The sequence below is a fragment of the Babylonia areolata genome, chromosome 2 (assembly GCF_041734735.1).
Source record: "Babylonia areolata isolate BAREFJ2019XMU chromosome 2, ASM4173473v1, whole genome shotgun sequence".
Lineage (NCBI taxonomy): Eukaryota > Metazoa > Mollusca > Gastropoda > Neogastropoda > Buccinidae > Babylonia > Babylonia areolata.
In genome coordinates this window covers 39,919,444-40,207,801 of record NC_134877.1, presented here as the reverse complement: position 1 = coordinate 40,207,801, position 288,358 = coordinate 39,919,444, and the positions used below count along the sequence as shown (strand labels likewise).

The 288,358-nt window shown below is 39.7% G+C and overlaps 6 protein-coding genes and 1 pseudogene across 15 annotated transcripts; 4 read left to right on the top strand and 3 right to left on the bottom strand.

The window, feature by feature from the left end:
- Window positions 1-28,457: 28,457 nt before the first annotated feature.
- LOC143301215 (ciliogenesis-associated TTC17-interacting protein-like) lies at window positions 28,458-44,783 on the bottom strand. Its single transcript, XM_076615344.1, has 10 exons — window positions 44,629-44,783; window positions 43,295-43,404; window positions 42,530-42,774; window positions 41,821-41,907; window positions 38,990-39,050; window positions 37,710-37,813; window positions 36,980-37,104; window positions 36,262-36,338; window positions 33,353-33,441; window positions 28,458-32,243 (listed from the first exon to the last, which is right to left on the bottom strand). The coding sequence occupies exons 1-10, from the start codon at window positions 44,658-44,660 to the stop codon at window positions 31,992-31,994; spliced, it is 1,182 nt and encodes a 393-aa protein (XP_076471459.1). The 5' UTR covers window positions 44,661-44,783; the 3' UTR covers window positions 28,458-31,991.
- Window positions 44,784-50,498: 5,715 nt separating this feature from the next.
- LOC143279444 (uncharacterized) lies at window positions 50,499-61,636 on the top strand. The gene is made up of 7 exons (XM_076583487.1): window positions 50,499-50,610; window positions 54,018-54,214; window positions 55,016-55,158; window positions 55,545-55,657; window positions 55,799-55,993; window positions 56,678-56,786; window positions 58,454-61,636. Exons 2-7 carry the CDS (start codon window positions 54,033-54,035, stop codon window positions 59,722-59,724), a joined length of 2,013 nt encoding a protein of 670 aa, XP_076439602.1. The 5' UTR covers window positions 50,499-50,610; window positions 54,018-54,032; the 3' UTR covers window positions 59,725-61,636.
- A 12,871-nt stretch (window positions 61,637-74,507) lies between these two features.
- On the top strand, window positions 74,508-78,126 carry LOC143301207 (solute carrier family 2, facilitated glucose transporter member 8 pseudogene; annotated as a pseudogene).
- A 4,860-nt stretch (window positions 78,127-82,986) lies between these two features.
- LOC143301199 (cilia- and flagella-associated protein 206-like) lies at window positions 82,987-99,105 on the bottom strand. Its single transcript, XM_076615321.1, has 17 exons — window positions 99,029-99,105; window positions 97,495-97,610; window positions 97,093-97,176; window positions 95,636-95,726; window positions 94,609-94,797; window positions 93,994-94,152; window positions 93,202-93,294; window positions 91,533-91,645; window positions 90,999-91,118; window positions 90,343-90,447; window positions 89,600-89,686; window positions 89,027-89,137; window positions 88,541-88,683; window positions 88,061-88,160; window positions 87,123-87,266; window positions 84,565-84,653; window positions 82,987-83,687 (listed from the first exon to the last, which is right to left on the bottom strand). The coding sequence occupies exons 2-17, from the start codon at window positions 97,600-97,602 to the stop codon at window positions 83,543-83,545; spliced, it is 1,881 nt and encodes a 626-aa protein (XP_076471436.1). The 5' UTR covers window positions 97,603-97,610; window positions 99,029-99,105; the 3' UTR covers window positions 82,987-83,542.
- A 28-nt stretch (window positions 99,106-99,133) lies between these two features.
- On the top strand, window positions 99,134-192,862 carry LOC143301147 (dedicator of cytokinesis protein 1-like). Of its 8 annotated transcripts, none has more exons than XM_076615230.1 (57): window positions 99,134-99,276; window positions 102,703-102,786; window positions 106,560-106,656; window positions 107,358-107,454; window positions 107,854-107,943; window positions 109,127-109,182; window positions 109,555-109,642; window positions 111,993-112,028; window positions 114,950-115,098; window positions 115,748-115,829; window positions 116,957-117,020; window positions 117,574-117,645; window positions 118,341-118,416; window positions 119,507-119,627; window positions 120,626-120,707; window positions 125,118-125,242; window positions 125,863-125,961; window positions 126,870-126,945; window positions 127,429-127,532; window positions 128,465-128,651; window positions 130,369-130,475; window positions 132,086-132,175; window positions 132,914-133,014; window positions 133,697-133,831; window positions 134,719-134,827; window positions 135,155-135,225; window positions 135,760-135,866; window positions 137,655-137,782; window positions 139,421-139,516; window positions 144,778-144,795; window positions 148,501-148,557; window positions 154,406-154,599; window positions 155,397-155,469; window positions 156,045-156,145; window positions 156,781-156,839; window positions 157,324-157,395; window positions 157,847-157,947; window positions 158,519-158,604; window positions 160,887-161,049; window positions 161,869-162,000; window positions 163,149-163,268; window positions 164,062-164,151; window positions 164,703-164,807; window positions 166,082-166,168; window positions 166,722-166,776; window positions 167,482-167,563; window positions 168,029-168,104; window positions 168,319-168,405; window positions 168,882-169,055; window positions 170,044-170,112; window positions 171,333-171,464; window positions 173,120-173,241; window positions 174,486-174,509; window positions 178,036-178,264; window positions 185,545-185,686; window positions 186,670-186,818; window positions 189,978-192,862. In XM_076615230.1, exons 1-57 carry the CDS (start codon window positions 99,231-99,233, stop codon window positions 190,050-190,052), a joined length of 5,649 nt encoding a protein of 1,882 aa, XP_076471345.1. In that variant the 5' UTR covers window positions 99,134-99,230; the 3' UTR covers window positions 190,053-192,862. The 8 variants fall into 8 exon arrangements, with proteins under 8 accessions (XP_076471345.1, XP_076471385.1, XP_076471336.1 ...); XM_076615270.1 differs by lacking the exon at window positions 144,778-144,795 and adding an exon at window positions 144,398-144,418 and having other exon boundaries at window positions 178,036-178,153; XM_076615221.1 differs by lacking the exon at window positions 144,778-144,795 and adding an exon at window positions 144,398-144,418.
- A 1,339-nt stretch (window positions 192,863-194,201) lies between these two features.
- Window positions 194,202-255,091, bottom strand: LOC143301185 (uncharacterized). Of its 3 annotated transcripts, XM_076615299.1 has the most exons (17): window positions 254,963-255,091; window positions 248,793-249,371; window positions 226,040-226,098; window positions 222,512-222,598; window positions 215,204-215,348; window positions 214,179-214,226; window positions 213,545-213,565; window positions 212,111-212,293; window positions 210,976-211,239; window positions 209,077-209,169; window positions 208,267-208,352; window positions 207,283-207,340; window positions 206,612-206,652; window positions 205,467-205,559; window positions 205,048-205,119; window positions 203,898-204,033; window positions 194,202-196,189 (listed from the first exon to the last, which is right to left on the bottom strand). In XM_076615299.1, exons 1-16 carry the CDS (start codon window positions 254,964-254,966, stop codon window positions 203,920-203,922), a joined length of 1,947 nt encoding a protein of 648 aa, XP_076471414.1. In that variant the 5' UTR covers window positions 254,967-255,091; the 3' UTR covers window positions 194,202-196,189; window positions 203,898-203,919. The 3 variants fall into 3 exon arrangements, with proteins under 3 accessions (XP_076471414.1, XP_076471406.1, XP_076471425.1); XM_076615291.1 differs by lacking the exon at window positions 194,202-196,189 and having other exon boundaries at window positions 202,721-204,033; XM_076615310.1 differs by lacking the exons at window positions 194,202-196,189; window positions 222,512-222,598 and having other exon boundaries at window positions 202,721-204,033.
- A 348-nt stretch (window positions 255,092-255,439) lies between these two features.
- Window positions 255,440-277,387, top strand: LOC143279443 (failed axon connections homolog). The gene is made up of 6 exons (XM_076583485.1): window positions 255,440-255,551; window positions 266,458-266,596; window positions 267,232-267,431; window positions 271,144-271,361; window positions 275,371-275,487; window positions 276,961-277,387. Exons 1-6 carry the CDS (start codon window positions 255,472-255,474, stop codon window positions 277,104-277,106), a joined length of 900 nt encoding a protein of 299 aa, XP_076439600.1. The 5' UTR covers window positions 255,440-255,471; the 3' UTR covers window positions 277,107-277,387.
- The last annotated feature ends 10,971 nt before the right edge of the window (window positions 277,388-288,358 follow it).

Genomic DNA, 288,358 nt, shown 5'->3' with positions numbered 1-288,358 from the left:
TTCTTGTCCTTTTCCTTGTTCTTGTCCTTGTCCTTGTTCTTTTCCTTGTTCTTGTTCTTGTCCTTGTTCTTCTTGTCCTTGTTCTTCTTCTTGTTCGTGTACTGGTTTCTTGTCCTTGTTCTTTTTCCTTGTTCTTGTTCTTGTCCTTGTTCTTTTCCTTGTTCTTGTCCTTCTTCTTGTCCTTTTCCTTGTTCTTGTCCTTGTTCTTGTTCTTGTCCTTGTTCCTTGTTCTTGTCCTTGTCCTTGTTCTTGTCCTTGTCCTTGCTCATTGTTCTTGTCCTTGTTCTTGTCCTTTTCCTTGTTCTTCTTCTTGTCATTTTCCTTGTTCTTGTCCTTGTCCTTGTTCTTGTTTTCCTTGTCCTTGTTCTTGTCCTTGTTCATTGTTCTTGTCCTTGTTCTTGTTCTTGTCCTTGTTCTTGTTCTTGTCCTTGTTCTTGTCCTTGTTCTTGTTGTGCTTGCCCTTGTTGTTGTTTTCCTTGTCCTTGTTCTTGTCCTTGTTCTTGTTCTTGTCCTTGTTCTTGTTCTCGTCCTTGTTCTTGTCCTTTTCCTTGTTCTTGTTCTTGTTTTCCTTGTCCTTGTTCTTGTCCTTGTTCTTGTCCTTGTTCTTGTCCTTGTTCTTCTTCTTGTTCTTGTCCTTGTACTTGTTCTTCTTGTACAGTCTCGACTCCTGCTGGTAAACAACCGATTGGCTTACATCAATCCGTATCATTTTAGGACTCGAACGCTACTCGGAGTTTCACAAATTTTGTCATGGATGTTTTCCTTCTCATGGATATATACCAAACATCACAGTATAGGCTTTAAAAATTCAATAATCCATGCCGTGTGATCAGTGGTGTATAGAAATTGTGCACATATCCGTCTTGCAGTGCCCTCGAAAACGGGATATGGATGCCAAAACGAGGAGATAATCAACTGTCACAGGGTGAGGTGACTCCACGCGAAAGCCCGCTCGTAGAAGCGAACGGACGTGTGAGTTACAGTCCAAGGGCACAGAAGAAAAAGAAACTGGTTCAGTAACAGAGAAAGTCTTTGGGAAAGAGGCAGCGGGAGAAACAGGGAAGAGTCTTCAAACAAACAGGGGTAGAAAGAAGACTCGGGCGACACCTCGAGAAATAAAAAAATATATATATATGATGCAGTGCTCTGGCAATCTCCTGGAATGGAGACAGTGCCTAGGCCTGTAAGCCTGTTGTCCTAGATAGTCGATGCTTCCTTACAGTTTTACAGTACGCAAAAGGATAAAAATATTTTTTTTAAATTTAAAAGAACGAAAGAAAAAATGGACAGAGGGAAAAGAAAGGAGAGACAGAGATGGACAGACAGAAAAAGAGAACTGGGTGAGATTTCGGGAGGCACTTAACAACTAAGAGTGAAGAGTATTGATGAGAATGGATGAAAAGAAAAAAAAGAAAGAAAGAAAGACGCAGAAAAAAATAGGAAGGGAGAGAGATGAAGAGAGAGAGAGAGGAAAGAGAAAGAGAGGAGGGAGAGGGATAGAAAGTGAGAGTAGAAAGAGAGAGGGGGTTAGAGGAAAGGAAGAGAAGAGAGTAGAGAGAAAAGGAGAAGGAGTTGACGAAAGAAAAGAGTGTGGAGAGAGAGATACTGTGTTCGGGGAAAGGGGGGTGAGAGCGACGAAAGAAGTGAAAAAAAACGAAACAAAGAAATAAATATAGAAAAACAGAGAAACAACAAAAAAAAGAACAAAAAAAAAAGAAAAGGGGAAGAACAAAAAAGAAAAAGAAAAGAGCCATAAAAAGGGGGATACCGATGTGTTGGCAGCTGCACCCCATCTCACCCACCGACCAGCAGAACAAACAGTATTCCATTTGCAGGCAGCACCTGTTTTTCTTACCCCTCTCCCTACCCGGAGGACGAAAGGTTCGTGCCGGAACTATCCACTTCTTCAACTCGGATGGGTAAGATGTATCGTCACTCTCCTCCATCCACTTCAAGGTGTGTCGTGCTGTTAGAATCAACAGGGTTCTTGGAGGGGGAAAAGACAATAGCAGCACCGATATAGCAACTAGGATTATGCAACTCCTGGCTGGAAATGTGAACTCCGTTCTTCATTTCACAGCAGTAAGCAGACTGCACGTTTTATGAATGTGTATGCTCTCCTTTTTCGTTGGTTAACCGCTTGCTTGCTTGTTTTCAAAGACTGTGAAGAACTAAGATTCCGGAGTTAAAGTTTTTGCACTGACGTATTTGCAAACGCTTATTTCGGCTCCTTTCGTTGGGTTACGCTGCTGGTCAGGCATCTGCTTGGCAGATGTGGTGTAGCGTGTATGGATTTGTCCGAACGCAGTGACGCCTTCTTGAGCTACTGAAACTGAAACTGAAACTTCGGCTCCTTTGCACTGGCTTGTCATTGTCATTTCTTTATTGTTGTTGCTTTTTTTCTTCTTCCTCTTCTTTTTTTTTTATTTCTTTTTTCCCCTTTTTTTAAACGAAAAGTTGTGCCTTCGCTTTTCCTCAAAGGTCCCATTCTTCAACTTGGATGGGTAACATGTTACTGGTGCGAAAACGCTTTGATTTGTCTCTGCACAAGATTCAGCGCTATATAAACACAATTATTATTATTATTATTATCTTCTCTCTTCAGAAGTTTGTCTATTGCCATGATGGTGCTGTGCTGATGGAATCAACACTGGGGGGGGAGGAAAAGAAAAGAAGCAAAGAAAAAGAAGAAGAAAACAATAGCAGCAACGACATAGCAAATGAGATTCTGGAATTCTGGGCAGGAAATGTTAGCTCCATATTTCATATCTTAGCAACAAGCAAACTGCACGCTTCAGGAAATTTGAATTCGCTGTGCGTAACGGTTTTGAAAAGGCTGTGGGAAAATTTAGAATTCTACAAATGATGTTTTTTGTTTGTTGGTTTTTTTACGATGACATATTTGCAACAAACATGTGTTTCGGTCTGGATGCATTGGATTGTCATTGTACTTTGTCTTGTTGCTCTTTTTTTGGGGGGTGGGGGTGGGGGGCTGGTCTTTTGTGCATTGTTTTTCTGTGTGTGTGTGTGTGTGTGTGTGTGTGTGTATCTGAGTGTGTCTGTGTGTGTCTGTGTGTCTGTGTCTGTGCGTGTGTGTGTGTGTGTGTGTCTGTGTCTGTGTTTGTGTATCTGTGTGTGCCTCTGTGTGTGTCTGTATCTCTATGTCTGTGTGTGTGTGTTCTGGTTTTTGTTCGTTTGTTTGTTTTTGTCGAGAGAGGGGCCTGGAAGAAAGAGAAGGGGAGGGGGGGGGAGAATGGGAGTCTAATCTGCAGTGCTTTTGATTTATGGGTCTTGAGTTTACAACAAGTTTTCAAGTTGTCCTTTTTTGTGGTCCTTTTCATTATCTGCACACGCAACATTGCGCACAAGGATGTTGACAGCCTTCTGTATGTTTTGTTTTCAGCCAGCCTTTCATTTTTGATGCGTTTTCTTTTATGTTTCGATATTGTGCTTTTATGTCTGTCTCTGTCTCTGTTTCTGTCTGTCTGTCTTCTGTCTGTTTCTCTCTCTGTCTCTGTCTCTCTCTCTCTATCCCTCTCTCTCTGTCTCCCCACCTCTGTCTGTCTCTGTCTCTGTCTCTCTCTCAGTCTCACTCACTTACTGCCATCTTGTTTTGTTTGATATTTTCTCTCTCTCTTTCTTTGTGTGTGTGTGTGTGTGTGTGTGTGTGTGTGTGTGTGTGTGTGTGTGTGTACTTCTGCGTGTCTGCGTTTCGTCTTGCGCGCCTGCGTGTGTATGTGCGATAAAGCGCGCTGTGACCTTCAATGCATGCTTGGGCTGGTTCTCAGTTCTGTTTGTGTATCATTTTCAGCGTGTGTTTGTACTTTACCCTTCTTTACTGTCGTCCCAATTATTCCCTTTGACACTGATACACTTAGTGATAAAGATACGCGCTGTTTTGTTCTCTCTCTCTCTCTCTCTCTCTGATTTTTAAGCCATCAGTCTCCATCTCTCTCTATATATATATATAGAGAGAGAGAGACAGACAGACAGACAGACAGAGAGAGAGAGAACCAACACTCACTAGTTCTTTTACCCCTCCACTGGACCCAACCCATTCGGATGAGACGATAAACCGAGGTCCCGTGGAAAGCATGCACATTGAGCATGTAAAAGAGCCCACGGCAACGAAAACGAAAGAGGTTGTCCCTGGCAAAATTCTGTAGGAAAAAAAATTCTGATAAGAGAACAAATACACTTGCAGGCAGAAAGAAAAAGATAGTAAAAAAAAAATAAAATAAAAAAAAAGGATGGTGCTGCACAATGGTGACGCGCTCTCCCAGGGGAGAGCAGCCCGATTTGCACACAGAGAAATCTGTTGTGACAAATTTACTCTGTGTGTGTGTGTGTGTGTGTGTGTGTGTGTGTGTGTGTGTGTGTGTGTGTGTGTGTGTGTGTGTGTGTGTGTGTGTGTGTGTGTGTGTGTATGCATGTATGTATACCCAGGTATTTCCCAAGACAGTGTGCTGCTTTCACGGGTGGAATCGTCTCCCCATGATAGTAAACAGAAGATCAATGGTTTTTAATCTGATCCCTGTGACTGATTGGCCTGTGAGAGGGCAGTGGACTTTCGTCGTTGGTGGGAACACTAATTAGCGCTTGGGTTCTCGGGGTGCAAGGTGACAGCACACAGCCGTGGAGCTGAGCCGATAATAGAAAAAAAAGGAGAGCAGGAGGGGGGGGGTGGAGAAAGGGAGACAGAGAGAGTGGGAGGGAAGATTTGAAGAGAGAGACAGACAGACAAACGCACAGATCAGTAACGATAGACAGACAGACAGAGAGCGAGAGAGAAAACAGAGAGAGGAGAAGGGGTTTATGTTATATTAAAAATATTTAGTAGCAGTCAATCAGAGACTTAAAAGAAAATGCAGAATAACTCTCTCTCTCTGTGTATGTGTAATACATCAAAGAAACATCCTCAATGAGCTGCTGGAGCCGCTTTTTACGACGTGATGCATGATCAGTCAGTTCCTCCATTTATTTATTTATTTATTTATCTAGTTGTTTACTTTTGGATCAGCCGACCGAGGTGTCCACTTCAGTAAAGAACATTCAAGCTGTTGTGTGGAGGAACTTTCATTTCAAGTGTATTTGCAAAACATTATTAGTTCTGTAATAAAGTGCTTAGATAATCTGCACAAACATGTGTTTGAAGTTTGTGTCTTGCGCACAACAATAATCGCACATTCATTGTAAAGGTCTGTTTATCTCTCTCATTTTTCACAGCAAATCGCAGTGAAAAGTTCGCTCATATAAGTTTTGTTTCCGTGGACGTATTCTACGTCATAACGACAATGGGATGATGACTTTTTTTTCAATGAATCCGTCATGGGATACAACTCTTTTACTTATTTCTTCTTCTGTGTTTCTGGATTGCAACTCCCACTTTCACTAGCATGTACGACTGAGCTTCCACGTGCATGACCGTATATAACCCCGCCATGTAAGCAGCCATACTATGTTTTCGGGTTTTTCTGATTTATCTCTTGCTCGTATGCTGTGGAACCGAACAACAAAACCCTGTGTTTGCGCCACAGAAGAGCATTTGACATGTCTAAGCTTTCAAGGAACAGTTATCAGTGTGTGTGTGTGTCTGTCTGGTGCTGCACGGTTTTCCTCTTATGAGATAAGATTTACATGGTGAACACTGATATTAGGCCAATCTGTAACTCGTTGGGCTGACCTAGAGAAAATGGATGGCCTGCATTTCTGTTTGCTTTTGTGACGGTGCGTTTGCATGATCCGACCGCGAGGTGGCGCTGTGCGGTTGTTGTGTGTGCGGACCTTTTTTTTTCTTTCTTTTTTTTTCTTTTTCTTTTTTTTACGGCGGAAGGTGATCAGTCATGACTGTCGGTCCTGGGCCGTTCTCGTTCATCCTAACTTTCCTGAAGACTGTCCCTCTCTCTGTCCTCGTCTGCTTGTGTGTGTGTGTGTGTGTGTGTGTGTGTGTGTGTATCTCTGTGCATATATTTTAAATAATAAAACCAAGCCCGGATGTTTTCGTGTTGTTGTTTTTTCTTAAAAGAGTAAAAGAAACGTTAAAAAAAGGTCTTGGTTCAACTTTTAACTTTTAGAACTGGTTTACGCTTGGGGTGGGGGCAGTGATTTTTTTTTTTTTTTTTTTTTTAAATCTCATTTGTGCCCATGCTGAGGTCAATGTAGGCTTATAGATAGATAGATTGTATTAGTCCACATTTGTCCTCTCAATGATCCTCAAGGCAAGTTGGCGAAAACAGCACGACTCCCACCTCTGCCCACCCTCCTCCCTCCATACCCCTTTCCACCCTCTCTCCGCTACCCCATGGTGACCAGTGTCGTGTGGCCTGAGGGTCAGGTGTTAGAGAGTGAAAAGGTCATATCATCAGTTCTGAGAATGTCCCCACTGCCTGCGGTTTCCTGCCCATAGCTGTGAACAAGGTGAGAGCGTCTGTGTGTGTATATGGTAGGACCGGTGTAGTAGCAGCCTATTCGTACCCCCCTTTGATTTCGGTTGTTGTTTTTTTTTTGGGGGGGGGGTTCCTAGCCCAGATTTACCCCGACAGAGTCTTTCTTGACCTGCCTGGAATATACCCAGAGGGTAAACTTCCACTAGTCAGAGCTGGCCCACCCCTAGTTGGATTTTACGCCCCCCCCCCCTCCTCACCTCCCCTCCCCCATTCGTAATGGATATTGGGATCATTCTATACTAGTTTGAAATTATCCCCGGGGGTAAATTTAGCCTAGGTAGAATCAATACAGGCTATTAAAATATAACCCCCACCCACCAGGTTTGTTTCCGTGAAGATATAATTGAGATGAGCGGGGGTCCAGATCGACCCCCTTCCTTTTTCAGTAGCTTGATTAATTAAACCCGTATAAAGGAAGTAATTTTCAAACTACAGGGTGGCTCGAACTTAATTAGCCACAAAGGACCCCGGGGCAGTCATTCGAGGCTAGCCAAGGGAATGACCCAGGAGTAAAACTCAGAGAGGGGGGGGGGGTAGTTTGAGGCTGTTACACCGGTCCAGGAAACCGGCACCAGGCAACCTACCAAGCCAGTCAGCCAGTGCTCCATCTGTCAGGGTTCACAGCTCTCTCCTGGATGCTGCTTCTGAAGCCTGACCTTTTGTGGGTGCCGGATACTGGTAGCATGCACCGGTGCTAAGTTGTTGTTGACGGCGCTGTCGTTCTTCTTCTTCAGTTACGAACTTGCTCTGAGTCGTGTGTGTGTGTGTGTGTGTGTGTGTGTGTGTGTGTGTGTGTGTGTGTGAACAGATTAGAATCATGCCAGTCATAATTTTGAGGAATGTTTGGTTGTTGGTCAAGTCTTTCTGAAAGTACAACTGTATGTGTCAATCACATCACTTGAAAAAAAAAAAAAAAGCTGATCGTTCGTCTATGACTGGAACAGCTGTATTCTGCAAGGATTAGTATCTCTCCAACAGGGTTTCATCTCTGTCTTAGTCCTGTCTCCCCAGTCCCGTCTTCCCCCCGATTCTCTTTCTATTAACACCCCTTCATAGCAATATAGAGAGCATTGACTCATCTGTCTGTCTTTCTGTCTGTCTGTATCTCTCTCTCTCTCTCTCTTTCTTTCTTCCTTTCTTTCTTTATCACATAGAAACACACACACACACACACACACACACACACACACACGCACGCACGCACGCACGCACGCACGCACGCACACACATACACACACACACACGCACACACACACACACACACACACACACACACACACACACACACACACACACACACACACACACACACACACAGATTCACTCGTGTGCGCAGGGACATAGGGGCATACAGTTGATCTCACAAATTCCCAGCCATGGCACACAGACAGTTGATTTAGACCAACCCTTTCCTTGAATTAAAAACAGTGTTTTCGGCTGAGAGACGTCAGTGGCTAGTGCTTGGCGAAAACCTGTCAATCTCTTGGTCAAGTCATTAGTATCTCTCCCTTGGCAAAAATCACCAGTGCCTGTCCCTTCAACAAACCACCAGTGCCTACCTCTTGATCAACCGTCAGTGTCTATTCTAGATGAAACCATCAGCGTATATCTCTTGACCGAATAGACTGTGTGTATCCTTTGGTCAAACCATCAATGTCTGTCCCTTGACCAATATTTAATAGAAAGTGCGTAATCGGTCAACCCATCAGTGTCTTTGCCTTGGTCAACCCATCAGTGTCTTTCCCTTGGTCAACCCATCAGTGTCTTTGCCTTGGTCAAACCATCAGTGTCTTTCCCTTGGTCAACCCGTCAGTGTCTTTCCCTTGTTCAAACCCTAAGTTTCTATCCCTTGACCAAATTTCCTTTGCTCAAACCATCAGTGTTTTTCCCTTGGTCAACCCATCAGCGTCTTTGCCTTGGTCAACCCGACAGTGTCTTTCCCTTGACCAAACCGAAAGTGCGTAATTGGTCAACCCGTCGGTGTCTTTCCCTTGGTCAACTCATCAGCGTCTTTCCCTTGGTCAACTCATCAGTCTTTCCTTTGGTCAACTCATCAGTGTCTTTTCCTTGGTCAACTCATCAGTGTCTTTTCCTTGGTCAACTCATCAGTGTCTTTGCCTTGGTCAACCCATCAGTCTCTTTCCCTTGGTCAACCCATCAGTATCTTTCCCTTGGTCAACCCATCAGTTTCTGTCCCTTGACCAAATCAATAGACAGTGAGTTTCCTTTGGTCAAACCATCAATGTCTTTCCCTTGGTCAAACCATCAGTGTCTTTCTCTTGGTCAAACCACTAGTGTCTTTCTCTTGGTCACACCATTAGTGTTTTCCTTTGGTCAAACCATCAGTGTCTTTCCCTTGGCTAAACCATCAGTGTCTTTCCCTTGGTCAGACCACCAGTGTCTCTCCCTTGGTCAAACCATCAGTGTGTTTCCTTTGGTCAAACCATCAGTGTCTTTCCCCTGGTCAAACCATCAGTGTCATTCCCTTGGTCACACAATTAGTGTTTCCCTTTGGTCAAACCATCAGTGTCTTTCCCTTGGTCAAACCATCAGTGTCTTCCTTTGGTCAAATCATCAGTGTCTTTCCCTTGGTCAAACCATCAGTGTCTTTTCCTTTGGTCAAACCATCAGTGTCTATCCTTTGGTCAAACCATTAGTATTTCCCTTTGGTCACACCATCAATGTCTTTCCCTTGGTCAAACCATCAGTGTCTTTCCCTTGGTCAAACCATCAGTGTCTTTCCCTTGGTCAAACCACCAGTGTCTTTCCCTTGGTCACACCATCAGTGTCTTTCCCTTGGCCAAACCATCAATGTCTTTCCCTTGGCTAAACCATCAATGTCTTTCCCTTGGTCAGACCACCAGTGTCTTTCCCTTGGTCAAACCATCAGTGTGTTTCCTTTGGTCAAACCATCAGTGTCTTTCCCCTGGTCAAACCATCAGTGTCTTTCCCTTGGTCAAACCATCAGTGTCTATCCCTTGGTCAAACCATCAGTGTCTTTCCCTTGGTCACACAATTAGTGTTTCCCTTTAGTCAAACCATCGGTGTCTTTCCCTTGGTCAAGCCATCAGTGTCTTCCTTTGGTCAAATCATCAGTGTCTTTCCCTTGGTGAAACCATCAATGTCTTTCCCTTGGTCAGACCACCAGTGTCTTTCCCTTGGTCAAACCATCAGTGTCTATCCTTTGGTCAAACCATTAGTATTTCCCTTTGGTCACACCATCAATGTCTTTCCCTTGGTCAAACCATCAGTGTCTTTCCCTTGGTCAAACCATCAGTGTCTATCCCTTGGTCAAACCATCAGTGTCTTTCCCTTGGTCAAACCATCAGTGTCTTTCCCTTGGTCACACAATTAGTGTTTCCCTTTAGTCAAACCATCAGTGTCTTCCTTTGCTCAAACCATCAGTGTCTATCCTTTGGTCAAACCATCATAGTCTTTCCCTTGGTCAAACCATCAGTGTCTTTCCCTTGGTCAAAGCATTAATGTTTCCCTTTGGTCAGACCATCAGTGTCTTTCCCTTGGTCAGACCATCATAGTCTTTCCCTTGGTCAAACCATCAGAGCATCAAGAGAGACGGGGAAAGAAAAAATGTCTTTATTTCCTGATGGACAGGAAGAACAACACAACGCAGTGTTTGGTTCATGTTGTTTCAAGTCAATGTTGGTTTCTCCGTTCGCAAACGAAAGAGATGTCCGTGGGGGACATTACTCTGGGCTCTCGATCGGTGCCGCCACTATTGATATTTGAAATGCATTTCTCGGAGTGCTGTGTGTACTGACATTGGTGTTTGGATTACAGCTTTCACTGTATTGATATCTTGAGGGCCAACTTGCATACCGTCGGCGCGCTCATATAGTAGTGTCAATATTGACATTTGAAATGTGATTTTTTTCGGGAGTGGCAGTCTTAGTGGGCTACTATCTGTATTTGCATCGATATAGAACATGTCTTGTACGTAGTTTACGTTGGTCACAAGGAACATTTGAAATAAGAGTATATAAATAAAGAAAATTTCAAGCACTTTATCTCTCTGTCTCTCTGTTTCTCTGTCTCTCTCTCTCTCTCTTTGTGTCTCTGTCTCTGTCTCTGTCTCTGTCTCTCTCTCTCTCTCTCTCTCTCTCTCTGTGTTTCTGTGTCTGTCCCACACATATGCATGCATGCACAAATGCACGCGTGCACGCTCACTCATGCACGCGCACTGGCACAAACGCGCTCAACCATGTGATACTCGTGTACATATTCGTTGCATTTTGCACATTATTTATCACACATTATCACACACACACACACACACACACACACACACACACACACACACACACACACACACACACACACACGCACGCACGCACGCACACACACACACACACACACACACACACACACACACACATACAGATATAGATATATATATATAGAGAGAGAGAGAGAGAGAGAGAGAGAGAGAGAGAGAGATGTAAATATATAGATATACGAAATGTTTTATTCGCCTGAAGGCCAAAGCCCCTTACTGAAGGGGTGTGACACTAGTACAATACAACATAGGAATCATATAAACAGTAATGCTATTACCACGACAACATACTATACATATCTAAATACACAGCATTCACGAGCTGTCTCTGTATTGATACTGATGTCTGAAATGCACCACTCAGCGAGCTGTCTGCACTGATGTTCATGTATTGCGTGGCTGTGCGCTGCACCACCGGAAGGCCCGCAGTAGTGTGCAATACACACGACTAGCATAGAGCGCTGAACACTGAATTGTTTACTGTACATCGGCCATAGGCACTTACACAAATACTTGTAACGGCGGGAAGGGTGGGGGGTGTGGGAGTCGGGGAGTGGGATGGTCGCAGCAGCAATATTTGAACCATAAACACATCAAATGCCATCAGTTAGACATTCCCTTCTGTTCATGGCATGAAAGAGAAATTTCGAAAAATTATGGTAATGTTTCTCGTTTTTTGACTTGAGTGAGTTTTCCAAAATAAAACCTTTTCAGTCATTCAGAAACGTTTCTCTCAGGTCCCTGTACAATGTACATCCAAATAGTACATGTTTTTCATTTTTCAATGGAAGATTTACAGCATAAACACATTTTTTTTATCTGTTGAATCACTGTATCGGTGTAGGTTATTATTAATTGGCAATACATTGAGTCTCAGCTGTATGATAGCTACTCTGTAACAGTATATTTCAAAAAAATAGTTTTCAAAAATAGTTTCAAACACATAGAGAGACAGACAGACAGACAAACAAACAGACAGTCAGACAGACAGACAGTCAGGCAGAAAAAAATGTTTGCACAGGCACGTGTTTCTAATAAGTAGGTAGGTGGGTATGTGCAGCACTGAAAAGAAATCAAAATAACACAAAGCGAAACACTGTCCGGCTGACACAGACACGGTCTCCGCAAAGCATTCTGGAATTGCGGTATTGAGCTGATGTCCAGACTAAGGGATGTATGTGTGGGGAAAGTACGTTGATACCATTTTCACCTTTGGTGGTCCTGCATGGTTCATGCCAGCAGTGTGAGGATGGGTCTTCGTTCGTATAAATATAGGCTCTCTGAACCTGGAAACATATGGAAGAAACATGCACATATTGAAGACACTGACCTGGAATTTCCGTCTGTTGCAACATTTGCACGGTCGGGCGCCTGTGGCCAGGCAACACAAATGGAACTGTGAGTTTTCTGTTTTCAGTTTTCAGTTTCTCAAGGAGGCGTCACTGCGTTCGGACATATCCATATACGCTACACCACATCTGCTGGGCAGATGCCTAACCAGCAGCATAGCCCAACACGCTTAGTCAGGGCTTGGGTGCATGCATATATATTTTGTATACCCATCGGATTGGATTCATTCTGTAGAATTTTGCCAAAGGACAGCTCTCTCGTTGCCATGTGTTCTTTTCCAATGAGCCAAGTGCGTGCTGCAAACGGAACCTCGGTTTATTGTCTCATCCGAACGACTAGACGCTCAGTTCGATTTTCCAGTCAAACTTGGGGGAAAGGGCGAGAAAGGATTCGAACATAGTTCACTCACAGCTTGTCCAGCCGAAGACATATCTTGCTGGGGTATGTGGCGTGAAACCTCTGAAATATACAAGTAAGTTCAAACAGATTCTGAGGAAGGAAACTTTCATCAATAGAATGGGCGCTGTTGGAAAAGGTGGAAGGGGGGTGGGGGCGGGGCGGACGAGGGAGACATCGTGTGAGGATGCCAGACTTTGTAGTGTGGTGGTCAGCATGGAGCTTGTTGCGCCATGATGATGACGTCCCTCAGTCTGGGAGAAGAAGGCCACCAAAGTCTTTGCCTCATATCACGAAACTTCCGCCATAGGGGCCTGTGCAAGATGTTGGTTGGTGTCTGAGAATCTTTGGCCCAAATAATCTTCACAGTTCCTCATAGTGCCACCCCACCAGATCCAGGCAGAATCTGCTGTCATCAGTAAAAGGCACCCTTTGGCATTCCCGACTGCTTCAGCTGACGTGATGCTGTGTTCACTGTGGCTCTGTTTGAAGATGCCTTTCATTTATATATATATATATATATATGTGTGTGTGTGTGTGTGTGTGTGTGTGTGTGTGTGTGTGTGTGTGTGTGTGTGTGTGTGTGAATCGATATGCGTGTAGATATATAGAGAGGTGTATGTATGTATGTATGTGTTTATGTAACATACACATAAGATACATAATTATATACAAATATGTATCTAGCTGCAGTGGAAAAAAAAACACTGTGGAATGAGATGTGACTGGGTGTCCAGGCCAATGACCCTCTCCCCTAGAAGTGAAAAAGGACAGGAGGGAGGGGAGGGGATAAAAAGGTCGGACCATTTTGACCCTCTGATGGATAGATCAGCACTGCCGGTACAGCACGTGCGGAGCTGGTGATGCCAGACTAATCTAATTGCTGCTCTCCAGTCGCAGACTGTTTTGACGCAGACGGAGGAGTGGACCGAAGCAGGTTGGCCTGGTAGCTCAGGATGTCGTCTGTATCGATATCGATAAGCGCACTCGTGGTAGTGGTCTCGTTAGCAGTGATAATAATGTCTGTAGTACTACTGGCAGGCGTTCACAGAATTAATGACACTTGTGTACTTAATTATGCGCTCACGCCTTAAACAAAGCACACACACACACACACACACACACACACACACACACACACTCACACACTTACAAACACACGCACGCAAGCACGCACGCACACGCGAACAAACAAACAAAACAAACATACACACACACACACACACACACACACACACACACACACACACACACACACACACACACACACACACACACACACACACACATTTTCCTTATCTCCGATTTGTCAGCCAATTTCACGATCTAACGCGAGGAGAGATGCACCAGACCAAAGAATTATTGCTTTATAAGTGTGCCAACTCTCTGTCTTGGCAGTCTCCGATTCAGTTCCAAGGAGATGCCAAAGCGCGTGACTTGTTCCATACACGCTGCAGAACAGATATCTGCACAAAACCGAAAGGCAGATGCCAGACGTAAGTATAGACCAAACGTGCTGGTCAGGTCGTGAGAGGCTACAGAATAGTCTCTGTGTGTGTGTGTGTGTGTGTGTGTGTGTGTGTGTGTGTGTGTGTGTGTGTGTGTTTAATTAATTAAAGACGGCAGATGTCTGACCCATGCAGAAGGAGGTCGCCTGTCATCTGCTATTGACTGCCTACACTGTCCCGCATTTGTGCGTCTCACTTCGGACTGTGGTCTCATCTCCGGAGCCGCTGACGTCTTCATCATTCGCAAAGGACTTCCATCCATGATGGACAAAAACAATTGTAAAAGTGGCGTTGGTGAGCCCTGTCTTCCAGCAAAAGGTACGGATGGACGGACGTACTTCAGGAGCTTGGGGTCAGTGTGCGGCCAGTGATCCCGCTGATCACCACACCTTGGAGAAGTAGAGAGAGAGAGAGGGAGAGAGACAGCCAGCCACTCGGTCCACCTGATGGACAGAATGATGCTAGTGGTATGGTGGGAGAGGGCACAGCTCGGTAGGCCAGACAAATCCAATTTTGATGTGTGTTCTTCGGATACCATGGACGTTTCTGGCGCAGAGAAACGAGATCAAGGGGGTCAGGGATGAGGTACATAAGAGGGAGTGTCTGCTTGCTTGCTGTTTGTTGTGATATCGATACTGATGTCTGGATGGTATTCTTGAATGAGAACGTTTGATATATCGCGATCGTAGCTTAATTAAGAACAGCCGATAGAGGAAAGGCTAGGTTGACGTGTGCACAGCCTGATGTTCAAACTTCCCTGGCAACCTGCAATTTACTGATTAGGTTTCGATTCGCCAGTTACAACCTCTGAAAGACGTCGTGTGATTCATGTTTAGACTCTACTGATATCGATGAAAACATGTCTCTAAACCCATTATGAAATTAAAACTGCACAGAAGAAGAATTTTCAATGTCAATATATAAAGGCATATAAAGGCTACATACAACCTGACCCAAGACATTCCGTGCCCGAATCGGATTGATTTGCCATCTTCGAACACTTCGATCCTGTCAACCACCTGAAAGTGATGCTGAGGTCATCAAATACGATTGAAAACAACAGCAACAACAAGAACAACAACAACACACACACACACACACACACACACACACACACACACACACACACACACACACACACACACACACACACACACACACACACACACACACACACACACACACACACACACACACACACACACACACACACACACACAACACACATATCTATTTATCTATCTATTCATTTATTTATTTATTTGTCTATTTATTTACATACATACATACATCCCGTTGTCTCGTAGACCGTGGGGGCACCACACAATTGGGAACCAGCCTCCTCAATCCCTCGTGGTTGCCTGTCCCGATTGTCTCACTCCGGGTTAGACCTGTCCACTATGAGATGCTTTCCTCCCATCTCTTCTGCCTGCCTCTTCTCCTTGCTCCCTGCACTGTTCCCTGCTGAGAGGTTTTTGCCAGTCCTGATAAACGCGAGACGTGGCCATGCCACTTCAATTTCCTTTTCTTTACAGTGGTCAGTAGATCATAATGTGGCCCAATAGCTTGCTTGACTCTTCTGCGCATTTCACCATTCGTGATGTTGTCCCTGTATGTGATACCAAGCACCTTCCGGAAGCATCTCATCTCTGTGGCCTGTACCTTATTCTCTGGTTCAGCTGTCAAAGTCCATGTCTCGCAGACATATACAAATATGGAAATGACAAGGGACTGCATCAATCTGATCTTTGACCTGATCGTGATATTGTTGTCATTCGAGATGGGTCTCAGTTTTGTCAACGCTGTTGTTGTCTGAGATATCCTGGAGAGTATTTCTGGCTTGGGTCCTTCGTCCGAACCTCTTGCTCCGAGATACTTGACGTTGGTTCTAATATCGGTGCTGATGCCGGCCGTCAGAGTTGTTTGTCATCAGTTTGGTCTTCTTTGCGATGATCTCCATGCCATAAGCTGCAGATGTTTTGTAAAGGCATTCCAACAGGTTCACGAGCTCTTCTTCATTCCCTGCCAATCCGTAATGTCATTGGCAAAACGCAGATTGGCGATTTTCCTGCCACCGACGCTGACTGTTCCTTCATGGTGTTTATGTGTGCCAGTCGTGATCCTCTCCAGGAAGATGTTGAAGAGAGTGGGAGATAGTAAACAGCCTTGTCTAACTCTAACGGTTATTCTGAACCAGTCTCCAATACTGGCATTGAAGTAGACCGCTGCTAGCCTTTTCATCTATACGCTGTATCACCTTGGTTATGTTGGCGTTGATGTTGTACAGCTTCATAGTTACCCACAAGGCTTCGTGCCATAGTACCCTGTCGAAGGCCTTCTTAAAATCCATGAAGACGTGGTAGTGGTCTTGCTGGTGTTGACGTTCCTCTCACACAGTATCCCGAGGTTGAAGATTTGTTCTGTTGTGCTGCGTCCTGGTCTGAATCCCGCCTGTTCGTCTGTGGTGATCTTCTTCGCGTGTGGTTTCAGTCTGTCCTGAATGATCTTCAACATGACCTTGCTCTGATGGCTTATCAGGCTGATGGTACGGTAGTTTTGGCATTGTAACATATTGGCTTTCTTGGGGAGAGTAATGACAATAGATTGGGTGCATAGTGTCGGCCATTCTCCAGTCCGCCAGATCTTTTTTTTTCAGATTATGGTGATGGCGCTGACCATACATACATACATATATACTTTTTTTTTCGTTTTGAATGATTTGATGCCATCATTTATTCCGAACAAATGTACGTACTCTAACAGACATAGATATGAATATCACAACACATCACGTTAGTTAGTACCAGAGCCCAGCCCCTATAACCAACACTTACCAATCTAATTCTAACCTGAACAGCACATGTTTCAACAAACCACACAGAACTGAAATCATTACCGAACACAACCCTCCCCCTTTTCACTCATTCTAACTCGAATAACACCAAACATTTCACAGCAAACTGCAAAAAAGCAAAAAAGCAAAACGAAACAAACAAACAAAAACGAAAAATAAATAAATAAACTGGAAGTTATCGCCACCAAACCACGACCACAGAAATGAGTCGTCGTAATATCAGTAAAGTTCGGTGGCCGTCTGAGAGAAAAATCGATAGCTTTACGGACGGCCAATGCTCGTGAGATCCAGCTGCAACTTGCTTCCTCGCCTCCCTGACTCGGGGAGTGAACTTTTGGCATCTTGGGTGGCTGCCACTGACGTAAAGTAGTTCCACGCGGAGGGGGACTTCTCGAGGGGACTCTAAGCCCGTACCCCGTACAGCTTCCAGGATCAATTTTGCTAAGTACTAGGGATGAGTGTCCGTCAACTTGGTTTATGGGGGTTGGGGAGAGAGAGAGAGAGAGAGAGAGAGAGAGAGAGAGAGAGAGAGAGAGAGAGAGAGAGAGAGGCTTTCATTCTTCTGTTTGCTTACCTCACTTGTTCCTCCCCCCCCTCTCTCTCTCTCTCTCTCTCTCTCTCTCTCTCTCTCTCTCTCTCTCTCTCTCTCCGTGTTTCGTGTGCCTGTTTGTCTGTTTCTATTGATTTTTTTTTCTCTGATTTACCGATTTCTTTTATTTCTCCTTTGCTCTGTTTGTTTCTGTCCTTTGTGCAGTGTTTACTGTAGGCTGCATCATTATCATTGTTCTTGTCGCAATTGTCGTTATTTTTATCTATTTCGCTTTTTTTTCTTCTTCTTCGTCTTCTTCTTTTTCTTCTTTTTATGTTTGTTGTTTGTGGAAGTGTCGTCATCCTCAGCGTTATATCCTTCTCATTATTGTCATCATGATTTTTATCTTAATCCTTTTACCGTCCTTTTTATAGTCACTTTCACTACTACTACTACTACTACTACTACTACTACTACTGGTGCTGCTGCTACTACTACTACTACTGCTTCTGCTGCTACTGCTGCTGCTGCTGCTGCTGCTGCTGCTTTTATGATCTGGTTTTAAGAACTGACAGCCATTCAACCCTGGATCCTCTGTCGCTGGCTCGCGAGAAGCAACATAAACTGATTTGATCACCACTTCTTCTACCACTACTACGAAGACGACAACGACGACGTAGACGATATCGATGTAAACGACGACAACTTTGCTGCAACAGCTGCTGCTGCTACTAATTCCTCCTTTTCCTCCTGTTCCCTTCCTACCACCACCACCATCATTCTCACTGCCTCAAAGCGTTTCAACATCAATACAAATGACAGTCTTGAGAGCTGCACGATCCCACTCCACAGATATCAGTATCGATAACACGACAAGCAGCAGCACACGAAGAGCTCCATCAAACCACCACCACCACCACCACGTCCCCCAAATCCTTCCACCCCCTTCATCACCTCCCTTATACCCCCCTGCACCACCACCCCCAGCCCCCACCTCCCGCAACCCCTCCACTTCCCGACCACGTTCATATACGTCAGAGGGGTCCGTATCCTGGGAGACACCCATTAGAATTAGATTTGTTTGGCTTCACACGCCGTGTGCCATTTGCTGTCCATCTGCTTACCGGGAGCACCAAGTGGTTTGCCCTCTCTCCCTCTCAGGTGGTCAGCGGGTTCACTGACCTCACAATGACCCCTGGCTCCTGCAGACGCTGTTGCTTTTACGTGGGGGGGTTAAGGGTCATCAGACTTTGACTTTGATGTGACTTTGACGTTACAAGATTCAGGTCCTTTTTCATAGGACCATGTTCAGGTTCTCAAAACGGAAACTGATTGGCCTGGGTGGTTTGAGGATGGTGCCAATCAGATCACTTATTTTAACAATTTAGGCTAGGCATTTTGGGTCGTACATTGAAGGTAGTGCTGCCCAGTGCTTGTCCAGTCTTCTCTTGAAGGTGTCTACCGATGGCGCTGTTACCACATCATCTGGGAGGCTGTTCCAGAGGTTCACAACTCTGTTTGCAAAGTAGTTGCCCCGCACGTTGAGACGGTACTTTGGTTTCTGAAGTTTCAGGGAGTTGCCTCAGCAATGTCCGTTTGCAGGCATTGACGCTGTATTTTGTGTGTGGGTGTGTGGCGGTGTTATTCATATAGTCATGTTATTATCAAACACATGAGAAGATTATTATTCAGGAGTGTATGTGCTTGCATGTCAATGTGCTTGTGTTTGTGTGTGTATGTGTGTGTGTGTGTGTTGTGTGTGCTAGTGTGTGTGCTAGTGTGTGTGTGTGTTAGTGTGTGTGTGTGTGTGTGTGTGTGTGTGTGCGCGCGCGTGCGCGCGGGCGCGAGCGCCCGAGTACGTGTGTTTATTTGTGTATGTGTATATTTGTGTGCCTCTATGTGTTTGTATGTGCGTTTGTATGCGTGTTTGTATGTGTGTCTGTGTCTGTGTCTGTGTGTCTGTGTGAGTCTGTGTGGGCATGCGCCCGTACATAGTTGTGTGTGTGTGTGTGCATGTGCGCGCGCGCACGAGCGCGCGCGCACGTGCGTTCGTACCAACATGCCTGTGAACGCGCCTGAGTGTGCGATTATGTGCTCATGATAGTGCGCGTACGCGCGTAAATAATTACTTTTACCGTCGTAGTCGAAGCCATGAATGTGAGCCACTGTAAAACATGTTCGCTGATGTGAACAGCACAGAGAGGGTGCAGAAGGGGAATCCTGTACAAGAACTCTGTGTGAATAGGCCTTCCGCCTCCCCCAGCTCCACACTCCCAGCCTCCTAGGATTCCGGAATCGCTTCCTGGCCTTTCGATCTGCCACACTCCAGATTGATTGCTCTGTTCAATCAGACTCTGTGTGTGTGTGTGTGTGTGTGTGTGTGTGTGTGTGTGTGTGTGTGTGTGTGTGTGTGTGTGTTTCTGTCTCTCCCTCTCTCTCTTTCTATACCTCTCTGCCTCTCGCTGTCTCTGTCTGTCTGTCTCTCTGTCTCTGTCTGTCTGTCTGTCTGTCTCTCTCTCTCTCTCTCTCTCTTGTCTGTCTGTCTACTGGGCATCAAATGTGCGCCTCTGTCTGTTTAAACATGGTTTTGGACTTGTGTGGCTGAATCAAGGTGTAGGCTGTGAAGTAGGTTTTATAAATGTTTTTCGACAACGTCTAATAGATAGCAGATGGCAGGAATGGAATCAGCACATCTCGACTAGTGAAAGGTTTGAGATATATAGAACATTTTGTGTCTCGCATGTTGTGAAACCATATTTGCTTCTGAATCTTGATAAACATATAAAGTATATCACAACAAGGTTTAGACTGGGTATTTCTGATTTGGCTGTACATAGGTATAGATACAAAAAAGTGAAAGAATCTGATTTGATTTGTCCTATGTGTAAACGTTCAAAAGAAGATGAAGTTCATTTTGTTCTTTGTTGTGAAGTACTGAAAGAAATCAGAGAAACTTTTATTCGACCCAGATACTATCGACAACCTTGTCTCTTCAAATTGGTTCTATTGTTGTCTTGTACTGACCCTGATGTTGTGCGAAATTTGTCTCTGTTTTTCTACAAAGCATTTAGATACAGGGAAATTCTCACTTCTTAATGTTCCTGATTAACCTGATATATCCATAGCTGCATTGTTTTGATCTGTATGTCTTAAATGATATGATTATTGTCTGTTCACTTTCCCCTTCATGAGGGGCCTAGGCCTAAAATGAATAAACCATCTGAATCTGAATCTGAATCTGAATCTCTTGTCTGTCTGTCTGTCTGTCTGTCTCTCTCTCTCTCTCTCTCTCTCTTTCTCTCAATTATGATGTCATAATTCCTTTGCTAAATTGTGCATTTGCTTGTTTAATAATGTTGTACGCTGCATCCTTTAACTCACTCAGTACGGCCAGTCCTCTCTTCTCCTCTACACAGACCCCTCGGATGTCCAGTGGGTGTCTGAATGAACCAACCTTTAGCTTCTGTCGCCAGAATTGTGGGATTCTTTGTCAACATTCACCTCTTCAGTATAAGAGCCTTCCGCTTGCAATATTTTGATGATGGTAATTGGGGTGAAACGCTGTTAACGTCGTCTCTTTCGCCGTTCGTATGGAGAGAGTTAATGAGAGATAATGGTCAATATGAATCTTCTGTCTCCCTCTCCCCTCCCCCCTTTCTGTCTCTATATTTCTGTGTCTCTGCATCTGTCTCTGTCTGTCTGTCTGTCTGTCTGTCTGTATCTCTCTCTCTCTCTCTCTCTCTCTCTCTCTGCCTTTGTGTCTCTGTCTGTCTGCCTGTCTGTCCCCCCTCTCTCTCTTTCTTTCTCTCTCTCTTCTCTCTCTCCCCTCCCCCCTCCCTCCTCCCCCACCCTCTCCCCACCATTATGCATCTTTTCATCAGCGTGATACAAATCAAATCATTAGGACTTGTTTAAGTTGTGCCAAATGGGAAAAAAGACTGCTGTTCTATTATTACAAATTGAATTCCGAATGAAAGAACTTGTCAAGAATCGCACATATCTTTGTATAAACCTACTCTGACGTTGCATGGCTGGATGAAGCATCTGTCAACGCGGGCAGTGATTTTTTTTTTTTTTTTTAATACTTTTGCTGCTCCATCATCTGCACCGTTTCAGTGACACCACTCCCACGCCGCTCATTCCGGGTTGTCCCCCTTCGCAGCCATACCCTGGTTCGTCTGTCGTTGGACAGTGATTACCAAACGCTGCATTCACGACAACGCTCGAATAATCAGAATATTAGTTAATATTGGAAGACATTATCATCCAATTTTACAGTGACAACGCTAATGGGATGATTGAAGCGTGCCGGTAAAGAATAGAAACGATCCATTATGTGACACAATGCTGATAGCTTTTGAATAATTGAAACATGAAGAAAAGTCGTTGGTGACACGTCTAGACTGGCTGAAGCGTGACAGTGAAGAATGGCAATGATTCGTTATGTGACGCAATGCCGATGGCGTTTGAATAATAGTAAGAACAGTGAACAATGTCTAAAAAAAATATTTGCAAAGGAAATCTGCTTAACCACCAGGTGAGGAATATCTTATGACAGATCTCTCATTTCACAACTGAGATCTTCTTCTTTTTCTTTTTTTTTTTTTTTCTTTTTTTTCTTTTTTTTTTTTTTACTCATCATGGCCAATGGGTCATTTTTCTTCGTGGAAAAGTTAGCTGATAAAATTATGAATCATCACACTAGAGTGCAATGTAATTCTCGTTACTTTTTGAAAAGATAAATCTGTCAGTCTGTGTGTGTGTGTGTGTGTGTGTGTGTGTGTGTGTGTGTGAAAAGAAGAAACCTTTGTTTTCCAATCACATTAATGGCAAATCTTATGTTGCGCAACGACAGACAGGGAAAACATTCCTCTTCTTACTGGTGATTTTGGAGATCTGATTTAAAAAATAATCGGATTCTCCTAGCAAGAAAAAACAAAAACGATTCCAAACTATACACTAATGTTTGTCTATCACCTTGCTCGTACGCAATTATCTGACTGTGTTCTTCCTCATTTTCCCATGTACAAAGTAAAATGAGTTGTCCAGTGCAGTCAAGAGAACAAGGAGACCATCATCATGAGAAGGTGGTAGAAATGTATTGGACACGCCATGCGTAGAAATCAAGGTAATATCACCCGAACAACCTTTCACTGGGCAACAGAAGGTAGACGCGAGAAAGGAAGACCAAAGAACAACAGGCGCAGAACAGTCGAAGGAGAGAGAACTCGAGATTCTGAAGCACACCTTGGGTACCATTCAGAGACTAGCTCAAAACAGACAAAAGTGGCGGTTCTTCGTTGCTGCCCTACATGACAGGCGGCATAATGGACAGTAAGTAATTAAGTCAGTAAGTAAAGTTAATGAGTAAGCAAAGTCTCGCTACCCCCAAACGGCTTTACACTGGATCCTGGTTCTGATTCTCATAAAGGCGTTGTCGTGACAATTGGATTTGCTTTATTGCACCGATGAATATACCTACAGTGCATTGAGGGGGTGAGGGTGGGAAAAGGGCAACCCTTTTATCGGCGTCTGTGGATGTTGAAAGAATGACCCCTTGATTGCGAGGAAACATTTCAAAACAGTCACCACTCATGAATGCACCACAGCATCATTCCAATTTTGTTCCCGACCCTCTTGCTGTGGTGAAAAGAGGGATGCAGACAGAAAGAAATGATGCACAATGGGTTGCTCTAAATCAAATCCCTGATCTTAGATGAGAAAACAAAACCCGCCTTGTCAAGGCTCCACGCCCCACGCATGACACAGCAGCAGAGACAAATGTCACGATTCCTCTGACGGGTCAATGATGCACCCAGGGTCATCAACAGTCGGTAGTTTTTAGTGATTCTGCGCCGACCTTTCCCCGTCAATAAATATGCGAACTGAACTCCTTGATTGACCCAGGTGACCTCGATAACCCCATCAACAGAAATGAAGGTCTTGATTAATTAACTCAGCGGAATGACATTTCCCCATTCTACCATGATTAATTAACGCTTTGATCGTTCAGCTGATCGTTTCCCAATCAGCAGACTGAACGCCTTGATTGATTGTCCAAGGTGACGTGTCCCCATCAACAGATTGATCACCTTGATTGATTGACTCAGGCTATCGATGCCCACCACCAAAGCCAATCCACTCGTTCTACCGACATCGTCACGCCTGTCAAAAAAAAAAACGACAGACATACGGTCTTGCCTCGGCGACCAGCTTGCTTTTTACCAGATGGTTTTCAGCATCAGACGTTATAACCTCTCCCTGGCCAGTATTTATTGTGTCTACATTTCGTCACGATTTCTCTTGGGGATAGTTCTGTAACCGACCCAATATGTAAGAGAAAGAAGGGGGGGGGGGTAAGGGGGCGAGATCGGGAGGAGGTGGGAGGATGGAGGGGGTGGTAGGAGAAGGAAGGGAGGAGCAAAGGAGGAGGAAAGTGTATGAGGATCTGAAGAAGTGGTCGAACGTGCGAGTGGTTGACGGTAGAGCTTTCAGGGAAACGGTCATTATGGTTCGTCTTGTTTCTGTATCCACTGCCATATGCGTACTTTAAGACTGTTGCTAATGTTGCTGTGGGGTTGTTGTTTTTTTTTCTTCTGCTTTTAACTTGGGGGTAATGTTCCACGTTATGCTGTAGAATGATGTCAGTTTTCAAGTCACCGAGAAATGCATTAACTTTTCATTCAGGGAGGAGGACAAAACAAACAACACATGCATGCATGCACGCAAGCAGGTACACACACACACACACACACACACACACACACACACACACACACACACACACACACACACACACAAGCCACATGCATGACAGAGCAAGAGAGACACGCACGCGCACATCCACCACACACACACGTATAACCCACGCATGAACATTTTGATGGGAACGGTCACAAGCAACAACCTTCACAGTCTAAGGGTCAGAGGTAAGGGGAGGAAGGGGGTGAGGGTGGGTGCCGAGATTCAGAAACGGAAACACAATATGAACAGGTAGGTTTTGAGAACGATGTTAAAGAATGAAGCAGACTGTAAGTGTAGGAGCCAATTCTATACTGAAGAAGCTGTGTGTTTTAAAGGTACGCTGTCCGTCGGTTTTAGTTCTGACGTGTAGATTTACAATATGTTCGATTTGTATTGTATTGTATTGTATTGCATTGTATTGCATTGTATTGTATTACTTTTTTGTCACCACAGATTCCTCTGTGAATATTTCAGGCTGTTCTGGGGAGAGCGCGTCGCCACATGCCAGCGCCACCTTTTTTCTTCTTTTTTTTCTGCACCTTTTCTTTCTGTCTGCAAGAGTATTTGATTCACTACCAAAGCGGATTTTCTATAGAATTTTGCCATTAACAACCCCTTTGTTCTCAGGCCACCACTCAAGGTCTAGTGGAGAGGGGTGAGGGAAGTAAAACTCCAGGTCCTTATATAGGACCCGAACCCTTAGATACTCGCTTCCTAGTTGGATACTTTACCGCTAGGCCATCACTCAACATGAGGAGCGAAGCTGCCTATGTAACGGAGTGCTCACAGGGAGACGGTCTGGAGGGCAAGCAGAAATGCTGTCTGAGAGAGAGAGAGAGGAGAGAGAGAGAGAGGTGGTATTGGAAGCCTGTGCTCATTGCGCGCTTTGACGGGAAACTGAGGAACAGTCTTGAAGGGGCGTTGAAGATAATCAGTCGCAGTGGTGGAGCAGTGGCTTTGAGATACATAATGCGGTCGACTGGGAAGCGAGTGACCACGGGTTCGAATCCCAAAGATGGACCGAGAATTTTACCCCACCCCACCCCTCCGACCTCCACAAAACGAGTGGTGGTGTGGGCGTCAGTCTTTCTGATGGTACGATCAACCGAGGGCACGTGAACGTGGAGCATGCGCTTAGCGCACGTAAGAAACCCCACGACAATAAAAAGGTTGTCCATGGCAAAACTCTATAGAAAAGTCCACTTTGATAGTGAAACAAATACACCTGCAGGCAGAAAAAAGAAAAGTAAAGAAAGGGTTTGGATAGCAGTGCACTGTGGCGACACGCTCTCCTCACATAGAGCAGCCCGAATTTCACACAGAGAAATCTGCTGTAACAAAAAGTAACACAATGCAACAATACTATACAAATTTAAATTTTGTTTGTACAGCTGGGTTGCACACTGGGAGCACACTTAATCGGGTGGCGGCGGCCTGGACTCAGCGATAGAATGAACTAGATACGACAGAAATGATTGGAAGATGCGGGGGTGGAGGGTGAAGGCGGGGGGGGTTTGGGGGGTGGTGGAATTGGGGGTGCAGCTTCGGAAGAATCAAGGTGCCTAGAGTGCTGGAAGGGGGGAAGCAAAGGCGGACGAGGGACAGTTACACACAGTAGTGATACATCATCACGGTACACAGGCCTATTACGTGAGATGGTGTGGGCATGATCTGCTCCTATCTATCGGTACAGTCTCCGATTTCTCTCACTGGCTTCGGGATTCTCTGCTCAGCAGAGACTTGAATCTCCATGAGCTGTTCTACATGCAGGCGATGGTCTATGGCCTTTCTAAAAGCCCTATGGTGATATATATATATATATATATATATATAGCCTCTCTTACAGCTATATGATGCTGTATAGCCTCTTTTAAAGCCCTATGGTGATATATGGCCAGTGTTACATCCATACGATGGTCTATGGCCTCTTCTGCAGCCATTTGGTGATACATGGCCTTTCTCACAGCCACGCGGGGATGTATGGTAAGCAGCTCTTCTGTATGTTTCCTATCTTGACAGCGCGTAGAATGTCTTCCACCTCCATCTCCTTCAACCTGGAAAACGCCCAGAATTTCCTTCTCCGTCCCCCTTCCCTTTCCGCCGTTCGATGACCCATACTCGAAGGCCGACAGAATTTATTTCTTCCCTTCACCCTCTCCTGTCCGTGCTACAATTCTCCCCCCACCCGCCGATCGATCCCTTCACAAACTTACTTCTTTTTTTTCTTTCTTTTTTTTCCAATGGATAATTATTTTCTCCTCCCCTAAAATTTCCCCCTTCACCTTAATGCCTGTGGAATGTCCATCTCCATCCCTCCCCCTACTATGTATGGATGTGCGCGCGTGCCTGTGCGTGCATGCGTGTGGGGGAATGTATACGTGTGTGTGTGTGTGTGTGCCAGTGTGCGTGCAGACAGAGAGACAGACAAAAGAAAACAGAGACAAAGAGGGAAAGAGAAAGAGACAGATGGAAAGAGATCGAGGCAGACAGACACAGACAGACACTACATCAGCCCCATACCTGTACGAATGGAATGATAAATCGACATATTCGCCAGATGATCAATTGAGTTGTTGTTTTTTTTAACAGATCGCGCAAGCTAGCCCTTCAACATTCCACTCCTCCCCTCCTCGAGCCCCCTCCCCTCACTTCCTCAGACCCCCACCCCCAAAAACCTTCTCCTGGAGTATGTCTGACAGCGTCATCAGCTCCTGCAGACAACAAGGAAGCACTTCCCAGAAAAATCGACTAATGGGTTTCTCACGCACAGAATCAATGAGGCGAGACTGTGCTCTCCCAACAATCTGACCGATCGATATTTCAATGTCAGCGGTATGACAAATCAGGTGATTCGGTTTTTCTTCCTTTAATTCCAGCACATTTTCACGTCGTGTGATTTCAGGTGGGTGGCGTTATGACATCATGTGTATGGTCATGACATGTGTGCTGCCTGTTCGATCTATTGTTGCTATTGATAGTTCAGTAGATTCAGTTTTATTGAACGTCTCTTCATTTCATCATGCTATCAGATAACATGTAGTAATATATTGTTGTTATTATCTTTATTGTCATTATTATTGTTGTTGTTATTGTGATTATCAATATCATTATTATTTTAATAATTCTTTTTCTTGTCATGGTTGTTGTGCTTGTCATTATTTTTCTTTTTATCATAACTCTGTGTGTGTGCGTGTGTGTGTGTGTTGTGTGTGTGTGTGCATGTGTGTGCGCTCACAAGTGTGTGTGTGTGCATGCACGCGTATGTGCAGACTTCGGTAACAAATGGCAATTTTGTTGTCTCTGTTATATGATTGAAATTCCATAGTGAAATCATGGGTGACAAACAGCAAAAGTTAACCTGAACAATCTTAAGAACTTTTTTTTTAATGCTAATATCTCTTTATGTATGCCTTTCTATCATTATAACTTGATGTCAAGATTATATATAGACAACTAATCAAGTTGCTGAAGAGAAATTGGCTCGGTCGTTTAAATTACTGGGGTAGTTTTCTCATTGCCATTAGTTCCACTACGTGCACTGAACACATACAGTGCATGGGACTTCTGCTTGTCATCTCATCCAAAATGAGACACTCAGCATCCAGATCACCATTCAAAGTCCAGTGGAAAAGGGACTGGGATCTTTCTTCTAAGCCCACTGATTTTTGCCCCTTCCAGTGATTGTGATTCTACATTTGTTCTGCTGTGGGAGCTAGATGTATGTGTAAAATGTTTTGGCAATTTATTTATTCACATTGTTGTCCTTTTCATTATATAATCTGTGCAACCTACATTGATGCCTAGTCCATATCTGTTATTTACTGGTGGTGTTGCCTGTTTCCTTTGGCTTCTTTTGTTTTAGGAAATTTGGGATGGACATTTAGCAGCTTGAGAAGAGAAAATATGAACATTAATGGATTTTAGGCTATTACAACAAGTGCCAAATCTTTTGAAAGTTTTGAAGTGCTGAACAGAATGGTCAGGGAAATGTTCACATCAATGACAGCATTAGAACAGATTGACAGGTGATGAATCAATCCAAAATATGGCCAGATCAGTGTGCTGATTACATGAAAAGCTGAAAAAGAATGGTTGGACAGAGAAAGGCATAGGTGTTGACATCATGGGAAGTCTGGTTGCCAAAATTAAAGATGACATTAAAAGTGACTGGGGACACTGAGAGTGATTTTGAGCACTTCAAAAGAATCATGTGGAAAGACAAGCTATTTCCTAACCACTTCACATGTTATGTGAGAGATAAAGAGTGAATTGCAGGCAGAGAAACAAACAATCAGAGAGACAGAGAACACAAAAAAAACACAAAACACACTTGTACTGTTCTCCCATATTCTGATATTTATTTTTTAACTTATTGAAAAGTATGGGACAGAGTTGAGTTATACTACAAGTAAACATAACAATATCATATTTTCCCCCCAAATATGCTAACCTCAGCATACAATTTTTTCGTCTTTTATTTTCGGAAAAAAATCTATAAATACAGTTTCCATTGTCTGCAACTACTCTATTTTCACTGTGAATTTGATTGAGTCATTTCTTTGATTTTCCATCACACATGAGCGTGACTGACCCTGGAAAACAAGTAAAGGAGACAAAAGAGCACAACCTGCAATTTACATCTGCCATCCATCCATTCATCATCTGATGTCTTCAGTCAGATAAAGTTAGTCATACACCTTGAGATGAATAGTCAATACTCTGAATCTGACTTGCAACACACAAACACCAAGTTGAGTTTCTTAAAATGCATTATGTTCAGCAGTTATATCTTCAATACTTCCATCTTTGTTCCTACAACGTAAGTGCAATATAAATGACTGAAAACTAAACAAGTACATAATCAATTAAATAAAAGAAAAATACAAGTTGTTGTTAAAAAAAAGCACTTTATTAAAACAAAAAGCATACTCATTTTCTTTCAATATGCCTATTATACCTTTGTTCTTGTATAAGCAAAAAAAAAAAAAAACACATTCTCAATGAAAGTGAATTTTTCCAGTACAAAACTGTATCTTCTGAGAATACAGTAACATGAGAATTCAAGAGCAAACCATCCTGTAAGATATTTATATGTACAAGTTATTTATGAACATGGAGACCAACTACCTGAACAAAAAACAGACCTTTACACTAATCACCACTTCCATTCAGGATACTATTCAAAAAGTAAAAGGAAATAAAAACATTTTCAATTATATAAATATATAGTATTTCCATTCTATACAATTAGTTCGTTCATTATAATATTTTAAAAAATCAACGAAGAACAGCTCACAAAATGATTTCAGAGCAACTAGGCCAAGGAGATGTTAAATGTTAAATCATGCAATTAAAGCCACAAGTACACAAATATACCATATCTACATAACACAGTCCTTCATTGTTTGTCCGCACATTGATAAAACATCACTAAAAACAGTCGCAATGTAAAACTGATCATCACAACACTTGATTTGGACTGGGATCACTGCTGAACATTAAAAAAAAAACCAACTTTAAGAGAATCTTAAAACACTTGATTTTTGTTAGCGATTGCCTACATTTTAACACACATTTGGCACAGCACTATCACAATTCTCAGATCTGCCATGAATTGCACTGTACATAAAAAAAAAAAAAAGTTTGATTGCTTCCCTTCCACTGCAGTTTTGAAAATGAAGACAACAACAAAGTAATCAAACTTGCCATCTCCCTTCTTTTACTCTGCAACTTAACATTCCAATCTCTGTCGTTCGTTATTCTACAGAGCCATAACAAAACAGTGTTATTCTGTACATTTTTCAGGCTTAAAAGTGAACTAGGAGTAAAACTGTTTCTCCATCAATGTAACAGGTCTTACAATTTCTGAATATCTATTTAGCATAATGTAGCTGAATATGCTATTACCCAGTATGATTTCAACATGTAATAATTGCATTGCAACATATAGTAACTGCACATAATGAGTCATATCTTTGTGCCCATATCCTGAGTTGCTGAAGTTTTACCAGCATACAGAAGTGAACTGATCCCACATATTCTGCGCATTTAAACTAAGGAAAATAAGATCAAGGTCAACTGATAACATGGAACACATCCCAAAATGAAACTAATGTTGGAACAGGATTTTTTTTCCAAGTCACCTGTAAAATATATGGTGGGGAAAAGACCATGTCATTCCTCTGGAAACCATCTTCCCCAGTCTTCAAGTTTTCTTATGTCCAAATGCAATGTCTTCCTTCACCCTTTTGGCACTTACGTGACATTTCAGCAGCAGCCTTGAAAAGTGCCAGCACTGTATGTATGCACCAAATAGTCTAAGCGTTGTTTTTTGACCTCTTGTTTGCAAGAAAGAACGAGTATTTTGGATGAGACGATAAACTGAGATTCCATGTGCAGCATGCACTTGGTGCATTCAAAAAGAACCCATGGCAACAAGTGTTGTCCTCTGGCAAAATTATGTAAAATAAAATCTACTCTGATAGGTCCACAAATATATAAGCATACACTCAAGGCCTGACAAATGCGTTGTGTTATGCTGCTGTCAGGCATCTGCCTAGCAGATGTGGTGTAGCATATGTGGATTTGTCCAAACGCAGTGACGCCTCCTTAAGAATCAAACTGAAACTTAACTTGCCAGATAGCAAGAATGAAATAGTTTCATTGCATGACAAGGCTTGTCTGCCTTTGTTCCTCATCATTTATCTGGAGAGTGGTCTTACAAGGCAGCTGATGTGTCCTGCTGGTGAGAAAAACAACAACAAAAAAACCCAGCTGGCTCTAGAAGCTGCTGCTGCTGCTGAAACAGCTGGCTGTGTGAGGGCTCAGTGCACAATGTGACCTAGTCATTTGATGTTATGACTGAGGAAGAATTACCTGTCCGTACTGACAAGACCTTTAGTTTTCTGATGCGGATTTGTCTGCCTCACTCCACCAGTTTTTACCAGCCAAAGCCTATCACAACAAACGCTATAGACAGGTGTGAGGGCAGGTCTCTCAAAACACGCAAGAACAGAGGAACAGGGATACATGATGGAAAGGTGAAAAGGAGTTCACTTGTTGGAGAGTGGGGTGGCTGTGTCTGTTGCTGGATAAGAAAGAATGAGTGGACACGGAAACATCAACTGGACAGCCCTTCACTGGACACCAGAAGGTAGGCGCAAGAGAAGAAGGCCAAAGAACACTTGTCACAGCACAGAACAGATAAACTCCAGAGCCTGAAGCACACCTTGGGTACCATTTAGAGATTGGGCCAAAACAGACAAGAATGGCAGATCTTCATTGCTGCCAGTTGCCCCACATGCCAGATGGCATTATGGGCAGTAAGTCAGTCAGCCAGTCCGTAAGTTGACAGGGAAGAGTTATGACAACAGAAAAGCAGCTGGAACTGACCTGCCAATGGTTTAACAAAGAAATTCATTCACATTTAGCTTTACAGGGGTATGCTGAATCAGTGATGTATCAGTCATAGATTCTGTTATTCAAAACCTTTGGTTTATTTATGTATGAAAGCAAGTGATCAAGAACTGATCACATACAAGTCATGTTCATAGCATGTGTTCAATAACTGATTACATTGAAGTCGTGCCCATCCCTATCAGTCACCAACTAGCACATACACTTGATGTCAGTTTCCAACTCTTTTTTTTTTTTTTTATCCCAGCACTCTCCCACCAATCCCACTATCAAAAAACAAAGAAAACTAGCTATCAGATCTGACACTGAAAAAGATGACATCAATGTGTCCATGCCAATACCTTTAAAACAGACACAGACTTATACATACCAATAAACTGCCAGCAGTGAAACACACATAAAAATCAATGACACCAACAAGAGAGCCGTTCACAACCTGTGACCGCTGCAGCGCCTAGCGTGTGGGCGCCCTTAACGAGTCTATCTGCGTGTTGGTACGGCTGTTGGGGAAGGGGGTCGCGTTGGCAGAGGCCAGGTATGGGGTGGAAGCAGGCATGGTGGTGGAGAAGGCAGCAAAGTATTCTGCAGCAAACGCAATGACATCGTCTGGCTTTCTCAGCAGCAGGAACTGCAGGAAGTCTGCAAGGAGAGCCTTCAGCTCCGGGTGATGGCGCATGTACACTGTGTGGTCATTCTTCAGCTCTTCCTGCAACATGCAGCACAACAAACACAAAGCAATGACTGGGGCTAGAACTTCCCAGTGTCCTGGGACAAGCAAACAGAAAAATTTACTGGCTGCCCCTAATTTCTTGCCCTCTTTAAGTAATGAAATGGTTGATAAAAGTCACTGCCAGTACTCCAACAATTCATTATGCAAGTAATATGTATTACGGGAAAAGAAAGACCAGAGGGAGGGTGGAGATGTCAAAATGAAGAGGAGGGGGAAAGTATGATCAGTCATGGATACAACTTGGCTGCCCATTGAACAAGTGGATTGAGCATTTCCACCTGCCCACCAAAAGCTTTAATTAACACAGTCAATCAGATGGGTGTGTATTTCAGGTTCTGAAAATAAACATCATACTGAATATGGTGGAAATACTAACTATTGTGACTGAGCTCAGTCCAAGGAAACCATGGTTGAAAATGACAGAAAATTAGGGCTGAAAAAGCACAAGTGAAAGGGAACCATGGGATCTCTAGGTGAAGAAAGCAAAGGAAAGAAAGGTATATGTTGCAAAAAGTGATCAAAATTAAAACAACAAAATGCAGTCTGACTGAACATGGCAAGAAGTGAGGTTAAATGCCATTCATTTAATAACCCAACACTTGATTCAGAATGATTTCTCACAACAGCTCAGTGAACCTACATTATCCACCAAATTACATGTCAACAGTTGGTTAGCTTTTTCTTTTTCCCTCACATTTTTCCAGCACAGTACTCTCACTAACATTTTCTATTGTGCAAACAGTAAAAACAACTGTCAGATCAGAATTATAAAACCATGGCTACACTCTGGCGATAACAGTTCATAGATTTTAGATTATCACGGTCAATTTCTATTGAAAGACAGGCTTTTTGGCAGTAAAACTCTTTCCCACCATATAACACCATAGAAATGAGTGATTCCACAAGAGGCACAAAAGAAAATTATATATTTCATTTGTTTCCCCATGGCATTTTTTTCCATTGTATTGTTGGGCCATGAACAATATGTTATTTCTCAATTCAAAACAGTCACTTATCAAGGCAAAAGCTTTAATGTAAAAATAACTGAATTACGCTTTGATATAACACATAGCACACAGGCTCACCTTTCTGTCCAGGAACTTGGAGTACATCTGCATGTCCTCTTCCCAGTTCAATTCCTTTTTTTCAAACACCGGCTTAGGCGGCTCCTCATCTGACAACACAACATATAATGTTAATATCTTTTAGCTGAGGTATTTAACTGAAATAAACTCCACGGGGTGGGGAGTGGGGGGGGGGGATGTTTTTGTGTGCTAATCCAGTCTAAATATCTTGTCCTGTCAAAAATTCAGAGACCATGCTCACGATAGCTTGCTAATGACTGCAAACCCATTTCTTCCTTTTCATAACCATTATTCTGGTCTTTTTCTTTTGTAGCAATTTAGATCAATACTATCTAAATGATATCTGGAGGTGAAAAGTATGATGACAACGCCATAAATAAAGTCAATTTCTTTTCCATAAAGGGAAATCTGTCAACATATACAAGTGTGCATTTTCAAAGAACCCATAATAACAATATCATATGAATTTCAATAAACAGTGACTGCACCATAACTGATCATACATGTTTGCTTCAATTATCTAAAATAATAATATCTTCAAAAAATTAAAACTATATAATAAAAACAGAAAAAAATCCAGTGCACATGACCAAACATTTTACAAAATTGAAAATCCTATAAAATGCTGCAAACTGAAAATGAATGAACTCAACAATTCTTACTGTAATGTCAACACAATTTAAACTTCTTATCAATAAAACAAAAACAGAAATGAACAAAAGCAAGCATCCATCAAACCTTTCATAACTGATTATACAGATGAAAAAAGAAGTGTCCACTTAACACAATTAAGCACAATCTGATCAGCTTCATGATGAGAATGATGAAATGTACATCAGAAAGGCAACAAACACAAATACAAGGACACTATCTGCAAAGCAAATAAACAATATCACAGTGTAGAATCCTCCATGAACAAAATGATTATTTCACAACATTCACATTTCCATGTACAACCATGCATGCAACAATCAATTCATCTTCTTGAGAAACACGTCTTCCTACAAAATCTTAACTCTTTCACTGATTTATCATGCACCCAAGTTTTCAATTCTCATAACCCACTCCCCCCCCACCCCCCCATCCTCCCCCAAAAAATATGCTAAATTGTTACAAGTCTGATGAGGCATAAATTTCACAAATGTGCCAGTTCTTTTTTTTCTTCTTTTTTTTCAAAGGTTTAGGGAGGATCAAATCAAATCAAATTGTGGTGCTTAGAGCCTCGCCAACCACTATGGCCATCTCAAGGCTATCGCCACGTTTATACCTACAACAAGGGTAAAAAAAATTTTTTTTTTTTTTTTAAAAACCAATAAAACCAAGTCACCACTTGAAGCTTTCCACTCAAAGCTTAAAAAACCTTCCATAGTTTTAAACCTTCAAATCTGATTAAAAATGTTCACTTCTTTCGAGAAGTCCATCAGCACCCACAGAGGGCCATCACGAAACAAGGTCTTCAGAGAAACCACCGTGTAATGTCTGTGTCATTTGATCTTTTCACCATAAAATCAATAGGTTGTTTTCAGAATAAATGGATCAGGGAAAAACACCCCATTCTTCCTTCCCCAATGGCCACCCCACATCTCCCAACATTTGAAACTTATTTTGTTCTTTGTCCACTGCATTCTTTGGTATGTACAATGGTGCGTATGTGTGTATGTGAGAGACAGAGAGAGACAGAGTGTGTGTGTGTGTGTGTGTGTGTGTGTGTGTGTGTGTGCAGTGTTTAATGCGTGCCAATGTTTCCTGTGCAAAGACCACATGACTGATGTGATGAGCACAAAAAACATGGTCATTTCTAAACAATTATAATTTTCAAAGTCTGAAGCTGCAGTTACTGTTTTGTAAGAGGCATTTCGGCCTCACCAACTTTCTGAAAAAAATCAAAAAGGCAAGTCACCAGCTTGCTGCCGAATCATTCTGGTATTCCAATTTTGTATGCATCAAAGACTGATTCCAAACCCATACCCAGAGAAAACTATGCCCTAAGTATGATTCAGTTGCAATATATATATGTGCTGGGCCCTGTTGTCAAATGTCCCCATTAAAATGGCAAAGAAACTTCAGAAGTTCTCTCTCTCTCTTTCACATACACAAAAAATTGCATGCATATGAGCACACACACACACACACACACACACACACACACACACATATGCACACACAAGCACGCACTCATGCATGCACGCATACATGCATGTCTGCACACACACATCTCTCTCATTCTCTCTCACATTTATGTGTCAGTCAATTTGTTTCTTCAATCAGCGATTGAAATAAAGTATCCAACAGACTGAGAAAATGATTATAATGAGAAACTGAATTTTAACAAAAGGAACATCTCAAACAAACTAAAGACAAAAAAACAAAAACAAACCACCAATCAATCAAAATGATAAATTATTCAATTACTAAGGCTGAAAGACGTCTCCAGAATAACCCACAGGATCTCCAAAGTCTTCCTGTTGAAAAAAAAAGGAGAAAAAGAGTATGTGTGCACAGATGCACACACACACTCACAAACACTGCATGTACTTATATGCACATGCACAAAATGAGTATAATATCTGTAAAAACCAGCAACATTTAAATATCATTTTAATGAAAGATAGATTACTGATTGTGTATGTACATATATATGGGCATACCAGTAAGAGAGAGAGAGAGACAGTGTGTGTGTGTGTGTTCATTCGTTCTTTTAGTCTTTTCACTGTGTAGGTGAGAACAGACGTTGTTACAATGTGTGTCTGTACATGTATGCACATGCCCACATGTATGGATGCGGTTTGTGTCTGTGAGAAAAAAACAAGAATGGGCACCCACATACATCAATGTATACATATACCCTTTTTGTCTAAGCAATGCATTCACCATAATCCTAGAAGGCAAGAACTGGAGTGACTGCTCACCTCTCTCTATCATGGTGGGTATCCGCTGGAGTTTCATGGTCACTGGGGACCCAACCTGCACTCTGTTTGACAAATGCCTGCACACAAGAAAACAGTTGGGAAAGACATGTACAACACAAATTTGTAATTCCACGAAACAATTCTTTTTCAAGTACATTTAGTCCAGCTGTCCACAAGTACAAGAATAAAGTGTCAGTTGGGGAAAGTTTGTCACAGAAAAAAAAACCATACAAGTTAGTGTCCACTGTATCATTTGCTTGAGTGTTTGTTTTTGTGGTCTTTTTTCTTTGCGACATGTGTCATGTTGAAATGAACTGTCTTGCGTTCTTCACCTGCTGCTCCTCCCTATCCACCTTCATCCTTCTTTGCTTGCTTGCTTGCTTCTTGACCAGTGTATAAAGCATTAAGCACAGCTTATGACTAGTTCTGAGAAAATATTTATTAATTTTCAAATAAAGCGTTGCTGAAACATTTATTATGATTTATCACTTTGGCCCAGGGGCAGTGCCTTCCCAATGAAAATTACTAGATAGGTTTTACTGGTATCTGGCATCTTACCCACTTTGGTTTCTCTTCGCAGTGTGTATACTTGCACTTGTACATGTGTGCACACATAAAACAGCATAGATTTATTTTATGAACACCTGTGAGTTAAAAAACAAATATTGAATTGTTTTTATTCTACTGGTTTCAGATTGTCTGTGCAATGCAAACCTACCCATCATTGAGAAAATAGGACTGCCATGTGGTAGGTAAATCTACGTTGGAGTTGATTGTTCTCTCCACACCAAAGACACGCAGTTCGACACCTTCTATTGTCTGTGTGCGTTCTTCCAATGACCTCTGGAAACAGGTTTCAGCAAAAAGACATGTTAAAGATACACATGAATTAAAAAAAAATAATACCAAATACCAATACTGAATTACATAATCACTCAGTGGAACCAAGGAGGATCAGTATTTGGGAAATGATTATTTTCTTACTTGTTTAACAAACAGCTTGCTATCTCAGCTTTTAAACAAAATCCAGATGTGTAGTCTTGACAGATGTCATGCTCATTAGGAAAAGTGTCTTAGTTACTTGAAAAAACATCTGATTTATTTTTGCAACATTTACATAATGATGCATCTGATAAGTCACATATGACAAACAGCTGGTATGTGCTTTATTTCTGCAACATTTTATCTTTCTCTCAAACACTTCCTCACACACCAAACCGCAAGACAGCACACCATTCCACATCACTCCACAAACTAAAACACTCCACCATAAACATTCATACACACAAGCTTACAATTTCAATCTATTTCAATCTATCTTGCACACACACACGCACACACACACATGATGATATATGCATGCAAGCACACACACACACAGGCACACACACACAGAAACACACGCACGCACACACACACACACACACACACACACACAGAAGACATACATAAATGGCAGGACAAAGGTTTGTCTCGGAGTCAAATGAAATGAAGTGTAGCTCTTCAGGCAGACCTTTGCCAATGAAGATTCTGTGAAGCAGTAAGTTGGAACCTGGCAACAGTCACACAACACAACTCAGTCACAAAGACAGAGAAGATCTTTTTCTTTCAGTACATTTCAAAACATCGAACAACATCAATACTGTGGGCACCATCATTTGTAAAACATGAAACACAGCATCAAATCATGTGAATGCACTAACATTAGTGTAACATGAAACATAATATGAAATGCTGCAGCGGCACTACCATTTGTAAAACACAAAACACAGCATCAAATCGTGTGGATGCTCTGCCATTTGTAAAACACAAAACACAGCATCAAATCGTGTGGATGCTCTGCCATTTGTAAAACACAAAACACAGCATCAAATCGTGTGGATGCTCTGCCATTTGTAAAACACAAAACACAGCATCAAATCGTGTGGATGCTCTGCCATTTGTAAAACACAAAAACACAGCATCAAATCGTGTGGATGCTCTGCCATTTGTAAAACACAAAACATAGCCTCAAGTCATGTGGATGCACTGCCATTAATATTGTAAAACATGAAACACAGCATCAAATCACATGGTGGAAAGACACTACCATTTGTAAAACATGAAACACAGCATCAAATCACATGGTGGAAAGACACTACCATTTGTAAAACATGAATCACAGCAGTAAATCCTAGAGATGCATTACTATTTGTAGAACATGCAGCCAGTCCTCATTCTTGAAATGCTTATTTCACCCCCTACTGTTTGAAGATGTTTCCTTGAAAATGGTCAGAATTATAATATCAAGAATACTGAATGGTGCAGATTTTTTTCGTAACCAGTTTCATGAATCAAGGGCTGGGTGACTGTCATTCACCCATCCCTAAAACATGATCTGACCAGACATGACTACTTTACCACAATCAAAGACATCTTGCACTATGTAATATTATGTCTGACAGCAGTAATAGAATTATTACTGTATCCTGTATTCCTGGGTATTTTTTCCATTGCTTTTCTCACTGTGTTTTGTTTCATTTATCTCTCCTGTGATCAGACTAATCAAAGCCATAAAATCCCAGCAATGTATTTTAACCATCTCCATATTTCTTGTTGCAATATATTTTGGTACAGACTAATACATGCATATCACACCAAGAGACAACAGCATGACAACAACTTTATCAGTACAGCTCTATCATCAAAGCTGAGGCCAAACAAAAGATCAAGATGGGTGTGTACTCACCTTCCGATATAAACCCTTTCATTGTGTCATGAGAAACAGACCGAGAGGTGCGCTGCACATCCTGAATAACAAAACACACCGTGTTTTTCCCTTTTTCCGGTTTTGTTTCGGGTTGTTTTGTTTACTTTGATTTTTTGCCAGATTTATAAAACAGGAACGTAAATTAACAAAAATCAATATATAATAAAGGGAATCTCAGTTTCAATGAATTTTACAAGAAAATGATATAAAATAATAACAATAATTTCATTTATCTTACATTTTCAACACAAAAACTAGTGAGGAAAAAAAAAGCTTTTCACATAAGAACTTAACATTTCAAGATAATATAAAACTGTTCCGTTTATCTAAAATCATGAACACAAAAGCTAGAAAATGACTCTTCAGTAAATTTGAGCGCTTCACTTTTTTTCTAACCTGAAATAAGTTCTGTCTATATCATACCAAGTTCTGTCTTTACCATAAGTCAACCAAATCATAAATTTGGATCTATTGGATATAACCATTTCTCAGAAGAATAGAAGCCAGGGGCAAAGAGCAGAGAGGGGGAACAATGCACAAGAATTAAACATCTAGTTGCTCAGATGTTTCAAAGTCAGACTGTCTTTTAGGCTGCCCTAACATCAATGGTTGTAATATGTAAAATATAACAACTACACAGAAAAACACAGCAATAATAATAATAATGGTATTTATATAGCGCTGAATCTTGTGCAGAGACAATCAAAGCGCTTTCGCACCAGTCATTCACACACATGCATAACTCTAAAACTGGAGAAACTGAAGACAAGGAAGAGGCAGGGAAGGGAGGCTATCTTGGGAAGAGGTGGGTTTTAAAGCCAGACTTGAAAGAGCTGAGTGTGGAGACTTGACATAGTGAGAGGAAGTTCATTTCAATTGCAAGGTCCAGAGACAGAAAAAACGGCGGCCAACTTTCGAGTGTCTGAATCTGGGTATGTGTAAACAGAGTGGATCCGAAGCCAATCGTAGAGAGCGAGATGAAGTGTAGAGGTGAAGGCAGCCGCAGAGATAGCAAGGGGCAGATTTGTGAATACATTTATAACATAGAGTGCTGATCTTGTACTTTATTCTGTGTGAGACAGGGAGCCAGTGGAGATGCTGCAAAAGAGGAATGATGTGCTCAGATCTTTTCTTTCTGAGGACGAATCGGGCAGCAGAGTTTTGTATGCGCTGAAGAGACTGAATGAACGAAGCAGGCAAACCAGACAATAGAGAGTTAGAGAAGTCAAGGCAAGAGAGAATGAGAGAAACAACAAGTCTAGATGTTGCGTCAATGGACAGATATTTCCAGATGGAACTGATGCGCCACAATTGACAGTAGCAGGATTGACATGTCTGACTGATAAATTTTTGTATGGGCAGTGTGTTGTCAAGGACAACGCCAAGGTTCCTGACTGAACTAGAAAAAGGGATGGATGTACTGCCAAGTTTGATTGTGTCAGTTGTAATGGAGAGAGTTTTTGTTTAGTTCCTATGATCATTGCTTCAGTTTTGCCCTCATTCAATTGTAACTTATTTAGAGTCATCCAGTTTGGAATGTCCAAGAAGCAGTTGGATGTTTCTTGCAAGAGCGACAACAGATAATAATATAATAATATATAATAATAATAATGTAATAAAATCACTGACTCAGGAACAGAAACTCACGTTGTCAACTGCATAGGTCAATACAAAATTCAATCAAAACTGAAAACAACAAAAATCAAGATAGATAAATACATAAATAACACCACATGCACAAAATTCTGCTTTCCATACAACATAATCTCCATTAACTCACTCCGGACGAATAGTTATCTCCCTTGCTTTTCCCTACAGACGACCCATTTGTTAGGGTTAGGAAAAAAATCACAAAAAATACAAAACATAAAGTAACTGACTGAAACTCACTGTACTTGACCCACTGACCCCTCTCCTCATGTCATGTGAACACCCACCTCCCTCCCTCTTCACTGCTCTCAGAAGCAGAGTCACTATCAGTACCTTCTTGCTGGTAGCTTTCTTCACTGCAGATACTTTATTCAACGTCTTCATCATCCTCATTGCTGTCGAAACCTTCAGTTTGAAGCAATTCAATCACTTCAGCAACAGTAAAAGCCAGTGTCGTGATCTAGTTTGCTCCAAAAATGTCCACTTGTATCGCCTGCGACACCATTTTCGATACATATGCAAATCAGCTCGTCGTGTGGGTCCTGCACTCGCTGGCTCACTGTGGAGTGTGCTGTTACGAAATCTCATGAAGAAACTTGCCGTTTGACCCTTGACACGTTCGCAATGCCCTTTGCAGCTGCGATTGTTATGCTACCGCATGAGGAATACATGGAAAAATCTTTAATTGTCGAAACCGCTATAGCGTTCCGTCGTCCAGAACGCTACTTTACATCAGGAACGCTATAGCGTTCCATCATCCGGAGTGAGTTAAAATCCACAATTCTAATCTATTTTAGATCCCAATAAAACATAAAACAAAGTCATGTTTCTTGTAAGTCAAAAAACTACTTCCGTTACAACATACAATAAGTCTTGTTCATCAATCAATAACTTGCTTTCCTTTAATTTCCATAAAGAAATATCAAAAGAAATATGAATAATCATATTACATTATTCCAATATAAACCTAGATTGAAAAAAACAACACACACAGACGTACATAATAAACTTTTCATCAATGTTATCTGGGGGAAAAACTTTCACACACAAAAATGGTCACGAAAGGATACTGGTTATCCAAAATTTAATCAAAGCTTTATTGTATGTTTGAATGGATTTTTGAAAAAAATAAGAAGGTAGGGTATAAGAAGGGCACTTACTTCACCCTGTGTGATGACCCTGTTGATGACATAGTTGTCCCCCTGTCTGATAATGATAGTTTTTCTGTCCAATGGGCAGTTTTCCAGCTGAAAATGCAATAAAGTACTGAAACAATAAGCTGATTAATTTGCTCCTCTTTTCTACTGACTGATCATGCTGTGTTATGCATTAGCATTACATTGCAATTTATCATGCTGCATAGCATTTTGCCGTTTTCAAAACAGTTGCACTGTATTATGATGCAATGTGTTATGAGAAGAATTTGGTTTGTGCTCTGATACAAGTTTGGAATACTATTACTGATGCTATGCTCTATGGTTCAGTAAATTGCTTGTACTTTACTGTACAAAACTGCACTAAACATTATGGCTAAACATTATGGTATCATACAGTTTCATACTGTATATGTCTGAATACTTCATTTGCTTCACCAGGAAAGAGCTCTCTCTCTCTCTCTCTCTCTCTCTCTCTCTCTCTCTCTCTCTCTTACACACATGATTTCAAGATTTGATTAACCTTTCACCCCTACTGGGGTATGGAGGATTTCAGAAAACGAGAATCATAACACTTGCATCAAATAAGGTCACATAGGGGTTATTATTCCTTCTTCTACAAGAAAGTATCCAATGCCATACACACACACCACACACAAACTTGTACACATATACAGATCAATAAAGGGACACAGAGAGAGATATGACAGGTCACCTTGACATATTCATGATGGTTCTGCTCCAGAGTTTCCATATTTTTGGAGACATGGCAGGTGATCGAGGTGCCACAAGGCACACCGTCAATGGCACCATGACTGTTGGCATGGATCAGAAAACACTCCTGACCCCGGAATTTGGTCGGCTCAATGGTCACTGTGAACTCACCCAGTTCCTTGCCAGTGTCTGACACCGTGACCAAGTTGTCATCAAACATCACATATTTGAAGTCTGTTTCTGGCACTGCACAAAAATTTACAATAACTCTTTTTTAGTTTCATTCCATGCAGGGAAGTACCAAATTTACATTATCAAAAAATTGTGACAACCTGACTTCAATGTGAACAGAGTTTCAGTTACTTTTGTTGAGGGGACTTTACTCAAAGATAAATGATCAGAAAGTTTTTAATTTAAACTGAGTTTAATCATAAAATCCAATGGCCACAAACCCCTAAGAATATGTCTGGTTTGGTGTATCATTATCAACATCTGCTTTTACATAGCTTGGTGCCTGAAATATACAAATTTATATTTCCAATAAAAAAAAACTGTTCATAAAATGATAAATACTTGAACATATACTCCCAAGCTGTGCAACTAATGTATGCACATACATAGGAATCACAGATGCTGCTCAAGAATATCTTGTACTCCCAGAGGGGATTAACCTCTAATCTACAGGGGGAAAACATGTTGGTCAAAGTATCACTGACAATATATTACTAAAATTAGGAACGACAAAATATGTATAATCCTGACTTACCCAAAGACTGAACATAGGCTAATGCTTTCTCGCTGGCCTTTGGAAGGTCAGCCGTGGCTGGAATCGCTTGGACAGCATCAGCTCCACTTGTCACTATACTGCCAGATTGGCTGAAATTGAAAAGTATTCATTTCTAGATTCTGTAAATGAAAAAAACAAAATTGTATAAAATATACAACATACATGCATATATATATATATATAGTACATGAAACTATACTGTTCATGACTCCTTTAAATTTATAACTAGAAATGACAGTTTTCCATGTGTCTGAAAAATGTATTTTGCCTCTTTTGCGTTGCCCATTTTCATTTACACTTTGTGGTCTGTTAGCTTGTCAATGCCTTGAGTATGTTGTTAAGCTTCTTTTGGATTCTATAACAACAACTTATCAAAAAATAGCAATAAAAATTCAGGTTCAAGTAATAAAAATGACCAGTCCTTTCAGTCTCTATATCTGTCCTTTCACAATAAGAAACCCTTAAAACCCTTCCACCCATGTCATATTTCAGCACTGGCCAGATAAGGCAGTAGTGCAGCTGAAATGCGACCAGATCACAGGTCGATCATCAACAAACCTACTGCTCTTAATTTTCGAAATCAAAGGTGGTATCGCCAGCTATTTCTAGATGTCATCTTTTCTGCACTTCTGCCACCATAGAGTGTTGTACTCGTAACTGACTCCATGGCTGTTAATTAATTCTAAGCACGTCTGATTGAAGGAGAGTACTGTCAGACTCTGCAATAATCACTTTAACATGAGTACTATGGGGCACACACACACACACACACACACACACACACACACACACACAACTGTGATAGTGTGAAGACAAGTAAAATAATTGGTGTTTTACGTTAATGCGGCTGATTCGTCTTAATGTAGATGTTGGCTGCCTACACCCAAGAAGAAGAAGAATGTGAAGTTCCTAATCATTTACAAAGAAAGTGCCCTGATCAAAACAAATGATAATTTTTAAAAAATACACAGACGGTCCAATGATAAAGTCAGCTGATATACTGATAGTGACTGTGATAAGAAAAATGAAACTTATGTTTTACAAAATCTATGATGAAAAGACATATTAATTAAACCACTGAAATAAACACACTAGATATAACCAACCCTATGTGTGGTAACAGATCTGTCGCTTATTCGCAAATGAAATCTATAATTTATTCAATTATAATGTTTTCGTAAAGAATGTGGAATCACCTGAAGGAAACTTGATCTGAACAACAAAAGTAAACACAACAGATAGCAAGACTATCACAATGATTGAAAGAACTTCATCGTCGAATGCAATGAGTTTTAAACCTATAATCCCCTCACCTTCCTGTTACAGGTGCACTGGTAGCACTCATGGCAAGTTAATATGTATGCCGTAATTCTTTTGTCAGCTAAAACAAAGCTTAAGCACAGGAGCTTGCAGTCCGCGACACCAAATCGCAGGATTTTCAAGTGTCCATTGACGAGAATGAACTAAGTCTCTATGGTAATCAGCACTTCCGGAAGAGTCAACCAAGGGACTTAAACATTCCGTCTTCGCACAAACGTGTGTGCGGCGAGATTGATGGTGACTTTCAAAGGAGGAAGAAGAATATATTTCGTTTTAAACATTTTTTTTTTTACGTAAGAAATAAAGGAGGGCCTTCATGTATGACCATACATGAAACAAATAAGCTGCGTCATTATCTGGTTCATCAATCTTGCTGTCGTTTAGAACCGTGGGTCTTGATTCATAGGCCACAGAAAAAAGAAGTTAGATAGTAAACGCTTGTTTGGAGTCAATAACCCTATTTCAGCCAACAAGAAGTTCACTTGTCTGTTAATTTATAGAACACATGCGTGGCTTGATATAAAACCAAATTTATGCATGATTTAGATCGGATCACGTTTACAATCAAACATATCCGGCAGCGGATGTCAACGGTCACGATGGTGGATGCATCAGTAATTATACCTTTCAAGCGCTTATGTCATCCGTCACCGGTTGTGTGGTCGCCTGTCAGAAGGTCACAGACGCCGCGATGTCAATGTACACAGAATAAAAGATAGCAAGGAAATAACAGATCTCACTGAGAATGCACATGGTATTGAGTGTAGTGACTACACTGGCTTAGCCTGGATTTTGTAAAGGCTTTCGACTCAGTGACTCTGTTCCACACGGCTGAATCAGAGACAGTAAACGAAACTGCTATAGTTTTTAAGTAATTGGAGTAGTATCTTGATCTTGATCTTGTTAGACGTTTAATTTAAGCCTGGTAGTGGCCTCAGTGTTCGCCGTTCTGGGCTCGTCACTATTCCGAGTCTAAAAACTTGCACCAAAGGAGTCTTCATTGGAGTATAACTGACTGGCGGCATCCCGCGGAATTCAGTTCCACCGGAGATTAGAAAAGAGAGATAAACACATGCATAGTACGGCATCACTATGACTGATCCTCCAGTCGACATTCAGTGACATGCACCTCACACTTACTCAGTCCACTCCGCTATTTTCCCGCTATTTAAAACCGATGCACACGGTGCGAATCCATTCAGGCACCATAAAAGATGACAGTTACTGTTCCCGAAGGCACACACAATACACATGCACAGAATGATTATGCGTGTATACTGACTTTAGTACTCTCTCTCTCTCTCTCTCTCTCTCTCTCTCTCTCTGTCTCCAGATGGATACGAGTTAGAGTGCAGAGTTAATACTGGTATTCACCATCCATACTAGCAGTTACCTTTGGTTGTCGATTTTCATCGGAAATGTCTTTTGTTTGCATCTGCAGTGTTATGTTAGGGGCTGTTCAGTGGCCAAAGTCATTAAAATCATTTAGTGTTGAGCAGTGTTCTCTCTCTCGAGTCCACACACACACACACACACACACACACACACACACACACACACACCATTCTTCACCCTCTGCCCAATACTGTTCCCACCACCACGCCCCCACCCCCATTTTTACGTCAATAAGGCACACACACACACACACACACACACACACACACACACACACACACACACACATTGTCACAGTTCCAACCACCACGCTCCCCCCAACCCTTTTTTTTCCCGTTTAATACCACTTTAAGTGGAGGAGGTTAAACTCAGTGTAGACTACTACTACTACTACTACTACTACTACACACACACAAGCACACACACACACTCTCTCTCTCTCTCTCTCTCTCTCTCTCTCTCTCTCTCTTGAATCAGTAATGACAGTATGTGTTGCCGCATAACTTTCTTATAAAAAATATATCAGTTTTGAAAATGAATCAGTGTCAACTATACAGTGACATGATTTTACTCAGTCAAAACAACACTAAATGGGCCTGGCGAGACAAGACACAAGAGCAGGGAGCATATACTGTCTTTGTGCCGCGCAGTATGATTGGGTTGCATAGATACCGTTTGTCACAGAGAATTTCAAAAGTGACAGAGATAATCAATTCACTGATGTGTAGCTCTTCGTGGTACGCCGAGTGACTCAAACTGTGCATACTATATAATTATATATATATGCATATATATAATATATATGTATATATGTGTATGCATTTGTATATGTATATGTATTTACAGGTACTAATTATGTACATATACAGGTGCACGAGATATCTGAGTGTATTTCTTTATAGTGTACCGTCGCGGCAGGACCGTGGCGGACACGCCCGTGATGTTGGCCTGCCAGTGCCCCGCCGGCGAGTCTGAGGCGGCGTCCATCCGGTCCGATGCTGTCAGTGTGTCGAATCTCGGCAACACCTGTCAGTAGTGGCAAGTCGATGATGATTCTTTGTCTCCCGTGCAGGTCAGCATACTGATATAGGACTATGTTTGCAGACCTGCTACTGCCGCCTACTTACCCCGGGCCTTTATTTAGTCAGTTATTTATTTACGTATTCATTCAATCATTTATTTGTCCGAATCACGGTGTACATGCCGTATGTGTGCACAAATCAGTTTACTTCATGTCATATACTCGCATTAAAAAAGACAACAACAGAAAAACAGTAATCATAGACAACAGAAAAACAGTAATCATAGTCAGCAGTGAGACAGGCGCTGAAAACAACAACAACAAAAAACAACAACAACAACAACTGACAACAAAAAACAAACAAAAAAACCCACCAGAAAACCAACACAAGTTGCCGGGATTTCTGAAACAGTGACTAGGCTGGACAATTTCTGTCCAAGCTTGTGAAGTTTCGGGAATACAACACTAATAATCATGTTGTTTTCATTTGCGGCGAGTCCGTGCATCGTTGTTTTTGCCCGGCCGGCCTGAATACAATTAATTTTTGTCCGCCGGACAACCACAAAACGACTGACCTTAATTCTAAAAAAAAAATAATAATAATAATAATAATAATAAAATAAATTTTAAAAAACTGAACGGGAATCATCATCATCAGCATCATCGTCATCATCAATGGGATTTGTTGAGCGCGGTACCCCGCTCCCAAAGAGTGATCGCATACCCGTAGTATAATCAGTTATGTTTAGCCCCGTACTGTGAATGGTATGCATGAACGTGGGCGTTGCGGCCCACACACTGGCACGAATAAAGAGGTGCGCAATCTGTGAAGCGGTCATGAGGTGTCACTGTCACCGTGCACTGTAAATGTTTGGACGACCGTGTTTGTTTTACGTTGCCTTAAATTGCTCTCTCTCTGCCACGGTGTCACAGTGTGTGTGTGTGTGTGTGTGTGTGTGTGTGTGTGTGTGTGTGTGTGTGTGTGTGTGTGTGTGTGTGTGTGTGTTTGTGTGTGTGTGTGTGTGTGTGTGTGTGTGTGTGTGTGTGTGTGTGTGTGTTGCCATAGTCAATGCATCGGTGGTACATACCAGTTTTGATGCATTACTTCCTTTTTTTTTCTTTTCTTTTACACGAGTTGTGTGTGTGTGACATTGAGTATGCACCGGTGCGTCAGTGCGTGCGCGCGCGCGCGTGTGTGTGTGTGTTCACATGTTGGTACAGAAAAAATCCTTTACACATGTGTGTTTGAATGCAGTGCATTCGCACGCAGAGGTAAACGTCCGCACATGCTCATTTGACTGTCTGCGGACTGAGGCAATTTCTCACTGTGACAAACCGTTGAGCCGATTTCAAAGGATGTGTTTCATTTCTTGACTGAGTAATCTACCCATGGCCAACTGAACTTGAACTGACTGTCTCTACCCAGAGCATCGATCGAAAACACATTCTTTACAAAAGTCCTCTGTACGTGTCCATGCAGCTTTTGTAAATTATTTCTAACGCACGGCTGCTATCTGTATTATAGTTCATCAGCTGGACATAACTGTCAGATGGATTGACCAAATCGTCTGATACACTGAAAACGTAATGTGTGTTAATCAAAGATCGGTAGCAGAAGGCCGCTTTTTAACATTGTAAGATACTGACGACAGTGTTCTTCTTATACAATCGGAATTCTGTCCCTTTTTTCTTTTCTTTTTTTCTTTTTTTAATCTTTTTTTTTAATGAAGAAAACGAGTTATTGAACCAGATGCTTTAAACTAACAAATCACAAACTGAGCATATCAGGCATTGCCGGTTTTCTCCGCAAATATTTCAAGCTATAATCATGTGATGTTGATATGATCATCCAACACGTCATAGTCAACGCCGTGTTTGACTGATCTCCACTTACAGGGTATACTGCGGTAAAGCGTATTTTCAATGAAACTTAAATCAGTTGACATTATTTGCTCTCAGTGAAAGCCTAACGTCAGTGATATCTTGTAATACATAACTGGGTATAATGAAATAACTAGCGGCAGGATATGTGCTCTGTAACCATACTCAGGAACCAGTTCCATTAAAACTGAGCTGTAGGCTTTACTATATAGCGAGTTCTCAAAGTATTATTGGATCTTTTCTAGTTAAAAAAATATATATATATACTTTACCCCCCCCCCCCCCCCCCCCCCACAACCCCCTTCTCGATCTGTCTCTATCTCTGTCTGCCTGCTCTCTCTCTCTCTCTCTCTCTCTCTCTCTCTCTCTCTCCGTCTCTCTCACTTGGCTTTAATGCCAATAAAAGATGGTTTGAAACTGGCACAGCAACACAGTCTCCCTGTCCAATATGTAACTCAGCTACTGATGATGAATACCATTTTGTGTTTCAGTGCAAATCTTATGATTTTATTCGTAAAAAAATGTATTCTTTTTTGAAAAGGATGTAGTAAGAAGAGAAGATATGACAATGCTGCTCATATCGAATGATGAAGACATCACAAAATCATTTGCTAAATAGATTTCAGAAGCATGGAATTTCGAAAGAAAATGATAAACAGAAGTTTAGATGTGCACCGGCAAATATGAGTAAAGCAAAATTCATGTATTCATTTATGGAAAAAAAAATTATTATAGGACATATTATTTAATGATAATTTGATAGATACACATGATTGTGTGCATGTGTATACAAAAATATTTATTCATTTTGGATGGTCGAGCTGACCGAAGTGATCAGTTGATTTATGTTTGTCCCATTGTCGGTATATACATTATTTGTATGTGTGATGAGAATGTTGATTTATATTATGTTACTTTGTTTGATCTTATGTTCCCTGATAATGTATTGTTCCCCCCTGTCACAAGGACTGTACAGTCAATGACAGTAAAACATCAAAAAAGCGTCTCTCTCTCTCTCTCTCTCTCTCTCTCTCTCTCTCTCTCTCTCTCTCTCTCTCTCTCTCTCCTAATGAATTGCAGTTTGGGTTTGCAGTTTGGGTTTTGTCTTGTGAGTATTACGAGGCCGTGAAGATCTAATGGGACCTAATGTGGACTGGATAAATACAAGCACACAGTTGCTTATCTGTCAGAACCCCCCCCCCCCCCCTCTCTCTCTCTCTTTATGAACTGCTGTTTAAATGGGTTTTGTCTTGTCATTGTTACTAAAGTGAAGATTTTGTGGGACCTAACCGAATGGGGATTGGATAAAAACAAGTTGCTTTTATCTGTCATCAGAATTAAGATTTTTTTTTTTAATAAGAAAAATTAACAAAAAAAGAAGTCTTATGTCTTGTCTTGTTTGCTCAACGTTTATGTCTTACCTAAATGTCACTGTTGACAGCCAGAACAACAGAACGATTTAAAGTTGACCCATGTGTGCGATTTTTGCACCGGAAACAAAACTGGCTTAGCACCGGGTGAATAAGCGGACAGGTATGTTTTCCGAGGCTGTCGTCTACCTGTGTGGGACTGGGGGCTGACCTAAATATAGGACTACCTGAGACCAATATGGCGACAACTTGCGGAAGTGCTTTTGCGTGTCCGTTCAAATTTGTTTGATATCGTCGTGAGAATACATGTATGTATGCTATTCATATTATTGACATTTATTCTGATGTGGTGATTTTCAGAATATAAAACGATTAATACACAAGTCTGTGAAGCTGCCAAGTGTTCACAGGAACTCAGGAAGAGCATAGAATTTGAATCTGTGTGACACCTGCTTTAATGACAGTTGTGATTCACTGAGTATTTTTCCTTTTTTTCCCTCTTGAATTAGTATTTTTAATCAGTCTTTGAAATGTTTCAGCTCACTCGAATTCGAAAGAAATTTTGTCACTTATTCTTCGGTGACGATGTCAGTTTTCAGTTTATTTTAAAATTTTCTTACAGCAGCTTGCGGCAGCACATACAAACGGTTCGTAGTTTTAATTCTGGTGCAGAAAGTGCAGGAAGTAACATGATCTTACCATCACACTTCATTTAGGAGTTTCTGCTTCTGTCCGCTGTTGTTTTGGATTCAGCGCTGACTACTGTTTTTATTGTTACTGGATATGGACAGACATGTTGACGAGGTCAGGAGCGATAATAAACATCTGCAATAAACTAAGATGAAACAAGTTATTAGGTTGTGAAACTGTAGTACTGGGACAGTAATCAACACTAACACAAATTTGAACTAGGTCAGGAGCGATAATAAACATCTTCAGTAAACTAAGATAAAAACAAGTTCCTAAGTTGTGAAACTGTAGTGCTGGGACAGTAATACTAACACTGATTTGAACCTTATAACAGTGGGCAAAGGCACACAGCTTAAGAGCTATTGCTGCTTAGTTCTACTCCCAAGTTTTCACACAGGTAAATGAAGCAGTTGAACGGTACATTAGATCTCAACAAACAAAGAAGTTTTAAAACTAGTTTGTCAAGTCTATGGACTTAAGTTTCTTGGTTTGAAATGTGTTAAGGTAACCTTTCCATCAGATCAGATCAGATGACAGTCCCATAATCTGAAATACTGTCAGCACATCAAAATCAAGGCATTTTGGACTACTGTACACAAACTGAAAAAAAACAACAAAAAAAACAAATGGCCAATTTTTAGCTTGACCAAATCATTACTACTGAACAGACATTGAAATTATAAAAGGTGCCACAGGGCTTTTTCACTTTTAGTAGAAACTTAACTAGTATCACCACCTTGAAATTCTGTGCAAGAATTTTCCTCTTTTCTTCTTCTTTTATAGGCTGCAGCTCCCACGTTCACTCGTATACGTTCACGGGTGGGCTTTTACGTGTGTTACTGTTTTTACCCCGCCATGTAGGCAGCCATACTCCATTTTGGGGGTTTGCATATGCTGGGTATGTTCTTGTTTCCATAACTCACCAAACACTGACATGGATTACAGGATCTTTAATGAGCGTATTTCATAATCTGTGTGCGTAAACACACGGACTTGACTAAGGGGGTTCAGGCATAAGCAGGTGTGCACATATTTGACCTGGGAGAATGGAAAAATATCCATCCTTGACCAACCAGGTGCTGTTACAGAGATTCGAACCAGGGACCCTCAAATTGAAAGTCCAACGCTTTGATCACTTGGCTATTGTGCCCGTCTTCCTCTTTTCTATTGCTCACTTCATTTTTTGCCCTTCCTTTTTCTTGTCTCTTCCATTCTTATTTTCTGCCTTGCTAGTCCATTCACCAATATTTTTTTTACACAAACCGTTAAAAAAAAAAGAAAAAAAAAAGAAGCTTGATAATTGGGCATTCTTACTTTGTTGTATCATTTTTTGTGACAAGGATGTGTGAAGTTACATTTTGATTTTTGCTTGAATTGTAATTTGTATGCTCGTTACCATTATCAAATGGCAATAAAGAGAAGTGACTCTCTCCATTTAATAGGTACACAACTTCAAGTCAATGCTGCAAGACAATACAGAATAAATGCACAATTACCTCAATGGATTTTTTTTATGTCTTAAATGAAAGAACAATGAGGTAAGGAGGCATTATGAATTTTTTTTTAAATCCTTCAAGGCAACAATGTATTTTTCTGTATTGTCTGTATATTATGAGTACAAGCATATTTAAGACCAAAAGGCTATGTCTGTCTTGAATAAATGGTATAAGGACAAGTCTAGAACTTCATTTTTGAGGTAATGTGTGGGTTTGTTCCAGTTGTACCTTTCATTTACCTGTGTGCTACATAAATTGTTAGCATAAGCAGCATGAACTTGAACTTGATGTTGTGTACCTTTCAGTTTCAAATGTAGAGTTACTTCCTTTGTTGTTTGATTTTTTACTCTCGTAGCCTTTATTATTAATTCATTTTGTAATTATGATTCATAAATTAATTTTTTGTGTATTATGTATAATTATATTCAGGTCAGTTTTCTTTTTTTTCTTTTTTGTCCTGCGATGAAAATTTGAATGAATGGTGATTGGTCAATGTCAGAGTCATGATGTTAATTAGCTGAGGTGATTAAACGAGGTCCTGTGTGCAGTATGCACTTAGCACTTGTAAAAGATTTCATGCTATCAGTAGGGTTGGCTCTGGAAAAATTCTGTTGAAAAAATCAACTTTGAAGTAAAACAAATTAATTCTCTTGCAAACAGATAAACAAAAATTTTTAAAAAGGAAGTAAAATGGTAGCGCTGTACCTTGGCAACGCACTCTCCCTGGGGAGAGCAGCCTGATTATCACACAGAGAAATACATTGTGACAAAAAAAAGTAATACAAATCACAATACATTAACATGACTGTTGATAGTGCGTAATACTCTATTCATTATTTTTTTCTTTTTTAGGTTCAGCTGGATCAATATCAAAATGTTATTAATGGATTTTGAGCCCTGCTATGGCTTATCGTGGTTAACGGGGTTATGACCAACAATGATAGTTTAAAATAATAAATTGAACAATGAAATGAGGTCACCTTGGAGTCAGTTGGACTGGTTTCATTTATCAAACAACTCATACTCATTCTGTTCTACTTCAAGCTGTTTCCACTATGTTTGCATGTTTGCAATACTACTTCAAACTCAGATTGCCAAAATCTGTCAGGACTACATTACAAAGATTGTTTATGAAAAGGAATTTTCACTTTATTGTAACACAAGACAAACTATACAAAGGTTGTTCATAAAATGGATTTTTCAGTTTATTTTAACATAAGACAAAACAATATCATTATACACATAAAACCCCGTTTATGCATACCAGTTAATTTGGAAGTTACAGCCCATGAATGAACAACAACAGAAAAAGAAAGAAAAAAATTAAAAGCATGAATTGGTGATCATTTAAATAATTATAATACTGATGATATTTGAAGGCAACTGGAGAGGATGGAGAGCAGAAAGAAAACATCAGGCTGTTGTTGTACACTTTTCTTTTGATGTGTATCATCAAGCGATCAGAGCTTGTACTTTTTAAATTTTCATATTTCATTTTTGCATACATTTGTACCAAATTCTTGTTGCAGTTTCAAGCTTTCAAGATGATGCAGATGCAGGACATCATGTATACACAGTCAGAAGACTTCCCTTCTGCCATAGTGCTGGCTCGCCTGGCAGATGTGGTGGTCAACAATAATGTTCTGTATCGCATGATTCAGCCTACTGAGCAGGGCACAGAGGTGGTGTCCGTCAACAGAATGGTCAATGTTGTGCCATTCAGAAGGTGTGTATGATATATGTGAATAGGGAGAGAAGGGTGGTTGTTTGAAGGAGGGGCTCAGGGGTGTGGGGTGGGGGTGGGGGGGAGTAATGTTTAAAAGGTAAACAGAACACAAAAAAGTGAAAATTTTATGCATTTTTAGAATGGATAAATGTTTTTATTTTACTTATGCAGAGACCACTGTATAGATGGGATAGAACCTTTTATTTAAAGGGATAAAGTATGCTGATGATAGGTATACATTCACACACGTGTGTGTGTGTGTGTGTGTGTGTGTGTGTGTGTGTGAAAGTAATTCATGTGTGTGTGTGTGTGTGTGTGTGTGGTTATTGGTGTTCTTGAATCAGTCTGTGAATGTGTCATGTGAGGTTGGTGGCTATAGTGAGAACTCGTCATTTTCACCTGTTGATTTCAATATGATCAAAGTCAAACAGAAAACTGTATAAAATCATGGTCACATTTTTTTCTATTGTTTCATTTCCTTATTAAAAAAACAACAACTGACTTATGAAAATATTACACTCATTTGAATTGAAATATTTGTATTGGTATTTCATAAAGATGTATTATATCACAAGCCTTTCACAATTTTTTTTTATCCATTCTCATGACATTAGTACTTCTCTCTCATTGGTCTTGAGGGAGATTTTGGTTTGTTTGTTTACCCAAATGCATTTTCTACACAGTTTGCTGAGACTGAGACTGAGACTGAGAGAGAGAGAGAGAGAGAGTAGGCCTATGTTAAAAATTATATGGGAATTGTGTTTTCTCTTTTTGATTTATTGCTTGTTTTCTTTACTTCAGAGTATACCGGTTTGAACGGAAAGAAGAGCTGAATGAATTCTGCAACGAGTTGCTGAAACGTCCCCTTGTCTTACAGCCAATAGTTCACTTTGGGCGGGGTTTAGGATCTGGCAGTCTGACTTGTGGAATGTGCTACAAAGATGGTGAATATTACCTCAGGAACTAATTTTATATATATATATTTTTATATTCTTCTTTTATGCAGTACTTATTGAGTTGTTTTGTTTGTTTTTACATGTATTTGAATTTTTCAGTTTATGTTTGAACAGAGTTATGTTTACACTGACTGTATTAGTACTGTTATTGTGATGAACACACTGCTATGTGTATGAATCATTTTTGTTAGCATTGATGAGATTTCAGGTGTTGGTAATTTAGAGTTATTTTGAACATTTCGAAGCTTTTAGATAACCTTTGCAATGAGCTAGGTTAGAAATAACATGAATTTATCATATTTGATTAAGAATGCATGGAAGTTAATGTTCTTGGAAGTTATGGTCTGGTCATAATTGTTTTTTTCTGTCCCAAGATAAATGGGTGATGTTGGTCAACCAAACCCACCCCAAGATCCTTGGACGCTTGCAGATCGGACTGGATGCTGCCAAAAGCGCTTTGGCTCGTGGGCAGTCTTGTGAAATCAGGGTATGGCTCCCATTTTCTGGTGTCCTTGAGTAGTTTGTTTATGTGTTTGGTGTCTTTGTTAATAATCAGCTGACTCTTTTGCTACTACAGTCACTTTTTTAAAAATTTATTTTTATATTTATGTATTTTTGTTGTTGTCAGTTTGCCTTCAGCCAACTGGTGGAGAAGCTTTACAAAGAGAGCTTAACACGCAAAGAGCAGGAGAATGCAGCTGAGACCCTGGACCTCATCAAAAGTTATTTTCGTTATGCTGAGTGGGAGTATGGAGACCTGGTCATTACCTATCATGGATATGCCGCTCGGTTTGGACGTGGTGGTGGCTTGCGTGACATGCAAGTAAGTTGCTGTTTCTATTATTTGTATTAATTGTCTGATGTTTTTGTATCAAATGCATCAACAACAAAAATGAAATAGAATAAAAAATAAGTTAACAAATAAGTACAATAAAAAGACATTCCCAGTCCAAACTACTATTGAAAATGCTGCACATTAACACATTATTAAAATGTTAGAAATCTGGGCAGATTTCAGTTCAGATCTATCAGTGCACAATGTTCCATTTCTTTCAGTCAAAAGGCCAAGCTTGTCATCTGGTAAAATATGATCAGCACATGTAAAAAAAAAAAAAAAATCTATGCGTGAAAGTTTTGATCAGTGTGGCCTATGATTCGATACAGACAACAGTGTATTCATATCATTTTGTGAAGAAAAAAAAAGAAAGATATTTTTCGCAAACTTATCTCCCAATCACACCCAAGACAGCTGTCACTTATTCAGCTATATCATTCTTTGCACACCTGAAACAAGACAGGGAGAGAGTCACTCCGTCACATTCTCCCCCTGTCCCACCAGCTGTTTCTTTCCTTTCCCACTCAAAGCAAAATTATATGTGCTCTGTCTGTGTGCTCATCTTTAAGTTAATATCAGTTCACAGAAGTGGTTAATTGTGTTTTTACTTCTGTTCAGGGTTGGTATCATATTTGTTGGACATTGGTCTTTCATGAATCGATTGTGTTGCAGATGCTGAAACTATCATTTACGTTTGAAGACCTCATGACGATGGAGATCAGCTGGAAAACTCTGGGAGCTGAGTTTTTCCCCAAACCTCACCTGGCACCAGTTACTGAAGGTAGGCCCTCCTTTGGTTTGCTTACATGTTTTGTTGACTTGCTGAACACAAGCCTTTTGAAGTTGAGTGTGCTCATAGCCATTTCACACAATTCAAAGTAAAGCAACATGTACAATTGCAAGATATATTTGTGTGTGGCAGAAACACTTGCAAAATGATACATTGTGTGTGTACTCTCAAATAAGATCAGTTAACAAAATTCTTCATCATCAGAGACATACCATGAGTACAGCAAAATTTGTGAGACTAGTTGATGTGTCCCAATAGCCACCAGTCAGAAAGCTTAATATATATCTACTCTCATTATCCACATTGAGCAACAGCCAATCGTGCTCTGTATGGTAACTTCTGGATGTTATTGTCAACACCCCTCTCACAACTCTTTCAAAATGGCAGACGATGAACTTCTACCTTGCTGTAGTGGCTTGAAACAGGAGTGTGTCACACCAACAAAACATTGGGGTTTTGCCACCCAAGATGTTGCAAAAGCTTTAAAAGTCATTGATGACAATGAATTTAGTGCTAGGAGTGGCACAATTTTGTTGGATGGTTTACTTGATGAGATAGAATGATACTTTGCAGAGGATGGAAGGTGGGGGTAGTTGAAGAGCCAGATGTAGCCATCGAAGGAGAGAAAGCAGAGCAGGAGGTTGAGTATAGCTCTAGAGTTGACTTCAAAGATAAACCATCCACTTATTCAGGGCAGAGAGTGAGAAAGAATGATGAAGGGGGCGATCAATTTCAAGCGCATCATGAATTACATGTACAGCATGGTTTTTGAAAAGCATGCTCACCTAGCAAATGGGAAGAACAAGCTGTGCCAAAATAATGCCCAGCACTGAAGAGGTTGATATGAAACAGATAGATAAACAAATTTGTCTGCATTGTGAGGAATAAGTAAGGTAATTAAAAAAGAATTTTAACAATAAATCAAAGCACTTATTCTTTTTGGGATGTTGGGGCTTCTTTTGTTTATTGTCATAGATTGTTATAGCATCGCTGCATTCCTGAATATCTTTGAGATGGGCGCAATAGCCGAATGGTTAAAGCATTGGACTTTCAATTCAGTCTGAGGGTTCAAATCACAGTAATAGCACTTGGTGGGTAAAGGGTGGAGATTTTTCCAATCTCCCAGGTCAACATATGTGCACACCTGCTAGTGCCTGAACCCCCTTCGTGTGTATACACAAGCAGAAGATCAAATAAGCATGTTAAAGATCTTTTAATCCATGTTAGTGTTCAGTGGGTTATGGAAACAAGAACATACCCAGCATGCACACCCCTGAAAACAGAGTGTGGCTGCCTGCATAACGTTTGAAAAGCGGTCATACACGTAAAAGCCCACTCATTTATATTGGCATACGAGTGAACGTGGGAGTTGCAGTCCACGAATGGCAGAAGAAGAAGAAGAAGAATATCTGTGAGAGAAATCTGCTATTTTCAGTTTCTTTCTTGTGCTGAGTTAGTAAAGTTGTGAGCATGGTTGACTCCAGATCTCTGTCTCTGTCTCTGTCTGTCTGTCTCTCTCTCTCTCTCTCTCTCTCTCTCTCTCTCTCTCTATATATATATATATATATATATGTGTGTGTGTGTGTGTGTGTGTGTGTGTGTGAGATAATAATGAAAGCCTTTTCGTTGAGTAAAAAAACTGATTTGCCTGATTGCAGATGAAATTCGTGAGAGCTTGCCGGCCTGGACAGTGAATGGTGTCTCTCCACTAGAGAACATTGGTGAACAAGTGCCTGCAGCAAACTACTCCTACTCTCAGGCGGGTCGACTGTATGAGAGCTTCCGCAAGAAGAAACGTCGACCACGAGCAGAGATGGGTGACCAGGCAGAAGGGGGTGCCCCTACGATACGACCTGCAGTGACTGACGGGATTGAACTGAAGGTGATGGGGTATGAGGATGTACAACAGTTGCAGCAGCACAGCCCCGGTGGTGGCAGATACATGGAAGAGCAGCCTGATTGTTACCATGGCTACAACAAAGATGTGTACAATGGCAGGGTAGATTACAATGCCAGGGGGACTCAGCCTCCAACTCAGCAGCGGCAAGGGTTCACCGAGGATGATGGTTTTTATGAGGGACAGGAAGCCAGGCCCAAGAGAAGTCAGCAGCATGACAGTCATGGACATATTTACCCAGATGTCAGAGTGAATCCTAGGATGGCTAATGAGCCTGACAGGCAGAATCACCCTGGTGCTGGATCTTCGCCAACTTCATATCCTTACACAAACGCCCAGCCTGCTACCAGTCCTTATGAACGTGCTCCACATGGGCAGATGTCACGTCCTTATGCAAGCACTCATCAGAATGAAGCAGCAAGCCCCTACTCACGTCCCACCACAAGCCGTGAGGAGCATGAGTATACTTCTCTGAAGAGCCAGTTTCCCCGGCTTCACATGCATGGCAGTGACCGGTCATCCCATTCAGAGGCAGGCTCTGGGGCTGCTGACAGTGGCATCTGTTCGGACAGTGACGGACATGCGCGGGAAGGCAGCTACGACAAGTCCTATCCCTCTGTGCAGAAACACAGTCCAAAGCATCCCTATGCAATGGACAATCCTGGCTTCCATGATGATGACCAAGAGGTTGGTGATGCCTTGCGCAAGCACAAAGAACTTGTTGCCAAAATGATGGGCGGGGCTCAACTGCAGACTGCGGAGACAGGGCGCGTGAGGCAGAAGTCTGGTCATGAGGACATTCCTCAGCAAAGACACCAGTCAGGGAGATCAGACAGAAGTGGTGGTGATCATTTGAGCAGGAGTGGTTACAGTCCTCCTTACGCCAAGGGCAGTGTACCATCCCCTCTGTCCTTGCAGGGACAGCACTATGAGAATGACCGTGCAGACAGCAACAACACACATTACAGCCAGAAGGCTTATAGCCCCAGTGCTCGAAGTCCAAGATTGCCTGTGGAAGAAAGCTTCATTTAAACTGCTAAGTGTTTTGGCCCTGCCCACCCCACCCCCACCCCATGCTTTCTGACACTCACTGCCCCCCCCCCCCAACCCCCAACCCAAGATGGAAAAAATTAAAACGAAAACTTTAGGCAGCAGACTGACGAAAATTGAAACAGACTGCTGACTGTTCTTATACATTATTTAGAGTCTTTGTCCACTTTTCTTCCAGTCAAGGCAGCAGCTACAGGAGCAGATTTAAACAGGTCAGTGTGAAGACAGCTATTTGGAATGTTTCAGATTACATAGATTCTTATATGTTGGATGCTTAGGATGCATTTAAGGAAAAAGAAAACCACAGATCTGATTTGTGTGTATGTTTCTGAAACTATGTTTCAGCATTTGACTTAGGTACTTTTCTGAAGGATATTGGTCAAAGGTCAAATCAAAGAGAGAATGATCTCCTCCAATACCTTCCTCAAAATGTTGAGCACTGGGGAACCCATCCAACCAACTTAAGTTTGAGAGTTCTTTCTTGATCTTGGTGAGATTCAGTGATGTCAGTAGGTGTGCAGCTTCTTTGTATATTTTTGTGGTGTGTGAGATTTTATTTGCAGTAACATATGGCTTAAACCAAGGAAATGTTTCATGGCTTTATCAGGGTGTTCCTTTGTGTATAGATCATTAGATGTATTAAAAATGTGTTGCTATGACTTCTTGGTTTAGTAAGCATGGGTATATTTCCCAGTGCATGTCCCATCACGTTTACGTAAAGGATAAATGATCTAGAACTAGATTCAGCCCTTTGGACAAAGAACAAAAGAAGTAGCCACAGTACTAAGATTTATACACTTCTTACACCCTCTGTGTGTTCCATGCCAACTTTCTCTCCTCCAGCATACCATTATTCAAACAATATATTGAATGGAGTTGCTGATATTGTTCTTTGTGATGTTTTGTTTAACCAAGTTTATAATTGTAGTAATGTGCATCGTTCCCCAAGGGCAGAATAATAGTTTAGTATAAAATCCCCCTTCTCCCACTCTTACGATTTCATCCTCTGCATGGTGTGAAATTTAGTCTCCCACTGGTATGTAATGCTTTTCATGTTTGGTACAGCTTTAGTTCTCTCCTGAAACGAAGTAATTTTTGCTTCAAAAGCACAGTTTTAGAGCTGATAACATTACTCAGGATTGCCACACTGTTGCACCCTTGTGGATGGCTCCAGTACCACTTTAAATATGGAGGTGACTCCTGACCCACTTGTTACCTTCTTCTTTGTGACTTGAATTACTGTTGCTTTATACCATAGCTGTAGGATTTAGAAATTTACAACATGCTTTTAATTGTATGCGCTGTAGACCAGAATTGTGTGCTCTATTTTCACAGCATTAGAGCCTGTGTTTGCAAATTCTCGTTTGCTCACCAGACTTTTTTTTTTCAAAATTAAACTTACTACAAGCATTTCTAATCTTTTAATGTTCATTTTAGTTTCTTGTTCTAAATCACTCACTAGATTACCTTTCTAGTTGTTGTTTTTGTTAGGGTTTTTTTTTTTTTGGGGGGGGGGGGGGGGTTCATCATTAGCTTGTCCATTTTGGTTGCATGCCTGAGTTTTAATTATAACTATTGCTGATGCAAGGTCTGCAGTGTTCTGTTTATAGTTGCTTATCAGTTCCTCTGCATGCTTTTAGAAGGCAGTGTTGGTGCAGTTAATATGCATATTCTTTTGTTAGTTTTGATATTAGTAGTGTATCTTGTGTATTTAGATTTGTTCCTGACATGCTCTAAGTAACCTCTTTTTTTCTTAGATGGTGATGATAATGATTAAACAAACTTATATTTGAAGTTACATAATATGCTTCTTTCATTAATTGAAAGAACATTAAGATTGTGTAGGAAATGGCAAATCATGCGTTATATGATATGTGTAATTAGATATTTTGTCTTCCAAGCAAAAATGTTGGGGAGGGAGAGGGTGGGGTAGGTGGTTTATCCCATGCTGAGATAGATTATACATGTTAAATATATACATGTTATATATTAAAAAATATAGATTTTTTTTTTTTTTTTTTTTTTTTTTTTTTTTTTTTTGCTATTGTGCCCAAATAAGTGATAAAGGATACCGGTGTTTGTGTACTTGTTTGTTTTAGAAAACTAGTGTTTGGGAGCAGTCTGTGTAATCCGTGATGCAAGAACTCATAGGAAGAATAATAAGAGTTTTATTTTAGTTTTGATGGTGCATCATGAATTGTTAGTGTATGGTTGTTGATCAGAGACTGTGTAGGGGTTGACATTCATGCAGATGAGGAAGGGATTAATCCATAGGAGGTTGAGAAGTATCCTGCAGTTGGGATTAAGTCTCTTTTAAGTTCTTAAGACAAGAATGGCTTTATTCAATTATTGTCTTAAAAAGACTCGTACACCAGGTGCTGCAACATATATATATATATATATATATATATATATATATATATATATATATATATATATATATATATATAAGCACTGTAATTAACACAATAGATCTTTTTGAAGATCATGAATTGTTAAACTTTGCATATATATGGCACACTCACTCTATACTCATGATGTCATATATGACTATATGACTTTGGTTGATCACACTCCAGTCACTTAAGTTTCCCCACACTTCCCAGAGTGGTTCTGTATTCAGACTTGTTGGCCTTGGGTGATGGTTTGTAAATCCTTAGCACAGCAGTTGTACTGATATGACTTCTGAACTGTTGAAGATGCTGTGGTCCCATGATATTGGTGAGCTGTAATGTTTTACTGTACATCAGTCTGTCCCTCTTTCATTCCTCTTACAATATACTGTTTGTGTGTTCTGTAACAGATCATAGTATTGTGATAGTTGGTTGCTATAATGCTACATTTTTTGTTATAAATTGTAATTCAGGTTTTGCTTACACTAGATCAGCAGATAATTAAATCCATTGGACAGTTTTCATTTGTCAAGCTGCTGAAGATTTTTTACTTTTATGATCATGTGTATATAGTTACAATTGTTTGGGTTTTTTAATTCACATCATATGTCCTCTTTCTCTTGTCTTTTGTTTTTTGTGTTGTTGTTTTTTTTATGTGTGTTACTTCACGTGTGAATCAATGCCTTCAGTTGTCATGTGTGCTTTTGTTCCTGATTCACTGCCACTGACCAGCTGAACTTGAGATGTGGACCACACATTGTCATAGCAGGTGCTGACTGTTCTGGAAAGACCACTTGTGTCTGGCCAAGTCTTTTTAGGTGTTCATCATGAATGTATACACTGGTAAAATGTGGAATGAAGAAAGATATCATGCCAGTTCTTATTTTATGTTTCTGACTGCATTTGAAGTTTTAAAAAACTGAGGACAGTTTTTCAGGAATTGATCCCTGAGATGATCCCTATCATAAGATGTGCTATGCAGAGTGTGACTCATCTCTTGAAGTTTTATCTCCACACAGTTTCATTGAAATGAAGTGAATATTCTTTCTTTTTATATCACATTATCAGTCTTTATTTTCTTTTCAGTGCACACTTTCTTCTTTATTTTTTTTTCAGAAGGCGTAATGATAAAGTGTAAGTTTATTCTGTTGCATTTTCTGTTTTGTATACACACATTGACATGCACACCAATATATGCATACATTTTGCACAGTGTTCTTTTTTTCTGTATCCATATTACCATTAAACAAAATTTAGAGGAAATTTAAACATAAAGAAAGAATGGATAGCATTGTATTTTTTCCCTTCAAATTCAATAGATTCCAAAATTAAAGGCAAACCAAGATCAGACTCAGAGACTGAGAGAGTGACTCACTCAGATGAGATAGAGCACATGCTCAGTGACGTCTTTCAAATACTTGAGAATTATAGGCTTTTGTGGATTGTAACTTTTGGAATATCAGTCCTGTACAAAATGCTTGTAATCTACTCCAAAAACAAATAATCTACCCTAAGAACCAGGGAATTGTAATCCAAACCTGATTTGCACATCTGCAGTAAAATAGCAACTTAGGAATAACATTCCAGTTTTCGCTTAATCACTGTAACTGTCACTGGTCCGGAAACTTGATTTGTTCGTGGGGGCACTGCACCGCTGAATGCATCACCAACATGTTTCATTTCTGGCCGTCATGGGATAGGGCCTGAATTTCTGCAAAGCTCCTCTCTGTCCACTAAGCATGATGGATGTCTGCCAGCTTTTTTTCACTGAATAAACAATGTTTACTGAATAGAGGTATGCACTACAGTACACCTTGTCATATCACTGACAACACCCCCCCCCCCTCCCCTTGCCCAGAGTTATAGTCTCTCTCTGTTATAATTATTCTGTTGTCTCATGTCAGTGAGATGATTTCTTGCATGTTTGTGTTACTGCATGTACATAATGATATGCACATGTCATGTATATGTTATGTTGATTTGCCTTGTATCACTAAATTGTGTGATCAGTCCCTTTGGTGTATATTAACTTTGTTATTGTTGCAAGTGCATGCTTTAGCAGTGAACAAACATTTGTATGTATGTATGTATGTATGTATATATGCATGCATACACACAGAGAATCACACACAGACATTGAGTCTCACACGCGCGCGCACACACACACATACACACACATACACACACAAGGCTTTTGTTGGACATCACCTCAGGAAACAACACTGTCTTCCTCTCACAATGTGACCAATAGTCCATATCAGTTACCACTGCCAAATACACAAGTTACAGGCACAAACTTCCAGTGTCAAATTGTTACTGACACTGTGATACACTGATAGCTTTTTATGATAAATTTTTTTCACTCTAGTTTGCAAACTGACTGCATTGTTTGAATTCTTATCATATTGGTCATTCCAGTAAAACTGTGATTCTAACTGTATCACCTTCTCTCTGTGTATTTGCTTGTTGTAAAATATGTTTACAGTGATTCTTGAGCTTGTTAAACACCAGGAACATCTGTTATTTAAAATAAACATATCTGAATTGTAGACTTTAGTTAACAGAGATCAGTTCAGTTTCATTAAAACTGCTCCTGCAGTTGCTTACATGGGTTTGTTGATATACCCATGTGTTGTGAGATAATGCTTTTTTTTCTTTTTTTGTTTGTTTTGAAATTATGTGTTTAGTTTGAGTATAAATCAAATGCTTTGTTTTTCAAAACTTCATGATTTAGTGTGCACGTAACATTCCAGAATCAAGTGTTTATTTTCCACTTGAACAAAAATAAATCATGCTTCTTGGAATACATGATTATCATTTATGTTATCATACTTTCTTGATTTTTTTTTTTTTTAAGTTCAACTTGAACTCTTGTTTTCTTGATGAAATCAAATTGAATTCTATTAGTATATAGTGCTCAGTGATCACAATTCTTTCTTTCCTAATCGTTGCAGATGCAGATGATAGAATCAAGCCAGACAGGTATTAAATTTATTAATATGTTGCACCCCATAATCTGGATAGGAATACATAACATACCTGTTATGCAAGTGGTGCTGGTCTGCTTTGATGTTAGAACAGGTGACAACTTATGCAAATTAAGCGCATTGACTTGTGAAAAAACATTCCAGTTGTCAAGCAAGCCTTCCCGTTTATCCATGAGGTTTTACCTTTTTCCTTAAAAACAAAGTACAGAATTATTGTATGGGAAACCACAAAAATTATTTGACAAAGGTTGGTGGGGAAAAAAGGACAGATGACAAGTTCACATGACTAAACATATATTGCAAAAGAATAAAGGATTACTTTTTCAATTTGACTGTGATACAAAATCCTGCATATCACTTTATCAGAATATATTTTGATATTCATGAAAAAAGAAAGAAAAAAAAAGATGTTATGTCATTAAAGTGTATGTCGCATTGCCAGTATTATTCTGTTTATCTGTAACATTGTTAATCACACATATCTGTCTGGGTCTAGATATCAAGTAACCATTGTCAATAATGAAAATCATCCTGGGTCTAGATTTTAGGATCATTTACTTGTTTGTGTTCATTTCTGTCAATTGAGCTCTTGATTGCTTGTTTTCTTATATATTTATTTGCACCAACAGTGCTTCTGTACACATGACATACATATATATTTACACTGTATTTATCACTGTATTAGCAGCAGTTCAGTAGTCCACAAAAAGTTTCATTATAAAATGCCACTATTTGTTCTATTTTTTTCTTTGAATTTTCAGTGTTTGAAGAAAAAAATGTACTGTTGATGTATGATCTATATTTATGTGAAGACACCCTGGTCTTTTTGTGTTCATATCATTGTGCATGTGTGTGTGTGTGTGCGTGCACGCGCAAAATATAACAGCATGGTTGGAGAGGAACTACACATATTCATGTATGTGCATATTCTTCACAGTTTAGCAGCTATGTCATAATCATATTTTCATGCCACACACCTGCACATGAACCAAGGATATCATTATGTTTTTGAACACATGCAAGTGGCACCTCCCTGAAACTGAGGTTGCCCTTTATTGCTTGACAGAAGACAATTTTGTATCAGTGATGTAAAATTGTACATAATTTTTATGATGTTTATTTCAGTGGTTTGGTCATTGCATTTAGGATACCAATATGTAATATAGAATGTGGGACATGTACATGAAAATTTGTAACCAGAAATTTCATGAAATCCTTGACTATTCTTTGTGTACATTACCAATTCAGTCAGTGATATCATGAAATGAGGGATTTAGTGAAATTCCCAATAGTATGTTCTAAAGGATTGACAGTACATAGTGAGTTGCACTGCTCTCATCGGGAAACGAAGCTCTTCTTCTTCTCCTGTGTTGATGGGCTGCAACTCTTACGTTCACTCTTATGTACACGAGTGAGCTTTTATGTGTATGACCGTTTTTACCCCACCATGTAGGCAGTCATACCCTGTTTTTGGGGGGAAACAAAGCTCAAAAGCACCAAGCAGAACGAATGACAGAATTGAGGCAGATGAGATAGATTTCAGAGCACTGGAGGCAGGAGACATTGCATGGGATAATCCAATGATTTCATGATATCACTGACAGAATGACACAAAATCTCCAAAATGGTCAGATATTTCATGAATCTCTGGTTACACACTTTCACTCACAACACAGTCACTGTAACATACAAATTTGCTTTTTTTGTTCATTGAATGGAAATGTCAAATAGATAATGTTGATCATATTCATAAAATCCATTATCTGTTTCTGTGTGCACAAATCATACGTCCTTCTGATATGAATCTGGTATGATTAATATATGCAGAAACTGGCAGATTATATTGTGAGATTATCCAGATTCATCCAGATTAATCTGAAATTTGCAAGCCAGAAAATGAAGCTGAATGCTTATTATGATTTGTTGCTTAATGGTTATTATGATTTGATATAAACCAAAATGCAATAAAGATGGCTTTTTACCACTCTCCTGTACAGCATCTCTCCCCCACCCATCTGCTCTAATTTGTAAATAAAATTGACAACATGAAATAATCTATAATTTCCACCAAAACTGTTAACTTGACAAAGATTGAAGAGAGCATGGTCCATAAATGAAAATGGACAAGAGAAGAATTTCCTGTCTTGCTGCTTGAAACATTTGGGAAGATAATACAAACAAAAATACTGTTTAAAAAAAAGAAAAAGAGAGAACATTTCCTCAACTCAGCCAATATATGAGAAGAGATCAAATTCTATTTCTTTTGAAAGAAAAAAATTACTTGATTTTGTTTCATTTGATTATATTGTTTTTCTTCTTTTCCTTTGCTCTGCTCTTTTATTATTTTCACTTTGTCTTGATCTTATTTCATCTTTGTATAGGATAGTCTGAGTTGTGAAAAAGATGTCTTTCTTTTCCTTCGATATGAAATAGATAATTGGTGTTCTGCCCACCACCCTTCCTTCCATTCCTGCAAGTTCTTGTCCAACATGGAACAAAACAGTTGGGACAGGGGAAGGTATCAAATGAGAGAGAGAGAGAGTGTGTGTAGGATTGGATTGGATTGAAAAGTATCAAATACCTGTGTTTGTGTGATAGGCTCTCTCTCTCTCTCTCTCTCTCTCTCTCTGTTCTTAAAGCTGGACCAAGTGTGATATAGCTTGTAATTGTGGATGCTTAATGATGTGTAAATCAAATGGTAAGATTTAGCCATTTTTATCAGGATCCTCACTCCAGATCTGAAGTTAACAGGAACATTTTAAAAATCTTAACATCACAAATTTTAAAATCAGGAACTCCAGGAAAGGGCGGGGATATAAACTTTTTCAGTGAACAGCAGTTACTAACAAATATCCAGACTGATTATGTGCATGTGAGTGTGTGTGTGAGTGTGTGTGTGTGTGTGTGTGTGTGTGTGTGTGTGGTGCAATTGTCAGACACTATCTTTTCGAGTTATTTTAAAATAATTGACCTATTCCATAGATTATCAGTGTTATAATCTATACTTTTTTGAAAGGGTTAGACTAACTGGATAGCATTATTTATCAACTGTTAATTTGCTTTTGTGAACTATTCTGAGAGAGCTTAACATTCTGTTCAGGATAATCGGTCAGTGTCAAAACATTGAAGGCAGCACATACACACACACAAGCAGCATTCTGGCTTGGTTACAGAGAGCATTATGATTTTATCAAAATTTTCAGGAATTAATATGAGGGGAGAGAAGGTGGTGGGGGCGGGGTGCCGGAACAGAATGAAATTCTGAATGGATTTTTTTTCCCAATAGAAAAATGCCCTATTTCTTTCTAGTTTTTTTTATATTTTTTATTATTATATAGTACTGTTCCAGGCATAAAGATATCCATGTATGATTTCTTGATTAATTTTCATACAATCCAGTGTCAGCATTTAACTGCTTATAAACATGTTGCCCTCTTTATTCAGTGCACTTGTCATAGCAGTAATGGTTGGCATAAAAGTGTATGTGTGTGTGTGGATGTTATGACTTTGGAATACAAGCAATGCCTGTGTCCCCCCCACCCCCATAATTGAGGAGATATGTGCCTTGAACAGTCTTCAGCATGCACAATACTGCATATTATGTCTTGATATTAAAAGGGTACAATATATAAAAGGGTAATTTATGCACTCAAAAAAAGTTGTTTATTCGGTTTGTTTTGGCAAAGTTTTTTCTTCTTTTTTTAATTTTTTTTTTAAAGAAGAAGTGAGAGGGGGGATGATATGTCACTGTTGAATGACAACAAGGAAAAGTTAAAAAGTCTTGTGATATGTTTCAGAACAGTTTTGCTGTACATTAGACTGTTGTTGATAAGACTTCAGCAAATGAAAATAGATTTATAGACTGATTGTATTGTTGTACTTTTGTTATATTGTGTCAGTGTGTTCATCAGTGTGACCATCTTGTGTGTGTGTGTGTGTGTGTGAGAGAGAGAGAGAGAGCCCTGATGTGGTCTGTGCAGTCAGCTGGACTTTAGATAAACAAATAAAGAATCAGCTGTACTTTAGGCTGTTTTCAAGCATTGCCTGTGAAACCAAGAAACACCATCTGGAAGACACTTTGACATAATAATAATTTTACCACAGATCCAATAAATAACAATGCATACTATTGTGGAGGACAGATGGGCTGTCTGGAAATGAACACACAGTTTAGGGCTGACAAAAGCATTATTCATGTACAAGCCTGTGCACACACAACAGGCATTGTGTCAGGTGGTCTTGAGTATCCCCCATTATCCTCATATGAACAAAAGAAGTGAGAAGTAGTGGTTCAAACCTACTCTGAAAGAGATGTAACCTTTCCCCACTTCTCCACTTCCCCACCAACCCATGATTTGAATACATTCTGAGTGTAGTAGAGGTTGCTTAGTCTCCCAAATAAAATAACATGCCTTACATTATATCAAACAAAAACTCAAAATGACTGAAGAATATCCATGAATAATGTGTTATACAAACACATACTTAAGTATTGTTGAGACTACAGTACTTCTTTTACAACACATAATTAAGCACAAAGCAGGGCCACAGACAAAGGTTTACAAAACTGAAAGAAGCTTGAATACTGAACTTACATGTTTTATGTGGGTGTGCTCACTGTTTGTTGTATTTTTCTTTGTCGGCCTTGCCTTTGGTTGACTTTTCTCAATAAATAGAACACATCTCTGTGTTGTAAATAGAGGGAATGAATATTTTGTGTAAAATGCATTGCAATTTTTTTTTCCAAACATATCATTATCCATTAAAATGTTAATTTGTGCATACAGTTCAGGTGTATATCTGCAGTTCAAAAATGTGTATGTTTATGCTATGTTTTCATACTTTATGTAACAGCTCCTCATAAATATTCAAGACAACGACTCATATTACTGTTGTACATGATGTTCTGTAGCATTCATCTTGTCTATGTCAATAAACCAGATATATCACAAACCTCTGTTTCACTTGTATTGGATCTGAGTGAAGGAAATATGTGAACATCAAGTGGTTTTAGTGATAAAACTATGAGTCTCAGAAATTAAAAGGCTTTGGAAAAAAAAAAGAAAAAAAAAAGGAAATGCACCAGACCCATTTCTTTCCCATCACACTATACTATACTGTGTAAATGAATGAAGAAAGTGGTTTGTAAGTAGCTGAATGCTGCTGTGGATCTGAGACACTCCCCAGACACTGATGTAAACAAGCATGCCATTGCTTAGCTATTGTTGAAAATAAGAATTTTGTCTTGTGCTTGGTTGTATGGACCCACTAGATTGCACACAGTCAAAAGGGGGGGGTGAAAGTTGCAACTGTTTTACTACTACAGGATCTGAAGTCATCTTGACAAAGGTGGAACTTTTACACATGATGGACCTCGCTTATGCATTCAATACTCTGCAATCTGAAAGTGAAAATAGAATTCTAAAATTCACACACACACACACACACACACACACACACACACAAAAGGGTGTGTGCCAGTGCAAATTGAAATCAGTTAGAAGGTTAATATACACCAAATCGGGTTTCCAGTTTAAATAGGTGATGTGCAATATGCTGGTCATTCATGTGCTTGGAGCTTGTACTAAATGTGTGCAGTACAGCAGGTACATAACCACTGCATGTAACACAGTTGTTCTACAAACCTCATGTTGTGGAACACGTGGAGAAAGCACTCATTGTTCAGAGTCCGCACAAGAAGCAGAAAATCCACCTTTGCGAAAATGAAATTGAATCATACAACAGCAAAATCAGATAAGATTTCTCTTAAAAAAAAAAAAAAAAAATCAAAAATTCAAAAATCCAGTTTTACAGCTACAATGACCATAAACTCTCATTTCAAAAGTAAAACACTTGACTTTTAACATTTTGACAGTCAATAGTTGCTGTGGGCACTGTTTGATTGCAGTGCTGTCACATTGATTGAATAAGTGTCTGGGAGTGTCTCAGATCCTGTGCCAAGAAACTGAGCATTTCAGAAACACAACCTGCAGGAACGACATTGTCCATTACACATCCGAGCGAGGTGTTCTACAGATGTTCATGCAGCTGGAGCTTGATCAGGTGACTGTGCTGAAAACTTAACTTCTGGATCCTCTGCATCTGCACAAAGTCCCACTTAACATTGGTTTAATGGGATGGGTGCAAAAGCCCAGTGGTTAAAGCATTAGACTTTCAACCTGAGTGTCCATGATTTGAATCCTGGTCACAATGCCTGGTGAGTTAAGGATGGAGATTTTTATAACTTCCCAGGTCAACAGATGTGCAGATCTGCTAGTGCCTAAACCACCTTCATGAGTACACACAGGCAAAAGATCAAATGTACACATTAAAGATCCAATAATCCATATAAGCATTCAGTGAGTTACGGAAACAAAAACATAACCAGCATGCCCATTCCCAGCTATGGAATATGACTGCCTACATTGTGTGCTTAAGAACAGTCATGGACCTAAAAGCCCACTCGTAGATAAAAAGTGAAAGTGGAAGTTGCAGCCCACAAAAGCAGAAAAATGTGGATGATGTGGATAGTGTTGTCCTGGACAACAGCCCCATGACCAATAGCTTGCTGAGCTGGTTGGATCAGAGGACCCACAATCTCTCTTCTGTACTGCCAGCCAGTCAGTGTGCACACTTGTAGGGGTGTCCTGTCATTCAGATGGAAGTGATCCATGCCATCACAGTTGGAGCCAACTTCACAGCTATCCATTTCTTAAACAGTGACATCAATATAATCTGGCCATTGGTTGACTCACCTGGGAGGGGGTGGGGGTGGGGGGAGTATGTGTGTCTAGAGCAGGATATACTTCCATTCATAACAGAAAAAAACACCAACACCACCAACAACAAACAGGTTGCATTAGAAAGTTTTTGCTGTTCCATCTCAGAGCATTCTCTATGATGTTACATCAACGTTCACTGGATCAAATCCATGTTATGAATGTATCAGTGATTTGTGAAAGTCCTGAATATCAGCATGCACTGTCAATAATATTGTATAGATCAAGTTTCTGCATATATTATGCATTGTTATTGGAGAGTTTTCTGAAGAAGTATTTCAAACCCTAAAACACCCATTTTCTAACTTGCAAACAAATGGGATATGCAGTAGTAGTAGCAGAAGTAGTGGTTGTATAAGTAGTGATAAGAAACTCTAATTGCCTCAGCAGGTTTGAACCTGTGCCTCCAGGGTGGTCGCCACTTCAGGACTGAGTAACCTTTTCTGGCAGACGTTTTAACCACTGAGCCACCGTATGCCTAGTTTGAGTAGGGAAATGTACTCCCCATGGACTTCGCTTCAGCATTCAATGCTCTGCAATCTGAAAGTGAAAATAGAGTTCTAAAATCAACACACATACACACACACACACACACACACACACACACACACACACACACACATCCACAAGACTGAGAAGTATGCTAGTCTAGCCAGCAGCCTGAGAGAATCTGGCTTCCAAGCCAAACCTGAGTCCTCACCATAGAGATGGGTACAAGAGGGTTTGTGAGCGCATATGCCTACATCCTCATGAAACAGCTGTCAATTTCTGGCAGAGAGAGGACACGAGCTCTCAAGGCAATGGCAGAAGCAGCAGAACCACACCCAGATCATGACTCCCAGATGCCCTTGTTTTGCTGCGTTTGTAGTAGTAAAAGTAGTAACAACAACAACAACAACAAAAAAAAGCTATGGGGCTTCTCAACAGTTCCTTGTTTCATGAATAATCTGAGTAAATTTTGGTCATGGTTCCACACATAATTTGCCTTGATTTTTACTCGTCCAAACCTCTGAAAATAGTTGAAAATTCTGAGGAAAGCTGATTTTTTTTACACAAACAAAATGGCTGGTGTATGTTTTAGTTAAGGTGAAAGTTCATTCCATGCTCAACAGTAAATTTGCTTCTGAAACAATGATTTTTTGTGTTGGTATTTGAATATTGAACTTTTTTTCCATTAGCATTTCTTGTGGAATTGTACTAAGGTGAATAAAAGAACCGTGACTGATCCCAAGATCGACACATCCACATAATCATTTTAATGTGTAAATGTCTCAACAAGATTTCCAAATACTCATCTAGCCTTCTGAGAAAACAATTTTCAATGTGATAACCGATCATTATAGCTCACGTTTCTGCATTCTTTCACTAGCTTTAAAGCTCTTTGTTGCACTTTCTCAGTTGGTTGCACATGCGGATTGGTGCTTTAGAGTATTGACATCATACATTGTTTCCAATCTCCTTTCGTGGCCTTATCAATGTTTGATACATTTTAACAAAATTGTCATGGTCAGTACAAATACTTACTAGGACTTTTCACCCCTACTAGAGAATAGGCAGCCAAAAGAGACCTCCATAGTAGCCGGCATATATATAGTCCCTTATTTACTTCTATCTGGCTCCAATTTAGCCTATCTTCTTATGTTTGTCTGGATCAGTGTCTTTTTGCCAGGACATGTTCTTCGGTCGCCCTCTCTTTCTCTCTTTAGGGTTTCCATGTCAGGGCCTTTTGGTGTCCGTCACATGTTTGACGTTGGTTTTCATAACATGTGCCTGATCCACCCATCTTTTTCCAGTTTTGATTTTGCAAACACACTGATATATAAGTGGACGTTCTTTTCATTAAACCAGGATTTTGTTTGCTTAACTGAACGATTCAGTTCTGGACGTGTGGGTCAACTGACGAAAAACTTAATAAAGTTACCCTGAATTTTTTTCAGTCTCTATAATTATGCTTTACCTGTGTTTGTGGCATCTACTTGGATAGTACCGATTGTCACGGTTTCATGGATTTTTTCAACCGGTGTGCACTGTCACTTTAAACAAACTTATCAATGTACAGATTCAAATTATCAATGTACAGATTCAATTCCATTTCTCTGTCCAAGCTTGGAGGTTTTTTACAATCATGCTGGAAATTTGCATTGTCACATTTATTATATATATATATATATATATATCTTCTGCTGGAATCATCATAAAAAATTACGATGATTCTAAGTTAGAAAGGTCGTACGTAACTGGTAATAGTCGACAACTTTGTTCCTTTTAACAATTGACACCAAAGCCAAGCGTGGTAGGAGTGGGGTAAGTTCATTTCAGTTCATATGCTCAATACAAGGAGGCCGGCGTCACTGCGTTCGGACATTAACATCTGCCAAGCAGATGCCTGACCAGCAGCGTAACCCAACGCGCTTGGTCAGGCCTTGGGGGAAAATATCAATCAATCAATCAATCAATCAGTGCGGTGGGATAAATGCGGGTGTAAGGAGATAAATTGTGCATGCAACGAAAATCACCAGCAGAAGAACAGCAATAACTGTCCGGGGAGATAGTCTTGGGGCAGCGGTTAAACTGCTGTGACACCGAAAGTTTGAAGGGGTGTGGTTTGTTACGTCGGTCAGCCCCACCAGGCAATGGGACAGGGAATACTTGGTAGCGATTACACGTTGCAAACTGTCAACAATGGCTTCCTTTGACAAGTTGGAGAGTGGCGCTTTGGCAACAAAATATGAAGGCTCTATCAAAAAAGTGGTGTTTTACACATTTTGTGCATGCCTGGGCGCATTCAACTTTGGTTACACAATTGGTTACAGTTCGCCTGCGATTCCCAGCATGATAAAAGTTGGTGTTTTGACGGAAGAAGATTCCGGCTGGTTTGGGTCGCTCATGACGGTTGGTGCTCTGTTTGGAGGCCCGCTAGGTGGTTGGTGTATCGAAAAAATGGGACGCAGATTGTCAATCGTCTTGACTTCTCTGCCGTTCCTTTTTGGCTATGGTGCGCTGATCTTTGGAAGTTCGTCGACGTATTATTTTGCTGGCAGATTTCTCGCAGGTGTTGGGAGTGGTATGGTCACTGTGTGCGTACCAATGTACGTTGCCGAGATAGCAACCAAATCTAGACGGGGAATTCTTGGTTCCTGTGTACAGCTCTTCATCGTTTTGGGGATATGCTTTGTGTACATATTGGGCATGTTCAGAGACTGGAAGCAAATGGCACTGGTCGCTTTTGTACCCATTGTTTTGTCACTGATGGCAGCGTTTTCACTTCCAGAATCTCCTCGGTGGTTGCTTGCAAGGAACCGCAAAGTTGATGCGAGACAAGCTTTGGCAGCAGTGCGTGACGTTCATGTGGATGTTCAAGATGAACTGAGAGACATTGAGGAAGGACTAGACGCAAAAGACATGTCATGGTCAGAGTTCTTCGGAAGCGCGGAACTCAAACGTCCATTGTTCATCAGTGTTATGATCATGGTTTTTCAACAGCTGAGTGGAATAAATGCTGTGATGTTTTACAGTGTCTCAATTTTCAGCACAGCGATACCCGAACTGGCCCATGCAGGAACTGTTGTGATTGGTTTCGTACAAGTGGCAGCAACGTTGATTGCTTGTTTTTTGATGGACCGCACAGGAAGGAAGAAGTTGCTGAACATTGCAGGAATTACCATGGCCATGACTCTTGCTGTCTTTGGACTGTACTACAAACTTCTTGCTGCAAAAGTACTCCCAGAACTGTTGAGCAAGTGGCTTCCAGTGGCCTGTCTTACTTGCTTTATTATTGGCTTTTCCTTGGGATGGGGGCCCATTCCTATGCTGGTAATGTCAGAACTCTTTCCTGCAAAGGGTAAGGGAACTGCAGGAGCAATTGCAGTCTTTTTTAATTGGTTAACGGCATTCTTTGTCACCAAGGAATTCATGACTCTTCAGATCCTTCTTGGACAAGCTGGGGTTTTCTACTTCTTCAGCCTTTGCTGTCTTTTGAGTTGTTGGTTTGTGTGGAGTTTTCTGCCTGAAACAAAGGGCAAGTCTTTGGAGGATATTGAGCTGTATTTTCAGGGCAGAAGTCTTTCAAAAGTGTAATTTGTTCTTGAAATAGCACTGACTAGCTGTGTGGATTTTGGACTTTGAATATGAGGGTTTAAATCCCTGCAGTGTCTGCATGGGGTGGTATGGCATATTTGTAGATTTTATTGTCATCATATTTCGTTGTATTTCAGACTCTGGGTTGTATATTTGCTTATCAGTTATCAGTACTCCACTGGTTACATGTATCGAAAACTTGGGATAAGCATATCATTTATTCTTTGAATCTTTCTCTTTTTAGGTTCACTTGTGTGTTTTGATTTCTCACACAGGGATCCAAAGGGCTTTTCAGTATGAAAAGGCGCGCATAGTTCAGCTCTTGTAATGCTTTGTAATGTATTTTTTTGGTGCCCAGCAGATGTGAGCTGTCCATTTCATTAGCATGTTCAGAATTTACTATGCTTATTTTCATGTATTTTTGTTGTGTTTTCTTTTGCCATTTTTTTTTAGGCGTGTTTTTAAAAATCCTTTGGTTGGAAATGTGGTGGAAAGGCCAACGCCAGAGTTCTTTTTCCGTGATTGTTTTATTATAGTTTAACTAGTTGTAGTTCTGTACCCACATTTTTTTATTTTATTTTATTATTATTGACAGAAAAAGAGGTTTAACAAGGTTTTATTGCTTGCTTGACATGGTTCTGATTTGGGATTTGTTCTCGGATTTGAAAATGTTTCTAGCCCTGATATGGCCATGTGCAGTCAGATTGGTTCTAACCATTCATTTGGTTGATTGGTGTGTTTGGCCATTTTATTTGTGACATGAAATGATGAATGACCCATCTATGCTCAGCAGTGTTATGAGCAACATGATTTGCCTCTGGTTGGTTGAGCTATAAGCAATATACATTTGATTTATTACATGATTTTACTGTGTGGGACCATGCCTTGAATTTGTAAGCTCATTGTTTTGCATACAATGGTACATATCCTGGCTAGCTTCTGATGCAAGATTTTCTACAGGTGTTTGTTTGGGTTTTTTTTACACAAATTTCATGTCCATGGAGTTATTTGTTAATTGGAGGACTGTCATGATTTTGTCATGAAATCTTTTTTTGTGTGTGTGTGTGGGTTTTTTTTTAACAAGTGGGTGATGTCTGGTTTGGTGGGTGCGCCCTGGTATTGAAAGTATTGTATTGTTTACAGAACAATAGATTTGGCGTCACATACTTGCTCATGTTAAACTGTAGCAAGCTACAGCCAGTGTATACATTCTCTTTGCTAAATTTTGTCTTATGCAGCAGTTACTGTAATAAGGCTAGGCCTTGGTTTGCTTCAGCTAATCAGTACCCAGGACTGTGTTTTTGACTGCTAATCAGTTTCCAGCACCTAGTTCTTACTGTACGTCAGCCAGCTAGCATCTTTGCCCCAGAAAGACTGATTGTACACACAGTTTTCATTTCTTGTGGCCAGTGGCAGAATATTTTTGACTTGTCTCACCTGTGATTTCACACGCTCTGTAACATACTTACATAGTGTCCAAATTTTATTGATGTGCAGTAAAAAAAATTACATTCCTCCAAAACATGTCTCCATATTTAATCTTTGCTGTTTATTGCCTGCTGATTAAAAGTCTCAGAATAACTTTAGCAAAATGAATTAATTTCATTTTTCAGTAAGTTTTTTTTTCATGTTCTGAAAGTCTTTTTCTATAGTCTAGATCTGTGTTCATAATCTTAATATAAATGATGTAACTAAATAAATAAATTACTTTATTTTGTCATTATTCATTATCCTCCGTGCCTTAAATTGGACCAAGGGAACTAGTTAAATTTGAAACTTGTGTGTCAAGACACTTTTGTCTTTTCCAGGTTATGGATTTTCAACATTTGCTTGAGATAATGGGTGAATAGTGCGTCAGTTACCTGAGACTTAAGTGACTATGGTTGTACAGTCTGTGATATATAGATATTGTTAATGTCTCTATATTTTTTACACATTGCACAGGAATTCCAAAACAGGGTTCTTATTATCCCCTCCTCCCTGCCCCCTCTGCCATGTAATGATATATGCAAAAGAATATTTATGTTCATGTGTTTTGGATGTATTATGATATGATTACTTTGTGCAGACCTATCATTACAGTTTGAAAATTTACACACACACACACACACACACACACACAGATACAAAAAAAAAAAAAAAAAAGAATTGCAAGAAACAGCAACAACACTATGCACAATGGAAACAAACTGGAAACAAGACTGTTTGACCTGGTAGAAGAAGAGGGAATCTTGGTTGCTTATCACTGTTTTTCTTGTTTTCAGTTTTCTCGATCAGTCTTGTATTATCATTTTCAACCAAGCTTCTCCTTTTCCCCCCCATTTGAATCATTTGAAATCACTATCCTGTCATGTACCTTTGTCACCCTTTTATTTCCTTTCAATCATTTCATTGCTTTCTCGTCATTCTTTCCATCCTATCAAATCCATATTTTCAGTTTCAATTTAAAAAAAAATTGCCCTGTATTGTGATCATTATCCATCTCCCCTGTTACCAAGTAAACTGAATCAGTTTAGTGGGTATGCCTGACAATGGAATTTTGAAACATAGTTTTGCTTTTTCTGTTGTTTGTGATGTTTGAAGAAGACAGATCTATTGAAATTACTTATTTGCATGTGTAAAATTTACAAGAAACAGAACTTATGTGTGCGCTTTGTTGTTTGAGTTGTTATTGTACATATCAGTTGGAACACATATCGCCTGTCCTGTGTTACATTAACTTAGATCTCTTCTTGTTTTTCTTCTCATTAGTTGGATGGATACTTTGATCTTATTCCTGAGCTTATGAATTCTTATTACTGTACTACATTTTTCACTTGTATGTTCGATAGTTACTAAAAAGGCATGATCTACCAGGTCATCTGTAAGCATTTTTGAAGGTACTGATCAGCCAGATTGTATGACATTTTGCTGTCAAATGTGTTGAACAGAACCTTTTTTCTTTCAGTATGACTTTCCCCTATAGAAATATTATATTTATTATTGTTATTGTTAATTTTTGTTTTTGATTTTACTTAATCAGATGTGGGCAACTTGTATCAGCACACATGTAGCATGGTCATATTTAAAACTTGATGACTTTTGGGAGTTGCGTTTTTCTTTAGAAAAATAAAGGAAAAGAGAAAAGCAAGTCCTGGAGTAGACCTGTTTATGCTTTTGAAGGTGTGATTTTTTCCTTGTAGAGTTTTATGTAACTGATTTGAGAAACTAAAACTAAAAACACAGAAAAGCAAAACAAGATCATGAAGATGGCTTTTTTTTCAAGACAAAACAATGGGCAAACCATTTGATTTACAAACAAGCCTTCCCCATAGTGGAAGGTTATGTGAATCAGGTGATTAAACCATTAGAGAGACAAGAATGGTTTGTAAGTGTAAAGCAGTTAGAAAGTACCAGTTGCCTTCATTTTCCCCCATGTGTGCTTTGATTCCGCAATTTTACTTCTGGAAGCAGTTTTTACTCTCATTGAAATTGGCTGTTTATCTATAATTGTCATTTTAGGATGAGTGATATGACTGACTGTAAAAAGCTTTGGGAAGTTCCATTAAAATCTGCATGGCTTGTGAGTAAATGTTGCAAACTATCTGACATGGGTGTTCTGCAATTGATATGTGTAAACTGCTTGAATACAGTATATCTGCTTCTGAGCTGAGATATGCCTTTAGAGATTTGCCATTGTGTATTTTGTTTATTACACTTGTGTCTAAGCTTGATTTAAAAATGGAGGTTATAATAATTATATTCAGATTATTTTTTACCGAGTTACATTTCTGTAATGTTAAAAATAGAGATTATATATATATATTATGATTTATTCAAATTATTCATTCTGTTGCACTGCTGTCATGCTGGTAGGCCAAAAGGTGTGTGCCACTGTTATATTAGTATATAATTATTATAGTGTATGAGTAACTATTGTAGTAATTGTTTTTATTAACAGATCATCTCTTTTCAGTATCTGTTATGAACAGAGATGAAGTTTACCAATTTGAGGATGTCTGGATTCCATTGGCTCATTCATCTTGTTAGGGTCTTAATGCCAGCAATCCCTTTTTCAGTATTTGTGTCTTTTTGTGGGTCTTAACTTTGAAACCATTGATCAAGGTCCAAGATTCAAAGAGGCTTAAAAACTGATTGGGATGAATACTGGAATGGGCATGAATTTGCATTGGTCCGTGTGACCTCCTTTTTGTGACAGACCTGCAGACTAGGGGATGGGGGACGTTTGTTAGTTCTAATGAAACAGCTTGATATGTGTAAACTGCTTGAATACAGTTTATCTGCTTCTGAGCCGAGAGATGTGCCTTCAGAGATTTGCCTTTGAATATATATAAATCTTTTTTTGAAAACGCCTAGGGCTTATTTTCAAGATTAGGCGTAAATGCTCATAATGATAATAATAATAATAATTTTGTTTATTCTACTTGTGTCTAAGATTGATTTTAAAATGGAGATTATATTCAGATTATCTTTAGCAAGTTACGTTTCAAACCTCTTTGAATCTTGGACCTTGATCAGTGATTCCAAAGTTAAGACCCTAACAAGATAACTTATTGTTTTTTGAGTCACAGCTGTGGAGAAGAGAAGAGAGGGGAGCAGTGTGCAGATCATGTTTAAGGAGAGAGAGATAGAGTTTATTTGTCAGGCTTTCAGGCTTCCAACTCCTCAGTTTCAGCATGTTTTGGTTTGGTTCCTTTCTGTTGTTGTGCCATGACATTTAAATGCTTCATATATATCCATGCATGGTGTTTAAAAAAAATAATTAAAAAGAAAAAGAAAAAGAAAGAAAGAAAGAAAGGGGCGGAAATGGATGTGATAAGAATGTAAAAAAACACCCCCAAAACTTACATATTTGTTTTTATTATACTTGAACCTAAATCCTATATTGGAAGTTTGCACAGGGAAACAATCAGCCTGATTTGATAATTTTGTAAAATAATATCAACACCTATAGTATTAGAAAAGCATTGTGAAATTGTGAAACTTCAAATTGACTGAATTTCCTTCCAGCTGGTATTATTAAAAAAAAAGATCTGCTCACAGAAAATTCCTCACGCCATTTGTTCCCTTTTGGATCATTGTGAAGTTATGAAGAGCACCCCCCCCGCCCCCCCACCCACCCCACACCAAAAACAACAAAAAAAAAAACAAAAAAAAAACCAACTGTGTTTTGAATGTGTTAAACATGTTAAAATCGTACATTTATCTTTCATGTGGATTGTATTTAGAATACCATTACCATCTATTATTTGTAAATGTAAATGAGAATGTGCTCTTTGTCTTGTATTTTCACCATCAGAAAACTTCTCAAAACAAAAGGGAGCAAGTGAGGCTGCAGTTTGTCTTTTTCAGAAAACATTACGTAACTAGTGGCTCATGTGATTGGTGTGGGTTTTTTTTAAATGCTGCCAACCATATTTGTTTCCTTCTTCTGCAATTCGGTATTCTCATAATCAAACAAGCTTTTGTTTTTCAAGATATATTCAAACAGACCATTTTTCATGCAGAATCGGTTGTGTTCATTTTTTTATCTTGAGACCGAGTGAATGACCTTGGATCTCTTCACATCTGGAGACAGGTTTTGTGTCTCCATGTGAGCATCATCTGGTTGATGTTGTGCAGATTGTTTTCAACTGGCTTTTCTTTTTCTTTTGGTATTTTGCTTCCGGTTACAAATGTTCTGGTTATGAATTTGTTATTGGTGATTTTATTTCAGTGTTCTGCTTTTAGAGTGATGCTAAAGGGAGACTTCAGGTGTTTAATTACTTCTACTGGAGTTCATTAAAATATTGGAGAGAGCATTTTGGTGTTTAATAATTACACTTGGAATGATTAAACTTTCAAAGTTGGTAAAATATGCTTGTTGTGTTTGATTGTTGAATGTGGAGTGTCAGCATGTGATGTTTCATACTTTTTTTTCAAATTGTCGAGATAAAACATGATTAAAATTCAGACATGGTGAATCACATTACATGTGCCGAACTGTTACATTCCTGTGTTAACATGATCTTAAATATTGGCAATATTGAACCATTCTTGATTGATGTATGATATAAAGAATTGTTGTTGGACAGTCAAGGGCTGACCTGCACAAATGATCTTTGCAGCGCAAAGTTTGCTTAGCAATTTTCTGAGGTCCATGCCAATTTAACAGACTGTTCGCTAAGAAAATTTTGTGACTGCTGTTAAGATCACTTATTTTAACCCACCTCATATGTATATTTTTCATTCCATGGGTGTTGAAATATCACTCAATTTGTTTCACTTTAAGAAAATACTCTCTTGGCTAGTTAATGGGTTTTTGGTTTGTGTGAAAGTGTCAGTGTGTGTGTGTGTGTGTGTGTGTGTGTGTGTGCGTGTGTGTGTATAATTATATTAAAAATATTGTATGTTCATCTTACACAAAAATTCAGTGTCTGTGTCTGTGTGTGTGTTTGTTTACCTGTGAATGTGTACCTGTGTGTGTGTATGTGTGCATTTTTGCATGATCACATAATATGGATTTATGTAAATTATATACACAGGCACACAGTTGAGTGTGAAATTACAGCTTCAGAGAACAAACACAGTTTTGTTGAGAAAGCTTTAACTGCACACACACATGCCCACATTCTCACCACAATGCATGAGTGTATGCACTTGATCAATAAGCTGGACTGTTGAACTGACTGTCAGGATCTGGTTTGTAACAGGTGTTGCTTGTTGCTGAAAAATCATTATCTTCTTTCACCCAGACAGCACTTTTCTTTCGACATGTTTATTTCTTTGTTTTATTTTATGTTAAAAAAAAGTCTTACGCACAAATATGAGCAGCATAACTGCAGAGAAGAAGAAAGATTTTTTTCTGATTTATCACGAAAGATCTACTTGGGTTATGCTATTTTCAACAGATGCTATGTTTACAGCTGAAAAAAAATCTTTCTGTATGCTTATTCCTTTAATATATATATATATATATATAATATATATATATATTTCATGTGTACACAAACACAAGCAATCATGTAACAGATTTGGGAGATATTTATTTCTGATTCATTCAAAAAAGAGAAATCTATTTCTGATTTGCCAAAGTTAAGTTTGATATAAAGTACTATGTATAAAAATTTGGTTGATATGTGATGTATTCATAACACAATAAAAAAAAGAGAAATAAACACTGAACTTTCAAATTACATTTTGCTGAATGAATGCTTAAGTTCTTAGTGCAACTTTTGTACACACATGTGATTTAAAAAAAAAAGAAAAAAAAAGAATAAGAGGCCTAACACAACAAGAAGATGTATCAAAAATAAGAATATCACTTTAGCCTTTTGATATATCTCTTACTGCAACTGATATGTAAATTAGCACTTCAACAGCACAATTTAAGCATTAGGCACTGAATAATGCAATCTCTTTCTCCCATAGAAATCAGATTTAAAACAGTAGGAAATTATGTTTCTTGAAAAATGATAATTTGGACATAGTATATAGTACATATAACTTGAAATACAAACACTGAGTCAGTTCATAAGTCTTCACACAGATCCGATTCTGGGGCAGAGGCAAAGAAAAAACAAAATCACGTCTGATCCACATCGATGGTGAGATCGACCTTTGTCATGTTTGTTGGAACACCCATGCCACCACCTCGTAGACCAGCCAGGAAGACTTGGGGCTTGGGCACATTGCTGTAGCCATCCGTTTTGGTCTGGGTGTCGATATCCCTGGAAAGACACAAGATATCTATCTATCTATCAATCTATCTTTTTCTCCCTACAGCTTTCATCTTTTTCGAACATTTTTATTCAAATTTAACCTAAATGTGACAGTTAAACAGATTTTCAATGTAAATGATAGTAAGTAAAGAAAAGTAAACATTACTTAAAGAAACAAAACAACCAGTAACTGTTAAAAAAAAAAAAGAAAAAAAAGTGGCATTCAATATCCATTTTGTAGAATCCTTGTTAACAATTTTGGGAGCATTTAATTCAGGAGAACGTACTGGTACATGTAAGCATCCCTGCATGCCCACTCTCTTCTGCACTAATACTTGTTTGGCTTTAATATATAACAAGTATTATCACTATTCTGATATCATCATTATTAGAGCACATAATTTGTCTCAGACCTGTCAGTGTTCTCTTTATGTGTAAAATGTGCAAAGAAACCCAAACAGCAATGTTACAAAACTCCCTTCTCTCAGTGCATACATACCTCCATGGCTACACATACACATACACACATACACACACACACTGAGATACACTAGACAAAGTGAACTGTGTAATCAATCATGCTTCTTAATTAAAACATTCAAACTTAGATAAACTGTGCCCTCATAGTGTGGCATGAACTATTGTTTCTCATTTCTAGTTTATTTTTTTGAAATTTGATTTTGTTCTTGAATATTTGGTAATTGTAATTGTTCACTATTTCATGAGGGGTCATGGCCTGATGAATAAACCATCCGCATTCGCATTCACACAGACACACACCCCCACACACGTTTATACGAACACACACTACATTTGGGATCTTTTATAATAAAAGGGAATGGTAACCTGAACCAAAGAATTCACTACGCACAACAGAATGACTTACTTTGGAGGATAGACCTGTGTGATGTTGTCTCGCCGCATGTTGCTGAGGTTGGTTTGCATGGAAGAGGTGATCTTGGTCCTCAAGTTGGCCTGCACACAGTGTACACAAAACAACATAAACCCTTGAGTGACATGCCTGTGGGTTTAAAAAAAAAAAAAAAAAAAAAGGTTTAGGCTTGCATTACTCTACTCTTCATTTTCCTCGTAACACCCAGGTGTGAATGGGTATGCCTGACCAGTTGGGGAAGGTTAAAAGCAGCAGAAGGGGCTTAGACATGATGTGAATTCACTTCCCTGTAAAAGGCTACGGGACCTGTATGTGGGGGCATGTAAAAAACAAACAAAACAAAAAACCGTAAAAAAACAATGTATGATTTAATAAAGTATAAAAAAGCCCTTTGGTTAAAAAACAACACTTTGAATTCTGACAAAAAAGTAGGCATACATTTGAAACCTCCATTCATAATCACAAAAACTGATGGTTAATTTCTGAATAATACACTCTGAACACCTAAAAACAAACAAACATGTTTTAATTGTGACAAAAAAGTAGGCTTTTATTTGAAACCCCCATTCACCATATCATACACTGACAGTTCATATCTCATATCTCAAGTATATACTTTGATCACATTGTTTTGCTGTGGGCAATGACCAGTCTTGTGTGATGACTGTTCATCCATCACTGTGAATAGTTTCACTGAATCTAGTTGGTGATCATCTGTCTCTTTGAGAAGAACATTGTTCTTGGTCATACTAAATGAATTATGCAAATGATGTCACTTTGATGAAGCTGAATGTGTACAGCACTCTCACTTGACTCTTATCATGTGTATAAATGGGCATTAAGAAAAAAAATCTGCAAGCAATGAGCTGCTCTCAAAAGGAAACTGTTGGAGAAGGAGCAAGTTCCATGTTTTGTTGGTCAATGATAAACAGTGTTACTTCTCTTTCACAGAGGTCATTTAGAAAAGAAAATGCTCCTAAAATGTGTGCGTGGCTGTGTGTGTCTATGAGTGCATGTTTAACCATCAGTGTTGCCTTTTAACCTTCGCTGGCTGTCGCTTTTGACTACACATGGAAGCTCATGTGGGTCGTCCACGACCCATACCGCTGTCGCTTTTGACTACACACAAAAGCTCATGTGGGTCGTCCACGACCCATACCTTTTAAAGAGACAAAAACCTGTATATTCCTCCAAAGCTTGTGTGGGTCATGCATGACCCATACTTTGTAAAGAGATAAAAACCTGTATATTCCTCCAAAGCTTATAACAAAATACAGAAAAGGAAAACATATCGTAACAACTGATTACACACACATGCGCTCGCACATGCACACACAGACTCACACAAACACATACGCTCAGGAGAAACACATGCTCAGGCATTCACACACACGCACATACACACACTCACACACATGCACACACAACTGATCACACACACAAACGCATAACACCACACACACATACATACAAACCCTACTTATGCACAGAGAGAGAGAGAGAGAGACTGAGACTGAGAGAGAGAGACTGAGACACACAGAGAGAGACAGACAGACAGACAGACAGCGAGACAGTGAGAGAGAGAGAGAGAGAGAGAGAGAGAGAGAGAGAGATGACTCATAGCATCCTATACACGCACAATCGAAGTTATTCAGTCACACAGGTACATGCTGTTAGAGAAAGGGATTGAAGGGGGTTATAGCTTAAGACAGGTGAAAGGGACAGGACGGGGGGAATGGGGGGGGGAGGTAGTGGAGAGTAGTGGGGTAGTGAGGCTACTGAAAGTAAAACTTCTTTATTTTCCTTCACGAATTGCAAATTAAACCTTCTGAAATCACTATTAAAAAGGTATGGGTCGTGCATGACCCACACGAGCTTTCGAGGGGTGACCATGTTTTTTTCCTCTTTAAAAAGCATGGTTCATACACGACCCACACAAGCGTCCATGCGCAGTTAAAACGCCACCTTTAATTACTCATTAACTAATAAATTAATTTTTTTCATTTTTTGGCAAAAGTTGGCCTTTTAGGTGTAGGAAGCATTTCTGATATTTCGTAGAAAAATATTAAGAACTGGCTGAGATATTTGCGTTTTTGTACCCTTCTGGGGGTCGTGTACGACCCACGATAGCCAGCGAAGGTTAATGAATAAAAAGCTTTTGAAATGGTGACAATACATATTTATTCTTTACAGTAACAGACCACATATATTTCTTCTTCTTCTTACATGTGTTTCAACCAAAGGACACAAACAATCTCTTCACTCAGGAAATATGAAAATGTTAACAGATGGGAATGTGAAAACAAGTACAAACAATATGTGTAATGGTAAACACATTATAACTGAATTATTCAGGAGTGAGTGTTTCTATGGGAAAAAGTGTACATGTCATTTCTGCAGCACATGTATCAGACTAGAAACTTGAACTAACTGACAGGAAAAGAAGGTTTCTGTAGTCTTTTTAATTTTCTCCTCGACTTTTCAAAACAAATTATATCCTTAAATTTTTACAGAATTTCAAATCTTTCATGTTTTTGCTCTCTGGTACTCACCAGTTTAATAGCCTTCCGTCGCAGCTCCCACTCATTCCATTCATAAGACTTGACAATGTTGGAGTCCATGAAATGAGTGTCCGTCTGTGTACCACTGTCACACTTGGTTACAGGTTTCTCCACCATCTTTCCTGCATCTCGACTCTTGGACAGAAAATATGACAGATTATCTTGAAATGATCTGGATAACTAAATACAAAGAGAGAGAGAGAGAGAGAGAGAGAGAGAGAGAGAGAGAGAGAGAGAGAGAGAGTGGAGTGAGAGAAAGAGAGAGAGGGAGAGAGAATTGACTATGCCTTGTTTTTCTTCAACAATTCATGTTTTCAGATAAATATAAACAAAAACTGTTTCTCTAAGATGTACATTTTCATAACTACATGAAATTTTAAAATGAAATATACAAGCTGAGTTATATTCTGAAAATTACAATCTTTGGCTTTTATCATACAGTGTGATTGTGTATGTGTGTGTAAGCAGGACATGATCAAAATAAGGAAATAAAAACAAAGAAATTTTTCTACATTCTTGTAATCTTTTGTCAAATGTGCAGTTTTGATTATAATGATATGGCTACTATTACTACTACTACTACTACTACTACTACTACTACTACTACTAATGATAATAATAATGCAGATGGATGCTCACACCTTCCAGGCAGGGAGCTCGTATGAAATGAAAAGTTATTCATACGTAAACAAACACGCATCAAGTACAGCATACATGTACAAGCATGCACACACACAAACATGCAAATGAACACACCCTCTCATGCACACATGCCAAACGGAAGTTCAAGGGGCACATCAGTCAATAAGATGGTGGGCAGAATGGAAGAGGTATGTTTTGAGAGACTTTTTAAACCGGACAAGTGAATCCACAGGTCGAACTGACTGCTGGACTAAAACAGGAGAAAGAGCGCTGACACATATCCTCACCTGAGAGTATGGGGTGATGGTGGAGAACTGTGTATGAAGCTCCAGTAACTGGATCAACTCAGGGCTTCTCTTGGCTCCTTCTGCCACCAAGTGAATGAACCTGTCAACAGTCACCATATCATATATCTGCTGAACAGCTGCTGTGACTGCTGTAGACCATGGTAAGAAAACAGGTTTGAACTGGTATGAGATTCTCTGTGCATGCGTGTGTGTGTGTGTGTGTGTGTGCAGTGCGTGTGTGCGTGTGGTGTGTGTGTGCATGCGGTGTGTGTGTATATATGTGTACTCTGTGTGTGTGTGCTTGTGCATGCATGTGCGTGTTGGCAAACATGACCATATACACACATTCTAGAATCACATGCCCACATACACACACTCTGGAATCACATGCTCTTAAAGAAAAAGAAAAAAAGAAGTAAATTTAGCTGTCTTGCACACAACATTTAAATAAATATTGATATGCAGACTAATAAACCTTACTCTTGGGGATTTTCAGCAAATTCATATGCAGCCTCCTTGGTGGAGAATGCATAATAGTGTTCCCTGTAACGCATGACGCCAATCTCTGGGTTGGCTGGAATAAGCAACCGGTCATACTTGCCCAGTGTGTAGGCACAGTAGCCCTGAAACAAACAACAGAAAACTCCTGATCAGTTGCGTTGGGAGAAAAATCAGAGCAAAATTTACTCCGGTAAGTTGTTTTTCCACTGTGCAATGACTAACGGTCCACAACACTGATACAAGCACATTTCAAAAATATGAGAAAAATTATGTCATACACCAACAATGATTAAAACAATGCTACCTGCAGAAATTGTGATTTTTCTCAATGCAGTCTCCAAAGTTTTGTGAAAAGACTGCGGATTATGAAAAAAATCTTAAACAAAATTTATTGTCTTGGAACTCAATAATACCTGTTTACATTCACAGCCACTGTCAACTTTAATGAAGTGGTGCATACATTACCTTGTACTGCAAAGGAAGTTTACTGAAGTTTTTGGTAGTCTCAGGAAACAGCCAGTCTCTGTTCTCCACCTGGTAATCCTTGGGGTTCACACGTTTCTCTGAACCAGATGTCTGGAAGGGGAGATCAGTTTTAGTTTCAGTTTCAAGGAAGTGTCAAAGCATGTGCGCTGATCCACATGCCCTACAACACATTGGCTACCTAAAAGAATTGTTTTTTTTAATTGAGCAGAATCCTAAACTTCACATAAACAGGTTTGAATCACACTGGTCAGGCCTTGAGAGCCTACCCTAGGTTTGTATAAAATATTAATAAGAAATGAAATATAATTTCAAAATGATAAGTAAATACATTAGATTTAATCAAACGAAAGATAGAAAGAAGCACAAAAACAAAGCCTTCGGGGAGATCATTAATGTATATAAAAAAATTTTAAAAAAGAAGAAAAAGAAAGCAACAGCAAATAAAATCTAACACCAACTACAATAACACAAACCTTTATCTCTCACAGATTCAGATAACAGTAAAAATCTTTTTTCCCTTACCAAAAAATCTTCCTATCCTCCATAACTTACGGACTGAATGCGCTCTTCATCAGTGATCACCGACAAGCCTTCCAGGTAGGGGTTGAGCACATCATCACTGAACAGCTCTCTGTGGCCCTGTATCCAAGACACAGAGCACCCTCGTTTAGTCACACACACACTGTATATCATTTAATGAATGTGGTGCTGAACAGAAGTGCTGAATTACAACTTTAAGGATGAGTCACACACAAAAATGGCAGTGAGTGTATATGTAGTCATAGCAAATCCTAGTTTGTTTTATTGAATTGATTTATCACAGCCCTTTGATTTGCTGTATTTAATTTTTTTTTTTTTTTATCTCATCTGGTTAACATTCTGATTACATTTCAGTGATTAAGTGAATTCAAAATTTAGTTTAGAAGCTATCTGAATAATCATATTCATATCTGTTGACTGGCTTAATGTTGGTGAGCTTCTCAAAAGAGCAATATATGAAAGAGTGGTGAGCGTATTCATGTACCTTTTGCAGATGTCCATCTCCTTTACTGAATCAGTACATTCAAAATGCCATTGAATAACTTTCTAAACAGACACAGGAACTGTTTAATATAATTGTCAGACTATCAAAGTTCAACTTCACACTTTGCCACAAAAGTTAAAGGTCAACTGCAACATAACAAATGTCTGCCCAAGACTTGAAATAATCAAAATGACTAAAAAGAAGACATGTGATATGTAATCTTAAAAAACTTGATGGTTGAACAGAAAGTAATTTAAGAATATTGCCTTACTCTTGTGAAGGGCTCCAGGCTGGCTAAGATGTTACTGAGCACACTGAGCAGAACCATCTCATCCTGAAAGCCACTCCACAGCTGAGCCAAATGGATGAACTGAGGCTGAAAATGTGACCAGAAAAAAACGTATCTCACCAGGTTTAAGCAAGTTCTGTGGTAATACCAATCAAAAAGACACAGAAAAAAATATGCAAGTGTATATACAGAGAGACAAACACACACAAAAAGTCTCTTTCACTATCCTTCATGCCTCCTGCTTCTACCAGAATACAAACTTCAACAGGATAATTTTCAACTAAAACAACCAACAAATAAAACCATCTTTCAAATAAAATTACCAACAAATAAAACCATCTTTCAATCAAAATGACCAACAAATAAATTATCTGTCTTGCCAATTAACCAACAGATATGAAAAATATCTGTCTTTCTTTCATTTATACATCATTTTTCACCAAAAGCAATTTTTCAATGAACCGCACAATAAAAATGCATTAAAGTATTTCTGAAGCATTAAAAGAAAAACAGGAAAGAAAGATAGAAAAAAATTACCTCTGAAATCACACACAGTCTTATAAATCTAATGTCAGCGAGTAACACAAAAGCAGTGCACAGCTGGAAGATACACACATGATGAGAACAAGAGGACTCACATAGACTTGGGCTGTGGGGACAGCTGTTTTGGACTGCACTGTTGCCTGCAGCTGCTCCATGCGAGTGGCCAGCTGGTTTTCCAACAACTCCACCTGCTGGGCACAGCTGATCACATCGTTCTGCAACACAATGAGTCCTCTTCTTTTGATTGTTCTAGCAATCTGATGCTTAATTAAATAATCATGATTCTGTGCATATTGGTGAGATGTGCATATTGGTGTGTCGTGCACAAGCAAAATCTCTGTAGATCATAAAAGGATTTGAGTTCATGTTACTGTTGATTATTTTATTTGAATATAAAGAACGCTTGCTGTTCACACACACACACACACACACACACAGAGAAACACACACATGCATGTGTGTGTACGTGAGTGTTGATAAGGAGAAGCACACATATATAAACACACACACAAAGTCACACACACACACACTCACACTGCACACACACACACACATACACACACACACACACTCAAACACACACTCTCAGACATCCACACAAACACACACATTGTGGAGAAAAGTCTGACCAAGATGATGCGGAGGAAAGCCTCATGCTGACGTGTGTTGATGAGAGCCTGTTTCAGCAGCTCTATGGATGGACCCTCCTGGGGCTGGTGCTTGTGCATCTCCTCAATCAGCCCTGAACACACACACACACATACATACACATACACACACACACAAACAAACACACACACACAAACACATGCGCACATACACACATGGACATGCACACACACATATACATGCACATACACATACATGCACACACATGCATGCACATACACACACACACATGCACATACATGCACATGTGCGCACGCACACACAGACACACACAGAGACATACACACACATTTACTTTCACACATGCATGAAAAGTAACTTTCTCCCTTCCCAGCAGTTTTTTTCTCCCTGTCCTCATCTAATAATACTTATAGTGAAAAGAGATAAGTGGAGTGATAGGCTAGAGGTAATGCATCCGACTAGGAAGCGAGAGAATCTGAGCGCACTGGTTTGAATCATGGCTCAGCCACCAATATTTTCTTCCCCTCCTCTAGACCTTGAGTGGTGGTCTGGACACTAGTCATTTGGATGAGACAATAAACCAAGGTCCCATGTGCAGATGCACTTAGCACACATAAAAGAACCCATGGCAACAAAAGGGTTGTTCCTGGCAAAATTCTGTAGAAAAATCCACTTTGATAGGAAAAACAAATAAAACTGCACGCAGGAAAAAATACACACACAAAAAGGGTGGTGCTGTAGTGTAGCGCTGCACTCTCCCTGGGGAGAACACCCTGAATTTCACACAGAGAAATCTGTTGTAATAAAAAGAGAAATACAAATACAATAAAACTAAAAATAGAACGAACACTGAAAGGTAAACAAGTGTTATGTGCAATGATAAGTACGACATACTGTCAAACAGAACTTCAGATCATACACTTGTATTGTGGTAATAATGGTTGTAAAGAGATTATAATGCTTTAACTTCCCATCACCTTAAAAAACAATCTCATGTATCTAATGCCCTAATGTAAGTCAAGAAGACAAAGAATACATCAGAAAACAGTCTTAAAAGTGGAAATATGAATGCATCTATCTCAAAGTTAAAGTTGAAATGTATATCACATAAGCAGCTAAACTCAACTTGAAAGTCGATGCCACTGTTTGTTTGTTTGATGACAGGAACTGATATAGAACACTCAAATAAGATGATAACTAGAAGCTAAAAAAAAAAAAAAAAAAAAAAAGCAATACAAACAAACAAATAAAAAAAACCCATTCACTTTACCCTATGTCTGGTACAACAGTTCAAAACATCTCTTGATTCCAGGCTGTTAAACAGCAAATGGACTTTAAAAAATAGTTTCTTTTTTCACCACCTGTCACAGCACAGTAACATAGACATCACTTTTGAATGGGAGAGAAAATGAGGGTGATTGTTTCTTGGAGATTTGCAGCTTTACGAATAAAAAATTGTGTAAAAAAAAGAAAAAAGAAAAAAAAAGTGTACTTTTTACACGCAAAATATGATTCATATATCTTTATGGGAGAGAAAATGAGGGCGATTGTTTCTTGGAGATTTGCAGCTTTACGAATAAGAAATTGTGTGCTTTTTACACGCAAAATATGATTCATATATCTTTTTCCCTATTCTTAGTATTTACATTTTTTCTTTTACCTGTTTACCTGTGTATTTGTATGCACTCTTCAGAGTACTCTGGATCTCAGCATCAACACTCTGGGTTGTGGCTGGAACTGCTTCATTCAGAATGGCTGGCACTGCACACAGTGACAGAGTAAAAATGAATGACAACTGCTGTTCAAGAACAAAAGGCTGCTGCTAGTATGTTACAAACTGGTGAGTCAGTGAAGACACTTTCAAACTGTCCACTTTATAGATATCTAACTTCCACTAGCTGCAAAAAATCTTTTTCAGTGAGTTTGTTCAACATAAGTTCCATGATACCTCTTTCCTTGATGCAGAGTATGTCATTGTCAAACTCTTTCCAGCTGACTTGTGGCTTTTTACCAGTTGACATACTGACCCAGGTTTAGAGAAATACAATTCTAAAAAGAATCTGATGCACTTCTAAAAATGAATCCTGACTGATATGCTGTTCTTCTACCTATTTCTACTCAATACTTCAATCTGGCTCTTTTTTACTCATGTTCTGACTTGGGTCCATTGATGGAACCACTCTCCTCCATCAAGCATTTCTCTAATTCTCTCTTTTTCAGATTGAGAAAGAAGGAGATGGAGAGAGAAGAAACAGTGATTAATCAAAATTATACTCAGCGAGAGGAGAGTGAGAGAAAAAAAAACACTTGACAAGAAATAACAAATAATCAAAACTGAGCTCACAATCATCAATGCCCTCTCCACACATCTCACATTCTTTATTGAACAGACAGATGCTAGAGGGGAGAGAGACAGAGAGAGAGAGAGAAGAAATAACACATAATCCAAGTTGAACTCACAATCGTCAATGCCCTCTCCACCCTTGCCACACTCTTTGTTGAACAGACGGATGCCAGTGACAATCATGGTGAGCTCCAGCAGCTGCCTCTCTTTGTCACGCTTGGTCAGATTCATGAAGGACCCAAGCTCTGTCTGAGGGAAGACAGACTGCAGAGCGGCTGAACAAAAACAAAAAAACAAAATGTAGAAAACATGAATGAAGAAAACTGCAAAATATCAGTACCATTTCAAAAGAACTAACAATGCATCTACCACTTACTAGCTTTAGACAGAGGCTCAGGTTATAGTGATATTTCCTTTTCAGACACATTTTCAGTCTCAGGTCCAATGGCAGAGAAGATTTCTCTGTGTGCTTTTACAGCAAAGAAGCCTATATTACATACATGTACACCTTCTTTCCCCATCTTTCTAACTTCCCCTTCTTCCTGATTAAAACAAACATAGTTTTGTGTCGAACGCAGCCTTTTTCTGTTGGAAAACATGTACAGTGCTATTGTCTGTTTTGATTCTTAATATTTGTCTGGAGGTATGCTTTACATTCTGCAATCCACAGCAAAGCAATGTACTTAACTAATGATTTGTTTTTTCCAAAAAATATAGGATCAGTGCCCTACCTGTGGCTTCACGCACTACAGCAATGTCTGTGGGACTGCCAAGTCCAGAGCGCAGCAGAACTGCTGAGACAATCTTTCGGTACAGGCTCTCCAGCTCCTCTCGTGTTCGCGCGCGACTATCAGTGATCTCCCTTACCACTGGCTGCAGACGAGACTCCAGGACACGGCGATGCTCCTCAAGAAAGTCAGCTGGACAGACATAAAAGCACAATATTAAAAAAAAAAGATTAAATGACTGAAAACAGACAAGTCTATCCAGATTATCAGTATCACTATTCTAAGACAATGATAATGATGTTGACATGGATGCTAAAATAGTGCCTATTCTTGCACTGGGACCAAGTTCTAAGTATTTTTAAAACGTAGTCATTTGCACAACAGGCTGCCTATTTGGCTAAAGCTGTCTGGGAGCTGCCTTTGGGTGCTCATCATTCTTCTTCTTCTTCGTTCGTGGGCTGCAACTCCCACGTTCACTCGTATGTACACGAGTGGGCTTTTACGTGTATGACTGTTTTTACCCTGCTATGAAAGCTGCCATACTCCGTTTTCAGGGGTGCTCATCATTCATTTCCTGCATCATTCAGTCAGGTTTCAGTCATGCAAACACACACACACACACACACACACACACACACACACACACACACATTCACACAGATAAGCACCTTTTTACGTAAAAGCATTTTAGCCTGCAAACATCGCTGTAGGAGACTGCAATCAAATCAAATACATAAACATTGTCACAAAGACTGTTATATATATATATATATATATATATATATATGTTTGTGTGTGTGTGTGTGTGTGTGTGTGTGTATATATATGTATATATGTATATATATATATATATATTCATCTGTATTCTTTTCTGTGTTTGTGTGTTAATATCTTTTTGTCTGAGTGAGAATAAACATCCCTTGTAAAGGCTGAATTTACTGATCAGTACAATGCAATATTTTTTTAAAGGCAGAAACAGGCATATTAAAAGAAAGCAAAGTAAGAAAAGTGCCATCACAGGCAAACATACATCGTGTGGTATAGTTCATGTCGAAGTACACCTGCATCTTGACAGTGTCCAGAGATGGGGAGCGATTGTCCATGAGCCGCTCCACACAAAGCTGTCGAGTCAAAAACAGCTCATGCATGGTTACGGCATTTGAACAACAACAAAAAACAAACAGAAAAACAAACATAGGGAAGACTTATTATAACAGGCATAACACCTTGGTTTAACTTCAGCGGTGGCCTGGATGCTTGTCATTCAGATGGGATGAAAAGCTGGTTCCATGTGAAGCTTGCACTTCGAACATGTAAAGTATCCTTTGACACTAGACTTTCAGTGGTGGTCTGGATGCTTGTCAGTCAGATGAGATGAAAAGCTGAAGTTCCATGTGAAGCTTGCTCTTAGCACATGTAAAAATACCCTTAGAAACAAAAGGGTTGTCCCTGCCAAAATTCTGTACAAAAATACACTTTGATAGGACAACAAATACACTTCCAGACAGAACAAAGAAGGAAAAACACATACACACACACTGGAAAAAAAAAAAAAAAAAAAAAAAAGGCGTGGTGCTGCTATGTATCAACTGACTCTCCCAGGGAAGAGAAGCATGGATTTCATACAGAGAAAGCTGTCATGTACAATACAATACAATACAATACAATACAATACAATCACAACAATGAATGTTTCATAAAAACATTGACATTCTGCTAAGTAGAAGAAATGATCAGGGATGTTCAATCAATCTGTCATGAATTTTTTTGTTGCTTAACTTTACACACACACACACACACACACACACACACACACACACACACACACACACACACACACAAACACACACACACACACACACACACACACACAAACAAACACACACACACACACAGATAAAAACTATCTTATGATGGAAAAATGGATAAGAACAGTCATAGACAGTTTGGCGTATTTCATGATAATTACACACATGATGATATAAATATAAAACCAAGAAAGATGTTATGCATATATTCATTCATAAAAGTAAGGAGTAGCTTCAGTTTCAGTAGCTCAAGGAGGCGTCACTGCGTTTGGACAAATCCATATAAGCTACACCACATCTGCCAAGCAGATGCCTGACCAGCAACGTAACCCAACGCGCTTAATCAGGCCATGAGAAAAAAAAAAAGAAAAAAAAAAGAAAAAAGGGGGTGAATAAATAATAGATAAATGCATAAAAAAAATTACTACTACCACTACTAATAATATGTATAAGGCGCAAAAACTTGATGAAGTCAACTATAAGCGTACATAAATAAATAAATAAATAATAATTATAATATAAAAAAGTAAAAATATAAAAGGAGTAGCACATTCTCTCAATTGCATACAGATGGCAAAATTGTTTGAGAGACACAGTATCATGGCATACAGCATTATAATATATACAAAGACGACAAAACACAAAAAAATGCAACAGTATAAAGTGAATATGCACCCACCCTGATGAGTTTTTGAACATCATCCTTTGTGAGCGTGCGATCAACATTGAACTCATTGGCTGGGTCCAGCACCACAGCTTTGACCTGTAATACAGATACAGGAATCCATGCCTTGCCTTTTTCATAATGAACACAGGCATTATGCTATGCATATTAATATAGAAAGAATGGAGGCTGTAAACAGAAAACAAAACTATTTCTAAAAAATTAGATATTTCACTTGTCAAAAACACCAACACCAACAAAGCATATAAACAAAATGTAAAACACTGTCCAAAATACACACACCCAAATCAGTTATAACAACACCCAAACATGTACACTTATGCACATGTACACATTTATACACACATATTTTTACACTAATTTCCACAGACAAAACTCACTGACATTCCAACTTACCATAAATGCCACAAGAGTTTCTGAAACCGCTTGTCCCTTGCTTGCACATTCCTGAGAAATCTCTCTGATGATGTTCTTGATAACGCTTTCAGCTTGGGCACGAGACATTTTGTTACCTGAATAAAATATTATTCACTGCACATTCAAATTACTCCCTCCCCACTTTTTCAGCTTATACATGATCTGTCTTTGACAATTAAGATGATGATATGACAATTCTGATGTTAGTCAACAAATTTTGTTCTGACATCTTTATTATACATATCTATGACATATAATATATACACGTGTGTGTGTGCGTGCGAGCGTGCGGGCATGTGTGTGTGTGTGTGTGTGTGTGTGTGTGTGTGTGTGTGTGTGTGTGTGTGTGTGGGTGCATGAGTATGTGTGCATGTATGTGCACAATCTCCAGTTGTGTGTGTGCATATGTGCATGTGTGCATGTGTTTAACTAATAAAGCCATGGAAATAATTACTCTATATTTTGCATTTATATAGTGTTTGGTTTTGACCAGAGAAAGCTTATCTATTTTAATTGACAGAGAGTGCTCAAGCGTGTTAATCCTCACTTGACTGAAAGTTTTGCACACTTGGTCAAATCAATTAACCCTCACATAATTCAATATTTTGTGGAATATAAACTGACTCAGGTCAGGACCTTCTTACTCACAAATTCATCTAAATCTGGAACGTGCTTCCAACAAATACTTATCTTGATAACAAAGCCCAAAGTATGATTTTAATGAGTATCCTCAAGAAACAAAGAACCACCAGATTTATAAAGAATTTTGACGACTAATAATAATTGATTTGACAAAGTCTGGCGGGGGGGGGGGGGGGGGGGGGGGAAAAAGAAGAAGAAAATAGCAGAGAAATGAAAACAAAAAGTATGATATTTCACTTTTTACTTTAAAGGACAGTAATCACATCGGAGGGCACCCACTTAAATGGATGAAAACATTCACCAAATCTAACCTTCTTTCACACTTTTCTAACAAGGTAGTTAACTTGTGGAATAATGTGCCCAGTCTCACATTGCAACTGCAGGAACAATGAAAAATTTCAGAAACTTATTAGATAATCACTGGATTTATCATGGATTCCAAATAATTTCACTACTGGAAGCGATCTAAAACATAAGTAAATGCACACTGTGATAATAGTTTTAAAAAAAAAATCTATGTATAAACACTTAAAACTACATATGATCAGGCAAGAGGCTGATAAAGCTATAAAGCCATGACGCATGCTTTTACATTTTACTATCCTGCAGTAAGTGCTATTTCCATACTTCAGTACCAGGATAACTATTCTTGTTCCATCTCTACCTGTATTCCCGTCTGCTATGAATAAGGATTATCATCCGAAATACAACTTCTTCATTGAACAAGGTTCGTCATCACTTGTACCTTTAAATTTAATTCACACAGCTTTCTCCTCAGAAAGAATTAACAATCTAATAAGAAAAAAAAGTTGAAAAATAAGAAAGTTGATAAAATCGTCAAAATTGGAAATAAAATGTTCGTTGTACGTACGCCTTTGTACTCTGACAAACACCAACTTATTCCAGCTCTCCTCTCTCCATGTTGTTTCTGTCCTTAGCGACGAATCTGCGTGCGTTGCCGGAAAGGGAACTTATCACGTGATCGGGTATGGCTGCCGTTTGGTGAGGGGCTGGGATGCAGCAGACGATTTAATGAAATTAGGCAGGAATTTCTTCACTGTACAGCAAGAAGCATGACAGTGTGGAAGAAAACCGACAACAGGGTCAAACTTGGTGTTGGTATGTTTGTTTATCTACTTTTTGTGTCGTCTAATTTGTTAGAATAAATATTTGTTGTGGAAAAAACAAGGAAGTTGGACTCCGGAAATACTGATGTGAGGATGTAAATTAATGGTTGGTCACAGTGTTCTCGCAATTTTCGGGAGTGGATCTTTGGGCGTAATGGGAACAACCCTGGAATTAACCGAAACATAACTACTTCTATGATATGGGGTTCTTAAGTATTTCATTAGAATTATAAGCTGTTAAACCTGCTAATTCAGCAGACAAAATTTCAACAGCAGACGAAAATGGTTTATTGTTCAAGTTTCTTTTACAAATCCTTTACATTATCTAAACACCTGTCGGGTTTGACACTTAAATTCTCCCGTCACAACCTTCGCCCTCTTCCCACCCATTACCCATTTCTGATTGCCTGTACAAATGGTATGAGTTTGTTCTTATTTCTTAGTACATTAGCTTGACATTTCACTGCAAAGCGATTTATCGGATGATATGGTGTGAATGTGTGTACATGCATTCATACATGAATGAATGAATGTGTGTGTGTGTGTGTGTGTGTGTGTGTGTGTGCGCGCGCGCGCGCGCGCGTGTCTGTGTCTGTGCATGTGTGGTTGACAGCACTGTTTGTGATGAACTTTTGTGCTTCCTCAAATTCAACAACTTATAGAGGCAGTATATGTACACAGATGCATGATTATTGACATACTTAGCATGGACATTTTTTCTGATTCAATCAATGAAGCCAATATAACTTTCACTAGATAATATACCGTAATGGAACATTCCTTTACAGAGACCATTTATTGATTAAATGGTACGATTACAATCATGATTCTTCTGTGACACAGAATTGTGAGTTCCATGCATCCAGATTTGAAAGAAACAGAAGAATGCTTACACTAAGTGAAATTAGTTAGAACAATGCATGCAAGTGTTTAGAATAGTGATGAGCCCAGAATGGCCAACGGGCCGGCCACTACCAGGCCTCAAGCGTCTATCAAGGTCAAGACAAAGTAAAATTAGTAAGAAAGAAGAAAGAACCTAACACTTTTTGCTTGTTCAGTTATTAAGTATTATAATTCTCCCACCCCACCCCCCCACACCCCCAAAAAGGAAAAAGGTCTTTTAGAAAACACTGTTATTGTTACTCTAGATTGTTGCTTGAATTAAACAGAAACAGGCATTGTGTTTCTTTTGGTGTCTGGGGAAATATCATTAATATGTCATTATATCACTTTATCTCAAGAAAGATGCAATAAAACAGTAAATATTTTGAAAAAAATCAGTGGAGTAATAACAAAAATTAAAGAAAAAGCTTGTGACTTGCATCATAATGTAATTCCTAGGCAGCGAGGCATGCGGCAGATGTGCACAAGAATTGATGAAAAGAGTGTATTGCCATTGGTGGTAGTGTTATTTCTCAAGTGTGGTTGTAATCATGAAAAAAGACTGAAATGATTTATTTATATTTTCCTTTTTATGCTCCATCATCATTATTACCCGATTGTTTTTTACCTGACTGTTTTTTGCTGTAGTTTTGTTGAGTCTATTCCCCATTTGGTATTTACTAGGTCAGTAGAATGAGTAGAAAGAATAGACACTATGACCACTCCATACTTGTCATAATCCAAAATTTGGTAAGTTAAAGACTGTTCAGTGTCCTTGAAAACATACTGAATGCAGTGGTGCTTCTAGCAGTGAGCAGTGAGAGTGTAGTGAAATATATTGAAAATACAAGAAAATGTTATCACAATAGATCTTCAATGATAATAAAGCAATCAATTAGTCAATCTAAAGCTTTCTTTTAATTTTTTTTAAAATCTGGAGTATTATATTTGATGATAATACCATTTATACAGTTTAAGTAAAGTGTATTTGTTTGTTTGTTTATTCATTTATTTATTTTTTTATTTACTATATATTTATTTTTTATTTTCTTTAATTCTTTTTTTTTTTTTTGTTATTGTTGTTGAAAAAGTGTAGCTGTGATTGTGAACAGTCTGCATTTGTTACTCCTCGTAACAACTTCGGTGCAGTTTCCTTCTGAGTGTTACTGCCTTCACTAAATATTTTATGGTTGACAAAATTGTTATACTGCTAAATCTATGAGTCCTGAAAGTGATTTTGGTTGATAAAACTTGTCGCCTGAGGTAACATTCAACCTTGGCCATTCCACTTCCAGGGGATACATTTCCACGACAAGACCTTTGGCATCATTTACACACACACACACACACACACACACACACACACACACACACACACACACACACAATCATGAAACATAATTGGTTACTATTTCAATTGCCAATCTGTTAATGTTACTGCTGTTGCTAAAATTGGAGCAAAAGATGCTGAAAACCATGGTGAGTAAGTGAATCTGGTTGCTCTCCACTGGAAATTGTACAGATATATATGTCAAGTAGCAGTACTTCCTGCTGTAGTGCGTGAGTGTTACAGTGCCTTTTAGCTTCCAGGGCAGCAGTTTATGCAACGCACTTGTGTAGTGCTTTTGTTCAGATGAATATATTCTTCATCTTGTATTGTAGACTTTAATTTCCATTTGCTTCCAGTTCATTATCAGGTTGAAAACAAAACCCCAGGGTGCATACGAAGCAGTGAGAAATTTACACAACCTGTTAATGTACAGTTCTTTGGTTAAAAAGAAGAAGAGAGAACAGTAACTTTGTTGTTGTGCTGTACCTGGATTTTTTTCTTGGTCTAAAAGAATTTATGAACAGGAAACTTCTAAGTTAAAATTCACACTGTTGATAAACTTTGCAATATTTCATCCATGTTTACAATCAGTCTGTAGAAATAATACAAGAATAACATTTCAGTGAGTTAGTTTTTATGGGCCTATTTTGCTTTTGCACCCTTCCTGAATCTCACATTGTCACAGTCATACCTATACATTCTCCATGTTATGAAACACACATTTCATGCAGGTACACACATATATTACAGAGCCCACCAGTTGAAATTTGGATCAGAACCAACAACAACAATAACAACACACACATATGCACAGACACAGACACAGACAGACAGACTCCCCCCACACCCCCTCCCTCCGACACACACGCATAGTAGTAACTGCATGGATGATGAATTTAGTTGAAATGACACTTGTGTCAGGGAAGGCTCTGTCTCCTGTTGGTTTTATGTGTATTATATCTATCTATCTATCTATCTATCTATCTATCTATCTATCTATTTATTGTGTGTGTCTGTGTGTGTGTGTGTGTGTGTGTGTGTGTGTGTGTGTGTGTGTGTGTGTGTGTGTTGTCCTCATTTGAATTGATGATTTCAGTATTCTTTTGTTTTCTTAAAAAAAGAAATAAAGAACTTCACCTCTCACCTTCAGTTAACATTTTCCTTTGAACCTGATTTAGAGAAAAAATTCTTTGGTATTTGTTTCAGCTGTATACAACTTCACACCAAATGGACAGCATCAACTGCAGCTGGATGTTGGTGACACAGTACACATTCTGGAAGAAACCACTGGTGAGACTTTGTATTTGAGTGTTTTGACTGAAATTTAGTTACCATCCTTAAAAAAGAAGAAAAACAAAAAACAAAACACCCCCCCCCCCCCCCCCCCCCCCCCCCCCCCCCCCACCCCCCCCCCCCCACTGCCCTTTCCTGATTGTCAGTTGTAAAAAGAAAAACAACAACAACAATAAATAATTTGCCATTTAATGCTGAATTACAAGCCTTTTGAAATTGAAACTTTTTATCAGAGGGAAAATAAAATTCTGCTCTCATTTTCAACATGAGAAACAAATGGAAAGTTTTTTTTCCCATGAGCAAACAGTTTCTGGTAAATAAAAAAGAGAGATGTTTTATATGAGATTGATTTGTTTCTTACTGTTGCTGTTACCATCATACCATTTTTGACTTACTTGTGTTAACAGAGTGAGTCAGTGTTATAACCCGGTGTTCAGTTGTCTGTGTATGTGTCTGTGTCTGCGGCTGTGTCTGTGTCTGTGGAAAATTTGTGCACATGGTTATGAACACGTACACGTCTTTTGAGTTGGGGAATGAGATGAAAATGTGACAGTACAAGTGTTCTTGGGGTAGGGGGATGAGGTGGGGGAATCTGAATGGGCGTTTGTGTGCATGCATGGATGTCTGTAGGGTATGGGTGGGGGATACACGTCTGTGAGTATGTGTGTGTGTTAAAACATTTTTTGAGATATTGATGTTATTGAAAATTGGTAAATTGATTTGTTAAATATGTTGGTTTAAAAAAAAAGTTGATATCACTGTTGTTGTTTTTTCAAATTTGATTTTCTTCGTGTTGCTCAGTTCATATTAATTCAAATGGCTGCTAAAATGTCAGTACAACAAAAAGTTAATCGGACAATAAATGGTTTCAGTCAGTGGTAAACTTTAACATTTCCATTTTCTCTGGAAATAATTTGTCCGTCAATACCAAATTTGGCTTAAAGATAGTAGGGAAAAAAAATCTTCACATATTAAGCCCTGTTCCTGTATCATTATTGGTTTATTTCCTTGAGGCTATTTCTGGGATTCAAAAAACACCATATTACTGCATCACAGTGGCAGTAGCATAGGTGATGCTTGAAAAAAAGACGGCGTGACCTCATTTTTCCTGTTTGCAATTAAAAGGAAAGAAATACAAATTCTGGACAAAATACAAAAAGTGACACTAATGCACCGTCAACATGTTAACTGCATATCAATATTCTAATGTGGACACTGGATTAAATAGAATGAACATAAAAGAAAAATTGAATCAACCGTTTCATTGAGTTTTAGTCAGCCTTGTCTGGGCTGGTCTGTCACCCTGTGCAGATCTTGTTTTTTTTCTTGTTCGCAGTTAAAAGAAAAGAATTCTGGACAGAACACATACAGTGACACAGACTGCATCACAGACATATTTACTGCATATGAACATTTTGAAGTGGATACTCATTTAACTAGAATGAACATAAAAGAGAAATTGAATCGACTGTGTTGTACTTTCCCGGCAATTGTTAGTAAACTTGTCATACATCTTTCTAGATCCAGAGAAAAGGGCAAAATTTTGCAGTGAGATTGATGCGATGGCAACGCCTCCTTTACCACGGACTTTAAAAGATTAATGCCCAAGATACACCAAAATAACATATTTAAACAGTGTTATCACTTCGAATACCCCAGTTGATTTATTGTGCTCAAATCAAATCAATCAATCAAAAACACTTTATTAATCCACATGGAAATTAAGTTGTGCAATCACAGGCTCATTGTAAACACTGGCATAAAATCATGCGCAACATAAGAAGAGATTAAAACTAGTCAAATAAGAATTCCCAATAGCTGACGATATACTAACCCCCCCACCCCACACACACACATACTCATGTTAAGACAATAGGGTATTGCACAACAATATTAACAAATGAAAACATCCAACAAAAAAAAAGGGTATAAGATTACTAAAAATGACATGCGCGCACGCACGCACACACACCCACACACACATACACACTCATGCACACACACACACACACACACACACACACACACACACACACGTTAAGACCATAAGGTATTGTACAACAATACATAAATGAAAACATCAAGGGAATAAATCGTATATATAAGTAAAATGCACACACACACACACTCACACACACACAAACAACGTATGCATGCGCATAACATATGTCACGCCAATAAGATTAGAACATTAACATTAAGATACATGAAATCCAAGTAAAATAAGAAAATATTTAAAAATCACTTCCGATCACACACACACACAAATGCTTGCTTGCCCGTGCTCACCCGCTCAGTCCCACATGCACGCATAATGTCTGCTCCCATACACTCATCTGCTGGTGAAGTTCAGGTGTTGCTGTGGCGAGGGGGCTTGGGGGGTGGGAGGGTTCACTTAGTGTATTGGATGTTTTGATTGTGTGCGCGAATGGCTGTAGGAATAAATGAATTAATGTATCGAGATGTTCTTGCGCGTGGAGCTCTAAACCTACCACTTATGTCTGACCTTCTGCTATTAATGTCATCATGTAGTGGGTGTCTTACGTCTGTCAAAATTGTTATTAGTCTGTCAGTCAGTTTTCTATTGTGCATGTCGCTAAAGGTGTCTTGTCTTATACCCACCACCCCACCCGCTTTCCTAATGACTTTTTCCAACCTGTCTTTGTCATGTTTGGTCAGGTTTCCCCCCCAGCACACGGCTCCGTATGTTAAAACACTACAGACAACAGATGTGTAAAACATTTGGAGCATCTGCTTGCATACATTAAAAGATTTCATTTTTCTAAGACAGTACATGCGACTGTTGCTCTTTTTAATGAGTGCAGTTGAGTTTTCATTCCAAGACAGCTTATTGTCGATTATCACACCGAGATATTTGTATGAGTCTACTTGTTCGACCACTTCATTTTGTTCGACCACTTCATTTAAAACTAAGCTTGCTTAGAATTAAATTTTGAATGTCATTGATAGATCCGCGATAGTGCAGTGACTTGGACAGTTTCTTCCCACTTGGGAACGTGCTTGTTTTTGAATCTGCACTATAGCCTTTTTTCTTTTTCTTTTTTTCTTTTTATATTTTTTATAATATCAAATACAGAACACATTTTAAGGATTACATTTATTTATTTATGTATATATTTTTTAAGTGTATCACAGTGAGTCTTGAAGGCCTTGCCTCTCTTGTTGTTGACTTCCCTCAGTACGTGCCCATGTTATATCCTTATGGAAGTCTCAATCAGATCCATAAAGAAATATAGACATTTTTAAATATGGAGCAGAAACTTAGGATAAACTTCGCAAGAAACAATGTATGAACAACACATAAAATATGGATACTACATTTAATAAGTCAAATCAAATATGATGTATGTTGTGATACATGAGTTATGATGGGATACTGATATAAATGAATTGTTCATTTAGAAAATACATTTTCATGGTAGACACTCTTGACATGAGCTTCTTGTTGACATATCATACTCTTAATCAGGTAGGAAAAAATGTTAAGAAAAATTACTTTCACTCAGGGAGGAAAATAAAATGTTAAAAAAGAAGATAAAAAGTTGGAGCAAAATAAGAAAGTAGAGAGAAAAATGTGATTGTGTCAGAATGTGTGTGTGTGTGTGTGTGTGTGTGTGTGTGTGTGTGTGTGTGTGTGTGTGTTCATAAGTACATGTTCATACAGTTTTTTAACTTGATTGTTTTGCTTTATTTTATTTTTCTTTCTCTCTGTAACTCCATACTGACTTTCACTGTTAACGCCCTTTCAGACTGGTTCCGTGGGTATGCAGTAAAAAACAAAGCCCAAAAAGGGATTTTCCCAAGGAGTTACATCCAAGTCAAAGAAGCATCTGTGCATATTAGTGGGTAAGTGCATAGATAATTGTTGTTTTTTAGCAGTTACAAGGTAGCCTAGGCCTCATAAAAGAATCATATTTTTATGTGTAAGCAGGACCACATACAAATGCATAGTTTCCTACAGCACATGTATGACAGTAAATTGAATTTTTTCAGTGTTTACAATGCTTGATTTGCAACCAGACACTGTACATTCTGAAGCTGAGCATCCTCTGGGGTTGTTTAAATTTTTTCTTGTATCCCCAGGATTTTTTTCCTTTGCCAGCTTTTTTTTCCTCCTTCACTTTTCATCGTATCAAACACAAATGTGTATTTTTGACTTAAATTTTTGCAAGCAAATGAAAAGAACCGAGGAAGTGGTTTACAATAACTCAAGAGAGAATAATATTGTCAAGCAATATATGAAGATGTTTCCAGACCCTGTGTTAGTGAACACACATAGACTACCTGTCCATGTCCATGACCATTGCCTTAAAGACATAGCCCGAAAGACTTGTATAAGAAAAGCTATTTTATTTATTCCATATTTGTTTGATTGTCAGTATGCACTTTAAATGTTTACTTCAGGTTTTGGTTGATTATATGACAAATCTGTATCAGTTGGAACACGGTATTTTCAGTTTGCATGATGTAGTAACATTAATCAATGCATGTGGTCAGATCCGCTGGCTGTTAGTAGTACATGCAGTAACATTAGTGTGTGTTGTCAGGTCCCTGGAGACAATCAAAAGCACAGAATCCCCGCTGGTGCAGGAGCTGACAGAGGTGCTCAGAGAATGGCATGCCATTTGGAAGCAGCTTTACATGGTATGTTAACATACTTTGTTACGGGTTATACTAGGCTAGTGGTGATACATTTTTAAAGTACGCTCTTATACACACAGATGCTCTGAAATATGAATGCATTTGCATGTGTGCGCATGGGCACAGGCTAATACATAATATAGATCATTAGATCTAGGGGCATGTCCACACACACATTGGACATATTTGTCTTAACTTGTGCAAAATATACATGTGCATACTTTAAACACATCTCATTCACTCAGTTATACTTGCGTGCATGCATGCATGCATGCACTCACACATTCACACATTCACTCACTCACTCATTCACTTCTCACTTCATTCTTATGTAATTATTGGTAAAAGTTATGAAAGGAAGAGAAGAACATTGTGTTGTAGCAGACATGTTTTGTTGTTCAGGAGAAGAGCCAAGATGTGGAGAAGGTGAAGAAGATGATTCTGGACCTGATTGACTGGAGGAGCAAACTGTTAACCCGCAAGTACACAGTGGTAAGTGTTAACAGGAATGAGTACTTCACCATTAGAAGATACATGTGATTGACTGATCGACAGATACAGAATAACAAAAAGATGGAAATGCAGTTCTTCTCTGTTTTTTTGTTTTTACTTATTCAGCTGAAAGGATTATATGTTTCAAGAGCTAGTGGAACTGAATGGATCATATGTTTCATGTGACTAGACATATGTCAACAAGTTGCTCTAAGTTCAGAACATCTGTAAAGGTTATAAAGTGTGACTGTTGTGAAAGGTTATTCTGTTAGAGCAAATAGAATGTTCATGGCTGAATTTTTATTTATTTAAATACTTGTCACAGGATGCAGTCTGAACAGTGTGTACACACTGCTCCACCCAACATCCATCATCACCCAGGCTTGGCCCCACTGCTTCTTGTGCTCTCTCTCTCTCTCTCTCACACACACACACACACACACACACAAACTAACATACACACACAGAGAAACAGACATACATAAGACACAATCACAGACACACAGTCACAGACATACACACACACAATGACACAGACAGACAGACATAGACACAGACCCACAGATACCCCCCCCCTCCTGCACCCCTCCTCCTACACACACATACACACACTAAAGATCCTTAGTCTCAAGTGGGACAAGCTTCAAGTAAACAAAGTGTCAGAATAAGTTGACAAGAGGAGACTGGGCATTTGAGCAAAGGATAAAGACAAATAACTTATTGCTGATGTACTGAATACTAAAACAGCAGCATTGTTCTGTCCTATAGAAATGAATGTCATTTGAAATTGAATGAAATGATCTCTTCATTCTTTTGAAAAATAACTCTGAAAATCTATTGTTAAATCATGAAATGCTCTTTCATTTGTCATTGAAGTGTTTGTGTGAAAAGGCTTGTTTGATAACTTGTTTTGAGAGAATTTATTTTCAGGACTACATATGTTCCTTTGCAGATACTTCCATCAGTGTAGCTCATGTGAACAGTTAGAAGAAGCTGAAGTATTTATACTTGGGTTTAATATATATTTTTTAATAGGAGGTTTTTTTTAATCATCATCACCCTATGTTTTTGAAGAGTGATGTGCTTCATGCCCTTTTAAGCATTGTCATCATCCTCTGTTTTTGAAGAGGGATGTGCTTTATGCCCCTAACAGTGTTTTTTTTTTTTTCTTTCTTTTTTCCAGGATGAACAGAAAGGCATTCAGCAACAGGTCACAAATCTCATTGACAGTGGCAATGCGTGAGTGGCTATCATTGTTCTTGTGCATATGAGCAAATTATGGCCTTAGTATTGTATCAGATGGGGACCTTATAATACACATACAGTTCATTTGATAATAAATACATACAGATTTATATGTTGTGGTTGGAAACTGAGTGATTTGCGTAAAACAACAGTTGAACAACAACTTTTGATGAAAGACTGGATGGAAAGTGGTTTTAAAAGAGTTTTTATAATAGTTTCCAAGCTGAATGTGTATGCCTGTGTGTGTGTACACATGCACATATGATTGTATGTTTGTATGTGCAGGCAAATAGCAACAGTAAGAAGGATTCTTGGTTATGATAAAATTCCCATATGGAAATAGCACTTGGAATGTTTGCTTTACAGATTATTACGACTGGACCTTGTGGTACGAGATGATGACGGGAATGTCCTTGAACCCACACGTCATAGCACTGTTGAAATCTACAAAAGAGTAAGCATGTTAATGGTTGCTTTCACCTGAATCTCAACACTTATCACTGATGCATTAATGTGATATTAAGACCACATTTCTGAAACTGCCTGTACATTATGATTGAACTAAATTAGGAGTGGTTTCATTTCTGAAAAAGATGCACACCAAAATAAGGTGTGAAAATTGTTTTGAATATATATATATATATATATATATATTTATTTGAGAAAGAGAGTTAATATGAAAAAGAAGAAAGAAAAGAAAAGTACTGATTGGCATGTGTGAGGTATTGTTACTTGTTTGTTTTCTCCTTGAATGAAGTGATAGACAGTGGCTGGAAGACAGGAAGGGTGATGAGAATGATGGAGTGTTGTATGCTTTGCCACCATTAGGGTTGTGTTTTATGAATTGATTAGTTGGATTGGTTCTGATGTTTGTTATGATTATCAGTGTGTTTGAATGTATTATCCATCTATTGTTTGATTGATTGGTGGGTTTTGATGCCATTTTTCATTGACATTTGTTGATTTGTTTTGATTTCTTGTACTGTACACTAGTTGATTTAAAGTCTTCATGCATGTGTTAGTGCCTGTTTTTAACATACATTTTGTTCCTCTGTGTCATAAATTATGTGTCAGTACTATTTCTTTTGATGCTGATGTTTTTATATATTTTGTAGTGATTTATATGATTATGGTCTAATGGTTATGGAATATTTAGAATCAAGACACTTATAAGCAGACACATAAGCATACACACATACATACTTTGTGTATGATGGCGTAGGTATACTGCCACATTGTCCATATGATGCTGTAAGTGTACTTCACAACAAATCAAGCTCCGTATACATGTTTACTGTTCCATGTTATTGTATTCTTGGCTGCAAACTGTCATTAAGAAGATTAGTGCTTGATATATATATATATATATATATATATATATATATATATATATATATATATATATATATATCGATGTGTATGTATATATGTATATACACATACATACATATATACATACATACATATATACAATAACATGTAACAGTAAACATGTATACGGAGCTTGATTTGTTGTGGAGTACACTTACAGCATCATATGAACAATGTGGCAGTATACCTACACCATCATACACACGTGTGTATATATATGTGTGTATATGGCACCCACACTGTTCTTCATTCTCTTCTCTGCCATGCTGATTGACACCTTCCAAGACTGTGACCGGGGCATCTACATTCAGTTTCGCACAGATGGCAAACTCTTCAACTTGCAGCAACTCCATGCCAGGTCCAGGATGTTTGAGGCACTGTTGAGAGAGTTCCTCTTTACTGATGACTGCGGGCTTGCTGCACACACCCATGAGGACATGCAGTTCATTATGGACAGGTTCTCAACCTCCTGCAGGCGCTTTGGACTCACCATCAGCCTCAGCAAGACCGAGTCCATGTACCAACCAGCTAGCTCACAAAACGCAGCAATGGAGCCCTTGATGCAGAAGTGATGCTGCGCATCGCCAAGGCCAGCTCCTCCTTTGGCAGACTCAACAACAGGCTGTGGAACAACAATGGCATCAGGCTCAGCACCAAGATGAAAACCTACAGAGCTGTTGTGCTGACCACCTTGTTGTACTGCTGTGAAACATAGACGACATATCGCCGTCACATTCAACAACTTGAGCAGTTTCACCAGAGACACCTATGAAAGATACTTGGCATAAAGCGGCAAGTCAGGGTCTCCAACCTGCAGGTCCTAGAGAGGAGCGGCCTGCCCAGCATTGAAAGCCTGCTGATCCAGTGTCAGCTATGCTGGACAGGACATGTTGTCTGCATGACAGACAGCAGGATCCCAAAGATGCTTTTGTAGGCCAGCTGGAAGAAGGCCACCGTGAACTTGGAAGAGCCTGCAAGCACTTCAAGGACACCTTGAAGACAAACCTCAAAGCCTGTGACATAGACATCGCTTCCTGGGAAACTGATGCCTTCACCGCTTTTGCTGGAGGATGCTGTGCTCTAGTGGCATAAAGACGTTTGAAAACGAGACAACGCTGGCCATTAAGGAGAAGTGTGAGCAAAAGAAGCAGGGCTCAACTTCTGGAGACATTTCCCTTGCAACACCTGTGGCAAGTGCTGCGCATCCAGAATTGGCCTCTTCTCCCATATGAGGACACACACTGACAGATAGGCCTGCCTGCCTACTCATCCGTCGGACCGACGGGAGACTCCATCATCATGTGTGTATATGTATATATGTGTGTGTGTGTGTGTGTGTGTGTGTGTGTGTGTATATATATATATATATATATGTATATATATATATATGTATAAAGAGAGAGAGATTGCAAACAATGTTGTTGTTTTTTCAGCATGTTGATGCAGCTGAACAAATACGGAAGCGCTCAGTAAGTACTTGCCTCATGTAAAATGTTTCTTATCTTTCTTGGACTGTCTGTCATTCCTTGTGTTAAGGTGGCAGTTTGGTTGTATGAATCTATTTCTCTCACTCTCTATAATTGTTTTGAACTGATTTGATGCTGCATTTAGAAATTGCTCCCAATCGAGCCATACAATTATGTGACCTGATTGAAGACATAATTTGACAAAAAACAAAAACGCCAGAGAATCGACAGACAGACAGAAAAACTGAAAAAACTTATCCGTATGAAGAGCACAGGAACAGGAGTCAAGATGGCTGCTGGAAAAAGAGGGAGCTAGTCAGGGATACAGAGGGGAGGTAACCTACTTCCGGGAGGTTATCGTCTGTAGCTACTTTTGTTTTCTCCGCATAGGCAGATAATAGTTTGCACAGGACAGGAATCAGACTCCCTGCCAGAGTCTGCACTAGTGGGTCACGGTAAGTATGTTAGATAAACATAATTTTAGGAAAAAAATTCCCTATTACATAGAATGTGAAAGTATACAGAGACATTAACCCCTAGGCTGCCTATATGACGAGATGGCTTGTCAGTGTAAGCATGTATGCTTTGCTGCCACAATGACGAGATATCTCGTCATTGAAATAATCTGATTTTCCCTGATTAGCATTGAGTTTGTTGACAAAAATACTGGCAGCTTTAGCTTGAGGAATTTTTCTAGATTCAGTTCATAGCTAGAAACCCCACTACGTCATGAGGCAGTCCTTTATTTGAACATTTTGGTTGGGTTACAGCTGCAGTGTTTGCCTGGCTTCTCTCCTCGCTCGCTCAACAGAATGTCAAGATATGCGATCGTGGTGCACAAAATCAACCAAAATTGCTTTCTTTAGCTGATGCTCAGAAAGAATTGAAGCGAAAATTTGAAGGAGAAGACAGTGATGAACTTTTATTGGACGATTTGATGAAAATAAATGGAGCAATGATGAGACTGGGCAAGATAATGACTATCAGTGAGTGATGACGGCTGCACAGTTGTAGTAGACAACAGAAAGTTATTGAATTATTAGCAGGACACATTGTGAGTGATATTCTTGCCACTCAGCCAATGGGGTCTTATGAGAACTGGATAAAGTAACCGTGTGAGAGGGGTGAAGAGGAGTGGGGTGGAGACCGGGGAGGGGTGGGGGGATGTTGCCTCACATCCATGTTATGACTTGGAGTAGACACAATGGTTTGTGTATCTTTCTCTTTTTATTATTATTATTATTATTATTATTGTGGTTGTTCTTGTATAAATTGTGTGTACAGGTATTATCCATTTGTCCAGAAAATGTTATATTTTAGTGGAAATTACCTGACTAATGTTTGTAATGAACAAGTTGAAGATGTGACAAAAAACAAAACAGTGATTTCAAAACAACAGCATGTCACTGAAAATATATAAAACTGGAAAACATCATGTGCTCTGTATTCTTTATTCATTTACCTTTCAGAAAATATTATTTATGGGTCTTTCTCTAAGAAGAAAATAGATTTCACTTGAATCGCATTTCCTTGGCAGCAAAAGGGTTAACTCAGTACCTGGCTGTGATTTTAGCCTTGTCTGGGTCATGACCTGGTATCTGTTATTTTATTTTACTATTTTTAATCAGAAATAAAATACATGTTCTTTTGCAACAGTTTGAAAGAGACACTGTGATTTCATTTTCAGTCCTTGTGCAAATGTATTAATGTTGAAAAAATGATTTGGATTTGATATGAGTAGATGTTTATTGTTTTTGTCAATATGTACTGTATAGCTATAAATCTGTTTGGTTGGTCTTTGTAGCTGTTTGGGCTTTAAACAAATGCTTCAGTTAAACTGATTTGATTGGGTTTTTTTCTGAATTGAATGTCTGTCTGTGTTTTTTTGCATAAAATAGATATGACTTGAAAAGCCGGACTGAAGTTTATCTTCGGGCTGTTCAATCAGTAATGGCATTCACTTGAAAGATCATGTAAGTTTCTGACCAGGATGCATAGAAAGAGTGAGATCAAGTTCCGTTGCAGGCTTTTAATTATTGTATTGTATTACTTTTTTTTTTTTTTTATTACAAGAGATTCCTCTGAGTGAAATTTGGGCTGCTGTCCTAGGGGAGAGTGCATGGCCACAGTGCAGCACCACCCTTGTTTTCTTTCTGCAAGTGTATTTGTTTTACTTTCGAAGTGGATTTTGTTAAGAATTTTGCCAGGGACAACCCACTTGTTCCCATGGGTTCTTTTATGTTCACAAAGTGCATGCTTAACACGGGACCTCCGTTTATTGTCTTAACCAAATGACTAGCATTCAGACCACCACTGAAGGTCTAGTGGGGGAGGGGAGAAACCTGAGAGTTAGGAATATGAACCCACACACTCAGATTCTCTCACTTTCTAGACGGACACTTAGCAATCACTCTTCTTAGTGGTTCTTATGTTTACAAAATGCTGTAGAAAGTTGACTTCAGACTTTATTACATCCTCATACAATTAGGAAAATTTACTTGTAATCAGGTAAAGACACAAAATACAAGCACAATGACATACCTGCTCGTGGCCCCCTTCCCTCCCAACCTTCCTTTCTCCCTTCCCCATGCGCAATCACAATGCACACTTCTTAGTGCACATGCGAGCACACACGTACTCTCAATCGCCACGCTCACCACCACCCCAAAACCCTCCATGCACATTCTTGTGCATAATGCTGTTGCACTAAGTTACCACTTGAATAAAACACTGGCCACTTTGAATTTTGTGAAGTTCTAAAAGAAAACACTGAAATGCTCAATATATATGCGCTTGTATACTCAGGGACTCAAAGGAGTTAACTCGTAGGGGGATAGAGAGTGTGAGTGAGTGTGTGTGTGTGCAATGAACAACCCGCATAGAAAAAAAAGCATCTATCAGATGAACTGTTTTATGATGTACAGAGTCACCATGAAGCAGAAAATGACACCAGACCTTCCTGGCCGTCCAGTTTCAACCTGTACGTCATGCTGAGAAACTATGTGTGCAAGATTGGTGAAGATGCTGACATTCTCATGAACATCTATGATTCCAAAGAGGGATGCTTCATCAGGTGACTTGGTTTTCCTATCTGTTGTGCTTCTGAACATGTTGGAGTCAGTGACAAGTGTACACAGCATTGATTTTGATGATTATTTTGATTTGTATGATTCTTGTTGAGGAAAAGAGTGCATGTATAGGGGTGGGTGGGGGTGGATATATTACTTTGTAGTGGTGGCAAGAGGTAAAGGTATAGTTTGTGGATATTGTGTGTGGGTTGGGCAGGGATGAAGGATCGTGCTTGGTGTCTGTCTTTGTTGCTTTTTATGTTGTTTTTATCTTTAGCTGGTCTGCTTGGTGTTTTACAGATTGATTACTGTGTGATTACTGATTTAAACTATTTTCTCATTTTTGCTTTCTTTTTTATCGCTTCACTTTTATTTTTTGATAAAGCTTTGTGCATATGGTATATAGTACTGTTCTATGCATGTGCTTGTAATGCATACTTTTAGCTTTCTAGGTCTAAAAACTGTTGCAAAAAAAATTTTACATGGATGATCAACAAAAGAAATAAAGCTGATATTTTTATTTTTAGTTACAACCATATTTTGCTGCCTGTTATCATTCAGAGATCAGTGCACTTGTGCTTTGTTGGGACAGTATTCTTGATTCTGTTTTTTTTTTTTTCTCTTCTGATCTTTGTCTGTTATGTGTGGTTGCAGTGAGAATTACCTGGTCAAGTGGACCAAAGAAGGTGTGCCCAAAGACATTGAGATGCTCAACAACTTCAGGGTGGTTTTCACTGTAAGAAATTATTAAGTTAGATGATAGTCTTTTCTTGTTGTTGGTGGTGTAGAACTGTTATTTGTGTGTATCCTGAATCGTTTGCTTTTCCATTTTGTTATTATTATTTTTTTCTCTCCATACTCTTATTATTGTTCTTTGTTGTCTTGGTTTGTTACAAAAAAGAATTTAAAAATACCACCATCCCTACCATTTTGCCCCCCCCCCCCCAATTCTCCCCATATAAAAAAGAGAAAATGTTCTGTTTTGTACAGCATGCTGCATTGTTCTGCAATACATTTCACTGATTGTGTGTGTGTGTGTGTGTGTGTGTGTGTGTGTGTGTGTGTATATATGTCATTGTTATAAATTAAAATGTCATATTTTAAACCATCCATGTACCAGAACAATTTCATTTTGGACATGATCATAATGATTATTATTGTTGTTGCTGCTGCTATAAGTAAAGGTGACAGGTGAATAAATGTTTTTGAGTTGAATCTGAGTTATACTTGAACACAACTTTATTTGAAGTAACTGTTTGTAGAATTGCAAAGTACATGCATGTAGAAATGTATGCTGAGAAGTGAATATGTGTACACATAATTGAAGATATGTCTGTTCTGACATGTATGTATTTTTGTGTGTGTGTACATTCAGTATAATCTGCTGCATGGATTAATTTTTATATTAAACTAAAGAAAGAGCATTTTAAATATGACCTGTTTCGAAAGAGACCTAGCCCACCAAATGTTGAGAACAAAAGGGGACAGTTCTGAGAGTGCTGCTGGGTGTGAAATCTGAATCTATAGCAGAAGATGAATTAACACACCTATCTAGTGCATGATGTTCTGTCATTTCCTTTGGACCATTAATCATACAGCAAAGTTGAAAGCAGTAACTTGCTTATCATGAACAAGTTGTTTCTTTCTTCTATGTCTAGTTATGCAGCTGCAGCTTTCATCTGCCACTCATGTTGACAAACAGGGGAAAAACCAGTAACCATGCAGTGTTGTGATGAGTTTGCCACAAAGAGAACTGCTTGAATTTCATACAGTAATTACTTGTGACGAAAAAGTATTACACAACATTGCAATACAGTGCAGTGAAGTGCTATGCAATACAATGCACCCTGTGTTGATGAACAGGATCTGGGATCCAGGGACAGACAGAGAGAGAGGGTGTACCTGGTCTTCCAGATTGTTCGCAAAGGTAACGTTTCAGTGTCTGTGATGCACCCTTTTAGTCTGTACAACTTCTTTCCATAGTTCCATATCAGTAATGCTGTTTGGTGTGTGTGTGTGTGTGTGTGTGTGTGTGTTGTGTGTTTTGTTTTTTTTTGTTTGTGTGTGTGTGTGTGCATGTGCGTGCGCACACATTGCAGGCTCATGCATGAGAGAGAGGGGGCTGGACATGTAGAAGGCAGGGATGGAGGGAAAGAGAGGGGAGATGGGAGGGAGGGACAAGAGGGGGGAGGAAGGGGGAGAAAGAGAAAGAGAGGTTCTGTGTGTATTTGCTTTTGTAGCATGTTGCTTGGTTTGTTTGTTTTTATAGTTTTCACATATTTTAACAAGGGTATTAATTTTGCTATTTTCTCTGTTCAGGAGACAGATTGTGGGTGTGGTGGAGAATAGTATTACTGTATTTGTATTTATTACTTGCCTTCACAGCTAATTTAAAATCTTCATCATTTAGATAAGAAGACATATAAAAGGCAAGTGAAATAGAGTTCACAAGCCCTGACAATGTTGATTTTGCATTGCAGGAGTGATGGATCCTCGTAATGTCGACAACAAGAAACAGACTCAGGGAATTCGCAGACCCTTTGGTGTAGCTGGTATGTATATGTTTGTGTCAGTATTATGTCCGTATTTTTTTTCATTCATTCTGTTATTTATTTATTTATACATTGTTAGATGTCTTTCGTTCATACTTTTTTGCTATTTCAGTACAGTTTTCAGTCATGACAATTGTGTAACTTATGCAAAGTGATTTTTATATTGCTGATATTATTTCTAGTCAGTTGTGCTTAAAACATTGTGTCTGCTATTTATTTACATTAAATAAAGATAATAGAAAGGAACAGATTCTGTTCAGTACACATTGCAAATAAATGAACTTTAAAAAAATATAAATCATTATACTGTTACCATGATCACCAGCCACAGAGCTGTTTCAAAACAGCGGCAATGCCAAACAGATTAAAACTGCAAAGGATTTTGTTTTTATATTCTTAGGTGCTAGAAACCATTCTTTAATTCTGCCAAAATACCTGACACTTTCAAAAGAGGAACAGAACAACTCTTAGTTGTTCAAGGCAAGGCAAGGGAAGGCAAGACAAGAAGTTCATTTCACTTGCCCCCAGGTGCAAACAAGCAAATACAAATAAACAAGTAAGTTTTCCTTAGTAATTGAATAATGAGGCAAACAAGCATAGTACAAATCAACATCAGAACATGAACATTCTCATAAAAAGAAATCTGGACTTTGTGGGGGTGAAAAAGTTAGTATGTTGTCAATGGTACTTTTCAGCCATGGACATTACAGACCTGATACACGGACTGAGAGAGAGCAAGGAAGATGATCAGCACTTCATTCCCTTTCAGCAGTGAGTGGTACTTTGTTGTATGATGGGAAACGTGTCTGGCCTACAGAATGTTAGAAAATTTGCTGTGAGTTGATTGTTTAATTGACAGCCTCTCAGTTTTGATTACTTGCTGTGTCTTCTCCTGTTTTCATTTCTTTCTCTGCCTGTCTCTTGCTCTCTGTCTCTCTTTCTTTCTCGTTCTCTGGATTTGCCTGTCATGTCTTTCATGTTCTTGCAGCTTGTGAAAACTGGATTAAGTCACCAAAAACAAAAGTACCAGTATTGTGAACTAGTATGGTTTGACTGCCATCTGCGGCCAGGGGGAGTTAAGATGTACAGTGAACCAGTATGTTTGCCTGCCAGGTGTGAACAAGGGGAGTTCAGATGTATAGTGAATCAGTATGGTTGGACTGCCAGGTGTGAACAGGAGTAAGGATGTACAGTGAAACAGCATGGTTGCCTGCCAGGTGTGAACAGGGGGGGGAGTTAAGATGTGTAGTGGACCAGTATTGTTGAACTGCCAGATGTGGCCAGGGGGAGTTAAATAGTGAACCAGTATTGTTGAACTGCCAGATGTGGCCAGGGGGAGTTAAATAGTGAACCAGTATTGTTGAACTGCCAGATGTGGCCAGGGGGAGTTAAATAGTGAACCAGTATTGTTGAACTGCCAGATGTGGCCAGGGGGAGTTAAATAGTGAACCAGTATTGTTGAACTGCCAGATGTGGCCAGGGGGAGTTAAATAGTGAACCAGTATTGTTGAACTGCCAGATGTGGCCAGGGGGAGTTAAATAGTGAACCAGTATTGTTGAACTGCCAGATGTGGCCAGGGGGAGTTAAATAGTGAACCAGTATTGTTGAACTGCCAGGTGTGGCCAGGGGGAGTTAAATAGTGAACCAGTATTGTTGAACTGCCAGGTGTGGCCAGGGGGAGTTAAATAGTGAACCAGTATTGTTGACTGCCAGGTGTGGCCAGGGGGAGTTAAATAGTGAACCAGTATTGTTGAACTGCCAGGTGTGGCCAGGGGGAGTTAAATAGTGAACCAGTATTGTTGAACTGCCAGGTGTGGCCAGGGGGAGTTAAATAGTGAACCAGTATTGTTGAACTGCCAGATGTGGCCAGGGGGAGTTCATGGACACACTAGTGAAGAAAGTCATCAGTGCCAGAGACATCAACCACAAAGGTCAGGGGCTGTGGGTCAGCCTTAAAGTGTTGCCCGGGGATCTCAAACAGGTGAGTAGGTTGTGCTCGATCTTCAAAGTCAGCAAGTCTGCTGATAAAAAAAAGATATATAATGTGTGTGTGTGTGTGTGTGTTGTGAATCTGCAGTACTGGCCAAATAAGCCAGGTAGCAGTGACAATGGAAAGGAGGGATTGTAGGTAGCTGAGAATGTTTGGTGATGAAAACTCACATTTAATTTGGAGACCAGCAATAAGATAGTTTTTGACTATTGATCTTATGTCAAGTTTGATGTCTTCTGCTTTCGCTTTTCGATATGTTCATCAAAAGTTGAGGTTAACATGAGCACCAGAAATTTGATAACTTTTTGACATCTCCACCAACAGTTAAGTTCAATATTGATACCAGTAATATGATTGCTTTGTTGAATATGTGCAGAAAGTGCATTGCATTAATTGATAATTTGTGTATATTTGCTGTAATTGGAATTCCCTTGTTTGCAAATGGAAGTGGGTTTCCATCTTGTCTGAGTAAATGTTGGTCACAGTGCTAAGATGAATGAATAAATGAAGAAAGAATTTTAAAAAAGGTTAAGGAAAGAATGAGCATGTAACAGTTGAAGAGTTTTTCCTTTAATGATTGCTTGATCTAGATAGAGTGAATGCATTCCATCCCGACAAAGTGTTTGAAGAAACAGATGAATTTGAGAATATAATTCTATGTGATCTGTTTGCCAGAGGTCTGTCAGCAAGGCAGGAAAACATAGGTTTGGGATTCAAACACAGTGATCGTGGAAATGAGCATGACTTATAAATAACTGAGATGGTTTATATGGTGAAATGTGATTACAGTATGGATTGTTATTTTATTTCCGTCAGTCTTTGGTGAAGAGTTCAAAACTTTCTTTTGAGAGTACAGATCATATGTTGTTGCTGACTAGATAGCTGTTGTTAATGATCTCTCAGGACTGTCCACACAGAATCCAGCAAGACCGACAGTGATAATGTAGTCTTGGAGGACATGATGGAAAATGCTTTTTTTGTTTTCCCAGGTGAAGGAAGAACACATGCATCTGATTTTGCCTGGCACGGCTGAGGCCAGAAAAATGGGCTTTCCTGAGGTGATAATGCCAGGTAATTGAAGTGGACTGCTTGTCTTCCCTACAGTTTGTATAGCATCTTGCCTAGAGTTCTTTTCTTGGAGGATTACATTATTTTGTGCATGACTACTTACATTTTTTGATATTCAGATCATCCTTTTCTAATAACTAGCAGGTGGGTCTCATTGGTTTGCTGGAAGATTTTGTCTTCTAAATTTTGTGTACATGCCTGATTTTGTTAAATGTCGGATGGACTGTATATGTACATGGAATTTGATCAAACTCTGAGGTTTTATATTTTATTAGTGATATAACTGATGAGAGTCATAATAGTTTTAAATGGAACTAGGTATGATCACATGATTGTGATTAAAAAAAAAGACATGTAATTTTTGTTCAACTTTTATTTGCTCTTTACACGCATCTCTTACACATCTGCATGAGAACACACAGAGATCGAACAAATGGTGATGCGAACAGACAAATGTGTGTAGGCACATTGGTACATGCTCACCATACACACACACACACACACACACACACACACACACACACATGCTCACATGCATGTGCAATGTGCATGGTCAGACACTCCTTACATGTATGTTTGCATGCATATACTCACTCATGCAATCACAGTGCATGTGTATAAATTTGAATCTGTACACACGCATGTGTATACACACAAACCTACATGCACACATGTAGCAGGCATGGATACATGCACCCAAGTGCACACACACATGTGAAATAAGCAAATAGCAAATAGGTAATGAATACTTGAGCACAATAGCTCTGAAGTAAGTTTTATCTACCAGTAAACCTTAAAAACAGGAAGAGCAGAAAAAAGTTTGATGTGAATGTTGTTGATATAACAGTGTCAGGTTTTGTTGTTTCCAAACAAATCCAGCGGACGGTAAGACATGTGGTCAGCATCAAAAGCTTTTCTATCTTCATTGTTGGAATATTAAGATGGACGTGTCTCTTCAACAGCTTTAGATTTTTATTTATCCACATTTACTCTTGGGTGTTTTTGTGTGTGTTTTTTTTGACAGCTTTTAGTTATGTTTTTCTATTTTCTATCTTATTCAGTTGTAGTGTGTGGCTTTGTCATGAGTTTTACTCTGAAGGTTTTTGTTCTGTGGTTACTTTGTCATGAATTCTTCTATCATTGTTTTGCTGGACAGTGTATTTTATTCACTGCAGTGTTTGTGCGAATTTCTTGTAACTTGCATCCTGTAAACATGTGTATTTGTATTGTCCTTGTTGACTGCTTGTAAAAATTGACCTTTTTTGTTTGGTTTGATGTGATGCAGCAGATATGCATTGGTGTCTGAAATATTAATGTTCCTTAATTTGTGTTATAGAATATGCTGCAGATAAAGTAAAATAAATTTTGGTTTTGTTTGGTCTCTTATCCCATACCCAATTCCTTTTTGTGTTTATGACTATTTCCCACTTTGTGTTGAGGTGTCTGAGTTTCATGAAACCTATTTTTGTTTTTGACTTGGATGTGTTCCTCTCTGTTGTCATCTGTACCTGCTTTGTGAGTCTGTTTTGTTGGTCTTTATTGTCATTGTCACCAATTTCAGGCTGTATCATAGTCTGGATGTGTGGGGAAAAAAAAGAAAGAAAAAGATGTCCAGTTTCAAGGGATGTATTTGAGCAGGGATTTAATGTGATTTCAACATATGATTAAAAAAATCAAAATATTTTCTAGGCAATCTCTGTCAAGAGATTCTGTCTTTCAGTTATGTTGCTGTTGCAATGAATATATGCATATTATTGTGTTGTGTTTATCTTTGGTTTTGAGGCTGATGTTTTCCTGTGTTTGCATATTATTAGTAATAGGCCTCCGTCGGTCAGTGTTGACAATGGATAAATCCTTGTGCATGTCTGCCTTGCTGGTACAATGCTGCCTGTGGCTGAACAGACCAATACATGGATGACAGTCTCTGTCAGACAAGTCAGATCTGTGGGTTGACTCTGTGCTGTTCCAACTAAAGCAATCCTTACTGTGTGTTTGCTTTTCTTCTGCTGCACACATCAGTCTTTATTCTCCTGATTGGTCTCCAACTGGAGGGATTATCTGCGAGGTCCTCGGTGCTCTGTGTCAATTTTGAGAGCCTTTAGATCCTTTTTGCAGATGTCTTTGAAGTGCAGCTTTGGCCGACCAGTGTCTCTCTAAACTGACGTCAGTTTTCCATAGAAGTCTTTGGGGATTTGGCTCTCTTCCATATAATGGACGTGGCCCAGTCAGTGAAGCCTGTGCTGTCTGAGTAGAGTGAACGTGATTTGGAGGCCAGAACAAGACAGCACTTGGATGTTGGGAAGTTTGTTCTTCCACTATATGCCTAGGATGTGGCGAATACACCGCAAGTGGGAGGCATTCAGTCTCTTCTGCTTCGGGTAGGTTGACCACGTATCACTCCCATAGAGCAGTGCACTGACAGTGCAGGCATTGTACACTGCCGTCTTGGTCATGACAGAGAATTAGGAGTTCTCCCACACTTGAGTGGTGAAGCGGGCAAGTGTAGTTAGCTGTCTATAGTTTTAAGACTGGTGTTTGAAGATTATTTCTTCCAGTAACTATGTTACTATTAAAGTGTTTGCATTTCCTCATGTTGTAAACAAGAACCAAAACTGCAGTGTAGTTTGTGGCTGTATAAAGTGGGTATAATGTGTAAATGTGTACAAATCATACATGTGTGTGTGCGTGCGTATGTGTGTGTGTGTGTGTATGTTGTTTGAGGGTGATAGAAAGGGGGACAAAATGCATGAGGAAAATGCCAAGCTTTTTCTTTGCCGGGCTGGCTTACATAAATTTTCATTTCATCCATGTACATATTTATTTTGACATATCTTTTTGATTTATGTGTGTGGAAGTTTTAGGTGCGTGAGTGTGCATGTGCATGTGTATGTGTATGTGCGTGTGTTGAAGTTATACCTGGAATAGAAATCTTGAGGACTTTTATTTAATGAGAGTTTTGGTTTTGTGTTCTTATCCTGGACAAAATGATGTTGAAGAAGATGAAATGTTTAGTTTTAGTTTTTGTTATGTTTGTTCTTTTTAAATGAATGAAGGAGGGTGGAATACAACTGATTATGACATGTCATGCTGATAGATGTCTGTTAGACAGAATCTTTCATTGGACAGTATCTTTCAGGTCTGGGAAAAAGTTATTATTGGATAGTTTTGTCATGTGTGTGAACCTGTGTGTGTGTGGTTAGGTGGGTGGGGAGTTTGTGTGGGGGAGGGGGGGCGGGGGGGTGTTAAACCATATATCTGGACAAGAAATTGTAGATTGTTCAACATTGTTGAAGTAAATAGTATAACCTTTGTCCTTGTGAAAGGTCAAGGTTACAGTGTAAATAAATATCTTTTGGCATGTGTGAACAGTAACAGTTTACAGATGGACTGATTCTCATGTAGCTTGCATTACTGAATGTGCAGTTTAGTTCATCAGTTAATATCAGTTTAAAAAATCATGGCTCCAATGCTGTCTTCTTCTTTCTTTTTTTCAATATCTTTTTTAACTTATTATGTCTGACACTTGTTTTGATTTCATGAAATGTTATGCACAAAATTAAAATGGTAACTCTAAAAGACTTAACAATGTTTTATTTAGCAACCTTTGCAAAAGGCGTGTGTCTTTTGAAGTTTCAATTTCAGTTCCAGTTTCTCAAGGAGGTGCCACTGCCTTTGGACAAATCCATATGCTACACCACATCAGCTAGGCAGATATCTGACAACAGCATAACCAAACATGCTGTTCAGACCTTGAGCGCATGCATATGTTTGTGTACCTATTAGAGTGGATTTCTTCTACTGAATATTGCCAGATGAGAACATTTTTGTTGTATGGGTTCTTTTTCAGTGCATCAAATGCATGCTGCACACACAGCCTCGGTTTATCATCTCATTTGAATAACTAGATGCTTCGTTTGATTTTTCAGTCAAACTTGGGTCAAAGAGTGAATTGAACCCAGACCCCTCATGGACACTGTACTGGAAGATAAGCGTCAGACACTTTGTCACCTTCTTCTCACATCTCTTAGAATAAACTGTCATTGAAGACAGTTTCAGCTCTTAAAGGTGTTACATTTATTCATTCCTGCTGTTAATGCGGCTAAAGATAGTATTGTTTTCTGTTGCAACCAATACTGAATGAAAAGAAAAATGGGATGAGGTGTGTTTTAGAGAGATAATAGAAGAAAGAAGTTAGCTTTGTTAGAAGGTCTCATGTCCTGATGAACTGGTTAACTGCTGGATGAAAATTATTTTGAGTCTTATAGCCAACGAACAGGTTTATGCCACACAGTTCAGCTTGTTTTGGTAGCTATTGTTATTTATTTAAGGAATTCTATGTATTTTGGGTATGACAACTGTGTGTGTGACAGGACCAAAAACTGTAGATGGTTGGTGATGGTTTGTTCTGCCCAGGTGACGTGAGAAATGACATCTACCTCACTCTGCGCTGTGGGGAGTTCAACAGAGGAGCGAAGACCACAGATAAAAATGTGGAGGTTTCCATTTATGTCTGTGACCATAAAGGAGATGTGATGAAGGTTTGCCCTTACTCTATTGCTTTTTTGTGTGTGTTTGGGCTGGGGAGGGGTGGGGATGGGGCGGAGGTTAGATACGCTGATAACAAAAAAACAACAAAAAGCCACCACCACAAACACCACAAAAAACAACAAAAAAGCAAGCAAACAACAAAAACTGGATATTAAAGCTTGTTTGCTTGAATATATGTGTGTGAGTGTGTGTGTGCATATAGACAAAGACGTCAATCTGTTGCTGAGTCTTATGCAGCTATCAGCTGAGTCTTATTAGCTGTTAGAGTCATCTCTAAGTTTTCTCATCTGAACTCAGAGGAGCGAGAGTGAAAAAGTAGTTTGAAAGAAAGTAGTGTGATTTTGAAGAAAGTTTGACATCTAATACAAGAGGATCTGGCTGAAAAGACTGTGAGATGGAGTTGACTACTGTTTCAGAATGATTGAAGCAGACTGTGCATGAGATCAGTTCTTTTTTTCCTATAATGCATGTTGATAGGTATCGGTAGCGTTCATGTAGGTAAACAGCATCCATGTATGTATAATGGTGAATTCTGTAATTCTGAGCACATGTGTATCATTGCAGTAAGAACAAGAGACTCCTAACAGTGCCTGTTTCTGTGTTCTTCCAGGAAGTGATCAGCTATGGTTGTGGAGGGGAGATGATGTCTGAGTACAAGTCCATGGTCTACTATCATGAAGATAAACCCAAGTGGTTCGAAATATTTAAGGTATGGGATGCTCAGTTTTTGTGTTTGTGATGATTTGAGGCAAAATTGCTTGTCTTCTTCCAAGCAGTAGGAGTAGTTGTAAACTGCATGCAGTACTTGTGGAAGGAGGGTGGGATGGGGTGAGAGGAATGTAAATTTAGTGAATCTTAAATTTTGTAACCAGCATGAAAATGACATCAAATGGGATTCCTTTATATTCTTGGCAAGATAGTTTTTTTGTCAGCTTTGTAGTTTTTGAAAAAAAAGAAAAGAAAAAAAAAAGAAACAGTTTTGGTGAAGGTAGCTGTCATCACTGCTCTTTTGTACAGACACATAACACACAGAACATGCGCACGTGCCCAAAATCTGTTTTGCAGGTTATTTTCTTGGTTCAGATGGCCTCAGGCACTGCCATAGTCCATGGTTTTCATTGTTGGTTGTTCATATGAAATTCAGATGGTTCTTACATATACATAGAGAAACACACACACATACATGTACACAACGCATACACATGCACACATGTATGCACATACATGCGCTCAGTTCTTACATGCATATACATAGAGAAATACACACACACACGCATATACACAACACATACACATGCACACATGTATGCACATACATGCGCTCAAAGCTCAAAGACCTGGTCTTCATTTTTTTCTGAAAACCTGATGGCTACTTACTACATCACCACTGTGCAGTGCTGCTATTCTTTCTATGTATATGGTTTGATATGGGCAACACATCACTGCGCTGTGGGATGTCATTCTATTTTTTGTTCATACTGTGTGCCACCACGTTGCAAACAACAGTGCTTAGAGCAGATAGACATGCACAGCATTTGCATTGCACAGCATAATCACAGCACAACATGATACAACACCACATATTTTTATATATATATTTTTTATTTATTGTTCCAGATTGCCATTTCAACAGAAGTGGAGTTCAAGGGTCTTCATCTTAAATTTGTATTCCGGCACAGAGCCTCTATTGAAGGTAGAGTACATGTAACATCAGACACTGTCTAAGCGCTGCTGCTTGGTATTATGTATCTTGCTGAAACAAAAAAAAAAGGCAAGGTATTGTTCAGCATATGGTACATTAGTCAGGGAATTTTGCTTACATTGATTGGAGAAGACAAAGGAACTCGGCATCATCCGATTCAGAAGATTCAGAAGACACACCACAGACGGCCACTAAAAGGCTGAACTACATTTTTTGCTTCCACCAGAAACAAGAAAAAAAGAATGGTTGATGTCCACAGTCACACCTTTTTAGACATGCATAGATATGATAGGATAAGTTTTACTGGCTATGCATTCCGAGATGTGGTAACTATGTCAATAAAACACACTTTTGGAAGGGTTAAAAAATGATACATGAGTTTTCATGTGATGTTTCGTTTTATTGTTTGTTGTTAGTAATTGCGTTTCTTTAGGGATTTCAACTTGGCATTTGCCTTTTTCTTATTTTTTCCAGCCAAAGACAAGAGTGAAAAGCCATTTGCCATGGCATTTGTTCACCTCATGAACAGTGATGGGACCACCATTGAAGACAGTGTTCATGAACTGCTGGTGTACAAGGTCAGGGCCTGATACTTTGTAAATAATGTTTTGTAAATCATAATCTTTAGTAAGATAATATTTAGTACCAAGAGACATGTCACAAGGCATGTGAATCATGATCTTTAATAAGATTATGTTTAGTACCAAGAAATATATTACAGGCATGTATGGACTTTTTTCATCCTTCATATGGTAAGAATGGGTCAGAAAGAGGGCAACTGTTACCTGTTTTCGAAATCTGGGTATTCTGTCCAGGAGTTCACCTTGTCGATTCAAAATATGCTTCCAGTGGAATGTTCTCTACAAGATGCCTATGAGCTGCTGCTGTCTTAGTCATTTTGACCATCTGGAGTATGGAGAAGCTCCATGGTGTGCCTTGTGATGTATCTTTAGTGCTGTGATTTACTTTGTATCAGGTTTAGATGTAGTAATGCTGACTTTTTTTAAATTATTATGTTTAACTTGAAACAGTTTGTTGGTGTGTGTGTGTGCGGAATGATCAAATCATATCAGGTAAGTGTGTGTGTGTATGCGTGTGTTTTTTGAACAAATATAAAATGCTGCCAAGAGTTTCTCCTGTATGAGTCTATTCAAAAGTGTGAAGTAGAAAATTATGAAGGACTTTTTTGTGAAGATCGGAGCGGATGGGGAGGGGAGGGAGATGGTGGGAGTGTAGGGGGGTTGGAAGAGTCCATTTGGAGCAGGGGATAGAAGAGTGTTTCTTTGAGTTAAAGTAAGAAAACGTGTCTGAGACCAGGAGCAGGATGCTGTTTTGGCAGTGAAGCAAGTCTCACACAGTTTTTACAGCAGATATAATGTGGAGTAAATGGACCAGTCCACATGCCTTGACATCTCCTTGAAACTGAAACTGAAACAGTTGCTTTCTCATTGTTGTCACCTGTTTTTTTGTACAAACAAAGCTCACCCTGTCTGTGGTGCTGCTGCTGCAGGTGGAGAGCAAGAAACATGATGATCCCATGGCCTACCTGAAGCTGCCGCCCACAAAGCAGATGCTGGAGATGTCTGGGAGTCATGGGAGTGCCAAGGGTGTGCTGATGTCTGGGCCCTACACCCACAGCACCCGGGACAGCCTCTTCATCTCCACCTTTGTCTGCTCCACCAAGCTTACCCACAACGGTCAGTGTCTTCACGGCTTTTTTTGTTTTCAGTGTCACCACATTACCTATCAGTTGTGTCTTTTGCTGTTACCACCAACAGAAACAGAAGAAACTACTGTGCCATTGATTGTTACATTGATAGATGAATACTGGATTTTAGTAATTCAAATTCTATTATTTTACAGGTTGATTTCATAACCAAATCTGGTATGTAATTCTTAAAATGTTAACACTTCAGCAATGGTCCATTTCCAAAGTAAAGGGGGTTTGTTTTAGCTGTATGCCTGTAAAAGTTAGGCAGGTCATCAAACTAGGGTCTGTACATGCTTTGGGTAATGATATTTACACTTGATGATGATATTAATGTAATTTTGAATGGTTGTTTTGGGGTGTGAAAGAGTTTTTTCCTCTTGATCTCTCAACAAACAAAGCTTCTTTTGTTTTCATTTCTTTCACATCAAAATTAGAATGATGCACATCTAAAGTTTGATTTTGTTAAGGATTGAGATAGCTTGTGAATTTTTTTGTACTTTGAATATGCCAGTGTGGGTGGGTGTGCAGGTATTTGCTGAGTGTGGCCCAATTTTGTTCATTCTTTATTTCAGTGAATTGCCCTTGAAGTATCTTCCATTTCCACTTTATTGTGTTTTTATGTATTTACCTCTATGCTTATTTTTAGTATTTCTTTTTCTTTCATGTTAATGTATTCTATTAAGGTATCGAATAGATATTGATGTAAAATATGCTATTTTTCAGGATAATTGCTCCTCAATATCGGCACGTAAGTGCAGAAATTAACTAGTTTTTCAAATTTATAGTTTGAATTTGGCAAAAACAGCGAGATATGTTGTAATTTAGAGTTTGAACTATGCACTGGTACAAAAAACTCGATTTACCCCAGATGGACCCTCAGCACTGTTTTTGCCTGTAGCGCAATTGAATGCAGCGCGAGTTAATTGCATGGGAGACGGTCACATTTTTCTGATTATTTTCAAATGTCCAGTCCAGAAGATTTGTAAATCTGTTGAAAAGATAGGGGGAACAAATAGACTTTGACTCCAGGGAGCAGTACCTTTTAACTACCAAAAGTTATAATGAAGTTTTTGCTGTATGTCTTAAAAAGTGATGAGTTTAGTGAATTATTTAGAAATATATTTCTTATTGATCTGCTGCAGTCAGTTTGTCATATCTACAGATGATCCCCCCCCCCACCCCCCCTTTTTTCTTTTTCTTTTTTTAGTTCTGTGGAATTTTAACACATTCTCCTGTCTCATCCTCTGTGATTGCGAAACTGAAAGGTAAGAAATTAAAGACATGATACTGGCTTCATGTCTAGTGTCATACACATGTTTTTGTTTCTTCACATTTCTTGATATTTATAACTATTCATCGCATCAAGTGTATCTCTCAGTTATTTATGCATCACGTTTTTTGTCCAGTGACAAGAAGAACAAAGGTCTGATAGTTTTATTTGTTTGTTTAATTCTTTTTTAAACAATTTTGTTTGTTTAATATTTTAAACAGTTTCCCTTTTTAATATATTCCATTCTTCCTTATGTCAGCAGACTGAAACAAACTATATCTGCATAGTTGTTTCTTTTCATACCAAGTTAATGTGAACATTCATATACATGTAGATGTACCACATTCACTCTCAGACCAATAGAGTTTGCTTTTTTCTCCTTGCATCATGTACATGACATGAGCCATCATGTGGTGTGTGTGCGTGTGTGCAGTGGATTTGCTGGGTCTGCTGAAGTGGCAAGAGGTGTTGAACAACACAAAGGCCCTGGAACGGCACCTGCATCACCTGATGAAAGAAAAAGGAGAAGAAATTGTCAAGGTGAGTGATTTCTTTCAGCCCTCTTGATAATTTTTTTGCATGTTTACTGTAGGTCTTATATGATATATATTTTAAAAGACTTTTCTTTGTACCTTTCATTTCGAGGTGCTCGAAAATATGTAAAATTAAAGCCTTAACCCATAGCCTGCCAAGGGATTTAGCAAATAACTGAATCTTTTTTGATGGGGAATTATAACAAAAAATTGGTAGGTCTAGAACAGAAAATTATTCTGGATTACTTTCTCAACTGACATGGGTAAAAGTATATATTTTCTGAAAGGAAAAGGAATTGACAATACAGAAAAAAAAATTGTGATGATCAAATGAATATTTGATCCACAAGATTTGTTTTTCAAAAATAAATATCACATATACACAAGAACAAATACACACACACACACACACACACACACACACACACACACACACACACACACACACACCATCCCCAACAAAGAAATGTCTGGATCAAAATCATCAACTCACTGGTCTGCAAATAGGCACCCCACCATGTCCAGCTGACTGTCCCCCTCCACCCCCCTTCCCTACTTGACCCGATCTCTTGCTTTGCTTTTCATACTGTAATCTGATACCTCCTCCATCCCTGCTACCCTTTGCGGGTCTGTCTGTCACACACTCTCAAATCATTCAATACTGTCTGCTAGAAAGTGGAACTCTGTTCTGCTGTTTGTGTGAAGAGTAGGCTGATATTCTTCACCTTCCTCTTCCAAAGAATCATCAGATTGCAGTTTATCTTTGTCTTCTTGAAACATTCATTCTAATTTTCATTGAGCAGTGGTTAAATCCTGTTGTACAGTTTACATTTGATTGACATGCTCCATTCAGCCAAAATCACTTGAAAAAAACACATTCCTTTGGTACGCAGAGTGTTTCCATGTTGTTATTAGAGCTAAAGCTACCAATAGAAAAATTCCAAAAGACCATAAAACCTTTCACAAGACAGAGATATTCAGCTGCCATTTAGATACAGTTTTCATGGCAGTGGCAGGGGAGTGAATTATCCGCTGTTTGAGAATGGCTTATGAGGCAGTCTAAAGGTTAAGATGCTATACCATTAATTGCTCTTAGTGAAATGATTGGGACCTGCATTGAATATGAGATAAATATAAATGATTTTATTCCATATTTGAAGTCTTAGAGATTTGCTTATTGCTCTCATATGGTTTTGGATGGTGATCTGCGTTGGATGTGAGGTTTAAAGCCTGTATTTGACAAGTGTACACTAAAATGTGCATGTGCAGGTACACCATGATACACATGCTGTTTATGTTTGGTTTAGAAGTTTCTTGGATTCAAATCAGTCAACCACATATACAATCCACCAGGCAAGTAAAAGCAGTTAGTGTTACAAAAGTGTATTGAGACCTTCAAGAAAACCAATCTGAAAATACTGAAACAGAAATTTTAGGGGTTCCTTCTTTCGCTGTTTTCAAAAATTGAGTGATATGACTAAGCTGATATGGATTGAAAGTAGTATTTTGCTCTTGTTTTATGTGCTTAATGTTTGCTTATATGTCAGGATGTGTGTAGATCCATTGTGTTCTTCAGCACTTCATTCATTGGAGGATGTGCGCTTTGGTGTGTTACAGTTTCTTCAGGACCTCCTGGACTCTCTGTTCAACATTCTCCTGCAAAACACCAACAGTGAACTGTGTGATAATCTGGTCTTCAATGCACTGGTTAGTTGACTGCTCATGCTGTCTCGTATTCATTTGTTACTAAGTAAATTGTTGACTTAATTTTTATGTTGATGATGATGATTTACAGATGATTATATACAAGGTGTCATCATCCACAACAGCATTATCATTGTTGTTAATGAAATAAGAGCTTGATTTTCCTGATTTACATCTCAGATGGTGTTTTTGTTTTTTCAATGAAATGTTTATCTTCGTTAGTTAAAAACAAAAAATACTTGTGCAGGACTGGAGATAAATTCAAAACGATTTAGTTGTCAAAGGTGAGTAGTATTTATGTTAGCGGGAAACATCAGAAGGAAGGTATCTCTGCTTTAATCAATAAAAATGCATGTGTGTAATGATGAGTGGCACATCAGAAGCTATGAGCTGATAGGGTAGCTTTGAAAAGGAAGGGGTTGGGCTTGATCAGAGACTGATGTTGGTATTTTAGCCCCAGGGTCCCCATATTAGAGTTAAGCAGCAAAAACAAAACAAAACAAAAACATAAAAGAAACACACCAAAAAACAAAAGAAAAGTATTCTGAGCATTTCAATTCACGGGATGTTGTTTTCTTTCTCTTCTGTTGTCTCTGTACAGTTGGACTAGCCACTTCCTCTTCCCCTGTCCCGCATCCCTTTCCCTTATGTATATGTGTGCCTGTGGCTGAAGCACATTAAACCATCTGAGTCTGGGTCCTGTTTTCTCTGTCAGTGATTGTGTGGTGATGTATGTTTCAGGTGTACATCATAGCGCTGATCTCAGATAGAAAGTACCATCAGTTCCGTCCTGTGCTGGATGCTTACATTCAGACCACCTTCAGCTTCTCCATGGCTTACAAGTGAGCAGCTTTTTCATTATTTTTTTTTTTCCTCTTACACACTCAGGCAGAATGAAACAATTTGATCATCTGACATCAACATAATATCTACGATGTCGGGGACAATGACTTGTTGGATGAGCTGCTTTTTAGTGCTCGGACCTACTGCTGGTTTGTAACATCATTTGGTTGGTTAGTAAAGTTGTTACAGTTACTGATTCCAGGTGTTTGTTTTTGTTTTTTTTCAGGACAGTTTCTTTTCTTAGTTTTTCATCTTAAAATTTCATGGATGCGTAACAGCTGTCAAAAGTGCAGAATTGTTGACATGTGTTATGCTGATAACAGTATTTATGTCAGTAAAGATATATGTTCTATACTTTTGATCAGCAGAGAATGGTTTTCAACAACATGTGGCTTAGTTTTGATTGAGTATCTTCCCTTGCAACTGAGAACCACTGGAAATATTGGGAATTATGAAAATGTTTAAATTAGACAGATTAGTGAATGCAGAGTTAAGTGTTGATTGTAGATGTTGTGCTTTGGCCTACACAGAAAAGCTAATCAAGAAAAAAGCTTTGCAGAGTTTATCCAGTATTTTTAATATGCATTTGTATGTCAGAGGGTAGTCAAAATTGAAGTCCCTGCACATAGTTTTCCTAGGGTCAGATAGTTTCATTCTGTTTCTCATTTTTCATGTTTGCAGCAAGCTTATTGTGATCCTGAAGGATTATGTGGATGGTGCAAACAGCCAGAATGAGCATGAGATGCTGCTGAGAGCTGTCAAATCCCTGGAGTACATCTTCAAGTTTATCATTCGCTCCAGGGTCCTGTTTGCCATGTGAGTGATGTATGATTTGTGTGTGTGTGTGTGTGTGTGTGTGTGTGTGTGCAAGCATTTGTGCATATGTATTTGCATGTTTGCGTGTGCGTAGGGATGTTTTCATACACCTGATTGAGGAGGAAACCCATTGCATTTTTTTTTGTTTACCTCTGGGATGAGATCTGCCATGAGAATTAAACCCTAATGAAATATCTGAAGTGCTTCGGTTTACTTAAGTTGTATAGGAAGTAAGCTTGAGAAAAGGGAGAAAGCTTCTAAAGAAAGTTGTATTCAAAATATGGAATTGAAAACAAGGTTATGTATCAGCTCCTTGGTGAAGGATAAAGCGTGGATTCCAACCTGCGGACAGTGGTACTTTTTTGAAATCTTACATATTGTCAGCTACTAGAATCATAAGCTGTTGTGGTTGCATGCATTTGACTTTTGCTTTTATGACTACCATTGTTGTTGCTGCTAGTATGATTGCTGCTGCTACTACTACCACTTCTGCTGATGCTGTGTTACTGCTGTTGCTACTACTACTATTCTTCTTTTTATCATTATTATTATTATTATCATTATCATTGTTGTTTTTATTATGGATACTTGTTTAGTGCCTATCTTCGATCCGAGACCAAACTCTTAAGTGCTTTACAAACAGCGTCATTTGCACAACAGGCTGTGTGCTTGAGGAGAGTTGACTGACAGCTGCCTTTAGGCACTCTATCATTTGTTTCTTGTCATACAGTTAGGCTTTCAATTGCACACACATACACAAGCATATTTAGTGTTATTATTGCTTATATTGGTGTTACTATTGCTGCTGCTGCTGTGTAACTAGTGCTGCTGCTGCTAAAAGTATTGCTGTTGTATGTTATTGTTCTGATGGTGTTGGCTTTTGACAGGATCAATGAGCAGCGAGGCAAAGAACAGTTTGAGATTTCCCTGAAACAGCTGCTGACCTCCATCAACCACATGATGCTGTACAAGACAGAGCACACTGTGGCTGTTCAGGTGGGGCAGTGTGTATGCTTGATGGAGTTAAACAGGCTGGAGTGAAAGAGAATGTGTGTGTGTGTGTGTTGTGAGAGTGTGTGTGTGTGTGTGTGTGTGTGTGTGTGTGTGTGTGTGTGTGTGTGTGTGCCATGCTTTTAAAATGTATCATATGGGACACTGTTCATATATATGTTCACTGGTGGGAAAAGGCTGGAAAGCAGGGGAGTCTGTGTGTGTGTGTGTGTGTGTGTGTGTGTGTGAGAGAGAGAGAGAGAGAGAGAGAGAGAGAGATCACATGGAGTTACTGTGATGAAGTATCTGACTGGGAGAAAACTATTCTTTCAGGGAGCAGCGTTGAAGTACATCAGTTTCATCATCAGAGATGTCATGACTGTCTTTGATCCAGTGGAACTGAGGTAAGCTAGAGCGTTATATCCTGCATTAATACACAGTGGTGTTCATATTTGCATGAGTTTATTGATGAATGTATTTGAAAAGTGTTGTTTTTTGTTTTGTTTTTAATTACTGTTTTTGTCTGGTGTGTTTAGGGGGTGAGGGAGAGGCATGTGTGCTTGTGTGCATTATTGTATGCTTATGTTGGGGATAAGAAGGGTGGGCAATGTTGAATCTTAACCAGAACCTTGAAATATTTGAGACACTTGGAAAAAGAAAGTGTACCAGTGAGATGTTTCAGCACTTAAATGTTATGTCAGTTAACATTTAGGTGTTGTTGAAAGTGGGAACATTGGGAAAATGGTTTTGAAGAGATCTAAGAGTAAATGTGATGTTGAACGTTCAGAGGAGATAGCGATTCTAAAAATATGTGTCCTTTTGAATGTTGAACGATCATGTAGAAATGATTAACAAGTGTTTAGAAGGGTGTGCCGTTGAATGTCTGGCCATGAGCGTAGAACTAAAGATGGGTGCATCAGTGAATTTCTGGTCAACAGTCAATTGATGGTGGATTTCATCGGCAACGTGGCCAAGGACCGCCTCATCAAGACCAGGATGACCTGCATTGACCAGATCATACAGACAGACCTCTTCAAGCTGCCAGGTCAGTCACTGGGCTTTCACAGTACTCCTTCATTGGTTTGTGTTGTGATTAAAACTGTCTGTTAAAGTTATAGATCTTGTTTTGTAAATGCCATTTTAAAATGAGAAAAAAACCTCTCGAAACTGGAAGTTAACAGATAAAAAAAGCATTTGAAAAAAAAAAATTCAAAAATTTAAGACAAAATATTACTGTAAGTTATTCAGATAATTCATCAAGATTTTGGTTGTCAGTCCCAAAGACAAACCCCCATATCACAGTCTTTTTCAGTAATAAGTAATTTGTGTTATATTTGACAGTAATTACTCTGGTGAAATATGAACATAACTGAGCAACAGAATAAAGTGACAGAAATACCAGATTTTCTTTCTTGATAGTGGGGAACATTTGCAGAAACTTTTAAAAGGCTTTGGACACCAAGAAATCATGAAAATAATAGTGCAGAAGTAAACACCTTCAGAAAGGTAAGAGGAGTGTTGGAGATCATGTTGAATATTGGATCTTCAAACAAAGTCATAAAATATGATCTCTCCAACAAAAGTAATCCTTACATTAGTAACAATGCGTAAGACACACATGAGGCTTGTTTTCAGATGTGAGATATAATCTTGTTACCAAAACAAAATTACAACATTCATTTCATCTGGCAGCAACAACAACAACAACAACAAAAACTCTTGAGAGGACACGAACAACAACAACAGCAACAGCAACACACAAAAGGAAGAATTATTTTCTTTAAGCAGTCATTTAATTGCTTTTACTATTCACTGACATGCCAGTGGTGCAAGCTGCATCAGCTGTTGACTTTCCCACCTTGAAAACAGGTTCCAGTGAGCTGAAAATAAACTTACTGGGTAGAAATGCTGGTGGATCAGAAACAAGCTGCCCAGAAAAGAAAAACAACATTATCTTGATCACCTCTTTCTCCAGCTGCTGTGTTTTTTTGGGTTTTTTTTTTTTTGTACTGTTTTCTTTTGTTCTTTCCTGGCTTCATATTTTTGTATTGCAGTTCTGTGGCTTTTTTAGTCTCTGGGTTTCTGAGGCATACACTCACAGAGTGGAGTGGTGTATTTCTGCATTGTTTCCAGTCTGCTGATTTTGTTTTGTTCTCAGCAGACTGGTATTCGTATTTACATGGCAAATACATGCTGCTTGTGAGCGATGGCAACTTGTTAATGAAATGCATTTTAAGGGAGAAAAAAAAAAATCCTTTCTAGTTTATATGTATATGGTTTTCAAATAAGTAAAGTGGCTCTGTGCCATTACATTTTGTTCATCGTAAGTGCTATCTCATGGATGAACCAGCGTTTTGGGTTTATGCAAAGGTTGGACATCTGCTGTCTTATGTTTGTTTCATTTCTTTTCAAGCAGATGTGGTGTAGCACATACCAGTCCACATGCTCTTACACCTCTTTGAGACTGAAGTTTCAGTTTCAAGGAGGTGTCAGAGCATGTGGACCGATCCATATATGCTACACCACATCTGGTGTAAAAAAAACAAAAACAACAACAAAAAGAGCCAAAAGACAGCAGATACCTGACCTTTGTTTAAACCCAACCCTGTCCAAGGTCTGTTTAAAACATTAACATAAAAATGAAATAAAACAATAAAACATAAATACAGACAATAAAATACAGTGAAGGGAAGGATACGTAGAAGGCAAATGATTGAAATAAAAACAAAAACAAAAATAAACAAGAACGAAAATGGGCCATGCTCAGCGATCCTGTGCATCTCACACATGCGCACACAAGCTAAAAAGTGAAACAGTTGTTTGTGTTATGCAGAGTGTCGGCGGGTGCTGCTGCCAGCCATGCTGCAACACACACGGGAGCTGCTGGAGAATCGGGAGGAGATGGACAGCTGTGTCAATGTGCTGTCCCACATCCTCAGTCAGCTCTGGGGCCCCGACATTGTAAGTGTGCTGTTTGTACTGAATTATGTGAGTGTGGTGTTTGTATTGTCTTGTATAAGTGTGGTGTTTGTGTTGTGTTACTTTTTGTCACAACAGATTTCTTTGTGTGAAATTTGGGCTGCTGTCCCTGGGGAGTGTGGGTTGCCATATTGTATTGTATTGTATTGTATTGTATTGCATTGTATTGTATTGTATTGTATTGTATTACTTTTTCTCAACAGATTTCTCTGTATGGAATTTGGGCTGCTCTCCCTTGGGAGAGTGGGTTGCCATAGAGCATTGTATTGTATTCTATTGTATTCTATTCTATTATTTTTTCTCACAACAGATTTTTGTGTGTGAAATTTGGGCTGCTATCCCTGGGGAGAGTGCGTTGCCATGGGGTGTTGTATTCTATTTTATTGCTTTTTTTTTTTTTTTTTTAGCAACAGATTTCTCTATGTGAAATTCAGTCTGCTCCCTTTCCTGATGAGAGGGTGTCATCACAGTGCAGCATCACCCATATATTATTATTATTATTTTTTAATTATTTTTTTACCTGCCTGCAAGTGTATTTCTTTCACTACCATAGTGGATTTTTCAACAGAATTTTACTGAGGTCAACACTTTCGTTGAAGTGGAGGTGGGGGTGTGGTGGCCTTTTCAAGGCCGTGCATCAGTGTGGAAAACCAGTGGTCTCATGTTTTTTCCCAATAGGTTAATTGCTACATCCAGAAATATGAATTGTATCTGCAAAAGAAAACAAAAGGAAATAATAATGAGTCTGAAATTCTGACATGGTAAGCTTGTTCATCTCATCTGAATTTGTGCATGTATGTGTGTGTGTGTGAGTGTGTGTGTGTGTGTGTGTGTACACACGAGAATTTCTTCTTAAAAGTTAATCCCTTAAAATCTTTTAATGGATCTGAACTTCATGTGTGATTTTGAACTGGAGTGATATCTTAAAAGAAAAAATGGTGGTATGTGGATTCATATTGCATTACAGTACGACTGCTCAGCGTACACAGGAATTCAACCTTGTTATTGGCTGTATTGCATATCATTTTGCATCAATGGTCAGGGAATTTTTTTTTTTTTTATCTTGTTTAGATCTTTGAATTTCTTATACATTGAAGCCTTTTGCTGTTGAAAGTGGTTTGTAACTGTGTGCATGTATGTGCAGATGTGCATGTGCATATGCATTTTTGTGTGGTATACATTGTGTCTTAAGTTTATATGTGTGCTGTGTGTGCTTTGTGTGTATGTGTGTAATTTATTTATCTATTTATTAATTTAATTAAAATTTTTATTCTTTTTTTTTAAAAATTTACTATTTGATTTATTAATTCATTGATTTAATCACTTATCTATTTATTTACCTTTGTATCTAATTTTACTTCATTTCTTTTTGTTTTCCCACAAGGCCTTACTAAACGTGTTTGGTTATATTGTGGTCAGGCATCTGCCTAGCAGATGTGGTGTAGAGTATATGGATTTGTCTGAACGCAGTGACGTCTCCTTGAGAAACTGAACTGAGCTGATCTTTGTGTGTGCATGTGTGTGTGTGTGTGTGTGTGTGTGTGTGAGAGAGAGAGAGAGAGAGAGAGAGAGACACATTCTTGACACTGAATAAACTACCTCATTGTTGATGTATCTCAGGGCCCCATTGAGACGGACATCACTGTCATCATGAAGACCATCCTCCGCACAGTCATCCAGGCAGTGATTGGCATGGACCGTAGTTCAACTCTTGTGGTGAGTAGTATTGATATGAATTATGTGGGTGAGAGAATGTGGGATGACTGGACAGAGAGAGAGGTGTCTGCTTGCTTTCTTTAGTCTGTAGATAGACTGGTTATGAAGAGAGAGCAGGGATGATGGTCGTGAATGAACGTAGACTATCATGAGGGCATTGAAACTGCTCAAATTGCAGTCACAAACCATTCATGTTTCTGGAAGGAGAGAGAAAATGAATTTATTCAGCATTGACACCTCGTAGAGCCTTTCAGCCAGTGTCAACCAAAGAACAAAAATGGAAACATGAATGATGCAAATCATTAGTGACTTGGTGCATTGGTTTCAAATGGCATGGGAAGGGGAGAATTGAATAAAGGATTAGATGGGTGCAATAGCTGGGTGGTTAAGGCGTTGGGCTTTCAATCGGATGGTCTGGGGTTTGAATCTCTGTAACAGTGCCTGGTGGGTAAAGGGTGGAGACTTTTCTGATCTCCCAGGTCAACATGTGTGTAGACCTGGTTGTGCCTGAACTCCCATCATGCAAGCAGAAGATAAAAAACGCATGTTAAAGATCCTGTAAATTATGTCAGCGTTTGGTGGGTTATGGAAACAAGAACATACCCAGATGCACTTACCTGAAAATGGAGTATGGCTGCATACATGGTGAGGTGAAAACAGTCTTACACATAAAAGCCCACTTGAGTACATACTAGTGAACATGGGAGTTGCAGCCCACGAATGAAGTAGAAGAGAATAAAGGATGAAAGAATGATACTTGAATACACACACACACACACACTCACACACACACAAATGCATATACCATTATCAAAATTTACTTGTCAGGTTAAGTTTCACAACAATCTGAACCAGAAATCACAGAATAACATTATGAAATGGAACACACACACACAGATTAAAAAAAAAAAAAAGCTAAATGAATACGCTGTAAAGCAGTGAAAAGGGGAATGTAGATATCAAAGCTTGATACCGAAGAATTGAGAATGAAGTAAGTATACATAATTTAAACTTTTTCTTCTGTTCCGTGGTTCACACTTGTTAAAATGGCTCTGAGAAGTTATCAATCGCTCATGTAGATAACAAAAATTATACTGTAGTTTGAAAGAGAGGTTTTTCTTTCTTTTTAAAATTTTTTTTTGAAATAGCCCTTTTGTTTGTTTCTCTCCCCTTCCCTCTCCATTTCCCAAGAATTGGAGTTTTATTCTTTCATTAAAAAAAAAAAAAATCTTTCTCTTATCACTCTGCTTTCACTTAACTACTGCCTCTCTATAAGTAAATACAAAAGAAAAAAGGCCACCTCTTGTGGCTGGTCCGAACTTTTGGTTTATTGTAAGCCATTCTCAGGGAACAGCTGACTTGTCTGCTGGAAAGAGATGAACAGACAGAACCTCTTGCCTCTCAGTCTCAACTATCATTTTCCTTGTCTTCACTAGTGTAACTCGTTCTTGTCTGGTTTGCCTGCTTCATCCATCCGCGCCCTTCAAAGCATACAAAAAAAGTTGCTGTTCAACTCCTTTTCAGAAAGTAAAGATTGGAACAACACTCCTCCCATGGAATCTTTCCATTGTCTCACATAGAATAAAATACAGCACTGTATACATAACCAAGTCTGCCTCTTCGTGTCTCTGTGCCTGCCCTCATATCTTCACCCTGTTTCTTTCTCTGCCATCAAGTCTCAGATCCATTCTACTTCCATTTTTACAGATTTATTTAGTCCACAATCAGCTGCCACTCTTTTTCTGTCTCTGGAACAAGGTCCCTGTTTCACTTCGTCAAAACTGTACACTTTGCCTCAGCAAGTCTGGACTTCAAATGCAACTTCTTTCCAAAGAAGTTTTTGCCTTCCCTCCTCTTCCCCACCTTCTCACCCCCCATTCCATCCTTCAGTTTTTTCCAGCTTTGTGCGCATATTTGAATTTTTTTCTTTTGTTCACTTTCTTTCCTTTGAAGTATTGGTGTGCGTTTGTTTTTTTTTGGTTTGTGTGTGTGTGTGTGTGTGTGTGTGTGTGTGTGTGTGTGTGTGTGTGTGTGTGTGTGAATGACTCAAGTGCAAGTGCTTTGGTTTGTGCATAAAATTCAGCACTGCATTAGTACATGGATATACATCCATGATTAGTAATATCATTATTACAGTGATGTTCCTTAACACATAAAAAAACAAACAGAACCTGTCCTACCCCCCACAGCCCCCACACACTTACACACTCTCTCTCTCACAGCAAGCTGGTCTCAAATGCTGTGGAGACTAGTTTCTTTTTAATGTGGCTTACTGTTCAGTCATAAAGAGCATGTCCACTCTTTTTCATAGCATATTTCTGCTTCATTGTTCATGTTAAACCTGTTTTTGAAGGAACTGTTGTTAGCATTTTCCTTTTATAGTTGTGGACATTTGCTGGTGAAAGTAGTAGATCTTTGAAGCATTGTGATTGTTGAAGTCATAAAATATTTTCCTTGTTTTGACTCATTGATACCAAATGTTATAAGGAGATGTATACATTATCAGTAAATAGAAAAGTACAAAGTTCTTTGACAATGGAAAAGTAAAAGGATTAAATTGTATTGGTATGACAGTGCCATAAGCCAGAAGCATACATTTGGTATTTGTTTCATGGCTGTTATGGAAATGCCTTTGTGCGCCAGTCTTAATCTTGAGCGCTTCAGATATTGTGTGTGGAACAACAGCAGCTTTTTGTTTGATAGCAATTATATACAAATAATTGAATTTTACTCTCACTGTTGTAGTTTTTCTGTTCTTCTCATTGGTTTGTTGTCTCTTTATTACAAGGTGATGTAGACATGCTCATGCATTGCTGTTTATTGAATAAGGAAAGGAAGAAAGAACAAGAGAGGCAAGGCCTTCAAGACTCACTTGTGATACACTTAAAAAAAAAAATCTAATCGTTAAAATGTGTTCTGTACTTGTTATTATAAAGCTTCAGGTAAAAAAAAAAAAAAAGCAAAAAAAAAGCAAAAAAAAGAAAAGTCCTGACCAGATTCGAACCCCGCGTGTTTGGGTGAGAAGAAACTGTCTTACGCGTTACACTGTCGTGGCTCCTTAACTGACATTATAAAATTTAATATTTAAACATACTTTTTTAAAGGGCGATAAATCGATTGCGGTATTCGCAGTGAGAACGCTGTTTAAATCATATTATTCTGGTGTATCTTGGGCATTCAAAAAATCTTTAAGGTCAATAAAAAGAAATTCTTTTTAAGTCCGCGGTAAAGGAGACATGGCTATCGCCGCAGTCACACTGCAACATTTAGCCATTTTCTCTAGATCTAGATAGATGTACAAGTTTAGTTACACCCACCGGGAATGTAGTACGACACGGTCGATCGATTCAATTTCTCTTTTATGTTCATTCTAGTTTTATAGTTTTAAAGTTGATATGAAAATTTAGTATTTTGTTAAACTAATGACATGTAGAGCCAAGTACAAGTACTTCTAAACGTCGTATGAAGTGACAAGGACTTCATTTTGAGAAAAGTCAAGACTGGAAATTTTTTCGTTTCATCAGTTCAAGGGTATTAACTCGCATGGTTTACAATTTTTAACTGTGAATTCCGACTGATTCTGTGGATATTTTTATGTCAGTTTGGGGAATAATCCAGTAAGTTATGAGGTGTTCACAAATCTTTCTCTGAATGAATATTTAACAGTCTCCTTCTCCAACTTTCCATCACATGTTATCGTGTATTGTCGATTGAATATAGGATTGAACGGGCAGGTCAGCAACTTGAAACAAAGTGGCGTCGTTCGCGTTCGTGAAGAATATGAACACACGCTTTGAATGTATATAAATATTTGTACGCAATTGATTTTTGCCCATGACCTTCAGGGCTTAGCCAATAGATCTATAAAGTCCACTCGTCGTATTGATTTTAGTATTTTCCGAAAAAGACCACTTGGGCGAATGAACATAGTGAAAGCCCTGTACACTGAGAGTAAAACACACAAGCTTTTTATGTATTGAGTATAATTTCAAAATGTTATGTTTAAGATGAGAAAGATCAGTGTAAAGCAAATTAAGTCCCCTAGCATTAATTACAGATTAATTTCCCTTTTTTACTATCTGCACCAAAACGTTTGCAAAATAAATATAACTTCCATGCTTAGCAAAAGAAGTTCCTGTTTGAACAAAAAATGATAATAATGACTGCTCTTCTTGTTGTGTCAGAATATCAGATCAAAGTGCCAAGTTTAGAGAATAAAAAAAATATAAATATAACAGTAAATGCAGTTTGCATATAATTTGGCTTCTTTTTTATTTTTTTGTGCCTATCCCAGAGGTGCAATATTGTTTTAAACAAGATGACTGGAAAGAACTGAATTTTTCCTACTTTTTTGCCTAATTTGGTGTCAACTGACAAAGTATTTGCAGAGAAAATGTCAATGTTAAAGTTTACCGCGGACACACAGACTCACACACACACACACACACACACACACACACAACGGAACACCGGGTTAAAACATAGACTCAATTTGTTTACACAAGTGAGTCAAAAATGACAGTTAGGTACAAGAATATTTATGGGAAAGACATTTGATGCAATGAAATGATGGATGTTTGAAATTAACAAAAATGTGTAATTGTCATGATTTCAATGTTTTTTTCTTAAGTAGATGCAGGCTGTTATTGTTGTGTTGGCTAATTTCTTTTTCTTTTTTGAAATTGAAATTTATGGAGTCCTGTTGTCCTGTATATCATAAAAATGTTTTTCACCCCTTTGGAGGTTTGTTTTGTATGGTTTATTGGTGCTTTGGGGACTTATATCCCTAGAGAAGTGAGCTCTTTATGAATGATGTTTCATATTGGGGGATAAGTTAGATGAGTACTTGTGCATTGATCTGTACATCTTTCTCATACACAGAAAACCAATCGCAGGTTGGAGGTAAACTATATTGTTATGATGTTGTGGCTTGATTGTCCAAACCCAAACTAAATCATGTTGAGCACACACTTGACCCAATACTGCTGGTTCATGTCATATTCACCACCACTGCCTGTCATGTCAAGCATGATTACATCACTTTCTTCTAATTTTTTTTTTCTTCAGAAGTACATCTTTGTAGAAGCATGACATGCATTGGCTTGAATTTTAATGTAAAAATTGTACATACTTTGTGGTGTCTTTGACATACAGTGTGTTTCGTTTGTTGTGTTTTATTGCTTGTTTATTGATATGTTTTGATCTTTGGATCATCCACTGTATATGGCATTTACAGTGGTGTATGTTTCATTTCTCGATAGGAGAAAAAGCAGCTGAAGGTAAATCCAGTGAGGTGTATGCATAGGACAGTGCAATCCTTAGTTCTTGGTTTTTTTTCTTCTGAATAGCTGCTTAAGTAATATCCCATGCTGGTTTGGAATATCTCTTCTGTGGTGTTGCTAAGCAAACAAACGTCTGAACTGATTGAGTTCACATAGTTTATGGTAATGTATGTATCTGCTCCCTAGTTGTTTTGCCTCATCAAAATTGCTTCATCTTTTTTATTTATTTATTTTTTTGTTTTAGAGTTACCATTGCTTTTGTTGTATTTGAGGCTGTTGTATTTAAAATGGTAGCACTGGTAGCTTAGATTGGTATAACATAGAAAAAGAAAAACTGAAAGGGAATCATGTTGAAGGGTTAAAAAACAAAAACAAAAGAGATTCTGTTTACTAAGTATTTTGTAAATTCTGATGTGTGTTGGGGATGCCAGCGTGTTCCTTCTGTTATCTTTGAAATTCAAAGTTTGGTTGGGTTCTTTTTTTTCTCACTACATGCATGCGCGCGCGCGCGTGTGTGTGTGTGTGTGTGTGTGTGTGTGCGTGTGTGTGTGTGCGTGTGTGTGTGTGTGTCCGAAAAAAAAAGAAGTTATATTTGTTTTTAGCCAATACAATCACAATTTTATATGTTGTTGTCTTGCTAACCCCTCTGCCTGCCCCTTCAGCCAGGTTCACTTGTGGGAAAGCAGAAAGATTAGGAGACACTCAGTCATGAAGTAGGTGGATGATGCTAGACATGAGAGTTAGGGAAGGCAGAAGACATTAAGTTAACCATTACTATTTATGTTTTCTGATGAACCTTTATTTCTCTGTAAATTTCTTGTTTGTTGTTTTTCCAAAGACATAAGAGAACCTAGACTGAAAGACAAATTTGTGGGTCTTACAGATCAGTAATCTCTCTTCCTATTCAAAAAGTGTTATATCTGCACACATTGTGAAAAAAAAATGCTGAGCAGTTTCTTTCATCATCTCTTGTTTAATGAATGTGTAGTAATTCTGAAGATTATTATTCATATATTGATATACATCTACAGTTAATGTATTTCATCATCTCTTGCTTTTTCAATGTGCAGTAATCTGAAGATTATCATTCATATTGATATACATCTACAGTTATGTGTGTCGCCTTCACTGCATACTTGCATGTATATTTGCATTTTGTCATAAGCATTTGAAGTCACTTTATTTATCACCATTTGAATCTTGACCTTGACTTAAGCCATTGAAGTTTCATTTCAATTATCACACAGTGTCAACAGATTATCACAGTGTATATTATTATTTTTGTTTTTATTAATTTTTGGAAATAAGATCATGGGCATATTTTTGCATGTGAATTTTGGAATGCAATGTTTGACAAATTATGCATGTGCTGGATGCTGCCTTACTGATCATCTTTCAGAACCTTGGCACCATGGAATGCATATGCCTCTCAAGCTAGAAATTCTTTAGTCCACAGCTTTCACATAGAAGATACTGTTGAAAGAGCCTAGTGATTCTCCATGATACCCATGTTGACTCTTTGTATTCACTGCAGCCTTTCAGTACTTGCAGAAGTTGTAGCTTACTGCCATGTGTTTGCACCCCTTGGCCTGGTTGGTCATGTACTGAATGTCAAACACCTTGTACAGTTCATTTGCTGCCGTGTTTGTTCTGTTTCCTTTTTGTTTGTTTACTGGTTTAAAAATTGTGGTGGAAAAATTGATTGTTGATTTTCACTTTTGAATTAAAAAAAAAAAAAATCAGTGATTTGTTATTAATTTATTTCATTTTCCTTTTGTAAGATTTTAGCCTTTACTGTGGTGAGTGTCAGATTACTAGTGTTGTTTAGTATTTAGATACGCATGTGATTTTTGTTTTTGATTGATAGTTCATTCAGTTTTAGTAAAGTGTTTTTTGAAATTGCAATTTTTTTCAATACTGTGCTTATTTCTCCATATATTATTGCTTCATGCTCATAACTTTAGCACATATATGTTGCTTTAAATGATTTCTTTATGATAATTTTTTTCTCTGTCAGTGTTTAAAATTCTAACAACAAATTAATGAGAAATGAAAAACCTTGATTTTTGCTCATGTCATTGAGATTGAAATAGCATCATGTGCAGTCATGTGTATCATGCAGTATCTCTTGTGGAGTATTACAACTGTTTTGAGTTGCTTTATCAAACTTGTAAACAACCTGACCATTTTCTTAAGTTGCTTTGAAAAGTGAACTACCTCATATAAAGTGTGTGTGTGTGTGTGTTTTTGTTTTTTTAAATTTTTCTTAAATTTTTTTTTTTATATATATAGTTTTTACTAACTTTACCATTGTCCTCCAATGGCATATAATCAGACAGAAATACTTTTCTTCTGTATTTTTTAAGCACCTTTGTGCAGGCGGCATGCATACTTAGTCTTGATACCATTTGTGCATATTGATCTTTGAGAAGTGAGTCACAGGGATCAGGAATGTTTGGGTCAAGGGATATGCTGAGGGGAAAACGCTATCCTGTGATCCTGATCTCTCATGATGGCCATTTTGAGGAGCTTTAGTCTTTGAGAACTGGTAGTTCAGCATCGGTGTCTGAATCAGCTGGTTTGTGGAAAATGAAGTGCAGGGGCAGTGGTGGCGAAGGGTGTGAGAGGAGTTTAGGGTGAGATGTAAAGGTGGTCAACATCAGTTTGACAAGCCAGTAAATCTGGAATGATTGCATGAGCTAGAGACACCTTTTTCGTTTTTGTGAGAAATCAGTATACCCAGAAAACTGACAGGTTATTTAAACCCTTGTGATTAAGTCATCATTTTATTTAAAGATTACAGTATTTTGCATTGGTTGGTCCTAGCTGCATTACATATGTCTGAACACAAACACACTCAAACATACATAAACATACACTCAAATGTACATGGGCACACACACACCCACACACACACACACACACACACACACACACACACACACCAAACTACTCTTTTTATTTAAAAAATGTGTATGAGAGTTTTCTGCCATTGGCATGATCAGTTTTTGATAGGATCCATGATATGTTTAGATGTCTTAGTTGCATTGTATTTAAGGACAGTTCTTGAGGCTCAGCATGAGATTAACTATTGCAGTGAAACAGGGCATGTGTATACTCTGACTAGTGTGAACACACATATAGACACACTCAGACAGTCACATTCAGACACACACAGACACGCACACAGACACACACATCCACCCATCTATACATATATGCATACATATACACATTCACACTTACATACTTATAAATATGTACATATGAACCTACCTACTTCACACATTAAAAGATAAAACAAATAATCTGCTGCATAGGAGATTTGCAGATGAATATGCAGATGAATGTTCTTTATTTCTGTTCATATAGGCTTTCAAATTCTGGATACATATTGAAGAAATCTCACCGCTGAATCAAAAGTTAAGCTTGCTTGTAAATTATGATGGACCATCGAAATGTACAAGTTAGTTCAGCTTTTGATTTTGAGTTTGGAAATTTCTTGTATTCTTCATTCCCGTATTTTCAGTACAGGATAAGAAGAAAAAAAAGAAAGTAGGTTGATGCAGCTTTGCTGTTTGTTTAAGCCAGAGGAGGACAGTGTAACATGATTGATCCCTTCCAACATTGATGGCTGTGATTTTTAGTGGATTTGGTTTGTTGCATTTATGGCATGGGTGTGATTTGTAATGGCTCTTGCAGAAGATCTTTGGACACCAGCCCCCTCCGAGTATGTCCACAGTTAGGTCCTCTCTAAATGTAAGTACTGCCATGGAGATGGTCACCTTGAACTTGTATGTCAGTATGTGAGACCAGTTTTTGTTACAGACATGACCTGCATGAAAAATGACATTGTGATAACTTTTTAACTATTCTTCAGACTTTGTACTACTCTTGTGTCCTGTCCCTTTGAGAAAATTGGTAACAATGTTGAAGACCCTTCTGACTTGAGATACTTTGGGTAATATTTGTGTTGAGGTTAACTGCTGTTTCAAGTATATGGATTGCTTATGGATTGTTAGGACTGTCATCCACTTTTAAAGTTCAAAATTGTAATAAAACACATCACCTGAATGTATGCAGATAATTTTAATTGGATATTTGGGTCTCCTATCAATAGAGAATTTGCTTTCCATGTACACATATAAATAAAAAAGCAAGAAAGAGACTGTCATTCCTCCATGGCCAAGATGATTTATTTGATTTTAAAACATCTTTCTTAATTGGCTAGATAGTCATGATTAAGTGAATACTTACATTATTGAGAATTGATAAAATAAATGTCAGTCATAAAAAATTCATATGTATTACTGAAGACTGGAAAACTGTTATGGTTTTTCATTTTCCTGGTTTCGTGCATTTTGCGCCTGTTTAGTAATTTTGTCTGTCCTTAGCAGTCTTCCCATCGTGTAGTTCCTTTCCTGCTAACAGAACCGTTTTTGTCCCTTTAGTTGTCTTCATTCTTTATGCCATTTCTGTTCATCCTTAATCCTCATAAGTCTGGATTATTTTTGTCACTGTGTATTTGTGATAATCTTCTTATCTTAGAGAAACACTTCCTATATGATTAAAACCAAAGTCCACTTTTGTTTTGCATTCTGAAATACGTGGATTCCACATAATGATTTGGTGGTTGGGTGGTTGGCTACTGGTGCATGCCTTCAGCATGGTATGGGAGAGGTGGTGAGCTTAGATTTTGCCCCCAGTTCCTGTCCTGATTGTGGAGACCAAGAGACCTCTCCAGTGAGCGCAGTTCATGGATGTCCATTGCATTGTACAGTCAAGCCACCTCTCCCTGACCCCACCCCTGTTTATCAAAGAAAAGGTATCTTAAGATGGCTGTGGAATGATTTCTGTCAGAAGACAATCAAAATAAAATCTGTGCATCATTTGGTGGTAGTAACTGTAAGCAGAAGATCAAATACGCACGTTAAAGATCCTGTAATCCATGTCAGCGTTGGGTGGGTTATGGAAACAAGGACATACCCAGCATGCACACTCCAGAAAACGGAGTATGGCTGCCAACATGGCGGGGTAAATAAACGAAGCGGTCATACACATAAAATGTTACATGTCTGTCTGAGTGTGCATGTGTGCGTGTCTGAAATCTGATTAAATGACACAGGAAACGAATGATGAGCACCCAGTGGCAGCCATCAGTTGGCTCTACCTAGGTAGGCAGCCTGTTGTGCAAATGACTCTGTGTTTGTAAAGCCCTTAGAGCTCGGTCTCTGACCGAGGATAGGCACTATATAAGTATCCATATCAATCAATCAATCTCTGATTAATGATAGGGTTGTTCATAAATCATTGTATTGTAACAGCCTGTCCATACAGTCTGTCATTGAAAGTATGGTTCCCAGACAAGTCTGCTAATAAAACAGCACAGCTCTGCATAAAAAGGTGGCATTTCCAACTGGGTGTTGTGAAGAAAGCTGAGAATACTCAGCCTGAAGAACTGGGTTCTTGATGTGGACATGTAGTGGAACGTGAGAATTGTAACAGAGGAGAGTGAGAGAAATACTTTTGCAGATTACTTCTCATACTCTTTTGGAATGTTGCTTACTTCCCAAGAACCAAATGTTATATTGATAACATAACTCACCCTGTTTTGATGATTTATTTCTCTAGTATCATGTTGTGTACAGCTGTTTCACCTGTTAGTTATGCTTTGTAGTAGTAGTTTTTTGTTTTTGTTTTTTTGGTGTTGTCAGTGTGTCACAGAAATGTGTGTGCGTGTTTGTATGTAGTTCGTATTTCCCTTGCCCTGTGTTGTTTTGCTTTAGCAGCTTGATGTGCAGGAGATATCTTCATGTCCACTTGGCATTGACACTAACTGGAGTCAGAGCTGATTTTGTCATGTTCATATATGCATGCTGTAAACCTTGTCATTGTTGCAGCACAATAGTTAATCTCAGGCATCTAGTTCCATGTATTTTTTGTTTTTATTATACACACAGCAGTGATGTTATAATTTTCATGAAGTATATGATTATTTGCAGATCTATCTTTCTCTTTCAGGTGCAGCATGCTGACATTTGAACTGCTCAGAATGCTGTGTAAATGCTATTTTGACACTTTAACTGAGATCTCTGTGTGTCTTGACATTTTTTGAAGAATAGAAGGACATTATTTCCTTGTATGTGTGTGTATATGGAAAGATGAAAATGTGAGTGAAGTAGTACAGACTTGAAGGTGACACTATGCACTGTGAAATATCAGAATTGGCAACAGTTTGCACAAACCTGGTGAATCTTCTCCTTCTAGGGAAGCAAATCATATTTTAAAAAGCCACCATTTGGAAAGTCGTCTTTGGAACAGTCATGAATAAGTAGTAGATTACAGTCAAACAAAAAGTCTTACTTCCAGTTGGGTTCAGGAGAGGCCATGAATTGAACGTCAGAGGTTTGTAATGAAAGATGTTCATTTGACAGGTCCATTTACCCAAATTTTGTTCGTTTACATTCCATCAGGGTATTCTCCTCTGCATGTGTCCTCATTAAAGGCATACAGGACACAAAGCTCTCAGTTCACAGATGATTGCAGGAAAAGGGTATTCTCTGCTTGTGTCCTCATTAAAGGCATACAAGACACAAAGCTCTCAGTTTACGGTGGATTGCAGGAAAAGTTAATCAGACACACCTTGTCCTTTAAGCAGGCCAGAAAAGTGTCAGCCTCATGGACTGGCATCTGGGAACCTGTGGGTTTGAGTTCAATCATAGGCATACCATTGTGGGGCGGTCTTATTAGCCTGCAGCCAGTTCCTACCCACAAGTTGATAGTGCTGTGGGCTCAAATGGGAAGACTGACCACCAAGTGTTTAGGAATACATCTTTGAGAACATTGCCCACCTTTCCTGACCAATTTTGCATGTATGACTATCTGTATCCCTTAAATAACAATGGGATTATGAGTAATATAGAGTATAGCTTTGTGTCACATGGTGTCAAACCCAAGTATCTACATCCTTATCCTCATTCATCATCATAAAAACACAGAAAAATTGTCCTTGTATGCCTTGATCTGAAGGTGATTTCAGTTTCAAGCATTTTTGTCAAAATACATTTCCATGCCATGAAGACCTTTTTTTTTTTTTAAAGAGCGTTAAGACAACATGCACATGCACACGTGCGTGCATGCGCGCACACAGACACAGACACACACTCAGAGCAAAAAGAAAATCTTAATGGATTTATATAGTTTGTTGTATGTGCTGAAAAATGGGTGCTGAAGTATGCTGTACATAAAGAATGAGGGAGAAACAATGCAATGCTTAGATAAGGTAGTGGTTTATAAAAAAAGAAGAAAAAAAAAGAAAGAAAAGAAGCAAAACAAACTAGGCATGTAGGGATTGTAATTCACAGGATTGTTATTTTCAGCCAGTACTTAACTTTTCTGTTTTAATTTCATGCTGTATTATTTCCTCGCTATCTGAATCAAGTTGTCGACTAATCAACAAATTCATTGTTATCAAAAATATTTACTTATGAGTATCAACTGATCAGCTGACAACTTCTGTTTTTGTTTAGCTGTCAGTTTCTGCATCAGATGAATTCGAACACATGACTTTTCATTTACCAAAAAAAGGGTTATGAGGAAAACCTGGTTTTGGTTTGCCAAGATGTGTTTATTTCAGGTAACCCAAAAGGGGTACATGACAATGCTAATATCTCATGTAAGTAATACAAAAATATGAAACACATGTGGCATTTGGAAGGGGAAAACTATGCATTTATTAAGCGGCAGTAAAAAGGTTAAGTATTGTTTATTGTATACAATACAGAACAGAAAGTAGGGTCTTAGACACAGGTTCCTTGTTCCATGGTCTCTGTGAGTGCATGATTGCATCGCACGTCACATCATGGAATGTACTGGTGTAAGTAATTTATGACTGTCAGGAGCACAGAGACAATTGTTTGATAATCCCCAGTGACCCGTCCTTTCTGAGAGCCACTGACACAGACCCTGCTGCAGTTTGAGTGTCCCAGTAACATCCTGGCAAGATTTTATGTTATTTGTTTATTTCTTTTGGAAAAGTTTCATCCTTGCATGAAGAGAAGTGATGTGTAAAATTAAAGATTTTCATTCATTTGTTCTATGATCTGATTACCATTGCAGATTTGTTTGGCTGAGTTCCAAGCACTTTTTTTTCTGAAATCTGTCCAGAAAGTGTGTTGAGTGTGTATGTTTGGTGTAAAACACATCTGCTTTTTGTTTATAGTATTCATTAGCAACTTCCATACATTGTAAGTACAAAAATCAAGTATCTGTTTTTTAGTGTAATTGATAATATCCTTACATGAATTTATATCCCTAAATTTTTTTTTGTCAGTTGGTATCTTTGTTTATTTTTGTTTTTGAAACGATGTTTGTAAACAGAGTTTGCCTGTACAAGAACTTAGGTTGATGTTTGTGTGGGGTTTTTTCTTGTGTGTGTGTGTGTGTGTGTAAATTTTAACTCTTTTTTGGGGGTGGGGGGTGGGGGGGTAACAAGATTTACAGGTATCAGCAACACTGACTTAAGTGTTCTATCAAATAATGACAATTCCAGTCAAGTGGTGGGAATTTTAGTAATATTCAGAGTGCAGTTTTATTTTGTTTTGTGTACTTCTCAGACTTTAGTTGATCATAGTTTGTATTCAGGTACTGTTTTGGTGTTAAAAAAAAAAGAAAAGAAAAAAATCTTTTTGAAGAAAATATTCACAGATAAGTTATTTGTCCTGTTGTATTTTATCATGAAAAAGTGTTGAGTTACAGTATGAAAGTTAATAAGTGATTAAATCTCTCATTTTGTTGATGTTTATGTTCATGTTATATGTGACTGTCATTATTTTCTCAGACATTTTAATGAAATCAATATGTAGGTGAATATGTGAACAGGATTAACTTCTTTGGATGCAATGTCATGCTCATGGCTTGACAGGGCTTTTCCTTTATTATAATTCAGTATTGTGTTTTTAGTTTTTATTTTAAACTTGAGTCTGAGGTTCCGTTCAGGCAAATAATGATGACCAAATGTTTTTTTAGTCTGTGATTTACCTGTCAAGGTAAGCGTGTTTGCAAGCCAAGCTTGAAAACAAACATGGCAGCAAACAAATAGATATGAAGTAACAAATGTAACAAATAACAACAAACAATTCAGTTACGCTTGCTGAACTAGACCTAAAGGAGAGTTGTGTGGTCATGGTAACAGTTATGAACTGAAGCATGAAGCAAGCAGGAGAGGGGAAGAGGAGGTGGGAGCTCTTGGAGACCATCACCAATAACCCTAACCGAAAAGGCAGACAACTGGCCATGCAGGACAGTGCTGTAGCAGTGACAGCCACCATCCTGCATCAGATCCACCATCAGAGGAGCGTTTATGGAGGGGTAGTAGCTGTTGACATCACATAGCCACACTATGGTCACTGCCAGTAAACCAGCATGGAATGCATTGATGATTTTGTATGCAGCCACCAACCATCACAGGACTGTTTTGTGGCAGTGACAGTCACTTCCAAGCGTGGCAACACTTTCAAATGGAGAGGGAGCTGGGGGAGGGAGAGGGAAGGTTTCACCAAGCAAACAGTATATACATTGCTCTGATTGTGTCCCCCTGACGGTGCAGGAGAACTGTGTGGCGGTGATGATCGCTATCCTGCGTCAGATGTCGGAGGTGCACTACAAGGACTACATCAACAGCTTCCCCACGCCCTACGACCTGCTGGACTTCCTCATGGAGATCCTCATGGTCTTCAGAGACCTGGTGGGGCGCAGCGTCTACCCCTCTGACTGGCTGGAGATGATCATGCTGCAGAACAGGTGAGTGTCCTGTTTCACTTTCTCAAGGTGTCAAAGCATGCAGACTGATTGATGTACACTGCACCACTTCTCCTGTATTAAAAAAAAAAAGACATGCTGTCTTTTTTTCTTTCTCTTTTTTATAACATAAACCCAACATGTTTATCCTTGAGAACAATGTGTAAAACATTAAAATAAAAAAGATTTTTTTAAAATGCACACCACACGTGTGTGCACATTGACACCAGTATGAAAATGCACACGCATACGCAAACACATGCACACATGCACACACCTACCTCATGTGTGGTTCAGAGAGATGTAAAGCATAACAGGTTAAGGCTACAGGAATATGGTCTGATAGCATCAGTGCAGATCATAGGTAGACAAGTGATTCCTCTTTGATGTTGAGAGGGATAAAGATCTGCCAAAGAAATAAATGATATATCCTATAAATAAATAATATATCAAAGCAACCCCAAACCTCAGATTCAGTAATATTCAGATACTATTGCATTTATCAATAGTGTGTTTGTTGGTGTTGTTTTTAACAGCATGTTGAAGACTATTTGTTGATGTATTTAGATTTATTTTATTTCTATGTCTTGAAAAATGCCATGGCCTGGGACCACGGTGTTGGGTCTGTGTGTCAGGTATCAGATGTGATTTAGCATATGTGGACCATTCCACACACTTTGTTGCATTTTTTAAACTGGAACTGAAACTAATATGTCAAATATTGAATGATAATGGACAGATTTTATACAAGTCCATATAACCTTAGGAATTTGTGAAATACTGTGATGGTCCTGTTTCAGTGTCATACTGCGAGCATTGAGGTTCTTTGCATCGACCATCCATGAAAAGTTCTCCAATCCATTTGAGCAACAGGTATGTGCAAGCAGGTGCATTCTATGCTACTGGCAATTTGATAAATGTTTCACTGTGAGAGAGTTAACTTAATCGGGGGAGAGAAAGGAGCAGAAGCAAAACAGAAAAATGATAGTATTGATAAAGGAAAATTTATGATGTTGTTAGACTGATTCACCATTTCTCTAATCAAGCTGTAAGAGTTTTAACAGAATGTGGAAATGGTGAAAAGGAAAAGTTCAGCCTAACTCTCTTAACATTTTTGTTGTTGTTGTTATGCATGACTTTTTGAGGTGGAGGGCAGCATGTGTGTGCACGTGCGTGTGCGTGTGTTTGTGTGTGTGTGAGTGTGTGTGTGCGAGTGTGAGAGAGACAGCACAGAAGCTTGGGTGTTAATTGATGTCATGAACATGCATGAGAGAGAGAGTGTGGGAGGGAGGGAGTGGGTTCCTTAAAATCTCCTCCGACGTTGTATGTGGGAGACAGAGCACATGAGCGCATGTCTTAATGAATGCCTTATGCGTGCATGTTTAAGTGAGAGAGCTTGTATTGAAAGGATGTCCAGCTGATGAAAGGGGCATGGTGTGTTGTGGCAGCTGTGGAACAACTTTTTCCACTGTGCCATATCCTTCCTGACCCAAGATCCCCTGCAGCTGGACAACTTCTCTCACTCCAAGAGAACCAAGATCATTGTCAGGTATGGGGAATCTCTTCCCTAAGGTCTTGAAGTCTAAAGTAAAAGCTAATTTGTGTTTGCACATTTCTTCTGTCATTGCTGCTGTGTGCACATGTCAAATGATCGGTATAAGGACAAGCTTGGCGCTTCCTTTTTTCAGGAAGTGTCTGGGTTTGTTCCAGTGTACTATTTATTTACCTGTGTGCTAGATTAATTAGTAGCATAAGCAGCGTTGATTTGAAGTTGTGTACCTTGTCAAGGGAGAGAGTTACCACTCTTTACTATTTGTTAACCTTTCCTGAAGGGAATGGATGGTTCTGTTTGTTTGGTTACTCTGGTGGAATCATTCTTACAATAAATCTTATTTTGATGTATCATTTTTAGTTGTCATTTTTCTTGATAGTATTGAAGATATGCTTTTAATTGTAAAATACATACAGTAGTTTTGATGTCAAAATCAGAATTTGACTGTTACAAATATCTAGCATTTGATTTAGGATTATTTTGACAGCAAAAAGATCTAGCGTCTAATTCAGGATAATTTTGGAAGTTGGGAAAAAGCAGGTAAAAAGAACAATGTCATGCTGGGGATGCTCCAAGGTTAATATCATAATACTGTCATTTTACATGCAGGTAATGCAGACTTTACTTTGCAGGTACAAAGATATGAGAAGGGAGACAGCCTTTGAAATCAGGTCCATGTGGTTCAAATTAGGTGAGGAAATGATAATTTTGTGATCACGACTGACAGTTGATAGATTTGTAGGTGGGTGTGTGTGGGCATGTGAGCGAGTGAGAGACAGAGGGATGGCAGAATGCACGTACACATGGGCCTACATTTGCTGGTATGCTCGCATGTGTTTGCTGGTTTGTATGTGCAGTATGTATGGGAGTTTACAGCTTATGCGTGTGTGTGTGTGTGTGAGGGAGGGAGAGAGAGAGAGAAGGAAGCTGGCATACAGAGAGACAGAAGAGAGAGTACATTTACATTTTCTTACACTATGTGTCCATCTCTTGTGTATTTTTGTAATGACTTACGGAAAAAGAAAAATTGCTGTCTCTAAGCTCATCAACACTGCTACTATTACTGTGGTGGTAAGCAAGGTGATTTTATTTCATTTGGACAGTCTGACACTGCAGTAAGTATACTAGTCAAACAGGGAGTGTACAAAGGAACTCCTCGGTTTTTGTGAACACAGGCCCAAACAAGATCAAGTTCATCCCTGAGCTGGTGGGCCCCTTTCTGGAGATGACCCTCATTCCAGAGATTGGTAAGTCTTCATTTCTTAAGATATGTGGTGCATTTGCCTCACAGCAAGGCGAAATTTCTCTCTTTCCTTCTTCCCTTGTTTCATTCCTTTCTTCTTTTGATTCGGCCATTCCTTCTTTCTTGGTTTCTCTTCTTTCTTCTTTTTATCTTCTCCAAATATGTGTTCATTTCTCAAATCAGTTGTTTGCAGTGTGTCATATTTGGAGTAGTTTTTCCCAAATCAGTTTGACATCTTTCCTTACGTTTGTGAGATACACAGAGCAGACTTTTGAATTGCAGAATGAAATTTCATAGCAGAAAGTTTCTTGTCCTGTTAATTAGCAAATGTGACAGTGTTCTCTAACTCTTCTTCTTTTGTGTGAGCATGAACTAACCTGTGGTGTGTTTATTGGTTCATTCCCATGTTGCATAGGATTTGAACTGAGCTGTGTGATGTACTCTCTATCACACAGAGCTTCGCCGTGCAACCATCCCCATCTTCTTTGACATGATGCAGTGCGAGTACATGCAACCTGTGCCCAACTCAAACCGCATCCAGGGGAACTTCCACGAGGTCAGTGTTCTTGTTGGGATGTCGGCGTAAATAGATTATCTGTGCAAGTGTGTCTCCATTCTCAGAGCTTCAGCATAAGTTTGGTTGCACCCTGCTCTTGTTTTTACTTTTAGCGTATCATTGCTGTGTGTGAAAAGACTTAGGGCTTTTGAAAGGTGGTTGATGGGTGAGACAGAAAATATCAGTACATATGTCTGTGGTTCACAAGACAGCATTTAATGGGATCTAACTTGAAAAAGAATTATAAGAAGAGTAGAAGAAAGACATGAAAATTAAAGCTATCCAAATTGAATTCATACTCTGTCTCTTGAAGATCTTACAGTATTAGAATTGATGTACAAATTATGGTGACAAAGGATTGACTGCTGTGCTTGATTTGTGATTATTGATTCATTTTGTTTTTACTGGAATATACCTGTGATAAAAAGAATACAAGCAAGTGTACAAGTGAGTGATGGATGTTGGTGAGTTCCAAAAATGCCCCTGTGACTGTTGTCAGTAATGATGTCACACTGTGTGTGGTGCAGATTACAGACTGTTGTTCGTAGTGACAAAACATTTTGTGGCGCAGGTGGAGAATGAAATGATCACACAGCTGGACGTCCTGGTGGAGGGAGGCAGGGGAGACGAGCAGTACAGGGACCTGATGTTTGAGACGTCAGTACCTCCTGTTACTTTATTGTGCCATCATCCTCCTACCTTTTGTTGTGTACTCTCTCTTCTTGTGCCTCTCTTTTTTTTTTTATTACCTGCTCTTTCTGTCTGTCACCCTCTCTTTTTCCATGAGCATTTTCCTTTCTGTGTACCTGTTTTTGCCTGTATCATGTTCTCAGTGTGTACAAACTTCTGACTGTACACGATTTGCATTGAAGATCCCCCACCCCCTTTTATCCACAAACTTAGGTTATGATGATGTTTTTGATTGCTAGGTCATAGGTGTACAAATGTTCTTACGCACACATGTTTTCACTGTTTGATCTGGGTTAACACATCTGAGTTCTTACTCTGAGAAAGTCATGGAGTGCGCAGTGTCAGATTTAAGCCATGCGCATTTAATATACCTTGAACAAATTGTTACTGATGCATCAAGTCACAGAACAAAGCGATGCTAGTGTCCGAAGAGAGTTTCTCTACATATTTACAAGCATGATACACATTCCAAACATAGCTCATAAACATGATTACTGTTTGACTGTGTGACTAAACTTGAAATGGACCAGATCATGTACACAGTTTTTCTGTCGTCAGGGCTGATAAAGGTAGAAGCCATAGAATCAGTGTGCTGAAGTAGCAAGTCAGAGGCAAAGAAATACAAGTACTGTTTATGCCTGATCCATTGGTGCATTCCTCAGCAGGTTGCATTCAGGTCATTCATGTCTGATACACTCTAAACCTCTTGAAAGGTGAAGAAGCTCCCTGTGTAATTAGCCTCAGCATATAACATAACTGATGATGGTCAACTGCTGGTATCTGCATGATATCAGGCATAGACATTTTACACTTTACAGCTAATCCTTTAACTCACTCTGGACGATGGAACGTTGTAGCGGTTTTTCTCATGGGGTAGCATAAAAATGGCAGCTACACAGGGCATTGTGAATGTGTCAAGGGTCGAATGGAAAGTTTCTTCGTGAGGTTCCGTAACTATACACTCGCTGGCCAGCCATTGACATTGGTACCCCACATGACAAGCAAATCTGCATATGTATCAAAAATGGCGTCGAAGGCAATACAAGTGGAAATTTTTGGATCAAACTAGATCACGACAGTGGCTTTTTACTACTGCTGCTGAAGTGATTGAAATGCTTTGAACTGAAGGTTTTGACATGACAAGGATGATGAAGACGTTGAATAAAGTATCTGCAGTGAAGAAAGCTACCAGCAAGAACGTACTGAACGTGACTCAGCTTCTGAGGGCTGTGAAGAGAGGGAGGGGGGTGGGTGTACACATGACATGAGGAGAGGGATCAGTGGGTCAAGTACAGGGAGTTTCATTCAGTTATTTTTTGTTTTGTACTTTTTGTGATTTTTTTCCTAACCCTTACAAGTGGGTCGTCTGCAGGGAAAAGCAAGGGAGAAAACTATTCGTCCGGAGTGAGTTGAGACCCTGTTCCAGGATGTTCCCAGATACTCCTTTCCAGATCCCTAAGGAAAAAAATCATTTCATCTAGAATCAGATTCTACGGGGATTGAACAAGATGTGTGTGATTTTTTTTTCAAGGTTATTTTTTTCTTATTGAACTTAAAACATTATTTTGGTTCATGTTTGACTGGTTTAAAGAACTGACAGATACTCAGTCCATTTGCGATCGGTGTAGCTGTTTGCCCACACTTTCTTGCACATTGAGAGAAAGTGTGGCTGGCACCCCCATGGTTTCTCTCACTTTACAAGAAAGTGTGGGATTGCGATATAGCACGGTCATACCCCACCATGTATTCTCTCTTGCCATGGGAGTTTAAAATGGGACCAAATATTGCTGTGATACAGCTTTTTCTGTCACATTGATTTAGAATGTGCCTTCATTTCAAGCTTGTTCATGTGTTCATTTGTTTGTATTAGCAGCTATCCACATGCAATGTTTTATTGAACTTAGTTTCTGGATTTCAGAGAAAATACTCTGGATTCAAAACATTCTGTTTTTTGTCAGAGTCAAAGAAGGAAACCAAAACAAACTAAAAAAAACAACAACAAACAATTTAGAGAAAGCACAGCAGGGGAATGACCATGCTTTCTCACAATCCTACGCTTTCTCATAAAGTGAGAGAGAGCATGGGGGCACCCCCATACCCCTACCCCCTATGATCTCTTTCAATGCATGAGTTCACATGGTATTGCAAGAAAGCATGGAGCTAACATGGGCTGTGAGCAACATGATTTGAACTGATATGAGGACTTGGACCAAGAGTGACATATGATGGTTCTGTGCCTTGCTTTGCAGCCTGATGCACCTGTGTGATGGCAAAGAGCCCAAAGGTCTGCAGGACCAGGGCAAGGCCTTCGTGGAGGTGATCTGGAAGCTGCTGGAACGCTTGCTGGTCTACCGCCGCATCATCCAGGATGAGATCAAGGAGCATCGCATGAGCTGCATCGTCAACCTGCTGGTGAGGGGAAGGGGGTTCAGCAACGAGAGACAAGGGCACTGGCAGTAACCACCTGCCTTGAAGGTGGTTCTGTTGAAATTGGAATGTTAACTTGCAGGCTCATAGACATGTGGCATGGCACATATGTGTGTGTGAGTGCACACATGCACATACATGCAAAAGTGCATACGCTTATATGCACACATGTAGTGTACACGCAAACACACACACACAAACACCACACCACACCACAACACACACCACCACTCCATACACCTCACCACATGTGCACATGTGCATGGGTATGCGTGCATGCATGCGCACACATACACACATACACCTTCAGAGTCACTAAACAGCTAATATGTTTTATTCATAAAAAAAGAAAAGAAATAGATGCAACACTTACAAATGACTTTCCATGAAATTAGTTGTTGAAGATGGTAATTGAGAGAGACAACTTTGAACAAAATTGTCACATTTCTACAACTTGTTTTATTTCAGCTTTAATTTTGGCAAACAGCAGTGCAGCTAACATAATGAAACATCCATAAACCAGAGGTGCTTTCTTGCACCTGTACTTACATCTTTTTCCAATGAAAAACCAGAGCTATGGTTTATAAACCAGAGAATGTTTCTGTATTCAGTGAAAGGCCAGCAGTTGACCATGTGCAGCCTGCATAATTAAAATAATCAGGAATTGGAACAGGGTATGAAAACTTACCTGGTTTCAGGCAATGGTCCTTAATTTTTATGAAGACCGTAAATCAAAAACACAGTTGCAACACTCTCATGATTTCTTCTCTGTCATTGACCGTCTTTTCTCACCTGCCCATGTAGGATTTCTACCATGACATCAACCGGCAGGAGATGTACATCCGTTACCTGCACAAGCTGAGTGAACTGCACCTGGGCTGTGACAACTTCACAGAGGCTGCATACACCCTCATGCTGTATGCCAAACTGCTTCAGGTAGAGGACTGTCCGGCATGGCCAACAGTGGTTTTTTGTTTGTGTGTGTGTGTAAAAAATAGAGAGAGAATATGCATGTGTGTCATAGAGAGAATATGTGCATAAGTGTGTGTGTGCATGTTACCAAACATTTGCTGGCTTCAGAAGGTGTATTGGATAATGGTTTATTGCAGACTTTGTTTTGTGTGTGTGTGTGTGCATGGGACCAAACTCTTGCTGCCTTGAAAAGACAAATTGGATGAATGTTTGTAGCAGACCTTTAACTCACATGTTTAATGAAAATGAAATCAAAATGGCAATAATTTCTTTTACATGGGGAAAGCTATTATATATCTACCCTGCTGCTTTTTCCCTTCGATGATTTTTCTCCTGTGTATAAATTCTGTTCAGCAAGAGTTCTGACCATTTTTGTACTGTCTCAGATTCATGTGCATAGCTGTGTGCAGACGAAACATGTTTTTGGGGGGATGGGTATTGCTGGTTTCATGAACAAGTCTCTGATGTCCAGTTAAGCAAGTGAAGTACTTACTTGACTCTTGTCAAGATGGGGCATGCGATTCATTTTGAATCAAACGGTGTGTATGTCTGGGAAAAAACCCAGTAAACAAAAAACTCAGCAAATGTGTCACACACACACACACACACACACACACACACAAACATATTTTTCTTTTTCCATACACATGTATCCTGTAAACGTGTTTGTTGTTACAAGTTATGAATGGAAGTCTTGGACAGTAAAATGATGATGACTTCTTTTTTTCCCCCTCGCAAAGCAGGTTCTGTTTTTTTCAAAAGCAAAGCAATTACAATATAGACATTTTTACATTACCACATATGAAACATAGTATATATCTATGTTGATATATTGTTGTTCTTTTTAGTACATTGACACAAAGAGAAATATACCCACTCACACTTTGAAGACTGACTGCCACAATCACTTCTTGCCTATATGCACGAGTACACATGTTACAGTCTGTCTCCTACTGTCTTTTTGTGTTTTTTCCCTTTACTTTTTTTGCCTTTTTCAATTTGGCATTTTATATCGTTCTGTGACTTACAGGCATTAAGGTTTCATTACAGTGAAGCACTCTGCTCTGTTCTGGTTTTTCTGTATGTCATTTGATGATGACTTTCTGTGACAGTGGTCAGATGAGTGTCTGCCACCCATGCTGCAGACCAACAAGTACCCTGATGCTTGGACCCACCGGGACCTCAAGGAGAAGCTCTACTATGAAATCATCTCCTACTTCGAAAAGGGAGAGGTGAATTATGGCTTGTCATTCGCTTCTAAGTTGGATAAGCCTTTGTATGAAGAAATAAGAAAACCCAAAGCTTAATGTTATTGAGGTTTCACAAAGATGCAATAATCTGGGAGGTACAAAATAGTTCGGAATCATATGTTGTTCTGTGTCACATTGATGCAGGCTACACTTGTGTCAAACTGAGAATTGTGAAAAAAAGGAAGATTAGTAAGTATTTAGTTTGTGCCTTACTGGAATTCTGAAATTACACATAAGCAGTTAACATCTCTTCCTATCTTGAATTCTGCATATGCAGCAAAGTGGATGCTGTACGTGGGTAGAAACCGGAAGGAAAGGTGAAGAATATTCATTTAATGGTGTGAAAACACAAACTGTACTCTAGAGCATATGTGTGTGATACGCACATTAATTTAAATTACTGTTTAATAGTATGTAGCTATTATATATGTGTGTTTAATTACAGAATGATATATGCCTGTCCTCCATGATTATTGCATATACATGATGTTGATGTATGTGTGGTTTGTTACGATAAACATTGAAGTGTTTTGTGTATGCTGTGATTATTCATCTTTATGACTGTGATTTTTGTATGTGTGGTTTGCTTTGAATTAACGTTAATACATTTTACGCCTTTTATGTACACATATTGAATAACTGTGATCCTTCTGTATTGTTTCTTTGATTTACTCTTCAGATAAATTCCTCTTATTGGAAATAAAGTTTTGTGTATTCTGTTGGTAAGAAGCATCACATTGGTGACAGCGGTGTTGACTGAGATGTGTGTTGCTAGATGTGGGAGAAAGGGATAGAGCTGTGTGAGGAACTGGCAGCACTGTACAAGGAAGAGATCTTCGACTACAGCAACCTCAGCAAGATTCTGGTCAGTGTCGCTTTCTCAGTGCTCTCTTTCTCTGCACTTGACAACCACGCATTAAGTCCTGAGAGTTGACATGGTCTCTGACGGTTAGAAAACTTTTTCTTTTTTTTTAGCAGATATGGTGCAGTGCATATCTGCATGTTTTAAGTTCTCCTTGAAAATGAAACTGAAACAGACAGAAATAAAGAGAAAGAAAATTGAGTTTCTCAGTGTTAACCGGATAGTGAAGATGTGGGAAGAATGATGATAGAAATCAGAAGTTGACATTGATTTAGAATCAAACTCAGTTGTTATGACCTGGGAGATCAGAAAATGAAATTGACAAGATTCTTTATGTTGACAGGAAATCAGGGAAAGAATCTGGTGTGATTGCTAGCATCAATTAGATAATCAAAGAAGGTTGTGTATTTGAATGGATTGATGTTTCGGTTGTTTGCAGTGTGGATACATTGTCACAACTGCTTTTTAAGGGGTAATTCGTGATTTGTGCATGTATACAAGGTGGGTTGCTTTATGAAATGATGATTTGATGCAAGACTGTGATGTATGAGCAGAAGCGGCAGGCAGATCTGTACGACTGTATCCTGAAGATGATGAGACCTGAGCCAGAGTATTTCCGCGTCGGCTACTTTGGTCAGGGTTTCCCCTCCTTCCTGCAGGTTGGTGGCAGGCTTGTGAATGTGACTGTGTGTCCTAGTGTTCTGTTGAGAAGAAGAAAATGTATGTCATGATAAATTCATTTCTCTTTAAAAGAACATCTCTTTCTTCTTTTTATTGTTTATTCTTTGTAGCAAAACTAAAGGCCTTTAAAAGTGTTAACTTTCAAGAACTATTGCATTATCTTTGTCATACATGTTAACTTAAAAAGGATACATATGCTGCGCCAAACTTCTCTTTGTTAAAAACAACAACAAAAAGGTCACTTCATTGTTTTGTGTTTGTCGGCTTAAAGTCCTGTGTTCAAGTGCAAGCGGGCTTTTAGATGTTTGACTATTTTTACAGGGCAGCCATGTGACCAGCCATACTGCATTTTCAGGGTTGTGTTTTGGTGTCTTTGTGTTTCTATAAACCACTGAACAGTGACATGGATTCCAGGATCTTAACATGCTAATGTTATCTTCAGCATGCACATGCACACAAAGGGGATTAAGTCACTGGCAGGACTTGGGGTGATTCCTGTCAGTGTCTTAAGTGTTGGCAGATTCATGGGGGGCTGTTGTTTGAGGGACGTGGTGGCGGTCTCCACTCTGGGAGGGACACTCACTCAGTCTGGTGCCACGACTAAGCCATTATTGTCATTAGTGGGGGGCTTAGTAGGTGGTGTCCTAAGTACGTTAAAGCAGAACAGGCACCACTGAACACCACCAAAGTGACTCAGCAGCAGTGCAGGGTCTCCTCTGGTGTGTGGCCTGCTGGCGACCTAACATCAATGGTTCCCTGCGGACTGCCGACACTGGAACTGTGACAGATGAACCCGGGTGTGGCTGTGTATGGGGGAATGTAAATGAACGGTGTGGAAGTAATGCCACTGAAATGGTGCAGATGATGGGGCAGCAAAAAAAAAAAAGAAAAAAAAAAGTCACTGGCAGGTCTGTATACCTGGAGATTCATCCACCTTTAATCCACCTGCACTAAAGTCAGGACTGAACCCAGTTATCTCAGACTGAAATTCTGGCTGTGGTGTTTGTCATTCATTTATATGAAAATTGGAAGTGTGTTTAAAAAAGAAGAAGTTGATTTACAATAAGACCAGCATTGTCTTGGATATTGATTATGCAGTTTCTGAGGCTGTCAGTGATTGTGATGATAAATGGGTGTAAATTCGTCACACGTTCTGCCTGTGATCAAGTGGCCTAAAAAAGGAGTTGAAAAGAAAGTTAAAAATGGCCGACTGTCAACAGAACAAATATTGGAAGCTACTTTTTTGTTCCAGAACAAAGTGTTCATTTACCGCGGTAAGGCATACGAGAGGCTTGCTGACTTCAATGGCAGGATGCAGATCCTCTTTCCCAATGCCGAGGTATGTAATGAGTGTGAACCAGCTGTGATCCGTTCTGGGTTACATTCAGCTGGGAGTGACTTGATGATGACCTTAGCTGAGTCTGGTGTAACTGTGACAGCTCGTCATACAGTACAGTTTGTATGGGAGGTGTTGATACAGCAGAACAGACTTGAAAATGTCATGAAGAACACATGTTTTGTAGGGACAGGTTTGTATTGGGAGGTGGACTGTATGGTGCTTATATATACACACACACACGCACGCACACACACATGCACACAGAGAGGTAGAGAGAGATTCAGTGGCAGAAAGGCACGGATAAATTCAAAGACTGAATACAACTTCTGTATTCTATTATGATGCACAGACTGAAAAATGGATATTAAAAAAAGGGGGGGAAATGGCCTCTGAATGTATTCTTGATTACAGAAAAATACTATTTTTCTAATGATACAATGCACTGTGATGCAGGAATTAGGGGCTAGAATGTGGGAATCAGTTTTAGGTGACAGCATGATAAGGTTTAACATACATATTATTCTTTATGAAATGTGTTGATGTTTTTTTTCAGTTGATGCGGACACTGGACCACCCAACGGAAGATCTCTTGTCCTCACATGAACAGTGTATCCTGACATATCCACACTGAGCATGCGCGCGCGTGTGTGTGCATGCACACAAGTGCGTGTGTGCATGTGTGTGTGTGTGTGTGTGTGTGTGTGTGTACTGACATAATCTTTTCAGTCTTTCCATTTGATTTTTGTGGACTTAAATTTAATGTAGATGCTCTAAACAAAATTTTTTAGCTTGAATATAAAGACATATACTGTGCACAATGTAATAGACCAAAGTGTGAAAATATGTTACAAAATTATACAACTATTTCATTTACAAAATTGTACAACTATTTCATCTAAGGACTGGATTGAAACTAGGTAAAGGACTGGATTGAATGAGATATAATTGTGAGAACCAGCACAGATGTTTTTCATTCCCATCTCGTAGAAAAAACTAGTCTTTACACACTATTATTTCTTAAAACTGTGTGGTAGGTTTTATCATACCATGGATGTTCAGGAGGTTTTTCTCCAGTAATACAAATACAGACAACTTTCCCCTTGCACAGTTCATGATGGAAATGACTATAAAACAGAGCGAGAATACATCCTTTTTTGCTGTCTTTAAGCATGTTGGGTTACGCTGCTGATCAGGCATCTGCTTGGCAGATGTGGTGTAGCATATATGGATTTGTCCTAATGCAGTGACGCCTCCTTGACATACTGTTACTGATACTGTCATCCTTGATGCAAATTACCTTGACTGCATGCCAGATCTGCAGATCAATGCTGTCAGCCCCGTCATGCGACTGAAGCCTCACTTTGAGGACAAGTCCATCAGTGAGCAGATCTTGAAGTGAGTCTGCCTGTATCATATGATATTGATTTAGCAGCAAACATGTTTGTTTTTGTGGTGGTGTTGTTTCCTTTGTATTTTTATTTTATTTTGTTTGTGTTCCAACCTGTATTTTTGTTTTTGTTTTTGGTCCAAAAATGTGAGGAATCAAATTGTTCTGAGAAACAAGTAGAAAGCAAGTAACTTTGATTTCAGTGACTGCATTTTAGGAAAAAAACAATGATGATGAAGTAAACTCTGGAGGTCATCAACACCTCACCCACCACTGTTTCCCCTTTTTTTTTCTTCTCCCTTGTGATTAAAAATGTTGTGACACAAACACAGCTCTCGTCTATTCCCTGCTTGGTTGTTCATAGCTTCTGAAATTTGTCTGAGAAGATTGAATTTATGGACTTCTCAGTTTTCTCTTTATCCCTGCATCACATTCAGTTTTTAATTGCTGATAGACTGTGACTGTGTTGACAGGTATTACCGGGTGAATGAGGTGGACATGTTCACCTACTCCAGGCGAAGCGATGAGGGCAGCAGCAGTGATGTCACTGTAAGTTCCTGGTCGATCATAAAACATCACAGTGTTTCAAGTGACAATGCAGATAAAACATCTGAAATATCAAGTAGACATTGGACCTAGGGTGGCTTTTTTTTTTTTATCAATGTTGAGACATAAGAACCAAGGGTGGTAGTTATGGTTGTTGTATGTGATGTAGTTTAGGCATTAGACCTGTAGGAGTTGCTGAAGAGTGTCCTTGTTGCAGAAAATGTGGCTGGAGAGGACCACCATGACCACCTGTTACCCTCTGCCTGGCAACGTGGGCTGGTACCCTGTGGTCAAAACAGATGTTGTGAGTGGTTGGGATACACATTGAAATATTACTCATCTTTTTCTGTTTATGTTTGGTTGTCTTAGATAACAATGATAACAAACTTCATCACAGAACAGCACTTGGTTTGATGGATTTAGCTAACATTCCTTGAATCTTTTTCTTTCTTTCTTTTTTTTCCCCCAGACCTTTCCTGTAGTCAGCCTGTGAGTCTGTGTGTGTGTTTGTGTATGTGTCCAACTGACTGACTGATGTGTTTGTGGGTGGGTAGAGCATGTGTGGATCAGTATTAGAAGCCCAACTGGAGCACTGCTGTTGGGGAAGCAAAGCAGGTGTGAAAGTATCACTGCATATTGTTATGAATTAGACCTGTTCATGTGTGTGAATGACAGGCGTGTAAGCAGTTTGATTTGTCTCTGCACAAGATTCAGCACTATGTAAATACAATATTACTTTATCATGTGCGTGGTGGTGGTGTTGTTCCTCACTTCCTGCAGGTGATGGTGAGCCCCATCGAGATAGCCATTGAGACGATGGAGGACAAGAACAAGAGGATTGCCATGGAGATTGAGCAGTACCGCCACAACCAGCAGCTGCGCATCGACCCCCTCAGCATGTCCCTCAATGGAGTGGTGGACCCAGCCGTGCAGGGAGGAATTGCCATGTACAAGGTACAGCAGTTGTGTGTGTTGTGTGGTGGATGGAGCAGTGGATTGTCGTGTGTGTGTGTGTGTGTGTGTGTGTGTGCAGGTGAGAGCAGTTGATTATATTTGGTGTGTATGAGAGAGCAGTAGATTGTCAAAGAGGGAGAGAGAGCAAGAGAGAGCAGTAGATTGTCATGTTTGTTGTGTTCAAATGAGACTCATGTATTATGTATGGTGTGTGTGAGAGAGAGCAATAGATTGTCATCTGTGGTGTGTGCAAGAGAGAGCAGTAGATTGTCGTGTGTGGTGTGCAGTAGATTATGTATGATGTATATGTGAACAGTATATTGCCAGGTGTAGTGTGAGTGTGCAAGTGAGAGCAGTAGAATTTTGGATGATGTGTGTGAGAGCAGTAGATTGTCATGTGTGGTGTGTGCAAGTGAGAGCAGTCGATTATGGATGATGTGCATGAGAGCAGTAGATTGTCATGTGTGTGCAAGTGAGACCAGTAGATTATGTATGTGTGTGAGAGCAGTAGATTGTCATGTGTGAGAGCAGTTGATTATGGATGTGTTTGGATGCAGTAGAATTTCATGTACAGTGTGTGCAAATGATGGCATTATATTGTCATGTCTGGTGTCTGCAAATGATGGCAGTATATTGTCCTGTGTGTGCAAATGTCAGTATATTGTCTGATGCGTGCAAATGATGTCAGTATATTGTCATTTAGTGTGCAAGTTATGGCAGTATATTGTCATGTCTGGTATGTGTGAAAAATGGCAGTATAGGGTTGGTGTGTGCAAGAAAGAACAACAGATTTTATACTCGAGTAACCATATCCAAAGTAGTGTAGTGTATGTTGTGCACAAGGCAGAGTTCTAGACTGAATGAGTAACTATCGGACTGCCATGCTTGAATTGACCACCATGCTTTAGTGTGTATGATCAGCATCATGTAATGCACAGATGGATGAATAAATTTGCTATGTAGGAGACGGTATGTTTTCTGTGTGCAGGAATTCTACATTGGCACAGAGTATGACCAAGAAGACCAGGAACGCCTCCGAGCACTCACCATTGAACAGGTACCATTACCGTTCTGTCACAGCATTATGGTTTTGTTTGTCTCTTTCTCCCCGTCACTCTCTTATTGAACATCACTTGGAAGGCTCATTTAACCCATGATGCTGGTGATAAGTGTGCTTGTCAGTGAAAGGCTGTCACCTCACTGAGATAGGACAGAGCTTACAGGTCAGGACATCAGTGAAGGGCTGTCACCTCACTGAGATAGGACAGAGCTTACAGGTCAGGATGTCATTGAAGGGCTGTCACCTCACTGAGATAGGACAGAACTTACATGTCAGGATGTCACTCACCATTCTTTATTTGGGCATCTTCATCTGGGAACTGCGTTACTTACATTTGGCAAAATCAGTTACACCACATAAGAGTACACAAATGTAGAATTGCACTTAAAATTCATGCCATATTGATCTCCTTTCAGAAAGGCTGAAGGCTCAGCAGTCAAGGGGTTAAAAGAAATGTATCAGAGGTTGTGGGGAATGGGGAAAGCAGAGCACTCATAAGAAAGCCTTAGACGACTGCAACTGGGGGTTCATTCTCTTTTTTTTTTCAGACAGAAAGAGCCAGTTGGTGTTCCTGACATGAGTTTTCTTTCCAGAATGTGAATTGTTTTGGTGTTTCATCAGTAATGGTGACCAGCCTTTGATGGTATCAGACCAGGAGATAAATAGGTACAAAAGTTGTGATGTTCCTAATTTCTGTATGGAGAAAAGAATCACTTTAACATAGTGTCTTTCAACAGGGGAACATTAAACATGGGAGCATGTGTATTGGTACATATATTTTGCATTTAAATATTCAAGATGAAAAATATTATTTGACCTTTTAGTACAACATAATTTTTCCATGATAACATCCAGGGATAAAGTCATGGCATCAGCAGTTTATAGATATCAGTGATAATAATAATGATGGTGGTTGTATAGGATTTATCCTAAAAGAGATAAAGTCAATTCAATTTATGTTGAATAATGCATGTTCAGATGTCATATAGTAAGTTGTCTCATCTTGTTGTGTCATGCACTAAGAAGTATCATGTAGAAAGACATTAACCAGCTTGAATCCTCCTTTCAAATGCACCTATTTTCACACTGAATGTATGTTGTAGTTGTCTTACATAGTTGTCTGGTGCAGTAAGTTATGTTGTGCAGTAGGACATAAACGAGAGTGAATTCCCCTTTCAATGCCCCTGACTTCACAGTGGAGGTTTGTTGTGTGGCAGGTGACATTGCTGCGTGATGGCCTGATGATTCACAAGCAGCGGGTGCCAGAGAACCTGGTGCCTTTCCACTCCCACATGGAGCAGCGCTTCTGTCAGATGTGCACCATGATTGAGCAGGAGTATGGAATCAAGGTAGTGTTTTGTTGGCACAGTGTGTTTGGCTAAGTATGAAATCATGGAAGTGTTTTGTTGGCACGATGTGTTTGGCTAAGTATGGAATGAGGTGAGTGTTTAGTTGGCACAATGTATTAGGCTAAGTACAGAATCAGGTTAGTGTTTTTTGGCATAGTGTGTATGGCTAAGTATGGAATCAGGCTAGTGTTTTGCTGACACAGTGTGTTTGGTTAAGTATGGAATCGAGGTAGTCTTTTGTTGACACAGTGTGTTTGGATAAGTAGGGAATCAAGGAAGTGTTAAGTTACCTTAGTGTGTTTGGCAAAGTTCGGAATCAAGAAAGTGTCTTGTTGGCACATTGTGTTTGGCGTGGAGAGTAGTCTGTTCATCATTGATTTGTTGATTGATTGATTGATCATGTATGAATGTTACGAATGATCAGGGTACAAATATTCACACTCAGGAATTATGATTCATGCAGAATCAGGGAATGGTCATATTGCAGTGATGTAGATGGTAGTTCTTTAGTCTGTTGATTTAGATTGTCATTGTAGATGGTTTTGGATTTTGTTTTGTTTTTTTGCCACAAAAAGAATGACAAGTCTTTTTTTAATTTTTGCCATGAGGATGATGATGATTGTAATGATAATAGTAGTAATAATGATAATGGCTATTTATAATGCACTCTAGCACTGGAGCCTAGAGTGCTATCAGTCAACATCATGATGGGGAAAAATGGTTACAAAAAATTATGAACACAAGGCACTATAATAAAGATTTACTCGTAAGACAGATGGAATTTGTCAGTGACTGTACACACACACACACACACACACACACACACACACACACACACACACACACACACACACACACACACACACACACACTCACACACTCACACACACACACCACACCACCCCATGCCATGCCATGCCACACCATGCCACGCCACGCCATGCCACACCACACTAATTTGCACAGAGTGTTTTGAGGCCTTGTTTGAACTGATCTTTTGTTTTAGCATCTTAATTTAGTAGGGCTGTTAATTCCAGGACTGGGGTGTGCAAAGAGACATAGTGAACTGTTTGGATGACATACACACTTACAAGCAATTTGCTGATGTCACTAGTTCATATGGAACAGACTAACTGACAACCCCAGACACTTGAACTCCCTCGGCTTTTTTGAATCTGGCCTCAAAACTTGCCTCTTTACAATAGGTTTCATTGTGGCATGTCCAACCAAATAGGACATACCCCTGTACATGTGGTATGCTTGACTATGTGTGAATACGTATGTATGTATGTATATATGTTTGTGTGTGTGTATGTGTGTGTGTGTGTGTGTGTGTGTGTATGATTGTGTAGGGATGGGGTTGGGTTTGAATGTATGTATGTTTTAATATATGCTTATATGTGTACATTGTATTTATGTGCATGCATAGTTTGTTAGATTGTGTTTATGTGTATGCATAGTTTGTTAGGTACACTTTGTGTATGTAACATAAATGTAATGATTTAAGTATGATATCATGTGCGTTGTAAAGCACCCAGAGCATTTTTCTGGATAGACTGCATGTAAAGTATCCACTCTTCTTATTATTAATGAAGAGGACACACTCGTTCTGTGCATACAAATGAGAACACATGTCATCCCGTTGGTTTGACCAGGTGGCAGACAAGGGGTTTCTGAGCAGCGGTGCCACCCTTCGCCGCAACCAGTCCCTCCCCAGCACCTCCTCCAACCGCCGCAGTGACGGGTCCGTGCAGAGCCTGAATGTGGCTGCCTCAGAGTGAGTGGCTCTGCTTGCTGTCTCCTCACTCTTCAGTGGATGTTCTCTGCTTTTCGTTCAACCAGGCCGTGCAAACAGTACACAGTAGGATTAGATCTGAAACTGAGCTCCCATTGGCCTAGTTGGAGGTTGGATATTTCTTAAGTATAATGTGTGATAAAAAAATATAAAAAAGTTTTAGCGGGCTATAATTTGTGTTAAAAAAGACTGATGTTAGGTTAAAAAACATGTTTTCTTCAGCATCTTGTGTGATAAAAAGGATATATTTCTTGACATTTATTTTACAGGCACAAACAGTGGTTGAATTTAGTCATTGAACAAAGTGTCATTATGTATAAAAAAATTAAAAAAGCCTGTTTCTAATTTAATTTGCATGAAATAATCGTTGCATTATTACAAACCATATGACTGCACACCTTAGGTCACATGATGCCAGAAATAAGAAGAGCATGGTGTACTGTTCATGTGACCCATCCCCACCCACACCTCGACCCCTCCTTTTCTCACGGGGCAGCTGTCAGGCATGCAGCCTGTTGGTCCATATTTCAGTTTTTTTCACTGCAAGCGATTCTAGATGCGTTGCTTGTGCCCCTGATAATTTTCTCCACTTGTTTTGCTAATTGGGAGCTCCTTTTCTTTGTTCTGTTCTGATGGATTTTAGTCCTTGTCTAGATATTCCTGAGTGTGTTATTGAAATTGCTTTGCTGTTATCTTTTTGTGTTGTGTCAGTCTGCAGTGATGGTCATGCAGAGCTGTGTGACACGTTGCTGCTCAGTGCTTGCCCACTTGTTCAGATGTAGTGTTTGCAGTTCGTGCTCCTGTTTTAATCTGTCACTTTCGTCTGTTCAACATTGGAATTGGTTATCTTTTGTACTAATACTATGCTCTTCCCACTTGTTGTTGCTCATGTGTCTTTCGTCTGTCTCTCTTTGAATCTGTCTTTGTTTTTTTGTTTTTTGTATGTGTTTGTCCTTGCTCTCTGTCTATTTCTACTCTTTCTGTCTTTCTCTCAGTCTGTGTTCCCCTCTGCTCCCTATGTATCTGTTTGAGTACGTCTGACTCACTGTGTGTGTCTCTCTCCCTTTCTCTCTCTCTCTGTCTCTGTGGTCTTTCTTTGAAACTGAAATCTTTACTGTCAGCTTGTTAAAAATGTGTCAGGAAAGAATGTCATAGAATAGAATCATGTGTTCATGTTTAGTTACATTGTCATTGAGAAGTTGATGATGGCTCAAATTGTTCTCCAGTCTCAAGCGGATAAAGACAATGAGGTAAACTCCAGTATTGTGGCCGACTGCTGTCGTCAGTATTCTCCGTCCACCGTTTTCTTGTTTTGTTTGGTGTGCAGCTGTGGATTTTGAAAGTGGTGTGGTCAGATTTCAGAAAAGCCTTAACATTATCACTTTTTTTTTTTTTTTTGCTTTCCCCCTTTCTCTTTATTGATATTGCTTTTTATTCTTATATATTTTATTTTTACAGCATTCTTTGCAAATATGTTATTTGGCTGTCTTTTTGCTAAGTGGATTGAATGGAGTTTTGATATAGTTTAGATTTGACCAAGATTAAATGGAGTTTTGATACAGTTTAGATTTTATCACTGTCCTTGGGTTTTAGTCATTCACCAGAGGTGCTTTTTCCCCTTCTTCATTCTCTCTCCCTCTTTTTTAAATTTTTTATTTATTTATTTTTTTTTTCAGATTTTCACTACCCCTCAAACACCCACTCCTCTCCCTGCTTGCTTCCAAATAAAATTTATTCGGATTTCCTTCAAGTACTTCCACTGTAGAAAATTTGTTTCTCTCCATGATAATGCCATCAGGGACTGTATTCCATCCCACCATCCCTTCGCTTTTGTTTTGTTTTGTTTTGTTTTGTTTTTATTTGTGTTTTCATCTTTATTCTTGACTAGACAAGAAAAAAAGTATATTTGGAAGTATCTGAGGGTGCAGAGATTCCCAGTTCCTTGCTTGCAGCCTTTCTTTTTCTTCTGTTTTGGTTGTTTTGTTTTTTTAAAATTTTTTAAAATAATTTTTTTTGTCTCTTTTACATTACCATTCCTTTTTTTGTTTAAGATATTTGGTCTTTTTAGTTTTTTTTTGTTTTTTTTTTCTACTTCCTTGGCCTGGTTTGTACATTGAGTGAGTAAGCAAGTGTGTATTGTTAGCTGGAAGACAGGTTAAGTGTAGTAAACACAGAATGAAAGAATGAGAAACAAAAGAGAAACCGTGAATGTGTGTATGTTTTTGTGTTTGCACGGATAAATGGTTGGTTTTGTGTTTATATGAACAACCTACATGAGGAAAAAAGAAACAAAGAAAAAAATCTAGGAAAACAGAGCGTTAACTTTGATGTATGATATTAATGTGCTTATGCTGATGAAAAATATATAGGAATGCACTCCTTATATGCATACTAACACACATACATGCACCCATTCACTAACACACAGACATGATCTCTCTCTCTCTCTCTTTCTCTCTCTTTATATGCGTACATGTTTGTGTGTCTCTTAGAACAACGGCAGATGTGTAAGTCAGCCAAAGTGCTAATATCTTCACCGTTGGAAAATAAAGATTCATTCATTCATTCTCTCTCAGGGAATTATGCAGGTTTTACCTCCTACTATGTTCTTGATACCATAGTGTTTTTCACCATTTCATTTGTGTGTGTGCATGCATGTGTGAGTGCCTGCGTGTGTGTGTGTGTGTGTGTGTGTGCATGTGTGTGCATGCATGTGTATGTGTTGTCTGTCAGAGTATGTCTGTCTGTCTGTTCAGCTGTCTGTCTTTGCTTGCTTTCTGTCTGAACTTGACTTTTTCAGTGCCTCTGTCCACCTCCCATTTTTGTCTGTCTTTCTCTCTTTTCTCGTCTCACTGTTTTTTTGTTTCTGTTTTTTCTTCTTCAAAGTGATTCTTTTGCTTCTGCTCTGTGTGTAGGTGCCATAGCTTGAAATCAGTCTATTTTAATGATGGCTGTAAAACAAAATACCACAACAAAAAATCTGATTCTGCGAAATATCACTTCATAATTTGCACGTTTTGCTGTTATGTCTTTTTGCAGTCAACTTTTGTGTCTAACAGTGCTGATATATATATTTTTCAGTTACTTATTTATTGCAGTGAGTCACATATGCAAGAAGTAGTAGCAATATATCAAAGTCCATTAATGTATTAATTAATGAATCATAATTGACTCTGTGCGTGCATATGTGCGTGTGTGTGCACGTTTTCGTATGGGTGTGGTGGGTGTATGTGTGTGATTGCTTACAAAAGTAAGCATCCACATATTCTGTATTTCATTGGTACCAATAAAAGATTTATTATGAATATATAAATTTCAATAGATACAGTTTAACTTGTTTTTCAGCCATGTCTCTGTCTATGTCTGGCTTTCTTTTCACCTCTGCCTCTTCTCCCTCCCCCTACCCCCCATCCCACAGTTGTTCCTAAAATCTCAGTCGTTCTGCTCATTGAAATCTATATCATACAGTTCTTTCATTCTGATGTTTATGAATTTGCTAGAAAAAGGCAGTTTTTGCTGAACATTTTGTCGGTCTTGTGTTCTTGATTAAATTTGTGTTTAAAGCCATGCTTTGCTGTATTGTAATTCATTGTGTCATATCATATGATATTATTTTCCAGTCACAGCAGGTTTATCTTCGTGATAGGTAGTTTGTAGTATCTGGGGAGAGCATGTTGTCATGATATGACAGTATTTTTTTTTCATAATGTTTTTTTTTCACCTGCATGTACGTATTTGTTGAGTTGAATTTCCTTCAGAATGTTGCTGGGACAGCTCTACTATTGCCATTGATTTGCTGTCTTGTACAAAACCTCGGTTTGTTGTCTTATACAAAATACTAACACCCAGACCACAGCACAAAGTCTAGTAAAAGGTTGTAGGGAGCAGGGCTGTTAAAAAAAAAGTCCAGGTTCTTGTGGGAATTAAACTGAGGGGTCTTGTTTCCTGACTGGGCTCTCATTCCACAAGGCCACTGTTCAGTGAGAGGTATCATTATGCGGGTATGCTGCAGCTGATTTGAGGTCAGCCTTCCTCCTTCATGGCTCTGTCTTTCAGTGCTTCTTGTTTCTTTTTATTGATTGTGTCCTCTTTCTTTTCTGGTTTTTCCTTTCTTTCCATATGATTACCGGGTGTTAGACTTTCAGGCTGTTTACTGTTCAAGAAAAAAATGACAGCATTGTTATTGTCTTTACCATGCCACAAGAAGGTAATAAAGGGCAATCTTTCAGATATTGTATGCCTATATCAATCTGGATCTGATTACAATTTCACTATACTGTCAGCTTTACTCTTTAAAAGACAACCGCACAGAATGTTGTTAAGTTAGCAGCTTTCATGTAATCAGGTGTTTAGATATTGAGTCATAGTTACATTGTTTTATTCTACATGCCAGCTTCACAAACTTCTTGACATCATTTCTAATGATGTTAGAAGGTACTCATAGGTTTGGAATGCATTTGTAGATTAGGTGCATAGAAACACATGTAAGATATCAATGTCGGGTAGTGCACTTGAGGAATTCATGCATAGCTCTATCATGCAGTGCTTGTGGTTGAATTAACGACAGCATTCTGAATTAACATGTTTACTATTACATACAAGAGGGATTTTGTTGCTAGTATTTGTTTTTACTTTGAAAGGTTACAGGATTGGAAATGACTCAAATCATAAATGGTAATTGCAGTAACCATTTTGTGTTAAATTATTCCTCTTTTTTTTTCCCTGTAGGTAAAGTGTGATTCCAGTTGTATCAGTGTCTGTTATGTTTATGTGCAGGACGCCAAGCTACTCCACATTGACGACTCCTCGGAACTCGGCAGCGCGTTCGCAGTCAGTGTGGGTAAAGGAGAAAGGAGCTAACAGCACTCCACAGGCAAGCAAGTCGCAGTCAAAGGTCAGCTTGAGCCACTTAAAAAAGCGAGTGTCACAAGTCACGGAACAGCTCAGTGGCAGCGGCGATAGCAGCCAACGCAACTCCTGCGAGCTTATTGAGTTGAATGAGCAGGCATGTAGCTGTTCAGTTGCTTCCCTTTGTTTGTTTGATCTTCTTTTAAGGCGTTGTGTGTTGGTCCTGTGTTCAAAGTTTTTGTTCTTTCTGTTTCAGCTGTTTCCCTTTGGTTCTTAATCAGTCTTGAGTTGGGAAGGTCTGGTGCTTCCTTAATCTTCTGTTTCCTTTGGAAGAGAAAGTGGTATATGAAAAGAATGATAGGACAAAAAAAAAAAAGAAAAAAAAAAGACAACAACAAAAAAAGACATAACAGTGGAATAGGTATGTTTCTTTCCAGAACAGCTTGAAATACCACAGTAAAGGTCTTTACTTTATTAAAAGAAATTAAAAAAAATAATGTTCTAAGAAAATTTTATTTGGTACAAATCCTAGGAAAAGATGGATCCATAAATACAAACAGGTTTGTTGGAGAAGATGAATGATTGTTTGGAAAGAAATTCCTTTCCAGTTGAGTGTTTGTGGAGAGAACGTGAAACTGGTGTTGAGTCCTGTTTGTGATTCCTGGTCTCTAATTGTCACAGTCATCAGGCGAGCTTTAATCAAGTTTTCATTTCACTTGGTAGATTTGAAATGTGAAAAATGTTGATACCAGAAGCCGATAGGAGAATCCCAAACAGTGTGTTATAATCCTTTGCAGTGCCGAAGAGCATTTAGAACAGACTGAAATGAAGGGCTACTGAACTACATGCCTTTGTTCATTCTCATTCTGCTCAGCTAACTTCCCTTCACCTACTAATGGGAATATGTATATACTCTGGTCACTGGCTGTTTCTGCCCATGTTACCCTCCGAACTTTACCCTTTTTTTACCCCAATTCCCAGCAAACTAACTTGGAAACCTTGGCAATTGTTTCTTTCACCTTCATATCAGTGTGTGGTACTTTTTTTTTCTGCCTGGAGTTAATAAACATCAACCGTTCCCTGCATCATTCCTGACTTAAGTAAACCTCAGACCATTGTTTGCCATATTGTACCCGTGAATAACACTCCTGTCTGTCATTTTGCATCTTTAAAATTAAAAAAAAAAATTTCTAGGTTTTTTATTTAATTTATTTATCATTTTTTTAATAAAAGCAGGAGCCTCAATTTTGGTAATGTTGCTTCTCAGTGACCTCCCCTCCTGCTCCCACCAACTCCAGCCATCCTCCCAGTTCCACCACTTGTACAAAGGCATGTTCCCTGTTCTGTGTGCTGTCCTCAGATGAAGAAGGCACCGTAATGAAGCTGTTGTGGAATGTAGAGGCTGGGAGGTTGTGAATGTTCCACTAGGCCAGTCAGTGCCCATGTGCAGCCAGTAGATATGTATTTCCACTGAGTTATGATGAGTGGGAAATTCCGGAGCAGTTCTTGTAAATGCTCTTTCACTTTCAGTAGCACACACGAGCTTCTCCCACTATTGCAGCTGGCCAGATATGTAACACATAGATACAGGCATGGATATATCCGTATGTTGAGTATAAATGCATGCATACATTTGCATATTTAAAGTATATATATAATATATATTTTCAAAATCATCATACTCTCTTGGGGTCCTCAGCTCTACTCCTTGTAGATTCCACAGAAGTAAACACCACGAATGGTGAAATATAGACATAAAAACATCTGTCGTTTGATGTCTTTGAAACTTGTGGTTATAATTCATTAGATTTTCGCTGGAGTACTTCCCTAGGCTGGGGTACAGTAATAAAAGTTTCACAGTTGGTAACTATACACCCACACATTTATTCATCATTATCAAACAGTAAGGTTGCTAGGATTTGACACATTCACTGATACATCTATCCTGAAAACACTAATTGTATAAGTACATAGAAAATAAAAAGAAAGGTACAAAAGAAAACAAACAAAAATAATGAACTAGCTATTGTTATGAATGAACAAGACATGAGTCCAGCTCAGAATTTCTGACAATGTTTTCTGTCTCAGTGATAAAAAAAATAGTATTTGAGCTTCACTTACATTATCGTATGGATATTGCTTTGTAAAATAATTGAAGACATGACATTTCTTTATAAATTAATTGAAATACTGAGCCTTGCTGTAACTGTTTAGTTTTGCCAGGACTGCTGTTAATTGCATGACAGCCTGAAGATGGTTTATAAGAAAGATGTTGATCTTTACATTTCTTACATTTGTTAACCATTTGAATTTTTTTTAGAAATCTTATTTTCTTTTAAAAATCTGCCAGCCATTTAAAACAATTTTTTTTAAACCAGTGCATGTTGAGCATTTGGCCCTTTTATGTTTTTTTTTTTTAACTCCTTGTTTGGTTCTTTTATTTTCTCCTGCCAACTATTTTAACACTGTATCCTTGTTGTCCTCAATATGTTGACATAATATATTGTATAATTGGCTGTCTTGTCTGTTTGGGAATTGCATGTCAGTGTAATATGAATATATTTGTAAGTGCATGTTCAATAATTTTAGAAATGCTTCCTGTTCAACATGCCATGCCTTCTCGACTCTCCGTCTCTCCCTATCTCAGCCAGTCTCTGTCTGTCTGTGTCTCTCCTTTCCTGTCCCCTCCTCCTCCTCTCTGAAACTTCTCTCCTTTGAGAAGTTATACCAGGTCATGTTTAATCTGCAAAATTTTGATTTTGCATCACACCAGTCCATGTTATAGTGTTGTTTACTGTTCTATGATACTGTATGTTTGATAAAACTATAGATGCAAACATATGAGATATGAAGGAAAGATTCTGTTAGAATAGGATGCATTTTTTTGTCTTCTGTTTTCACTTTTTTCTGATTTTCTCTGTTCCTTATATTTATTCATGTATTTATATCATTTAGTCAGTTTGTTAGTATGTTTTAACCTGACATGTAAAGGTATATAACTTCTCCATTGACAGATTATCAGCTGACAAGAGATACTGTTGATCATTTCACACATACCAGAAGTAGAAAATGGCAGTTAGAGAGGGGAAAATGATATTTCTGTTTATCTTGAAACTGTTTAGAAAACAAACAACAACTTCACATCAGGAAAGGGAAATAGAAGGCTAAACTGGTTCCATCCCATGGGTATTACATTGGCCATCAGGAAAGGAAAGGAAATAGAAGGCGAAACTGGTTCTATCCCATGGATAACTTACATTGCACATCAGGAAAGGAAGGGAAATGGAAGGCGAAACTGGTTCCATCCCATGGGTATTACATTGGCCATCAGGAAAGGAAAGGAAATAGAAGGCGAAACTGGTTCTATCCCATGGATAACTTACATTGCACATCAGGAAAGGGAAATGGAAGGCGTAACTGGTTCCATCCCATGGGTATTACATTGGCCATCAGGAAAGGAAGGGAAATGGAAGGCGAAACTGGTTCTATCCCATGGATAACTTAATTGCACATCAGGAAAGGAAGGGAAATGGAAGGCGAAACTGGTTCTATCCCATGGATAACTTACATTGCCTATCAGGAAAGGAAGGGAAATGGAAGGCGAAACTGGTTCTATCCCATGGATAACTTACACATCAGGAAAGGAAGGGAAATGGAAGGCAAAACTGGTTCTATTCCATGGATAACTTACATTGCCTATAAGGAAAGGAAGGGAAATGGAAGGCTAAACTGGTTCTATTCCATGGATAACTTACATTGCCTATCAGGAAAGGAAGGGAAATGGAAGGCGAAACTGGTTCTATTCCATGGATAACTTACATTGCCTATCAGGAAAGGAAGGGAAATGGAAGGCTAAACTGGTTCTATCCCATGGATAACTTACATTGCCTGTCAGGAAAGGAAGGGAAATGGAAGGCTAAACTGGTTCTATTCCATGGATAACTTACATTACACATCAGGAAAGGAAGGGAAATGGAAGGCGAAACTGGTTCTATCCCATGGATAACTTACATTGCCTGTCAGGAAAGGAAGGGAAATGGAAGGCGAAACTGGTTCTATCCCATGGATAACTTACATTGTCTGTCAGGAAAGGAAGAGAAATGGAAGGCGAAACTGGTTCCATCCCAGGGCTGAGCACTGTATGTGTGTGTTGTGTCCATTTTACAGCCCATGCCCAGCCATTGTTCTGGTATCTAATCCTGACAGATCAAACTAGTATTTGAGCTTCCAGCTTGGTATAAATAACCAAAATGACACAATTTTGATGGTGAAGTTTGAACGCAATTCAAGCACTTTTAAGCACTTATTGTTTTTGCAAAGTTTGTGTATGATCATTGTAAAAGGTCATATATCACAGTCCATCAAGTAAATGAATAATTATTTAAATTAATTAATTTTTCTTTATTATTTTTTTTTAATTTGAATAGTCCTTTACTTTTTTTTCTTTTTTTTTCTCTCAAGACATGACTAAGCGCATTGGGTTACGCTGCTGGTCAGGCATCTGCTTGGCAGATGTGGTGTAGCGCATATGGATTTGTCCGATCGCAGTGACGCCTCCTTGAGCTACTGATACTGATACCGATCATCAAGTATTAAACTGTTCCAAGATGTCAACAGCATTTATGATCCTGATATTTCAAAACAATGGTCATTTTGATCCTGAAAATATTTCAATTAATTCTTGTAAACATTCTAAAAAAATGTATTCCAACAAAACAGCTGTTGGTTTTTATCAAGAAAGTATTTCTAAACAATCATTGTAAACATCAAGATCGAGATGAAGTAGTTTCATGATTAATATGATCAATCACTTGTGTGTTTTTAAATAATTTAAAACTACTGCAGAACTGGAAAAATCCCAGGCTGGCACAGTTGCTCAGGCTGCAATCCAGGCAGTGTTGAAAAGGTTGTTTCACACACACATGAGAGAAACAGTCACTTAGATCGTAGACATATACAGTTTCAATTTCAAGGTATCAGAAAGTGTGGACTGATCCATACACGCTACGCCATGTTTGCTGTATCAAAATAAAAAATAAAATTAAAAAAAATAATTAAAAAAAAAGAAGAAAGAAAGAAAATGAATAATACAAAGAGGGAGTAGGTGCTCAGCCTTCAGGTAGACCCAACTTGCAGTAGGCCTAGAGACTTTTACAGACAGCGACAAAAACTGGTCGACTAGTTTTAGTTCGTAAGGTAGTTGTCAGGTGGTTTGACAGTTTGATTAGCTTTGTATATCTTATCATACATATTATCATCATTACTTTTTTTCTTTTGGGCTTTGCCAACACACAAATAGGAAAGGTGGGTTTTTTCTCATTATACACAGTGATGTGCACTGTCTTTCTGTTATTGATTTTATTATTGTTATTGTTGAGGTTTTTTTTGGTGTGTGTTTATTGGGGGAGGGTGGTGGGAGAGGGTGAGTCATCACTGTACACCACACACTCACATGGAACAGTGCACTCTCTCTTTCTGAATCATTGTCTTCACTTGTGTTTTTCTTTGTTTCTTGGCTTGTCGGTATTTGGTTGTGTGCTTCATGGTGGCTTTGTGGGTCCTGGTACTGATCCACCTGGTAATGGCAACAGACATTCTACATGGCATATCAGTTATGATGCATTTCTTCTCATACACACTACAGTATTTCTTTCACTTGTTTTTGTTGTCATCCACCTGCACTTTATTATTATCATTATCTTCATTATCTTTACTATTATTTTCATTATTGTTATGTCACATTCTTTATTGTTATTATATCATTTTTGCTATTAATCGCTTTACTATTTACTATTATTCTAATGATTTCAAAAATCATTTAATCATTTTCTTTATTATTTTCTTGTTTTGTGATCATTCATTCAGATTTTTTGGGTTGTTTTTTTCTGTTTTGTTTTGTTTTGTTTTACAACTTGCTTTTTTTATGTAAGCTATGTGCATCACTGAATATTTGAAATCCGTGTGTGCTTCTTTTCTGTTTTACAAGTTGCGAGTTGCTATCCGCCGGAGCTGTGAACTGAAGTCTTTGTACAAGGATAATACAACAGACAAATATTCTTTTAATTAGTTATCCGTCTTGAAACACAGCATGAAAACGTTAAAATGCTGTGTTGCATATGTCAGTGTTTGTGTGTTTGTCTGCACGTTCAGTGCAGTCCATATAGGCGGGCAAGTGATGTGATTAATATGCATGATGACATTACATGTTGATGTATGTAATTCTAATTTCTCTACAAGATAATAAATGTATTCAGATTCTGATGGTGTTAGGCTGGTATTAGTGACACTTATTTTTTTGTCGCCAATAGAGATGTTAGTTTGGAGTAAAGTAGAAAGCAGAGCAAACCTTGTGGGATGCTTGGTACCAGATTAGTAGAACAGAAGGGAGAGGAATCCAGGTCCTAAGCCCTGAACAGCATGACCATAGATCATTAGAGAGGAATGTTCTCACTATATACCGTTTTTCTCAGAGCAAAGATTTGTGAGAAACGTCCTCTAGCTTTGTTGGGCCTGGGGAGGTGGCTGGTTGAGATGGACTTGTTTTGGTTTTCCTAGTGATGCTGGTCAGATGTTTGACATGATCTTCTTCAGACATGGAGTGTGCCTCAGTTAGACAGGATCTTTGTAATCTGGATATGGCACATTTCTTCTAAACTGGAGTAACCCCCCTGATGCACAAAGGGTTGAAAGATCTCAAAAGAATTACAAGACCATTTTTGTGTGGGATAGACTGGAACAGTTTTTGCACTACTTCACTGGTTTACCTGGGGTAGAGAGAGGGTGAGGTGGCATTATCTGAGGTTTGATGAAAAAATCAAAAACCCAAAAACCTTGATTGGGTATGAATGAGAGGTGTAAAAGAGGTATGACGGGTATTTAGAGTGAGAACGCTAGGAATCATTCATGTTTTGAGCTGCAAATTATCACTAGATGCCGTGGGGATGACGATTTTTGTTCAGCAATTCATGGTGACTTGATTTTTTTGATAGAATGGAAGAGAGAAAAGGACCATAACACTACATGGATTGGGCACGTAACTCCTCATTGTCATTATTATTATTTTTTTCATTGGGCTTTCAGAAAAGGTTTAGTAAAGGGATATTGTGTGCTCTCCAGTTCAGTTGTGTTTGACACATACACACACTGTTACATAAATACTCTTATGATTTATTACCAGCATGTAGCTTTAGTTGTATGAGGGGGTGTGGGGGGGATGAATATGATGACAGACCATAGGATATCAGTCTAAATTGGCTTTTGCATGCGACGATACTCATGTGACTGCATACAGCTCAAGACAGCTTCTTTAAACTGAAAACTCAATGGGAAAAAGCTTGAGACAGAAGACATGTCATTGGAATGAAACGAGAGAAGACGGGACAGGGGTGGATTTTAAAAGGAAGAAAAGTGTGAGTTACAGAGCGAGTCTGTCGACAGCTGACGGCACGACGGCCCCCTCGGCCGGAGTCTGAGCGGCGTGGCAGCCGTCCCCCGAGCACTGGCTACCAGATGGGCAGCAAGACCAGTAGCATCAACAGCCTCAACTCCGACAGCACTGTCACCTCCAACAGACTGTCTGGTGAGAGAGTGTTTCTTGTGTCTTGGGCTTCCTATCTCTCTCTCACACACACGCATAATGATGATAGAATACAGGCTTATATAGAGCAGTACCCCCATCTCAGTTGGGGCTCACAAATATACAAATTTAAGACTTAGTGACGAAAAATATGTACAAGGTCAACACAGTCAAAACATGATATTGGCTAAAATATAGATATGTAGGACTATGTCTTACTTTAAGTGTGCTTTTTTCCTTTTTCACTGGTCAAAAATTTGTACAGAGCAATATAATGTTACAGCATAAGATATGGTATAGTGTATTACTGAGTGCTTTTTGTGTATTTTCCTTTTTCGCTGGTCAGAAAGTACAGAGCAACATATGACATGGTCCAGTGTAATATGTAGTCGAATAATCTAGGCGGTGTGGTGTAAGAACACAGCAAAATGTAATGTGTTGCTTATTTGTGTTAGTGGTAAGAGGAGAAAGGTAGCCACTTAAATTGCAAACTGTTCCATAAGTAGTGACTGTCACTTGGGTAAAGTGATTGTGTATTTTTCTGTCAGTGTTACCATTTCTTTTTACCATGGTTCTATCAGTTCTAACTGCATCAGTTGCTAATGCCATCATGTGATTTTCTTGACAGCTAAGCAGTGGCATGCTTCTTGGCTTGTAAGTTCACTTTCAGGCAACAGATGTACAGAACTCCATCTTTGTGATTGATATTGAAGTGTGTGTGTGTGTGTGTGTGTGTGTGTGTGTGTGTGTGTGTGTGTGTGCATGCATGCGTACTTTTCATTGAGTGTGGAATGTATTATTTGAAATACTGTTTCATGCACAAATGTCTGGGTTTGTGTGTGTGTGTGTGTGTGTGTGCACGTGCTTGCGTATGTATGTGTGTTTGCTTGTGTGTGTGTGTGTGTGTGTACGACCATGTGTGAGTGTGTGCGTGCATGATGTGCTTTTGTGTGTGTGCGCGCATGTATGTGTGTGAACTGCCTCAGACGCCAGTGACCCTGACATGATGATGGAAGAACCGCCACCCCTGCCAGAGAAACACACGACCACTGAGCACCCCATTGCCAGCAATGTCAGCAGCCCTGACCCTCCCCCTGTCCCTCGCAGAACATCCACCGCCTCACACCGCCAGAAGGTTGGCATATTCAGCAAGATTTTTAATCTCTAAAGTTTGTGTTCCATACAAAGGTTTCTGTTTCTAGAGTGCGCTATGTCCAACGGTGCCATGATGAACATGATTTTCATTTGCTGAAGGGCTTTGATACAGAACTCTTTTAGAAAGTTGATTGTATGAAAGGAACAGTGGTAAGGTTAAAAGTGTGACGAACATGGTTTTCATTTGCTGAAGGGCACTGATGCAGGACTCTTTTAGAAAGTTGATTGTATGAAAGGAACAGTGGTAGGGTTAAAAGTGTGACGAACATGGTTTTCATTTGCTGAAGGGCATTGATACAGAATCCTTTCAGAAAGTTGTTCTTATGAAAGGAACACTGGTGAAGTTAAAAGGGTGGTTTAATTACACATACTTAACCGTGACCCAACTAGTGCAGACTCCAACAGGGGTCTGACATTCCTGTCCTGTGCAAACTACTATCTGCGTATGCGGAGAAAACGAAAGTACTACGGCCGATAACCTCCCAGAAGTAGGAAACCTCCCCTTTGTCCTGCTGGCTAGCGCCCTCTTTTTCCGGCAGCCATTATGACTCCTGTTCCTGTGCTCTTCATACGGCTAAGTTTTTTCGTATTTTCTGTCTGTCTGTCGTTTCTCTGGCGTTCTTGTTTTTTGTCAAATTTTGTCTTCAACCAGGTCACATAATTATATGGTTCGATTGGGAGATCTGGCTAAAATTAAGGCACGATCGCAATCGATTCGCGGACACTCTGGGCCCTCTATTTCTGCCCTCTCAGCATCGCCAACCCGCCGCCTCCTCCACTTCCTTCGCTCCCTCCGCTTGACTCCAGACCACCACTTCCTGCACCTTCTCCGGCAACTTCTAGGGGTACGTTACCCCATACTCAGGTCAGTGGTGCCATTGATGCTATTCATTTCAATTCGCGAACGAACTCGACGCAATCCGCATTTCTCGCCTGAGTCGATCTCCTCTATCACTGTTCCCATGCCAACAGTGGAATGTGCCATAACCCCTTTGGGAAAACAACACCATACACTGGCTTTGGATCCGCATGCTAGACTGAGCCCTATGTGCGATGTGTCTGTGGCGGTGGCCGTGACATTGGCTCACGCGCCCCCCACGCAGCATGCCTCTTCCGTCTCGGATCCTATGGCGACTGAGGTGCTTAGGGATGCCCTCCCCAGGTGTAGGGAGGAAGGTGGACCACTAGGGGACACGCTTGCCCATGCACGTGCACCCTCCCCTCATCCCGATTTTCCGATCCAAGGGAGACAACTCCTGCTTCGGCACCCTTGCCGGTGACCGCTGCAGTTACTTCCCTTTACTGGCACGGCCCCTCACCAACAGTGCGGGTGCGTGCACGGTCCCTTCAAGCTTTGCCGTGGTGACCCCATCTGGCACACCGCCGGTTGCTGCTGGTTCCCATCCACTAATGGCGTCTCAGCAAGCTGCTCAACCAAACAACCAGCAACCCATTGTTAACTTGCTGCAGCAGTTATGCACTGGTGCCACACCTAGCACCTGCTCCGCCCCTTGCCTACAGAGCAGATGCGTGCACGGCCCTAACCGCGCTCAAATGAGACAACCCTATAAGGGTACGTGTTTCCTTCCCTTCCTTTGATTCGAAGGGCTCTCAGTAATGTGTGGATTCAACACACTGACCCGATTTTCTTTGCGCTACATTTATCAGCACAGCTGTGGTCCACAGACCTCTCCCACAATACAGCTGCGGACCTCTGTCTTCTTTGTCCGCACCATTATCCTTAGGTGACACAGTACACTCTACTTTCATTGAATTCTACTTGAGGGACGTCTATCGCTTTAGGGACGATGGCTCAAGAGGTGTTGCCTCTGCAGTGGCAAGACATCATGCATGCTGCCTAATGGAAAAACCCTGCCACCTTCATCGACTTCTACCTGAGAGACGTCGCACACCTGCGGGATGATGGCTCAAGAGGCATCGCTTCTGTGGTAGTTGCACAACAGGCCATCACAGCACACAGACAGTAGAACAGGCGAGCCCTCCACCTTGTCGCGCTATTCTGCACTAGTTGGGTCACGGTTAAGTATGTGTAATTAAAAGGAAATTTTCTATCTAAAATTACGTTTAAGTAACATACTTACCGTGACCCAAATTTAAGACCCTCCAGTCCTCCCCGCTTCCTGTTCTCCCTACTGGCTGCGCTGGTGATGGCATATTGCCACCAAAAGAGGGCGCTAGCCAGCAGGACAAAGGGGAGGTTACCTACTTCCGGGAGGTTATCGGCCGTAGTACTTTCATTTTCTCCGCATAGGCGGATAGTAGTTTGCACAGGACAGGAATGTCAGACCCCTGCCGGAGTCCGCACTAGTTGGGTCACGGTAAGTATGTTATTTAAACGTAATTTTAGATAGAAAATTTTCTTTTACTTTCATCATCAGTTGTTAGTGTGGAGGTGAACACTGCTTTTGAAGTGGGTCGCTGATAAACTACTTTGAAAAGCAGTTAACATTGCCATAGACATTGACAATCTTGAGATTGGAGTTGACTGCTGCCTCACCACAATCATATGGAGTCACATGCTCACAGGCATATATTCCCACACTCAAATGCATGCATATCCGTTCACTCACTCACTCATATACACAACACACACACACACACACATGTTTTGTTTGCAAGCATCTGTGCCACACTCAGTATTATGGATGCATGTACATAAATTTAAGTCATGTCTCACAGGCACATGGGAGTTTGCATGCACACATGAAGTGTGCGTGCATGCAACTGCGTATACACACACACAGGCACACACACACACACACACACACACACACAAATGCACAGGTGCTTTTGTCTTCATTTACCTTTGTATTTGGAAAGTCATCTTTGAGTTGATTAACATCTTTGATTGGATTACTATCAAGCTGAATTGATCACTATTTATTTGATTAGATAACTATTATCATGTGTTTTTTTGGAGTCAAGAAGAATCTTGTATATGCTGTGTATTTTCTTGATCTGTATATATTTGATTGTGTACACTTGTATGAATCTCTCTCTGACATTTGCCTTTTCTTTGCTTTGTTCTAACGACGTATTCTCCACACCTGTATGATGCTTTCTGGTTGACTGATGATGATGGTGACATGTACATTTCTCCTCTCTCTCCTCTCCACAGCCCTTACCTCCTGTTCCGACAGAAGAAGCCCCCGCACCACCTATTCCTCGCAAGCTGAGTTTCCCTCCATCTTGATCTTGCAAGTCGAAGGTCTTGCCTGTGGAGTAGCATGGTTTTTGGATTTTTTTCTCCCTTGCCTGCGCAGCATTATTATGGACCAGTCAGCCATGCTTGCATGTCGTTCATGCTGGCAGTTATGATCAGGAAGCAGCAGTGGACTTACAGAAGCAGAGAAATTTGGAGTCTGAAGATGAAAGAAGATTGAGTGCCAAGATAATGTCGCATGGAAGCACTGGATGTTGAAACTGCAGCTAGTCTGTCACTCCATTTTCCTCCAACTCTGTGCTTTGTTTGTTTGTTGGGTGTTTTTTTTCTTTTTCTTGTGGCTGTGCACAAAAACTCTGTTGAAACTTCAACTGGACGCTTCACATGTTCTGTTTATGTGCAATGACTTCTATGCTATGCATGTAAATCTGTGTACTGATTTTGATGTTTGCATTAAGGTGTATGTTATCAAGCTGTTTTAAAGGCTGTCACTCCTGCTTTAGTGGCTGATTCTTCTTGACTATGACTTGTTTTTCTCATTTTCTCAAAATGGTTCAGTTTTCTTTGTTCTGTTTCTACCATTCATTCTCTTGTCTAACCTTTTTATATATATGCCAAGAAAATGTTTCTCCACATCTGATCTAAGAGTACAAATCTTGTTCTTTTGCCTCTGTGTAAACAAAATTATTATGTAAACGTGTTTGTCATCTGAATGACACAAATGTAAATATAAAACCTGCTTGTGCAACTTTCATCTTTTTTTATTTCTTGGCAAAGTGTTTTTTGTATTATTTATTCAGTAGACGTTGAAAGACAACTGGGAGTGTTTGTATGTGACAAACACAGAACAATGCACACTTCCCTTTTCACCCAGTCGTGTACACATATGTGCAAAAACTTTGAGCCTAGGGCTGTTAAGGACTGTGGTGTTATATTATTTTCTTTGTTGTACAACAGTATGTCGTTCATGTGCATGTGCTGCTATCTCTTTTGTCACACTCTTTTGATTTCAGTGCTGTTTTGTTTTTGGTTACAGTTGCACGTGTTGGACAGTGATATATTCCAGGTTTTGATTTTAGGAAAGAAAATTCAGAGATGTTTTGTTTTAATGAGTAACATTTTTAAATTGTTGCCTCTGTGTATGCGTTTTTGCCTTGTTTTGTCCCCTGGTATGTTATTTGCAGTCAAGAGACGTGTAGTAAAACCATTCATCATTAATTCATTATTTTCCTGTCACCTTTTCTTCCTCCATCGTTTTTGGAAACTGAGAAGATTAACATGAGGCAAATGTACTGTTATCTGATATTAGCTTGAGGTAAATGTACTTATGTGGTTTAGGTTTGTCTTAGTGATTTTTGCACATCATTAAATCAACTTCTTATATCTATATATGCAGGCATGCTTAGACATAGGCGCATCTATATATATTCACACCAGCATATAATCTTGCATTTCAGACACTTCTGATGTTTGAACTTAAGTTCATCAACCTGATATACAAGTCTGTAGCTGTTCACTTACCAGACATTGATGTGTAGTGGGGTTTCTTTGTGCGGTTTTTTTTTGGGATTTTTTTTTAATAGCATTTTAATGTTGAGGCAGCTGTGGCATTGAAAAGTTACTCAGATTGCAAGTTCTTATGGAGTGTGTTAGTTTACTGAGAAATCCCAAATACACGAATTTCAGGATACATTAATGAACAAAACTGTATTGTTGGTTTTAGTTGAAGATCTCTGGAGGTGTTTTTTTAAAATTTTTTATATCCTTTTTTAAAAGTCTTGTACAGTTTCATTTTAGTGTCAATAATGCTCATTTATAATCTTACTTGTGTGTTGTGTAAGAGGCCATGAAATGGAAAGAAAGGATGTAAAGATGAGGAAATAACAAAAAAAAAGAAAAAAAAAGAAGATAAATCTTGAAGGCTGGAATCAGGCTTTGCTGTTAAAATTAATTTTTACACAGTCCTCGATATAATGATTTGGTGTAATCACTATAGATTAATGTTCTTCACTGTGGCTCCAGTGTCTGCATGCAGAAAGTGTGTAAAGATTTTACTTTTGGTCCATTTGTTTGTGTGTGTCATTGTGAAAGAGTTTTACGAAACAGTAATACAAAGTGTGAAGAAAGATTGGTGATCACTTTTTAGTTTGTTCTGTTCATCTGTAGCAGATACCTGGACTTTTTGTGGTCTATGTGGTAGGTCTTTTTCTGAGATGATATCCCCTACAAAGCAGCAGCACTGGTTAGTTAGGGTATGTTGTTCACATACACACCACACATGGTTTTGGTGAACTGAAAGTAAAGAAAGAGTTCAGTTTGCATGAATAGAATATTTGCAGTTTGTCAGTTTGTGTGCCTAAGTTTTTGAAAAGGACCAGTTTTGTTTATATTCCAGTATATATTTACATTCTCCATGTCTTCCTGTCATGAACTTTATCCTTCAATATTTATGTATACAGAAAGTAAAAATGTTTTGATTTGTTGAATCACATACATGATCAACAGCACTGGTTTTGAGTGAAAAGTTCCAAACTGTATGTTGTTAAGCACCAGAACATTTTTTCGTTAGCTTTGTGTCCAAACAACAGCTGAATACTGTTAAATTTGTGTGATTTGCATGACCATGTAATCCTCACCGATTTTGTAGAGACATTCCAGTCAGTGATCAACATAATGTGGTTTCCATGAAGACTGATCCCACCAATGTGTATTCATTGTGTTTTCTGCTCATTGTCATTGTTATACCTGCATTTTTGACTGGTGCTAAGTGGGACTGGGTTCAATAGTCTTTTGGTAACAATTGTATCAATGCTATTAAAGAGAACATTGTACAGACCTTCTCTTGTTATTAATTTTTGGCTGATGTTGTATTTAACTAGTGTGCATGAAGAACACAATAATGCAATTCAACAGGTTAGTGTAATCATGAAAAATGTGATTTAAAAGAATAAAAGGTGAAACTAAACCATGGTAGCCTGTCAGCGAGAACTAAAAAAAAAAAAAAAAATTAAAAGTGGTAGTAAAAAAAAAAAAAAAAATTTTTTAATGAAAAAAGATGAATGGGGGAAGGCATATGTCAGCTGGATTTTTACTCTGGTGGCTGAGCTGATTGTTGGTTGGTTGTTGGCCAATGATGCTAGACTATCATCACTGGTAAATGAAGCTAAACAAGAGCAATCCCACAGGCCAACACAGGATTCTTTGTCTCTTGCAAAAACTCAAAAAGTCTGGCACATCCTCTCCAAAGGCCTGCAAAATATAGGGAGTCCAGGGCTAGTTTGCATGAGCAATCTTTTCAGTGCTAAGTTTGCTTTGCATTAAGAATTCTCCTAGGTCTATGGATTCATCGTAAACTTAGGAATATACACCAGCCACCATGGCGAAGTGGATAGCGTCGTGGACTGACGGCTGGGGGGACGCGGGTTCGAATCCCAGCGGAGGTGGGTTTTTCGGCCCGTGGCTGGCTCCTACCCCGAGTTGAGTGTGCAATGGGCTAAAATGGGGAGACTGGGACCATACAGTCGAGTGTCATCCACTTCATGGATGCGTCTTTGGGTGTGTTGCTCTAATTACCTGACCCAACACTGCAAGTGTCTGTATCTCTCGGGCCTGGTTAACGCCGGGATATCATTATGACAGGAAGCATAGAGTACAGCCTTGTCACGCAGTCCCAACCCAAAATGGACCTCCATAGCAACATCGTCAATGTCAACCTCTTTCATCATCATCAGTATAAACAAAACAGTCTCAAAGTCTGTGGCCTTTCATGCCCTGCTTTCATGGTGACCTCAGTTTCGATACCCCTCCACTTATGTACTTGGAGTGAGTCCTGTCAATGTCTTCAGTGTTGGCAGATTCATAGGGGTCTGTTGTTTGGGGGACTTGGTGGCGGTCTCCATTCTGGGAGGGACGCTCACTCAGTCTAGCTCCGCGACTAAGCCATTATTGTCGTAAGTGGGTGGCTTAGTAGGTGGTGTCCTAAGTACATTAAATGAGAACAGGCACCACTGAACACCACCAAAGTGATGAAGCAGTGCAGGGTCTCCTCTGGTGTGTGACCTCCTGCGGGCTGCCGACGCTAGAACTGTGACCGACGAACCTGGGGGAATCTAAAAATGAGTGGCTTGGGAATAATGCCACTGAAACGGTGCAGATGATGGGGCAGCAAAAAAAAAAAAAAAAAAAAAAAAAAAAGTTAGGAAAATACTGACACTAAACAAATGTAACGCTGCTGAGATCGTTCATGCAAACCAGCCCAGCATCATTAGCTTCCTTTTACTATCAACCCAGCCAGCCGAAACACCAAGTAAAGAGCCGATTCCGATCTCATAGATGCTTGCCCAATGCCCCCCATTTTTTCTTCACTAGTACTTTTAGATATGAATTATAAGATATAATATTGACCTGAAACAATAAAATTTCCATAGCTATAATCTTTTTATTTTGTTTTATTACACCTCACTGCCGTAACATGACATCAAACTGTTTTTGGTCGTATCAAAGTGAATACCACAGGTCAATTCTATATTGTTTCACCTTTTATTCTTTTATTTACCTTTTTTAATGGTCAGCATTACTTTATGCATGCCAAGAAGTCAACCCATCATTTTATATTTTCATTTTTCTGTTTCTTTATTCTTGCATATAAACATAGCCAGGTATCAGCAATGCAAAGTGGCAAAGAAACTTACATCACAAACATGTTGATTGAAAGGAAATAAATAAATAGATGACAGAAAAAAAAGGTAAACAATAGTCAAGCCATATAAACAGTCTCTCTTTCGTGTTTCCTGATTTTGTGAACATGTGTCCTCTTGAAAATAGAATGGCTTTCATCTACATTTAGTCTTTTTTGTTTTTATTTTTTTTTTTTTTAAAAGGAAATGGATTAATGGCCACATGAGACTTCTTTCTCCAAAAGATGTGCAATCCCTTGAATTGAGGCCTTTGCCAATGTGTACTTGCATAGCATTCCTACATATCCAGTTCTGTCCAAAGTTATTGACAATAATATAATCAGTTAAGTAATTCTCTACTAACAAACCCCGGGCTCTTGGAATCGTCCTCAACTAATCAACTGCCTATGTACCCTCATTCTCTGCCATTAATTGTGAGTTAAATACTAGGTTTTAGGCCAATGTGAATGTGTCCAAAGACCACTGGACATAACTAAAGGTATGCAAGACAGGCCTTTGTCTGCCTACACAAACATGCAAGCTGATAAAACTCTTTACCAATACGCTTTTTACTTAATATATTTCACAGACATATGTGCCATGAGACAGTCTGAATATGCCCCATTATTTTAAGAAAAAGTAATAAAATTAAATTAAAAAAAAACACCCACCACCCCAAAACCTAGAAACTGTCTGGCCCCAATGGGCTCCACAACCACTGACAGACAATCACCCCCAATGAGACAGTAAAATGGGAATGGCAGACCTCACAACCACGCAGCCATGCTCTGTACACAGTGCTGCTTTCCCCTTGCCCCCTCCAATTACCCCAAACATGGACACTCAAATAAACAAAAGCGCTTTTTTCTGGACAGTTAACAGATGATGTGTGTCCTCAAAAAGTTAGTGTTCACAACTCTGACCAGCTGATCGCCACATCTGATGTTGTGTTCCTGAATACAAGATTCAAAGTGAAGGCAGACATTCTTCAAATGGACACTTTAAGCACAAACATGTCTGATTAATAAATAACTAGAATGCTGTGCCTTATGGTTGTCAGTTTCATCATACAGCTCGAAAGGTGACTGAAGAAGAAAAATATGCACACACATGATGCTGCTCAAAGCACAAATCCATCTTTCTTAAAATTAATGGCAGTTTGAAAGAATGGGCAGAGGGGTGTGGCAAGCGCTTTGAATACTTGTATACAATGTCAGTATCGACTCATTCTGGATTCCATGTTTTCACTGTTTACAACCACAGATAAATGAATTTACTGCAATGTATATATAGTAACCACAACACATTTACCAAAACAATTTACATATAATTATGTGTATACATGTCGACTTCCGACCAAACCAGCTCTCAGTGGACATTGCTTTGTACATCTGTCAGAGACTGGGGCAGCCCTGTGACATCCCTATGTCACCTGCATTAAAAGCAACCCAGTTTGATAGCCACAATCTGGCACCCTGGTACCTCTCCACCCTGCATGATAACAAAAAAAAAAAAAAAAAAGAGTCAGTTAACAAACTTAAGCTGTATGTAGATGCTTCTGATCAGGTCTTACAACAGCCTTTTTCTCCAAACATGACCACAGTGGACTATACGAGCATATCCCACAGGAGTGGACAGCCAAAGCAATTAGAGAATACTCCCCTAGTTTAGGTGGGATGACCTATTTGTCAATTAAACAATGCTGTCAATTATTAGACTTATGTCAACATACCACCAATCCTGATACACATATGTTTACAGTAAAACATATTCAGAAACTCCATCTCTGACTTGACCTCATCTGTGCTCCACTTTCAACAATACAAACAAAATGCATGACCGACAGAATATCCATAGACAGGAGTGTAGCCAGATATAGAAAGACAGTGGTACAGACAGAAAATAGAGAAGTAATACCAGAAAAAGGAAAGCATCCCACAATAAATTTAGCTATATGTATCTTTTGGATGTGGACCTGGGAGTGAACACTCACTGCCCTACTTGATGCACTGCTTGCAAAAAGGTACATTCCAATCCAAAGTTCATGTCCAACATTTGATTTCTTATGTCATTCACATACAATTTAGGAAGAGGTCCATCAAAAAGAGACAAACAAACAATAAACTAAACAAATGGATAAACAGAAAGTGGTTCATGTGTAGCACATAATAAAAAAACAACAAAAAAACTGGTATAAAACAAAATGAACAAACAAGCAAATCTCATGGTGTTTATACCACAGTCCTTCACATTAACAACATTATATCAACTGAATACATTTAAGTAAAGTAACATGTCCAGAACATTAAATCAATCAAAACAGATTAAAGCAAAATAACAAAAGAAAACGATGTGGACAATAGAGAATAGAAAGACAACAACAAAGAACTGTTGCGGACACACTGACAAACCTCAAAGTTCCCAAGTAACACAGCAAACCAGCTGGCAGCTTATAGCATCTGTGATAATAGATGACTAGGTATGTTTGTAGAGCTTTGATCTGCCTTTGTTCTTAAAGCACACTGAAAGAAAACATTGCACACAGCATACCCCATTCAATCTTACACATACATATATGCTGTACTCAGATTCAGATGTGGACAGCTACAAAATGCTTTGAGAAAAAAGCAAGTGAGGATAGTGTTGAAAGAAGTTCCAGGTGAGCAGTTGGGGAAAAAAAATTGGAGTGAAACAAACCACAACAGTAAACAAAAAAAAAAGTAATAAAAAAAATCCAATGCAGTACACATCAGCACGTTTTATCAAATCTCACACATGCCTAATTTCTTTTTTCTCACCAAAACATACCCACTACAGTTGCTGAGATAAAGGAAGGGGAGAAGGTGTAAAGGAGGATTTATGTAAATGGCACAGGTTTTCACTGCAGTATAATCATATTTATATTTAATTTAGGTGGAGAAGGAATCTAAACATATACACTAAAAAATGTATACAAAGTCCAACAAACCAAGTTAATCCATAAAATAAAAGAATGATCAGAATTTACATATTTCAGGAAAATGACTTGCAGAAAAATATGAAGTATACTGTCTTCAACAGCTAGAAGGGCTTTTCAGTAAGTTCCAAGATATGACACAACATATGAAGTGGCAAAAGAAATAATTAAATCATGTTAATAGCCACTTAAGTCACAGCATACACACCTATTTTCAACATCATCTGACCACTGGACTTTGAACTAAGGCAGAAATGAACAGCAAGGGTGACTGTGCTTCTCAAGACAGCACTGAACTGAGCAGATGTGATTCCCGCACAATGATTCTTCTGTACAACTTTCGAAAAGGTTGTGCCCCTGAAAGAATGCCTTTTGAGTTTGTCTATGTGTTTTGGGAAACAGTCTTCTTCCAAGTCCACAGATTACAGGTAATACGAGTACAATGAATTTCAGGTTGGAAGACAGACATTTGAAGATGACAACTGCACTGACCGTCCAGTAACAGTGGTTACCAAAGACAAAGTAAACATGGCAAAGTCACTGTTCAAGGACAATCCCAGAATAACACACCAGGAGATACAGAAGGAACTAAGGATTTCATTGGAAAACATGAGAACAGTTCTGCACCATCAGTTTGGCATCAGCAAACACTGCATCCATTGGGTCCCTCACAACTGAACTTAGGAGCATAAGAGGGTCAGAGTAAAATGGTTACCTATATACTGAGAAATTCAATTCATGATGTTCATATTGTGTCTGGGAAACCCTGACTGGTTACAAAAAACATGGATATTTCAAAACAATCCGGAAACCGAGCAACTGTTGGTTGTATGGGTCTTCCCAGTTGCAGACTCACATGTGAAGTTCAAGAGATAAAAAAGAGCTGGCAAAGAAATAGTGGCCAGTTTTAATGAAGATCAAATGGGATTTGTTGCTAACATATATATTGGGATCATTTCATTTAAGATATTTATATGATACTATCTATAATTTGAAGGAAATAATTCTGCCAGTATTACCAGTATTACTAAATGTTGAAAAGGCAATTGGATTTGGTCAATTAGAATGTATAAATTTTATAATACTTTGGTCTTGATAATATTTGTCAATGGATAGAAGCATTTTCCACCAATATAAAGTCCTCAGTATTAGTGAATGGCAAAGCATCTACAAGTATCTGGAATCAATATGGAGTAGTAGGCAGGGACACCCACTCTCACCCTGTTTGTTCACATTAAAAAAACAAAAATAAAACAAAACAAAAAAAAAAAAAACCAACAAAAAACCAAAGACCAGAATGGAGTGAGTTAAAATAAAGAATAAACTATCATAACTCAAATAGGAACAAAATGGTTGTATGATGTATCAATTGGAAAACCAGCACTAAATGCCTGCAAAAATTAAAGTGGGAGATTTTTTTCATGCTACGTGTGGTAGGAACCAACTAGCGGCATTGTAACTTTCCAGTTATAACCCCACCCCACCACCCCACTTCACTATCACAGCTCAGACATGTACATGCTGCTGCTGCATATTTAAAAAAAAAAAAAAAAAAAAAAAAAAAAAAAAAAAATCAGACAAGACAACACTGATGCTGAAACATTGCCATGTCAGAGACTTCTTTCTTAAATCAGCCACAGATTTGGTCATTTACTTGTTTATCAGAGTTAATGTGAGTTTTGAAACATCTGATACTGTGACCAACATAGTAGTTGTTTTGAACAATTTTGGATTGGACTGGATATTAAAATCCACTGGGGTCACACCCGTTGTGTATTTAGACACAAAAACATATCCTTTCCAATTTCCATAAATCTTTTCACCAAAAAAGTTTACTATTGTGATTTAAATCCTGCATCTCAAAACTTTCAATACACATTTCCATTTGCTATGTATTCCTAGTCGTACAGCATCATAACTGTAATGTCAAGGATCAACTGGAGATGACTGAACAATAACGGGGAATAAAATTTGGAAGAAAGGACTCCGTTAGTCTGAGGGGAGGGAGGGAGGGAGGGAGGTAGTATACTGGGGCGCCAGAGAGGGCATGACGAGAGGACCTGCATTCCTATGTAACACCTTCAACACACTGTATTATGCTGATGATGCAATGCAGTGCAACAATGAAATATTCACATTTTACACACACACACACACATCCATGCACATACACATCATTCCGCTAGAGATCTGACTGAACAGACACAAAATACATTCAACAACAATACCACACCACACCAAGCAAGCTTTAAAAAAAACCAAACAAAAAAAACAAAAAAAACCATGACTGTACAGCTTCAAAAATCCAATGCTAACAACCACATAATTTCCTCAAGTCCATTCCATTCTTTTGTCAAGTGACCCAGAAATAGCAAGTACACCCACAATGAGTGTACCACCATTGGAACAAAGCTGGCAATACTCGAAAAGATGATCCCAAAAGCCTGGCCACACAGTTCATTGTCTTTCACTGTGTCTTCCTAACAAGCAAGAAGTAAAGAAAACTGACAACAAATAAAATGTAGAATCTTCACAAAGATGCATGTGGTTTGTCAGACACAAGGATAATTACACATCACCCTCTCCCTCACAAATGAAACTCAGTATCTCTCCATACATGTGCAGGCATACATATGTATCCACACATCTGGTGACATCAGCTGTAACGTGTGCTTTTGGAACAAGAATCACGGCAAATGTAACAAGTATCTCTCACACATATACAGACATAGGTATACACACTTTGCTGCAACATCAGGTAGCTCTTACATCTGTACCTAGGAACAAGCAACCAAGAAGAAATCTCCACACCACAACACCAAAAGCACCAAAAGCCCACCACAGGCCAAGCAGGAATGCATTCACGGTTAGCATGGTGGGGTTCATAATGGAACGAATGTAGGTTTGCAAAAAATCTCCTCCACACCAACTCTGCATGTAGCCCAGTGAAAGTGAAGAACATTACGTCTTGCACAGCTGTGTCACATGAAACAAGCAAGATAAATACAAAATAGTGTAGCATTTACGATACACTGAAATCAACTTCAGGTTCTCAAGGAGAGAACGCTAAACTGGAATTTTCCTCTCCTCACAAATTTCTTCATTCAACAGAAAGTGTGCACATACACTGTGAAACTTTCCTATCTGAACAGATTTCAAAAGTTCTAAAATTTGTTCTTTTTCATGTCACAATGTTCAAATTGCAGTCTTTACACATGCATTCATCAGACAAACTAACCACATACTCCTTTATCTGACTTGTTCTTTGATAATTTAAGAGTGGAGGTGATTCCCTTCACACTGAATAATAAGTGATTATATATATATATATATATCCATCCAACAGCTCTGTGCTTTAAATGCTACAAATGCACACCTAGAATAAAAGAAGAACACCAACTGCACAAAATAAAACATTAAATATCAAACAACAGCAACAGCAGTCAGATTCAATACAGTCACAATCTTCCCTCATTCTGATATCATGGCAAGGAAATCTGTCACCTTTCAGTACAGCACATCCACACAGTTACATGAACAAAAGAACACATAATCCATTGCACGAAACAAAATGACAGCCTAAGACAGATGCTGTACACCACTGTGCTTTTGCTTCCCCGGATTCCATTTTCCCCCTTAACCAGGTTCCCTTATTTCTTACACCTTTTAATTTAATTTCTTTTCTTTCCTCGGCCAATATCACTAAATGTTGCGTTTTCTCCAAACAATCCATGGTACACATTATCATCCAGTTTGATTGGGATTTATATATATACAGATCCATGTCCTGTCAACCATTTCATTCTCTCAACACGTAAAATGAGCCTCCATGATGAAGTCTTTCGGTCAACATAACTATGTGTCTTTGCCATGAGGGTTTTTAATCAATGAATAAGCCTCAGCAAAAACAAACTTCAAATTTGTCCTAAATTGTCCCAGGTATGCAGGCCTCATACACGCCTCACCAATGACCACTGTCAAACTGCAGTACACAGCCGAGCTCTTGTGACGCACAGTCACACATATCTCTTATCTCTTTTCTGAACCCACAGCCCTCTACTCACGCCTTCTCTGGCGGCAGTCACACAGTTGGCACACCACCGGTAGAATCTAACAAAAGATGATAATGCTGACTTTCAGTGAAATAGGTAACAACTCTACAACCTACCTCCTGAATATGCTGATGCTCACTCAGATACCAGAACACAGTTTTTGCAGTGTGTGAAGGTTTCCATACAAATCAGACAACACTCTCTCCACCTGTCACTCTGTAACATGCCGATGAGAAAGCAGCACGGAACTGTTTTGTGGTAATGCTTATAACACTAAGTGATTACAATACTGACTTTTGACCTTCGGGTCTGTCAAGCCTTTCACTTGAATCCAAGTAGCTTCTGATGGAGTAGGGGTGGATCTTTTTAAATCTGCAGGCCAATATAAAAAAGAGCAGATCTACTACAGCCTTGATTGCCTTCCTATATATATATATACATGCAGAAGAGCAAATGTGCATGTTAAAGATCCAATGAGTTATGTATATGTTTGGTGGGTTATGGAAACATGAGCAAACCCAACGCTCTAAAAAAAATGGTTGCCAAACAGGCAGGGTATATAAGACAGTAAAACCAGTTACACACATAAAAGCACACTAGCAGAAACCAGTGGACATGCAGACCACAAACACAGAGGACAACCTCATCTCCTATTAATTGGACATCATATGTTTTGCTGAAGTGAACCACTAAGATTGCCTTGCTATAAATGCTCACAACTTCATCCTAAAATTATCTGTATAAGGAAAGGTGATCACATCTTTGGACTGGCAGAAGTTTTGAAGAATTCACTCATCATCAACACCCTAATATGTAAGAGAACATTTTAAAAACATTGTTAAAAGTCTTGCTAAAAGACAGTAAAAAAAAAAAAAAAAAAAAAAAAAGAGCGGTCGAGGTGGTTGGGGGGTTGGGGGTGGCAGGGTGGGGATTGAGTTCACAAAGTATATTCTTTGCCCTTTTCTTGATTATTCTTTTTTCAAAATTCAGTGACTAGTGACACTCTTATTTCAATAAAGGTAAGGGGGGCGGGGGGGGGGGGGGGGAGGCGGGAGGGTTGGAGACAGGAATTTAACGATCATAACACGCACACACATACAAATATGTTCACAACACTTTTCTCTATAAATAGGCAGAATATTTCTGGTAGCTGATGGATGAAGAATGACACTTCCACGGGTCAAGAACATGATAATGCTCAATGCTTTGGATGGTGTTTTTACTTGGCTGGCCAAGTTATATGGAAATGAGATCAAGGTCATGATGAATGACTGAAATATTTATATTCTCATGAAATGTGTGATTATTTTTCTCCACAATCATCAAGTTTATAAAAAAAAATTTTTTTCAATAATTAAAAAAACAAACAAACCATGCCATTGTTTTCCTCCTTCCATAAAAGCCAATAAAAGTGATGCCCATGTTTTGCTCTGTAAATGCACAACCTGAGGTCTTCCAAGAAAAATAATGTATACTTAAAATCATCCCCTTTACCTATCCTGCTCTGCAATGAAGGCAAAGAAATGTGGCTTGTCTAAATAAACACACACACATTACAACTCAAACTGAATTTGCACTGGTTTGAATGTGTGCATATTGTGTTGTGGTTGAATGAGTGAGAGAGAGAGAGAGAGAGAGAGAGAGAGAGAGTGTGTGTGTGTGTGTGCGTGTTTGTGTGCAAGTGTTTGTGTCTGTTTTTGTGTGTGTGTGTGTGTGTTGTTTTATTTTGTGTGTGTGTGTGTATGTGCGAGCGTTCATGCTTTTGTGTGCGAGTGCAAGCGTGCATGCTTTTAAGTGTGTCATTTGTTTTCAGTGTTGTGTCTGTTCCTGCATCAGCAAAGCCAGTGACAGAGGCTTGCCTTGACACAATCACTTCTCTCTCCACCCTGGCACTAACGGCTCCAAAAACTGCACAGCATGAAGACCATGTATAGGTCAACACAGCAACACATGACTGCCAACGACTCAGAAACAACACCAATCGATGATGGAAGCCTTTCAAGCAAGTCCAAGAAGATGATGTGTGAAGTAATCCCCACCCCCACCCCTCCGCACCCTCCATAAAATCAAGTACAGACTTCATCAATACACAATGCCAAACATACACACACACACATCCACACACGCACACACACACACACACATGTAAGCTCACGCATACGCGAACACACAATCATGCATGCGCACTCACACACTGAGAACTGTACTGCTCGTCAGTACAGATCCAACTTCTTTTTCATGTCATTGCGTTTCCATTCTGCCAGGCGATAAAATCTGTCTCGGGGCATCTTGAACAGTGTGTCAAACTCCTGATCATTGAGATGGATCTGAAAGAAAAACAACAATTATCAATACAACCCATCATAAAGGCCCATCAATATCTAACGCTTCTTTCTGGCATAGATACTCTGTGTGTGTGTGTGTGTGTGTGTGTGTGTGTGTGTGTGTGTGTGTGTGTGTGAGTGAGTGAGTGAGAGAGAGAGAGAGAGAGAGCGAGAGACAAAAGAGAGAGAGTGTGTGTGCAAACACATATACCGGTAGTGCTTGTGAATCTCATGGCAAATGACAAAATGATTACTGTTCCTTTGATCAAACATAATCAGTCATGAAAAAATGGTAACTCTTGTGGAGTTTTCTGCCCAACTGTGTGGACAAAGTCTGATCACACTGCAATTTTTTTTTTTTTTAATTCTTTTTCTATTCTTTTATAATCATGACGAAAAGCTATTTCACTGTACAGGAATGATGACAAAGATGGAGGGAAAAGGAAGGAACTCTGGAATTTAACTGGAAGGCCACCGGCATGTAGGCACACATTGGGTACATTGAACATTAACTGAAAAAGACAACCAATGGAACTTACACAAATAGACATTACACAGAATCACTTTATTCTGCTGACATTGCACATATTACAGAATCCCACTTAAAGTTTGTCTTGGCATAAAATATAAACATTACATAGCGAGACTTCTCAATAGAGAAATGTTGAAAATTTTCTACATACCAATATCAGACACTGTTTTGAAACATATTTTCCCCAAAGACACATGTAATCTGGACATTTATTTGGAACAGTGATACAGAAATTGGTCATTGTTTTAAATGTAATCACAAAATGGACTTTTCTTTGAATTTCTTGTCTGTGTCTCTAAATTTACATTTAAATCAAATATGCCTGTCACAAAAAGTAAATGTGAGAGAGAAGAAAGGATGAAAGGAAGGAAGAGAACTGAAAGACATAACAAAGTGGACAGAAAGAAGGAAGAAAAATGTAAAAAGTAAAGACAGAACGAAGAGACGAAGGAAAGACAGAAAAAGAAACGACAAGGGGTACACACCTCCAGTTTGTTCCTATCAACATCTCGTGGTAAGTCAAATTTGGTGATCTTCAGCCTCTCATAGTCATAGACCTGCAAAAAAAAAAAAAAAAAAAAAAAAAAAAAAAAGTCAGAAAAATACATTCTGCTGACAGAACACTTTACAACTATTCAAAATATAGCTGAACAGCCTACTGTTAATTATATGTCTGTTTAATACTGTGTGTTACTTTGCTTGAATGCTTCTTCTTCACGAAATGAAGTCAAACCACTGCTGGTTCATAACTGTGTTGTACAACACTTGCCTTAAACTTGCACATAAGCATTGCGGATGCAACTTCATATGTACACACCAAAAAAAAACAACCCCAAACCCAACAATATATATATATATATATAGATAGATAGATAGATAGATAGATATACATAGACGAACTCACAGGAGGGTCACACTCTGTGTGCCAGGTACTTTTCTGCAGCTTGAGCAGTGGTATGGAGGGCACTTCATAGGCCACCGTACTGGACGTGCGTCCCTGTCAACACACATTCACTCTTAAACACAGTCTGCGTCACCTCCAACTCATCTCCACACAATACAATTCATTACCATTATCACACAACGTTGGCCTTTAACACACTGCCTGTATCACTTCCTTCACATCTCTACAGAGCATCAGTCACTTCCTTCACATCTCTACAGAGCATCAATCACTTCCTTCACATCTCTACAGAGCATCAATCACTTCCTTCACATCTCTACAGAGCATCAATCACTTCCTTCACATCTGTACAGAGCATCAATCACTTCCTTCACATCTCTACAGAGCATCAGTCACAATTATTATCACAGGACAATTGATTAGCACAACTGTCACCACAGCCACATCTGATCAATGACAATCATTAGTTTCATCAAATAACCAATGATTACCATAAAACTATTTTAATTATCCTTTCTTCGGAATGTATCTTATGTGACCAAAACAGGGTGGTTCCATTTGTCAGGTGCTGTTATATATGTCAAATTCTCTATACCACCTGAACACTTTCACAGTAAGAAGTCAGCAGACACAGAAACAATGTGGAGCATCTTATCTGAGCTTTTCTTTGCTGTAAGGCAATCTAAATGTCACCTCCATTCAAAAGCATGTAGAACTACTAGAAGCGCTTATATACATATGTATGCATGCAAGTCTACACTCTGGTTACATTTCTGTTTGTATGTCAATTCCAATTCATGTTTGTGCTTTTTAATTTTATGCACTATACCTTTGCCCCAACAATAATCTTGTTACCCTGATATCTTTGATAAGAAAGATATATTCTACTCTATGGTAAGACATATTCTACTCTATTAAATACTTTTATAAAACACACCTCCATTAGTTTCTGAAATGCTTTTCTATACAATTTTCCATATCATCTCTTTACTGTCATGACAGTGGTCTACACAGAACAGTGTGAAACAGAAAAATAAACTGCTGCAGAGTGTGTATCAAAAGTAATCTCTATTGCTTTCATCTCCAAGCCTTTCCAGTAATATCAAATCAAGGTGTAAAAAAGAAAAACACGATGAAGCACTCACCCTGGAAAGACTATCTCCTGTCAGGGTGGATGTGGATGTATCTGTAAAGTGACCAAAACAATTCATGATCAACACTGACCCCAAGGAATGAACTGTCTGTCTGAATGGCAACACCATTCACCAACAAAGTACCCTAACAAAACACACAAACAAGAGGGAGAACAGCCACAACCACCCACCCACACACACACACACCAACAAAACAAAAACATCTCCACGTCATGTTTTTTCATACACTTTTTTCATCTGCGATTCTTCATTCTAATTCTATTCAAAATCAAACCACCTTTGACCTCAGATTCATGACAATTACTATGCTCTTTAGTAACCTCTCCACACCATACACTGATACAGCTACAACACTGCTGCAGGTGTCCATTAGAAAATACACACACACACACAAAGCTGAAGAGTAATTAGAAAATAAATTAGTTTCATGCTTACACAGTTTCATCCAACACACATATGGTAGGAAGAGAGAGAAGCACACAGAAGAAAATATAATTTGGCAATGAAATCATAGAACTTTGATATCAACATAGCAGCTGCTTTTGACAAACCAGTGTTCAAAGTGTGCCTTTCCAAAATTTGTGAGTTTTAATTAAAGTACGCTGACAGGAACATTAGTATCTAAATTATTTCCTGAACCACAAATAAAAGCCAAGACTTACAATTTGATCTCTGATGGCCTTCTGAGTCGTGACTTTCATCCCTGAATCCAAAATATGTCTGCAGAAACAATTGAAAAAATCCACAGTGTTACAGACACAAAACAGATGCATAAATCTTTTTTTAATTTAAAAAGACAGTCAAAAACAATTAAGCCTCAAACAAGCTAAAACATCACCACCACCACCCCCAACAAAAAGAAAAGAAAAAAGAATAGATAAAAGAAAAAAACAAATAAACAAAAAACAGAAGAAAAGGAAAGAAAGACAAAAAGAAAGAAAAGAGTGTCAGTTTCTATTGTTGCAATACATCTCATGGCTTTACACACTAACAGCAAGTCTTATCACTGCCTCTCACTTTTGTTCTATTTCTCTAACTTTCATTCATCTGCAACATGGAAAAAAATGAAAATAAAAAAATTGAAGTATCAGACTGTTGGACCTTTTAACTTTTTTTTTAATGCATCAGCACATGAAGCATCTGTGTCCAGGACTGAAATCACATACAACCTGATTTTTTAAATCATTTTTTATGACATGAAATGAGTCATGCTGTGCTTAAATCAATATCATAATTGATAATATAAAAAACATTTTATTCTCTAACTACAATTTTTTATGGCATGAAATTAATAATATACTGTGACTGTGCTAAATATAATTGACAATATGAGAACATTTTACCCTTCTCTTTCCTGTCTCTTTCCTTCACTAGCTTTCCTTGTTTCATTCTGTCACTACATATCTAAGGAGACAAATTCTCTTCTTTGTTAAAATGCAATATACAGTAATGGGTATGCCTACAGATCACACGTCACGTCTCACTCTTACTCACTTATCACTGGTTTTCCTGCTTTCATTCTTTGTCACTATGCTCAGCAACAACAACACTGCCAATGATCAAGCTGGACTAAAGGAATCAAGCTAGATAATGAAAGCCAGTGATGAAGACGGAACAAAGAAATGATAATCATGCCCAGCACTCACCAAATCACGACCGCCGTACATTCCTGAAACAGGCAAAGTTGCTGCCCTTGGAGTGGAGTAGGCAGGTCCATAGCCTGGCTTAGCCGCTGAAAACAGAAACAAGTCTTGAACTGGTCTTATTTTCATTTCTTTTTCATTCTTTTTAATCTCAGTGGCTTATTCACACATTCGCGTAAAAAAGCATATAAGACATAAAATAAGAAAATTTCTTTGTATGCATCCACCAGGAAAATCACAAATCATGAAACTTCAGTGAGCGCATGGAATGTATAATATTGCACACTAGTCAAGTCTGTGTGTAGGTTCCCACAGCAATTTTATTCGGTTTTAAAAACTGGATTATTCTGTGTTTCCATCAGACATTCATTCTGTGAAAAATTAATGAAACATGTATTTGAACAAGATTCTATACCACTTTTAGTACCATCTTTCCAATGCTAATCTAAGGCAACAAACAAAAAAACTCAATGACACAACAGATTTAAATAATTCACACACACAAACAATAAATAAATATGTACACACACACACACACACATATATATGTATATATATATATATATGTATATAGAGAGAGAGAGAGAGAAGAGAGAGAGAGAGAGAGATAGATAGATAGAGAGAGAGAGAGAGAAAGAGAGACAGAGACAGAGACAGATATACCTTTATATCTATATATCCTCTTGGTCACAATCTTTCCTTCTCTCCCTTTAAAACATCATCAAATATTAAATGACTAGCTTCATTAAATATTAAAAGGATTAGCTTCATTCATTCAGACAAACTAAGAACCCACATATATGAATCACTTACAAGGCAGATTGGCAAGAGTGGCAACAGAGCGGTAACCCCGAATGTCATGATCGTCCCATGAGCGTCTTGTCAAATCCACGAAACGGGATGGCGCTGCACACACACACACACATATCAGAAGTAGACAAAGAAATCAATGCACCATCTAACACCTGTTCACACTGTAAAATATTTGCAATCGATCAGCTCTCTGATAATGAACAAAAAAGTCAAACCAAATTCAAAGATAAGTGCAAATGTCCTAGTCACCTTAAGAAAGGACCTTGCTCCCTCAATTTAAAGACAAGTTTACGAAATTTTACTTTCTGGCTCAAGACACCCTTCAGTTGTTAGTAAAACTACATTTGCATAGATTGCATGTACAATATGGTGGCCAGACAGACAAGTGTACATGTGTCATGCTGCTGTTGCCTCTACTGTCACCAAATAAAGGTAAAATCAGTGACGATATGCAGTTAGTGGACAACTACACTGTATCAGCACAAGTCAGAAATAGTAAGTATAGTCCTAACTGAACGTGTCCCCGACCAAGCCACCATCATGGTAATCCAAATAAATATGTACACTTGACACAAAATTAGTGTCACCAAGTCTGTTGTTTTTCCTGAGTGGAAAGTACTCAAGACACACTGATTTAAACACTGACTGTAACACACAATGTACATTACTTACAAATATACACACACCCTACTATTTACATGAACACTGGGTGTCTCATTCACCAACAGTCAGCAAGATAACTGTCACAATGTAGGTGTCACAGCCCAGTGTCACAGTTGTGTCACCTGTCACCCTACACAATGTCACTGCTTGGCATAGATGTTGCTTTTGTTCGCTGCACGTTGAAAAAAATATTCAAGCACAAATACAAAATAATCCAATGGCTTTGTGTTCAGCGAAAGAGTATGAATGGGGCTAGTTAGCAGTGCAAATTCCTTGACCGGTATTTAAGCTGCTGTGCTTTACCACATATCTGCAATGATGCCAGGATCACTTTCCTCTTCACTGATTTCTCCTATTTCATCATTGTCTTCAACTCCATCTATTTCACGATCAGATGCATATTTTTCTTCTCTTTCATACACCTCCAGTTGACGCACAATAGCCTCAACTTCTTCCTTTGTGTAATCCTCCTACATTTCATTTTCAATACTGGTCGACATTTTCAGCTCCAAGAAAGTGTGTGAATGAAACAGCAAGACGAGGGCCAAATTCTAATGAATATGGGTCTGTTCCATTTCGTTTATTCATTTATAGTCTGTTCATCTAAGATGATGATGTTTGACTGAATATGGGTCTGTTTAGTGCCAACAGTATCAACATTCTTTCATTGGTTTATCCTGACTTTCACAGTCATGCTGTATGTGTACAAGGCCATGGTCAGTGAGTGACGGAAATTCCCCACCATGCCTGACTTATAGTTGGCAGGCTGCAGCGGGAATAAAAAAACAGCAGAGGTTTCCAATCAGCCGGATAAAATGTCAGAGGGTTAATTATGCTGTGACTGCTGGAAAAGGAATCTTACCAGATTTATTATAAAGGATTTGAATGAAGGACTTGGCAGACTGAGAAAAAGGCAATGAATTCCAGATTTTTACAGCTGAAGAACTAAAAGCTCTCCCATCATGTATCGCTGTTGAATTTGGGAATGCCTAATATCCTATCATCAGCGGCAGAGTGGAGAGACCTTGATGGGACATACCTGCTAAAAAGGTCAGAAACATACTGAGAAATATACACTCAACAGTATGATGGTCCGACTCTGACCATCACAACAGCAGAGGAGGCAACTGCTGTCTTCATTATGTGAGCTAGAATTTGATTGCAGAGGAGAGTGGAACACTCACTGGTCCCCTCCCTATCAAGCTTTTCTGAGTCTTGTGAAAGACAACAACTCACAGGCAAACATTGGTGACTGGTAGCGGGTGTCGTAGCGGGGCTCATACTTGGCGCTGGGGACCCGGGAGGCCTTCCAGGGGTCCACGGGCTTGGGAGGCTTTTGCTTCAGCTCCGCCAGCTCCTGGAAGATCACCTTGCCCATGCCTGACTCGTCCTTGATCTTGGAGATCTCATCCAGCTCCCGCTGGATCTTGGGATCCTCCACTGCCTCTTCCTCCTCATCTCCACCATTCAGTTCTCCTCGACTCCTCCTCCGCTCCCTCACTGGTGAACATTGAAATTGTATTGTTTTGTTTTTGTCTTGTACTGTATTTTTAATCAGTATGATTCTGTTAAAACAGACTTCTCTTTGTGAATTTGCTCTTCCCAGGAAAAGCGCATCATGATAGCGCAAAGTCACCCTTTTATTCTATTTTTAAAAAATATTTTTTCCGCCTGCAAGTTTCCTATTAAAGTGGACATTTTATACAGAATTTTGCCAGAGGCATGTTGCCATGGGTTCGTTTAATAACGTTTAATAACCAGCAAATGTTAATCAAATTTGTGTCACTGCCTCAGGAGTTCTTCCAAAAATCACCTCCAGCATTGTCAAATGTACTATCATTGCTTATAAGGATACATACCTCATTAATCATAGTGACATTTACGGTTCCAAGACGACAATTCATATGCTGTTGCAAAAAGCCACACACCACACACACAACCATGTGAAAGAACAGTTTGTTTTAAAAAAAATACAATAATTCATTATGACTTAACTAATATGTTAATTCATTATGACTTAAGAAATACAATAATTCATTTTGTCTTAATATATCAATTCATTTTGACTTCACATGTTAATTCATTAAGACTTAACTAATACATTAATTCATTGACTTAACTAATACTTCCATTTGTTATTACTTAATACATCCATTCACTTATATTCATTCACTATAAAATAATACATTCACTCATTTACGTTCATGTACTATGAACTAGTACATTCACTCCTTTACGTTCATTCATCATGACTTGACCAATACAGTCATTCATTATGACTCCCATGTCAACAACAGCAGCTGCTGGCAGCAAAACGCTGGCACAAACAACAACCAACAGACAACAGCAGCAGCTGCACAGCACCACCTACACATCTCTGGCAGGATGGCGGCAGGGGAGGCAGGACCAGGCCAGTCGTCACGCTCAATCTTGTCCTTTTCGTTCGGTGCTTTGGGCTTGGCACTGGGAAACATGCTCATGCGGATGGCCTCTTCGTTGCGCAGGTCAGCCGGGGAGGAGCTTCTTCGCACCTTCACCACGCGCTTTCCTGTCGCTGTTTTGTCAGGGAAACCAAGGTTGATTAAAAATGTACCCTATTTCCAACAATGAAAAATCAATAAATAAACAATTAATAAAAAGAAAGAAACAAAAAGTATGATTGTGTGTGTGTGTGTGTGTGTGTGTGTGTGTATGCTTGTTTCGTTTGTTTGACCTGTTCGATTGAAGTTGTAATTCAGTATGTATATACTGTCATTGTGTGTGTGTGTGTGTATGCGTGTACGTACATGCATGCATGTGCTCATTTCCAAGGCTTTTAACTCACTCCGGATGACGGAATGCTGTAGCGGTTTCGACAATTAAATTTTTCCCCATGTTTTCCTCATAAGGTAGCATAACAATCGCACCTACACCGGGCATTGTGAACATGTCAAGGGTCAAATGGAAAGTTTCTTCATGAGATTCTCTAACTATACACTCGCTGGCGAGCCATTTACTTCGGTACCCCACATGACAGGCTAATCTGCATATGTATCGAAAATGTCATCGCAGGTGAAACAAGCGGAAATTTTTGGAGCAAACTAGATCATGACAGTCGCTTTTTACTGCTGCTGAAGTGATTGAAATGCTTCAAACTGAAGGTTTCGACATCAATGAGGATGATGAAGATGTTGAATAAAGTATCTGCAATGAAGCAAGCTACCAGCAAGAAGATACTAACAGTGACTCAGCTTCTGAGGGCTGTGAAGAGAGGGACGGGGGTGGGCATACACACGACATGGGGAGAGGGGTCAGTGGGTCAAGTGCAGCGAGTTTCGTTCAGTTACTTTGTGTTTTGTATTTTCTGTGATTTTTTCCTAACCCTAACAAATGGGTCGTCTGCAGGGAAAAGCAAGGGAGAAAACAATTCGTCCGGAGTGAGTTAAATTTTTTTTTACAGTGGTACAATTGGATTTGTGTGTGCTTGTGTTTGTATTTGTGTGTGCGTGCGCATGGTGTGTGTGTGTGTGTGTGTGTGTGTGTGTGTGTGTGTGTGTGTGAGTGAGTACACTAGGAATGGAAACAAAAGAAAAAAGGAAAAAAAACAAAAACAAAAGAGAAACTGAAAAAAAAACCAAAAAAAAACTTGCTTTCTCTCATGCAGCACTGCAATTTCTTGCACATAAGAGAGAACTTAAAAAAAAACAAACAAAAAAAACCAAAACAAGTTAATTAAAAACAAAACAAAAATCAGTATCTGTGAATATTCAGAACTAAAGCATAACTTATCTTGATAAATAGTGGACAAAAAGAGATGTCGACTTACCCAGCGCTGACATGCCACTCCCTGAAACACATATACAATATATTACTGTATAAAGAATGAATTTTGGGGATAAACAAATAAGTTTTTGAAGTAGCGAGAGAAAAACTTATTTCTATCCATGTCTTTTCAATGTCCCTATCTCCTCTCTTTGTATTTCACTTTCACTTACAGCTGTTCATACGCATGTACCTCTGTGCGTGTGTATGCACTTTCATGCATATGTCTCCTCGTGTGTTCCTTGGTGCACATGCAGCAACATTACAATCAATTTTCAAAACTCACGATAAATGTGAAACATACACTTACATTCTCTGGGAGGATTTTTAGCAGGTCAATGGTGAATTTTACACTCTGTAGTTTCAAACAAACATGGTAACACCACAAAAAAAGTACCCAATCAGATGCTAACTGTGGTACATGAAGCCTTAATCAACATCACTGAAGAAAACATGATTATACAACAAAAGGAAAAAAAGAAAAGAAAAGAAAAAAAAAAAAAAGGACAAGCACCTCCCACCCCCACCTCCTAAAAAAACCCCAACAACAACAGAGTTTTACAACCCCAGTACTGTTTTCTATCACTGGTAAGATACACCATTTAAACTTGCTTGTTCTTTATTCATGTACAACTTACCTTTCTTTTTCAGAAAATCTGGGGGATCTCTGGAGTAAGAGAAGTTTGCTGAAACCAAACAGAATACGGCAATGTCAATAATAAACCATTGGGAAAAAAAACACACAAAATATTGTGTGTGTGTGTGTGTGTGTGTGTGTGTGTGTGTGTGTGTGTGTGTGTGTGTGTGTGTGTGTGTGTGTGTGTTCATGTCCGAGTGTGAGCATGTGTGTGTGTGTGTGTATGTGTGCGTATGACTGAATGTGTGTACACTGTGCATGTGGCGTCTGTCTGTCTGTGCTTCTCTATGTGTGTGAATGAGCACAGGCAGGCACAAACACAGACACTATGATGCATTAGTAGTAGCTTTTTCTGAGATTCTGCGAAAAGTAATTTTTTTCGTAATCAAATAACATTATACCAAAACAAAATGCGCCCCAAAACTCTTTTTGAAAATGTCAGATGAGGTTTTTATCATAAATATTTCAGCAAATACCCTCAAAGTATTTCCTATCACTTTTTTTTTTTTTTTTTTTTTTTTAAATATACAACAAATATGGTTTGACTTAACGGCAATGTTTTATTGGAATGAACTAAATAATGCCACGTGACTGGTAAGCACAGAGCAAATTCTATGAATAATTATGTTTTAGTGTTGCTGTTTTCAAATACCATCACAGATAAATCACGAGTATCATTTTAATTCCTCATTATAATCCCTACAATAAATAAATAAGATTCTCTCTTGCGTTACCTCAAAACACCATTTACAAGCACACACACATATACATGCATGCATGTGCACATACAAATTAATCTAATATCACTTAACAGTGAAAAGACATGAAACTGAAGAAAGAAAAAAAAGTAAAGAAAGATAAAAAGCACACACACACACACACACACACACACACACACACACACACAGAGTCTTTCAAACACCCATGCACATTTTCACACATGCTCTCATACACACACATGCTCTCATACAGACGTGCAAACACACACACACACACATGCACACCATAAGGAATATGTCCACCCACCTGGTCTGTGGAAATGTGGAGACTTTTTCCCATCTTTGTCAGAAGCATTACTGGAGCGCCGGAGATAACTGCTCTTAGAGCCATCCAGATAGCTTGCTGTGTAGAATCGCCCAAAGTTAGGGGTAGACTGTCTCGATGCTACTTCCTGTAATTACCCACACCAAACTTCAGTCCAATACTCACAAGCTTCTTTTTCTAGTAATTATTCACCATCAATTGCCACACTCCCACATCTCAAATTAAAAAAAAAAAAATCTATTATTTATGTCAGTATAGCAGTAAATGAACAACAGTATCACAACTAGCAATGTGCTTTATTAATAACAGCAGAAATCTGTTAAAATAATATGAAGGTTATCAAAACATACCACACTGTGACGTATATAACCAATGCAGGATAAAAGTAAGATAAAATGCAGCAAAGTAATCTCTTAAAAGTTGCCTTGTATCATGGCTTTTTAAAAATTATTTTATTTTTATTAACATGACAGTTGATAAACGGATGTTCAATTTAGTCAGTTAATTTGGGGCAGATCTAGTCCACATCACCTCTGAATGTGACAGTAAAGTATGTTTGACAATGGTCTCAACACCACCACTGAAGGCAAATATTTTTTTGAATTCTCTAGCACATTACATTTATACTTTACATGCATTATTCATAAAATGCTTAAAACTCATGAAGTGTAACTGCCACCATTGATGCAATTATTCCTTGTGAATGCTTTTGCTGATCATTATCATCGTGTGTAAGAGTAATGGTAGGCATATGATACAAAGAATAAAAACAATATCTGGTATGCACACAAGCACATCACACAAACTACAACAAACACATTTTCTGGTAAGCACACGACACAAGCAACAACAAAAAACATTCTGTTTTACAGACATATTTCTGCTGCTCTGTTGTTATTTGCTTTTTCCAATGATTCATTTTAAAGGTAAGATTACTTTTCTCCTGGCTACTTATCAACAAACCCCACACTTCTAAATCTACAGCTATAGCAAACTACTCTCTCTCTCTCTCTCTCTCTGTCTCTCTCTCAACAAACACACACACAAAGACATACAAACACACACATGTAGAGCTTGGCATTAGTTTAGAGTAAGCAAATACACATTGTTTTAGAGTCTGAAAATTATGATACTGACTGTATCTCCAATACAGTTTGACCTTCACACAAGGACAAAACAGAAACAGTAACTCAAAATTCTCACTAATTTCTAAGTCTTTTATATGAAGTCACATCAGCATGTTCAGCATGTTTCTGAGATGTCAGCAAAAGTGTGGGGCAAGGGGAAAAATGCTCTGACATTTTTATTTGCCTTTTAAGTCACATCAGCATGTTGAGCATGTCTCAGAGATAAAAGAAAAGCATGCTCATCAGCAACTGCTATGATTTTCACAAATGTTTGGTGTAACGTGTGTGTATTTGATGAGCTTCAAACTCTTGTTTACTTTTTTTTTTCCAGCCAGCCCAATACATGACAACAGAATCCTTGTTCAAACAAAATAATACCCCCTCCCCTTAAAACACACACTCTGTCAGTCAAAGCCACCTAAAAAAAATCAATTCAACATCTTGTAGTTTCTGTAGTTCATTGACACCACATACACAGAAACGAAACAAAAAACAAAAAAAAACAAAAAAACAACCCCGACAATAAAGATGCTGCGACAAGCATTCCTGCCTATCTTGTTCATTTTGTTTTATCTTTCATTCTGCGTTACAGCATAACTGCTCTCCACTCAGTGCTGTTACAGCGTAACTTAGTGAAACATACTGCACTGGAATGGCAAAGGTGCAACATTAATGGCAATGGGAAGGCAACAAAAACCAAAGTAACCAAATAACAATGTGCAGATTCACAGTTGTTGACTTCTTTCACGTACCAGAAATTATAAAGAGAAGAGTCACAACAAACTTAGGAGAGAGAGCTGGAAAGTAACCAATGTGTCATGAGAAATAATGTTTGGTAAGCTACATGTAAAGAAGGCACATAACTCAAGCACTATGAAATTGCAGTGTAATTACAGCATCACCAATTCGAGCATTGTACTCTACCCTTCTCAACCCCATCACACTTGCATTTTGACAAGTACACACATTTTGTTCAGCTTGCTATCACCTCTGTTAGCCAAAAAGCAAAGGCTGAAATGTATTGTCAGTGAGAGATAAGCAATCACTTTGTGACTGCCTGCTAAGACGTGTGTAAGAGACAGAGAGTCTGTGTGTGTGTGTGTGTGTGTGTGTGTGTGTGTGTGTGTGTGTGTGTGTGTGTGTGTGTGTGTGTTTGTATGCATGCATGCATGCATGTGTGAGTTGTACCCTAAAGGTTTTCATCCTAATTTGCAAATAAATCAATTTTTCTCACTGTGTATATACTATATGTGAAAACACTATGTCCAAGCAATTACTGATTTAATAGAACAACAACAACAATAACAAAAGGTCCATGAAAGTTGAAGAAATCTTGTGACTGAGTGGTATCTAAAGTGTGCATAAATGCACACGTGTGTGTATGTCAGACTGTAAGAATGTGTGTGTGTGTGTGTGTGTGTGTGTGTGTGTGTGTGTGTGTGTGTGTGTGTGCATGATCACATGCACATGCAGGAAAGGGGAGGGGAGGCAACAGGTTTGGGTGGAGGGAGGTAGTGCAAAATCCATGTGTCACTGTGCATACGAGGGAGACACAGAGAGACAGAGAGAGTCTCACACACACACACACACAGAGAGAGAGAGAGAGAGAGAGAGAGAGAGAGAGAGAGAGAGAGAGAAACAGAGGAATGAGAGAAGGTCACACTTACTGATGGAAAAAGCAACAGACATTCCCTGCTGACCTCATTTTTCACACACCCCACTCGCATTCAGAAGCACTCTTGCTCAACAGTGATAAAACCATGGGAAATTAAATAAATAAATAAATGTTACAGTAAGCAAACCACTAAAATGAAATAAAAACTATAAATAAGGGAATCAAAGCGACACCAAGGCGAAGGAGGATCAAAAATCAACTACGACTGACACAAGAAGAGAGTTACCACCTGACTACCCACCTCATCAGTTTCAATGGGAGAGTGTTTTGAGGGCCACAACTTGCCAGGGAAGCACATCCCAGTAAGTGTGTGCATTAAACACTAACAGAAAACATTCCAGTGAGTACGTGCATGGACCCACGAAGGCCACACAAACACCATCCATCGACCAGACACACACACACACACACAGTTTCTGAAACTAACACCATCCCTTAAAATGGTGCCAACTGTGTGGCTTGAAAAAAAAAAAAGGTAAATAAACTAAGACGATTCCTGCTAAAGGACAGGAGACAACAAGAGACTAATGTTTCACATCCGTGCAACTGCTGTACAAGGGTTAACAATTAAGAAAACATCCTAATCTAAAAGGTTGGGGAAGGAGTCTGGGAGGAAAGGGGCATGATGGTGGGGGGCAGAGGGGGTGGGTGGGGTGTGTGATATTTATTTAGATGAATGGAAAAGAGCAGAGGCACATAATGTTATCAATGGCAAACTAAAAGCTCTTTGAGATGGGGGGAAAAAAACAACAAAAAAACATATACATATATCAATACACAAAACTAAAGATTCTGTTACACAGCTTTACTGTCCAAATTTGTTTGTTTTATCTTAGCTTGATGCCATGTTTTATATCTTTCATGGTTGTACCACCGTCCTAAAATGTTAGCAAGATATGTTTTACAATTTGTGCTGTTAAGGAAAAACTATACCATTATGCATGTATACATATATATGTATGCATCTATGTTAACATAAGTACCTATGCGTATATATATCCATATATATATATATATATATATATATATATATATATATATATGTGTGTGTGTGTGTGTGTGTGTGTGTGTGTGTGTGTGTGTGTGTTTATACCTTCAATGATAGGTATAGCTAAGTAAAAAGAAAACAGATTTTTTTTATGTACTGCTATGCACAAATTAAACTAGAACTAGTTCAAGACAGTTTCAAAGAATGGCTTTTACTTACATTCAAAGCAGATATAATTCCATTTCCAAACAAAACACATATTCTGGATTTGCTGGCAAAATTTAGAAGCTATGATAAATATTATGGCCATTTCTCCATCTTTACAGAAACAGCAGTGGAGAAGAAATAGACTGAGAAGCGAAAATGGTGAGTGATTCTGATCTGAACACGTAAAGAGATCCAGATACTGAAACATTATTATTTATCAAACCCACATGCAGCAGCTCACAGTCACATCAAACTGGTAAAAAAAAAATTTAAAAAAAGTTAATGGACTGATGTTCTCAAGCTTTATTTTCAGTGGCTCCATTAATTTCTTTTGTGTAGTCGGGGTATGGAAAGACATGCCATTCTGGTAGCATTTTGTCCATGTATAGAATAGCAGTTCTATTACTGTTTCAGTGAAAATCAATCAACATGGAATTGACTTTTCATACGCACATGGTAAGTAACAGGTTCTCTCTGTTCAAAGGGGGTTCTCAGTGAAAACAAAAACAACTGATTATAGTAATACGGTACAGCACAGTTTCATTTCTTGCACCTGAAAATCATTCAATAACACTAGCAAAAAAAAACAAAAAAACAACCACCAAAAAAACCAAAAACAAAACGCTACAACATAACATGTTGCTTTAGAAAGACATCAGATGGCAGTGTATTGTGCTTGTAGCAAGTGGATTAACTTGCATTTAAAAAAAACAACCCAAAAAATGCTCATTTGATATTTCCATTGTCTGCCAGTTTTATAGGTCTACCTGGGAAAGTATAACCTTGCAGGCTCTCTCCAAGGACATAAGAGATCAAGGCCACCCAGGAAACCTTGGAAGCAGAACTGTGTGCAGGTACATATATGACTGGTTATACCTGTGGGCAATTGTGGGGTGGAACAAGCACATGTGCATGTGTTAATGTAGGTTCTTCCTTTAATGTCTTTCCACTACTGAGAAATTATGAGGAATGAGATTGTGTGTGTGTGTGTGTGTGTGTGTGTGTGTGTGTGTGTGTAAAAGTGTAAGTGTGTGTGAATGTGCATATGCATGTGGAAGGGGCAGGTGGGGGCCATGGGAGTGAAGGGAGAGAGAACAAGAATGCACATATGTCAATGCATATATACATTTTAAAAACTTTTGTGAATGCTTTTTTCAGGCTTACACAGCTTAATGCAGATTGAGGCTATTGTAAGTGTTGTTACTGTAATTCATTTTGCAGATTGTTTCCACACACACACAGACACACACAGAGATAAACTGACAAATGATGAATTCATTATCAGCAAAAACATATGATATATGTAAGCATGTTGTCTTAGCAGTGTAAGCAAATAAATATAAACAAACAACGCAAAAAACACATCAGGACATAATCATGTGTTGTAATCATACATAACAATACATAATATATCAGACATGAATCAACAATTTCTTACAAAATATCTGCCACATACACATTTCACAACATGGGAAGAATCACCACCACTTCCCATATATTCATATACTCTCCACAACCTCAGTGACAAAACACACACACACAAAAAAACAACCTTCACCAATACATCATTCTGTTGCTGTAATATGTTGTGACTCTTCTCTTTGCTAAGTTCTGGTTACAGTTCAATTCAGTTCAATGAAAGAGCTGAATGATCTGTAAACAATTCTGTTACTCTGATGGGAAATGATACTACTTTGCACAAAAGCAATAGAAATCTAATGAAACTAAGGGTTGAACACTGAACACACAAAGAAAAACACCCAACACTTGAAGCACACAAATGCAACCATTGTGGCTGAAATCATTGCGAAACACACACACACACCCATGAATACAAAATGAGGGAGAGTTTTCATTCAATGCATTCAAAAGACAACTGATTTGAATAACCAAGTGACATTATTAAAATTAGAAGGGAAAAAAGAGTGAGAAAAAGAGACAGTGGAGGGTGGGATAGGCAGAGGGAAGAAAAATGGTCTCAAAAGGATGTAATATATATTTTTATGCCCACCCACCCTCTTCCCACTTTTCTTCTTTCCTTCCCCAAGAAATCCCATCCTTCAGTTCTTTTCCTCCACTACTTTTTCATCTGTAAAATCCTACAAAAACAGTCATGTAAAAATAAAAAATCATTCCAGCAGTCCAAACCCCAAAGTTTTTCTAATGCCTGCACTATCCAGCTAAGCTCATATTTAATCCAGTGTCTCTTTTACTTAACAATACTATCCTATTGCCTGGAAAAAAAAAGTGAACTAGAGAATTAGGGAGGGAGAAGTAGGAAGCTTCTGGCTTGAGCAATTCTGACACTGCTGCTACCTAATCAAGCTAGGAAAGATCCACCCATGTGATGTTCACAGCATGTGACAGAGGCTTTACATGAGACTGCCAACAGCAGAAAGAAACACAGCGCTTTCACCCTGCAGCAAGAAGCACCCAGCTACCCACAGCTGATAAGTTACACCCCTCCACACACTTTGACCCAGAACATTATGGAGCTATTTTAAACATTGGCAGCTGAATACCCATGTCAGTGATAACACACTCTGTGTCAACACTGCACAAGCACAATGAATCAAGCCACCAATGACTCAAGCCAATAGAAAAAAAAAAAAAGCACATGTAGTCTAAGAAGAGAGGGACACCTACTCCCCAACTTTAAAACTGAATGGAAATGAATCTGTCTCAAAATAAGCTGAAGGGATACCTGTTTAGAACTTTCACTTGTGTGTAAGTGTGTGTGCATGTCATATTTTCATAGCAAATACAGATGTGAGCCAAATGGCTGGTAAAGGGGTGGGTAGCAGGCAAATATGTAAATTGAAATAGATCAAAATCAAACATTAGTGACATGTGGTCATACGACAGCACAGAATCTGCTCATGTCATTCCAATCCTCTTCTTTTTCAGTTCCCATTTCTTGATCTAAACATCACAAAAACAAGGCCCAAGTGCTAGTTAATCATCGTTCTTTCAATATTTACTGTTCCAAGTCTCTTGCGCAACGGTCCTTCACAAACGCAAACTTACCTACCTCCATGTTTTGTGATACTGCTCCCCTCTGTACATCAATCAGGTCAAATACACAGGACCACGGAAACACACGTACAAAGATACTCCTTGGCTGGTTTTAACACTTTATAGCGCTATCCACACCATGACAGTTAGGACTACAAACCTCACTGTGACCAACCTGTAGGCAAAGTCACTGCAAAGTTACACCTCCTGACTCACTGCACAGCTTTTTTTTTTTTTTTTTTTTTTTTTTAAACGAGTGGACTGCTAGGTGTACCCACCCCGTTACGCATATACCGTCGCTGTAAGCTGCTTGTGGTGGAGATGGATGCAAAGGAACAAGAGGGACTGGGGCTGCGCACTGACGACTGAAGCAAACAGAAGGCAAAGCCCCTGATGCACAATGAAAAGAGCACACAAGCTGCCACAGACAAAAATCAAATCAAAATAAAGCTGGAAAAAACAAGAAATGATACACACATACACACACACAAAATGATCAGTTACACCCAAAATTTACATGCAGATTTCAACAATGGAAGGGAGAAAAAATTAATCAAAACTGTGATATTTAATACAAGAAAGGAACTATATTGAGTGCACTCTGAGAATTACAACATGGAATTGGAAAAGTACAGAATATAAAACAGCACGAAAAAGCAAGTCTTATTAAATAAACACAGCATATATAATTACCATGAAACAAAGTTATTATGAATACACTGAGCCAACCTATGTGACAAGGAAAAAATTACAACATACACCATTTACTTTGCTAGATAAAATAATATGACATCCCATCATACGATCATGCAGATCTTGTGAATCTGAGAATGGCTAATTTTCTGTATGTTTGACTCAAGTGCCTCAGTCAGTGTAACTATGAATATATGCTGATCATCATCAAAAGGGCTCTCAGGCAGGTGTTGACAGGTTCTCCGGTACTAAACAAAACCCCCACCCCGCAATACCACTTACTTCCTGACAACAGAGAAAGATAAATATTGGAAGAATGTGTGTGTGTGTGTGCATGTGTGTGCGCGCTTGCGTGCATAAGCAAACGTGTGTGTGCAGGCTTGTGTGCATCTGCATGTGTGTGTGCGTGCATGCATACACATGCATGTGTGTGTGTGTGTGTGTGTGTGTGTGTGTGTGTGTGTGTGTGTGTTCATGTATGTGTGTGCGCGCACAAGCGTATATGCATGCAAGCATGTGTGTGCATGAATGTGTTTATACATTGGAGTATGTTTTTTTTTCTTCTTATGTTCATGTGTGTCAACAAGCCTGCAGCAGGTAACGAAAGGCTGCTGCGTCAACAGACTAATCTTTCTATCCACAGTCCCCATGGTGGAGCAAGGCAGCAAGTCGGCCTCCCTTCCCCCTTCCCCTGGCTGTCTGAACTTTAAAGTTCATCAAATGGACGCCCCCTCCAGTTTTCATCCCTGCTTTTCCTTCTCAACACTGCTCTGCTCCGCAAACCTCAGCAAAAGCTCAAAATGCCAACACGCATGCTATGCCTTTCAACCCTCAGTTTGATTACAACCCGTGCCTAAAGTGCTGGGGCCGCCTCTTCTGCTCTCCTACTGTCTCCTACAGTCCATTTCTCACATCACGAGATTCTCCCTTTATTATTTGTATCTGTATTTCTTTTTATCACAACATATTTCTCTGTGTGAAATTCGGGCTACTCTCCCCAGGGAGAGCGCGTTGCTACACTACAGCGCCACACACATACGCCTGCGCACACACACACACTCCTCTGTCATTTCATGTCCTGTCAGATGGTGAAAATTTGTTTATCTCCAGCCTACACCATACCTGGTGCTCTAAACAGTGACCTTGCTGACTAAACAAAGGTTGCCAGTGTTATTTCAACAAGAATGACACCTTCTATGATTTTTATTATGATCATTATAATCATTTGCAAGCCCCTTTTCTCCCTGCTGATGTCATGACCACACTTTTATCTGTTCAGATAACCGTTTCAGTTCATCAGTGGGGAGTTCTAAACACTTCCTATGCTGTAAGACACGGCCTTCCAATCTCTCTTCACCGTGCATGATATGCTCATACCTGACAAACTCTGAATGGCATTCTTTTACTCAGATGAAGTGCCATATTCAACACTATTCTCAAACTGATCATTTTGTGCAAAACTGCTTTGCTTGTAAAGACACATGTATTGTTGGGTCACAGAAATCTTTTTTTGTTATTTCTTGTTTCCTCATCCTTGTCTAAAAATGCTGGAGTCGGATCTGATGGGGGAACAACTTCTGATCCTGCCGCAGTCAATCATGACAGTACAAGTCAGCACAAACATTGGCTATCAAGCACCTCCCTTCCCCACCTCCTCCCTCCCTCTGCCTCTCACCAGACGCAGAGACAGAGCCACAAACTAGCGGCCCAGGTGTTGCTGTGTGCACAGCTCAGCCACCTCAATCAGTCAGGTAAGCAGTGTCAGGACTGTTTACCTCTTCACCCATTCACCTTTCCAACTAGATCTGTATTTTACAACTGTTTCCCCTCCCCGACCCAGGCCAAGTAATGCTGTGTTTGCTGTGACTAAACAATTAGAAAAATACATTTTTGAATATTACAGTATTTGAAAAAAAGAAAAAAAAAAGAAAGAAAAAAAAGGAAGGATGTGAAGCAGATATGACAACAGAACAAACAATAAGCTAATAACTAAATAAGCAAAAGCTACAGACAAGATTACGCACAGACATAAAGCCTTAAAAATCTACATGAAATGTAGGGAAAATATCAAATAAAGCTTATTTCAAATAAAGAAATGAAAATTGAAAAAAAACATCAAAAACACCTAATCAAAGCAAGCCTACTACCTTTACTGCACACTGAAATCAACACTGAACTGATGCTGAATATCAAGATCATAACTATGACTGTGATGATGATATCAAACATGGTTATTCAAATTTGAAAGGCTGCAAAATATCATTAGTATCTAACTGAGACCTGGGAAGGAAAAGATTCACAGCTTTGAGGAATGGACACCCAAACAAACAAAAGCTGTTAGCAACGAGTACAGTTTTCAGCACACTCTGGTCGCCTACTGAATTTGACTGTTCCTCTCTTCCTAATTATTCCCCCTTATTAACCCATGGGTTTTTGTTTGTTTGTTTGTTTGTTTTTTGCTTTTTTTTTCTCAATATTTTATATCAATGTACAATTATTCTGAAGGTAAGCAATAAAAAAAAATTAAAAAAATCCTATGTTTGTTAAATTTTAACAAATTTCTATACTTCCAGAGTGTTCAAACTGAAAGAAATAATTTTTTTAAGTTGCTTTTGGGGCTGTCATCAAACCTCAAAGCAGTGAACACACACAAAGTGATACATTCTCCATTACAATGATCAACACCATGTCAAACATGAACCACCACCACCAGACTTAACAACACCTGCAAATGACCACAGACACGGCATCACCAAATCTGACCAAAGACCACCACAGACACATGATGCATATCAATCACTCTCACAACACCACACACATACACACACAAACACACACAATCAAGGTGAAGGACACATGGTCAAGAGGTGAGAAGGCAACAGGACAAGAAGGGGGGGAAAAAAAGAAAGAAAAAAAAAGTAGCAACACACACACACAACAAAACCTCTCCCTACAAGCACAACCCCACACACATGGAAACCAACTTCACCCTCAGAAGCGAAGACAGTGAGAGGAGTGACACATAAAACATGTGAGGTGGAGAAAAGGAAAGAGGGTGGGGTGGGGTGGGGCTGGGCAGGGCAGGCAGAATGGGTGGGTTTTGTCATCTGTACCTGTTGTTCTGTCGGGGTGAAAGCCTCATCGTCACTCTGGTCAGTGGTTGAGCCAGGACCTGCCACACACAGAATGGAAATCGTCAAAAAAAAAGAAGCAAAGTGAATGAAAAAAAAAAAAAAAAAAAAAGAAACGGAAAAAACAAAAGATTTTTTTGTATGCAAAGAAAATGATCGGAGTGTCAAAAGAAACTCAAACACAGCTTGTTTATCTTAAAGAAAACAAATTCTTACAGGTGCATGTACTGTATATACTTAATTATGCATTCCACTGACTGTCAACAAGTAATGAAGTCACAATGAACAGTGAGCTCATTAGAACGCACGCACAAACACACACATATATATGCATACATGCATGCACACAGAACAAATGATTTAACTTCTTTTTTTTTTTTCATTTTACTGAACATCAGCAATGGGCGATAATGCAAAAACAAGTGAGACTGTAAGGAAGAGTGTACAGCACTATTTACATAAATAAGAGAATCCGAACTGCAGCTTGTCAGCTTATACATACACAAGGAAAAAAAAAAAAAGAGCAATGGCTCACAGTAAACAAGTCTAACAGCAATAAGAAGATTGTCAAGCCAACACTTTTTTTTTTTTTGCAACATCTGCCTTCTTCACCAATTACGTTCTGCACAACAAGCTACAACATACTGAATGTCAAATGCTATGGTAGTTATAATCTACTGAATATTACCATTTACAAGGCATTCAACAGTCTCCTACTTTCTCTGAAAAAAAAAAAGCAAAAAAAGCAAAAGACAACATACACACACAAAAGACAACAACAAAAACAAAACAAACAAAAACACCTCCTTTACAAACAGAGTGGAGGAAAGACCTCAAATTATGCAGCCAGTTATCTGTGCATTAAACCTCAACACCTGCAGGCATGTGTTTACCAAAACCTCTGCCAGGAGTAACATGAAGGAAGTTTGGAGAAGAAAGACAGCCTGTTCTTCACTAGTTCAGTAAACCTGAGTGACAACTGTAAGATCTGGCTTGTACCATCTTCAACAGCGGACAAAAAATTACAGTTAGGTAAGTCTAGATCAACTTCAAGGGGACAAAAAAAGAAAGAAAAAAAAAAGAAAAAAAAAGAAAAAAGTCCAACCACCACCACCAGACCACAGACAAGGGATGACCAAATCTGACCATGGACCACCAGACAGGGGACGCAAGGTTCGATCCATGGTTCAACTTATCCAAGATATCAACCTTCTTCTGAAATAAGGTCAACTCATGTGAGGTGTGGATTAAATTGACCTTTTTCTGGCAGAACGTTAACCTATCCAAGGTATGGAAAGTCCAACTTTCTTAAACTGGTTACTTTGTTTGAAAAATAATTAAGGTTGTGATAATTTTCATTTTTCCTGTCTGTGTTGCACTTGTACCCGATGCATGTTAAACAAAATCTAGTTATCAAATGCATTTATTGGTTTATGTACAATAATTTATTTTGTGAATCTCAGTTGCATGCAGACCATAATTTCAATAAAGGTTTGGGGTACAGACCTGCATATGTATCTTGTATACATAATTTCATCATCTCCCCCCCACCCCCCCTTTTTTTTTCTTTTCTCTTTTCTTTAAAAAAAAACAAATGATTTGGACCTACTTACATTTTGTCACACTGGTTCATCTGAACCTTCACAAGTTCATGTTTTAGTTCTGAACTCCCATTTTCAGAGCTTGGACTTGTGTGCAGCTTCATGTATTCGTTTGCTTGCAACACACATTTTCTCACTCTGTCAGTCTGTGTTTCCGATTCTCAACATAAGAAATGTGAAAGGGTAAGAAGTTTCAGTGGTGCTACTGATTGGGGTTTACTTTTCCTGTAACATGGAACAGGACTTTGGTCGCACAGCTGTAGATGGCAAAAAGGCTGCAAGAAAAAAAAAGCATTCCCATACTGTTAGTTCTGCCTGGTAAAATAACTGGGGGTCTTATTTCCCAATAAATGTCAGACAGAGAAAGAGAGCTGTCTTCAACTGGTTCAAGTCAAAATCTGAGGATAAAAGGAGACAGAGCAGAGAATCCTGGAACATCTGAGCGGTTCTTCCGCCCCCGCACAGGTGCACCATTGGCTGTATTACAAGGCACTGGTTGTTTTTTTAAGCCCCATTTCCATCCCATTAATGTGTCCTCTATCCATGCCAAACAAAACATCCTGGGGCTTGGAAAACAAGGGTGGAGGGTAGACATGCATGGCATAGTTAATTGAAGGAGGTGTGCAACACACAGTCCACCTGTTAAAAGCCTGATACATAAACTGACACTGAAACTGAGCAGCTGGATCTGAACACAAGATATCATCATACTGGTTCCAAAATAACCTATTTTTTCCCCCTGCATCGTCTTTTTACTGGTTCAGAACATTGGTATTTTTCATCTGCTGTCCTTTACTGGTTCGAAGGCCTTTTTCTAGCTTAAATGTACATTCAGACACTCACAACATCCCCTTTAACAAGTGAAGCCTCCTTGCGCTCTGTCTAATTTTCCCTGTCCAACCTTTTCATTCTTAAACAAATTTCACTTTCAGGTAAATCAGACAAGCATCGCAGAGACTGGAGCGTCCATCTGACAAACAAGAAGATGATGAGCATAGTCAACCTCATTCTTCTTGTTGGCCCAGTTCTGTGGCATTTCATCAGCTTGTCTGTTGATGTAAGTTGTTTGTTTGTCTGCTCAGCTGTTGACTGACTGTTACGTTTGAATTACATTTATTTGTACTTGTTCCTTCTAACACTGCCTTTGTGGGCTATAAACCCATGTGTTCACTCATCTAAGTATGACTTTTTTCCATTATATGTGAACAGCCATTTTAAGCCTTGCCATGAAAGCTGCAACACTTGTTTAAATGATGGTATGTTCATGTTTTTAATGTGTGTGCATGCACGTGTATTTGCGCACATGTGTATTAAATTTTGTGCACGTAAACGTGTGCAAGTATGTTCATGTGTTTGTATTGTACATATATTTGTGTCAAAATGTGTGTGTGTTTGTGTGTGTGTGTGTGTGTGTGTGTGTGTGTGTGTGTGTGTGTGTGTGTGTGTGTGTTTGATAGAGAGCGAGAGAGAGAGAGAGACAGAGGTATGTATGTGCGCGTGTATAATATATATATATATGTGTGTGTGTGTGTGTGTGTGCATGTGTAGATCCGCATCTGAGAGTCTGTGACTGCTGACATGTTTTAGTTTGATGCAAATGTGATCTGTCTGAATCTCCAATATCCCTGGTTTAAGAGAGATAACGGGAAACATATGGTGGGGAGAGAAATGGAATGGAGCAGGGGAAGAGAGAGAGAGAGAGAGAGAGAGAGAGAGAGAGAAGAGACTGTGACCATGACAGCGACAAACTGAGAAAGTCATGAGCTTGAAAATTATATACACACAAGACCATGTGGATGACCATGTGGATGACCATGTGGATGACACATCTTGCTACATGCCAAAATAGATGATGTCATTCCTCTGATCTGGAGAAAAGACAACTTATCAACCCACTAACACGACCACAGCAATGCTTTTAAAACTGCCTTGTCCTCAGGGCCTACCAACCCAGGTGTCACAACTGCTACCTTCAAAGAGGCTGTACTACTACTGGCCACTTGCGAACACCAAAACACTTTCTACATCTCAGCTTGACAAATAAAAGTCCAAAGTGACTCTGGAGGTGATTTTTGTTGTTGTTTTTTGTTTTTCTTTTTGGTTCTTGTTGTTCGGTGGTAAGATACTTTTTTTAATCATGGAAATCAGAAACCCAACAAGAACATACTTTATTCATCTCCTGTACATGTGTACACAACAGGTCTGACCAAACAATTATATTTTATTGTCATGTGTGGCTGAATCATGCAGCGGTGTGGCTGAATCATGCAATTCTCTCCGCACTTTTGTGGAATGATCTACATGTATCTGCAATGATGACACTTGTTCAAAAAGAGGAAAAACACCATACAAATAAAAAGAAAGAAAAAATGTATGTATATATATGTATGTGTATGTGTGTTATGTGTGTGTGTGTGTGTGTGTGTGTGTGTAGCTTAATGGCCACCTGTGACATTTCCATCCTCTTCTTCCATTTCAACACTGCAAGGTTATGTGTCTTCCATCAAGGTATAAGTTCAGACAATATATCAACTGGCATTTCATTTTGCACTTCAGGAAATCATGTCAAGATGTACCATCAAAACAAACTTACTCAATGATTTCAAGAACCTCTCTACAATAATTAAAAAAAAAAGAAAAAAAAGAAAAGAAAAAAAGAAGAATATTGTTTCTACTATTAGTATAACATACATAATACTAATGACTATACTTGACAGCATTATTTTCATGACATTGTCATTAATTTGATGCTATGTGATCATTTCTGTTGATTCAATGAATAGATCAAACTCACAATATCATATCTTCAAGTTCAGATCATTAATTTTTTTGTCTGTGAAACATAACACACACACACACACACACACATACACACAAACATATGCAATCAAGCCATCTCAAAATGAACTCAAAATGATAAATGCAATCAGGAGTGTACAAGGGCTGCAAGGCCTCTTTCAGTTCCAACTACTTCTTTCCGCACATGTGATTCAGACTGAGAAAACCCCCTATTTCTTTTTTCTTTTTGTCAATGAACATAGAAGAGGAGAGGAATGGGGGAGAGGGAGAGAGAAGAGATAACAGGTAGAGATTAAAATGATCTATCAGCAGTTTCAACCTAAATCTCGCTGGGTCTGGATGCTTGCCAACCATGAACGTAAGAATCCTACAGCCTACAGCCTGCGTTTTTATCAGAAACTGGCAACCCATGTCAAACTCAATTCATCTGCCACAGGAATCCTGGGACAGGGGGAAACTGACATACCCGTTTCCTCCAAATATCCTCTTTTTTTCCCAACACTCTGTAAAAAAAATAAAAAAATAAAAAATAAAGAATCTTCAACAGAATGCTGAAACCAGAAGGGCATGGTTATCACTGTAGGGTTAACTGGCAGACTGCTAGCAAAGGTGCAAAGAACACTCAGCAGCAATTTAAGGTCGCCATGGGCATTTCCAAACTCCCATCCACCCCCAGCCCCCTCTCATCCAGCCCCCTACTACCACTTCCCCTCCCTGCTCACCACCAGATAAGAGGATGCCCAACTCACGCCACCTGCATTTCATTCAGTGCCAAACACCGAAGTGATAAACTCTTTCTGGCTACACATCTCATTGCTACTACCACGGGCAGTGCAGTGCAGAGAAGGGAGACTGCAGAATGAGCTGCTGACGGGAACAGCTGTGGCCATCAGTTCCCTGCATGGAATGGACAGCCCCACCTATTGGAGTCAAGGCCAGCTGAGGCCCCTTCAGTTTCACTGGTATTCTTGATGTAATAACTAATATTCTATAGTGGGACTTGCAGTGGGGAGCTCAGTGGTTAGGCACGGGCGGGCTGGTTTTTTCTTCTTCCTCTTTTTTCATTTTTTCGTTTGTTTAGTTTCCTGTTTCTTTGTTGTTGGTGTCTTTCCAAGTTGATATTTCTTCTCCTAAACATGTCCAGGGACAGTACTAATGTTGACCATCGCTGATTTCTAATGTTTGGTGTTCTGAAAGCGTACACCCGCCAGACAAACAGGCAGATGGGGAGAGGTAGGGAGAGGGAAGAGAGAGAGAAGGGGTGGGTGGGGGAAGACCAAAGAGAAGTGCGGGAAGACGGGGAAGTGGATATTTTTCTTCGTAAACGGGCTTTTGTTAGAAACAAGCATTAAATAATGTCAAGAGCAGCACCCCCCACAACCCGCCACTACAAACTGCCAGCACACGTCCAGAACTGTCCAGAACTCACTACACGTATACTCTGGCCTGTGGCAGCAACTTCACTTAAATCTGTGCACCTATCTCAGGCATACACATGTCTTGCACTGCAAAGTATTTTAACAACCAGAATATATATGCCGAAAAACGCATGTCATGCACTGGGAAGTATTTTTACTGCCAGAAACAGAAACATGTCGATACGTCTCAATATTAGAAATAGAACATCAGACAGAAAACTGGGCAGAGTGAGACAGGGTTGTACAGACAACGGAGGGACATCGAAAGGAAAACACACACACACACACACACACACACACACACACACACACACACACACAAGCGCGCGCGGGCGCACACAGAAAGAGAGAGCGAGACTGTCAGACAGACAGATGAGACTGAAACAGACAGAGAGAGAGAGAGAGAGAGAGAGAGAGAGAGAGAGGCTGGGGCTCAGAGCCTGGGGAAACGGCAGTTTTCTTTGGTCTGAGTGTCATAACTAATTTGCCTAGGAATTTGCAACTTGGCTTCCCAGATGGGAACGCTGGAAGCCAAAACACACACGTAACCACGCGCACGCACGCACACACACACACACACACACACACACAAGCACGTACGCACGCGCGCGCGCGCGCACACACACACTCACACACACTCCAGATATTCCTGTCCTCCAAAGCCGATAAGGCCATTATCTATATTATGCATTCTATCTGGCCAGCAAGCATTCTGACCTCTATAAAAGCAGCTTCGACTGACTGATCTTTTGCGTTATTGATGGTGATCTATTGTGTCGGAGACTCGTGTTTGGAGGATACAAAATACTACCGGTCTTGGCTGATTTTCGATGATGCGTTGACAGAATTTCAACAACAAAATTATACGAAAAGTGAGGCTGGCAAGTAGATGTGAAGAGGTAAAAATATGGCATGTGCATTATCTTTTATCGTGTGACTTTATTTCTGTTCAATCATAATCTCAAAAACGTGCCATCGAAAATGGGTGTAGACATTGTACAATGCTGATGATTCATGCTGTTATCTGGGAGGGCAGCCCGAATGTCACAGAACGCCATGACATGAAAGTGACAATACATGTATCATGCCATTCCCTTTTGAAATGACTGGCCACTCTTCGGGATGCCAGCAAGCGTTTACGTTCGTGAATTTTTGCTTCATCGCGAAGCATGACTGCGTGCGTACGAGCGTAAATGTGTGTGTGTGTGTGTGTGTGTGTGTGTGTGTGTGTGTGTGTGTGTGTTTGTGCAATTATGTGAGAAAACTCGGAGACTCCAAACAAACCTAATTCTTGAAATGTAATGAACTGCTTCCTTCGCAGTGATGCTGTTGTGCTCGCTCTCTCTCTCTGGCTCTCTCTCTCTCTCTCACCTGGTTTTTACTACTTTATCATTTGCATAATTATATTTACATGGAAATAACAAAGACGACCTCCTCCTGAGCTACACTGATTAAGCACCACCACCACCCTTGCTCATCAACGTCTTTCAAGTGGCACTTCTCTTTGAAGTCCTGCGTACGTTCTGGAACCAACTGATGAACACTTCTGTTGCACGATAATGGTTCGCTGGATGACTTTCAGCAAACCTGTGCGTTTGGTGGTTGGTACTTCATTGTATGCTTCTTATGCTTCTTACTTGAAAATATTCCTTCACATCACAAATCTCCCCCACCCCCTCTCTAACTTGTATTTCGGTACAATCATCGCTTGTATACTAACCCAGCGTTTGTTATCTCTAATACTTGGAAACACTGAAAATTACCAACTGTATGGTTACTGCCAGTGGTTGGTGTATGTGTATGTACCTTGTATAAATCGAACCCTGGTTAAGTTAACTAATATATATATATATATATATATATATATATATATATATATATATATATATATGTAGCCGGGTTGGCTACGATCTTCGTTGGGCCAGCTTAGCAGACGATTTTTGTGACTCGCCGAAGGTTACCAAGGAAGTTGTAAATCGGTCACAAGTTATCTCCCTTTACAGGGAACCGTATGATGATTTTCATCAATTTGTTAAATTATAAACACTTCCTTATAGATGAGATTATAGTTTTGTGTTATGGAACTTCAGAACGATCATACTTCTCAACTGTAATGATATCATTTGGCCAGAAAGCCTATAACTTTTTAAAACTAATATTTATGTGAATGAGTTTTGGCGCGATCTTCGAAATCCACTCAGTTGAAACATACAAAATACCTTCGTTTTCTATAAATCGATATAGTTACCGTGGAATTTAGAATGTGCATTGAAATGTAAATGATTAAGCCTTCTTCTCGTGTACTGCTTTCCGTGTACACCTAAGTTATAGGCATGCGATGGTACGAAATGTCTGACGGCATTTCGGCGCCACAAAACTATCTCTTCTTCAAGCCATTGGAATTCGTCAGTGCCGATTTGAGCAAAATACGTTTTTACAATACCTACACATTTTTATATCGTGTCTTGCAGATGTTTGCATTTCTGTTATCAATCTGATTAGTATCGTGCATGTATAATTGTGTTGTAGTTGGTTTAAACGAAGTATTTCATTGTCGATCACAAGTGCCAAAAGCACCGCCAAGCGGTGCCGACACGGGAGCTATCCGCTGAGTTTTCTCTTGAATTTTTACATAAAAAATCTTTACTCTAGAAGCAGATTTTATAGATGATTTTTATATAGTTGGAAATTCAGGATGTTCAGTTACTTAATTGTTACAATTATATTACATATCGCGACGTATTAATTGTTGTAATGTACAAAAATGATACATGAACTCGTTAAAAGCTCGTTCATTCAGTGACTCTTTTTATTTACAGTTTTTAACTACATTATTTTTGTAGAAAATGGTTTAGCTTAAGAAAATGCTCGTCTCTTGTAGTTTTGTGTGATATATAATATGTCTATGTTAGTTCCCCGAGCCGAAAGTCAGAAGCCGCTAAATTTGGTCAAACAAACACAAGCTTGGCCCCTCAAGGCTCGCGGAGGGCCGGTTTCGTGAGTCGCTTCGCGGCGCTGGCTTTGCGGTTCGGCGGAACAGAATATAAGGAGTGAGCGAGTGCCAGACATAGAGAGAACTCTCCTGGTCTGGAAGAATGAAAGAATAAAAGAAGAAAACCAGCGCACTGCCTTCCCGAGTCTACCTTGCCTGGCTGCGGCTCTCTTCTGCAAACACCTTCTACCTGTCTTCACCTTCTCCAACACCACCTTACCACCCCGTCACAACTGGCGCTGCGAGCAGGATTAGGAGAAGACAGAGAGAAGAGAGTGCAGCAGGTACTTCAAGTCCACGCAGACTGAGTAACGTCGCCCATCAACATGGCCCAATCCGACTTCCTGCCCAAACTCCCGACGTTCTCCGGTGAGGAAACCGGCAGGGAAGTTGATGACTTCATCTGGGAGGCCCGTATGATCCTCCATCTGCAGCCCCTGGATGACGCGACAGCCTCTCTCTGGCTGATCTCAGCCCTTGCAGGCAGAGCTCGCCAGCAGATTGTCAGGCTGCCGGCGACAGAAGTGGACACGCCAGCCAAAATCCTAACACTACTCGAGGAGAACTGGGGAGAGCAGCGTGACACCACAGACCTTGCCACTGCCTTCTTCACTAGGCAGCAGCAGTCCAAGGAGACGATTGCAGTGTACGCGTCCCATCTTCGGTACCTCTGGACCAAGGTCAACAAGGCTGAAGATGGGATGATGCAGGTGCCAGCGACCATTCTCCGCGACGCCTTCGCCAGAGGTCTTCAGCCAGCTGCACTCAGGCGCGATGTCAGGCGCTTCATCAGAGACCACCCTGACACCACCTTCGAGGCGGCGAAGAAGGAGGCCCAGCGATGGCTGAGGGAGGACAGCGACGCTGACGACAGTCACAACGCCACTGTTGCCTGCCTACAGGCCCAGCTGGCTACATTGACGGCTGAAGTCAACAGTTTGCGACAACAGCAGCAGCAGTTCCCCATGCCAGCACACCGCCCACATCCTCCAGGACCAGCACATCATCCTCGTTGCTGTGCTGCTGACCGGGCCCCAGACCCTCCACACTGTGTCTGGTGTCAGCGGTCTGGCCACACTGAAGACCAGTGCCGGCACAAGCAGCGCTATAGGAAGAATGCCAGGCGACAGAAAGCTGACCACCAGACTCCAATGGCAGTCAACAACCAGTGTGTTGTCATCAAACACACTGAGCAATCTGGGTCCATGCCAGCTGCTCCAGCTCCAAACCAGCGACGCAGGAGACGCCGACGCAGACGGAAGCGCCACAGCACCACACCTGATCCTGTGATCCCACAGGTGTCACCTTCACCTTTACTCAGCCTCACACAGCTGAGAGGCAGCCAACGACCACCACCGGCTGTCACGCCGACTGACCCATCCCAACGGTCCTGCCATGTCAACAAAGTGTCAGACTCTGACACTGACACTGACACTGACAGTGGGGTGTGGCTGTTCAGTCCCATGCCAGGGCCCAGGACATCAGCCCAGCAGGCAGCACCAGAGCCGCCTCCACTACCACCAGCTCCCACCCCTAGGCGATCTCTACACCTGACGACGAAGCCAGTAACATGGTACACATCTGGTGTTCCTTACGTTGGTCAGTGACTTTGCTTAGTTGCTGTCTCACTTGAAATTTGAGGAGACAAGATAGGTTAATGATGGACAATGTGTGGGACTGATTGTTCTCTTGTTTTTGTTTTTTTGTCACTGAGCAGTTGAAATTTTTCAAAGATTGACTTTTTTCCCAAGCAAAGCTGTTGAATGCTCACTTATTTTTGGTTGATAATTGTATCAAATTGTATTGATGAAACTGTTCGCTGAACTGCAAATATGTTTTTGGGTGCTAATGAGTTGGTCAAAAAGAAGAGAGAGACAGAGAAAAAAATGACTCAAAGGAAACGTTTGTTAAAAAATGACAACTCCTTTCTAGTCTTCGTTGGGCCCGCGCTTCAGGTACTTCATCTTGAGGAATTTTGTTTCAGGTTCTCTCTAGTCAATACGGATGTGAAGCTGATGAAAAGGAATTATATGTTTATACAACTATTTTCCCACAGTCAGTGTATAACATGCCGATATACATTTCAGACAATTAACATTGTTGGGGCTTATTTTGTTATATTGGGAACACTGTTAATACAACAGCTCCCCTTATAACCTGTACTGGTTTTGGCTTTGGGGGTTTGCATTTTAAATAACGCCCCTCAAGAGCATTTGACTAGAGTCTACCCACTGGATTGCCGTGTGCATTTTAAGTATATACTGAACTTTAAGGGCTACATTTAAAATGATGCCCCTTTAAGAATTCAGTGTGGGCAAACCGTTTTGCCCTGACGTGGGTTATACATTTTGTGAAAATCTGACTCTGAGGGTTCACGCTCAAGATAACGTTCCTCGAGGGTTACTGATTATTGTTTGAGATTTTAATGGATTTTGCATTTTTCCGATTTTTGGAACTCAGTGTCTTGGGATTTGCACTTAAGATAATGTTTTGTGTGTTCGTTGGTTTGAATGGATGTATTAGTGCATGATTTAGGCCCCCTTTTATGTAGTCATGAAAAGTGCCAGCGAGGACGCTGGTTGTAACTGAGTAGGGGGGGGATGTAGCCGGGTTGGCTACGATCTTCGTTGGGCCAGCTTAGCAGACGATTTTTGTGACTCCCCGAAGGTTACCAAGGAAGTTGTAAATCGGTCACAAGTTATCTCCCTTTACAGGGAACCGTATGATGATTTTCATCAATTTGTTAAATTATAAACACTTCCTTATAGATGAGATTATAGTTTTGTGTTATGGAACTTCAGAACGATCATACTTCTCAACTGTAATGATATCATTTGGCCAGAAAGCCTATAACTTTTTAAAACTAATATTTATGTGAATGAGTTTTGGCGCGATCTTCGAAATCCACTCAGTTGAAACATACAAAATACCTTCGTTTTCTATAAATCGATATAGTTACCGTGGAATTTAGAATGTGCATTGAAATGTAAATGATTAAGCCTTCTTCTCGTGTACTGCTTTCCGTGTACACCTAAGTTATAGGCATGCGATGGTACGAAATGTCTGACGGCATTTCGGCGCCACAAAACTATCTCTTCTTCAAGCCATTGGAATTCGTCAGTGCCGATTTGAGCAAACTACGTTTTTACAATACCTACACATTTTTATATCGTGTCTTGCAGATGTTTGCATTTCTGTTATCAATCTGATTAGTATCGTGCATGTATAATTGTGTTGTAGTTGGTTTAAACGAAGTATTTCATTGTCGATCACAAGTGCCAAAAGCACCGCCAAGCGGTGCCGACACGGGAGCTATCCGCTGAGTTTTCTCTTGAATTTTTACATAAAAAATCTTTACTCTAGAAGCAGATTTTATAGATGATTTTTATATAGTTGGAAATTCAGGATGTTCAGTTACTTAATTGTTACAATTATATTACATATCGCGACGTATTAATTGTTGTAATGTACAAAAATGATACATGAACTCGTTAAAAGCTCGTTCATTCAGTGACTCTTTTTATTTACAGTTTTTAACTACATTATTTTTGTAGAAAATGGTTTAGCTTAAGAAAATGCTCGTCTCTTGTAGTTTTGTGTGATATATAATATGTCTATGTTAGTTCCCCGAGCCGAAAGTCAGAAGCCGCTAAATTTGGTCAAACAAACACAAGCTTGGCCCCTCAAGGCTCGCGGAGGGCCGGTTTCGTGAGTCGCTTCGCGGCGCTGGCTTTGCGGTTCGGCGGAACAGAATATAAGGAGTGAGCGAGTGCCAGACATAGAGAGAACTCTCCTGGTCTGGAAGAATGAAAGAATAAAAGAAGAAAACCAGCGCACTGCCTTCCCCCCCCCCCCCCCCCCCCCCACACACACACACAACACCTCCTCCCCCCCCCTTTTTTTTTTCTTTTCCTGTGCAAGAGTATTCATCTGTTTTACTATCAAATTGGGTTTTTCAACAGAATTTTGCAATGGACAACCTTTCTGTTGCCGCGTGATCTCTCTAACTGAACAGAAAGAATGCCCCCCACGCCCCCTCCTGTCTCTAACACTGACAGAGAGAGAGAGAGAGAGAGACAGAGAGAATAACAGAGGTGTGCTATCTCCCACCACCCTCTCTCAGTCTCTCTCTCCCGGTTCAGACATTTTTTCCAAACGCTTCCTGTATTTGCCACACTGACTGATGCCACCACGCATAGCGCTATCGGCTTGGACCAACGCCAATTCAGTGCCGGTACTCTCGCACCTGTCTGCCAATTATCCGTACCCACACAGACAACTTCACCTCTCTCTCACTCTCTCTCAAGAATTTGTAGATTTAACCCCATTTGTGATATTGTTTTTAGTTGTGTGTGGTTTTTTTTTCCTAAGACAGGTATCAGCACAAACATCACTTCCCTTCCCTAAATAATAATCCGTAGATGCAGAGGCTGAGTAAGAAATGCTTTCTGCATTCCATCTTCACAAGATCTTCAGTGAAGAGAAGATTGCCCGAGAGAAGCATGCTTCAAGATGAAAACGTTTTGCCATTCCTGCACAGTTTATTGCTCCAGCGTCACCGCGCACTTTCTGTCCGTCGCTTTCTTACCCCCCGCGCGCGCGCGCGCGTGTGTGTGTGTGTGTGTGTGTGCGCGCGCGCGCGTGTGTGTGTATTTGAGACTGAGAGGAGAAGGCAAGTGGGATGATATAAGAAAGAAAGAAAGGGAGAGAAACACAGAAGCAGAGAGGTGGGAAAGAGAAACAGTGGCAGCAACATGTGGCACGAGACAGAAGTCTAACTGGCTGGCAAAACGATCCAGCTGACAGGTTGCCCAGGAGGCATGTGGAAGTCGTCACACTATATAATGAAAGAAACGGGGAATGCCAATGTTGCCACGATCGAGGTTTCTGTGATCATATCCGGCAACACAATGTTACGGAGTGTCAATGCGCTGATACTTCACATTAGAAAGAAAGAAAGAGAAAGAAAGTAAAAGAAAGTAAAAGAAAGAAAGAAAAAAACTATTCAGCCTTAAAAAATAAAAATAAAAACCCGTTCAATGAGCACACGTGTTATCAATCAATCAATCAATCACTTTACTGTCTGATACAGAGTACAGAAATTTGCCTTTAGGCTCGTCGTAAAGAAAATAAATCCTTATTTTAACTTTTAAAAGTGAAGACAAGGTAGGTTTTAATGGATCCTTTTACAACCATGTCCAATCTCTAATTAAATAATGTATTAATGTTTCGCGATTTGTGCTGCAAGAGAATGAAGACCCTTTGCAAGAACGCACCCCCACCCTAACCCCTTTCTCCCACCCACGCACACGCGTGCTTTGTAAACACGTACACGCAGTCCGACTACAACCTCATTTTATTTTATGTTCTGCCGCCCGCCTATTAATTCTTGAAACGAGTGTCAGCGTTTTCTTGTATTATTATATTGGGGTGAACTTGTGCCCTCCTTTCACGAATGACCCGCCAGTCTATGAGGACTGCGCTATTTTTTCTTTCCTATTCTTCCTCCTCTACAGAGTTCTACTCTTATAACCATTCCCTGGCGTGGAGCTCTTTGGGGTTTAGATGCAACTGATAAAAAATGTACGACTCTCAATGACCAGCAACGGAAAACGTAACAATAAATTGGTTAACATGATCCAAGCTTCAAGTTGGTCGTGACCGTGGCTCTGTGAGCGCACTGTTGTTTCCAGTATGAAAGTACGCATCCCTTTTTCTCTCGTTCTTCACCACGGAGGCTTAACGAACAAGTTTCCATAACTTCGGTGCGCTTTTACACAAGAGAGGCAGAAAACAGAGGGGTGGGGGCAGACAGGTGCTTGCCGGAATTCAAAGTGAGCTGGACTTGTAAGTGGCACACCTCCAGTCAAAACGACATGGTTTTCTTGAGCATGTGTGTGTGTGAAAGTGGGCCTAAATTTAGAACAAAGGCAGACAGAAGAGACCCGAAGAGTGTCTGTAGATACTCAATGAGACACTCTACAGTGTGTGTCGTTCTCTGCCAAGAATGTTCAAAACAAACACTGGAAATAACAATCGCTTGAGCCAAATCCTAAGCAGCAGAAGAACGGAAGTGAGGGTCGGTGGGTGAAAGAGCGAGTGAGCGAGTGACTCCATGAGAGAGAAAGAGAGACAGAGACAAACTGCTTAACTCAACCAGTTTCATGGCTTTCCCTTTCTCAAGATTTCGCTTTCCCTTTCGTCGTCATCGGTTACGTATCATTTTCCTGTTTAGGAATTTCTTATTCGCTATGCAGTATTCGCTGTTTTCAATTTCAATTTCTTCTTCACTATTCTACGTTTCAGTGTTCCTTTCCCCCTGTAATCATCCTTCATTTTCTTTTTCTTTTTTCTCTGTGGTACTGTCACCTTACATTTTCTGGGTTAATGCTCACCCCTTCACCATCTTCAATTTCAATGATGTTTGACCCAAAACAAGTATACTCTTCAGATCTCAAGAAAATGGTGTAAAAGCTAGCCATGTTAACCCCTTCAAAGCAAAACACGGCCCCAGATGTGAGATAGATAATCTCTTCCTTGCCACGCATACCGAACATACCACAGCCGGGCCATTGTCTCCAGACAAAGGTGGACCCAGGTACCCTGCGAACTGACGATAAAAACTCAGCGCAAGGGTCAAAGTGGAAGTGGTTAATAAAGCATGTCCACGAGGCGTCAAAACAATGACACACGCCCCCTTGACGTCAGCTCTTGCTATGAAGGTTTTCGGAGGAAGAAAGAGTGGGTGGGTAAGAGGGCGTGGGAGAATGGACATAGTCCAGCAAGTAGAGATCACGGACACTGAAGGAAAATTAAACGGATTTTCATTTTTTTCTTTTCGATTATCCCAAAAGTATCCCTAAAGACATACACTAAACTGTTATGCACCACTGCAGTTTGTTATACAGTCTGTTGTATTTATTAATTCAACATGCATGCATATGATGATGATAAAAACAGTAGGCCTCTGTGTGTGTGTGTGTGTGTGTGTGTGTGTGTGTGTGTGTTTAAATCTAATGTAGCGAATATGTGCACTCTCTCCCTCTCCCCCTGTGTCAAACACAACTTTTATAACCCACAAAGGACGGCATGTCACTGTGTTACAACATATCACAACAGATGACATCTACTCGGCGTTTAATGCTTGCACAGCTGTGTCTATGATCTATAAGATATAAATAAATATCATTGATCAACACAACAGCGACACATACTGCTATAATTGTGGCAGTTGCTAATGCAGCAACTGCATTTGTAGACTAGTACCGCAAACACGGCAAAAGCGGGACACACACACACACACACACACACACACACACCTATTTTGGTCGTGTACAGTCTAGATAGCTACAGTAATCACACTACTGACATCACTAATCGCAAGGCTGTCAGCTCACACCAGGGAAGACGCGGTGAAATGTCTGAAAAGGAGCCAAGGTGGTGCAATGGAAGACCTCGCGCCGTGGAGGAAAAAAACAACAACAACAAAACAGAAGAAGTGTTACATTCCTTTTACGCGAATGGTAAATAAAGCGTGTTACGTCCCCATAACGCGAAAGGTAGATATAGTCGTTTTACGTTCCCATAACGCGAAAGGTAGATATAGTCGTTTTACGTTCCCATAACGCGAAAGGCAGATAAAGCGTATTACGTCCCCACAACGCGAAAGGCAGATAAAGCCTGTTACATCCCCACAGCGCTTGAGGCACATTAAGCTTGCTACGTCCTTACAACGCGGAAAAAAAGTGTAACAGTATTCTGACGCGAAAAGCAAATAACGTCCTTACAACGCGAAAGACAAAGTGTTAGTCCCTTTAAAATGAACATGCGGATTACCAGTGATGGCAACCTCAGTATGATCACCCAAAGTTTGTTAGCCTTCACTTCGATTTCTGAAACTAAAGCACAAACTAAAACGATTTGTTTTTGGAGGATAGTTAGATCAGTGGATAGTGTCAGAAACACCTTCCCCCCTCCATCTCTCCCCACCATCTCACCCACTCTCTTGGGATAGGAACAAGATCCCCGTCGGCCGTATCACCTGAGAGCACTGAACCCGAACGTAAACTTCATTTCTCTATCTCCATCGACCCATCTTGAGAACACAACTTGCCCTTTTAAATGAAGGCATGGTTTATCAATCGATTCAACATTCTGCTTTCTTCTCTCTCGGGCAAATACCTACTAAAGATCGTACGCCAGTTTGTTAGTGCAAAAACTAAAACCACTTCTGAAGAAGGAAAGAGGAAGGTAGGGTGGCTGAACGTGGTGGCGTGGAAGGTGGGGGAAGGCGTAGGAGAGGGGTTGGGGGAAATATGTAATCACGGAGTCGCAGAAAGTCGTTCACTCGACAAACAGTGGCCGGGTCCTTGGACTTGAGTGGAGCAGGGTTCAGATAATCGGTCGTTCAAAGGGTTAATCTTGCCGTTTCACCTGCCGAGTTTAATAGCGGTTTCCCACTCCGGGTGGCGTCACCTCTTCTGTTGCCTGAGCGGGTGGTAACAAGCCAGCCCACTGAACGCTTAATTAAAGTCGAGGTGAATGGAATCCACTTACCCATAGAACCGACAACATTCAACCCCCAAGCGGACTAATATAAGTGGAGTGCAATGTGCCGTGAAAAGCCTTCTTGCATGGAACAGAACTAAGCATGACAGACTGCATTTTCATTGATAGCGAAAATGTGGGCAGTTTGTTTCTCATTTTACTGGAACACTAAGTGTGTGCGTATGCACGCTCACATGTATAGTGTGTGTGCCTGTACGTGTATGCCTGCCCAAGCAAACAAATTACACAGTAGCGTGAACACTCATGCATGCACCTGCATTTCTGTTAGTGAAAGAGAGAGAGACAGAGACAGAGACAGAGAGAGAGAAAGAACGAGAACAAATTTTTATTCCATAGTCCTCCGGCCTCTGGAAACAAAAAGAACAATGTAAAATGCCTATCAAGAAATGCATGTTAGAAAGTGAAATTTCCAAAACGTACAGATTTTCAGTTACTTTTCATGGCTGACAGCTGGTACAGACAGCATTACTGTTTCTATATTACCTATGAAATTGTTTCAAATTTTCATTGCATAAAAAATATAATTTCCTAGACCTGTTCATAGTTTTAATTTCCTAGACATATTCATAGATTTAAGCATGTCGTCACATTTTAGCAATTGTGGTAGATATTGTATGCAACAACAGTCCAGGTATTTGTCTCTAAATTTGGAGTAGAAAGGACAAGCACAAATTACATGTTCTTCATCTTCTGTGACTCCACATAAGCTGCAATGTTTATCCTGATTATTGTTGAAAAATGATTTGAAAGCAGCTCCTTTAAATGGTAACAGTCCCAAGTACAATTTGACAATAGTCTCTGAAACATGTCCACAAAATCAAAATATCTTTAATTTTCAAAGGTAAATTCAAATCTATAGTAATTATTTTTTAACATACATATCTTTCTGCAGTACAGAACTTTCCAATGATTGTAGGTAAATATCTGTTAGCAAGGAAATAAAAAAAATTTCACACCCAACCCCTTGTTGCAGCCAGACATGTCCAAACCTTAGGCTAAAGAGTGTATCTTTTACGTGTGAGACCCAACATTTTTTGCCATTGAACTAGAGTAACTAACATGGTATATATGCCTGTTTGGGGAGATGCCCGAGAGAGAGAGAGAGAGAGTCTGTGAGCATCAGCAAGCATGCCCAATGGACAACATTCTCCTTGTTGAACTGCAAGTAAACCATTAATGTACCTGATCTGAGTTTCAGTGAAAAGTGCAATTCTGAGAGCACCCAAGAATTACTGAAACATTCACAGATCACCAATATACTGACACTGCAGCATTGCTTACTCATACTCTAGTTGATGTGATTGCTGATGATCCTGACAAAATGTATCTCTTTTGAAGTTTGAAAATGGCACTGTATAATAAATCATAATCTTAAAAAAAAGAAGTTTATATATTAATGTTATTATACCCATCATTGCCACACATACAGCTGATGATACATGATGTGCAATTTTTCTGGGAACTAAGTCATAATCTTTGCTAGTAAAATCTTGTTTTGTGTGTGCTGCATATGATTTTCAGTTAAAAAAAAAAAAAAAAGTGTGTTGAAAGAAGACTAAAATGGTTAGAAACACTGCCATATGAAATACAAGAAACACATATTTTACTTCAAATTGACAATGCAGCCACCTACCATTACATCAACCATTCTATATCAAACCCACTTCACAATTGAGTAGCAATGAAACACAGTGGTACAGAGCTTTCTGTTATCATTTGCATAAGCTTTTTGTCCCCATTTTTTTCATACCACTGAAAGAACTGTTATTGTGTTAGGCTTTTCACTATACCTACATATTCAACAGTAGATAAATAAAAAAAGCCACTTACGAGCAGAGTGCATCTTCCTTTGGGCTCTCACTGTTGTCACTGCTGCAAATTCTACTCTTCAAATAATGTAGCGTAGACTGTCTACACGGTACACCTTTCTGCATTTGAAACTCCCTTGTGATCACAAGTCGACCATTCACACTATACCATGTTCAGTGCTCCCTAGGCCTTGTGACCAAACACTGACTGTACATATACACCTTGTCCTGTTTGGTACTCCCGTGTGATCATACGTCGACTGCTACCACAACACCAATTATTCTCCCAAAGAATGTGCCTGTTCAAATTACAAGTTAAACAGGCTCTGCAATGTCGCGCTGTGTAATCGGATTCCAGGTCTGTCTTTACATAATCCTGCTGGTTTGTTAACTGCCTGTTGTACTGTGAGCGGAGACCTAATCACACCACCCTTTGTGGGGTCCTAACCCCTAAATCCCGACCTTGACACCACTGAACGCATGCGAGTCCAGTTCTGACACTGGGCTTTATCTTTCCCTTGTATTCCAAACATACCCATTCATTTTTACACTGCCTGCTGTGTGTTGTCAGTTCACAGAGAAGGGTGTCCACTAGCTGTCTCCACTGCGACCTTCGCCTTCGGAGTGAAAAGTGTGACACCTTGTCTATAGGTATATTTATACACACACACACACACACACACACACATACATGTGTATACTGACACACTTAAGAAATAAGACACTGTATCATGTATGCATATGAAGTACAGAAAAAAAACTGTAAATCTTGGAGAGGAGAGAGTGAAGAGGCACAGGTAAATTCATACACAAAATGTGACAATATATCTGAACTATTGCTTGACACATAAAATACCTTATCATTTGCAGGACTTTGTTTCACCATATGACAGTACCACAAATACGAACATCAATGTTACTACAGTATTATTATTATGCCAACAACAATGAAACCAGTCATATTATAGTAGTAGACATGACAATAAGAACTAGAAGAGCAGAAAAACAAAAGGGACAAATGTTAACATATCTCAATCTGTCTGAGTGTGTATGTGTGCATGCCTGAAATCTGATTGAATGACACAGGAAAAAAGTGATGAGCGCCCAGTGGCAGCTGTCAGCTCTACCCAGGTAGGCAGCCTGGTGTGCAAATGACCCTGTCTTTGTAAAGCGCTTAGAGCTTGGTCTCCGACAGAGGATAGGTGCTATACAAGTATCCATATCAATCAATCAGTCAATGTACTCCATCCCATACACTGTATTCTCTGAACATATACATAATGCTTTTGTGTGTATGCAAGCGTGCATGTGTGTGTGTGTATTTGAGTGCATGCTTTATTTCTGCAAAGCACTTTGGGGAATCGATACTTAGACATTAAGTTAGTATGTGCAATGCAAATAAAAATAATAATAATTGTTGTTGTTATCATACAAACTGCACAGACTGGATGTCAACAACTTTACTGATAATATGCAAATTGACAAATGAACATGTCAATGCTGCCAATACAAAAAAAGATAATAAATATAACTACAGGTATAACATTATAACTTAAAATAAATACAACTAAATTTTACTTCTACTGATGATAATGATCATAACAACTACAACAATGACAACAACAAAAACAACAAAAATAATAATACTTAATAGTAATACAAACAATATTGACAATGACAATGATTCAGCTCTTACATGGCATAAACTAACCATGATATTGTCACATAATAGTGGGCTCTAAGCACCTTCACCATATAGTGGGTACTGAGCACCTTCCATGATACACTATGATTAAATAGTGAATATTTGTATACAACAAATGAAGACACACAAGAAAAATGCAAATCTACATGAAGACATTAATAGTATATAAATTATAATACAGATTGCAAATTCACATAAATCATCACAACAAAAAAGCACAAAATATGCCTCACACACACCCACAAACTCTCACACACACAAATACATGAGCAAACTCACTGTGAACACCCACCCACAAGCACACACACACACAATCTATAGAGACTTCATTAGACAGGAAAAGGGGGGGCAGTTTGGAGGGTAGAGGAAGGAGACAAACAGAGACTAAGTCTGTCGTATCCACAGGAACAAGTAAGCTGTTGAACAAGTAGGTTTCTAAGTTCATTTTTAAAGAGAACAAAGAAATTTGGTGAGTGATGAAAATCCAGTGAAAGAGAATTCCAAACAGCAGGATATTGATAACGAAAGGCCCTTTGACCAAATGTCTTTTGGAGACTTTGGGGACTCAAACTCAAAGAAGCTTTCTTCCATAAGATATGCATCTGAGAGAATGGGAAGGGGTGTAGGACAGAAGACTGAAGTTAAATGGGATAGATCATTTGAAGCACAGTGACAATAAGCTAAAAGTAATATTCCAGTTTTATACAGAATTCTGTACTGGATGGGTAGGCAATAAAGTAGACATTATTCAGAGTAACCTAGGGAGATGTAATGTGATGTTTTTTGACTTTCTGAAAATAATCCTTGCAGAGTTGTTCAAGATCATCTGAAGCTGTGAAGATGTGACGTCTATCAAATCAGACGTAAAACCAGCAATGAAACATCAATTTGCAATCAATATCAACACATAGTGCCTGATATTGTAACAAGTAACAAGTCTATATGGACTAGACCTGTGATATTATCAACTTATGATCAATTTAATATGTGGCCCAACACTGTCACAGTTTGTAATGTTCAACCTGACAAAGCCACAGTAACCTGAGTAGTAGCAAAATGTGTTCTGTCATGCTTACTAGTACTACTGTACACTGAATGGAAAACAGAACAGCTGACCTTTCCCTCCATCTGTAATTATTCTGCACTGGGTCATTGATGGTTACTTCAGCTCTTCACCATTTATGCAATGTTGGTTTTCTGAAAGGTCCTGAGAATCTGTCTCAGATGATGTGATATTGAAACGAATCTGATAACATCATTACTGAATAAAACATGCTTTCTGTCTATAATTTCATCCAGTTTTCACACAGTTTAGCTTGAAAATATTAAAACACATACATTTATATATATATATATATATATATATATATATATATATATATATATATATATATAAAATCAGTCATATAGATATGACCATTAAATAACACACACAATAAGAACACTTTTTTCACCATGAAAACATTAAAACAAAGTATGATTTCACACACACACGGAAACACACACATGCACAAGTATACATGTATACACACAGAAAGAGACAGGATAAGAGAAAGGCATGTATGATCAAAATACTCCAAACAATTGCAGTAAATGACAGCATGAAACTGATACAGATAAGAATAATCAAACCACTTGAAACAAGTGAAAAGGTGGTGTACAAAACTTACAGATTATTATTATATCAACTAATTAAGCTTGCCTACATTCATTCCAAGTTACCAATTAATCATATCAGATAAACACTCTAAACAGACAATGTAAAATTGTAAGATCATATAAACACTCTCAACAGACAACAAAAGATTTTAAACACTCAACACAGACAACAAAAGAACACTTACTCAGTGGTGGACTGGCAGGCTGGACGCCCGTAACAACCATGCCATTGGCAGCTGGAGTTGACGTCGCCTGAGGCGCATGGTTGCTGACAGACATGTCACTGATTATCAGAGGTGTCAGTGGTTCCAACTCCTGGGGTTCCATCCTGACCGGGGACCGCTCAGCAGGTGGTGGCAATGCAGCCGGACCTTCCACCACATCCTGCACTTCAGCAGTTACCAGTTCTTCCTGTACCTCTGACACAGGAGACTTCTTCGCCGACTTGGCCTTGCTCGGGGATGAAGATTTGCTGTCCCCCTTGGATTTTTTGAATGGTGACTTTTTGGGGGACTTCTGGGGGGACTTTTTAGGGGAAGTTTTGGCCTTCTCCTTTTCTTGTTCAAGTTCTACATCATGCTGAATGTCTTGCCTGGAGCGACGGGGTTCCTGTTCCAGGGTGGGCAGATCTGGATTGGGGGTCGACTCCCGGCTGGAAGATTTCGACACTTTAGACCCTCGCTTTGAGGAATGTTTTGGTGAGCGTTGAGGAGATGTGCCCTGGGCTTCTTCACCTTCTCTGGCATGCTTCCCTCCTTTTTGCCCTGAGGGGGGAAATATAAATAATAAGTTTTTTTAGTTCAGTTCAACAGCTGAAGTACTGAGTGTGGTGGATAACAAAGTGTAGTGTGCACACATTACAATTAGTGAATTACATGTGCACACTCATCTGGTTTGAATTTTTATCATTACAAGTGGCTCTGTGTGTGGACCTGAGGGGACTGTAGTTCTCACCAAGTTGTTTGTATGCAAATACATTTGTTTGTATACTTGTATGTATATATATAAGTGTGCACATTGTGTGTGTGTGTGTGTGTGTGTGTGTGTGTGTGTGTGTGTGTACATGACTGTGCCTGTGCATAACATGTGTTTTGCAAAGATTAAGCATAAGAAAGATCACTGACTGATTGAGAATGATGCACAAGTGTGCTCTCAGTCGCACATTCACAAAATATGTAGACACTGCACACTTCAACATGTATACAGTATCAGATTTCTCTAAAGATTTCACCTTTACAGGATGAACTGATACAACCATTTACAACAACATCCGCTGGCAAAACATTGTACCAGGCAGAAAATGCAGCACCCACAAGCAAATGCAATCAGACAGAGCCTGGGTGTCTGGTTCTGTTATGCAAAACCAGATAACTCTTTGGCCTGGGGAATACAGTCAACCATGGCACAGGAGGGTCTGTCCCTGTTATGCAACCTCTCATAATCAGTTCCTGTCTGACATCCAGACGCCAGTGCCAAGATAAATCAGGAGAGTGTTCCTCAATGCCCTGCAGTCACCCCTCCCACCACCATCCCCTTCACTCCTCCTGCTTCCCACTACTCCTGTGACTGAAATTTTTACCTCCTCTTTTCATGAAACTTGAAGCAGTAGTACTGTATGAATTACTTATTTTGGGGAGGTTCTTGCTTCTTTGTTTTCAAAACAGTATTATGGCCGTAACTTCAAACTGAGAGCTTCATGACCTGTAACTCTGTCCCTGATGTCACATGATCTTGAACTGATCATGAAAATTCTATGATAATCATTTAAAGCCAATGTGGCCATGCTTACATTACTTACAAATTGTTAACAGCTACCAAATCAAGTTTCAGCCATACTGCTGGCATACAATCATAAAAATGTTTTAATTATGTATGGGTAAATGTGCAAAACTGACAGACAGAGAGGCAGGCAGGCAGGCAGAGATAGTGAGACAGAGAGAGGGAGAGAGAGAGAGAGAGGCATGGACGAGCGAGAGACTGAGAAAGAATGAAAGGAGAAGCAGAGTAGGGGCGTGAGGAAAGGGTGGTACTGTGAGGACGGACGTGGTGGTGGGAGGGGGTGCAGCGGGAGGTTCAGGGGGCCGGGGGGAGGAGGCAAAAAAGCGAACCGACTAAAAAAGGGACACCGATACATCAGTTGACACCTACACCCCTTCAACCTTTCCTCTCTCCCATTCCTGTACCGAGGACTCAACACCGTGACCCCTCTTCATCCCCATCTTCTGTACTGCTGGCGCAGAAAAGGGTGGAGAATTTGGGGGAGTGGGGAAGTTGGGGAGGGTGGGTGGGATCGATCGAGGGAGAGAGAAAGCGATCTACAGAAATGAGGGAGGCGAGTGTGAGGAATGAAGGGGGAGAAAGAGAGAGAGAGAGAGAGAGAGAGAGAGAGAGAGAGAGAGAGAGAGAGAGAGAGAGAGAGAGAAAGAGGGGGGGGGGGGACAAAATAATCGAAGGATTCCCAACATTGTTAGATATACACGTATAGAGAAGCGAAAAATAAATCCAAAAGAGAAACAATTACAGATCTATACTATACATGTATATGGGGATGGAGTGACGTCACGTGGGAAGCGACGGAGACAGAGACTGGGAGAGAGACTGACAGAGACGGGGGAGATGGAGAGAGAGAGAGAGAGAGAGTGGGGGTGGGGGGATGGAGAGACAGAGAGAGAAAAGAGGAGTGGGGAGGCTGGAGACACACAATGACCGACAAACACCGACTCACTGCAGGCGGAGACAGACACATCGCCAAAGGCAGACAAAAACCAGACAGACTAGCCTCTCTGGTCGGAGACCGACGACACAGACTCGAGGGCACAGTTCCAAACAAAGTGGGACAAAAAAATCAATTCTGGGAGAGTGAATGAACCTGCAGCTCTGGAGAAGAGCCAAGCCATTCGGTTGTTTCCTGGCTCTCAACAACCAACATGTGTCGCGCGCCCAGACCACCGACAGAAGCGGCGTCCGACTTCGATCGGATCCGAGACCTCGACCTCGACCTGTCTGTTCCTATCACCACAAACTTACTTTCCACGAAAAGCCTTTTAGCTATGACCTAAAAAAAAAAAAAAAAAAAAAAAAAATCCTCTCTATATTTCTTCAGCTCCTCCATTAGTTCACACACACACACGCGCGCGCGCGCACACACACATACACACACACACAAGCCATCCCCTGGCTCCCACCCCCACTCCCCAACATTCTGGATCAATAGCATGGCCCCATAAAAACTGTGTGAGCCGAAATCCTACACACAACGTGTCTCTGGAAGTAGCACTAGCATCCATTTCCTTGACAGTCCTGCCTTGAGAAACGGCCCAGCTCCTGCAGACAATGCAGCCACAGTGATGCCAAGGCTAGTCAGAACGTTAGAGGGAAGGGGTGGAGGGGGGCACATAATGCGGCCAATTCTGGAATGTTCTCTCTTTCAGTAGTTGTGCACAGAATTGTACACGCTATGCCGATGTTGCGTTTGTATCTCTGTAAAGCTGGTTTACATTACATGAATAAATGAATGGAAAGAGATGCAATGCTTTGATTCTTCAACAACAAAAAATCCCAACCCAAACATTAAATCTCTGGGTTATGACCGATTATTGCTCCATCTCTCCCTCCTTGTGTGTGTGTGTGTATGTGTGTGTGTGTGTGTGTGTGTGTGTGTGTACTTGCAAAGCTGGTATGTGTCTAGGGGTGTGTGAAATGACTAACTGAAAACAAATACCCAAGTCATTCAAACCAAGTCACCTGGACGTTAGCCATACAAACACACAACACACTTGAGTCATTCACACTACAGAGTCTGCTCACTGCAAGCCAGTCCTGACCCATGCCTTCCTTTTGCTCCTGAAATGCCTGTATGTGGAAGCTGATACAGACAAGAGAGAAGCTGTTATCAGCCTGCCTGCCTGCAGCTGGCCTACCCCAAAATAACAAGCTCTGCGCCACACCCAACCAAGCCAAAGGTCTTCTTGTTCAGGAAGCCCTGCGGAATGTATGGATCTATTCTTTTCCCATTGTCTCCAGATGTTTATTTTTATACATAAGGAGGTTAAATCTTTTACTATAGTACTGCTCCTATTGTTTCAGTAGCAGCTATGTGTGTGTGTGTGTGTGTGTGTGTGTGTGTGTGTGTGTTTGTGTGTGTATTCATATCTCACTAATTCTACATTCAAACACACAGCATGTGTACACATTTGTATGTGTACATGTATACACGTGTGTATGCATGTGTATGGTTGCAAACGTGACTGTGTTCATGTGTGTGTGTGTGTGTGTGTGTGTGTGTGTGTGTGTGTGTGCGTGCGCGCGCGCGCGTGCCTGCATGCGTGTGCACATATGTGTGCGTACGTGTATGTGTGTATGTGCGTGTGTGTGATCAGTTGGGGGCTTAGTGTGGTGTTTTACAGTGTGGTGTATAATTATCAAACGTTGCACTGCTGATCATCATTTCATTTACATTGACACAGCAGCAGCATACTAGCTCCTCTGGTGGATGGCCTTGAGGAAATTGATATTAAAAATAGAACTCTGCACACACTGATACAGACTGCCTGCTCTGGAACTGACCTACTGAGATAGGGCATGCTATCTTTGAGGCCAATGGGATGGGCAGAGTGTGATTATGCCATGAAGAAAACGTGGAAAACATAACAGAAAAACATATTTTCTTGCCCTAGTGACTCTATATCCTAGATCACATTCAAATCAAAATAATATTTCTTCTTCAATTTGTATGCAAATAATGGACCTACTGGTTGATCGTATCTGAAACCACACAGAATTCTGTACAGCAGTTTGAAATTTAAATTGAGATGCACATCTACACTACAAATGCATGTAAAGAACTGAAACAGCAACTTCAATGCCAATTTTGAAGTACTTGAAAACAAAAAGTTTAAAATGAAGTACAAACTGTAACCTCATATTCTATCATCTAATGATCTATGTCTGATGCATTGTGAATTTAAAAAAAATATATATATATCATCTATGTCTGATGCATTGTGAATTAAAAAAATATATATATACTAAATACTCAACTAAGAAATAAGAACAAATCAGCAATAACATACTTTACCATGCTTGTATTTGAAAACAACTTATAATTCTTATTTCAAGCAAAAAAACAAAACAAAAACAAAAAAAAACAAAACAAAAAACAAAAAAAAACAAAAAAAACACAAACAAAACAAACTTTAATCAGTTTAAAATAAATTTTGTCGTAATTTTAGATTAAAACCAATTTTCTAAACATGAAATAATTATTTCTCTACACACAATTCTGTCAGACAAAATAACTGGGCTGCTTTTATCTTTCTTTCTCAGTCAAATACAATATATTATCATAATATAAATAAAAGACAGAAAGTCAAAACAACACAGCTACTCCTTTATCTTACTGTCACACACACACACACACACACACACACTTTTCAACATGTAAAACCAGCACCTTGAGCAAGCCAGTCAGATCTGTACTTCAATGAAGCAAGTCTGCAAGGCCTTTGGCCACAGGATTATCAGATTACTCCAACATGGGGTCAGTTGCAATCAAATGGAAGGTCCAATCACATCATGATGGTTATTACTATCCAACCAACTTCTGAAAATTTGTCACATTTCTTTCCTTACCTATGCCTTGAAAAATCATGTCAAACAGAAAGGTATCAATCTAAAACTAATCACATGGGAGGGGATAAAAAAACAACAACAATGTTATGAGGAATTTGATTATATATCTGCATTCACAACACTACCCTTGTGTATCAGTCTGTACTGTTGATTTAACACCTCAACAGTTCCTCACTAGTTTGTTTTAAAAGATTAGTCAGACCTGCTGGCACTGCGGATCACAGAATGGCTCAAAACCATCATTTACTTCAAGAACACCCTCGGTATCGTTTTACAGTTTGAGAAAATAATATACTTTATTTGCTTTATATATTCCTTATATAAGAAACACTTTGCTACAATCTATTTTATACATAACAAAACTCGCACGCTGCTGGCAACTGAAATCATTGACAGCTTTTGGCTTTATGTTATCAACCGTATTTAAACGCCATCTTGAATACAATTTGCGGACGTCTGTTCCTCCCGTCTGATTATGTGCAAGGTCAAAGGTAAATAAATATGAATATAAGTGAATGAACCAAACTGTAAATTAGCCCTACAGTCTTATCCTCGATGAGCGGGCCTTTTCCCTGCATTCTGCCAGAACGACTGGGCTGATGAAGCAAGGTGAGCAGATAACGGTACATCCATCCAGTCACCCGACACTTGATGCTCGCCCTTTCGGAGCAGTTGCATTTTGCATCACCTGTATAACTCATCAACTAATATCGAACACACTTACCCATGACTTATCTCAGCGTTTCCTCTTGTTCAGGTGTTGTAGAACAGGATTAACCTTCTAAACAGACACAAGCACACGGAACAACATGATCGCGCTTCGGAAAACACTTCTCTCAGTAATCGCATGTGCTTTGCAGTGTGTTCTTGTGTGAGAATGTGTACCTTGGGGAAGCCGGCACGACGAACTCATTTTGGGAGAGGGGTGTCAAGATTTGCTTCGAACGCTTTCTTTGATTCGCCCTTACATTATTAATTGTAGTTTCTATTTCTTACAGTTCTAACACGATGTTGGATTGTTACCTTTTATCTACCTAATTTTACAAATTTGCCGTACTCGAATGCAATGTCAAGGTCACTGTCAACAAAACCTGTAGGAATGAGGTTGGATGGGCGAGACCAAACGTGGCTCCGCCCATTCTGTTCCCAGCATTCCGTGGGCATCAATAAAGCCTTGATTCACGGTGCGATGTTGCGGACACACGCCGTGACACGGAGAGCCCAAAGGTAAACATGTTGGAGCTGCTGCAACAAAACGGCCCTTTGGTGTTTTTGACAGCGGCCGGTGTGGCATTCTTGTTCATGCTGCTCAGGTGAGTCCGGTTGATGTTTTGTTTGTTCTTCGTTCTTTTCTTTCTTATTTTTCCATGTTTTGTGTTTCAGAATATTAGGAATCGAGTGGGAGGGGGGGGGGGGGGGGGGGGGGAGTCCTGAAACAAATGTATATAAGAAAAAGATGCAAAATAAGGGACACAGTTGAACGCGCGCGCGCGCGCGCGTGTTGCTGTCAGTTGTTTGTTCAGTTTGTTCACTCCGGACGGGTATTACATATTTATTATTACAGTATTTCTAAAATGATTTTAACTCACATTTTTTCTTCTTCTTTTTTCAAATAAAGTCTGCAATGCAATATCAGTGTCAGGACAAGAAATTATTTCTAGACATATATATAGGGACTACTGGCCTACTTTTCTCTAGTGATTATAGCTTCCTTCGGTAATAGGCACTATATTTTTTGCCGCAAATCCCACATAAGTAAACTTGATATCAATGCCACCTAGGTTCTTCGTGCAAGGAATTTTGTAGATATAAGTGGGTAATGAAAGAAACAACAAAAAAATATTTTATAGAAATCTAATCCTTTTCCCTCTTTGGGGTGTTTGTGGAGCCGGGACACAATGACAATATACACACTGAATCACAACTTCAATCGAACAGTGTCAAACAAACGAAACAAGCGTAAACTCACACACACACACACACACACACACACACACACACACACACACACACACACACATATATATATATATATATATATATATATATATATATATCATACATATATATATATATACGAGAAGAAAACTCTGTGTGTGTGTGTGTGTGTGTGTGTACATCTTCTTCTTCGTCTCAGTTTTTCTTCTCGTTCGCTAGACTGGACACAAGCAAAAGAAACTAGAAGCATATTGACCGGCTTCTAGTTACATGTTCCAGATGTAATGACAAGATACACACCCATCCCAAATTTTATGAATTTGCATCAGTTATGTTTTCTTCCCAGCGAAAAAACAGATTGAATTGCATAAACCGAACATTGATGAATGTCAGCGCCGGATCGATATTAGGCTCTACATCACATGATAGAATCAGTTTGCTTCGAAATGGAAACTATTTTTCGGATATTCTAAAGCAACTTGAAATTCATCCCCTAATAACAGGTCCTGTATTAGAAGTTCCTTGCAAATTCTTCACCTTCAAATCAGTGTGTTCTCTTTTCTTTTTTTTTTCCAATTTCTAGTACATGATATGCAGTTTTATTATTACTGCAACGAAACTTTACAAATGTTGTTTTGTACCTGAAACACCGAACTCAACTTTTGCCTTAAAAAAAAAAAAAAAAAAAAAAAATTCCTTTCATCCTACCGTCTGCTGCTTTAAAAAAAAATAAAAAATTATAAAAAAAATAAAGAGAGAGAGAGAGAGAGAGAGAGAGAGAGAAAGAAAAAAAAGAAAGAAAAACATTCTCTCGTATTCCCGGCCGGTTTTCATGATGGCGCGACGGTCGCGGTGTTCCTGATTCACGGATCACAAAATGATCTCAGTTGATACGAATCACCATGAGACAGACGGAGATAACGTCTAGTAAGTCCAATACAGAATGCTAGCTGATTGTTTCATGTCTTATTTTTGTGGCAGACTGACAGAGACGCACACAAAAAATGCAGTGTTATATTAAATTTCGTTCATTTATTGTCTGTCTGTCACGGTCTGATTGAATCCAGTCACATTTTCTTACTCGACTTAGCGTTCGGAGAATACGATGTCAGAGTTTTAAATGGCCAAGTGTGTTTGTATAATGCTCTCGGGCCTTTTTCACTTGGCAGAAAGTCGACTTACCCAAGGTATGGAAAGTCAACTATTTAAGTGCATATTATTTCTGTGCTGTCGTGTAGGCTGCTCGTGTTGGTATATTTACTTAGTTGCGTTGCTTTACATATCTAGGATTTATGTCATGCTGTTACCCAAGCGGTCTATTGTAGGGCGATGGCGAGTCAATGACTTTGTTTGCCAATATACCATTGCATTTTATAATGTACTTACACTGTGCTGCGAGAGTGCGCACACATACGCACCTACGCACCCATACCCATGCAGCATGCACCCACTCTCCTCCCCTCCCGCACTTGCCACCTCCTCCACACAGACACCAGGGGCAGTTCTTGGCATCAGTCTCCGCAGAGTAACCATAAAAGGTTCACTGCCCTCTCCCTGTGTAAAACGCGATCTCTTATTACCGACATGAACTACGTGTATAATAGTTTATATTCTTCATGATTATAATCATCACAATCATAACCCATATCTAGCGCTTTCAAACCTCTCAAAGCGGTTTACAATAACACGTCAGTTAGACATAGCACACAAAACACACACACATACAAAGAATACACAGACAGAAAGTCACACATAAACACACAGACACAGACATACACAGGCATACACACACACACACACACACACACACACACACACACACACACACACACACACACACACACTTAATACACACACGGCGCGCGTGGAAGAAATCGACGTGGATCCATGGAAAACAGGAATTTCCAAATGGAGTTGCCACACAGAACTGCTGTGTTGACAGTATGGTTTTGACTGAACATTGGTATGATCAACACAAAATCTATTATAAAAAACAAAAACCAAAAAAACCCAAGTATATGTCAACAACAACAACAACAACACATTAACAAAATATATAAAAACTTAGATATATGAAAAGATCGTCTACTCGTGCCTCTCAGGGGAAAAATATCCACTTCCGTGTTTGTCACTGTCAGTGTGTGTGTGTGTGTGTGTGTGTGTGTGTGTGTGCACGCACATGCGTTTTTCTCTGACCATTCAGTTTTTTTGTTTTTTTTTTAAATTGCCATGGGATTCGGCAAATGCTTCCAGCGTAAGACTTCAATCAAGTGTATCAGAATCTATATATAAAGCGATCAACCCCATAAGAAGCCGAGCAGAAGTGCAAGGATCGAAGAACGAAGAGGGTCAAAGGGTGTGGGTCTTCCTGTTGTGGAACATAGCTAGTGACCATCATCTGTTATCTCATTGTGAGGTAGCAGAGGTAGGAGGATTGGGTGGGTGGGGGTAGGGGGGGGGTGCGGGGGGGGGGGGGGGTGATGAACGGGTGTAGGTACATCTGTTATGGACCGTGTACGTGCTGATCATATCAGCAGTAGCACTGTTGACTTGAACGGAGGAGGGAGGAAGAGGATTGAACGGGTGCGGGTTTACCTGTTATCAGCACAAGGTGATGGTTAGTTGTTATAACATGGGATCGGTGGCGGAGGAAGGGGAGGGAAGGAGGGAGGGATGTGGTCAAAGGTCAAAGGGTACAGTTCTATCTGTTGTGGACTTGGGCCGGTGACTGCGAGGGAGTCGGTTATGATATAAGGCGAGGTTGTGTTTGTTTTCATGTTTGAGACTGGACGAGTGAGTGGCTTTTGAAACGGGCGTATACATTTGAACGTTTTTGTTTTTGTTTTTTTTTTTTGCGCGCGCCGGGGTAGGGGAGAGGGTGGGGGTGGGTAGGGGGAGAGGTATTTTGCGCCAGGGATGATGTGGCTCGTGTAAAATTGATTAATTTAGCCTTTTATTGAGGGTGAGGGCGGGGGTGTGGGGTGAACTGAATTGTCAGGGGGAGAGAAAGAGGGAGGAACACACACACACACCACACACACACACACACACACATCATCATCATCATCATCTCGCAACACTATTCTTAGAAATACCACCCCGCATTATATCACAGCGTCACAAAATGACGTCACGTACGAGAAAAAAAAAAAGAACTAAAAGTGCCTCAGTTAATGAATTCATCAGAACATCGGGGATGCACAGGGAGTGGGTGAAGCAATATATTGAAAGAAATACCAACGCAGCTCACAATATTAAGCTAGGCTTGTAACCGTGCTCTGAACTGGACACTTGCCAACAAACAGGTCGTACTTCTAAAGAAGTACACGAAAAGCACATGCCAGTAATATTGATTTATTAAGCTGTTTGTTTCAGGCGGTAGCCTATTGTGCCAGTGAAGGGGTGTGTGAATTTTTAATTTTATTTTTTGTTTCATTATTATCATTATTATTAATTTTTAAATATACAAGAATCAGTGAACACAAATGTAGAACATCAATAAACGCAAACAATGAACAAAGTACCCTAACTGTGAACCAACCGAAGAAATACGGAAACCAAGTGACGAACAGAGAGAGACATCCAAACAGACACATATGAGGTCGGAGACAAACAGGAGGGAGGAGGGAGGGGGGGGGGGAGGAGAAGAAAAACAACAGCAGAAGAGCAATGATAAATCGTAAAGAGACACACAGACGGAACGGACAGACAGACAGACAAGAGGTCAGAGACAGATAATGAGGGGGTGAAAAAGAGAAGGAGGAAGAAAAGAAAAAATAGCAACGAACAACGACTCGCTGGACCAGGTCCAGTGCTGACCAGATAATGTCGGGAGGCGGCTTGGCGTGAATCCCCCTCGGGGGATCTCAAGGCCGCTGGGCTGGACAGGGCCTTTGTCCCCGCTCCTCTCACGTTACGCGTCACACGACTATAGTGAATGGTCCTAAAGGTCTGACCGGACTGAGGGCTACCCCGCAGTGTTGAGGCGATGATGAAGGACTGGCAGGTCTGAGGCAGGGGTACGAGAGAACTCATCAGGTCGTCAGTACAGCTGTACCACCCGCACCGCTCTGTGCATGGAATGACTACAGCTAACAATAATACTGATTTCGGATAAGAAGAAACAGCTGACAACGTACGGCAACAACAGCAGCAGCAGAGCAGGTAACAACGACAACACCACACCAAAAACAATTCATATTACATTCAGTAATACTAAATATTTCAACTTAAATCATCAAAACATGAAGAGTGGGGCCCAACGGGCATACCATACACCACAACGCTTGAACGTGTGAATGTTAAAAGAACAGTCTGAGGGAACTCCTGTGTGCGTACTGATCAGTGAACTACTCGAACGATTGTACGGTGGCTGCCGATGGAAAGGGTACACAGTTTGACACGGACGTTCGTCAAAGACTCGATAGACTCGATGCCGAATGGGCAGCTACAGAAACTGTGGAATAATGAAAGATATTCTAAGCAGCGATTACAATTTCTGATTTCTTAGATCCGTCCTAGGCCATGTCTGCACAGCCTTGTTCCATGCAGAGATATATTCCACTACTGCCTCTGTTTGCCCACTTCCCGCACGTTAAGGTTCCAGCCACGGTCAGTGTCAGCGTTCACTGGGTCACTGAAACACACAATGAAACACGAACTGATCTTGACCCTCGGTCGCAGGAACGATTTTCGTGACATTACTTAAAAACAATGTACTGCAAATACCGTTTGCACTTTGAGAGAGGGTTCAGTCTAACCACTAAAAATCACGGTTCCATGACATTTCAGCGCCAACATTTCAGCGCCGTACATTTCAGCGCCGTACATTTCAGCGCCGTACATTTCAGCGCCGTACATTTCAGCGCCGTACATTACAGCGCCAAAGCATGAGAGAGAGAGGGGGGGGGGGGGAACTAGCTAAATACATAAACACACACACGCGCACACATACACACACACACACAGGAATATAACCAACACTCACTTCGTCTTTCTTGAGTTCTTTCTGTTAATTGAACTTTGAGTTCTTTTTTAATTGAACTTTAAAGATAAAATCACATGAAAAATTAAAATCACATTTTTTAATTGAACTTTAAAGATAAAATCACATGAAAAATTAAAATCACTGAATATCACTGAATATGCATCGTTTGGTGCCTCTCCTAAAACATGAATGCAAAAGCAATGCCCTCCATCGTGTCCATGAGAGAACGATCCCCTGCGTTGTACTGCAAGATGATGGTTTTGACACGTTTTTGTAGGTCTTTGTACTTTCGGCGCTCGGGGCAGGTGCCTGACCTCCCATAAGACGCATGACGTCAGCTTGAATCATGGCTTGCTCTTTTTTGAGGACTGCAATGAGCTTCCACAAATCTGGGGAGTACGCCCCTACGTGGTTTTGGTATGCTTGTGATCTCCACACTGTTGTTGGATTTCGCTGCATCCGAAAGGACTCGGTCATGCACATTCCACATTTCCATTTCGAAAAGTGGTGATTGACGGGGGCCTCGGCGACGAGGTCGGCCGATGTACGTGTCTTCAAAGTAGTCAATTACTGGTTGGCCCCGGGCGTCATAAAATGGCGATGTAGGGTCAAAGACACTTTCGAAGGCTGGCTCGACGTCATCAATAGGCAGATATGCCAAACCCGGGAGCATTCTCATCAACTTTGCGAAATTTTCATCGTTTTTGTAGTCAATTGAGAGTCCATTGTCTTGAATGTGACGCCAGACGCTCTGCGCCAGATGGAAGTGACAACCCGTTACCTTCAATCCAGGGAAAGCTGCACCGAATGCCGAGACCGCAGCTTTTTCGTAGTCTGTCATCAACGTGCTTGGCGCAATTCCTGGTTTGAGCGTCTTCAAAGCTTGAAGAAGTCTATCGTACGTGGCACGTGACTTGCTTGGGAGCAGGGCAAATACAACCGGAATGGTTGTTTCCATGTAAAGTACATGAAGCGAGTAGATTTGAATAAACAACCCGGGAGCTGTCTTGAATGTGCCGTCAGCGAACCAGTCTCTCTGCTCGTACAGCAACTGAAGACCTTCGGGTGTAGCGAAAACGAGAATTCTGTCCGCCCCTGGACCCGAGTCATACGCCAGGAAAGGGGTGCCGTCAGGGAGCACCTGTGACACAAAAAGAAGAGAAGGAGAGAGAGAGAGAGAGAGAGAGAGAGAGAGAGAGAGAGAGAGAGAGCACACACACTCACACACACACACACACACACAAAGAGATACACACACAAACACACACGCACATACACACACACACACACACTTCACCTTCATGTCTGCTGGGATTTCACCCAGTTCTGCAAGGCTGGCTGGTAGGGCAGGCAGATTGTTCCGTTGTCTCTCCCGTTGGATCGCCCTCGTCAACGACTGCTTGCTTGGGAGACTTGTGACGGTAGCTTGGGACAGTCCTTCGTGGATGTCAGCCAGAATTTGTCGCGTGGCATCCCGGGTTTCTTGGGCTTGAATTTTCATACGATGCACTGCCTTGGCCGCTTCAATCTTAGGACGGTTGGGAGCGTGTGACAGGTGCTCTCCTCTCCGCAGAACGACATCGCCTGCCTTCATGTGGATCCTTGCTTTGCAACAACCAACATCGCATCGCCAAAATGACAATGCTGGATCTTTGCTACTCAGCTTGTCAAAGCGATACAAGTAACCGTCAAAGGAAATCTTGTCCTTCTTCCGTATACTTGGGTAGATTTCGGCCATCCTTTCCGAGTAATGTACGGAGCTGAAATGGTTTACTTGATGTCTTAGGAATGTGCATCCGCTGAAATGTACGATTTGTAACTCACAACTCTCTCTCTCTCTCTCTCTCTCTCTCTCTCTCATACCGTTTGGCGCTGAAATGTACTCACAACTCTCTCTCTCTCTCTCTCTCTCTCTCTCTCTCTCTCTCTCATACCGTTTGGCGCTGAAATGTACGGCGCTGAATTGTGCGGCGCTGAACTGTACGGCGCTGAACTGTATGGCGCTGAAATGTACGGTGCTGAAATGTTGGCGCTGAAATGTTGGCGCTGAAATGACGTGTTACCAAAAATCACAAACAGGAACCTGGACGACAGGCTTTTTTTTTAATGTATGAAAGTGCACACACGGTGCGTGCGTGCGTGCGTGCGTGTGTGTGTGTGTGTGTGTGTGTGTGTGTGTGTGTCTGTGTGTGGAGGGGGGGAAGAAGTGGGCAGAGGAAATAGGTGAGATGGTGAAAGGAGAGGCGGAAGGCATCGAGAATGGGTATCATGACCACCACAGGAATGGGAACAACATCTTTTTTTGGTTTTCATTTTATTTCTCTTTTCTTTTCATTGTTTGGTTTCCCACGAGTTCAGACTGGGAAACTTATCCCTAAATCCTCACCAAATCTCTCCTCGTACTCTTCGCCACTCTTATCACGTTACACTCCGCTTGAGACTCCTGACCATCGCTTTAATGACCACTTTGCATTGAGGGACAGAGGCTGGACAAAAGGTATCACGTTCTGAGAAAAAAAAAACAACAACAAAAGAAAACCACCACTACAGCAGTCTCAGGGGAACTTCTTTCACGACAGGCCGGTTTACCAGCACCACGACCAGACCAACAATTTTGCTTTACAAACTGAGGGGATCTGGTGAACAGTCAGTGTGAAAGAAATGACAGATGCTTCAAGAGTGCTGACTTCGCGGGACAGAAAGGTTGACCAGTGATAATGTGTACTGAGGGAAAGGGGGCCGGGCCGCACCCTAGGTCATGACTCTTGGATGCCCCTTGTATTGCCGCCTTTTCTTTTGTTTGTTTTTTGTTCGTATGGTTGTTTTTTTTTCCCCTGGTTCTCAGCAGGCTCGAACTCGCGCCTCCAGGGTGGTCGCCACTTCAGGATTGAGTCACCTTTTCTGGTAGACGTTTTAAACCACTGAGCCATAGTACGGCTAGTTTGAGTAGGGAAAATTTAATCTTATGAAATTTACTTTCATTCCGGAAGAGATGTCCGTTGTTAACACTGGTGATCATAATAGTTGTGGTGCTTGGGGTGAAACTTCACAAAACAAACGAGAACTGGAGAGGAATAGACCTTTGTTTAAGTCAGAAACTTTATTTTCCATGCAAGAGACGATCGGAATTTTTGTCGAACGACTATGAAATAATAATGATGAGAGAGAGAGAGAGAGAGGAGAGAGAGAGAGAGAGAGAGAGAGAGAGAGAGAGCATTCTCTCAATCTACCCCTCGACATCCCTCTCTCAGTCAAAAAAAGAAAAGAAAAGAAAAAGTTCGACATACACACGTGGACGCATACACGCACGGTGCATGCAAGCCAACACCCCCCCCTCTCTCTGTGTCTGTCTCTTCTCTCTGTCTATCTGTATGTCTGTCTGTCTCTCTCTGTCTATCTGTATGTCTGTCTGTCTCTCTCTCGGCCTCTCTTTCTCTCTCTCTCACACATCTACCCGCACGTGTACTGTACTACACAACTTGACCGCAGTACTTGGTTCCCATGCATGCAGACACAGTCGCCATTTCAAAATCCTGTCCTCCTGTCTCTCCCCCCTTCCCCCACTCTTTCCCACTGATGCCCATCCCATCCAAGCCCCATCCCAACGACCCCCCTCCCTACCCACCCGTTCCCTTTCTATGGCCTGTCTTTGTCCTTGCAGGGTGTGAATCAGAGAGAGCATTGTGTGTGTGTGAGTGTGCATTATTCATGACAGTGGACACTGCCTGCCCTGGTCAAGGTGCACTGACCTCTCTCTATAACCGTCCTTGACCTGTCTCGTTGACCACATCTGACGGGGGAACAAAATAACAACGTACGCACCAGCATACGCGTATGCATGCATACACACTTGTAAGTACGTGCGCGCGCGCACACACACACATGCACACAAGCATAGAAAGTGCAGGCATGAATGAAGACATGCATGCGAGATGCGGAAATGCGCCCTCCCCTCCCCCTCATACACACACACACACAAGTCTCTCAAGTCCCCCAGGAATATCGTGAAGTGATGGGTAGGCCTTGCGTTTGTACACGGACACTCGCATGTGTTTACGCACGCGCCTGTGCGTGTCCGCGTGGTAAGTGCTGATTTGTACACATGTATAATGCATGACTGACCAACAACGTGGCCCTACACTTGGAACTTTGGTAAACAACATACCTCTCCTCCCCTTTCCCCACCATCACTACACCCGTACTATACGCAGTTTCTAAACAACAAAAAAAACATATAACATGTTTTTCAGCCATTTCTCAGGAACAGTGTGCCTGTTTCTCTTCTTGTTTTCTTTCCATAGACCTGTTCGTATCATATGCCATGCTGTTAGATCACTGGTTTTGCCTGTGTTGTCTAACATTTACTATATTCAAAGCCTAGGAATCGAGAAGAGGCGTACCCCGCTTTCCCCAAGCAGACCACCTGACAGGTTACAGTTATTAGATATCAAAAAGAATTATTTCTTTTGAGTAAGAAAACAAAAATCTTCTCTTTCATTTAAAAAGAAAAAAAAGAGAAAAGAAATAAGAATAAAAATGAAGTAAAATAAAATAAAACGCCCTGAAAACTACCAGCTCATTAGACACTCTGGGAAAATAGAAACGGCATTTTCAGCGCGGATGGCCGTAAGAATGTTAAAATAACGAATGAATGAATGATATAAACAGATTGCCGCTTTGCTTCATTCCATATGATGTTACAATTTTTGACACTTAATGAAATTAGATTTACCACACAACGTGATTAGTTGCAATAATTAGATAAATCAGTAAGTTGTAACACTGTATTGATCTTGATGGATCGTTTACAGAAGTCAGTAGTTAAGAAGAGTGGTTTCTAAAACACACACAGTGTGGCTGATCTGTGATGACTATGGTTTAGATTTGTTGACTGATTGATATGGATACTTACAAACACCCATCCTCGGTCAGAGACCAAGCTCTAAGTTGCTTTACTAACACCAGTCATTTGCACAACAGGCTGCCCACCCGGGAAGAGCCAACCGACAGCTGTTTTTTGGCATTCATCAATCGTTGCCTGTGTCATTCATTCATTTATCGAAATTAGAGAATAACGAGGGTGGAAGAGTAAAGGATTAACAAGCGACAAAGAGTGGTAACTCTCTCCGTGTACAAGGGACACCGCTTCAAGTCAATGCTGCTAATGCTACCAGTTCAGCCTGCAAGCACACAGGTAAATAAAAGGTACATTGGAACAAACTCAGACATTTTCTCATTTTATTCTTTTGTGTGTGTGTGTGTGTGTGTGTGTGTGTGTGTGTGTGTGGTTTCAGATCGAAAAAAGCCAGACGGACGGCCCCCAAAGACACTGTTCTGATCTACGGGTTGGACAGAGGGATGGCTGCTCCGAGTACTTCCCCCTTCCCGCTCAAGTTGGAGACCTTCTGTCGAATGGCAGGGATTCCCTACATGGTAAAGAGTGCAGTCCAAAGCCGGTGCTTTCAGTTTCCCAACCACTATCATTTTGGTTGTATAGTTTGGAAAGAGAAACAACCCCCCCCCCCCCACACACACACACTTCTTCTTCTTCGTTGGTGGGCTGCAGCTACCACGCTCACTCACTTGTACACGAGTGGGCTTTTACGTTTTTACCCCGCCATGTGGGCAGCCATACACCGTTTTCGGGGGCAAACACACACACACACACACACACACACACACACACACACACAGAGGTGGGATGGCGGTGGTTTTACACAGAACACAAAGCAATACAATGATACCCGCAGTAAGTCGCACTACTGGAATACTCCACTCTGACAGGAATCTATCAATTCATGTAGTGAGTGTGTGTGAATGTGTGTGTGTACGTGCGTGTGTGCGTGTCTGTGTGTGTGTGTGTGTGCATACTGACATGCATGTGCATTTGCATATATGTGCATTTGTATGTGTGTTTGCACGCGTGCATGCTTGCATGTGCGTACGTGTGGATGTGCGTGTATATGTGCGTGTGCGCGCGCGCCCCCGTGTGTGTGATTGTGTTATTTTGTGAATATGAAAACTGTTGAAAATGAGTGGCGTAACCCCCCCCCCCCCCCCCCCCCCAGGTGAACCACGGAGGCATCATGTCCAGCAAAGGTAAGAGCCCCTGGATGGAGTACAATGGGCGAGCAGTGGCGGACTCCCAGTTCTGCATCGAGCACCTCAGAGCAGAGCGCGGCGACCTTGACCCTGACGCCGGCCTCTCGCCTCTCCAGATCGCTCAGGCACGTGCCTTCCGCGAGCTGACTGAGGAGAATCTCTACTGGTGAGGCACTGTCACACACACACACACACACACACACACACACACACGCATGCACACACACACACACACACACACACACACACACACACACACACACACAGAAAGACAGTCAACAGAAAGACAGAGTTTATTAAACAAGTGGGGAACGCATTGCACACACACGCACACACGAACACACACACACACACACACACACACACATAGAATCAACATTCACTTTGTCCAGTCCAATTCTGAATCCAATCATGAGCTCTGTCGAATAGTGAAATATGAGCAAAAAGGGACATAGCTATGTCTACAACAGCAATGACTAAACACACAATTACGATAACAAAAACAGCTGTATAGGGGTGATTTCAATACATCGTACAGTGAACGAAAAAGACTGGCATCTTTTGTTCATGTTTCATATTTCTTTTTAAGTTTTTACTAAGCGTTGGTAATAAAAACCAGTCAGGTCAGCCAGAAACCTATTATATTACACGTTATTTATAGAAATATATTTTGTTCTGTTTCAAACTTGTTCTAAAACTGTTCACGTTTGGGAGGACTTGGTTTAACTTCTTTCATGGGGAAAAAAATCTTTGTAAGGAACACAGTATAGTTAAGAACTCAACGAGATTTAACATGCTTGAAACCAGTTGCCAAATAAAACGAAATGATTGGATAACAAGCCGAAATACCGTAAACACAATAATTTAGTCGTTTGAACGTTTTCTCAAAAGCGTTCAACATGGATGCAATCCCAAAATATATGGTTTATGCCGTCTTGTATTTCTTTACGAAATGTGCACCTGGACTCATTTGTCACACCCATGTTTAAAAGCATATAGATCAGATTTGTGGCAAACATTCTTTGTACCAACCTGATTTTAAACCAGTTTGATTTGTTTTCCTGAATTCTTTTAATCTTATTAAATAGATTCCATTCACGTTCCATGTAAAGTCTAGTGTTCCATTTGTTACAACTTTTAATTTCAAACTCATCAAGAAGTGAGTCATGATACGGTTTTGTGCCTCTTGGAATCGATTCAATCGTTTTAAACAGTTTTTGGATATCTACTGAAACATTGCCATCAATATACACACTCGTTTTATCTGTGTATTTACGTGTTGCCCTTATACATCCAATGTAAGTTATGAAGTCAATAGTTATAAGAAAGTTTGAATTGTTCGTATGACATAAACTGCCATCTGGATATGCTAAGATGTTAATAAAGGAAATGTGTTTGTTTATACACTGATTATAGTAAGTAGTCCAATGTCCTATATCTAGGTTTTCATTTCAAGAAATAGTGTCAGCAAGTAGTTCTCTAGGTGACGAGGACGTACTTTTCCCCGAAACTCTCTATGTGCATCCAATACATTTTGCCAAAAGTCGTTCAGTTTGTGGTTTTTTAGTAATTACATATGGTCATATGCAGTGTAAACGTGTGATATCTGGAAGCACAGCTGATATGATTGTTTTCCGTTTGTGGCTGGTAAAGTTTTCGTATCCAAGTTAAGTTTCAATGCTGTTATAAATGTCTTGATCTCGGGGTTTCCAAAACCTCCCATATCAATGTTTCGGACTGTTGTTTATCTACTCATTCTCTCTCTTTTTCTGTTCTACGTGGATTCAGACATTGTCCATTGTATCATTTCGGTTATTTTGTAAGGTGGGTTAGTCCGGTTTTTCGTTTTTGTTTTTTGGTTGCTCCCAGAATGAGTTATATTACACTCTTTGTGTTTCTGTATCCCCCACCTATCTCGGTTAGACCTATTTATTTATTTACAAGTTTATTTATTTATTCATTTATCGCTTTTTTTGTACTGATTTTAAGCACCAATGGTTTGGTTGTTTGTGCTTCCCCCTCCCCGCCCCATTAAAAAAAAAAAAAAGACGATTTACAAGTGAACTAATCTATTTATGTTATAAATATCTTGCCTTGAGCCCATTTTAAATCGGTTGTTTTTATAACTATACACTTATGTCATTATTTGATTTGAATCCATCATGTATTATTCGTAATCATAAATGTGAATATGTGTTACGATCTTTTTCTTTTCAGTCAACTTGGGATGATTGTACTTAAGTGATATTGTGTCGTGGCTGGTGTTTTCTGGGAATTCAGGTAAAAACAAATTAATATTATCCGATACAAGTTGTCGACATGCTGCTGTCATTCAAGGCTGCGTGAGTGTGGTTTTAGGAAATGTTTTGACAGCATTGACACGGCCCTTGTGTCGACAAGTCGGCCTCCAGCAAAATGAATGAACAATGCAGTTGGCTAGAACAGGTTTCTTGCCTGACCCACCATGGAAACTAACTACGATTCAATTTAGATGTGGTGCGGTGCACATGTATGTGCATAAGTCTTGACATGATTACACACACACACACATACGCGCGCGCGCGCGCGCACACACACACACACACACACACACACACACACACACACACACACACACACCTTGAGAAACCTGGAGAAAACACACACACACACACACACACACACACACACACACACAACCTTGAGGGAGAGAAAGCACACACAGAGACAGACAAACACAGACGCACACGCACACATCACAATGACTAAGACAATGACTCTGACTGTGGATAGAAGCTGAACTACAATAGGGGACTACATACTTAAAAACATTAATGTGTTCCAGTCAATACATCCCATGGTCGTGGAGCTGTCTGTCTTTGAATGTCACTGGGGTACCGTGGACTACCGATCAGCCGATGGCAGCATGCCACCAGAAATGCATTCATTGCCTGTGTAGGACAGTCAGTCGTGTCCGACTATGACCATCACAACAGCAGAGGGGGCAGCTGCTGTCCAGACTGTCAGGGACATAACTTAGCTTAATGAATGTGGAAATTGCCTTGCCCAAGTTGACATCCCAACTCTCTCGGCCAACACTCGGCGTTGGGATGGTTCCCAAAGACACAACTAGCAACGAGCGCGACAGCGCTGATGTCCAGTGCAATCTTGCCTTCAAGTTTGAGAGTCATGGGCCCTCACAAAAGACTAAGCTGTAACTGAATTCCCATTGCAGTCGAGAAACCATTGATCTTACAGCTCTCACTTTGCTATTGGTCCATCTGAAAGCTTATGTCCATCTCTGATGTAAGCTGAGCGTTGACCATAATAAGCCATGACACTGTAGGGTTCGTATTATATTATATTGTATTACATTATATCATATCGTGTTATATCACACACACACACACACACACACACACACACACACACACACACACACACAAATGTTTCACTCTATCTTATAATGTAATGTTATCTGAACCAAATGTTTTTCTTCAAGTTACATAATAACTGGTGTGTGCGTGGTGATCAGGGAAGGGTGTGTCAGTCATTCGTTTTTCTCTCTGATATTTGCTCACAGGCATTTAAGAGAGTTGAAAGATAATTATCTGTTTTGACTGAAGCAGACAATGAAGTGTTTTGAATTGAATTGAATTATCATATAATATCATATCACATATATCATACATATCATATTCTATTTTTTCTATGACATGACGTATAGTGTAGAATGTTATCTAGTGCGACATTTTTTTTCAACAAACAAGTACCCCATTAAAAAACAAAAACAAACCCAAACCTAGCCTTCCAAAGACAAAACAGGCCCAGGATGCAGCCTTGCTACTAGTACCACTAGTATTACCACTACACACGGGCAGCGCTGTTTACTGTTGCAGGACGATGTGCTACGAGCTGTTCATCAGACGCGTGGACCAGCTGAACAAGGCTCTGTGCTTCAGGGGCCTGAAGGGCCTCAAGCTGTGGCTGATCACCAGGGTCCTGCTGCCATACGTCCTCCGTCTGGAGATGTGGGGACACGGCATCGGTCGCCATAGCGACGCGGAGATCTGGTCCATCGCGGTCAAGGACCTCCAGGCCCTGTCGGACTTTCTGGGTAGGTCAGGGATGGGACAAGGCTGTCATTAAAGAGAGAGAGGGAATTTAACGACGTATCTGTTAATATTCGCTTTCGATTTCAAGGTTAGGTCCCCCTCCCCCCCTCCGCCTGCTGTGTAGTCATGTCAGTGTGTCCGCTGTACAGGTCACAGGGCAGGTAGTGTTATCCATTAAGGTAGAAGTTAAAGGTTTCTGCACAACCTTTTCACGGCCACCAGGGCAGTGAATCATCATTTACTTTGTCCAGGGCTCGGCATCCCTAGGAAGGCGGGGCCCAACTCTAACCTTTCCGCCGTTCTTAACTTTCCCCAGCCGAAGTCAGGTACCCGTGTTCACCTGGGTGGAGTGAGCGACATCGGACCAAAAGTTCCTTTCCCAAAAGACATGACACCATGCCGAGAGGGGGGCCTCGAACCCTGGTCACCAGTAAACACCTGATCAGTTGTCCAGCCTCCAAGGCATGCCGCATTGGCGCCTTTAGCCAGTTCTCCATAACTCTTTGGATAAACGCCCACTGGGGAACCGCTCACAAAACACACACACACACACACACACACACACACACACACACAAAACTCAAAAACAAAAAAAAACACCCAAAGTCAATCGCAAACTGTAAAATCAAACGGTCAAATTAGATATGTCACATTAGCGACATGCATCAACCTATCTGCCTGCCTGTCTGCGTCTCTGTATGGAGGTAGGGGGTGGGAGGTGGGGATCGTAGAGGCGGCTGCCTCTGTGTGTGTGTGTGTGTGTGTGCTATGTCGAGGGTTTCAAATGTCCGAGCGTACATTGATAGCAGTTTATCTGTGTTGTCCGGTGACGGTTTGTCCGGGGCTCAGACAACTTGGGTGTCACATGGTTGTGTGATAAGTGGTCGGGTCAGGAGCTGTGAGTTCAGGTATCCCCCCCCCATTCCCTCTCCACGATGTGTATCTTGCGGTGTTTATGAAAGTGGGGCTTTGTAAACATGACTGTGTTGTCTGATCGTGTGGTCTGTCTGTCCTCTCCATCGTTCCCTGTAAATCTGCCAGTTATCGTCTCTCTGTTCTCTTTATCTCACACGTGCTGTATACACCGTGTCCCCAGCAACATGATTTAACCCAATTCCCCCCCCCCCCCCGGGCCTCCACCCCCCCCCCCCCATTCTCTCTCTGTGTCTCTCTCTGAGATATTATTGAGCGTATATCATATATTATTTAGTTTTACAAATATCAGTTGAATACAGTATGTTTCATGATGTGTATTGCTTAGGTAAGGGTATACTACTTAAAAGGAGGTATGATATATCTGTGTCAGCTGAACGTTTGTCATTAATTTTACAATGCACGATGCGCTGTCTATGAAGAATTTGTGACATCCTTTCATAAGGGGCAATGGCCTATAAATGAATAAACCATTCATTCATTCATTCATTCTCTCTCTCTCTCTTGACTCCCTCTGCCTGTCTGTCTCACCCCTCCCCCATCTGTCGATCCACATCCATGTCTTTTGTGTACGTCTGAAGCATATGTTTTGGAGAAAAAAGAGGTGCTTTGGCAATGTAAATTTGAATGCCCCACCCCTCCACTCCACCAGGCAATTCAAATTCAGTTGTTTCATAATCCTTTTCCAACCCTCTCGTCAGAGTCCTCCACATTTGCTTCTTATTAACATCGGATATTAAGGCTCATTACAAATGCGTACAGGTCTGCACACAGCACGTGTGTGTGTGTGTGTGTGTGTGTGTGTGTGTGAACCGTGCTCGCGTAGGGGTGCGTGCGTGTCTGGGTTGGAGATATGAGCGCCCGTGAGAGCACATGCCTGCGCGAGGTCACGAACAAACGAACGAACGAACGAGGATTGATGACAGCGATGGCAGATGATGTCATGGCTGTCACCATCACCCATAACAGATCAGCACACACTGACAGGGCAGGTGTCGGTGTTTCCTCTACCAAAATACCTCACCATCACCCCCCTGTCATTTCGTCCCACGGGCAGGTTACATAACTCACATGTCCGCTCTGTCCCATGTGCCAGTACCTGTTGCTGTACTGATTCAACACGGAAACGATCTGGGTACTCAGAACAACTCTTTCACTAGCGACTGGCAATATATATGCTACAATACTTGAGTGTTGCCGTCATGTAGACCACAAGGTTGGTCGTCGCTTAAATCCCAGTCATACAGTGTTGCCGTCAAGCTGACAACTACGGCCCAATCAGTGTTGCCGAAGGCTGTTATGACCCAGTTCTTAAGAAAATTCCTGATGTTAGTCTTGATAACAATTTCATTTACGATCATCTCGGTTTTTGGAGACTACAAATAAAATCATAAGAATGATTGATTCATCATGTCCTGCAGGTACTTAAAAGAACAACAACATTGAATATCCTGGGATGCACACCCTTTGATCGATTGAACAGTGGTCGTGGTTTTTATTAATTAAAGATTTTTATTATTATTATTTTTTTAAGATTACAGCACTAGTAACAGAACACAATATCCAAATGCAATGGCCATCATTCCTAACTGGCGTTTCTAATAACAGTTGCTGACCTGATGATGGTTATGACATTTTTCTGACTCGAGTAACTGTTGTGTTTGTTTTAATCTTAAAAAAAAAGAAAGAAAAAAAAAGGACTCATCCCAGGTTTGCTACTTGAATGTGGACATGGGCACTTGTCAAGCCGTGTGAACATGATCGGTTAAGGCACTTAGCCTGGTCTGCACAGATGTCCAGCCCCATGATAACAGAATAGAAAGTGATTTCTGTACCCGCTCTGTGTAGGGGCATGTCACAGAAGAGCAAGGTAAACATAATACTGAATGCAGGTGAGGTGTTTGAGGTTCGGAGATGACTCACAACAGAGGGGAAAAAAAACTGTAAAACGCAAAGCAGCAAGCGCCACAAAACTGGCTGTGCTCTACATACTATTATGCGGCTGCATGTTTTTCGTGGCAAGTGAAAACGTTCTCTCAGTCCCAGCACCCCCACCCTCTCATCTACACACTAAGAACTTCTCTGCCTTCCACCCCTTCCCTCCACACCCACACACAGAGGAAGACCCGTCAGTTTATACCACGCCAAAGCGGTTGGTTCAGAACACAGCATCTTCAGTCGTGTTCACACCTCCTTCAGACACAACTGTCTCAGATCTTTATTCACAATGCATAATATATATATATATATATTATATATATATATATATATAATGGCTGACGGACACGATAGGTAACCCACGTGCGTGTCTTCCAACCACATGCCACCTTTGCGATGTGTGACCGCACGCAGCATGCAGTTCTTCCATGTTGGCGACGGAGATCATATTTTCACACCAGTTGTCTGGCTGTCGGTCACTGCGAATCACGGACTTTCCACTATGTCTTCTTCGTTCGTGGGCTGCGACTCCCACGTTCACTCATTTACATCATGTGTACGAGTTGGCTTTTACGTGTATGACCGTTTTTACCTTGCCATATAAACAGCTATACTCCGTTTTCGGAGGTAGTACTTTTCACTGGGGTTTTCGATCGCGCAATATATTTTTTTCCCCACTGAGCCACGTATTTTCCATGAAGCCGTGGCCTTGGTTCTGGCAAAGAAAATGTATTTCTAAGATTATTTCACTTGTTGCAATCTAACAGGTCCACTCCACAGCTTTGTTGATGGTTTAGATTGTAAGACATTTTGCTTTGTTTTTTCCATGACGTTCAATAGTTTGACTGTTTGTGTGCATTACGGCTCAACACATTGATTGCATCAGTGTGTGCACTAGCAGCAGAGAACAGACCATCGTTTGAAACGAAATGAATTCAGGTCCTCTTTCTCCTTACAGTGTGTGTGTGTGTGTGTGTGTGTGTGTGTGTGTGTGTGTGTGTGTGTGTGTGTGTGTCTCTCTGTGTGTGTGTGTGTGTGTGTGTGTGTTTGACATAACTTTTTTTTCTTGCGGTTTAGTGCTATCAGTTCCAGATGAACAACTTACCTGACGTTGACACCTGTGCCACGGTCCATTTTCAGGGGAGAAGAAGTACTTTCTGGGGGACGAGCCCAGGGGTGTGGACTGCGCTCTGTTCGGGATGCTGTGTCAGATCCTCTACCACATGCCGGGCAGCAGGCACGATATGCACGTGCGAGGTGGGTAGATTATGTCAGTGTGCACCGGAAATGCTGCTAATGGGCTTTGTGCGTGTATCGAACAATGAGTGCACGTCACTAGCTCGTGGGTGTGGAGGGGGCAGACTTCACCCGTTGGTGTCCTTTAGTGTTAAAATAAAAACAAATCCCAACCAAACAAAAAACAAAAGAAAAAAAAGAAAAACAAAACAAAACAAACAAACAAACAAACAAAAAACAAACAAAAAAAACCCCACCACACCAGTGTTTCTGTCACTAAAGTGTATCTTTCGATATTCACACACAAGATATACATTTGATATATTTTGGGAGAGGGTATATGTTTCAGTTTGTTTTGGTAATGCTAGAAAACTAAGGCCTTGTCCAGCCGGAAAATCTGGCAGTCTCAGTGAAGAAATCAAATCAAAGGGCAGCAAAAAGGGGAGCAAAGAATCATACAGATAGTATAAAAGTATATTGCCCATTGTCATACAAGGAAATAAGCAATATACTAGAAAGAGACTTTTATAGGTGCTTGAATTCAAGTCGAAAACCTCGTCAGTTGACTCTCTCAGACTTTGGTCCAATTCGCAGACCAATTCTGAGTTTACGGACCAAGTATTATTCTAATGCCAAGTGCATATGCTTTAGTAACCTGACATTTAAGCATATAATTTTTGACTGTAGCTTGATGAAGCCTTATGTACACGAAAATGTGTCTTCACAAGTGACTGAAAACGTTGATGTTTTTGACTTTTTGAATTCATTATCAGTTGTTTCGCTTGTCAGTTTAACGACTTCTCTTTTACGAAGTCCTTTAAGTAATTTCCTGTAATTGTATTTAGATTTTATTTTTAAAATTTCACATTTGCCCAGTTTCCCCAACCCTCCATTTTTCATTCACATCTCCCACCCCTTCTAACCGATACTACTCAAATGTATTCATAAGCACTTTAACAAAATGTCTTCAGTCACCGATGTGTGACTGGACATTAAACAAAATCCCTCCTCCTCAAATCAAATCATGTATGTTACACTGAGCCCTTCAGTCTACAGTTCTGCATGCGTGTGACTGACTGATGTGAAGGCGCTTTGATTTGTTTCTGCACAAGATTTTAAGCGCTATATGAATAGTAATTGTTATCATCATTATTATTAGCACGACCGACCGTGATAGGGACACTTGAGGTCTGAGGTATGAATAAACGACACACAAAACAAAGTATGCATACTAACAGTAATTATATTTTAGTACCCACAGTGACGTTTTGTGTAGATTTCCCGAAATAGTATAACTGTAGGAGTGGTTAACACTGATGTCAGCATTCTTGGTCAATGGTTGGAATTATTGTGCGGTGATCATGCATTTGGAGAAATGAACAATGTACGTGGTACGTGTGTAGGTGAATGCTGAGAAATTTCGTTTGTGTTTTGTTTTTGTTTTTTCCCGTTATCAGCTGCTGATGTTAATTTCTTTCTTTATTTCTGTCAAAGAGTATTTGCCAAACATCGTCGCGTACGTGGACCGAATGAAGAGAAGGTTTTGGCCCGACTGGAACGAGCGGTGCAAGGGAGACAACTACTGCCCGGATGAATACCAGCTGTATCCTCCAAGACGAAGCAACGGTTATCACCCCTGAACTGGAGGCATGCATGAAGATCATGCATACATTGCAATGACTGTCCGAAATTCTATGCCATGACATGAAATCCTTTGTAAATATCAGTCATGCTCAGTAGCAGAAGTTCGACTTTAAAGTATATTCGCGCTCTTTCCAGCCTAAGAGTGAGAAGGAGAATATTATTTTTTGTAAAGGAGACCAGGTTTTTTCCTCATAGGACCTCTGCCCCAGATGTGTTTTGATTCAAGCAGAATCTAAATAGACAGAAACTTGCGACATCAACAGAGAAACTTTCTCCTAAAAAACCCCCACAACACAAAACAAACAAACAAACAAACAAACAAAAACAAACAAAAAAAAAAACCAGAGTCAAGGCATCTTAGTGAAACATAAGTTGCAATGTATTTCCTTGTCTGCTTGCAGTCAGATAAAAAAAAAAAAAAAAAAAAAGGCGCAGAGATAAAAACCTAGAAACTTTCTCGGAAGGGAATGTTAGAAACTAATTACTTTTCTTCTTGCTTAAACAAGAGAGAGAGAGAGAGAGAGAGAGAGAGCGAGCGAGAGAGCGAGCGAGCGAGCGAGAGAGAGAGAGAGAGAGAGAGAGAGAGAGAGAGCACATCAAGTTGTGATGACGTGGTTATGACTGACATTATGCTTTCTCAGGACATTAACTATGCAGCGGTTTACAAACAGCAGATCTGACATTGTTCTGCAGTGCCTTCAGTGCTGACTCGTTGTTAATGGCTACTTCTTGGAACAATACTGTCCAGTTTTGTTTTAAATCATGTGTTGAAATGCTGTTCAATGTTTGAAGTAGGCCTATAGCCCATCTATATGTACCGATGTGAGAACCTATGTCAGTGATGTGGTTGACCTATGCAAACAGTCCTTTGTAAAGACTGCGTTCCCAACAATACTGGTTGGCCAATGCAAGGTAAGGCATCTCGAGTTTGTGTATGTGATGTGATGTGTGTGTGTGTGTGTGTGTGTGTGTGTGTGTGTGTGTGTGTGTGTGTGTGTGTTTCAAAATTTCTGTCAGTATTCATAAACTAACAATTAAGGTTTTTGTTTGATCTGCGACTTCTTTATGAATCCTTAGCTGGCCACCACCTATCACGATAGAAATGAAATGACAACAATTACACCATTGTTTGGTGATTCTGATGTAAAACATGTTGAAACTGCAGGTGTTAGCTGATTAACTGACTGACCGATAGTAAGAATGCTCATACCGCTTTGCATCTGTCCTCATGTTGTTGTCAACCCAGGTGTATCTGTGGGATAATCAAGGGATCACTGCCTTGAATTGCTCAAAACTGCGATGCTGCGGAGTACCATGCATGTCATTTGTCATATATCCGATGTTACGCACGATTCTGTGGTTTTACGTTTGATCAAGGAACAAAGAAGAACTTTGGTTATTGAATTTGATCCCTCAGGAAGGGTTAGTACTGCTCAGTAGGTATATATGAAACATGTGTGCCGATATTTCTGTTGTTTTATATATTTTTCTTTCTTCATATTTCTGTGCTTGTTTTTATTTGTTTGTGAATGATATTTGAAAATCTATAAGAACGGAACTGTGTTGGTAAATGCAAGATTATTCAAGTTTTTATCCACTGTAGTTTGTGAATGGTGGCTCAATCATTGTTAATGTCACATTCTGATTCATACATATCGCTCCACCATTGTACAAGCAGTAAATAGTGGATGGACATCGAAAAACATGTCTAGAAATAATTGAACTGAATTCATGAAAGGTTTTGAAATGTTTGACATAACATTCCATTTTTTAAGCTTTCTCATTGCGTTTTTCCTTTTTTAGCACTTGGCAGCTAAAACTTTTCTTTGGTAGCTATTTTACTCTGGCTCTGTTGTTTGTATGACTTCGGCGTTCATTATACAATTGTCAAGTTACTGGATGTGATGACCTCAATCCTTGACAAAGTTAGAAAAAAATACAACTGAAAGTTCTAGCTCCTCCATCACTGGGATTATCTCTGTGTTTTCTTTTCTTCTGATTGGCAACTCAGGAAAATCAGAGTCGGTCTGCACTACACACGAACAGTATGTTCAAAACGAATCGGAACTGTTAAATGGTATGACGTCAACTTAGATTTTTTTTTTTTTTTTGTTTTTGTTTTTTTGATGACGACTTTTTATGTCCGTTTCCGTTTCCGCATTAAAAACAACAACTGAAACGCGAGAGTTTTGAAAAGGTTGAAGGTAAAGTAAAACCTTTGCATTTGCTGGAACGTTTGGAACATAAAAAAAAACCCAAACTATTGATCTTCATATTGTGTTCTCTGCTGCATATTTGCTTGCTTGTCTGAAATCTCTCTGTCTCTCACAGACACAAATGCACAAACTCTCTCTCTCTCTCTCTCTCTCTCTCTCTGTGTGTGTGTGCTCAGATTCTTTTAGTCAGTGATGCCACCTTAGCAACATACCTGAATCTGTAAGGTTCTATTTGGTGAAATTGTCATCGCCTGAAAACATTAGTTCTTATCAACTTGAACAGTATTATCAAAATCGAAGTGTGTGAAAACACTGTGTAATGGTAACTGTGCAATGTCACGTATTGAGATAACAGACTCACCATGGCAAGAGGGACAAAATGTCAACGGCTCTTTGATGAGGTGGATGAATGAAAAGTGTCAACTCTGATGGACCAGAGAGGGCTGAATGAAGAAATCTGTTGACTGAATGAAAACCAGCTGTCAGTTAAGGACTGCTCACAGTGAGGATCTGCCTTGTGTATCACTCACAGTGAGGTGCCTTGTGTATCACTCACAGTGAGGATCTGCCTTGTGTATCACTCACAGTGAGGACCTGCCTTGTGTATCACTCACAGTGAGGATCTGCCTTGTGTATCACTCACAGTGAGGTGCCTTGTATATCACTCATAGTGAGGATCTGCCTTGTGTATCACTCACAGTGAGGATCTTCCTTGTATGTTCACAGAACACTGTCTTCACAAGTCTGCAAGATTCAGTAGAATATACTTAATGATGTTTACGGGTTTGTAATTCTTTTCTATGGCTTGCCAACTGCAGGGTACTGAGGTCATCACCAGTTTGCGCATAATGTCTGTACGCGTTCAGCCTTTTGTTTTTATCTTCAGAATTTTGTTTTAATCTGCAGCATTTATATTGAATAAACAGATTTGGGTATGCTCAGTGTCGTATTGCTGGTTTATTTGGCATTTGTTCGAGCGCATAGTGTGCACACACACACACACACACACACACACACACACTGAGAGAGAGAGAGAGAGAGAGGCGGCATACAAAACAAGCGATAACAGTCACATAAAATGTTTATTTGAAAGGTATCAATGAAATATTTCGCCCCTCATATTTTTAATAACTAAACGAAGACTTTCAATGCTTGAAATCTCTTGACAAGCCATGTTTCTTGATATTCGCTTCCATCCCAGTTCCGTTCCCATCCCCATAACGCGACAAATCATAAATATATCATAGACTGCGACGTTGATACAGATATGAGCTCATTAATAATCAACACAACCCCGGCTGAGCAGCTTTTATGATACTCACCTTCCTCCCCCTCCCCCCCGCCCCCCCACCTCCCACCCCCGCTTCATCAAAGTTTGTTCTTTACAGACTTGACACAAATTATGACCACACGATCCTGCCAAGGACATTTTGTTCACTCTTTATTCCCCACATATCATCTTGGTGTCATTGGACCTTGTCTTTCCCCAATCTTTCCTTCATCATTTGTGTGGGTCCAGTCCTGGCGAGGTATTAACCGTGACGTGGCAAGTCATAGTCACACAATTCCTATAGTGAGGAACAGCTTGTACAGCCTTCTATAATCAATCGCCTAAAAAAAAAAAGAAAGAAAGAAGAAAGACATAGACCCACACGTCTAAACCCATTGATCAGTTTTAAGCTCATGTTTCACACCATTAATTAATTTTAAACTCACGTTTCACACATTGACTGTCAGCGAAATGGAGACTGTTGCAGGCATTTTCTAGAAAATATATATTGCTTAATTAACAGATCAAAACTCTTAAAAAAATCAACCATAGGCTCTCACGCTCCGATATATATATATACCTTATAGCCTTTCGGTTTCTTGAACGGTGTCTGTGTGACTGTCACACCTCAAGACTTAGGATCGAGCTCTCATTTGCCCCAATCATGTTCCTTTGTTTTTATTTCTTTGGGCGTGGCGTGGATGGGTGGAGGGTGGGCGGTGGGCATAATCATACTGACAAGACAGTCTGCGTTAATTCGTTAATTGTGCCACTTTCTCCTGACTCCACCCCCCTCCCCCCAAACTTCTGATCAGCTATCAGCCACTTTCAACAGCTGTCAAATATTGCACAGTGAGCGTGACCCAATTCTTTCAGTTCGCATTAGTTACTTGCCCCAGTTACAGCTTTCTTCCCCCCCCCCACCCCCCTCTCACATGACCATTTTTTATATCTCTATACTTCAGTTTCTAGCAATATAACTGAATAAACGGGGTATCATGATTTATCATACATGTTTTAAAAGTGAGACCAACAATACATAAAGAGACACCACAAATATAAGAAGATCTGAAATCACATTCATGTAATTATTAGAAAGGGAAAAAAATCTTATATGAAAGTATTGGAAAGAATATGCAGTCAAATGATGAAAAGTCCGAGAAAGAAGAGAAACTATATAATTTTGATGAAAAGGATTTCATGGGTCACATATCATGACACAGAACAGATTACATTCAACTTGAGTACACACACACACACACACACACACACACACTGATTGGAGTGTATGGTAGAGATAGATAGATAGATAGATAGAGAGAGAGAGAGAGAGAGAGAGAGGGAGATCTAATATATCTAATTCACAAGGATAATATTTTCCAGTAATTGCTTAACCAATCTGTCCTCACGATACGGACACATTGTGGTGACATATTCATTCACACACAGATAAACAGAAAGACAGACAGACAGACAAACACAGCGGACAGACGGACAGACAGACAGACTCACACACACACGCACACACACGCACGCACACACACACACACACACATACATCCGTCCCCATCACTATCATTCTAAGATATAATGACAATCCCAAAGAAGAAAGTGATCACTAACAAAAATCACATCGTCGATAAAATTATATACATAAAAAAACACCACATTATTATCAACACAAACAAAACTGACGTTTTTATAATCTGGACACCGATCATCATTTAATGAAAAAAAAAGGTAGGTAAGGAAACTGTTATGAGAAGAAATGCACACAGAAAAAGAAGAATAAAAACATTTGTTTCTTTCTAAGACCAGTATGCACATCAAATCACATAGTAGTATCCATATACATACATCACAACAACGTGTACACTTGTACAGTAAAATGCATGAAGATGCATAACTTTCATGAATACAGTCACTCACGTTGACTCCAACCACTGTGAAAAGCAGACACACGTTTAAACGGGAATTTGCTCACTGAAAGGAAGCACTGGCACAATAAGGAACATGTAAATAAATCAACAACAACAACGTATATACATTCATACAGACATATACGCGCTCGCGCATAAGCACGCAGAGACATAAAAGGATAAAGAGACAGAGAGAGACAGAGAAAAAGGGACAGACGAAGAAACAGACAGCATTGCAATTAAATATTCCAGCATTGGTGTTTGACATGCACTGAACACACATGAGAGAGGAGGGAGGAAGGGAAATAATCACACGTGCTTCTTTTTTATCTCACAACAGTGGCCAGACAATATCATCATCATTTCAGAGCAATTATTATAAGAAATGCCGTTTAAAAAAAAAAGGGAAAAGAAAAAGAAAACAAACAATTCAAACGTGAGAAAATGACATTACACACAAGCTGTGATGAGGCCATTTTGCCTTGGCGGGTATTTGCAGAACGTCCAATCATTCATTCGCACACACATTGAATTGGAACCAAGGGGAGGAACCAGGGATAGCAAAACAGGCAAACCTATAAAAAAAAAAAAAGAAAAAAAAAAGAAGTAAATATAACGAGTAACGAACGGGAACTGGCAAGAGATAACAGGAGATCGAGTTCAACAATCACAAAAGATCCATGCTCGTTTTATGTGCATTGTTTTCACAGCCGTACAGCAGGTTCTGATCAACGTTTAGTTCTCGTGTAAATACAATGAGCGCTACAGATGCCTGACACACTAGTCATAACTTGCTTAGAGCTAAGCCACAGATCACTGAGCAACAGCAACTGCTTGTAGCAGCAGCAGCAGCAAAATGAGGTGCAAATACTGACACAAAACGATCTATGCCTACAATATATATTATATTATGACTGGCAGCGAAAATTCAGATTTTTTGTTTGTTTCGGTTTTTTAAAATTTTTTATAACAGAATAGGTGTTCGTTTTCAACTTTGTATTATCTATCTTTTATACCTGTACCCTTGCCTGAAGAAGCTGTTTTTACAGCGAAAATAAATTTGCTGCTATACAAGTTTTAAAGACACGAAGAGCCTACTGTTGTTGATATTTGTTAATTTTACTGGTCTTGGTGTTTACCTCAGTGCTTTCTGCAAGGAGCGGAGCCCAGGACACGAAGAGAGTGCGAACTATCTCTCTCTCTCTCTCTCTATATATATATATATATATATGGTGGCGCAACTTGTAATTTGTGTATTCACTTTTTTAAACAGTGGTCTTGGAAAAGATTTTTATGGCTTTTAAATGGTGAATCAAAATAAAGGTCCACATATTATTCAATCATTTTAAGTGTCCCCCTTTTTATGAACCGAAAGGCAATAACTTTTTTCAAGAACTCTTCAAGATTGAGTTTCCTTTAACCCGTTTTGGAGTATGAAGGATTTTTGCTCGTCTTCGTATGCGCTGTGCCTGTACAGCTTCAGTAAAACTGTTTACACGTGACAAAAAACACGGAAACTAGCTTTAGCTCTGGCAGCGGAAACTAAAGCAGTGACTTCAGCGGGCGATAAACAGGCAAACAGCAGCATCAGAAAACTGCTACAGCTAAAAAAAAAAAAAAAGAAAAAAAAAGAAAAAAAAAAAAAAGATCTTAAAAAAGAAAGTAAAGAAGAAGAAGAAAAAAAAAAGACTACGGACAGCAAGAGAACAACAACAGGAGGAATGACAACAACAATAACAATATTGTTATTCTAGGGATGACAAGAAACAATATATGTCGTACCACACCTATAGGCCCACATCATCACAGTGACAGCGAAGGTCCGGTACGACAGAATGCTTCGTTTGCTAAACACAGTCCTCCAATACTGCAGACATCAGAGCGGTCAGAGTGACTGTTCAATATCGCAACTGGTCACAGGAACTGTCTTGTCATAATCATATACCTTTAGAGTTCGCAAAGAAAGCACAGAGAGAGAGAGAGAGAGAGAGAGAGAGAGGTTTTATGTTATAACAAATTTACAGGTGCCAGAAGCGGGTGGTAGACGACAGTCCTTTACACACGACAAGAGGTATCATTTACCATTCCACAATATCTCAAAGATTTGTCCTTTTTTTTTGCGAGTGTGTCACCTGAAGGTTGTAAGTTTTTTCAGATAACGTATTTTTGTATCCTTGTTCTATTTGAAACTGAAATAATCAGAATAAAAAAGATACGCCCTCTTTTAAACTGGCAAACGCTGTTTCAAAACCTTAGTTCTAATTGTCCAAACAAACATTTTACTCTCTTCGCCGGGTTTCACACACACACACACACACACACATCATTTACCATCATTTATAATGACAGGCCATGAAACAGAACAAAGAGAATGCAAACACGTGACAATTTCTTTACAAAATTGATACCGTAATCGTTACATTACACATTTCCAACATTCCATAACTTCAACAAAATACCCTTCTTCACTCTGTGGATATTTACTGAACATGGATAACGTGGTGAGTGTTAAATCCCGTTTCTAGGGGGGTGGGGTGGAGGATGGAAACAGTGTTTTAAAAGTCACATCTTTCTCTTTTTCTCCCATTGGGTGACACTTATTTAATAAACAGACTGTATTTTTTGAGAGTCACTAATGATTACCTAGACTACGGTAAAGAAAACAAACAATGCGACAAAGATAACGTGAATGTTTATATGCATGAAGACATTCAAATTATTCAAAAAGCAAATAGCGACTTGGGATTGTGTCCTATTTATTGTGTCTGACCGAGCCATCGTCCCATATGATAGGCTCTCACAGATACACAGACTCACACACACACAAGCGCGCGCACACTGACACATACACACACACACATACGCGCGCGCGCACACACACACACACACACACACACACACAAGTGCGCACGCACATGTAGTGTTTATATCCATGGAGAAAAAGATACCCGTGACAAATATATGGGTAATTACAAGAGTGGGTATGGTGAGAGAAAAGAAAAAAAAAAGTAAACCCCACAAGAAAACGTACAAAAAAACAACAACAACAAAAAAAACCCAAAACAAAACCAAAACAAAACCCAAACGTGGTGTTTGTGGGAAAACATGAAGAAGGAGTAGGGGGAGAAACAAGAAGTGGGATGGAGAAATTCTTTGGGTTGGGGTGGGTTTGGAGAGTGAGAGGTCTGATTGACATCAATTTCTTGGACCTGCCCACCCAACACCCTTTTTAAAAATTATCTTTTAATCAACAGCTAACAGTGAATGCCACATCTGAGTTCAGTTTAACGACCTGATGGCTTACTCCCCTAATGCCAAGTTGTTCAGGGCTAGGTCTTTGACTCAATGCTGCAGACATGTGCATACATAATGTATATATAGGAGAGAGAGAGAGAGAGAGAGAGAGAGAGAGAGAGAGGGAGGGAGAGAAAGAGAGAGAGAGAGAGAGGGGGGGGGGTCGACTAATGATACCTATCTTTTGGCCACGCCCCATTTCATCCCTTGAAAGTTAATGCCACAGACAGGTGCAAACATTTATGCACGAATGGGTGGGAGAGAGAGAGCGGGCGCGCGCGCGCGAGAGAGAGAGACAATGATAATGACAAACGGTTTGACGAATCAGCCACATGCCCATAATGTATGGGAAGAACAGAAGCCGTGTTAACAGAATAACCATTAAATATAGATAAACACATGACGAGAGAGAGAGAGGTATATAAAATGAATATTTGTCCACACTAAAGCATGAAATAGTCAGTTTAAGAAAAACAAAACAAAAAACAACAAAAAATAACCCCCCCCCACCCCCCACCCTAAAACACGACATCAACAATAAGGGAGCATGAGACTAGATAAGGAATAAACTGAACGTTTTGCATTGCTGCAATCAAACATCATCTCAACATCATCAACATGATACGACTCGCATTAACATCAACAACAACAGCAAAAAACAAAGAAAAAAAAATCGGTATCCGCTTCATTAAGTACCGAGATCAAACAATAAAAGTGCTTCGTTCTAGCAGGAAGAGGGGTAGGGGTATTTTTCATCGAATGTCTTTTCACATATCAAATGATCAAACGAATGCACAATCAAAACAACAACAACGAACAATCTAAAACTGATGACAGCATGGGCTCTGAATAGAGATAGGGGAGGGAGGGGGAAAAGAGGAACTAAAAAAATGTCGGTTAAACTTCGTGTTTGTACTGCTCTTAATAACTGGACAGAAACAGTCACGTGCACATTCGTACAAACACGAGCGCGCGCGCACGCGTGTCTGTGTCCAAAAAAAAAAAAAAAATCGCAAACCGATTTCAATCTTGCTTGGACCATTGCGTACATGATTTAGATATCTGTAAAACCGATCACACGTTGTGATCTTGCTCTTGGTCCAAAGTTCTGGAAGCAGGTTTTGCTTATTCCTCGAGAATCATATGACTGATTTGGTCACCGACGCTCAACAACCAACAGCAGCACTGAAATTTCCCCCAACCGTTCCGGCAGATCATGATCCAAGTCACAAAAGGCATCTTTGGTCTGACCACTTGAAAAGGTAGGTAGGTATTCCTCACACATTTGTGGACCCGTTTTGATGCGATTTGCATCGATGGTTGAGGAACATCAAAGCCTACTGGAACTGACTGACCGTTTTAACATTGTCCAAGACAATGCAGTAGTCGTGGTCGGAACGTGTCACCATGCATCGTTCTTCCTGGCTACCGCGACTGGGCCGTAAGGAGGGGGGGGGGGGGGGGGTACCCGTTATGCCGCCGTCCCGCTATGCCGCCGACCCGTTATGCCGCCGTCCCGCTATTCGATGATTTTTGAACAAGCTTTTCTCGGCTGTTTATGAACCAATCTTAGTAAAATTTGGATCAAAGCTCGGGGGCTATGATGTCTACCGAATGTATGAGTTGAGACCCATTTGCGCCATTTGTGACGTCACAGTGGCGCAAATTGCCAAAATTTTGATCACTAATATCTCCGCTGTTTATCAACGGATTTCCTCCAAATTTCAGTTACGTGTTCATTACACTAGGGACTATAAACGGTATAAGTAATAAGCTCACGATGACGTTAATCATGTTCTATTTTTAGAATGCGCAGTTCTCTACGCAAACAAGCTTTTCTCAGCTGTTTATGAACCGATCTTTACGAAATTTGAAACAAAGGTCGTAGCCTATGAGGATTCGCGAATGCATACGTTTGGACCCAGTTGCACCATTTGTGACGTTACTGTGACCCAAATGTCAAATAAAAAGGGAGATTATTAGTATGGCTTGCCCATCTTGTTTTGTCTTTTTTGTGACAAAAGACAATCCGTAAACGGGTCGGCACAACGGGTCGGCGGCACAACGATACGCTCCCGGAGGGGGGGAGGTGCTCGGGAAAACGATGACTTTTATCTTCACCCAGGGGTCAGTGACTCCATACTTTCCACTGTTCCAGTGTCACTGGCGTCTTCATCGTTCGCGATGGACTTCTACCAAGAAATCAAAACCGAACAGATACATTTGGTTTGCTGTTCCATTTGGTAAAGAACTTTCCCCCAAAGCGTCGTAATGCATAAAAAAACATCTGACTTCATAAAGGTGTGCCTGGGACAGCAAATTTGAACGACGAATGGAAAGAGATGGTTGTACATTTATTTGAATAGTCTGGATGCACATGCACCTTTGCTTATTCTTGGAACAATAAATGAATAAATTAATGAAATGATAGCCTGCACGGATTGGAAGGAAAGCAGTTCATGAAGTCAAAATCAGTGTGACGACGTCAGAGAAGACATGCCTCTGGAGTGTGCTGTTTGATTTGCGGGCGGCGTTTTTTTTTTTTTTAA

Coding starts and splice junctions, on each gene's coding strand:
- LOC143301147 (XM_076615221.1), top strand. CDS start 99,231: ATGACAGTGTGGAAGAAAACCGACAACAGGGTCAAACTTGGTGTTG. Junction 134,828..135,154: donor AGCACACTGTGGCTGTTCAG/GTGGGGCAGTGT, acceptor CTATTCTTTCAG/GGAGCAGCGTTGAAGTACAT. Junction 163,269..164,061: donor CCTACTTCGAAAAGGGAGAG/GTGAATTATGGC, acceptor GTGTGTTGCTAG/ATGTGGGAGAAAGGGATAGA.
- LOC143301215 (XM_076615344.1), bottom strand. CDS start 44,660: ATGAGTGCTACCAGTGCACCTGTAACAGGAAG. Junction 37,105..37,709: donor ACCTTTGTCCTGCCATTTAT/GTATGTCTTCTG, acceptor ACCTGTTTCCAG/AGGTCATTGGAAGAACGCAC. Junction 36,339..36,979: donor TCCTATTTTCTCAATGATGG/GTAGGTTTGCAT, acceptor TCTTGTGTGCAG/GCATTTGTCAAACAGAGTGC.
- LOC143279444 (XM_076583487.1), top strand. CDS start 54,033: ATGATGCAGATGCAGGACATCATGTATACACAGTCAGAAGACTTCCCT. Junction 54,215..55,015: donor AATGTTGTGCCATTCAGAAG/GTGTGTATGATA, acceptor TCTTTACTTCAG/AGTATACCGGTTTGAACGGA. Junction 55,658..55,798: donor GGCAGTCTTGTGAAATCAGG/GTATGGCTCCCA, acceptor TGTTGTTGTCAG/TTTGCCTTCAGCCAACTGGT.
- LOC143301185 (XM_076615299.1), bottom strand. Junction 213,566..214,178: donor AGATTTTCTGAAAAAGAAAG/GTAAGTTGTACA, acceptor TATGTGTTTCAG/GGAGTGGCATGTCAGCGCTG. Junction 208,353..209,076: donor CACTCTTGCCAATCTGCCTT/GTAAGTGATTCA, acceptor TTCTGTTTTCAG/CGGCTAAGCCAGGCTATGGA.
- LOC143301199 (XM_076615321.1), bottom strand. CDS start 97,602: ATGTCTCGTGCCCAAGCTGAAAGCGTTATCAAGAACATCATCAGAGAG. Junction 97,177..97,494: donor AAACTCTTGTGGCATTTATG/GTAAGTTGGAAT, acceptor TCTGTATTACAG/GTCAAAGCTGTGGTGCTGGA. Junction 84,654..87,122: donor GACGGAAGGCTATTAAACTG/GTGAGTACCAGA, acceptor CACTGTGTGCAG/GCCAACTTGAGGACCAAGAT.
- LOC143279443 (XM_076583485.1), top strand. CDS start 255,472: ATGTTGGAGCTGCTGCAACAAAACGGCCCTTTGGTGTTTTTGACAGCG. Junction 267,432..271,143: donor ACTGAGGAGAATCTCTACTG/GTGAGGCACTGT, acceptor TTACTGTTGCAG/GACGATGTGCTACGAGCTGT. Junction 271,362..275,370: donor GGCCCTGTCGGACTTTCTGG/GTAGGTCAGGGA, acceptor GTCCATTTTCAG/GGGAGAAGAAGTACTTTCTG.